This window comes from Cokeromyces recurvatus, assembly GCF_025118155.1.
Source record: "Cokeromyces recurvatus strain NRRL 2243 chromosome Unknown BX663scaffold_1, whole genome shotgun sequence".
NCBI lineage: Eukaryota > Fungi > Mucoromycota > Mucoromycetes > Mucorales > Mucoraceae > Cokeromyces > Cokeromyces recurvatus.
In genome coordinates, this window is record NW_026251387.1 from 2,018,943 (window position 1) to 2,271,483 (window position 252,541).

The window sequence follows — 252,541 nt, forward strand, 5'->3', positions numbered from 1 at the left end:
TTTATAGTCAAAGGATAAAGTCAATTATACTAAAGTCTATAAATAGACAAAATTTATATAAGCAGCAACAAAGAAGGGGAAAAAAGCTTCGTTTAAATAAATAAAAAAAGGGTGAGAAAGGAGCTTGGCATTCAATATGTATGACGATCTATATTTAAAGTGTAACAAAGGTAAACAGAGTCATATCGTTAAATCTTTCTAATAGAAAACAATAAGCCACAATAAAGCACTGTGCCTATTAGAAACCTTTTGTTTATGTGAAAAAAAAATATAAATAGGGGAAGAAAAATAGATTTTTTTTGTTTTTCTTTTTGTTTTTCTTTTCCTTTGTGAAAGTGATATTCTGAGGATATTGGTCACTATAAACAATAAATCGTCAGTGATATTCTCCGGATAATGGTCACTCTAAATAATAAATCCCCCCAGTGAAGTTATTTGGATGTATTGGTCACTTAAAATATTCAATCCCGAGAGTATCTTTCATCTGGTGTTTTCACGTCTCTCGTTAAATAAAACTGTGAAAGGAAGCACATAATGATCAACCTCCACGATTGGTTGCTTCTGGAAACAGTGGTCTTTTTTATTATATAGAGAAGCTACTGGCTAATTGGATCATTACCCCTTTTTTATTATTAATTATAAATGAAAAAAAAAAACTTTTATGTAATAACGACTTGTAGAAGATGATTCAATATTAACTAAATGAGCTTTGTAGTTGTTTATGTACTGTATTGATTATCATTTTTATAAGTTGGTGTAAGGATTAACAAACAGGATTGTTAAATTAGTAGTATTAATGAAAATACAAGAAAAACCAGGTTTTGGCTGTAATATTTTAATTAAAAATAGTGATATAGAATATCGTGATAATAGGCATTTTGCACTATGAAGTTGTTATTAAAACAAAAGAATCGAACTCAATGACTGAAGGTTATATCATATTACCAACAAAGCCTTTAAAAGGCATACTGAATAATTTTACCGTTAAAAAATAAATAAAGGGATTAATTAAAAGAAGCATAATATTCAGGATTCTTCACTCAAGATTAAATTTGCAACTAATTACTACATGTCTGTGGTATCTCTATAGGTTAAAAAAAAAGAACTAAAATTGTATTATAGTGTAAGAACATAAGCTTATTTGCTTAATCTATTATTTTCCTTCATTATTTAAAAATTCAATTGAAGAGTTTTGGACTAAGCTTAAGGCTATTATAAGAAAATATTACTTATCTGTTGAAGATAGTTTGAAAACTAAATTTACTGAAGTTTACGAAAGCAGTTACTCAATTGGAGTATAAAGGTTGAATAAGATACTTATTTTCTTAAGGGAATAAAATAAATAATTTTACAGATGTTCAAATAGTTAAAATAGCCAAGTAAATATGAGATATATAAATTAAAATATGCAACTCCATTATTCTAAAACACAATATATAATCATTCTCTATTTATTAATTTAAGCGTGTTCTTTCTCTTCTTCGATTCTTGGTTTATAGCATTTTGGCATTTGATAAACAGGAACCTCCTTTCGATCAGCACCTTGAGCAAAATTAGGTGGTTTTGGTACAAGGCCCAATAATTCAAACATTTGTTTATCATCATTAAATTCATTGTTTGGAGTTGTTAATAGTTTATCACCTGTAAAGATAGAGTTTGCACCAGCCATAAAACAAAGGGCTTGCTCTGGTACACTAAATCTAACGCGACCTGCAGAGAGACGGACCATGGATTTAGGCATGATAATACGAGCTGTAGCAATCATACGAATCATTTCAAAGACCGAGACAGGTTTTTGTTTTTCAAGAGGAGTACCCTCAACAGCTAATAAGGCATTCACAGGAACACTTTCTGGGTGCTGCTTAAGAGTAGACAAAGTATGTAAGAGGCCAACACGATCTTCTTGTCGTTCGCCAAGACCAATAATACCTCCTGAACAGACAGATATACCAGCTTTTTGAGCATTTTCAATTGTCTTTAAACGCTCATCATAAGTACGTGTAGTAATAATCTAATAAAAATAAAAATAAGATAAAAAGAAAGTCAATCATTTTGCTCTTTACAAATGCTATATAATATATTACGTTTGGGTAATGTTCACGCGAGGTATCCAAGTTATGATTGTAAGCAGTCAATCCAGCATTTTTTAGTGCTTTAGCTTGTTCTTCATCCAACATACCTAAGGTACAACACACCTCCATACCCATGGATCTATTCTCATTATATTAATGATTAACATGAAACTACATTCATAATTACATTTTTTTTTTTACCGAATAATCTTGACATGTTCTAAAATCTTATTAAAGTAAGTTTTACGGCCTTTCAAATCTCTCCAAGCAGCTCCCATACAAAATCTATTTTTTCTTTTTATTAGTTTCTCATGTTTCCTTTCAAATCACTGTACTACCTTGTACTACCGGCATCTTTAGCTTTTTGAGCAGCGTAAAGAATAGCATCTGATTCAAGCATCTTTTCGGCTTTAACAGAAGTTTTATAACGAGAAGATTGAGGACAATATTTACAATCTTCAGTACAACCACCCGTTTTAATAGATAATAAAGTGCATTGCTGAACTTCTCTGGGATTGAAATTTTCACGATGTACCTTAGCCTATTGAATTAAAATGAATATACACAAATGAGTACATTTTTTTTTCTTTTCTATTCTTTTTTTTTTTTACACCATAATACAATAGTTCCATAAGGGGTGAATCATAAATACTTTGAATTTCTTCTCGAGACCAATCATTTCTCATAGGACCTGATGCATGAATAGCTGCTGCTGATAGTCCTTCAGATGTTGTCTTTTGAGTAATAGCTGCAAGTCGTGAAGGTACTGAAATACTCAAGTGACGACGACTCGATTGGAGAGGTTTAGATAATAACCGAAAAGCTGACATTTGCTAAAAGAAAGATGGGACAGAGAAAGACAGAGAGAGGGGGGGGAGAAGGAAGAATAAGAATAAATTATATATAAAAAGTTAAACACGTTTTATATATTTATATATTTGTGTATAAAAAAGAAAAAGAAAAGAAAAAAAAAAAGGAATGGGGAAAAGGAATTAAAACTAAAAAAAAATTATTGGAGTCACATCATCACAAAATTGAGATAAAAAAAGTTTTTTTTTAACTCTAGAAATTTACGATATTTCAACAATAATGAGCGTTATTCATTATTATTAGTTTCAAAAATTGATATTTTTTTTTATTGAAATTATAGGGAAGACGTCTTTGTCTTTTATGATCTTTTATTTTTTTGGCATCCGAGATTGAACACTTACAGTGCAAACTTCTTTTCGGTAATTTAAACCTGTTTCCAAAAGATATTTTTTTTTAAAAAAAAAAAAAAAGTCTCAGCTTTTCTTTTTTTTCTTTTTTTTTCCCCTAAAAAAACTACTATTGTTATGCCTTCACCGTTTTTACCTACAAGGTCATTTCAAGCATATCAAATATTTGCAGCAAATACAAATGTTGGGAAAACAATTTTTGCCACAGGTTTATGCAGAGCAGCAGCCATTGTAGCAGAACAAAAGGATCGTGACGTGTTTTATTTGAAGCCTGTACAAACAGGTTATCCAATCGATAGCGATGAAAGGTTTTTGTAGTTTCTTTATGAAAGAAGAAACACTTTTATTTAACTTATTTGAATCTTCTTTAGACATGTTAAAACTTATAATTCATCTTCTTTATTGAAGACAAACACTTTATTTACCTATCCAAATCCTGTCAGTCCACATATAGCAACAGATAAAGTAAGATAAAAATGGACATGTTGCAATCAAAAAAGCATTTATTGATTAAATAAATAAATAAATATAAGCCTCCACATGATGATTTGGTAATGGCTAAAGTAAAGCAACAATTATTAGATTATTCAAGACAACAAAGGAAAAATGGCAGTTATCTTTTTTTGGAAACAGCAGGTGGTATCCATAGTCCTGTCATGTCAGGTACATAATTTAATTTTTTTTTTTTTTTTGGGGGGGGAGAGAGATAAAGAAAGGAAATAGGGAATAAATGACCCCCTTTTTTTTCAAATAAATTAGGAACGCCCCAAGCTGATTTTTATCGACCTCTAAGATTACCTACACTCCTTATCGGTGATAGTAATTTAGGAGGAATTTCAACTACATTAACTTCTTTTGAATCCCTACGTTTGCGTGGATACGATATCCCCATCATTTTATTATTTAACCGACCTAACTATAAAAATCACGTCTTAATTGGGGAGAGAGTGAAAAAGAATGGGGTTTTACAAGTAGCTACAATACCTCCACCACCTCAACCTATTGAGGATCCTATATCTGAGGAAGAATCTATGAAACGTTATTATACACAAGTAGATGAATGTTTGGTACCTGTCATTGAACAGCTGGATACGGCTCATCAAGCAAGATTCGATCGATTAGAAACAATGGCTCAAAAATCAAGAGATATTCTTTGGTGGCCATTTACACAACACAAGCTTGTCAAGGATGTGACAGTTATCGACTCTGCATACAATGACTACTTTACAACTTATCCAACAGATGGTACTGCTAAAGAAATGTTTGATTCTTGTGCTAGTTGGTGGACGCAGGGTCTAGGTCATGCTAATCCTGATCTAACCCTTTCTGCAGCCTATGCTGCTGGTCGTTATGGACATGTTATTTTTCCTGAAGCTACAAATGAACCTGCGCTATCTCTTGCTGAGACAGTCCTTCAGAACGATAACTGGGCCTCTCGTGTCTTTTTCTCTGATAATGGTTCGACAGCCATGGAAGTAGCCCTAAAGATGGCTATGTCTGCTACTGCAAAACGTTATGGATTTAGTACAAAGGAGCCCGTAGAGATTCTTGGCATCGATGGTAGTTATCATGGTGATACTATAGGTGCCATGGACGCCTGTGCCCCAAATGTTTACAATGAACAAGTTCAATGGTATCACCCCAAGGGTCATTGGTTAAAGCCCCCCTCTGTACATATCTCTCAGGGACATGCCTATGTCCGTTTACCTTCTGAAATAAAAGGGGAAAGCTGTAAGGTATATTACGATTCCATTGATGATATCTATTCTGTAGATGGAAAGGGTCGACTTCGTGATGATAAATCTCTAGCGGAGATTTATGGTCGCTATATTCGTACTCAACTAAAGTCTTTAAGGGACCAAGGACGTCGTATTGGCTCGTTATTAATGGAACCCGTCCTCATGGGGGCAGGTGGAATGATTTTTGTCGATCCTTTATTTCAACGTGTATTAATTGATATCGTACGCCAAGAAGGCTCACAATTATTATATGGTGTCACTGAGCGTAATAATAATAATAAGAGTAATAATGACTCATGGCAAGGTCTACCGATCGTCTTTGATGAAGTTTTTGCCGGTTGGTATAGATTAGGCCGACGATCGGCTTCTGAATTCTTAGGAGTAGTAAAGTCCTATCCATCTGATAATAACCATCCCAACTAATTTTTATTTTTTTATTTAGACACCCGATATTACTGCTTATGCAAAAACATTGACAGGAGGACTTTTACCTTTGGCATTAACAGTCACTAAGGAATCCATTTATGATGTCTTTTTATCACATAATAAGCCAGATTGTTTATTGCATGGACATTCTTATACTGCTCATCCTATGGGATGTTCAGTAGCCAAGACATCAATTGAATCTCTTAATACAATGGCTGCTGCTAAAACAGGTGCTTGGGCACCATTTTGTCAAAATTGGGAAAAGAGCCAACATCATTCGATTTGGTCCATGTGGAGTCCTCAAACAGTCGATCAGCTGTCTAAGCTTAATCGTGTAGAAAGCGTGATGACACTAGGCTCAGTTTTAGCTGTAGAATTAAAAGATGATGAAAGAAAAGGTAATATACATTATAGACTATAGTAGTAATTATGTTTAATTCAATAATATAATACATATAGGTTATGGATCTAACGTATCCAAATCAATCATTGAAAATTTGCGTTTTGGACAATTCAAGAATGGATTTGATGGTTCTTCAGAAACAGGTATTAATTTATTTGCTAGACCCCTTGGTAATATTATTTATTTGATGACATCTCAAATCACTACACCTGACCGTGTTCATCAATGCGAACAAGCTCTCTTAGAAACACTTGCCAACTAAACATCCATAGAACTCTTGTATATTATTATTATTGCTGCCTTTTAATAAAAATATAACCACCAATTATTTTCATGGTTTATTTGACCATTTTAGCTTATATTTTATTTATTAATAGTATTAACATAATGGAGGAAAATATATAAAATTGAAATGTTATACTTTGTATGATATCAATAAAAAAAAAAAATAAAAAGGAAAAAAAAAAAAGAAACGAAGCTATTACACACACTAATTTTATTTTTCTCTTTATATTCATGCTTTGTTTTTGGGTTTTACTTTACCGGGGCTGTAACCATACTTTGCCCTCTTCTCGGCAGGTTTTAGAATCTAGCAAAGAGATAAATAAGCATATAATGGAAATAAACTTATATACTTATTTTTCATACCTGGAATGAACACATTAAAGATTCATCAACACTCATCATTGCGCCTGCATTATCAAATTCTCCACAATAATTAGGCGCAGAAAACAATGTAACCAATTGTCTTTTTGCGAAAAATTCATACCCATCTTCAACCACTTGATGAGCACGACAGATAAGATCCAAATCATGTTTTTGTAAAAATCGAGATACAACATCTGCTCCAAATGTGAATGAAACACCACGATCATTTTCACTCCAACCAGTAATGTCCTTATCAGGATCAGACCATAACAAATCACATAATAAACCTAATTAGTAATTTGTCAATCTCTTTTTCTCCTTTTATTTCTATTTTGTTCATCATCTGTTTCATTTTTCTTTTTCTTTCTTTTTCTTTTCTTTTTTTTTTTTTTTTACCTGTGTCAGGCACATCAGTTGGACGCATAACTCTACGAATTTGCTCCATGTTTTGTAAATCAGGTGAAAGACCGCCATGCATACACATGATCTTCTCATCGATAATAGCAGCAATGGGTAAACAATTAAAGCAATCTGTAAAAATCTTCCAAAGTTTTATATTATATCGTCTTTTACCTATACAAAATATATTTATAAAAGAAAAAATAAATAAATGAATACAAGCAAATAAAGTCTAATTTTTGTATCAATTTACATTCGTCATAAAAACCATATATACGATTAATACTTGCACATTCATGATTACCACGAAGAATAAAAAAGTTTTCAGGGTATTTAATTTTATAAGCCAATAGTAGGCAAATTGTTTCGAGAGATTGCTTTCCTCTATCTACATAGTCACCCATAAAAAGATAATTGGCTTCAGGAGGGAAACCACCATATTCAAATAATCTCAAAAGATCATAATATTGACCATGAATGTCACCACAAACTTTAATAGGTGCTTCCAAATCCAACAAAATGGGTTGATTCATAAATATCTCGCGTGCTTTTTGGCATAAGAATTTAATTTCATTTTCTGCAAGTTGAACTTGTTTTCCGGGACGACTGCCTCTTACTAACAAAAAAAAAATAGATGAATGAGCTTATAGTTTACATTTCTTTTTCCTCCTTAGATTAATACCTTCCAAAAGGCGTGAAATGATGGAATCAACATCTGCTTCTAGTGTCGTATCTGCCATTATCTTATATAAAGAACAATAAAATGTGATAAAAAAAAATAAAAGCGAAATAAAATAAGGTGGAAAAAAAATTAAACGCGTTAGTATTAAAAAACAATATTCGGGGGTAAAAAAAAATACATATTTGTGTATTAGGTAAGTAATTGATATTAACGTGATACGTCAGTCTTTTTAATTAAAAAATAATAGTTAAGCAAGATTGTGAAAAGATATGGAATGCCACAAACATAATTTTGAGATAGAAAGTAACGAAGAAGAAGTAGTTTGATGAGGGAGTTTTTTTCTTTCTCAAATAGAAAAGATAATAGTATGTGTTTTTTTTTCTTGAAATAGTTATCATACTGCTTTTAATAATCACTACATCTTTATTTTACATTATTACAAATGAGAGCATGATGCACTCTTTGATCACTTTCATCTTTAACTTCTAACATCATTACCACAAACGGCATATGTATATTACAAACATTACAGTTAGTAGTCTGTAGATCACGATCTTAAAGCTTTAAATTTATTAATGTTCAACATAAAACTTTAACTGGCATATAAACACTAAACTGCTTAATACAATAGTTTCTGATTTCAACAGATACATAATCAAAATTATCCTTAACGAAGGCTATACTGCTAGCTAAAAAAAAAAATCATATAACTAATTTTCAGCAAGCACATGTATTTTATATTTCTTGTGTTGTATTAGAATCTTTCAAGTTCTTTTTTTTTATATATAGGCATATACATATATCTCTTAAATACGTCAAAAGGATTCTTCTTTTAGGGCAAACTCCTTTTAGATAGGGTACTAAAGATAATCTTATTACCGCAATCTTAAAGAAAAAATCCAATAGTAGTTCAATAAACAAGAACTAAAATGAAAATATGAGAAACTTTTAATTCTAATCGATTAGGTATACAATTTAAACACGTGCCTTTAGTAGATGCACGAGTCATAAACCGTATTTTTTTTCCCCAACGTATAAGGTCTTTATTGCGATGATGAAGAAGGGCTTTGATTTCAAAATGTTGAGTCTTATTATTTTCATCATTAAGATCAATTATTTAATTGCATGACATTTGTACACCCTTTTTCGTCAATGCAACATACATACGTTACCTTGATTCTTGTGAACCAAATTGCCGAAACGATTACTTTTGCAAATTTAAAGAGATTTATCTTCTATTCAAAGACAGGTTTTTTTTTTATTATTATTATTGTAGGAGAGAAACATGCTATGTTCTCAAGTGCCGTTTTTTTTTTTTTTTTTTTTTTTTTTTTTTTTTTTTTTTTTGAATCAAAAGAAAAAGTATTGTAAAAATAAATATAATAAAATTTAAGGAAGGGGGTGAGCAAATTAATAATTTAATCTTTTTTTTATTGTTGCATTATTAGTAGCAGTTGTCATGGTATCAAGTTATTTTTGGTAAATAAACCTCTTTTATTATGTTTTACGTTTAAACTCAAAATTCAATTTTTTTTTTTTTTTTTTTTAATTCCGAGAAAAGAGAAGAGTTTTCTTCCAAGTGTTATCTATTTATTCTTTCTTTCCCTTTTATAATATATATTATGGATATACCAGATAATAATAATAATATACCACGAATTCGTAATCTTCACCCATCTCAACTTTCACCTGATCATCTTTATGGTACTATTCAGGGTCATCAAGATGAATCTACAATACCCATTGAACGCACTGTAAGCACTTTTTCGGAAAGAATAAATGATTTTGTGGGTTCATATTCTCGTACTTCGATGATGTTTATGGCAGAAAATTTGGCTGTTCCGAATGGTTCCTTGGTAAAAAAAAAAAAAAAAAAAAAAATAGAGAGAGAGAGAGAGAGAGTTTAATACATGATTAATAACGGATGCAAGTAGTTGGATGAAGAAGGAGACAAGTATTCAGCTATTTCATCAGGATATGTTTCAAGAATTCCTTCCAAGACGTCTGTATCACGATTGTCTCGAATTGAATCATTAGGGGCTGGAACTAGTAATGAACATTCTTCTCTATTGTTTTCACATCTTGATAAAGTTTTATCTACAAGAAGTGTGGGTACAGTAGCTGATGATTACCGTTACGAACCTCATCCTCCCATTGCTAAAAAGTCTTCTTTTACACAATCTATTTTTAATTCAATTAATATTCTAATTGGTATTGGTATATTGGCTTTACCACTTGGTTTCAAGGTATACAATATACATATAAAGCAAACAAACAAACAAACAAAATGAAATGAAATGAAACAAAAGTATGCTTATTGTTTTTGTGTATTTTATACATATATAGTGTGCTGGTTGGGCAATAGGCTTATCTGTCTTTGTATTTTGTTGTGGATTAACAAATTATACGGCTAAATTATTACAAAAATGTTTAGATATAGATCCTGAATCAAGAACATATGGTGATATGGGTGCCTTAGCTTTTGGATTAAAAGGCAGAATCTGGGTTACAGCATTATTTATTACAGAATTAATTACAAGCAGGTAAAATAATTTTAAACAGCTACTGGTATCTATACATGTAATTTAAATGTTATCTATCAGTGTTGCCTTAGTTGTCTTACTTGGTGATGGTATTGATTCATTATTCCCTGGTTTCACTTTAAAAGAAACTCGTATATTATCTTTTCTTATTTTGACACCTATGTTATTTTTACCTATCCGTCATCTTTCCTATACAAGTCTATTAGGTATCATTAGCGCCTTTAGTATCATTATTGTTATTATAATTGATGGATTTACCAAAAAGGATGCACCTGGTAGTTTAATTGAACCTGCTGTAAGTTATTATTATTAGTATTATAACAAAAAAAAAAGTAAAAAAAAAAAAGTAAAATAACATCATGCTTAGGATACAGAAATTTGGCCTTCAAATTGGATGACTGTACCCCTTAGTTTCGGATTAATCATGGCTGGGTTTGCAGGACATGCTGTCTTCCCTACTGTTTATCGTGACATGGAACAACCTAAATATTATAGAAAGATGGTTGATTGGACTTATGTGGCTACTACTATTGTTTATTTTGGTGTAGCTGCTTGTGGTTATTTAATGTTTGGATCAAACACAATGCAAGAGGTAACTTAACAAACACATCTTTACAATTTATAAAAGCCTACTGATATCCTTTTCTATATGCATATAAATACATATATTATAATTTAGATTACCCAAAATATTGTCTCAGTTCCAGAATATAATCAGGCACTTAACCGATTTGCAGTCTGGTTAATTGCGATGAATCCAATTGCCAAATACGGTTTAACCGTCAATCCTGTAAACTTAAGTTGGCAAATTTGGCTCTTTAAAGGATCTACTTCCTTAGAAGATTGGTGTGAGAAAGGTCGATGGCGTGAGCCTGTTTTAACAGCTATTGGTAAAATTTGTGTTAGTGCATTTATTGTTTCACTTGCCTATATCATTCCAGAATTTGATAAAGTAATGTCATTATTGGGTGCCTTCTTTTCTTTTATGATTTCAGGTATTTTCCCACTTGTCTGTCATGTTCGTTTGTTTGGTGACACAATGTCTGTTAAAACCAAGATTTTAAATTATGTTCTCATTTTGGTTGCTTCTTCTATGGCAATTAATGGTACTTTATGGAGTTTTATTTAGATTTATACATGTATTATTCCCCCCCCACTCCCCTCTATTTTAATAATAAAAAGAACATAACACATTATCTATAAAAGCATGTTTGCTGTACCTTTAATATAAAATAAGCCTCTTTCTCTATATGTATTGTGAAAACTATGTTAAGGTAATACATCCTGGTCATAAAAAGTACTTCAGCTTTTTTTGTGAGGTTAAACAAAAAAAAAAAAAAATGTATACAAATTTACTGAGATATATAGTTTTCCGATTTTTACCAGATTACATACACACATATAATAGAGTTAAACTGTAATTATAAAAATACGTTTAGTTATCGAATAAAACAGAAGTCTACATTTATAAAAAATAAATAAATATTATTATACATTTCTTAAAGAAACTGCAACTATAATTACAAGAAGGAAAAGAACATTACTAGTTACTTGAATAATAATAACTGTACTTTAGCCAATCATAATATAATGAAAATAGATTTATAGCAGCCTCGTTGGAATATTTGCCTTCAAAAAGAATAGGATGATTATTTTGTTTTATTTTTTTCTACTGCTTACTACAACAGTAGATTTTTTTTTTTTATTCTAAACTCTAAAATGAGGAGCAACTTGATATGCAGTAAATGCAATAATGAATAGAATAGCTATCATTAAAATAATATAATTTCTGTTAATAAAGCCAAAGAGAGGATCCTTTTGATATGGTATATCCCTGAATTGATCACGATTATAGCAGTCCTTAATTGGAGTCCAATAATAGCCCATCCAATTTCTTTTAATAATTTCTTCTTGACCTGCAGGTACGCCTACTTGATTGACATTGACTAGAACACCATCAGGTCTTTCAGTAAATGAAATTGTTACTGTAGAATAGTGATCTATAATAATACAATTATTAGTTTAGTGTAATGTGTAGTCAATTCCGATTTGTATACCTTTTGGCCAGCCTTTTAATCTCCAAGTTTGTAAGATAGACTTTGCAGGAGTCTATTATTTTATTAAATCTGTTGAGTCCTATCCATAATTCACTAAAAATAATAATTCTATACTTTACTGCTTGTAATAATAAACCATGTACATTTCCATCAAATAATTGAAATTCACTTCCCATCTTCTTTGATATCTTTGATTTATTATGAGACCAAATATCAGCACGTTTAGAATCTAATAATGTTTCATAAATATCTCTTGCAGAAACTCCTTTAAATTCATAAGAATGATTAATAATGGCTGTCTTTATTACTTTATCTTCTTTATTTGTTGTTGTTGTTGCTGTAAGCGAACTTGTCTTCTTTCGCTGAACTAACGTAGGTGTAGATGGAGCTGAATTTTTATCTGCATACAAATCTGAACTATGAGCTAAAATAAATAAAATAGAATTAAAATTCATTTTAAAATAATAATTATTATTATTTTTTTTTCCCTTACTGTTGATTAAATCCTGTGTAAAATGAACAAATTTGTTTCTAAGCTGTGGTATTAAATCGGTTTTTATTAGTTTCTTCAATTCATCTTTATCTTTTTCACTTTGATTCAGATCATTAAAGCTTATATTAAACTTCAAAAAAAAAAAGAGGTTAAAAGAAAAGAAAAATGCTGTCATTTTAAATAATAAATGTACCACATAATCATCAAACTCTGTATCATATGCAACTTCAGGTACATGAATTTGTCCATATACTTTTGTTTTATCCTTGAGTAAACCTATAATGGTTGTGAATAAATGATGATATACAATGTTGTTCATTCCTTTCTTTATATATATATATATATTATTTACCTTGCCAACTTAATTTTAAAGCAACATCATAAATGGCAATTAATCTTCCTTTTCTTTGATTCAGGTCAACATCACCTGTACAATCATCTAAACTAATGATCGATACCTTGATCTCATCCTTTTCAGCTTTTAATCCAACAAGTTGTTGCTGCAAATAATTTTTTGCCCAAGTTCGACAATCTTTGTTGACCCTTTATTTATTTATTTATTTATTCTTTTTCCCTCTAATAATCTATTATATACTTTATGAATATAGATTATTACTACTTACCAGTGCCTAATTTATAACATGTTAAAATGAAAATAATAGTTAACAAATGAACATTACCAGTTATTCACATTCCTCATGTCAGTCATATTTAATGTCAAAAAAGAAAAAAATAAATAAAAAATAAAAATAAAACAAAAACAAAATATAATATAATATAATATAATATAATAAATGAAAGGGAAAGAAAAGGAATAACGCGGATTTTATAGCTGTTACCAAATTAGTAAATTCTCGAGAATTAGAACAAGTATTGAATTGCTTAGCAACAAAACTACTGTTATTATTTATTTGAAAGAGTATGTATATAGTATATATAGAAAATAACTAATTAAATGCAGGTACAGATCTAAAACGTAGAAAAAGAAGGGAATGATTATTATTATCATTGTATGCCTCCCAAAGAAAAAAAAAAGCTGTGTACTTACTTGTTAGATTGAGAAGGACTTCCTAAATTAACATTAGTATTGATAGGAGCAGAAGATTGATTGTTAGTTTGATTTGATTCTTTAATAGCTAATAATTGTTTGGCTCTGAATGCTTCATAATGTATCTGAGCGGTTGTTTCAATTAAATCTTGAAGGTGAGTACGAGTCATAAAATTACGAAGATAAATGAATTCACAATGTTCTTCATTCTCAACTAAAGATAAATAAATATGAAGCATATATGAATATATATATATATATATTTATGAAAAAAAAATCAAGTCTATACCATTGATGACACCATATCTATTTCTTCTACCTCTTACAGGTTTACCTTCAATGACAACATTACGTTCAGAACCAACAATAGCAAAAGGAAGTAATTCCTAAAGTATACATGATTAATAATTCCTCCTTTTTCCATACATACACCCCTTTTATTATTATAAACTAAACATACTCTGATACTTTCATTTAAAGCTTGTTCTTGTTCATCATCTTCATCACTTTCATAAGGATATAACTTGATATTGTGAAATACTAATTCTGCCTTAATCTATTTATATAGATATATATATATACATTAGTTAAAAGAAATGATTCAATATATTCTAAATCTTACTCTTTGCTTAAAGGTAGCACGTTCTTCAATTGTAAGTGAATCTGATTTAGCAATAACAGGTACTACATTTACCACTTCAGAAAGCTTCTTGAGTACAACGATATCAATTGGTTTTAATCTATTTTTTATTATTATTATTATTATTATTATTTCTTTCTATTGAATTTCTATATTTTTATATTTAACTCATGATGAATTCACTTACGCATGACCAGTTGGACTAATAAAGAATAAACAACAATGAATTCTAGTATCTTGAATATAACGATCTCTAGTAGCAGTTAATTCTTTACGTAAGAAAGTAGAATGTTGGTCTTTAATATATTTAATAATAGGTTCCCAACTAAAATCAACTATAAGAACTATATTCATAGGGATAACAGAGTCTTTTTTTTTATATATAAATATAAATATAATTATAAATATACCAATTCTCATTATTAACTTGATCTCCATATCCAGGGGTATCTACAATATTGAGTCGAAGATGTACTCCGTTCTCCTCGATAGCTATAAGATTAAAATAGAATAGAATTTAGGTTAGTTTAAAATCAAAAGGATAAATGTGTATGTGTATATGTATTTGTATTTGTATTTGTATATATTTTTTTACAATGAGAAACAGTTTGAATCTCTGTTGTTTGTCTTGGTGGTTCATCAGCAGAAAGTCGAGCTTTACTTTCGATAAGATGAGAGGCAAAGATAGTATTGACTAAAGTAGATTTACCCAAACCAGATTGACCTTTATTTATTCGTTTATTTATTGAGTCATTTATTTATATAGTCAGCCATCGTTATTATAGGTAATATGTTACTTACCAACAACCATTACATTAAAATGGAAGCCTCTTTTTAATAGTTTCTTTTCAATCTGTTGAGTAATAGTATCAAAACCGACATATCCTTCCAATGATGTTTGAAGTGTAGTCTATATAAACAATTTAATAAACAGTCGATGATTCATCCATCTCTATTACCACACTTGGTTCTGCAGACAATAATGATGATGATGACATGCTTTAATAATAATATTATTATAAAAGAAAAGAAGAAAGAAAGAGTGAGAGAAGGAAAGAGAGAGCAAATATATCTTAAAAGTGAGATTGATAAGGAGAAATTATATAATTACTTATAGGGGAAGAAAATAGGAGAAGACACGATGAGTGAGGAGAGAGAAAGAAGAAAGACACTAATAATTTTTATACCTTATTAATTGACAATGTTTTATATACTTGTAAATATTTATTCTACTTTTTTTTTTGACAACATATTGATGGATATTCTCCAGTATTATTGGAGTTTTCTCTTCAATTTACGTATTTTGCAGCATACTCATTCTTTATATGAGCTGAGTTATAGTTCATATACGAAAAGAATATTACAGTCTGGGAAACTAGGTGGGGTCAATAAAAAAATAATTGGGTCATTCAAAAATTAAATTGGGACACGGATGTAGAATTGGGACAATAGCAGGAAAATAGGGATAGAAATACGAAAATGGGACACACAAATGAAAATAAGACACAGATGCGAAAATGGGACAGAGATGTGATTAAAGAGTAATTTAATTAAAGTAAAGACCATTTTGCACACGTAGTGACTATGAATACATTGTTTTGGCCTGGCCAGTTCTGAGTGTTATTTTGCATGAAAAAAAAAAACCTCCCTCTTACAAGAAAAGAGGAAAATGTATAAAAGTAAAGAGAAACAGAATCAGTAAAAAAAATATTTGAGTTACTACTACTACTACTACTATGATTGATTTAACCAATTCACCAGTTTAACGCCAGAAATGGTGAGTTCAGTAGGTGGTTTGTTGTGGAGGATATAGTCCAGTTCGTGGAATATTCGGGCATACTACCGGCTAATGAACGGACCAAATGCAGGAAACTTTGGGACGGCGGCGGGGGGGGTTGGAAGGGAACCTGTTCAGGACGAAGGAAAGAGGGTCAGGGATGGTGTGTGGCATTTGAAAGTAGCTATGCATGTCGAAGCGGATAATAGCATGGTCCCAAGTAAGCCTTGAGTCTGAGTGGAAGATACTATGTTGCGGCTAGCCACCGGGGAGCCAACCAAGTCACCGTCGACATATTATTATTTTGAATCAGAAATAATTGTAAGTCATGCATCATGCTAATATTCAAAATAAAGACTGAGTCTGACTTTAACCGAGAAAAATGCCCTAAAAGTATAATTCAGACAGATCGACAGCTTTATCACTTTAGAGCATTTTCCATAAATGGTAGAATTTGCTGAAATTTGATACTTTATTAGTATGTGTATATTCAAATCGAACATATGATCTGTCAGAAATATTTGCAACAATATGCTCCAGCGCATTTTACCAGTCGACTGTAAAGTAGAGTAGGCCTTTTTATCTCCCTCAAATCCGTGGTGGTGTCTTAAAGTGTTTTATTGTAATAAGGATTGTTTACGTAGTAGAACTACTACTACACTACAACGAGATATAAGTATAGTTCCTGTAATAAGTGACTGTATTCTTAGTGATCGTGAGTTCCAGTTAACAACATTTTGTTCAAAATTGAATGGTTCAGCATCATTTTTTTTTTTCGGTTTTTATCCTCATTGATTGATGTTTAAGCAAAAAATACACACGATACTTCAAAGAGTTTGGAATCGCAAGAAGGGATTAGAAGAACAAAGTGAGACTTATAAAATGAAAATATTTATATGCTCTCCTGACTTAACTCGCTTTATGAAATCTTATTTAGATAAACAAAAGTGCAGCGATTGTGGCAAAAATGGTAATTACTATATATTGCTTCTAATGATGATGACTTACAATTTAAAATACACAGCTTCCAAGACCTCCGAAATCCGGATAGACAAAAAAAGGTCGCATTCTCAAATGTCATTAAAACCGATAGATTTTCAGCTGATGTGGTTCTATTGCAAAAAATTACAAATAGTACAGATGAATACAGATGCATATCTAGCGAAGACGTAGAAATTTTCCAATTGGGAAATGCTATGAAGAATGAAAACTTGGTTGATGTTTCTCTTTGCGGGCTGGATCCCAACCGACATCAGGTTTTTGCTGCTGCTTATGGGGAGGGTGATAAATCCCATCAAATCAGGCGATGCTCTACTAAAGAGTACTATACCTTAACAGGGTCTATAAGACACGCAAAGAGAGAAACAAAAAGAATGTCTCAAGAAAATATGGAGGATATACTTCTCAACATTCCTACAATCAAGATAGTTGTTCTTTCAAACTATTTGCAATACATAACTTATACCCTCTTACATTTAAACAGAATACTAGCATTTAACAACTTCTCAACTGCTGAAAGTCGCTTTCACCTATACCAGGGAGTTCAAAGGGCCAGACAAGAAATGGCCAATGTCCTCATTAATGGTGGAAAAAAATACAATAAGGCCAAAAGAAAGAACACAAAGAAGAATAGGAAGAAGAGAAAGAAAAGAAAGAAAAGAAAGAAGAGGAGAGACAAAGAAGTTCCCCAGCAGACAAAGTGAGTATACTAGCATCAAAGCTGAGAGATAAACACTATATTCATTAACTATTATTTCAGGAATACCAAGAAGCTTTGGAAGCCTCAACCTTTCAAATACGACAAGAGTAAATTGCCTGTTATAGCTTTCGGAAATGGCATGTTCGGAAAAGATGGTGTACATTTGAAGGGTCTCAGGGTGGGAGCGACAGGAGTTCTTTACAAACAACTCAAAATAAGACAGAAATCAGGAGAACTTTTACTTGCTTCTGTAGATAAGTTCAAGACTTCAAAGGTACAACAAGATTTACCAAAACTGGTCAAAGAATAATTTATTAATACTGTAAATATAGACCTGTCATGCATGTCTTCAAACATGCTTGACTGATGCTTACATTGGGTTGCACAGTGTTCAAGCTTGCCAAAGTTGCGGAATAATGTGGCAACGCGACGTTAACGCGTCGAAAAATATATTCAAGTTCTCAAGATAAGTGATTGGTGGTCATGGGCGTCCACGGGAGTTCACGAGAGAACAATAGGTCTTGTTTTTTTTAATATCGCCGTCTCGTACACGGTTTCTCTTGTTAAAGAGATTTAGATATTTACAGGTATGCTGTATCTATTTTTTTTTTTTTTTTTTTTTCGTCCAGAAAAATCTAACATTTCGTCTTAATTTAACTTATTCTCCTCTGCCCCATTTTCGTATTTCTGTCCCAATTTAATTTTTGAATGATCCAATTATTTTTTTATTGATCCAACCTAGTTTCCCAGACTGCACTATGCAGCAGACACCTTTCTTAGTAAGATTTTCTCTTTTTTTTTTTTTTGTGAATTAGCTTTTATACATGGAGGTGAAAAATGGAAAATTAGTCTTTAGCTTCTTTTTTTTTTTTTCATCTCTAATACTGAATTAGGCTTTTTATAATCCATCGTTTTTGTCATTTTTTTTAAAAAAATGTTTTCTTTAACGTTTAATTTCTTGTAATTATGAACAATATTGATATTATACAATGTATATAACTTTTGGCAGACTGCCTTAATTATTATTGAAGTAGTGTCTTTACTGCTTCTAAATATGACCAAATATAGATTTTGACATGAAAGGTCTTAACCTCAAGGGGCAAAAAAAATAAAATATCAATTTTTATTTAAAGCTGTCAATTATTCTTATTTTTATGGAATAAAGGCTGTTTTTTAATTAATTTTTTTTTTTTTTTTTTTTTTTTTTTTCAAATACATACAATATTTATTTATATGAATGCTCTTCATTTATTATTATGGTGGCAGATACAGAGAATATTAGAAAACTAAAATCATATTTGAATTTTAAATGTCGCATTAAAATAACGGATGGTCGAACATTTATTGGTACATTCGTTTGCATCGATAAACAGAAAAACATCATTTTAGCTCACACTGAAGAATTTAGAGAAAGTAATGAAGCTTTTGATTTATTGTATCCTTTGTTAAATAATAACAATACTTTTTTTTTTTTTTTGATAGATGAAAAAAGACTTGTTGGCTTGGTAATGATTCCTGGAAACCATCTCGTAAAAGTGGAAACTGAAGATTTAGAGGTTCCTGATGTGCCATCCATGTACACTTGAACATGTGTTTATTTAGATACCTTTAATTTTATTTACTAAAATATAGACATGAATTATTCAATTGTGTAAATAAATAAATAGTGGAATCAATATTTGTTTATTATTATTATTATTAAAAAGGACGTAAAATGGTATATTATTGTTTGTATTGTAATTTTTCTTCTAAAATTTTCCATGGATCCTTTGTCATGTTTGGAGAATAAAATTGTGAAAAGCGTTGTTCGATTGCTTCTGGTGAGTAATCAACATCATTATTATTAAATTGAAAATTATGAGAAAATCGACCTCCTCTACCGCGTCCGCGTCCGCGTCCTCGTGTGTTTCCTCTAGGAATAAATCCTCCCCTTCTTGGTTGATATCCTTTATTAAATGTATTTCCTGGTGTAAAAGTCATTATTAAAAATAAATTTAGGAGAGCTTAAAAAAAAATATATATGAATACACATTTGTTATATTTTTCCTATCATTTTGCGCCCAATGAATTTTTTTTTTCTTTAGCAGCCGTCTTATTAACTGAGCATAAAGAAGTAACATGGAGGAGGGAAAGAGAAAGATTTAAAATGCAATTTCTATGTGAAGAGAATAATCTATAAAAAAAAAATAGTGTACTTGGGCATTATGTCTTCGTATAACTCACATTCAGCTTAGTGATATTAACCTGATAATATTTGTTGGTAAACCTTATGATTCAATAACAAAAATTGACACCCTTATTTTAAAGTCGATAATCAAAGACCCTGAAGACTTGAATATTGTGGAGGGTTTCTTTTGAGAGTAGTGTTAAAAGAGGTTTGAGGACTAATATATTTTACTTTACCAAAAGTAATATAACAATATGGGACGAGACTAAAGAGACTACGATTCTAATTGGAAAGCCAAGGGAGTCGTAAATATAGCTATGTTATTGTTAACAAAAGTAGTCATTTAATTGGAACAAAAAAATAAATAAACGTAAGAAGTTTTGTCCCAAAAAAGTTAGTTGAAGAAGCGAGAGCCATAACTTATAAACTAGGATACACTGGTTACCAAGATACAGCATTGATGTTTAGGGTCTATAGGATTCAATCTATTGTTTATAAAAATGTAATTTCTTCTTTCACCTAATTATTATTAATTAACCGTCACAAAACAACAAAGGTCAGATCTGACACAGTATTGAAGATATCAACATTAGTTAGAACCAACCGTGTAAATAAAAATAAGAGTAATGTGAGCTTTAATAGAGATATGAAGCAATCTTTGTATCAAATATATGTGCAACATTATAGTAAAAGTGAATTTAAAAATTTGGGGGAAACAAACAAAAAAAATATATATATTGAATTAATGAGAAAAAGACTATTCGCACAGTCTTTGTCACTTACTGTCATACGCATAATCATGTTCTACAAGTAAGAAAAGAATAAGCATATATTCATTCTGTTGAATGTATAATGATGACAAGAACAAATAAAATACCTTACAAGTAATCCCTCTTCTTAGTAAATGATACATCATATACACATGTATCTGAACAAAAAAAAAGGGTAACATGTCCGTCTTCAATGCTTTTTACTTTGGCCAACATGATTCATACATGATTATTACGTAGTAAATACAGATTTGTTGATATCATTCTACTTATCCAATTATACATAGATATTTCTATTGGTAAATAAATTTGACAGTATGCATTCGTTGTATCCATTTATATATATCGTATACGAAAAAAAAAAAGGATAATTTTATATAAAAAGTCATAAAGTTCTTTCCTTTCTCTTATATACATATATTTATATACAAAATAAATCAATGGGAAGAAGTATCGAAAGCACGTACACAGAATGGAGAAAAAAGTATATAAAACAAATGATAAATAAATAGCCTAAACTTGTCAACTATCTGTTTCTTAGTGATTTATTTTATTTTATTTTTATTTTTTTTTAAAAAAAAAGGTATGTTAAATCATACAAGGATGGATTATATGTTTATTACAAGGAATCAAATGATGGGGGTTCAGAAGTAACAGTTTCGGAAGCCCATGGTAAGTCTATTGATATTACAAAACTAATGTTAGCTCTTTATATATATATATTTATACCAATTTATAATAAGGCTATGGTATGTTGATTTCTGTTCTCAGAAAAAATCGACAAGATTTTGATGGATTCTTTAATTACTTTAAAAATTGGAAGAATAAGAATGGCTTAATGCAATGGCAGCAAAAGAAAGGAAAAAACGGGGAATTAGTACCAGGTGATGAAGGGGGCGAGAACTGCGCAACTGATGGTGATATCGATATTGCCACAGCCCTGTTTCTGGCGGCTAAGGTATGGGGCAAAAATGATTATTTCAAGGCTGCATGTGATCTTGCTGGTGCCATTTGGAAACATTGCTTCAATCATAGTACTTACTTACCTTTATTGGGTGACTGGGCTGATCCAGGAGATAAGGAATATAATTTAACTCGACCTAGTGATTTCATTTTAAGTGCCTATTTATTGTTCTATTATGTAAGAATGAGCTTAATGGTGACTTTATGAAAAAAGAGAAAGGGCTTATCTTTTATTTTATTTATTTTATTATTTTTTTAATTCAATAGGAAGATAAAGAGCGCCAACAATATTGGGGTAGAGTTGTAAATGCAGTTATAACTACATGTCAATATCAGCTCACTCTTCATCCTCAGACAGGATTAATAGCTGACTTTTTACAACTGGACCGTAGATCAAAACAATATAAACCTGTTACTGGACAAGTATTGGAAGATAAGCATGATGGAGATTACAATTGGAATTCATGTCGTGTTCCTTGGCGTCTTGCACATTATTATATGCTCACAAAGGATGAACGATTAAAACCTCTCTTGGAGACTTTATCTAAATTTTTTGAAGGTGTATTAAAGAAAGGTGGAAACTCAAATGAATCTCCTATTCGTGCAGGCTATTATTTGAACGGTAAAGCCTTTGTTGACTATAGCGATATGGCTTTTAATGCACCTGTCAGCTTTCTCTTCTGGGTACTTAATGACCAAGCACCTTTGGATCAGATTATGAAATATATTGATAATGATAAAGACGGTACTTATTTTGGGGAAACAATTGCAACATTATGCTTCTTACAAGCGCATGTACCTTATTGATCATGTACCCCATTTCATTATTATTATTCAATAAGCATCCCTATAGACTTTATGTATTATTCAATATAATTAAATAAACATTTAATATTAGCATTATATATGAAATACTAAAAGGAAAAGTATCTTATACTATTCAACTGATAGAGAAAGGTTATAAATAAGAGACTTTTTAATTATAAAGTGGTTATATTTCCCTAATCAGTCTATCATAGGAATGTATATAGATGTAATGCCTATCTTGTATTAACTGCACATGCATATGCATTCATTATCACAAGTATAATGATAATTGCTGCTATTAAAGGAGAACAAATGATAGACTCCATAACGCAAAAAGCTATTAATAAGTCATTAGATGTCATTTTACATTGCATGTAGTACATAGATAGATTTGGAATATACTATAAGGACAGACAAGTATTCATTTCTTTTTATTTGGTTACAATTATCCTATTTATTGAACTAGATAGAATCTGTGAGAATCAAAATAATCTACTGTAATAATTATTAAGTCAAGTGTTATGTTAGCAAAACAGTTTCACTTTGATTTGAGACCATTTTATGAAAGGCCGAGGCCTATATTAGTAACAAAAAAAAAATTAATAAAAAGAGACATTTGCAGGTTTTTGTGTATCACATGAAAAAGCTCTATTGTTCATATGTAATGCATATATAATAAGACAGGATGTATGATGCACATATGTATTAATATATCAATACAGAAGATTATGGCAATAGAAAATATCAATAAAATGACGCATTTAATTATTTAACGAACGCAGTCTACAAATAGCTCAATTACAATGAGCTAGTCTACCTTTTTTTTTGAAATTTAAAATCTATAATATCAGAAAAGCAACGTGATGAAAATAAATTTCAAGAACGATAGAGTCATAATTGGGCTTTTATTAATGTTGGAATTTTATTTTATTTTATTTATTTATTTTTTACGAGTACGCCAACATCAGCTTTTATATATATATATAGTTTAGTAGTGTAATTCTTTCCAAGAGATAAACACTTTATTCACTACTGTATTTATTTAGCTGCTGAGGAGACTATAAGATCAAAAAGATGATGGAAGTTATTCCCTCTTTTTTCTTAAAAAAAAAAAAAAAAAAAAAAAAAAAAAAAAAAAAAAAAAAGCTCACTTATTTTTTATGGGGTTTTGTTAATTCAGATTATTATGTCGAAAAAAAAAATAAATATACACATATACATATTTTCATGATGTATGTTCCAAGGTTATTACGATCTGACATCCAATATTCTTCAGAATAAGGTAACCTAGAGTTAATTGCCCCTTATTTAACCTCAGATGAATGAAAGTATCAAAGAAGTTGGAATTTTCCAAGTAATTTAGACACTTCTTTGTGATATTCTTATAAATCTTCCAATGATGCTACTATGTATTTTATTAGTCATATTTGCAAATTTTACTTGATTGTAATTATTAAATGCTTTTTCTACTAAAAGTTAGGTCATTTATAACATATGAATTACCTATTGCTCGAGAAGTTTAACATAAAACAATCACTCTCTATTTTAGAAGTTTTATTCGGACTTGTTGAATCCTCTTTATATCAGGATAATTTATGTAGCATAATTATATCTTGTCAAGATCTTTTATCGATGGGGGTTTAAATTTATTAGCTTTATAAAAAGCAATATTCCTTCATTAGTAGCTTTGTTAATAACTTTGATCATGATTACTTTTAGGGTAGAAACTTGCCATTATTTGACTCTTTTTTCTAGAGAACATTCTTATTAGTTGTCGTCTTTATTAGATATTAATAGTTTTTTTTTTCCTCTCTCTTTCTTTCTTTCTCTCTCTCCTCCAGTTGATATTTTCTTGAGGGAAGACGATTTTTTTTAAGAGTGACAAGATTGATCAAATTACCAATTACAGTGACTAATAATGTATTATATGTATTTGATCTTATTTGTAGTATTTTCTTATTTATCATAAAAAATAAGATCCGTGACAAAACTACCTTTTCATATTAATATGAAAACCAAATTCGTCAATGAAAAATATATCGAATTTTTCCATTTTATAAATTACTGCTATAGTTGATCTAAATTGTCGAGTTTTATCCCCTGTCAATTGGTTGAGATAAGGTGAGCACTTTGTTCACTCATTTCGTATGCTGACAAATAACTTATTTCAAACAATGGGGGGGAATCCTTTTTGACTTGGAAATTAAGCCTTAAGCCACATCCATTATTATCATTATAATCACTTGCTAGTTATCTTTAATTCATTCTTTCATATAATTTATATACTTAGTGTCTTTATAAACTAATGCTATCCTCTGGATACAACACCAACAGGCTCAGATTTACTACTTATCACAATAGCAATACCAGGTAATCTATATTTTGCTATTTTTAGATGAAAATTAATTTATATAAATATTTTTTTTTTGAACAAGGAAAAAAAAAAGGGCAAAAGAGAAAAGAAAAAGAAAAAAAAAGGCGAAGTTTGTTTTTATCCTCTTCATAGTTTCTTTGATTTTATTTCCTTTTTACCTGAAAAGAAAATGAAAGAAAATTGGAGTAAATATCCATCCTTTTCTTTTTTATTATTAACTGTGCTACTTTTTTTTTTTAAGTGGAGGATATAGAATGCGGTGTTTTTAAATATTAATTAAAATAAATTGTATATGGTTGCTGTTCACCATTGCTGCTGTTGCTGTTGCTGTTGCTGCTATTGTTACTATTATTATTGTTGCAATAAGTTTATAAATAAATATGAATACTTCTTTTATTTATAATTATTAAAGATATTTTTATTATAGAGTTTGTTATAAAAACCCCCCTTCCTCCTCCTCCTCCTCTTAGCATTATTATTGAAGTAGTTGATATCAGCAATTATTTATGGGCCTTAATAAATCATTTGATCCAGATATAGTGATCCATTATTAGGCCAAGTTAACAAAAATGTATATAATGTCTTTTACCCTTCCCTCCCCCCAACAAGAAAAAGTTTTTTAATTGTCGGTCAATAAAATCATATCAGGAGTAATATTTAATAATTTATTATTATTATTATTTTAAAAGCCAGTACCTGAAAAAACGCTTATTTATGAATACATTTGTCTTTATGCGTGTTGCGCATAAATATAATTAATATATAAAAGTATCAATCCCATTTGTGGATGTCAGTTAGCGTTCTTTTGCAAAATAAAGTATTCATATATTCATAATACCTTTTCCTTCCAGATGTATTTATTTTATATCTTTTTATACTATATATGTAATATATTATATATTATATATATATATATGTATATATATATATAAATATGTGTATATATATAAATATATACATACTGAAACACGTACGCTATATTATTATTACAAGTTTTTTATTTTATTACATTACGAATTGATTTGTTCATATTTTAATTCACACAATAAAAAAAAAAGGGAAAAACGAAGGCGTGTATGATTACTACAAATTGAACAAAAATGCAAAGGGTTTCATGTTATGTACTTATTATAGTTTAATAGACATGACCCGTCTAAAAATACTATCTACACTTTTCCCTCTCTTTCTCTTTCTCCCTCCCTCTCTCTCACACACACACACATACACACACTCCCTCTCTCTTTCTCGCATATCAAGAAATGGTGGTGGTAGTAGTAAATACTATTTAATCGGCGAAAAATGAACTTCAACGTCTAAGAGAAAGAAGTACCTGATATCGGACATTTATAAATAAATGATGTGATAATTCGGGAAAGATTCCCTTTCTCTCCTAATCTATCTAACTTAATATTGAATAATAGAAGCAGCGAAATTATAATAAAAATAAAAATAATGATAATAATCGTAATAATAATAAAAAAAAAAAGAGCTGTCGTTAATTATCACTTAAGTGAATAAATAAATTATTTTTATCTCCTTCTTTTTCTTTTTTTTTCTTTTTTTTTTTTTCTTCTTTTTTTCCCCTCTTTATTATTGACAAAATAATTATATAAAGAAGAACAAAATAATTTGTTTTTTTTAATTAAGAAAAAAAAAAAAAAGCTAATTTCTACTTTCCTTAAACATTTTACTTTAAGCTTTTATTTTTATTCTTTCCTTTTTATAACATATACACTCCTCTCCTTTCATTCAATATTTATATACACACACACACACAAAAAAAGATAGAAAAATACACATCACAATGAATAACGTAACTCTTGGTTTTGAGCAATATAATTTTATCTCTCACCCTTATCAACCTGCGAAAATGGACTTTTACGATGTACAAATATATTCCCCTTCTACTCCAACAACACCAGGTAATAATAAATAATAAAAAGATAGCATATACATGTATGTATGTATATTGGATTGACATTGGGTTATCATTAGGATTTCCTAGCTACGAAACTCTTGTGCCTACAGTAGTACCCAATTGTGTTCCACAGCCTGTTGTACCATCACAGATTGACATGTACAATGCTATGCCACCAAGTCCTGGATCTCCTGGTACACCTACTTCATTATCATCATCATCACCCTTATCATCCCCATCATCACCAGAGGTCTCTAGCCCATCATTATTACCCAGTTATATGTCCCTGACTGAGAAAATCAATAAAAGAATCGCTCAAGTGAATACATTACCGGATTCCTTTTTACCTGAATTTCATCAATACTCCAAGGAAACATATGAAAATGGAGGTACCTGTATGAAGAGAAAGCGTCGTCGTCATCCTCATCACGACTATGACTCGGATAATAATAATAATAATAATAGTAGTAATAATAACGATAATGACTATGAGAATGGGTTGTCTGCAGCTGAGATACGTCGTCAAGTTCATATTCAATCTGAACAAAAGCGTCGAGCTCAAATTAAAGATGGTTTTGAAGTCCTTCGTCAACATTTACCTGGTTGTGCTAATAAAAAGATGAGTAAAGCTGCTTTGTTACACCGTACCGTTCAACATATTCAACACATGAAAAAGAATCAGGCTTCTATCATGGCTGAAATTGAACGATTAGTTCAAGAAAATGAAAAGTTAAAAGCTCAACAACAACAGCAAAGACTTTTTATTTAAGTTACAAAATATCCAAAATAAAATAAATAAAAATTTATTTTTGTACAAAAAAAAATAAATAAATAAATAAAATAAAAAATAAAATAAAATAGAAAAAAGAGAGAGAAAGTGTGAGAGAAAGAGAAAGAGAGAGAGAGAGTGAAAGAGGAACTTGTTCTCATTCCTATTTACATACATTCATACTATAATATGTGTTAATTATTTGTAAGCATAAAAGCTCTGCTGTCTTTTTATTATTATTTTTAAAAGACCGCATCAGATAATCCCCGTCCAAATTTAACTGCCACAAAGTCGATCCTCATCATAATTACAATTCCATGCTATTTATAATTAATTGGGGGGGAGGGGAGAATAAGATTTTATGCTCCTGGAGCATCATTTAATTATTACTAGCTTTCTTTAAAGGCGAAACCTGATGAATTTTTTTTTTTTTTTTTAGAATATCTAACACTTGGTCTTCTTATTATTATTCTTTGTATGTAGAGTTAATCAAACTAATGTATTTCTCTGTCTTTTAGTAAATTAAAAAAAAAAAAAAAAAAGAGAGAGAGAAGGAGGGTTAAATAAGCATTATGAGTTAATAGATTTTATACAGTGAAATTAATAAATAAATAGCTTCAACAGTCAGAGCATTCAAGTAAATACAAAATATAAGAAGAAACACGCGTTATTTATGCTTTTTATAAATTAAATCATCAGATGGTTTAGTAGCTGCTAACATCTCCTTTTTTCTTAAAAAAAAAAAAGAAAAAAAAATCGTGATACAGGAAAAAAAAAAAAAAAGTCAGTGCACTCGCATAATCTGCCATGTATATAAATATATATTTTTTTTTGAGACATAATGAAGGGATAAAACAGACACTTGGTTTGAAATGATCTAACTATTTCGAAACAGTTTTCAATACCGTAATGAATATTCAAGAGAGAATAAATCGAATCTAATTTTCGAAAATATCGACCATCTCGTCTTTTCCTTTTCAAAAATGCTTATAATACGGGATCAACACACCATATACATATATGTATGTATTAGCTTTTAGAGTGCATCTTATATATTTATGTTTATTTAATAACTCCATCATATGCAAAGATGGTATATTTCAAAGTATTTAGTACAGACAGAACAAACTAGGTTATACCTATGAATCTAGCACGAAATGATATATATATACTTACAAGGTACAGAAAAGAAGAAAAAATATACACGAAACTATTCGTATTCATTAAGGAACAAAAAAAAATAAACCAGTTTTGTAATGATGGAAAATTGGACTGACTCTATACGCTTAATATTATGTTCTAATCCAAGGTTTAGAATTTAGGCAGGGTTTTTTTTTCCCTCTGGTTATTTTGATAGATAAATTCAATAGAAGAAATAAAGATTTCCCTGATTATTAGAATATCAGTTATAGTGTATTAAAATAAGTAGAAGTTCTTATGTTAGTAGTTAAATTAATAACCCTAAAAAAAAGAAAGAAAGAAAAAAAAGTCAGTATACATGGACTTTTTAAGCATTAATGCTTTAAATCAATAACTATTATTATTCGAGCACATATTCAAAATTAAAATTGTGGAGAAAACGATTCATAATGAAAACCATAGCGTCTATACATCATTTATAGAATAAATAATATACAAATATGTTTAATACTGAAATTGAAGTTTTAGATCTTTTTTTTTTTCAGATATACCTTTAGCAAATAAGATTATTTTACACATAAGGAGAGACAATGACTATCTCCTTCCAGACATCAACAACGAAATTTTTTTTTTCTAATTAATCCATCTGCTCAAGATACGCTAGCATTCTTAAACACTTTACATCAACTATGGGATAAATATTTAACTACTGACTTCTTCCTAAGAATTGGAACTTCCATAACATTATTCTATGTATATTTTAATTCTTTAAAAATTTTTTTGGCATATTATATGACATAATTTTAAAAAAAAGGTACACGCTATAAATGTTTTCAAGTTATAATTTCAACGGCAATAATAGAGACAATCTATGTCATATTGTTATATGATACATTAGTAGTATTTCGTCATATGCTTATACTACTAGACTTTTCAATAATAATAATATTATTATATCAAGTATTCATAATAAGGAATTTATGAAATCATTTTATTCAGGAAAGAACTTTCTTTTTTTTTTTTTTTTTTTTTTTTTTTTTTTTAAAAAAAAAGGATTATTTGATGACCTAAAAAAAAAAAAAAAAAAAAAAATAGAATTCTTAACACAATTAGGCTATTCATTTTTAAATGATTTAGAAACATATTTTTTTTTTCTTTTTTGTTTTCGTTAAACAATAAAATGCTTATAATATGCAGGTACATATTGTGATGTACATTTACATTACATAATATAGATTTTAACTATTCATATTTCATCATCGTACAGAAAAAAAAAAAAAAAAAAAAAAAAAAAAAAAAAAAAAAAAAAAAAAAAAACTTAAATTTTAATATCATTTGAATTAAGTAAGATATCCATCATTTCAAAATAAAAAAAAAATAAAAGAAAAGAAAAGGAAGCTTTTTATTTATTAAACAAATAGATATATGAGTATTTCTAAATATGATATTATTAAAGATGTGTATACAAAAGTGAGGGTGGTATTTAACAGTATATACATATATGTATTTCTTTTGAAGTTAAAAAAAAACAACAACAAAACAAAAACAATGTGAGGTTATTTACATATGCATAATGTTATACAATCTTTTTTTGGTTAAATTTGATTTAGAAAGTTTTGAAGTGTTTGATCATCCCACAAGTCAGCGGTAGAAGTAACAGCAACAGCAGTAGGAGCATCTTCGTTTGTTTCTGGTACTGTAGAATAATAATTAAGATTCAATGGAGAAGGTTCATTGTCATCGTTATTAAATGTTGGCATCCAAGCTATAGCAAAGAATAAATATTAATATACATATTTTAATATAAATCATATATAATATTACTTTCTTGGCTTTGCTGTTCTGGATCTTCATCGCTTCCAATTGGTTTACGAAGACAGGAAGGTTGTCTTATCATGATTTGATGGTCATTGAGATAAGATGGGGTATACAAATTAGGCACCGAGGAAGCCATACGATATCCCATTTGCCCAACTGCAACAGAAGAATGGCGAGTTGGTGGTGAATAAGGATGATAAAGGGTACTTTTACTACTATTATTATTATTATGATATTGTCTTTTAGGTGAATTTACATTTAAATTAGCAGCCATTCGATGATGCAATAATCCAACGGATGGAGAAAATGCGAATGGTTGCTGCTGTGGAATATTAGGATAATTTAAGGAACAATAACTTGTATTATCATTTCTTCTTCTCATTAGCATATCATATTCTTCTTTTAAACGATGCATCAATTCAGCTTTGCGACCTGATGCAGATAAGCCTCGTTCACGTAACATTTCTTTTAATTCAGCCACTGTAATATCATCAAAATTCACTTTTTCTAGCTTTTCATCTAGTTGACGACGATAGGTTTCTGCATCTACGGGTCGACGATTCGAATGATTATGATGACCATGATTAATTCTTTGAATTTGAATAGGGAGTGCCTTATTATAGTTGTTATTAATGATAGGCGTAAATGTTGAAGATGGTGTAGTTTGAAATTGGCTATTATTATCCTCTGGGGATTTTAATTTATGAAAATTGTGTGGAACAGAAGCAGATCTCTTTATTCCTACTAGTGAGTGGTTTTCATTCGAGTTGGTAAAATAATAATAGTTGTTCTGCTGTGGAGTAGCAGTTGTTGTAGAAGGAATTGATTCAGGCCAAACATGATCGGAGCAGTGGACTGAAGTATAATACTGTTGTGGAGGTGAAACCAAATTGGATTCTGCGGATGAAGAAGATTCTGGAGAACGAGTAATAAAATCATTACTATTACAATTATTTGTCTATCAATAAAAATAAAAAAAAAATAAGTAAAGAATTATCAAAAAAAAAATAGAGAAAATAATCTTTATGTTATTTACCATATCAAACTGAGGAGGAGATACACTGTATAATGATGCTTTTGATGTTATAGGATTAGCAGTATTAATAGCAATTGGTGATAAACAAGTAGTATCATAGAATGAGTTAGAAATCATCGTCTCATTTGATTGTTGCATAGGAACGTCCATTGGTTGCGTAGCAGTGTTGAAATCAAATTGGTTATAACGATTATCTATAGTAGATTGAAATTGATCTGATTCAAAGGAACTATCTAAAGGATTCATTTCACTAGTTTGCAGAGGTGGAACCGATGGATTATTATTATAATAAAACATTAATTTATATACAAAAATATATAAAGAAGAGTGTTAACTGATTTGATATTAAAAAGAAAAAAAAAAGCTATTGACAAAAAAAAAAAAAAAAAACCTATTTATTTTTTTTTGTATTAAAAAGGAAAGCTTCCACTATTGTTCCGATCTATTTTAAACCACGTTTACGTCTTTTAATATTTTAGAACCCGGTAGATTCTGGACTAAGCTTAATCAAGTCCGCATTTTCTTTTGTAGTAATCTCGAAAATAGGATTTTATTCCCGTATTTTTATACATTGCTTCTAAATAATAAATCTGATAAAAATTCATTCATTTATTATGAGCCACTAATTTCTTTTTTTTTAAAAAAAAAAGAAAAGGAAAGGATTTAATAATAAGAATTATATTCTATAAAAGAGTTCATTCTTTTAAAGTAAAAAATAAGATTCTTGTTTGACGTAATAAAATTTCTTCATAATTTATAAAAGTTTAAACAATATAGAACCCTTTCCAGGAATCAAAAACTATACTGTTTTTTTAATAATTTTTTTTTCTTTTAACTTTTTTCAATAAATGAGTAAAATGATTTCATATTTTATAACCAGATTTAGAAAAGCCTTTACTATATAAAACTTGTTATTGATGTTGTGTCATTCATGTATTCTTTAAATAATAGTATTCATGTATGTATCTGTCTTCTTTCAAACAAAAAGTTACACGACTATTTGTTCGGCGGTAAAAGGATATCAAGTACTGATGTTAATAATACAACAATGATATTTTATGATACGTTTGGTCTATATCTATTATCTTGCCATCCTAAAATATATATATATATATATTAACTTTACATAGGTATCCGGTTATATTATTTTGAAATAATATACTATGACAACGTTTCTAAAGAGTATTTTCTTTTTTTTAGTAAATTGAACATAATTTTTTAAGCCAGATAATGTAAAAAACTTTTTTATTTCCATATTAAGTAATTATTAAAAAGAAATAAGGATGATCTCTTCTATTATAGAAGTGCTCAATCCTATTCTTTTTTTTTTTTACTACTACGATCTTTGAAAAAAAAAGTGTGTTGTATAATACATAAAATAAGTTTATAGTGTACTTGTCCTTTATTAGTATAAAATGAAAGTAGCAGTAACCATTAATATTAGCATATACTTTATATTACTACTACTAGCTTTCATTTTTTATTACAGTTCCTTTATTTTTCTTCATTTTTTCCTTTTTTTTTTTTTTTTTTTTTTTTTTTACTTTTTCTCGGCATTGAATTAGTTCTATTTTTAATGAAGCACTTTGCTTTTCCAAGTGGTTAATATATAAATGCTTATTTAAGTTCAGTAATCATCCCCCACATGAATATCCATTTTTCCTAATTTAGAAATGGCTGGGTTCAAAAAGAAGCGCGGTGTTAAAAGAGACAAAAAATTTTTTTTTTTTTTTTTTTTTTGACTATTGATAATTTCTACAGCAATGTCGGTAACAACGGCGCCGCCAAGGAAAATCCGTAACTGTTATTATTACAAATTTAGATAAAATTTTCTTCGATTTCTATTTAATTTTTGTGTCTTTATCATTATTAATGATTTTTTTTTTTTTAAAAAAAAAAAAGAAAAAGTTTAAGTTCAAAAATAAAAGCTTGATTTAAAAGTAAACTTTTCATATAGGAATTTGCCCTGGAATAGAAGCATCGAGAAAGAGAATAAAGCTTTTAATTCAATTTGGGCCCTTGCTCTAAATGTGTTTCATGTTAAAATAATATTTCCGTAGCAGTGTGGGCAAGAAGATTGTATATTATCATAAATCTTACGCAATAATAGTATCTATTTTATAAATTAGGGCATAATCTCTGCTGGTAACAGTTATTACAGTCTGTGCTTTCTAGAACAGTAATCAACCTCTTATTTGTATCACATTGTATTTTTTTTTTTTTGTATTATACATTTTTATTAGTTGTGCCTAAATCGAGTAATAAAGAAACTCCTACTGTTATTATTCAAATGACTTGAACTATAAACAGCAGTCTGTTAAAAAGAAAAAAAAAAGGTAATCCATATAGGAACTATTAAACAAAACAAAACAAAAAAAGGGGGGAAGGCTTCTTTCATTCCTTTTCTTAATATGCAAAATCTTCACAATGTAAATAAACTGTAGATGGTTTTTTCATAGCTACTGTATTTCTAAATGTTGCGTTAAAATTAGTAGGACCACATACTATACCCATATATATACATATATAAAAGTAAGGTAAGCCTCAAGCTAAATTACATATAAATTGATTTTTTTTTTTACCAAAGGCACCAATATTATTATCTACGGATAGAATAGTTTCAGCTTGTAATCTTTTCCCTTGAATTATTTCAATTTCCTTTCCAAGATAATCTTTTGTAGTCGTGTGATTATGGTTTTCTTCTTCTTCTTTATTTTCTTTCACAGTTATTAAATTATCATTCATCATAGTTTCATTCATATAAATATGTGAGATATTCACTGTATTATTATTAGTAAATCTACCTGTTGTTGAATGAACAGTAGCAGTGTCACGTAAAGTACAATAAAATTTGATACATAGAGAAGGAAGATCATGACGAGTCTCATACAGGTAATAGAGTTGTTCAAGTTCTTCTTTGAACCATTCAAATTCTAATGGTCTACGTACAGACCAATAAAAATATATATTCTGTGTTTTCCAGTGATTAAATAAGATGCCAGTCGAGCTATCATTTTCTTCAATATCAGACGATAAAAGAGTCTCTGTTAATTCACGTAATAGGCGTATACCAAACGTTATACCAGCACCACCACACGCGATAACAAGAGAGGGATATGAGTTAAGAATTTGGGTGGTTTCAATCTGTTGACTACCAAATGGACCACTTACAAAGACACGTAATTCTTGTGAGGGGTCAATTGTTTTATAGAGACGGCGTGTAAAGTTACCACGAGCACAAATACAGACTTCAATTGTAGTATTCACTTCGTTTCCATGTATACTAGTAATAGTAAATGGATGCCATTGAAAGAGTGAAATAGCAGGGATAGAGAGATAAACGTATTGACCAATACTATGTTTAGATATAGGACTTACAAGTCGAATAGAGACCTTTGTGCATCCCTCTGGTAAGATCTTAAATCGAGCAACAGCCACATAGGTCTTTACAAACCAAACAGCCACTAAATTTAAACCATAACATATTAAGCCAGAAATGAAATATCGCATTGCATAAGGTGTATGAACTGCAATAATTCCAATAAAAGCAATTCCCAATAAATGACTGACCATAAATAGCTCATAGCAATATTTTCGAATTGGAAACCAACTTCCTAACATGACTATGCAGAGACATACATACCCTGCAAGTCCGTATCGTACTTTTGGAATTTTCAATTGATCGTTCATGAAATCTGGAAACCTTGACCAAGAAGAAAGCATACAAGACATATGAATAGTTGCACATAAAAAGAGGGCCATTCCAAGTATTCGATGTAAAAAATTAAGTTTAGAATTTGAGATACCTGTCAGAAGAAAGATTGCAGAGTTTTTACCGGTGGATGAAAGCAAGAAAGGGACAATTGCTAAGGCTAAAAATCCAGCTCGATTCGAATTTAATGTGAGATTTACATTGAGTAAGAGTAAGGGTAAACATGCTGATATAAGGACAAGTATAACAAGAATGCCTCCTAAAGGTGGACAGATTGTACTATGAATAACTCTATACGAGAACTTATTGATAACATAATTTTCTATTTTCCCAAAGAAAGAAGTGTATGGTGATAATATATTAAAAAGAGATCTCAAACAAAGTAGTGTCTTTGTTTTATTATAAAGGTAAATAAATAAATTTCGTATTGAGAGGAATGCTATAACTGATATGATAATTATAATAAGCTTATTTGAGTATGGTTCATTCATATTGTAGGGTGTCCCTTGCGAGTTTATGTTACTCATATCCATTTTACTATATATGTATATAAAGAAGAAAAAGACAAAACGTTAATTATAACTAAAAATTAAATCAAAAATATAAATCCGGGTTGCATCCATAGAGAGCCAATCATTGAGCCTAGTAAAGCTAAAACATCTCAAAAAAAAAAAAAAAAAAAAAAAAAAAAAGAAAAAAAAAAGAAAAAAAAAAAAGCAAAACAAATAAATAAACGAGAAAAAAAAAACACATTCCCCTACTCTATTCTTCTTCTCCTTCTTTCTTTCTTTTTTTTTTCTTTAATTATATAAAATATTACCACCATGGCACCCTTTAATAATTTGATTACTTTAGTTATCACTTTACTTTTCATGCAAGCTGCTTTTGCTCACTTCCATTTGTATTATCCAGTCTCGCGAGGTTTCAATGAAGATCAGGAACCAGTTGCTCCTTGTGGTGGTTTCAATGCAATTGGTAAACGTACCGAGTTCCCTCTTAAGGATGGCTTTGTAGCAATTCATTCTGGTCATGTTTCATACTCTTATACCGTAAATGTTCTTGTTAATAACAATCCTACCACTTCTGATTTCTCTTCAAATTCAATTATTCAAGTAGCCTCTGGTAACCGTAACAGTCCTCAAGCTGCTTGTTTACCTCTTGATCTTACAAAGGATTCTGCTATTAAAGCGGGTGCTAATGCTACTATTCAAATTATTTATAGTGGTGGTGATGGTGACTTATACCAGGTAACCTTTATGTCTTGACACAATATAATTATTCCATAAACTTAATTACGTTATTCTTTTTTTTTTTTTTTTTAGTGCACTGATATTATCTTTTCTGATTCTCCTTCTGGTTGGAATAGTAGTGCTTGTATAAATACTAGTAATTCTTCTACCACATCCTCCTCTTCTCCTCCCTCTACAACTAGCAGCGCTACCTCTCTTACTATCACATGCAGTTTGATGGTCTTCATTGCTGCTTGTATTTCCTATATCATTGCTTAATTATATTAAAATTAAACTTTATACGCAAATGAATTATTATGCATGATACCGTACTTATGAAATATATTTATTTTATTTTATTTTATTTTATTATTTTATTTTTTATTTTATTTTATTTTGTTGGTAATATAATGAAGGAAAGAAAAAAAAAAGTTAAGAAGCACCAGCAACAGCCAACCTATAATACAAGTTTAATAATTATAAAAAAGATGTGTAAAATTATAATTTTAACTTACTTCTTCAAATGCTCCATAAAGACTTGTAAGCTAACATCATCTGTAAGAACTACAGCACCACCAGGGGCACTATAAGGACTACCTGAAGTATGAGTAGTAGAAGGATTCAATTTGGAAAGCAAGAAACGAGCTTGGGATCCACCTTGATCACAAACAATATAACGAGGAACAGGGAATCGTTCTGTTAATAAATCTTGAGCATCTAAAACAGGAGCTTCCAATAGTTGCTTAAAGTTCTCATATCCTTCCTGATCTTGATATCCTGCATTACGCCATTGTGCAATTGTCTCACCATGGAAGATTAAGATATGGAAAAAGGTATCCAACAATAAAATAGCATCAGGTCGAATAGAAATAGAATCTAATAATACAGGTTGAGGATCTGAATCAAAACTATAAGATGTGAGTGTAGGTTGAATCATAATAAGCGATGAATCAACATTTTCACGATTCAAGGTATGACTAAAGTAAAAAAAAAAAAAGAGTTACTATTTTTTCTTTAATCCTATGTAAATATATTATATATGCTTTTACCGATAGAACGCAGTTTCATCAGGTGAATTGTTAAATACTTGTAAAAATTGAGAACGTCTTAAATGGAACATAAATTGAGGATAAATAGAGAAGTTTTCAGATAATCTGAAAGAGTGAGGATCATCTTTACGATAATCAGCAAAGCGTTGACAGAGACGAATGAGCATACGATCTAACCAACGTAAAACATCGGGTCCATCATCAATTTCACCCTTAAAGACTGCAATACGTGACATTAAGACAGCAGATGTCTCCTGATCAAATGAATTAGCAATTTCAGGACTTTGTCCTTCGGCAAAATTACGAGCGACAGTAGTGACACGAAGACGGAATTGACCACTTGAATGTTGATAATGAGTAACGAATTGAATCAAACCACGAGATCCTGGTTGGAAAGGAACAGAAGGTTGGTTAACAACTTCAAAGTAAACTGCATGAGTTGTTTCATGGTTAAGGGAGCACATCTTCCAAGCAGAAGTGTTACCAATACCAATCTCAGTTTCACCTACATAGGTGGATTTCTTATTCGCAGAGACTGCATGACCAATCAAACCACACACTTTAAGCTCACGAGTAGTTTGAACATCCATTGTAGCATTAAAACCCATTTGTAAATGTCCTTGACTATCCTTTATGAATATACGTTGGAAACTTTGTTTGAAAATAGCTGTATTAAATGAATCGGCCAAAATCATAAAGCCGCCTGTACTATTAACCATAGATCTCATTTCTAATAAACCAATTTGATCAAGGCAACCAGCAAAAATATCAATCGTATGTCCATTCTGAGTTGCTCTCTTTGAGAGTGATTCATAGAACTAAAGGAAGAAGGAAAAAAAAATAAAGAGTTAAAAAAAATCTCTCTTCCACTTTTTGTTTAAACATTTACCTTCGTAGCTTTCTTATAGTGTTTAGCAGACTCTTTTTCAATATCATGATGAGAACGAATAGGCTCTCTTAATTCATTGCTAACTACCATACCAGGACCTTCAGTAGCAGCACCACCACTAAACAGCATAATACGAGCACCTGTATTAGGGAAAGTAGTTTCCAAAAGGCCAACAGCAACACTCATGGCAACACCAGTACATCTTTGAGGACGCTTATCATCAGCGACAGGCCAAGGATCACGTTGGAGATTTTCCAAAATAGATGTTAAAACAAATTCACAATCCTTTACAGGTAATAAAAATCTAATTTTGGAAAAATGCTATTTAGTATATCTGTACAGATAAAAAAAAAAGAGAGAGAGAGGGGAATACTCTTAGTCCTTTTTTATTATTATTATTTATTTTACCTATTAGCAGCCATAGTCATTTGAGGAGGTTGACCGGGACGATTAGGTTGTTGACCTGGAAGGGGACGTGCAGAATTATTAGTTAAACCCAACATTTCTTGAATTTGCTTTGCAGCATATTCTTTTGTTCCACGGAAAACAAAGGATTTAGGACAATCAGAGAAACCTAATTCGTGAACTTGAGTCTAGCAATATTAATAATATATATTAAAAAGACGGCATTTCATACAAACAAAAGTGAAATATTAAATAAATAAAAAACCATACCATTGTACCGAATGTAATCAAACCAACCCACGCATATTCAGGCAATAAACTTAGACTGACAATTAAAGATTCTTTAAGAGCCTTAAGATCTTCATCTTCAAGACAAGTGTCGACAACAAATAAAAAGATGGGTGGAATTTGAGCAACACGGTTCAAGTTATATTCAATAGTTGTATATTTTGGTAAAAGCTCTGCAGGAAGATTAGTATTAGAAATGTCCTTATAATGAGGTGGGAGCGCGTTTCTCTGAAGACAGAAAGGACAAATCCAAAGTTTACCGCGAACATCAATTTGACTAATTATAAAAATTAATTACATTACTTTTATTATTATGTACATAAATATTTACCAATAAGGATTCAAGATGGCTCGGCAAGGTGCTTTACAAGTAACAGGCTCGTACCAAATTGGACTTTCGATAAAGTCTTCTCGTTCTTTTAAAGGAGTGTACAAACATGCAATAGGCACAACTGCTTTGGTAGCTTCGGTACGTGAGGATGGCCAAGCGTTCCAGGAGAAACGAATTCCATCCTAATGAAAAAAAGTAAAAAATAAAAACAAATACGAACACTTAGAAATATGAAAAATAGCAATAAACATCATTGTCTTACTTGTTCCTCGATTTCGTCAAAATTCATTTTGTTTTGTAATTAACCAAGATTAGGAGAGATAAAAAGAAAAAAAAAAATAAGATAAAAATAAAAATTAAAATAAAATAAAAAATATTTGTTGGAAGAGTTGGTATGGTGGAGTTTATTTTCTATGATGCGATTAAAAGAATTTATTTATTCAATAAAATAAAATAAAATAAAATGGCCAATGAGCACGTAACAATTATTATTATGCTGTGTTGCCCTAATCAGTTCCAAAAATAAGAGGCAACAAAAACCTCGTAAGAATAAAAGTGAAAAAAGTCAGAAGAAAAGAAGAAATAAAAAACAGTATGAATATACTAGTCTATTATGGGAATAGCCAACATATCAGTTTGATACCAGGATTAATGGGAAGAGGGGAAGAGGTGTTTGATGAAACAGATAATCCACTTTATATAAAATGATACAAATAGTTTGTCAATAAACTAGTCAAGGTGAAGTTAGTTGTGGAGACTTTGGTATTTCTAAAGGCAACTGGTCAAGGAAAAAGGAAATCAGATTATCAATGGTTAGCGGCATATTAAACCGACGGTACATATGGAGACATTGAATTAAGTGTTCAGGAGTGAAGTCCTCATATGGACAATAAGGACACGGCCGAAGGACATCACATGGAGGCTAACAAAGGACTTGACTGCACTCATTGTAAGTCATTGGTAACTATAATGTTGGATCCTGTTCCAAAGAAGGACGACACGCTGAGATTAATTTAGAATTGATATTATTGCAAAGGTGATCAAAACCATCTTGTAAAAATTGCTGGTGAAGCTGCTTAAAAGCACAATGATCTAAGGTGATGGAAACTTGCAGTATTTTTTGTTTGAATTTGGACATTGTTGATTATTTTTTTGGATGAACGTATAATGGAGAAAATTTAGTTTTTCAGACAAAAAACTTAATTCATATATTTTTAAAAGCTTTACCTGTAATAATCTAAATATCCTCAATACGCTGTTTACTTTACAGCGATTGATGGTTGTTTATTAGCTTATATATATTTAAAGAAAACAGTAAGTCTACCGCTTCCTTTCCATAATGACAGGGAGATCACCATCATGTTTTTTAAAGTGTTTATATCTCGCTACCAAAGTGTGTTGCAGGTTTTACATACCTGTACACTATCACCGCGAACATGTTTTGCAAATTTCAGGCACTTTTCTTGACAATGGTTACAAATCTTGGAGGTGTTATATTTATTAATTGTTATTATAATAAGACCTCCTTGTATCTCCCGCTTCTTTAATGCTCTCCACAAAATGCCTGTCACTCCACAGCAGTTCTTTTCAACTGGACTAGGTCTTTTCCGAACATCTCGGCTTCAAAAGCAACTAAAGAAACCTTTCCTTTTCCTTCCTGATATAGGAGGTGCTTCTATTTGTTAAACCTTCAAAAAAAATAGTCTTTAACAGTTGTATAGCCGTAAAAGTTAAATAATACATTCAAGTGAACTAGCATAGAAGTAACGCATGCGGCGTAAGAATCATTATTAGCTGCCTTGAGTGGTAGTATCTTGGTTTTCAGTTTGTCTATTTCTGCTTGCTTCTTTCGCTCACGTTAACTAGCCAGATATTTAATTGATCTTGTAAGTTGATAATATTCTTTCGTTGTGCAGCGTATCAAAGTATGATTTTTGGCATCTAATCCAACTGTTGTAGTAAAAATACTCTTTCTACCATGGTTAAGGAACATTGGTTTGGACGTATTTTTTGATTTCCTCATAGTTAAAATCTCTTAATTAGAGTTTGAAACTGTTGTTGATAAGGTAGATATAAAAAAGAAGACAGAATAAATTTGTATAAAACTTTTATTGTAAAAATAATAAAAATAAAAAAATGTTTAATCGTATTAATGCCTGCAACAAGTGATCGTAGATTAAAAATATCCATATTTGGAAGTATGTTTTTTTAACCTATTTTATTTAAACATTCATCTACTTTATTTTTTGTTTCTCTCTTTCTCTTTAATAATATATATACATGTGTATAAAATCTTAGATATAATGATAGATAAATTAGGTAAACAGGATAAAACCTTTTTTTTTTAAAGAAAAAAATACACATATTGAAATTATCATTTTTTATTTAAAATAAAAAAAAAAAGATACAGTAGAAGACTTGTATAATCAAATAGAGCATTTAATAGGTGATAATATTCAAATTGTAAAAAAAAAAGAAAAGAAAAGAAAAGAAAGAAAGAAAGAAAAACAACGAAAAGTTAAAGAAATGAACTCGCATTAACATTTTTCATTTTAAGAATAGACGTTCCTTTTGAACAGTTTGAAAAAGATGTTGAATATTGTCAAGTTGTTCCTGAAAAAGAAAAGCAAACAAATAAGGAAATGACAGATCGACAAGAACTAGCCAATATGAATGACTGCTCATTTGAAAGACCTATTTTAATAGAAAGTGACAGTGATGAAATAGAAGAAGAGTAAGTCTAAATTTGATTACATGTATAACATATAGTTAAATTTTCAATAGACTTGTCGAGAAAAATCCATATCAATATACTATCTTAACATGCTATAAATGTAACAAAATTATTCCTTATGATCCAACAGTGCACAATTCATTATCTGTTTCTTATGATAGTACCATGAATATTTGTACTCAATGTGCATCAAAGAAGAGAACTAGGTCACGATCATTTACCTTTGAAGGAAACAATGTTTTTAATTTTGTAGCAGATAAACTAAAGCATTCATTTAGCAACAATAACCTTTTATCACCTAATAGTAATCCAAACATGCATCGTAGAAAAAGTATGCCATCTATGAACGTAAATTTTGCATCATTAGAACCTCCTAGTCCTACCCCTTCAAGACCTAGCAGTAGAGCATCTTCCTTTTTTGAAGACTTTAAGCAACTTTTATCTCCTTTATCTAGGAAATCTAGTAGAAACTCGATGTATCAAGAATATCAAATAGATGATAGTGATGCTCTAAAAGCACCTTCTGAGGGTCATAAACGAAAAACAAGTTGTAGCTCATTATTAGAAGCCTTTCATCTATGCAAACCTAAACAACGAAGCCCTTCTTATGAACGACAGATTATGAACGATACTACTAAACCTAGCCAGCAAGAAGACGAATCTAGTTGGGATCAAGATGATGATAAGTTTCTTGATATACATCAAAGAACTCATCAAGATAATCATCTGGAAGATGATCAATATGTACCTATGGAAAATCATGTTCATGTACCTTTACGTAGAAAACAAGTTCAACAAATCGGATCACGTCAAAAAAGAATTGATCTTTATAGTAAGAATTATTAAAAAAAAAAAAAAAAAAAAAAAAAAAAAAAAAAAAAGAAAAGAAAGCTTATAATATTCTTCTTTATGAATATACATAGATAATGCATACTTTGATTGCATGCAAATAGAAACGAATTTGATTCCTTGGATCATTAAGCAAACACAAAAGGGACCTCCTGATGCTTGGTTTGGTAATTATATAACCATCTATCATATAACATCATTATTTACTATGTCATTGAATAGGTTATACTCCACCACCAAGACAACCGAAAAAATTTTTAGGTATCTTTAAACGTAAAACAACAAAATCAACATCAATGTCAGAGAACACAAGAGCTCAACAATTGCAACTCGGAGATGATTTATTACGTAAATCTACTCCTTATTTACATCATAGATATAGTAGTAACTTATCTATCTCACCTGCTAATTCTACTACTTCATTTCTGCATTCACCAACAGATACTAGCTATGAGCAACAACAAAAACTGCTTGTAGGGTCACCTTCTGCCATCAATAGTCAGGATATAGAAGACTGTGATGATTATTTTAATAGCCATCAACAACCAAAAGATGAATACTCTAATAGTGATCATCATCTTCTTCAAACTGAATTACAATACTCTTCTCATGGGGTTTCTCCTCGTGAAAGCTATAGTAGCAGCAATTGTCCTTTGACTCCAACAAAGTCTAATTCACAACCTGTTTCTATCTTGAAAAAATCGAGCATTTCTCAAGAGCCTAAATATTTTAATCATCCATCCTATTTTGAAGAACCTATTCCCTATGATGATGAATATTATTCCAATGAAGATGAAGAAAGGTATGATAATATGCATCATATTGGAGTAGAAGAAGAAGAAGAAGCAGATTATCATCCACGTCGACCCATGAATATGACTGTAGTAGATGACTCTTATTACCAAAGTCCTCATATTCCAATTATGATGAGGAAAAAGGAAAACAAAGAAAAGTATAGCAATCAACGCAAGTCTGGATATCGCCGTAGTATAAATGAAAGCTTACCACCAGAGCCCATGATGCATTATACTTCAAAAAGACGAAGCGTTACTCCAGTTTCTTCTCGACGATCCTATTGTTATGATGACGATGACTATTTTGATTATTATAATAATGATGGCTTTTCCATCTCTCCTCAAAAAAGCAATTCTTTTGATAAAAGAAGAACTCTGAGAAATAATCATTATTCATACTATGATCAAAATGATACTCGAAGACAATATGATGATAATGATGAGTATATTGAAGATATGGATCATAAGAGCTATCATTATACTGAAAATATTAGAAAGTCTAATTGGAGAACACCTCTACCCCCTCCTATAAAAACTCAACATTATGGCTATAAGGCAACAGCAAGACGCTCGCAACACTATGATGTTCAAATAAAATCACCACTTGAAGAATGGGAGATAGTATTAGATGAATTATGTATTTTATTTCCTAGAATGGATCGCGATTACATTAATGAATTTCTAACATCTGCAAAAGGTGACTTCATAACTGCTAAAAGCATGATAATTCAAATGATTATGGGAGATTAGATTAATATATATATATATATATATATATATATATATATATATTATACCCTTTGATATCCTTTCCTCTTCCTTTTTATATTATTTATTTCCTTCGATAATTTAAGTATTGTCATTATATATTGTATATTTGACTTTCATATATTATATGAATGTAAATTAGTATATTATAATATATCAAATGAATATATTAAATCTTTAAACGTTTTGTATTAAAAGAAGCAAAATACCTTTTAATTACTTTATTGGTTTCAACTTTTTATAATTGTTCCTGAAGCATGCTTTGGCGATAGTAAAATAATAAACAATATAAAAAAGGCCGAGGTAAAAATTGTAGGGAAGAAGAAGAAGGATAACAACATAAACGTAATACCATATAGAAAAGATATCACGAATAGCCGGTTATTAACATTATAGTGTAACTAAAGTTGTCCAAATGTATACGAATTTATATGTAGTAATAAGTTCAAATCACATGAGCATATGCAACTTTTTTTTTCCCTTTCTTTCTTTTCCTCGTAATATTATATTTTTTTTTTTCTATCATTTATTTTTCTAATGCCAGAACAAGAAGTGTTATTATCAGTAAAAAATCATATTGCCACACTGACGTTAAATCGTCCAAAGAAAGGAAATGCATTAACAGCTACAATGAATAAACTTTTAATTGAATACTTGAAACAGTTAGAGAATGATCCTGAAGTTCGAGTACTCGTTTTGACGGGATCAGGTAAATTTTTTTGTACTGGTATGGACTTATCTATGGCGGCAGATAATAGATCCTCCTCAGAAAAGGCTGTAAAAGAATCTTTTATGAATGGACTTCAAGTCTTTGAAACACTTTATCGATTTCCCAAGCCTATCATTGCAAGAATTAACGGACCATGTCTAGGTGGTGGGGTCGGTCTAGTGTTTACAACTGATATTCGAATAGCGTACCAAGATGCTTATTTTGCCTTAACAGAAGTCAAACGTGGTATTATACCTGCCATTATTTCACAATATGTTGTACCTGAATTAGGGCCTCAAAAGGCTCGTGAATATATGTTAACAGGAAGACGAGCTAATGTTAGAGAAATATCTAATTGTTTAAGTTATGTAGCAAATTCGATAGATGAATTAGATGATCAAGTCGTGTCCTATGCAAATATGCTGTTAGAATCAGCACCTGGCGCTATGACAGATATAAAAAGATTGATTAGCATAATTCAATCTGGTGGAGATACGAATTCTGCTATTCGTATTCGTGAAGTGGTTCAAAAATCCTATTTAAACATGATGCAATCAGAAGAAGCTGCTTATGGTATTATGGCATTTGTATCTAAGCGGCCAGCTGATTGGTCTTCTTTTGTAGAAGAGAATAATAAGTCTAAATTGTAATCATAGTTGCTGCTTAAAACAAATATGCATGCATGTATAACTTTTAATTTTAACGTTATTTTTGCTGCCCTTAATTTCCTAAAAAAAAAAAAAAAAAAAAAAAAAAAAAAAAAAAAAAAAAAAAGTTAATACTTTTATTTCAACAGATCATTCACGTAAATGCATATATTTTTTCTTTCTTTCATTTTTTTTTATCAAATATATGAATAAACAAGATACATAAAATATAATTATCACATTCATTCCATATATCATACTTTTAATAAACATATACTATGCGTTCTTCAGATTTTAATCCTTCTTATAAATCAACAGCTTCACTACCTCTTCAGTCTTCACTAGTAACTATAGATGAACAAAAATTATATGATAGTAATATATGTGTTTATATATGCAATTGTATAGAATAGATAGTATACTAATACTATATATATATATGTATGTATGTATGTAGTTGATAACCCATCTTATTGGTTTAATGACCTTCAACAATATAGAAATATCTTTGAAGAAATAGAACATACAGCATTAGATCAGGTATAATTATAAATATAAGTTTTTAAAGGGGGAGGGAAAAAAAAGTGTATTACGAGAAAAGTAGATTTACAGATATGTATACACATATATAGTTATTTCAAGAACAATTAAATCATATTAGTCATTGGTATGATTACTTGAAAGAATCACAAAGAACAGCTACAATCTACACCTTACTTCAACAAGCAAATCCAGTACAATTGAAATTTTTTTATGATTTAATACAAAATTTGCTAAAAGAATCAGGTCCATCAAATCCCCTCATGATAAACAAAAGTAATACACTTATATAGTTGATTATAATCATAAGACGTTTATTACATATTGGTACTAATTAGACACTCTTTTATGGATTTTGATAATATAGTAAATCAACAAGCTAATCTATCATTTTCATCTATTACCGCCTATACGTCAAAAAAGGATAGCACACATTCATTCTCTTCAAATAATATAGACAAGCTAAGTCGAATATTTGATGACAGTAGTTCATGGTATAATAATGACGAACAACCTACTTTCTCAAAAAATTCTTGGTTAAACTTATTACAAAGACAAGATAGCTCAGTATTTGACAAAACTGTAGATACTTCCTCTAAAAGAAGATCTTCTTCAATAGATGCACTTTCTAATACTTCGTGGACATCATTCCCTGCTGCAGCGACAGATAATAATCAATCATCATCATTATTATTATTACCAGTCTCAGATCAGAGTAAGAAACAAGATTGGAAACGGCCTTTATCAATCTGTTCTGTTCTGTCTACAAGGAAAAATGATAATCATCATCATCAAGTGAGTCAACCAAGAAAGACTCAAAGCAGCACTACCGATTATAAATACTATTCAAGCATTCAATATCCTCCTGAATCAATAGTCATTTCTGATAATAGTAGCAACATTACTTTTGATAATCGTATTCATTCTACTACTACCGACACTCATATGAAGAGAGATACGATCGATAATAAGGATGCTGTTAATAATTATTTTAAGCAACATAAAAGAAAAGAAGAAACTACAGATATCAATAATTTTAAAAATAAGAGACATTATAGTTATAGTTTTAATAACAAGTATAAATATGTTAATATGGGATTATTAGAAGGTAGTAAACAATACGAATTATGTATACTGGATAGATAATATACTTAATATTGTATATTAAAATAGATACTACAATGTGGATGAAAAGCTTAAGATTACATAAATACAATGATATTTTCGGAAAAATGAAATGGCAAGACATAGTTAAATTAGATGAGGAAGGATTAAAAGCAAAAGGCGTAAATGCTTTAGGCGCAAGACGAAAATTATTAAAAGTATTTGAAGGCGTAAAAGAACACTGCCAAACTAATGTAATTAACTAAGATATCAATCAACAAATGATGAAACTAATATTCATTTGTTAGAGTATCGAGTACTAATGACTACTATCTCTTATAAAGAACAAAAATTATATACAATAAAAAAAAAAAAGAATGACAGGTTTCATAAAGATCAAAAAATGTACAAAGTCCAATCCTTTTATTTTTTTTTTTGTTTTGTTGATCGTTAAAATTGATGATTTCATTCAAACTAATGATTTACTTTAGAAATTTGACTTTCTTGTATTCTTTTCTTAACGATTCCAAAAAAAAAGAAAATAAAAAGAAAAATGGTGCACTTTTATTTAGTTCTTGGCAGCAGCAGCAAGAGCTCTTTGAGTACCCTTCTTAGCGAAACGTTGGTTACGAAGGAACTTGGCATCCAACTAAATATATAAAAACACATTATTTTTTCTATTCTGGCGCTAAAATTATTTTGTTTTTTGCTTGTTTTTCTTTTTTTTAAAAAAAAAGATGACTTACACCCTTTTGAGAACGATACTTGTGGGCAGCGGGCTTCTTAATACCGTTACGGTGAGCCTTCTTGTCTATTTTTTTTATTATAATTTAAATTAAGAATATGCCCAGATTTATCTATATTTCTTGTAACTTACTTTGGTTGTGGTTAGTGTGGTTCTTGGACTTGGCCATTGTGATCTATAAAATACTAAAATATAAGCTTTAGCATCTTCGTCATCTCCAAGCTCTTTTCCTCTCTCTCTCTCTCTCCAATAAGAATGAACAAATAGTAGAGAAAATGGGCGTGCTAAAATGATTCAAGTTACTGATTCGCGAATTGACAAATTTCCATTTATATATAAAAATATATTTGTGAATTTATTCGAATCCATCTATCCTCTAAATATCAATCGGCCATCTCTCCTTTTTCTTTTTTCCTTCCTTTCCTACTAATGTTCATTCTAGATTGATGAATCTTATTATTTACCTTTTTGTCAAAAGTAAAGAAGGAGGTCCCTCTTACTGCAGATGGCTTTAGATGATTTTGTATGTCAGTAGTGGGGATTGGCGCAAGGAAAAAAAAACAACTGAGCCTTCTGACATTGTCGGAGTTTATTTCCGCACCGGGGAGAAAGGAAGGCATATAAACCGGACATGGCATTCATGCAATCGTTGTGGTGAAGTGAATACTACTACATCATTAAAAAAGAAATATATTTAAAATGATAGAAAATAGACACATTTTATAGTATCGTCGTAGTAGTAAACTGCATGATAAGAAATAAATAGAAGCAAATATATATAAACTCTAGATAGGAAGGTTTTCTTTACTAGGCTTCATGACCAAAAGAGAAAATAGTCATTATTTCTAAATAGTAGCTGTATGTCTTTTATGAATTGCTTGTCTAATGTACAGCGACTAATAATAGACATGAACATTCTGCCACATTAGATTAGCCTTCTATTATTATTTAGATGACTTTTTCTTATACAAAATCAGGAAATTATAATGAAGAAGAATAATATACACATGTATCATTTATTAAAACAACACAGTATATTACTTTTACTCACATTAATGACAATCTTTACGCGATTTATCATAACGTTTTATATTTATAAAACTTGTTATACATGACTATTATTGGCTTAAATTCCCTCTCTTCCGCGGATACCAAGAAATATATTATTATATTCAATATACATGCATAAATGATGCAAGGAGAGCAAATAAATACCTCATGAAATAACAATATATTGTTATTATCGTTTATTACATAATAGTCAATGAGTGAGGGGGTATTAAAATGGACATGTTAGTCATTGGTTTACAAACTTCTTCAGTGGTAGATAACGAGTCACAAGTATTATTATTAAAAGCAACTACTGCTCTATAACAATGAACAGCTACCCATTGTTGCTGCTGTGGTTGTTCATTTTTTGATAATAGTCGATACTCTTCTACTGTTAGTTTTTCATTCTTCCTTTCATTCATAGTATTAGACTGATGTATTAATAATGGCTTGTGATTAGAAATTGGCTGACTATCATTTTGGTCATCTTCAAAGGCTAACACTCTACGATTTAAACGATTGACTGGTTTTCTTAAAAACTCTTCGGCTACTATTATTGTATTTGTTAGTAAAAGCCTTTCTCGGACTGAATATTGAGGTTTGCTCCTTCTATTATCTTTATCTAACTTCTTGATGGCAAGTGTGTACATTTTATTAGCAATTTGTCTTGGTGATAATGATTTATCTGTTACCATAGTGTTATTGTTATTGATACGAATTGGGAAAAATGCCATTTAAATATTAGGGATAATGGGAGGATGAAATAATGAAGAAACTGTTGAAAATAATATTGAATATGCTTTAATAATTATAATCTGACTTCTCATTGAATTTCTTGCTGGAGAAGCCTTTTTTTTTTTTTTTTTTTTTTACTCTAAGGCTTAGTAGTGTTCTTGAATAGAATGAATAAATTAATAAAAGAAGTAGAAAAGGGATATCTCTCTTCTTCTTCTTCTTATATATGTTTAATAGACACCCTTAAATATGGCTATATACGGAATTTAGTTGGATAGCTCGAGATATAAATGGAGTTTGTATTTAAAATACTATCCAATTATTTTAATGTATAAAATAGAGATAGATCAGAAAACAATGAATTCTTATTATAGGGTAACAAATGAACATATTTAAATGTTCTTGGACTAATCCTGTACTTCTTTTTTTTATCAATATTTATTTTATTTTATTCTTTTATTTATTTATTCGCTCTATTTCAGGTTCCCTTTAAGAGTTTTATTCGTATTAATGTCAACAGTTTACTTTATTAAGTTAATATCCTAGCTTGTTCCATTTTCACAAATCTGTGTAAATCATGAAATCTAGTAATGATATATAACAAGGCCTTTTAACTATTTCTAAGAATCATTAGTCAGTCTTTCTCCTTGGTCATATATTTGTATATTTATATATATAAATATTGTAAACCTGCATTTATTGAATTATATTTTGTTATCTTCATATAAATTTTTATAAATAGCATAGCAAGCAAATTTTGATAATGACCTTTTTTTTTTTTTTGTGCATGCCAATTATGTATAAACTATATCTTTGTGAGATAGAATAGTCATTATGCTTAACGTTATCAAATAATACTCGAATTTGTTATAAATAAGTAATTTACTACATATATATATATATATATATATATATATATATATGTATGTATGTATATAACTTCAAAATAGAATAACACAAGTCGGCAGTAAGAGATTCTTATAATACGAATAGCAATGTACATATACAAATATAAGTATTCTACGTATTGTGGCAGTGGATTTAGGCCCACAAAATAACAGGGATAAAAATAGAGAGGAGTTTATTGTTCAGATGGGAAAGACAAAGTATTCTTTAACAAATGTAAGAAGATCTTGTGTAGACTACATATGTAAACTGTTAATCCTTTGAAGTTTTTGCAAATTATTACTCTTGAAAGAGATACTCCTTATATCAATGATTTACGTTATAATATTATTAGTGAATTGGAAGCATGTCAGTATTAATTTCAAAAAAAGAATTACATCTTTGTTGATGAGACTGGTTCTCATTCTCAAGTAATGAAAAGTAAAGTTTGATCGAGGGTTAGGGTACTCATAACTGTCAAAGTACTTACCCAAAAATATAGTATAGATATTAGCATTATCGACTCTATTTTGTCTTTTGGCTTTTTTTTTTTTTTTTTTTTTTGAAAGTCGAGCTACTCAAGAAGAGCAACACTGAGGGGAAAAAAATGAAAGAAGGTCTCATTAAAAGGAGAATAAAGAAAAGCTTACAATCAAAGCAGAAATTTATGAGAAGAATTATAGCATTTCATATTGTTAAATGTGTAGAAACTGTGATAGATATTTTAGATAAGCGAGGTAAAAATGGTCATTTTATAGACATGGAGAATTGTCGAGTACATCACTTGAAATCCGTTACTGACACCGTTAATGCTTATAGATACAAGTCTCTTTTTCTCCTCCTCCCTCCCAACTACTTACTATTTCTAAATCTAATTAAAGAACGTTGGTTAAAAACCAAAAGTAAGGTAAGAAAAAGCCCTTTGGAGACTGAATATGAATCAACGAATTCTTATATCATTGAAGCATGGTTGATGGTGGCAACAGTCGACAACTGTTGTGTTGACTGGACCGAATTTACAGAATCTTGCTGGGATAGACGTCGGCAGAAAGAAGAAGATTTCTAAATAAATGAGTTCATTTTATCTATAAAAAAAAATACTTATCACATTCAAAAAGGAATATCTATTTTGTCTATAAAATAATATACATATCATTGTGTTAAATGATGTGTGCGTGGTGAATCAGTTTGTTTTTATTGCGTAAATGTTATTTTATTGTGTTTGAGAATTTCTTTTTGTTTTTCATGTAGTCTGAATCCATCTGAGTTTTTTTTTTTTTTTCACCTCGTAAAATAAATTTGTTTAGTACGCGCGTCATTGTGTTTTAAATATTAATTTTACATTTATAGAGCTTATACGTATTATATAATCTATACTTCTTTCCTTTTTTTGCTTAATTTAACATCAAGAAATCAAAATGCCTAAACTTAATGTCGTAGTTAAATGGAGTGGAAAAAAGTTCGAAATGGAACTAGGTACAACAAAAAAAAAAGAAAAATTATAATTTATTTATATTCTTATAAACAACAACAATGCTCTAGATACTGACGAATCACCCGAACTTTTCAAAACACAAATCTATTCACAAACTGGTGTACCTCCTGAACGTCAAAAGGTTTTAGTTAAAGGTGGTATTTTAAAGGTAGAGTATAAGAAAAATAGAGTGTTTTTTTTCTTTTTTTTAAAAAAAAAATAAAATAAAAATAAATGTTTAATTCAACGCTTTGTTAATTTAACTAGGATGATACTGATTTAAATAAGTTGGGGTTAAAAGAAGTAAGCAACTCATTTAAAAATTAAAAAAAAAAAAAAATGAAAAAAAAAATTAACTCGACCTTTATATAAATTAGGGTCATAGCTTTATGATGATGGGCACAGCAGGTGAGCTTCCTAAACCTCCTCCAAAACCTGTTCAATTTTTAGAAGACATGACAGAAGCTGAAGTAGCTGAGGCTGTAAGTGAATATATATAATCGAAATAATACCTTGTTTTATTAATATAATAAAATAGTTGGACATTCCTGCTGGATTGGAAAATCTTGGTAATACATGTTATATGGTAAATTACATATATATTTATAATACAACATATCCTTATACATATATGATATTAGAATGCTACTTTGCAATGCATGAAAGCTATGCCTGAACTTCAATCATCCCTGGAGAATTATAAAGGTGGAATAAATGGTATGGATAATCGTGGTAATCTTATAGCTAGTCTTCGTGATCTTTTCAATAATCTTACCAAGTCTCCTAGTGGATTTCCTCCTTTGATCTTCTGGCAGGTAACAAGATATATATACACCTTTTTTTTTTTTTTTTGTAGAAAAAAGTGCTTAAAATTTTATTATCGTTTAGATGCTTCGTCAATCTTTCCCACAATTTTCTCAAACTGGTCAAGGAGGTATTCCTATGCAACAAGATGCAGAAGAATGTTGGAGTGAGCTTGTATCAGTTTTGAAAACAAAGCTGCCTAAAGAGGAAGATGAAAAGAACTTTATTGAACGCTATATGACAGGCCAATTACAAACAGAGTATGTATTGTTAAATGACTCATAATTCATAACCTCAGTTATCTAACTATTCTATTTACTCAAAAGGACTACATGTATAGAAGCTCCTGAGGAAGAAAAAGTAGTTACTACGGATACATTCAACAAATTAAGCTGCCATATTTCTATAGGTAAAGTAATTATAAAATAAAATAGAGTTGATAAATAGTAATTTGGAAAATTCTTATTTATAGAGACAAATTATATGATTCATGGTATATTGGATTCTTTAAATGAACAAATTGAGAAAACATCGCCTACATTGAATCGTACAGCTACATATCAACGTAAATCACGTATCAGTAGACTTCCTCAATATTTACCTGTTCAATTTGTACGCTTCTTTTGGAAAGCTCAAGAGCAAGTAAAAGCCAAAATTTTACGTAAAGTGAAGTTCCCACTTGAATTTGATGCTACTGAACTTTGCACACTTGAACTTCAGAAAAAGTTTACTGATGCTAAAGCAAAGTTGAAAGAAATTGAAGATAAAAAGATTGCTAGAGAAAGAGAAGAAAAGCGTAGAAAGATGAATAATGATGATAACAGCAGCAGTAGCAGCAATACAAATATGGATACAGAGGATGAAAAGGTGAATTGGGAAGATTATTTAGATCCAGAGTTAATTAAGGATATTGGTTGTAATCCTACAGGTCAATACGAGCTTGTTGCTGTTTTGACTCATGTAGGTCGATCTGCTGATTCAGGTCATTATATTGCTTGGGTTAAAAAGGCAGAAGATGAATGGCATAAATTTGATGATGATAAGGTTTCTGTTGTTCGTGATGCTGACATTGAACGTCTTGATGGCGGTGGTGATTGGCATACAGCTTATATTGTTTTATATAAAGCCAAAAAGCTTGATTAAAATTATAAAGTACTTTAATAGTATAATAAAAGTTTTGCTTTAGTGTTTATAATGAGATAAATGCTCCACTTTTTCTTTTTTATTATATAAGAAGGATAGCATAAAAAAAAGAGTGTTTTATTATCATGTTGAATAGTAAAACAGATCTTTACATGTTTTATCTAACAACCATAGCATTACTTTACAAACGAGCACGGAAGTAATCACCTGCATACAAAAACAGATTAATATAAGCGTTTTTATTTTATTTTATTTTTTATATTACCTAATGCGACCATGACTAAGGTTTGCCAAATACCTAGACCAATACGAGGAACCACACCTCGGTAAAATCCCTTCAAACCATTTTTACTGTAGATATACTTTGTAGCATTACTAATTGTCATTTTATCGGGACGACCTTCTGCTTTCACTTGGCTCTGCATCTCAACACGAATAACTTCAAGAGGTTGATTCCAACATGACAAAGCACCTGCAAAAGCAGAAGCCAATATCTTGTCCATATTATCAGCTAATCCTTTTTCACCATGTCTATATTTAACAATGGCATCTTCAGCATATCGCGCAAATCCAAATCTCGAAGCCCAATTGGTACATTGACGAAGCGCAACTGCATTTACGCCTTTATTAATACCTCGAATACCTTCTTTTTTAAAAATGGTTGCAGCAATTTTAAATGTAGATTCAGTGCCAGCTTTTTTTTTTTATTTATTTATTTTTTTTAGAGGGAAGGAATAAATAAATAAATAAATAAAAATACTACAAATTACTCTTTTTTTTTTTTTTTTTTTTTTACCTGATTTTTGTCTAGTGACCTCAACAGTTTTCATAAATGTACAAAAGCCCATTGTACTATATGCTTGAGCAATACCTCCGCCCATACCACCAATAATGCCAGCCTATAATTTTAAGTGTGAAACAAAAATTTTCCCCACAATTTTTTTTTTTTTTATGTATATAACTTTACTACAAACGGAGAGGCACCAGCAACAGTAGAGCGATGTTCTAATTCTGCCGCTGTAAATAGTAAAACTGCACCCTTTGTACTTGCCTCTATCCAAGCCCATGGGATTAGGCCTTGATAGAAACCAAGAACACCACCTCTAGCGTAGATTGCCTTTAATCCTTGCCACATTGGTTGTCCTCTATTTGCTGCCATTTGTGTTTTCATAACTTCAAATGGTTGCCCCAAAGAGGAAGTTTCAAATAGATTCAAGCCTTAAAAAAAGCTGATTAGTTTATACATATATATATTAAAGCCTTTATTCTTATATCTATACATTACCTGCACCAAGTAATAATGTTTGGTATGAAATTGGCTTTTTTTCAGGAATGACTTTTATTACATTGTCATTAGTTGTGGTGGTTAATTTTGCTGCAGATAATGACATTATTATTATTCTTTTTTAAAAGAAAAAAAAAGGGGGGGAGAAGGATATCTTGTAAAAGAAAAAAGGGAGGAAAATAAAAGAAGAGGAAGAAGATGGGAGGAAAAAGTAACAAGTTAAAAATGCTGAATGTATTCATATAAATATAAAAATGGTGACTGTGTTGTGTAGCATACTGTATTTCTTTTCTGATTATCATATGTTATTATACTAAGCTAACAGTGATATGGGAAATATTATATTTTAATACTCTTTACAATTTTTAGCTCACTCTTCAGCTATTATATTCAATATATACACTAATATGCGCATATATACCTGTTTAATAAATATTCTGTACTAATTTAATATTATTTAGTCTTTACAAGTTTAAAAGTTGAAAATCTCTTAATTTTTGTTTAATAAGCATCTATATTATGTAAGATTTTTTTTCTCTCTTCGCAACGTCATTTTTGCTTGATTTCATTTCTCTTATACGTCTTTTTGTCACAGAAGAAAAAAAGTAATTATCTATTCAAATATATAGTCAATTTAGCATGAGTGTTTTATACATTAAATTTGTCAGAACCTGTATAAAAAAAACACACACAAGGGAAAAATGTTAAAGGAAAAAAAAAAAAAAAAAAAAACTCGTTAATATTACTTTCTTTAAGCTAACCTTTATTTGAATAGATCTGAAGATTAACTTCTGGATTCGCTCTTTAATGTACTTGACGTTTTGATAAATTATTAGCTGCAGCGTGATTAGTGCAATAACATATTTGATTCTGTACTACAAGCGTGTATCTTATTTATTTTATAAATACAGCTTCTTTAAGGACCATGTCATATATATTGTGTAATTGAATATTATGTCTTTGTAACATTGAGAATCATCACTGTAAATATATATATTTTAAGAGAAACATTTTGCTCATTATTCAGAATCTCGAGGCGGCCAACCTTCTTTTTTTTTCTCTTGACTTTACTCTTCATGGTCTTCGAATGCTTGATTACCCAAGATTGGCTTCGTTGATCCGGGCTGTTACTGAAAGCGATCCAAGTTGTTACTGTGAGTAATTTCAATTCACGACATTTGCTGAACTGAGTTATTACTATGTGAAGTTGGAGGCTGCGTGCATAAAGAGTGAAGAGAACGTCAAAAACCCCGATGAAAAGTATCTAAGCTTGAAGGAAAGAGAAGAATGTTGTGCTTAAGAATGTACAGGGAGCTTGAATCAAAGTACCAGTTCATTGAATAAAGGAAAAAAAAATATATACAACACCTTTCTTCTTAAATTATGTGGGGCAAATCCCTGATTGCGACATAATTTTTTTAAAAAAAAAAAAAAAAAAAAAAAAATATATTTTTGTATATGTTTATACAACACCCTTTTTTTAAAACCGCGATACTTTAACTTTTTTTTTTTTTTTTTTTTGTAAAGTAATATCTGTATCTTATTATTTTACTTTTTTTTTACGGTACACGTGCACTATTAATAGTTAATTAAAATTAATGGCGAGTGCAATTCAACGATTTTTCGGCAAAAAGACTCCAGATGAACTTGTATGAGAAAGAAGAAAAGTTAGATTGGTTTTAAAGTTTTTCTTTTTCTTTTTTTTTTGTTGGCTAATGTATGTTTTAGGTTAAGAAATGGAGACAAGAGATTCGAGCACAACAAAGAGGCATCGATAGACAAATAAGAGCTATAGATACTGAAGAAATCAAAGTAAAACGATCCATCAAACAAGTTGCTAAAAAAGGAGATGTCAAGAGTTGTAAAATGTTAGCAAAGGAATTGATACGTTCACAAAGGCATAAGAACAGACTCTACACTAGTAAAGCACAAATGAACTCAATTATTATGCAATTAGAACATCAATTAGGTACATATATATATATATATATATATATACTTAACTACATTTGTTTTCGTATAGTAATAACCTTATAAAATATATAAATATATATTTATAATAGCTACTCTAAAAGTAGCAGGGTCTCTTCAAAAAAGTGGCGAAGTTATGAAACTTGTTAATCAGTTATCTCGTTTACCAGAAGTTTCACAAACTATGCAGCAGATGTCTATGGAAATGACAAAGGTATATAATAAAAAGAGGGGGTTTTTTATATATTTGTATATAATTTCTCCTTTTATGAATTACATATATAGGCAGGACTTATGGAAGAAATGATAAGTGATACAATAGAGATGATGGATGATGATGATATCGAAGAGGCAGCAGACGAAGAAGTAAATAATGTATTATTTCAAATTACAGATGGTTTGTTAGGCGAAGCTGGATCCGTTGGTCCTTCACTAGAGACTAAGCCTGTTGCAGTAGAAGAAGAGGAGGAGGAGGAGGAAGAAGAAGGACCAGAATTAGATATGATGCAAAAGCGTTTACAGGTAAATTAAATGAAAACATTTGAGTGGGAATATGGTTATTTATTTTAAATAATTATGTAGGCACTAAAAGGATAATCATGTATTTTAAATCTTTACATAATACATATACGAAGACTGTTTATTTGTCTTTACGTTTATCACTAATTGAGTATACTGTGTTTTCCAAATAAATGAGAAGAAATTTCTATTAAATGGGAATTTAGAACTTCTAAAATGAGAAAAAATGCTATTAGCCAATTGAGAAAACGTGATAATTATTTTGAGAAAATTAAAGCAGTAGTTAAGAGGTGCCTTTTTTAACGTATTTATAACTAATTGAAAATGATAGTAGATGTTCATATGAAAGACCTTTCTCTGGAAGATTTTAACAGCTTAGAAGAGCAGATGACTGAAATTTACACCAGCTTGATGTCCATGTTGCGTGGAACAACTAAACTGGATGAGATCTAAACTGAGCAAAGCGGAGTTAAAGATTACGTTTGTGTAAGCATACCTGAAGAGAACGAAAGGCTTAAATCAGAAAGTTTTGCTTAAGGATTTTTCGAGTAATGCTGCAAAAAAAAATAATAATAAAAAACACTTACCGATCATACACTGATAAACAAATTATTGAATTTATCAGTTTGTTAATTGAAATGTTTCCTGTGAAAGAAGCAGCAGCAAAAAAAAAAAAAAAAAAAAAAAAAAAAAAAAAAACGGGTATTACAACTTCTACTGCGTATCGCTTTCGAAAAAAATGTGGAACGAAACTCAAGGAATTCCTGAAAAGAAGGCATGTGATCGAGTTAAAGTGAACATGTTGAAAGAGGAACATACATTATTTATTATAAAACTCGTTGACGGTTTTGCACCAATGACTTTACAGCAAATGAGAGAAAAGTTGCTGGAAAAGTATGTAGACATTTCTATTAGCAAAACCCAGTTTTATCGTCATGTCAAAGAATAGTGCGCTTTAAGTTTTAAGAAACTATAAAAGCTTACTAAGTATCGTAATTCACACGAAACTCTCTTAAAAAAAAATTGCAGTTGAATCTTGGCTAGTAGACAGTTACATGGGCTTCGAGAAGAACTGTGTTTTTATTGATGAAGCCGGCTTTAACCTTCACATCAGTCGTATGAGGGACTGGTCAATGACAGTGACAAAAAAAACCAATTAACAGGAGGAGTTTTCAGAAAAAAAAATACATAAATTGTTACAACGTCACTTTCAAAAAAAAATCTTTTTTTATAATAATGATATCTCACCTCAGAGACATCCATGCATTAGTGAAGTTCTTTATTGCATCTTTCTGGACGATATAATTCGAACCCCAGGCCAGACGTGATAGATTGATGCACTTGAGCCCCAAAATATCTCGTAACTGAGCGAAAAATATTATTGCCAAAGAGATATATATCATTCCAAGCCCTTTGAATTATGATATGAGTAATTTTAGTCATGTTCGAAACTTTCTTCTTTTTTTTTCAACTTACAAGACACGTAAACCAGACAAAATTGCAGAATCTTTTTCAAATCGTTGAGTATTCTGTTTCAACAGTTTGTACTTATCTGATACACAATAATCGTCACCAAGCATCCATTTGTCGTGCTGATTTTCATGTTGTAACTGTTGTCCTTGGACTTATTCTGATTAATGTTAGTATTGAAAATAGTACTCACTCATTCTGCCCGGATGATAATAAATCGAAAGGTCTGAAAGTATCTCTTCATCGTCATCCTCCTCTTGTTGTTGTGACAGTGATGATGATGTTGGTGTTGATGATAATGATAATTATTGTTGAATCGTGGCTGATGATTGTTCTTTTTCTTTTTGTGATTGTGATGTAGTATGATTGTCCTACAAAATAGGTGTGAAACACAGTAATTAGGAAACCAGCTGTTATAATATCTTTATACATTAATAATAGTACTGTTATTGTTAAACACGTAAATTCTAGATGATTCATTATGGTTTTCGAATTTAATTCCTTGTCAACATACAAATTGCCATTCTCCCTTCCTTCGCTATTTACATTATCCTGATCTGATCTGGCTTGGATCCAGGTTTGAATACAGGTTGACAATAGGCTAGCATATATCTTCGGAACTTTGCTGTGATATATGCTCCCAGTTAGATTAATCTTGTAAGCTTGGATGGTTTCCCATACCATTGACAGTAGCCTTTCTTTAGCTCTCTCCTTTACATAATCGAACCATTGGACATGGCTCGGAGATTAATGTTCGTCTCTTGGTTATATTCTTGTGCTTGTTTATCTGGCTATACAGTGCAGTACAGTCATTGCATTTGATGCTCTATAACATAGGTTGATTTGGAAGCTGCTACGTTAGACTTAACAACTTGTTTTTTTATAATCACTCTTAAGCATATTTTTAATGTTTTAGGAATAACTGAAAAGAGGCTGGCATTAAGCGCTTTAAAAGCTAGTAAGCAGAATCGCGATATATACCGCATTATCCTGTTATAGTAGTTACTTTTAAGCCTTCCTGCTCTTGCATAATGCTAATGAAGCAAGTAGTTTAGTCTAAACTGTACTTCTTGTAGTTTTGGGAGTTGTGATGACAACCTCCTTAAAGTTTTCAACAAAACTGTTTATTACGTTTTTTTACCGCAATCTGTTGTGGCTCAGACTCAGGAACAGAATCAATATCAACAGGCATTTGGATATCACAGTATTGAATTACGAGACCCTCGAATTTTATTTCCGTTTGTGTTGGTATTGTACGTTAAAAGGGATCTTTCAGCAGAATTATAGTGGATAATGTCTTATTCGTTTATAGAATGTAAATGAAAAAAAAAAAAAAAAAAAAAAAAAAAAAAAAAAAAAAAAAAAATACGAAAAGAAATTACACTTTTTTGGGCTTGTTTCAATCTCTAGTAACAATACTGTAAAAGGAAAAATCTTCTTCTATTCACTAATTGTGTCATAATTATACTTTTTTTTTCCTTTCTAACTCCTTTACTGATTACCTCACCTGGGCAATTATTTTGATGTAATTTGTATCTTGTGCCCCATTTGGGTTTTTTAATATTAAATAAAAATTATTGTTTGAATGTATTTTCTTTGTTTGGTATGCTAGTACTGTTTCTGAACTCTTCTTTTCTTCGTATTTTTTTTTCTATTTTGATACCTAAGAGGCTTTTATTACCTTCTCTTTTTTAAACTGATTAGAGCAATACAGCATAATTAAATTGCTATGTACTCATTGGTCATTTTTGTTTAAAAAAAAAATATATATTTTCCTTGTCGGTTATTTTGAATGATAAAATTCGGACAAAAGGAAAAATTTATTAGTTTGAACTAATAACTCAATGTTTTAATCCGACGAATATAAAAACTAAACATGAATTATCATGACATTTTTTATTTTATTTTATTTTTTACAAAAAGAAAAACAAAAAGACAATAATAAATAACAATGGCTCTTAATAGAAAAATAAGTAGAGTAATCCCTTCTTTTTTTTTTTCAATATTGAAATATCTGAACTAAAAGCAAAAAAATTAAATTATAGCTCTAAACACGGGTAATGAAGTTCCTGTTATTGGTCTCGGTACCTGGTTATCAAAACCTGATGAAGTTAGAAAAGCAGTTAAATGCGCTCTCGAAACTGGCTATCGACATTTAGATTGTGCTTACGTGTATTGTAATGAAGATGAGGTAGGTCAAGGTATTCGTGAGTCTGGTGTACCTCGTAAAGAAATCTTTATTACTTCCAAGGTAAAAAGAAAAAAGTGTGTATAAAACTGCTTTATAGATGAATTTAATTTCATAATCAAATATATAGCTTTGGAATACTCATCATCGTAAAGAGTATGTTAAAGCCGCTGTAAAAGCTTCTCTTAAAGCTTTAGGTCTTGATTATTTGGATCTCTATTTAATTCACTGGCCTGTTTCCTTTATAGTAAGTAATATAAATAACCATGTTTTACCCCTTTTTTATTATTGTTATTATTATTATTGTTATTTATTCATCTTTATATTCTAATGAATAATTAGAATTCTGGAAAGCCTGAAGAGACACCTGTTGTTCCTAACATGGAATATCTTATTCCTAAAAAGTAATGTTTATTTATTTTCAATTTTTATATTAGAGGGAGAGGATGTTAAATATATTGTATATAGGAATGACATTGTTCAACTTGAAGAAGTTGATCCTTTAGAGACTTGGAATGCTATGGAAGAACTTGTTGAAGAAGGCTATGTTAAAGCCATTGGTAAATATTATTTTGTATATAGATTAAATAACTTGATATTAACTAATTTTTTGATAGGTTTATCCAATTTTAATATTGAAAAGACTCAATATATTTTAGATCATTGCAAAATTAAACCTGCTATGGTAAATACAATAAGATAGAGAAAAAAAAATCAAATACTTATAAAAAAAAAAATAGAACCAAATTGAATTACATCCCGCTTTACAACAGCCTGAACTTGTTTCATTCTTGCACAAGAATAATATTCAAGTAACAGCTTATTCTCCTCTCGGAAATAATGTTTATGGTGAAAAACGTATTGTAGATGATCCTATCATTCTTGATATTGCCAAAAAATTAAATAAATCTCCAGCACAAATATGTATTGCATTTGCTGCACAAAGAGGTCTTATTGTGATTCCTAAAAGTGTTACACCTAGTCGTATTGTCGAAAATTTCCAAGACTTTGAACTTTCTAAAGAAGATTTCGACTCTATTGCTTCTTTGGGCTCGAGAAACATTCGTTATAATGATCCTGGATTGAAAGATTGGAATTGTACGATTTTCTAATTAGACAAGGAAAGAAAAAAAAATAGATGCCAGTATGCTGTGCATAATATCATTTGTAAACAGAAACATAATAAAATAAAGCACGCATATATGCTCAAATAATAACGTGAAAAAAAAAAAGCATGTCTATTACAAGAAATTCTTTATATATAGTATTTCAAATAAGAGAAATAGTATCGCCTATCATTTTAAACAATAAGATATATAATAATATCATTGTAATACAATGTCTATTTGAACTTTCCTTTAAGTGGGTTATTATGTTAGATTACATGTTTACATAGCATACAATTCTAACACAAAAAAAAAAAAAAAAAAAAAAATGGCATTATTATGTACATCAAGCTTTTTTAAGCAGTATTTATTTTAAAACCCCTATTGCTATTTTTCTTTTCTTTTTATTATTATTATTATTGTGATTATTTGTTTTCTTTCTTTCTTTCTTTTCTACGTGTATATAAAATGAGTTTAATAGGGAAAATTGGAGCAATAGTTGAAGCATGCTCATATAATTTTAAACCGGGAAATGAAACTGATTTTTCAGATTCTTTAGGTGGCTCTTGGTAATTTTGTAGTGTTATAGACACATACATATAATTAAACGTGCTAATTATATAAAATAATAGGTATGTTTCACCTGCTGCTCATGGTATAGAATTCTTAATAATTGTACCCTTTTATTTAATTATGACTGTCTATTTTGGATATAAAGCTATTATTTTAAAGTAAGTAGTCAAATAATAAGGATAAGAATAAATTATAATTGTATTTATTATTATAGTAAAAAGAATTATAATACGTTAATAAATATCAAGAAAACTGTTAGACCAAAACGATCATGGTTTGAAACTATGTGTTTAATTATAATGATTCTATCGTATACAGTAACAGTTATTCATAAGCTAATATCACATACAAACTATTTCCTACTACAGGTAATGGATATGCAATTATACTTTAGTCAATTCACTTATTTTTTTTTTCGTAGCCTTGTCATGTTAGTGCTGTTATTTTGATTATAATTATGTCTTGGCCAGATAATGATTATCAATATATACCACAGCTTTTATTTAATGTTTATTTACATACTTTATGGGGATCTGTATTGGCACTGGTATTTCCTGATTTAAGAGATCACGATCTGTTAGGAGAAGTGTTTAATTTTTTTTTAGGTAAAAATGTACATGGTATATATGTATAACATAAATAATGAATTGCTTTCTGTATTTTATATTAGAACATGTTCTGATATTGGTGTTACCATTTTACATGCTAACTACTAAGCGTTATGTAATTTTATCTTTAAATATAAACATGGCATTATTTAGTTTCTTTTTATATGCATCATATCATTCACCTTTTCTTCATGCTATATCACTATGGTCTGGATTTAATATCAATTATACACTTGTAACTCCTGCAAGTAAGTAACAATAGTAATAGTAGTTTTTTGATTCTAATAATATAACAACTATTGAAAAAAAAAATAGTTGGATTTTTAATTGTTATTGGACATTGGTATCGATTTGCTATGTATGGAGCAGCATTTATATTAATGTTTTTAACTCGTTATATAGTTGTTGAATTGTTCTTAAAGACATTTAATATTAGAATAACTGAAAAAAAGAAAAGTTCGTGATAAAATACATTATTATACATCATCTCAATATGTATTTATATTATAGCAATAAAACATACTCCTCAGACTGAACAAATCATTCCCCCCCTTTATTCTTCTTAAATCCTTCTTAAAACTGTTTTCTTTTCTTTTGCTTCTTTTTTTTTATCATTTACAAGATGGAAAATACTAGTAATATGTTTCAATTATGGTCACCACCTGTCTTTCGTCTTTCACTTGATTCATTTTCGAATGATCTTATTCAAGAGTTTGACAAAAAGGCAACAAAATTTAGTAATGGTGGTGAATTAATTAAACCAACCATCGAAACTACTCAGCAAGAAGTAGTAGTAACGTCTACTGCTTTAAGCGTAAATGATACTGAGCAATTCTCTTCAATAGTTTCTACTTTTTCAGATAATTTTTTCTCTACAGAAGATCATAATAATAGAGATGAGGTAGAAGAAGACATTACTACTACTACTACTACTACTACTACTAGTACTTCTGTAATAAATACTGATAATAACATAACGTTTATTACTGCTACTGAAGAAATCGTTACAATAGATGACACCAGTATTCCCTTAGTGCAACCTGATCCTTTAGAAGATTCATCTGATATTCTTTCTGCTTTTTCTAATGATGAGACAAGCGTAAATACCAGTAATCCTAAAGATAAACTGTCAAATGATGAGATAATAGCAACAGCAACAACAACAACAGCAGCAGCAGCAGCAGTAACTCCTACTATAAATCATGAAGAATCTACTGTAGAATTATCTATCATGAATACGCCTACAACTTACACAAAGATCTCCTCTCCACTCTTATCAATGATGAATTATACTACCAAAAGAAATAGTAATCAATCAGTAATTGATAAAAATAACACTGTCATTCCTGCCAAGAATCAAAAAAAAACTTCTAAAAGACGCTCGTTCTTTTCTTTACGTTTTTGTTAATATAATCTATTTATATAATAAAGTTATTTTACTTTTTAAGAAAAATAAAAAAAAAGAGGGGGGAGGGGAAAGAGAGATAAAAGGGAAAAAGGAGAATATACTTTGTACAGCTCCTTCCTTTTGCTTCTATATAGTCTATACTATTGATCTATAATAACTATAAATTCAAAAATATCCAAAATGCTGAAGATATAAGATTTATTAGCATTTGCTGAAAAAGACAATAAAAAAAAGAAAGAGAACCACGTAAAGAATATTAAAACATTGTATCATGAAATAAAATTTTTATGTTGGTTGCTTTTGCGTGAAATAAGCAACATTTGAATCATTTTTACTTGTGATTGCAGCTTTTTTTTAAAAAAAAAAATAAAATAAAATAAAATAAAATAAAATAAAATAAAATAAAATAAAATAAAATAAAATATGTAGTTCCCTTCTACATAAATCTTTTTTTTTTTTTTTTTCTTTTGATCAGTTGAAACAAATAAATTGGCTTACTGTAGATGCCTGAGCATTGTGGAAATCCTCTTTTACGTGATTGGGTAAAAGAATGGATGGACAAATCGCAAAGTTTACAGAGCAAAGCTTATTTTACTTATAAAAAAGTATACCAGAATTTTTTTTTTCTTTTGTTATGTTGAAGATCTATATTGATGTTTATTTTTAATCTTATGAAGGCATATGATTCACTATGTAAATGTCCTGTTACATTCAGTCATCCTTCTGAAGCTATTTGTTTAGCTGGGATTGGTGAAGGTATGGTGAAAAGATTAGAAGAAAATATGAAAAAATACTGTAAAGAGAACAACTTGCCTATGCCTTCTCGAACTGTCAATTCAAAAGGTAAACATTGATTTACAATATTAAAAAAAAAAAGTATACAAGATAAATTAAGTCCATCTATAATAATTTAGCGAAAAGAAAACGAGATGCATTAGATGAAGTAAATAATACAGAAAGTGCGAATGGGAGATCACCATCAGCGACTCAAGTCAAATCTAGAAGAACAAAACCTTATGTTCCTGCTTTTAGAACAGGTGGTTATGCCATTTTATTAGCTTTATTGAACATGTATGAAAATAATCAATTGAATGGGACTCGTGATCAAATTTGTAATTTAGCTCAACCTTATTGTGATTCATCATTTACTTTAGCAGATGCAGGAAAATCATATACAGCGTGGAATAGCATGAAAACCCTATGTGACAAAGGCTATGTCTGGAAAAATGGAAAACCTGCAAAATATCAATTGACAGATACAGGTATTGAATTGGCAAAAAAATTGAAACAAGTCAACGATGGTCAGACTGAAGCACCTTCACTATCATTATTGCCTACATCTTCAGGAGCAGCATTTGCTGCCGCTGCTATGGAATATGAAAACAGTAGTACCAATAGTAATGTTGATATGAGTTTATATGTACTGGATCCTTCTAAACATCAAACGACTTTAACTCCGGATCAGACTTTTATAACCACATCTACAACAAGATCTAACGATACTCAAGAGGAAACGTCTGATAATGAGTCAGTGATAGCTAATATAGGTATTTCCATACCAAATTTATATGATTCGACAAGTAGTGCCAATCAATATGAAAGAAAGAGACAAAAGAATAAGTCAACAACAAAGACAACTACAAGCGACCTTTTAGACAGTTTATTAAAAGAAAAAGAAAGGAATGGAGGAAATGATTTGAATACATCTGACTTGAATTTATATGTACTTAATCCAAATGAACATCAACCATTTTCTATTAATGGACAAACAACATCAAACTATAATAATGATGGTAAATCGACGGCCTTATCATTAAATAACACGTTTACGATACCCAAAAAGTGTGCCTCTAATAAAGTAGGCGCATCCTTTTCTATCACCAACTCAAATGCACTTTCTTCTGCAAAACGTGTGACAGATACTTTTGATAATAACGACCCTGATGACTTGAACATAAATTTTTCTTCTTCTTCTTCTTTCTCAAGCCGCTTAACTGGAAGTAAAATATCTGCATCGATGGAAGATGAAAATGAAAAAACTACTATGACTTCATCTTCTATACCATCTGTGACCAATAGTAATAAACCAGATAAACGAAGATATAATATAGATGAATACGAAATAAACTTAACTCCTTCTTCTTTTCCAATTTACAAATCAAATCATAGTTCAAACAAAGAGGATAATATAGTTGATCTTTTATCTTCACCTGAATTGTCTCCACTTTTACAGCCTACTCAAACCTCAGCTTCAACACAAACGGCGACAGAAAGAGATAACGTCTTCATCTTTGAAGATGATTTTGACTCTGATAAGGACTTCTTTCCACTTTCACAGTCTCGAGTAAAGCAAATTGTGAATGAAACATTTCATTTCACATATTTAGATGCAACAAATGAGCCTGTTAGACATGTAGCAAAAGCTGCTGTTTGTGTTGACGAAGCTAATCATTCACTTGCCTATCTTATCAAATTCTATACAAATCAAGCTCATCATCCTAAGGCTCAACATGTTATTCAACAGCGTATTGATGGGGAATTTACGACAGGGTATTTACGGGAAGGAGCTATAGATTCTGTTTGTCCAGGGCTTCCTGCATCGCCTATTTTACCATTACATCGTGAGGAAGAGGATAGATTTTGGCCTGAGCCTGTTGCTACTGCTAATGAAGACCATTTATTTTCAGATAGTCAGTCATCTATAAGAAGTAATCAGAGTCAATTATTTTTCTCATCACAACAACAACAGCTTGAACGTGACTTGACATCACAAGCGATGTTTCCATTATCACAGATAGGAGCACAGGACAGTACTCAATCTAGTGCGATAAATTATGCTGAATTAATTGCTCGTGAAACCTGTGCGGTGATGCAGCCTAATGAGTATGATATTTTCTTAGTATTAGACAGTCGTGAAATTCAAATGAGGGGTAATCGAGATTATTTTCAAGAGCATTTATTAGCAAAGGGGGTTCAGTGTATTACACGATCAATGAATATTGGTGATGTTATATGGGTTGCTAAAAAAAAAGGAAGCAGCAACCAGTCTGATGAGTTAGTATTAGACTATATTGTTGAACGTAAAAGATTGGATGATTTAGTCAGCAGCATTAAGGATGGTCGATTCACAGAACAAAAGACACGCCTAAAACGTTCAGGATTAGAAAAAATCATTTATGTCATCGAAGAATACAATCGTGATGAAGCAGAGAGGTTTGGAATGCAGGCTATTCAAACTGCTCTGTCCTCAATGCAAATAGTAGATGGTATCTTTCTGAAACGAACACAGAATATTGATGAAACGATTGATTATCTTGTATCAACAACACAATTAATAAAACAGATATACAATGAAACTACGCTTTATTCTATTCAGGATCATATCGTTACTCGCCAAAATTACCTTAATTTAAAAGATGCATATAGAAATAAACAAGCAAATGAAGAGGGTAAGGTAGCGTATCTCGTCAACTATTCACTTTTTAGTCAACTGAACGCAAAGAATGGACCAATAAGCTTACATGAGGTTTATTTACGAATGCTGATGACAATTCGTGGTATAAATGCTGAGAGAGCTTTATCCTTGATGAAGGTCTATCCTACGCCGCGTTCATTACTATTAGCTTTTAAAGGGAAGACGCTAGATGAAGCAAAGAACTTAGCCAAGGTTGCAACACAAGGACAAATTAGTAGACGTCGATGGGGAAAGGAAGCGAGTGATAAACTATACCAAGTTTGGGGTGCTTTAGAATACCCAAATATGGAACACAATAATGATAATGATTTTGACAGATAATTTAATTTAATATAATAGAAAATAAAAATAAAAAAAAAAATAAAAAGATAGAGAAAAAAAGAGAGAAAGAGAGAGAGAGAGAGTTTATTATTGCTTTCTATTGAAATATTTATCGGCTTCTATATATGAATCTAATCCTCCCACATCAATTCGACCTGAAATTGGAAACGTGGAGATTGGGAAACGAGGATAAAGATAAGCTAAACATTTACCAGTTGCATCATATGCTTCCTTAGGAGCATTAGATTCTTTACAGATAGTAATGAACTCTTGGATTAATGGTATCGCCTTTTTATGAAACAAATAAAAGCAAGGACAGGCAGAGCGTGCTTTTGTTGCTGTAGGTTCTGGTTTCTCCAAGAAACTTGTTATCATACCCTCGCTATTTGTTTCCACAATACCAAATTTATGTACTTGTTCATCATTCACCTGATAAATAGTAACTAAGCAATGTTCGTTATGAGTTTCAAATGTTGATAAAAATTGACGAAGATTAAAATCATGCAAGAATAAGGTATCACCACCAACAACGAGGACATCTTCTTGATTAATGCCAAACATATTGATACCAAACATAATATCAGGTACAGCACCTAATCGATCTTCGTTTGCAAGTGTGCCATCATTAGCAATGTGATCTAATGGAATGTTGTGATTGACAGCCCATGTCTTGAAGGATTCATAACATTGGCCATTAGTGACAATGTATATGTCATTTTGAATGTTGAAGCCATGAGCTTTAAAAAGCTCGATCCAATGTGTAATAAGAGCATCTCGGCCGCCTAAAGGTAGCAAAGCTTTAGGTACGCCAAGCAAATGTTTATATTCTTCTGAACTTTTCAGGTCACGTTGAAGGCGAGTACCATAACCAGCGCCAAGAATTAGAACTATACATGAGTATGAAGAAATGAATTAGCTTTTATTTTCCTCTTTTAGATTAGCATTGCCATCTTACTGTCTAATATACCTTTTACCATTTTTTTTCCCCCTTTTAGTATAAAAAAAAACAATAAAAAAAATGAAGGATTTTATTTATAAACTATAGACGAATCTTTACCACAATTAATTGAATAAATTATCTTATTTATTTAAATTTTGCTTTTATTTTAATAACATTTCACTTCATTATGATTATATACATATACTTTTTTTTTTTTGAAAATAGTAATATAGCTATTTTAAATCACTATAGGTCCAATAATAATATAAGATGTATACTTAGTCGTTAGATATATTTATATGAAGGAAATATTAAAATTAAATTATGGATACTTATATCGTCAAATGATTACATATTCACAACACTTGATAAAAAAAAAAAAAAAGAAGCCTGTAATAAAGCTAATATTTTTTATGAAAGAGAATAGTTTTTCTAAATATTTATTAAATGTAGAATAGGTAATTCTTTTTAAAACGAAGCAATTACGTTATCAGACTTTAAAAAAAAAAGATATTTAGTACCACTGAACAATATTATATAATTCAAAATAACAGTATATACGTGCTTTAAGTTGCTAACGTCCTAAGTGCTTCAAATACAAATTAATACCCTAAATATACATAATATGTTATGACAGATAACTAATACAGTAATGATTTTGTTACTTTATAATATGTTAATATCTGTTTCTCGTCCCCTAATTTAACATTAAAGTCAATGGTTTATTTTTTATGAAAAAAAAAAAGCTGCCGAACAATGCATTAAATGCCGGACAGTCACGTGATCACATTATTTAAATATATCAAGTATATATTGTAAAATTTCTAGACATGATATGTTCGTGGTGCTTAACAGTAGAATCCTTTTCTTTTATTTTTTTTTCTATTTGTGAAGCTAATGTTTCTTCTAGTTACTTTTATACTGAGACAAAGGTATAAATGTAAGTTGAATATTGCTTTTGTTCTTTATGTCGTCGTTAATGTATTGATATTTCTTTCTGTTACTGTTTCTATATTTAATTGACAATCTTCTGTATTGTCGTTTCAGTTCAATTAATCAAATTACAATTAAACAACTTAATAAAAATTTAAAGCAAAGTAAAAGCTTGATTTTATTCCATTATATTAAAAAATGATACTTAAATAAAAAATGATATTATATAAAAGGAATTATTAAAGAAGGGTAAATTAAAATAAAATAAATTGAATTACCGGACAAGTCCGGTATATCACGTGACTGTTGATTAAATTTTTAGTGTGCAAATTTTATATTTTTATACCACTTGTCGGACATGAAAATCCTTGATGGTCTAGTGGCTAGGATTCGTCGCTCTCACCGACGCGGCCGGGGTTCGATTCCCCGTCAGGGAATTATCTTTTGTAATTTTTGAGTGTATTTTTTTTTTTAGATGTCGGATATGTCGTTATAATATTAAAATAAATTTTTTACTAAACAATAGAAGAAAAAGGATGAAGAATGTCAATAATAATCTAAAGAAAGATGTAAAATTACTTCTAGATAGCGCTTATTAATAAAGTAGTATGTCAATATAAAAATGCAAATCAAGAAAAGACGTCATCTTTCTCCTCATGTTATACTTATTTAGCAAGATGTAAAATTTGGCTAAATTAGTATCTACTAATATTGTATGCTGTAAACGCAATATTATTAATACACAAAATAAACTAATAAAAAAAAGAAGATAGTTATGTAGAGTAAGGCCAACAACAAAAATAAAATTCTTAAGGTATATGATATGAATAAGGTGTAAATTATTAATTGAAAAGAAAAAATGCGTGGATCTATTTCATTTGTTTAGTTTTTAAGAAGTTAAGGATCTTCTTAACTTTCATAAATGTACTTTAAAATGCAAAAATAATATTGCATTCATCTTTAGCCGGTTAAAAAGAAAGTAGACAAAAGCTTGTTGAAATTTGGATTTTTAAATTTGTATGAGAAGAGATGCATGATAGCAAAAGTTGTTAGTGATATTTTACAGAAAATTATGAATAACATGTATAGACTCCTTTTACTAGACAAATTATGTATATTTTCAATAAGTTATGCATTCAAATTCTCTAATATATGTATGCTTTCATTTTTTTTTCATTATTCTTTCTTAATATAACCTTTCCATTTTTAATTTTCTTTACATGGAAGATTTCTTAACCTTCTCATGTCAGCCTTTGTAGCATTTGTCAAAGAAAACAATAGTGTAAATACTATTGACAAAGCCTTTTTGCTACCTTTTCCATAGGTTATTCATTATATAAACATCATAGATAAGTATGTATATAATATTACTATAAGAATGTGGGTCATTATTTTAAAAAATAGTAACTAATCTTCTTTAATTTAGCATACTAAATAAATTTTTTCCATCAAATATAAATAATCAAGATAATATCTTCCTAGATAATATATGCATATTTTTGAAGAGGGTTTTGTTTATGCTGATAAAAGTCCAAAAAAAAAATTGAAATAAAATAAAATAGCGGATGCTTCCGTTGTTCTCCCTTGGAGTTCAATTTATGATAAGCTTCGTTCGAATTAACTTTGATGTGATAATATGTATACTTTTTTTTAATTGATTATTTGAACTTATAGTGCTTTATAAAAGATAAGAAATTAAGCCGTGCTTCAAAAGTATAACGACTAGACTAGGATTCTATTTAATACATTTTTACAGTGTTTGTTAATAAGTTATAATTACTGTTTAAATAATGATACATGTATATTTATTTATTTTTTTTTTAATGTTTCAATTTTGAATTTAACAAACATAATAGAAATACATACAAATAATCAATTATATAATATACCGCTGTGTGCCCTGAAATTTTTTATCACAAATAACACCAGCTGTGTGACTTGCATATGTGCAGGGTCCAACCCACCAACATTTTTATTTTTTATAGAATTATCAAGTACGTCTAACTTGAATTCCCGTAAATCCCCCTCCTCCAAAAAAAAAAAAAAAAAAAAAAAACGATGCGACTTATTATTCGGCAAGATTATGAAGAAGTTTCCGCCTATTCAGGTACAATAGCATTCGATTTCTCATGTTTAAAGATCTCTTAGCATTATTCAAATGCAACATGTCTATTTATTTAACAAAACCTTACTTAATTATAGCGTATTATGTGAAAGAAAGAATTAATCAATTTAAACCAACTAAAGAAAGACCATTTGTTTTGGGATTACCAACTGGATCTTCACCTATTGGTGTCTATCATAAACTTGTAGAATTTTATAAAGCAGGTGAGCTAAGTTTTGAACATGTCGTCACTTTTAATATGGATGAATATGTTGGTTTACCAAGGTAAACGATTCAATAGTATATGTATGTGTGTGTTAACTAATATCTTTTTTAGAGATCATCCTCAATCATATCATACATTTATGTGGAATCATTTATTTAAGCATGTCAACATTAAGAAAGAAAACGTACATATACTTGATGGCAATTCAGAAGATCTTGATAATGAATGCTCAAAGTTTGAAGCAGACATTGTTAAATTAGGTGGAATTGAATTATTTTTAGGCGGTAACTGTAATAAAAAAAAAAGGGAAAGAAATGTAGGAATTTATTAATATATAACTAAATATAAAGGAATTGGACCTGATGGACATATTGCATTTAATGAGCCTGGATCTTCATTAACATCAAGGACTAGAGTCAAAACATTGGCATATGAAACAATTATTGCCAACGCACGATTCTTTGGTGGAGATGTTTCTAAAGTTCCCAAACTTGCTTTAACAGTAGGAGTAGCGTGAGTTATATAATATTTGAACATATTATGTTAGGTACAGCCATTTATTTTATATATAGGACGGTAATGGATGCTAGAGAAGTCTGTGTAGTTATTACGGGTGCACATAAGAGTTTAGCATTAGCAAAATGTATAGAGGAGGGTGTAAATCATATGTGGACAGTTTCAGCAATACAAATGCATCCAAAAGGACTAATTATATGTGATGAAGATGCAACCTTAGAACTCCACGTTAAAGTAAGTTATTCCTTTATTTAATCAACTATTACCTCTTTTCTAAAAAAAAAAAAGACTGTACGTTATTTTAAATCAATTGAGCATGTACATCAATCAATTATTGGGCCCCATAATCTTGGTTTACAGGGAAATTTATTAAGAAATATGGTGGATACAAACCAAGCTGCTAAACGACGTAGACGTTTAATGCTTCAAAATTTGTTAAATGATGAAGATGAATATACTACAGCCACAAATACCACGAATAATTCGATTTCTTCTAATGATGAAGATAACGTTCGAAAAAGACAGAAGCAAGTATAAGTTATCTAAAAAGAAGAAATATACGTAATATATTACCTTATTATTATTGTTATAATGATCTCTCTCTTTCTCTCTCTTTTTTTTCTCTCTTTTCCGTCAACTATAATACACAATACATAATGTTATCATATACAGGCATAGATACATCACTATATTATACATACATACATGCATGCATTTATATATAATAAAAACAAAATTTTATAAAAAGAAATGAACAATTTAACAAAGTTACAAAATGCTTATTAATTATAACATATAATGATTATACCCGCTACAGGATAGAACTTCATAAATTTGACTAAAGGAACAATAAAACCTTAGTAATCCATAACATTTTTTTTTTTATAGTAAGCTAACTGTAAGCAGATCTTGATCTATTGTTCAACTCATTAATGTACTTTTTTTTTTATGTAAAACAACCTTCAAAATAAAAAGTAGATTTCCATTTTATGTTCATTTCTTCATCGAAAATACTCTACGCATAAATTAGTTGTTTTTTTTATTCCTATATTAGTAAAGTTATACTTAAATTACATAGTGATTTTAATCTGATCTATACTTGCCATCACTTTCTTTTACACTTAAAATTATTTACTCGATCAGATTACTTTTGTTAATTGATCCTAAAATAAATAAATCTTTTATGCACTGTTGAAAAAATACTGTTAAATTTATTTCTTCCATTTAAAAGTTAAATCAAAAAGGTAATAATTTGAGTACTTTACTAAAGTTAGAAAAGGCTTTTGTACAGGTTGTGCATTAACACTTTTTTTGGCCCAATAGGAATAATCAGTTAAATAGTGATAGTGATAAAGTTGTTTAAATGGGACTGTGTAAAAATATTACACCCCCCCTGGCTTTGATTTTTATTTTATTTTTTTTTATTTTTTTGGATATAAAAAGGTTTTAGAATTTTATTTCATTTTTAAAATTTCTTTTTTCAGATTATATACTCCCCTCTCCTTTTTTTTTCCTTTTTATCTAAAAAGTAAATAAAAAAATAAAATAAAAATGGCTGCTGAGAAGAACAACAACAAGTTTATGATCGTAAGTGTGATTCTTAAAATATTAAATAACCTTAATACTTAAACTATCTTTTATATATAAATATGTAGGATTTCCTTATGGGTGGTGTCTCTGCCGCTGTCTCTAAGACTGCTGCTGCTCCCATTGAGCGTATCAAGCTTTTGATTCAAAATCAAGATGAAATGATCAAGCAAGGTCGTCTTTCTTCTCCTTATAAGGGTATTGGTGATTGTTTCGCTCGTACCTTGAAGGATGAGGGTGCTATCTCTTTGTGGAGAGGTAACACTGCTAACGTTATTCGTTACTTCCCTACTCAAGCTTTGAACTTTGCCTTCAAGGATAAGTTCAAGCGTATGTTCAACAGAGATAAGGTCAGAGATGGTTACTGGGCTTGGTTCGCTGGTAACTTGGCTTCTGGTGGTGCTGCTGGTGCCGCATCCCTTTTCTTGTAAGTGTCTAATATGGATCCAACCTCGTACATTCATTCATATTTTTCTTTTTTTTTTCTTTTGATAGCGTCTACTCTTTGGATTATGCTCGTACTCGTCTTGCCAACGATGCTAAATCTGCCAAGAAGGGTGGTGAACGTCAATTCAATGGTTTGATTGATGTTTACAGAAAGACCTTGAAGTCCGATGGTATTTCTGGTCTTTACCGTGGTTTCAACATTTCTTGTGTTGGTATTATCGTTTACCGTGGTCTTTACTTCGGTCTTTACGATTCTATTAAGCCTATGCTTCCTGGTAATCTTAAGGATTCCTTCTGGGCTTCCTTCGCTCTTGGTTGGGCTGTTACCACTGGTTCTGGTCTTGGTAAGTGGTTTACCTTTTTTTTTTTTTTTTTTTTAAATTCAGGGGTGGAAGTTAAATTTATTTTCTTTTTTTTGGGTTTTATTTTTCATGGTTTACATTTGTGTACTTATCATTCTTATGTAATATAGCTTCTTATCCTATTGATACCGTTCGTCGTCGTATGATGATGACTTCCGGTTCTGCCGTTAAGTACGATTCTTCTCTTCACGCTTTCCGTGAAATTGTTGCCAAGGAAGGTACTAAGTCTCTCTTCAAGGGTGCTGGTGCTAACATTCTTCGTGCTATTGCTGGTGCTGGTGTCTTGTCTGGTTATGATTACCTTCAAGTCTGGATGTTCGGTAAGAAGTACTAAAAAGCCAAGTAGTTCTTTTCTTCAAATCAGTTTATTTAATGTAACTGCCGCTTTTTATTTTTTTATTTTTTTTTACACCAACATGTTTATGATTTTTTTGTAATATTATATCTTTTTTATATTTAAAATCAAAATTTATATACTTTAAAAAGGGCCTTTTTTTAAAAAAAAATATCCTAAAGAGCCTTTGTATTCGAATAAAAAATTTATTTCCAAGTTAAAAACCTTAAAAATAGTGACCTTTGGAGTCTCTTTATTTTATCTTTTTTTGTAATGCAATTTTAACAATTTGCATATGATATAAAATACCCCTGGCTATGGTGTCTTCTCCAAACGCGGGGTCAAATCGATATTGAATTTACCCCAGGTTATTATGCACTCGTATTTTGATTTGATAAGTACAAAAATAATATTTTTTTTTTCTAAAATAGAAAATCTGATACATAACTAATTAAACGACGGATATAGAAGTGAGTCAGCAATACAATTAGAAATAGTATTCACTTCAGACTTACCAAATCTTGGCCGACTGATTATAAATTATTGTATTCAGGTTAATAAACTTACGCTTCTCTTCTCTTTAAGCTTTAGGGACATCAAGTTAACATTATTTTTTTTCCTTTTTATTATTCATGCTTCAAAATCTATTAGCCCATAGAAATAATTTAATTCAATCTTTTTTTTTTCTTTGTAGAAAGACATGTGCTTATAAAGAAAAGTTCATCAATAATGATCAGTACAACTATATACTATATTGCAGTTCAACACATTAAATACATATTAGCGTACATTTCTACAAATGCTTCTTCTTTGTTTTGTATGGTTTAGATAGGAAATCTGCAAATGTGCAACTGCAATTTTTTTTTTTTTTTTTTTTTTTTTTTTTTTTTTTTTTTTTTTTTTTTTTTACTAGAAATTCTTTTGTATCAACTTGTTTGTGTAAAGGAATGTTATTCATGATAAAAACATGAAATCTGTGTGTATTTAAAACTTTAACTAATATTCATAATCCCCCTATAAAAAAAAAAAAAAGATGGATAGTAGTCAGTCGTAGTCCCTTTTGACTTCACCTGAATAACCTTTCTATTGTCAAACTTTCACTCTGTTTTTTTTTGTTAGTAACTACAGGAACAATTAGAGTGCTAGTTACACTCAAAGATCTTAAAATAGTGTTTACTACAATTGCAAAAACTGGGACTGTACCTAAAATGGTCCTGTTATTCTTAACTTTAGCTACTCGTGCTTCACATTTATGAGTCTAAGCACTATTTGAAATCATGTTAGTATGTAAGCCAGATTCATCAATAAAGATATAGTTTCTGAGAAAGTTCATACATGAGTTGTCTACATTTACTACTTAGTTGCTATTCAACTTGAATAGCCTCTTTTGATACTATGAAATGCAGACCTTTTAAATATAAGCCTCATATTACTCCATATGGAATTGTAAAGTGCTGTTATTTTTTTTTTTTTTTTTTATGTTTAAGCCATTAAAACTAGCAGCTAATTGATTCATAAGTTGCTCATTGCTGGTTAAAGGATTCTTATTAAGGAAAGAAGTCAAACTCTCCTCGTGTTTATCAAAATGATATATATAATTACTTCTAGGTTTTAGGAACAAAAAAAAAAAAAAAAAAAAAAAAAAAAAAAAAAAAAAAAAAAAAAAAAAAAAAAAAAAAAAAAAGCTCAAAAAGTTGAAATATTCAAATACAACAGGCTAAAATGAAGGAATACAACAAATAAAATCGAGAAAACCTAAAAGTTGAAATGAAAGAGTTAACAAAAGTACTATATAATGAAAAGCTCTTTCCTTTTTTTTTTGAGCCCATTAAAGGTTTTTTAACTTTTTTTAACTTTTTAAAGAGCCTTCACGCCGAGCAATTTTGGTATGTAGTTTTTCAGTATGATCATTGGATTTAAATTTGGTTAATAATAAAGATGTATATTTTAAATGTATAATGAAAGATAGTGTTTGATTGTTTGGTTTATGCAAAAAATAATAAGGAAACTGTTCCATCTAATTATGAATAACCATTGTTTGTGACTGTTATTATAGAAAAAAGTAGTGTACAGTACACTATTTCCGGAAATTATTCGTTCATAAAAAAATAAAAATTTCGTTCACAAAAGAAAAAAAAATGCATTAAAAAAAAAATAAAAAATCGTTCACAAAAAAATTAAAAAATAGTTCACAAAAAGATTTTAAAGTTGATTACTCGCAGGAAATAATCTCGTTCATTTTTCGAAAATAATTTTTTTTTAACAATGGACCAATTTATACATGAAGATGGTAAAGGAAACCTTCGCAATGAAGAAGGCGAACCAGTTGCAGTTCTTGAGATGGAAGTTGATGAATTAGAATATCCTCTTGAGGATGTTACTAATTACGACACGTACTTGGACTTGAAGCCACCTGAAAAACCTGCCAAGATTGAACAAGTGGTTACGAAGGACGAAGAAAAAAAAGATAACAATGAAAATAAAAGAACATATCGAACTTATAAGCCTGAAGTCAAAAACTACTTTTTTTACCTTATTTATGAGAAAGGGATGAGTGTACGTGCCGCTGCTGAGGAAATAAAAGTGCCTCAAAGTACGGCACAAACTTGGAAAAAGAAAGCAGAGCTTGCTGGGGATGAAGAAATGAGTCTGAGACAAACTGGAAGTGGTAGAAAAGCTGGTAGACCTCCTATTCTTACAGAGAAACATAAACAGTTTCTGATCAATTTCATTGACGAAAAGTCATCTTCTACATTGGAAGAAATGATAGAAGGTCTCACTAGTCAATTCCCCGGTATTGAAATAAAAAAATCAGCAGTTCATAACTTTGTAACCAAGAAATGCAATATCACCCTTAAACGAGCTCATTTCCACTCAATAGAAAGAAATAGTCCTGAAAAAATTGAGGAGCGGTGCCACTGGGTGAAAAAGATACTTGAAACTGATATGGATTATTTCAGCAATTGCGTTTTCATAGATGAAGCTGCGTTTCATATTAACATGAAGAGATCAGTAGCTTGGTCTAGAAAAGGAAAAAGGGCTGTAGTTGTTGTACCTAAAACTAGGGCAAAAACAACAACTATACTAGGAGCCATATGTGCACATGGCGTAATTAATATTAGAGTAAGACGACCAAAAATTCAGGCTCCAAATAAAAAAAGAAAAGCAGAGGGAAGTAAACCTGTTCCTAAACAAGCAACGAAAGGGGGCACAGTTACTGGTCATTATTTTAACTTCATTGCTAGCTGTTTGGATGTCATGGATTTACATCCAAAATTTAAGGACTATTATCTGGTAATGGATAACGCCCCCATTCATAAACACGAAGATATACAGAAGTATATTGAAGGTCGTGGATATCGTTGCATATATCTTCCTTCTTACTCACCTGAATTGAACCCTATTGAACAATTTTGGTCAGTAGTCAAAAGTAAACTTAAGCGAGAAAGGTTATTGGAGGAAGAGACAATGACATCAAGAATCCGAGATTCATGCAACAATATTTTGCTCAGTGACCTTCAAGGTTTCTGCCGCTACTCTGTTGATAAGTTTAATGATTGCTTGAATCGAAAGCCAGTTTAATATTTCGCTTATTTCGTTCATTAAAAACGAATGAATTTTAAAATCTTTTTGTGAACTATTTTTTAATTTTTTTGTGAACGAAATTTTTATTTTTTTATGAACGAATAATTTCCGGAAATAGTGTATACTTTTTTTATTTATTTGTTTTTTTTTTTGCTTTACTTTTTTTTTATCTACCTGTCACTTATAACGATGAGTCATTTAACAGATGAAGATGACGAGTTCCTATATGGTACTTCTGAAGTAGAGAATAAGGCACCTATTAATTTGGATATAAAAGATGGTGAATATACCTATAACTTTAATGAAGTTATTTAATTAGTCGCGTAATTAATTATGCTTTTTTTTTCCCCCCATTACTAAACTTTATTAGACGTCGATGATCTTTATGATTTATATGAGGATAACGATGCTAAAGAGTATGTACAATTAAATTCTTATTTCTTAGTATGCATTACTAAACTTTATTTAACTATATATATAGTACTGAGCAGTAAAGTTGATTTATTTAATGTTAATATTTTAATAATTTATTGACATTCACTTCATTTTTAGAAAAGAAGATGAATCAAGTAAAGTACAAAATACAGCAAATACATTGAAAAGTCCAATAATATCAGAAGTAGAAGAGATGAATAATATAAGTGAGCAAGATTTAGATGAAAACCTACAAGATATACAAAAGGATGATCAAGAAGATGAAGAAAATGACGAAGAAGAAGAAGATAGTGATGATGTACAAAATATTACATGATATAATTACTCAATACTTATGTGCATTTATTATTTAGGATCTTGAGATTATCTTAGAACCAGAAGAGGAGCCTCAACAAGAAAATGAAGTGGATAAAATACAAGGGTAAAACAATACCATTATTTTTCACTTTTTTTTTTCATACGCTTATATAACATATTAGAGAAAAGAAGGACTCTGCAGAGAATAATGATACACCTGTAAATATTAAGCCTGGTCAACAAATAAAATCTTCGACAACACAAATATCCAATACCACAACTAATGCTAATAATGCAGGAACAAAATCCGCACAAAGAGGCATTAATATTGAAGCTGTAGGTGAATACAATGGTCAACCTATTACTGAAGTTGATTTGGATAATGTAGAGGATAAACCATGGAGAAAGCCTGGTGCAGATATTACAGACTATTTTAACTATGGTTTTAACGAAATAACATGGAGAGCCTATTGTGCTAAACAAAAGATGCTAAGAGAAAACAAAAAAGTAAACAGTTTTTATGTATTATATTGCAGAGGGTATCTATTTACTCATTTTATTTTTAATTAGTTGATGGGTGATATAGATATGAGTGAATTTATGTCAATGGGTATGATGATGCCCCCCAATATGATGGAAGGCGCTATGCCTATGCCTATGCCTGGTATGCCTAACCCTATGATGGGTTTACCAATGGGCATGCCTCCACCTCAAGCAGGCGGTAATCCTGCTATGAGAAATAATAGAAATACAGGTAATTTCAATGTAAGAGGCGCCGTTAGGAATATGTCGATGAACAATAGACAAAAAAATGGAGATGGTAAAGAGCGTGATGGTGGAAATGAAATGTAAAGTTTCTTTTTTTTTTCTTTTTTTGTTTGTTTAAATAGAAAGAATAAGGTTAATAATGGATTTAATATAGGATAAACTCAACAGATGGTAATATTGCATCCATGGATGAAGGAGGTATATTCCCTATGGAGTTTCCAGGAGGACCAGGGGGTATGCCAATGAACATGTTCCCTCCTGATATGCCTGGAGGCCCTATGGGTATGCCATTCTTTAATCCAAATTTACATGGTGTTCCCCCAATGGGCTTTGATAATAGTGATTTTAGAGGCGGAAATAACTCTGGAAGATCCCCAGTGAGGAGTGGAGGTGCTGTAAATAATGGTAATGGAGGACGATCGCAAATACAACGAAACACAGGAAATAATAGTAGTGGAGGTGGACAATCTACTCCTAATTGGCGTGGAACTTCTGGAGGAAGTGGAAGAGATGGTAGTAGTAATGGCCGAGATGGAAGTCGTGATAATAACAATAGTCGAGAAAGTGGTCGAGACCGTGACCGAGATAGAGATCGTGACCGAGATAGAGATAGTGGACGCGAACGTGATCGTGATAGAGAAAGAGACAGAGACAGAGACAGTGGACGCGACCGTGATCGTGATAGAGAAAGAGATAGAGAAAGAGGTCGCGATCGCGATCGTGATAGTGGACGGGATAAAGGACGAGATAGAGATAGAGATGATTCTGATGATCGTCGTTCTGATTCGTAAGTTTGAATAAATGTAAAGAAGAAGAAAAACTAACATATCTTTCATATAATAGACGGAAGAGACATCAAACTGATAGAGACTCTTCTTCACATCAAGATGATCATTATAGCAAACGATCTCGTCGTTAAGAGATTAATAAAAACTGTTGTAATCATTTTTGTTTATTTTATAATAAAATATATATATGTGTATAATTATTATAGGTTCCTTAATAGGTCCAACTCAGCATTTAACTCGTCTTCTGCACGTTGCTCACCTTCACGTGCTTCACCCACCTCTTTTATATCAATCAAAAAATCACGTATATCATCTTGAAATCTTTGTAAATCACCACTATACTCAAACATTCCCTTTACTAATACTTCAATTTGATTTCTATTTGAATGTTATGAATAATTGTAATAATAGATTAAGCTAAAATAATAATAATAAAACTTACTTTTGAAGTAAAGGAAATGCTGAACATAATAAGTTTAGCACATATTGTTGAAGAAATTCAACGTTTGACATAAGTGGATCTGAAACCTGATTAGGATCAAAGACACGAGTATAGATTTCACCTTCTTGTACTAATTCTAGCATTCTAGAAAGAATTTCACTTTGAAAATTGAATGCTATTGAATAAAATGTAAGAAACTTCATTTTATAAACAGTAAATAGTACATTATTTATAGTACCATTTCTACAGTCAGGATCAACCAATATTTCTAAAATGCTCGTTAATATTTTTACATAATATAGTTCAAAAAATTGACTCGAAATATCTTCATCTTCCATCTGCGAGGCGTAATTAATGATGTGTAAACATGTTTGTAAAGCTATTTCTGAAATTTCTTTTGTTGTATGCTTTGTTCCCCATAAAATACTGTCAATATTGAGTTGAAACAACTCAGGAGACATTTGAAATAATTCTAATACTATTGTTTACTCTACAGTTCATTATTTTTATGTTTCCTAACATACCTATAAAGTATTTCGTGTTCAAAGCATATAATAATCGATAGAACTCATGTCTGATTTCAGGAAAATCGACAAAATTTGAAGTAATCATTGGTAATGTTGTAATATATTCGATATCGATCATTTCTTTAAGGAAATCTGGCCATACAATTGGAAGCTATTAATATAGTATGCATATATTAGCAAAACTTCTGTAAGTTCTAAAGGTTTATCTCTTATTTACATACATTTTCTAATTTTTCAACTAAACTTGTCAATAAACTTAACAATTGTGCTTCTCTTTTTTCTGGAACTGTAGTTGCATTTATATAATCAGCAAAGACAACTTGTATCAAATTAGATATAAGTTTTTTATCTTCTTCTTCAAGGCATTTAAGCTTATTATCAGTAGAAAGAAAATAAGTTTCAAACAGGTTTAAAACTAGTTGTCTAATCATTATGTGCTGGCTATTTGTATCACTATTGTTATTTACGAGATTAATTGCTTGACTCGACAGCTCATAATAATGAAATAATGTAGGAGCTATGGTTTGAATTTGATTTTGAAAAAGAACAGAACCGATTCGTTTGCATGTAGCTATATTAACACGAAGCATATTTATAATAATCCTGATTGAGGAAATAGAGGTCTTTTTTAACTATAAAAATATGGATTACTTACGTTATTAGTTTTCTTTTCTTTTTTTTTATCATTGTTATTCTTATTTACCGTCTCGTTTGGCATCTCCATCAATAAGTTAAAAGAATGTTGCTTCATTTGAAAACTTAAAGTACTTGTAGAAATTAGAGTGCTAATGGCTTCATATAATATACATAACTATATACAGTAATAAGTCGATACAATATTTATAAATCGGGAGGGGGGCGGTTTATTACCTGCTGTGACTCTAGTTGAATTGTTAGTACTTTTAAATCAGATAATACCATTTCCAAAACAGAAGGCATCATTGTAGTTGTAGTTAACTGATGCGGTATTGATAATTCCTCTCCACAACCTTCGGCTATCTTTAAAAATGCATCGCATGCCATTTCTTTTATACCTGATTGAGTTGGTTGTCGCAGGTAAATGAAAATTTTTTGTATTATAAAGAACGTAAAATCCCAGTGTGATTTCATAAAATATGGACATTGACCAACAATATACAAGACACAAGAGGCAACTACCCATTCCTGATCTAAATCATTATTGTTATGGTTTCCTTCCTGTTGTTGTTGTTGTAATAATGGTAATAAATTATTAATTAAAATAGCTTCAAGAAACCTATTTTCTGAGCACTTATCAGTAGCACCTAATGATGCACCTATAGCCCAGCATATACGAAAGAGTGAATCCCAAGACCAAGATATATTTGTAACTAGCAATTGATTGAGTTGTTCATGTAAGAGAGAATGAATAAAAATTGGATCAATTCTAGTCAGAAGTTTAAATACATGGTGTGTTGTTTTTGATAATGATGTTGTATCACTTTGTTTAATAAACTCTCTAGTGATTTCCCCATCAATATTTTCAATCACAAGTACCTTATCCGGCTTTACCATATTATCAATCATAACTAATCCAAGCTGCTTTAAAATATCATAATAATAACTTGATGTTTGCTGTTCCTGGAGGATATCATTTGCTAATTCGCTCCAATATTCTAAGCAAATTCTCCAAATTTCTCTATCAGGAATACGTGATATTTTTAATAGATAATTGAATAAAACGACTTGGATACTATTATTGCTATTATCATTGGCTTCAATCAATTTTCTATGTTTAGAAAAAATAGTCGTAAAAAAGGTAACTACAGTTTTTATAAAGTCTTGAGTTTCTTGATTTGATTCCTCAAAGGTCTGAATTATAGTATCTACTGAATTCACTGGCATAATGTTAATCATTTCTCTATAAAACATGTTGTAGATAGAAAGAATCATGTCATTATAGGGTGAAGTATTGGTGATTGAATTCAAATTATTAATTATTTCTATTAAACATTGAAAAGATAGATTTCTTTGTATAGATGAGTTGCCTCTAATCTTTGTTAAAGAGGAATATGAGCAAAACATGTATATGTACGTGCGTGTATATTGGTACGTAACTGTATATATCTTACATTTGAATTTAATATTTCGAGTAAATCTTGTTGCTGTTGGTATAAAAATTGTATAGGAATCCAACTTAATAGTTTAAGTAAAGTTTCCAAAGTTGCAAGTATTAATGATATCCTTTGATTTGGTGATGATAGTATACGTTTGCATAGATCAAATACAGAATCAAATTCATTTGCCATTTGATTTTTTAGTTTAGTCTTTTTGGCTATCGTCATAAAATCAATAGAATAATCAAATACTTCTTCACTGTAACAATACTTATTATTAATAACAAGCATAGATACTTGCACGCATATTGTATTACCTTAAAAATCTTAATATTTTCATGTTATTTTCGCAAAGGTTCGTATTTATTGAGCTTGAGTTAACTATTTCCTGAATAAATGTCGGCCAATATTGAGGCCAATCTTTTTTTAATATTTGAACAAGTACAAGATCAAGTTTATTTAAAAAAGCTGCTTGATGTGGCTTAGATGTAGTAGAAGTAATAAAATCAATCATATATTTGACAACATAATTTCGCATTGCTGTTTATGTTAATTAATATGTATATTATGCATTTTTTTTTTTTTTTTTTTTTTTTTTTTTTTTTTTTTTTTTTTTTTTTTTTTTTTTAGAGAGAAAAAATACTTTACTTAATCGTTGTTCTATAGGAAGTAAGTTCCATTTTACTTTAATAAACTCTTCCAATATTCCAAGCGCTAAAAACTGCTTGTTTTATACTAGTTAATAAGGCATGTTTTAATACATATATGCATATTACTTTTGCTTGTATATTGTTTGATTGCTCAAGAATTTGATCGGCTACTAGCCATGAATCTGGATTGTTTTGAAATTCTGTCAAAATAGTCTGTGCTTCTTGTCTCTAATTATGTAATTTTACTTGATTAGTGTATATAAAAAAAAATGTCTTTCTCATTTTGAATATACCACAGAATTATTCATTCCTTCATAAAAAGTTTTTACTATATTATCAAACTCATTGACATTAAAGGTTGTAGGATTAAAGGACTATATATATTTAGATATATACACGTTTACTTTTTATTAATTCTGCTTTGATAAACTATTAAGTTTTTACTTATACATCTTACACTCATTTACTAATATTTTCGATTTAAAGAAAAAAAAAAAAAAAAAGAGAGAGAGAAAAATTACTATAAGAGGAGCTTAGATTTGACTGAATTATATAAAAAGTTGGATAAAACTGAACCAGAGCCGGGGTAACAGCTATAAGAAGTTATTCTCCTATAATTTAAACAATACCAATATGTCAAATGATGAAAAGGATAAATTTATATTTAATAAACACAGTGATGCATCAAACAAAACACCAAAGCAGCATAGATGTAACAGCCATCTTGAAGATGTACTAGAAGGATTGTCTCAATGGCCATTAAATGTCTCAGAGCCATTTAGTTTATTTTTGGCCTGTTTAAGATCTCAACCTGGTAAATTAATAAAATAGACAAGCAAATGTGAATTTGTTAATTAATTAAATATTAGGTCAGGAGCCTCCTCGTTATCAGGAATTAGATAGAAAGAAAAACTGATTAATTGACATGTTTGTACCTTGTAAATACACTATAGACTTTTTTATTATTTGTTTAGAAAAAAAAAAAGAGTGAGCTTAATAAATACCTTATACAACAATGATGTCTATTATTTAATATTGCTAGAAATTTGAGTTTCTTTATTCCTTTATGCATTTTTAATAATATTTATTCTTCTAGGATTTAACGTGCATGATGAAAGGCTTTAATGTAAATTAAAACAAATAAACAGTAAATAAATTGTGTGTTGCTTATACTTTTACGTTCATAACTCCTTAAAAGTAGCATATCAGAATAATAAATAGACATTTCAAGAACATAATAAATGCCATTTGAAATTTGAAAGAATAGTATTTGTCGACGCAATGTAGTCTCATATACATATTTATAACATTTCATAAATTTGATATGCAGAAATACATTATGGATTTCAATTAATGCAAATCTCAATAAAGTCGGCCGAGGTTTAGGTTGTATTATTTTTATCTGAATGGAATCGCATAATCAGTAATTTGAACATTTATAAACACAATACCAAAAGTTTCGCGTAAACAAACACAAGCTATAGCTATGTTTCTAGCACTTTTAGGAATTTTGACAACACTGTTATTTTTATTTTAATAAACCAGAAAATAAATTAAAACTAATATTACCGGACATGACCGGACAGTCACGTGATTTCTTTCCAAATTTGGAAGGTAATATCTTATGATATACTTTAAAAAGTTGCTAACAACCAAGCCTTGTTAGCTCAGTTGGTAGAGCGTGAGACTTTTAATCTCAATGTCAGGGGTTCGAGCCCCCTATGAGGCGTAACTTTCTTTCTCGTTTGAGAAAGTATTTTTTTTTTGGTAGGCATCAGTATAATTCAGTTATGCTAAATTATTCTTTTATTTTGTAATCTGTCGTATTTATAATAATTATAGCATAAGACAAAGTGTTTGTAATTAACCAGAATGACTAATATAACAACAAAATTCTGACGATCAAATTGAAATACTGTTAAAGAGGGTATTCTTTAGATGTGAAATTAATAATTATTTACAAAAGAAAAGGTTGTTTATTCTAGTTATTATATAATAAAAGCAACGTATAGCTAGTTGATCATTATACCTATTTAATTTTCATATAACGGACCTGACATATTATTTAAAGAAATGTATATCAGTTTCTTATATTTAACAGTTTTAATCTTTTTATTCTAGTCATATTTTCTCTTAACTTATTGACTTGATGTAAGTCGCATTTACAGAAACTTTATATTATTATATAATTGTCGATATAATATAACAATAGTCAATACATTATTATAATCTATATTATTTTATAGTTATTTGAACATTTTAAAAACAAACATTGCTACTAGTAGGAAAAAAAAAAGGTACAAAAAACTACTGTTAATTAAAAACAGAATAATTTTTTTTTTGATCTACAAATACTATTTTAAATTAAACTTCACTTTTCTATACATGAAACATTAATTATTATTAAAAAATTTTAAGATCAATTTTTCATACTGACTGTTTTCTTCTTGCTTCTTGTTTTTTTTTAAAAAAATAAAAATTATCTTATAATGGAAGAAAAAAAAAGCGCATTACCTAGTACAAGTGGTCATTGCGCAAATGTAAATAATGAAACTGTTTCGATTAAAGAAAATGGAAAAGAAAAATATTCTACTTGTAAGAATTATGTTTATGATCTTGCCTCATTTTGACATTGATTTTGAGCATGTACTTTTAATGTAATTAGTACAACTTCCTCCTTCTTTTGCAGAATCAGAATTTCATCAGATTCAACGAAATCAGAATTCAAGAGGAGCATTATTAAAGTGGTCAAATGTGCCCTCTAGATATCCAAATTTGAGTAATGCTTGGGAGTTTGCGGGGTAATAACAATGATGTATAAATTTAAAAAAAAAAGTTGTTAAAAATTTTAACGTATTATGCATAAGATGGGGAAGTACATACTATCTTGAAATTGATCCATCAGATATTGAAACTTCTAAAAAGGAATTAACACAAAAAGTAACTATTGGACAATGGCGAGCGACATCTATTGCTGGTAATGACTTGATTGCCTCTGTTTTATATTCTATTGGTCCTTGTGTGCTACAATCAGGAAAATATGCTCCAATTTCAATGCTACTTGTTGCACTACTGATGTATCCAATGAAACGTATTATCACTGAGGTAGCTACAGCTATGCCTCTAAATGGAGGAACTTACAATGCTATGTTGAATTCTACATCAAAGTCCACAGCTGCAGTTGCTGCATGTCTTTCGATTCTGGATTATCTAGCAACTTGCGTTGTATCAGCATCAACCGCAAGTGCTTATCTAGCAGCAGAAGTTACTCTACCTGAAAAACTAACACCATTTGTATTGACCATTGTCATCTTGATACTTTTTTCGTTAATCTGTTTATTAGGCTTAAGGGAGTCATCTACACTAACACTTTCTATCTTTTCTTTACATCTAATCACTATGGCTGTTGTGATGATGACAAGTATCATTATGTGGGGGAAAAATGGGAATGAAACTTTAATTGATAATTGGACAAAGATAGCTAATCCTCCAGGTACAAGTCCTATTTTGATGATTGTAAAAGGTGTTTGTATTGGGTTATTAGGCGTCACTGGATTTGAAGTAAGATGAAAATTTGAGTTTATGTACGTTATATCTGTATACATATTAATTTAATGTATGTGTATGTATGTATGCATGTATGTATATTCTAGTCTGCTGAAAATTATATTGAAGATTTAAGTCATGGAACATTTCCTAAAGTCATGGATAATATGTTTCGATTTTTATTAGCTTTGAATGCACCCATGACACTCTTTGTTACCGTCTTAGTCCCCATTCCAATTATTCAAGAGAATGCAGCTCATGCAGTATCTATATTAGGAGAGTATGCAGCTGGTGGACATCGCTGGTTACGTCTTTGGATTATGATAGACGCAGTGATTGTATTATGTGCTGGTGTCTTGACTGGACTTATTGGAGCTATTGGTTTAGTACAACGAATGGCAAGTGATGGTATTTTACCCCAGTTCTTCTTGAACCGAAATCGATTCACAGGCTCTTATCAATACATTATTCTTATTTTCTTAATTCTAAGTATCACACTTTATTCAATTGTAGGAGGGGATACAAGTTCCTTATCTGGCGTATTTGCAGTGGCTTTCTTAGGCAGCTTATCTACCTTTACTTTTGCAAATATTATGATTAAATACAAAAGGAATCGTTTGCCACGGCTTTCTAAAGTATCCCTTCCAACTGTACTCTTGACCTGTCTTATTTTACTAGCAAGTTTAATTGGCAATATTATAATCAATCCTATGATTGCAGAATATTTTGTTATATACTTTATCGTAGTTTTAGTGGTGGTATTATCGATGTTGAAACGTTGTTGGCTATGGAAACTTTGCTATTGGTTATTCAGTCAAATGGATTTATTACATAAATATTACCCTCATTTATCAGAAAAGATAGAGTACTTTATACAGGTTCATATAAAGAAAATAAGAAAGAATCCAATAGTATTCTTTTTGAAGACAGACGAGCCTCATGTAATGAACAAAGCCATACAATACATAAAAAAGAATGAAGATGCGGGTCAAATCAAGTTTATTCATCTATATCAACATTTAAATGATATACCTGACCATTTAGAGGCACATCATCATATGTTGGATCAAATTTATCCCAAGATTCAAATTGATCTAGTAAAGATAATGCAATCTATTTATATTTATAGTCTTCAATTAATCATTCTTTCTAGATATTTATTCAAGGTGAATTTAGTCCTGAAACTGTAGATTCTATATCTAGACAGTTAAATATATCTAAATCACAAATGTTTATGGCTTGTCCTGGTAAAGACTTTAAACATTCATTTGGTGATTTCGGTGGCTTACGTATTATCATGTTATAATAACCTATATATCACCCACCCACCCAACCAACCAACACATTTTTTTATTTTTTTTTTATTTTCATGTTTTATTTTATTTTAAATGGATAATTTTTAGTTGATCTTCAAAAGTTCAACGTCAAAAATCAAAGTAGCTCTAGGAGGAATAAGACCAGGGTAACCACGTTCACCATAAGCATAATCATAAGTACAAGTCAATCTAGCCTTTTGACCGATAGACAATTGAGGGACACCTTTTTTTTTTTTTTTTTTTTTAAAAAAAAATTATATAAATACACTTCATAAATGCATATTTTTTTTTGTTTTGTTTCCTTTTTTTTACCTTCATCCCAACCCTTAATAACTTGACCAACACCAATAGTGCATTGGAAAGGGGAGTTACGGTCGCGAGAAGAATCAAACTTAGTACCGTCTTCAAGGGTACCAACATAGTGAATGGTGACTCTGTCACCTTTCTTAGGGAAGTTCTTTCCATCACCGGGAGCAATAGTTTCAACACTAAAATATTTATATTTATATGAAAAAAAAAGAGTTTTATATATAAATATCAATGATGTGTATCATTAAAGATTATTTAACAGCTTTCATTATTTACGTAACACCCATATTAATTAATTCTAATATGTCTTTAAGTGAAAAAGAAAAAAGAAGCTTATCACAAGAAAAAAGTTTTTTTTTTCTACTCTAGGGACACGTAAGTCCGACAGTCGTCTTTATAAAGTCACAAGAAACAAAAAAAAAAAAAAAAAAAAAAAAGAATTTGCACAGGGTTAAGGGTATGCCATAGAGTATGCGAGTTTGATCATAAATTGAAAGAGTAACAGCAATATATTTAGTGGTAGGATTTCATTGATATCCTAAACGTTGACTATAAATTTTTTTTTTTTTTTTTTTTTTTTTTTTTTTTTTTTTTTTACACGTCTGTAGAAAAGAGAGCGTCTTATCCAATGTAGCTATTAACGCGACATCATTTGCATATGATAAAGACATAATTAAAGGAGCCATCGATACGGCACAGTTCTACTATGTTTGATACGATTAAAATGAATCACTCCTTTCTTCCTTTCTTTTTTGAATAGACGACTAATTTACTGATCAAGTCTACGAAGGATGTAAGAATAGGGGGCATCGAAAACATCATAGCGAATTAATCAAAGCGAAAACTAGATAGCAAAATTTATAATACACTATGTCTACCAAGAACATTTTTCGACATCTTCGTCTTTACTAAAGCTTACTTGAAATGAACAACGTCTATTATTCCAGAAGCTAAAAATAAATAAATAAATAGTCAATTCGACTCGTTGGAGTAACTTTATGTAATATGATAATATTGTGTCTTTATACATAGGCACAGTAAACGTTATATCAAATTGCACTATGCTAACTATGTTTACTTTGTATACAGTCCGGCTAGTGGACATTGTCGGCCACAAAAAAAAAAGAAATTGCCGATTACACAAAGATATAATAAAGATATAATTGTCAAAAGACATGATTTAATTTTGTCCATTAATGCAGTTCCTTTATGGGCACTCTATAGAGCATTAGCCAAATTACATGAACAAATTATATATAAAAAAACAATATATACAAAAGAAAAGTATAAAAACCCCCCTGAGAAAACGAACAAGGGAAGGGAAAAGGGAAAAAAGAAACAATAGACTAATTTGTATACTTGATGATCTAAAGGTACAACTAACGGATGGGAACTTTGATACGCACTTACCTCCGTGGAGATGCAATTAGAAAACAAAAAGAAACATTTCATCAGCGACGAAAACAAGAAACAGACAACCATAAATCACCAGGATCGGGATTAGGAGCCATATGGGCTGACGGGTGACTTAGGGTATCAACCACGTACAGCCAAGAAAGTAGAACCGACCAGAAAGGAGGGGGGGCCAGAGGAAGCAACAAGAGGGAGACAGTTAAGAGCATGATCAATCCGGTTGATACCAGGAGGAGAGACAGGCAACTGAGAGTATGAAGATGGACAAATATAGAATATAAACTTTTTTACTGACTTCTTTTAGATAATGTTTTTTGATAATTATATGAAGACTGTTTATACTAATTCTGATGTTATGTTAACCGTCGTAACCAAGGGTAACACTAACTGTGGCAGGGCTGCGGTCAATATTGGTCATACATCGATTAACCAAATGATAATATAGTGGTTTTAAGATACTGACTTTAATAATTATAATGCAAAGAAAAAGAAAAAAAAAGAAACCGCGTTTCTTTCCAATTTTTACATAAAACTACTGTATCAAAATGGCCCCTGAAAAGCATACAAAAATGAGAATAAGTGGTTTTTCGAAGGACTACAAGTTCTTAGATTACTTAAATTCATCTCTCAAGCCACCAAATCCAAAACTAGATTATTTCAACTTTGCTAATAAGTTTTATGGAACAGAAAGAGCTACCAACAATTATTACTTGGATCTACTTGACAAGCTTTCAAAAAATCAAAGCAATAAATTAATGAAGATAGCCACAAACGCAAAAAAATTGTTTAATGTTAGTTCTAATATTTGTTAACACTTAATAGGAACTCTAATAATATTCATTTTTGTAGTCGCGAAATAGAAATAGTGAATTTGAACGGATTTGTAATGAATATTGGGACAAAAGAGCGGATACTACTTTAATAAGATCAATTCAAAATGAAAACCGACAAACAATCAGGAAATTAAATAGATTAACTAACAAGAGTATCTGAACTCTTGCCGTTAAGGTTAGTATTATTAGGAAGCTTATCAAGTGATATAATAATGGAAATAACACGTACTTTTTAAAATACATAGGTTTTTAATTCAAATGAAGAAGAGGAACGTGAAGAAGAGGAACGTGGGGACGATGAAGGAACCTCTATTGCTTTACAACAGTTATCTGATCTAGCTTCTAATAAGTAAGTGCTGTATGTTAAGAAATGGCAGTACTTATTTAAAATTGTCTTATTGTTATGTAGAGTTGGACACTTGAAAATAATCGACTTGTCGTCTCCAATAGCAATGGAGATATTAAAATCTGAAATTCCAGCTAAGAAGTTCAATCGGATTACTGCTGCAACGAATATTGAGTCCATCACTTTATCTAATTATGCTACACATATGTTGAATGCTCTTAAAAGTTCCTCTCTGTCTCCATCACTTTTAAGAGAAGCCTTATATACAAATGGCTTTAAGCGAGGTTTTAATTTCATTCTTCATTTTGATGTTTCTTTTATTGAAGTTACCACCCGCTACTTGTAATGTATTTTCAATTATCATCCTATCTATACTCAAATATTTCTAACCTATTCATCTCTAGCCTGGATTTACTGTGTTCGCCTAATAACCCTCTGAATCAAACAATCCTCGAAAGATCAGCGGCGACATATTTTATTATTTATATTGTAAACCAGTTATTTATGTCTGATAACGATATAGTTCAACTTGATTGGTTAGAACGCGAATTCTTTGCTATTGATAAAACAAAGTGGGACGGCGTGCTTATCAAGGTCGGCAACAGGTCCTGTTCACCAAGTTTGATAGAGTTTTCTGGTGGTTGCAATGATAAAACCCCAAGTAGCAAGAACCAACACGATATCACAAAACTTTATTCAAAAATGGTTAAAATTCTCAAGAAGCACCCCTCAAACACAACAGAGCAAGTATTTTGTTTACGTTATTATGGTAAGATTACGATTTGTCCTTCAAGTATTTTATGCTTAATTATCGTTCCTTTTTTTTTTTTTTTTTTTTTTTTTTTTTTTTTTTCGCAACAAATAAGTGTATTTACTTTGAAAAGCTAGCCTGTTATAAGAATTCGCTGTTCCGATCTATTCATGCATCAATTGAAACTCCCACGACCCCAAGGAAACTTGTTGAATACATTAAAGAAGTTCCAAAGATCCTGGCTTAGAAACAAGCAGTCGTTGATCATACAGTTCAATTTAAATAATTTTCAAGTCATTCTTTTCAATAACAATAACGTGAAATACCTTAAATAATATTGATCCATTATTTAATAATAAATCTTTATCATTTGTCTGTCTATCGCTCATATTAAGTTGTCCATTCTATCTTTGAAATAAAAAGTATTTGTCATTGTAGAGATTTAATTTTGCCCGTTAATGCTATTCCTTTTGTCGTTTTTTTTTTCCCTCAAACTTTTAAAATCTTGTCTTTTTACAATTATATCTTTGTGTAATCGACAATTTCATTCTTTTGTGACTGACAATATCCACCAGCCAGACTGTATAATATTGGTTCAATTTTTAACCTTCCCCGATATTGTCATGTGAAAAAAGGAAAGAAAAGAGAAAATGCCGTGTAACGAACTTGTTACTACTATCCTTCCCCTCACCTCACCTCCCCCACATTTCTTTTTTTATCATTTCTTTTTTCTTTATTTCTTTCTTTCATAATGTCACAACAAGCTCCTTCTATCACTAATAATTCAGGTATATCAAATAATTCATTTTGAATATATTTATTTAAAATAAAATAAAATTACTATAAAAGATAATAAAAAAAGAACATTCGGAGAATTCTCTTCAATATCAGAAGAAAACAATAGTAGTAGTAGCACCACCACCAACACCACCACCACCACAACAAAAAAAGAACGTAAAGGACGTAAAGCACCACATGAGTTATTAACAGAAGCAGAAAAGAAAGCAAACCATATTGCTTCCGAAAAGAAACGGAGACAAAATATTAGGCTTGGTTTTGATCAATTAATAGAGATTGTACCTTCTTTGACTCAGGGAAATAGATCTGAAGCCTTTATTTTACAAAAATGTAAATAAGATCCTTGTAGTTTGTTACAGCAATTAACACTTTATACTAATTTAGCTGTGGATCATATTAAGCAATTGATTGATGCTAAAAATGATTTAAAAACTCAAATAAGAAATCTTCAAACTATGTTAGGTGAATCGTAAGTAATTCTAATTCTAATTTTATTTCTAATTAGTATTATTATTATTATATATTTTATTAAACAAAAAAAAAAAAAAAATTAATAGAACATTTTAAAATATTAGTAGTAATTTTGATGAAGATGTATGTTTAAACTATTTATTATTTAATTATACACGAGTAATATTATTTACAGTGATTTATAATATAGTCCTCTGAAGATGATTTGGCTTATTGAGGAGTAAAGAACTCTAGATGACGATGATGTTGATTACGATAACGTACATAAGCAGAGTATGTACTCTTTGGTGTACCAATAAATAATTTTGCACGTGATGCTACTTCTGCATCAATCATAGGTAGTAAAAAACTTTCAATGGATTCCTTATTTTTTGTCTTGGCATTATAAAAATCATTGAGTGTGAAAATACATGGATAATGTTCAAATAATTCCGAAAATTGCCTTTTCGGTTCTAAAGCATCTGTAGCTAAATAAATAATTTGTAACCGAGGAATTTGTAGATCCCTGACAGAGAGACATTCTCCAAGTCTTTCTCGAGTTGTCATATTGGATTGAGTTAATAATGATTGAGTCACTAATTGAGCTCGAGATAGTCTATCTTCTTCTGTCATCTTTCTCTGTGAGTCTTCTTCTTTCCTTGTTGAAGAATGAGATACAGTTGCTAGTTGCTCACTTAAAGCTATTTCTATTTCACCAATCGTTTCTTCTGTCATCTCTAGAAAGACACCATCTCCCTGACGTAAATGAACACTTACATAATCATAATTTAATTCTTCTTGAATCCTTTGACTTTGTTCATTCACAACGGGATGATTGATAGCTGTTGTTCTGTGCAGATATTCTCTGATCCACATTAATTCCGGCTCTCTTAAAATCAGTCTTGTCGTACCAAAGAGTGAGCCGAATTCGAGATAAGGCTCCGGTCGGTTACGTAAAGAAGCCAAATCAATATGAGAATCATATTTATAGGTATCGCCATCCCCAGGTTGTGGCTGCCACTGATCAAGATGATGATCATGAATTTGATAAGAGTAACGTACTGAATCGTTCAAACTATACTTTATGGGCGATATATGATGCAAGCGTGCATGGTGTTTAATAAAATCACGACTCATGTCCTCTCGAGATTCAACACGAATACCCAGTTGATACGCTGTTGTTAAATCAAAGATGGATTCCATCGGAACAGGCTTATATTTTCTATAGCCATAACATTTTGTAGACACGATAAGATCTTGTCTACCTTGTTTAACAATAGAGGGACATAAATCGATTTGTCTCGATAGTACATGAAACGGGCTCCAAAAGGCTCCCTTACCAATATTAAGTTCAGGCATCAGAAGGGTACGATTAAGAGCTTTCGCCAAAAGAAGGGCATTGATTAAGGCAATACGTTGATTATGAAGACCTGAATGTGGTAAGTACGTTAGATATCTTTCACCAATTTCAGAATATGGATGATGATAATAATCGTCTTCTGGTGTCACAATGTTTGCTTCTTTATAATTATTTATTTTTTTGATAGATAACCTTATCTTGAATGGCTTATTTATCAAAGACCATGTTAAAGAAGCCAGTATAATTAAAACAATGATAATAATCGTGTTCTTTATTATCATGTCCTACTACGTATTTTCTAGATGATTTATAAAAAAAAAAAAAAAAAATTCTTTGTTTCAATATAGGATCTTTTTTTTTTATATGTCAATGGTAAAAATAAATCATATCACGGACTCCGAAAGTAAATTATTGATATTTTTTTTTTTTATTATAGAAAAAAAAATAATTAAAATATATTAGAAATTTGTTGTAGTTGATGATGCTATTGTTGCTGCTGCTACTGTTGTTGGAGTAGTAGTATTTGTCTCCAAATTATTATTTATAATAGAGTTTGATTGCTGCTGTCTTGCTTCAATTTCTGGGGGATTAGGTAAAAGCGTTGTTGACGTGCTTTTTAATGAAACAATGTTTTCATCTTTGTTACTATAATTATCATCATTCACTATAGGGGCTTTGTTCATGGTAGTGTCAGTGTCATTACTATTATTAATAGTTTCTATTGTTGCTGTTGTTTCATTTACTTTCATACGTTCTCTTTCTTTAATAGCTTCAGCCATTTCTTTATTATTTTCATGAGGAGAAGAAGAAGAAAGACTATGATTGTTAGTAGAGGGTGTATCTACTGAATGCTGCTGAATTTGTTTATTATCATCTGTTGATTGACCTGTCAAGACAGGCAATACATGGCTCGAAGGTAAAGGACCTCCCATACCTAACTTTGCATTTAATTCCTCTACTTCCTTCATTAATCGATAACTTTCAGATCCCTGCATTGAATTTAATGAAGATAATTTTTCTTTTAATTCTTCTACTTCTTTTACTAATTTGGCGTTTTCTTCTTCAAGTCGTACAATCTTTTCTTCCATATCTTGAATATGCTGTTTCTTCTTTTTACGGCATTCTTTGGCTGCTACACGATTCCTCAATAGACGACGTTGACGTCGTTCATCATTTGATAAACTACGTGTATTAGGCCTCTTTGCTCCCTCCTCTGTAAGAGGCCCGTTAGGTGCAGCTGCAACTGCAACTGCTGCTGGAGCTCCATTATTAGGCTGTAAAGCAGTAGGAGCTGGATGGGACATTTGTGGAGGCGGGCCTGGTAAAGCAGTGATGACATTACCTGATTGTTGAAATTGTTGAAAAAAGTTAGAAGCAAGACTAGGTACTGGGATAGGAGAGACCATAGCTTGTGCTAAAGAAGAGGCCGTTAAATTACTAAGGTCCTGTCCTTGTGCTTGCACATAAGATTGAAGTAATTGTTGTTGTTGAGGGTCAGTTAATAAATGCAAACCAGGTGGAGGAGGATGTGCACCCTGTGCGATACTTAAGATATGTGTGGTATTCACTTGTGATTGATTATTATTATTATTATTAGTGGGAATAGGGTTTCTATCATTCTCAGTGTTAGTTTGTGTACCCTCATTCTCGTTAGATTTCATTTGCTGAGAGTTTTGGGACTGCTGTGATCTTTCTTCTTCTTCTTTTTCTTGCCCCTTTTCTTTATTCCCATCATTCTTGTTCTCTGAGTAGTTGGGTTCAGATGGAGTTACATTATCATTGCTTTGTTTATCAGAATCAGGAGATCCGGGTAAGTTGGCAGGTGAATTCATATTATCATCCGCAGTAGCCATAGTTCTATTTTTAGGCTTGATATCGTTCATAATGGTATCAGGAGCTTCCAAAGTAGTAGTAGTAGTATTAGAAGTAGCTGTATTCAAAATAGGATGCGTGATAGTAACAGAGTCAGTATCAGTATTACTAGTTATTACTGTAGTTTCAGATTGAGCATCAGAATTGATAGTTTCATCTGTAGAAGTAGTTGATTCAATTTTTTCTAGTTTAATCGTCTTAGTCTCTCTACCATCTTCAATTTCTGAACTAGCTGCACGTTTAGAATTATTCATTTCAGCCTCTTCTGTATTTATAGTTTTTTGATTAATTTCAGTTCGTACAGTTGTTGATTCAGACATTAATTAACTCTTTTTATCTTGAATATATTTTCAAGTTAATATACTTTATATTATCTTTCCACCCTTGTTCATTCCATCCCACCAACATATACATGTACATATAACACACAACATTTTTTTTTTTTTCTATTGCTTACCAAGTATTTTAAAAAAAAATATCCTTTATATGCGTTTTATTTTATTGGATGAAGTCGGGAGTAGCTTTTTTTTTTTTTTTTTTTGATGACGAAAAGAAGTTGACGACGTAAGAGAAAAAGGGGAGAAAAAAAAAAGATGACGACGACTAGAAATTTTTTTTAATGTCATTTTTTTTATTAGTGTGAAGGTGTGGGAAACAGTTAGAACCAGGGGGGGGGTGTAAGTAGAGTGAAAATTATTTAATTTATGATGATTGGCTGATATTTCTATTTAAAGTTGCAGCCAATTACTTGTGAAGATTACAATTAAAGGCGCGTAAACACAATTTTTCTATGCGCGTAAAACTATGAATCCATATGCATTATGTAGCGTAGTAACATAATGTGCATAATTACACTTAGAAATTGATGTTATATGTATATATATACGTATATAAATATATGTATACACATATACATATTTCTATTGTTATGATTAAATAGAAATTTTATTATCTATTTAGTCTTTGTGATGAGCACATAGTATTACTGGATTGTCTAGATCAACTCAACATAATAAGAATGAAAAGGAAATTTGAAGAAAAATCTTTGTATGGGATACAAAGAGGATAGCTTATTATGAAATATATAATATAATATAATTTGTGAAAAATAGTGAGAGACGAATTAAATAAAATTCGGTAAACAAACCAGTAGGATGACAATTGCATGTTCGAGGCTCACGGCCTGGTAGCCATCTAAGATGCTAACTGAGAACATGTCTTCGTTTGACAGACAATATAGGTGGCCAAATGATAGCATCTCTACTTTTCTTTTGTTACATTATTATTAATTGAAGCTTAGACGCTTCCAGAGCTTTTATTTTATTTTATTTTGCAATTTAGAGTGATACTAGTAATAAGAAAAACTTTCTTTATAACGTGTTCGTAATAGCCTATTTCTTCATGATTTGGCTAGATTAAGGATTATATTAGTGACAGTTATTCAAATTCTATAGTATCGAAAACTAGAGTGCTTTATAATTCATCATGTCTTCAAAGTTATTGTTATCATTACTCTCTTTATAGTTATAGTAGTAATAGTAATAATAGTTTTTTTTTCCTTTTTTTTTAAGATTAAACTTCTATATAAAATATGAAAAGAAAAATGATGACTATAATAACGATATAATAAATTGTTTGCCTAATCCTAGTAATGCCTTAAACATTTTACTAGACGTAACCATACATTATTTTATCTTTAGTCAATTAAACAAGCATTTTGGAAGGGAGGACTGAATGTATATGTACCCCCAGCCCCTTATTATTATTAATAACAATACACCAATAATTTACTTGAAACTAAAAAATGTAAATATTTAATGTATGTAGAGTACATAACTTTGTTAAGGGCTTTTTTATTATTATTATTCATTATATACGACGTATATTATTTCATTGTATTGTATTGTATTCTATACAGTCACATCCTTTTCTTCTTGATCTTATATAAAAATGGGACATCATAAAACTATTAGAAATCGCAATGATATTAAAAAGAAAAGAAAAAAGCCACATCATAATAAGAAATTAAAACATCAAAATAAAAAAAACAAACATTTTACTATTGTAAATAAACCAACATCTTCCTCAATAACAGCCATAGATCAACTTCAGACTTATTCAGTTCAAGAAATTTATAATGGAAAAACTGATTTTACTCAAGAAACAGTATTGAATAACAAAGATACTGCTATATTTTCGTCTGATTTGCAGAACAGTAATATTGAAGATTATATCTCTTCAACTAATAACAAAAAGACACAAAGTACTGCAGTTATAGCTGGTGTTATGGGCGGCATTGTGTTTATTATTATAGTCACTATGCTTTCTATAATAAAGAAGAGGAATAGAGTTAATAAAAAAATGAATGATATACTGGCTAATAAAAGAATAATAAATAATCACGATAATAAATTGTATTGCAATTCTTTATTAGATGATAAGACTTCAGTATTTGATCATACTAAAGATACCATTTTAACTACATCGTTCGTTAAAGACACAAACACTAGCAACATACTGCCCCAGCATTGTTCTTCTACTATCGATCCGCCAATGTTAGAGGGAGAAGAAGAAAAGGATACTGCTATTGTTTTAACTGCGTCTAATCATCAATTCCATCACTTAAAGGACGAAATATTTATTTCATCTCATCCTTCAGAACACAATAGTTTAAACACTCTAGTTGAAACACAAGCTTCTATTTCACGTAATAGCTCTGGTAGTGTAACAAAATTTGACTTGGATACAACACTTTTAACTATACCCAATCCATCTTATCTTACTCCTCACACTCTCTCAACATCTTCTACTGCATGGCGTCATTCTCTGTCTTCTTTAACTTCCAGCATTTATATGGATGCACTTTCAAGCCCTGTCCCTTCTATTGTCAATAACATCGAAGAGACCATTATGGAGCATCAACAATTACAACACGAAGGACCTAACTATATTGATCATTTTAAACATAATAGCAAGCATTATCATCATCAAACAAACATGAATAACACAAGTCATATTTTTGAAGCTTATAAAGCTCAATTAGTTCAAATTATAGACGATTTTGACGACATGAATAGAATAACACATTAAAAAGAAATTCCCTTTTTTTTTTATCCTTTAACATATAATAAAATCAACTTTTTTTTTTCTTTCTTTTATGTAACTTTATAGAGTGGTAGATTAGCTCTATCTAATTTTTTATAATATAAACGTCGAATATGTGCTGCAGCGTTTTTAACATTAACAAAGTCCACATCAAATAATAGCCACCATTCTTTTCCAATTTGACATGGTAATTTAACACCTTCTTCTCTACATGCTAACCAAATAGCTGCGCAGGCAATTGTAGGAGGCTCATAAGTTACATAAATATTTGTTCTTAACCTAAGATAACGCGTTACATTCCTTCTTTTAATCTCCTTTCTTTTCTTCTTCTTTACCCATCATTTAAATAATTCCATGCTTTCCTAGATATAACTTCATCATCTTCTAACCCTAAAATTCTCAAGTAATTGATCATCAAGTTATACGGTAATTGAACATGGACAATAAATCCTAACTTTCTTAATATTTGCATTTCTGCTGTACTAGCCATGTTCTTCATATTATATGCTTTCTATATACATGTATATAAATTTAATAAACATATAAATGCTTTTGATCCTATAAGTTTCTCCTCTTTTATAAATATATACTCTCTATTTACTTGCGAAAAAGCATCCAAAGGGATATTAATGGGCTGTCCTTTCATTTTACGTATTAATAAGTCATAAACAGTAATTAAATGTGTCATTCGAACAGAGCATTCTTCTAATTTTGCAGCAAGAAATAATGCACCCATACCAATTTCCTAAAAGTTTTACAAGTATTACATCATGTTTCGTTCCCAAAAAAAAAGCACTTACCACGATGCCAAATTCTTTCAAACTTGCCATATAAAAGAATCGTTGAAACAAAACTTGAGCTGTAGCCATAGCAACCTGAGGTCTACATGTTCATATAATATACATATATATATATATAAATGAGCAAGATGTCTCAATTAAAGCATTTACAAGTTTTACAATTTTAACAAGATGCCTGCACTTTGAATTAATTCAGCTCCTAAATTACGTAAATCTTCTTCCAAATCTTCACTCACACCATCGCGTCTTGATACAGTTGTTTCCAACTGCTCAAGTGATGCCAAGGGATTATATAATGAAGAAGACATAGTTTGATTTTTATTTTATTTTTTTTATTTTATTTTTATTTTTATTGTGACACTTTATATGCAATAATGATAACTACCATAAGCCACATATGCATTTATGTAAAGAGTAAATATTTAATAATGCTTCCTATTCATCTTTTGTTAGTAAAGAAGGGAAGGGCCAATTTGAGACGTCTTTCAATCCTAATGTTACTAAAAAAGGAGGCTATAGGATAACCTTTATATAAAGAATAAGAGAGAACACTTGTTCTATAATTTGTATCTGATTACATAAAGTAAATTACTATGATAGTATCTAGTAAAGTAGTATAGATTACTTGTCAAGAAAAAAAAAAGGATAATATTCTGAAATGATTTTCATATATGTATCAAAAGCTTCATTGTTTCTTTTGTACATGATAACTAAATTATTGAGGTAATAATATATATATACATATATTTAAAGCTCTTTCTGTTCACTAGTCTTTTTCTTCGTTCGTTATTAAGAAGAGGTAAACTAGAGTCACCATGTATATCAATAAACATATTTGAAAACCCATCTGTATATATACAGGCCTTGGGAGGTATCTTTTATAGTAGCATATTCATACAGTTTGAAATGGTCAATAGATAAATAAGAAGAGTGTTTAAATACTGTTCATTTATAAACTAAATATGTACGCAAATGAATCCTTCTCTCCATTTTTATTTACATTTTTACATATGATGCTTAGCTTATGTATATGATTCCTTTCTAATCACATATGTTTTTTTTATTTTTTTTTTTTTATTTAATATCGATCTCTTCTTCCTCCTAATCTTCCGCCATATCGACTATTATTATCTCTGTTGTAAGCTGAACCACCAAAGTTTCTTCCACTGCTAAATCTATCATTTCCTAAACGTCCACCAAATCTATCTCCTGTACGGGCTCTTCCTGCATCTCTTCCAACAAGTTTATTTCTAATATTAGCTGGAGGACCAATAAATATCGCAACATCCAAATAATCGCCAATGAAAAAATTACAAGCTTCCAAAGTCTTTTTTTGATCTTCAGTAGGATTGGCAGGTACAACACGTCCAAGTTCTCTACTGTTATATCGTGCACGTTCACTATCTAAATAAATTAATCGAAAAGCGATACGTGCATCAGGATCTCTTGCTTCAGGAACTACTTGTTCAATTAATTGTGCAATTTCTTCTAATGTAGCATTTTTCCTACATGTATGAGTAAATAAATAATTAAACTACTTGTTGGTTCTCTCTCTCTCTTTTTTTTTTATTTTTATTTTTTTTTGTTTTAATTGATTTGCTCTTTACCAAGTATAAAGGCTTAATTCATCAGAAGGTACTGATTCAATAGTATATTGACTAAGTCTTTATTTAAAGTGAGTTCAAGTTGCGTTTATATATATATATACATGCTTTCAATTACTTACGGATTATGTCCTCCATTACGGAAAAAAATTCTTAACAGAAAAGGACATTCCTAGTTAATATATATCATATCAGTATATAAATTTGGTTATGAATTATTATTACTACCTTTTCACGATCAACAGTTGTTGTAGATGAAGACATTATATTAATAAAAAGATAGACAAAGAGAGAGGGGATACGCAATAAGGAAAAAAAAATAAAATAAAAATACAGAATAAAACAAAATCTAAAGTAAGCGCGTCCGTTGTATGCGGCAATTTAATTATTTTAATTCTTGCCCATTTAAAAGAAAAATCATTTCTCTTTAGTGAGAAAGTTCTTGAAATATAGAACCTCCTTAATCTTGAATGTAAAGTCAACTTAAGGAAGCAAAGAAGAAGAAGAAGAAAAAAAAACAGAATTTACAGTAGTTTAAACTAAAAGGAAGAAAAAGGGATACACTATGTGATCTTATAAAAGGCTAAATTTAATAAAAAAAAATATATACAGTCATGTACTTGTCTCAAGTGAATATAAAGTGATTAACCTAAGACTGATTATTATAGCAGCAACAATACTTTCCAAACAATGTCAATAACTACAAAGCTTAAGAGACATAAGCCAAGAATTTTATTTCAAAAGGCCTAATCAAGTTGATGTAATTTCTGTTATATTACGCATATTCACTTTTATCATAGTTAGTAAAAGATAGTCTCCCTTAATCATATTCAGATAATCTACATGTATATCTTTGTTTTATTGTGTATTTTTTTTTTTTTTAAAAATAAACTTGGACTGCTTGATCTGCAGATGATTCAGAAGGACAATAAGGACATTTAAACTTTGAAGTAGCTCGACTGCTTCTAGAAAGTCGAGTTAAACTTTCTTTACAAATAACATGTCCACAGGGCATCATCATGGGAGGATTAGTGTCAGTTGCTTGCTCTTTAGATACTGGACAAGCAAAAACAGAATGATATCTTAACTCTTCTATTAATGGAATTTCAACTGGTAATTCATCTTGTGCACTCCATTCTGTTTTCTTATTATGCATAATAGTATATACTTTCATAATGACTGGTAAAGCAGTTGTACCTACAAAGACACTAACAAAGAATATTAATAGAGATAATGAATATGAACACATGTATATATATACACACACACACACCTTGTATAAAGAGGGCTTTCAGCACTCATTTTTAAAAGAGAACAAAAGTCTCTTTGGAATTGTTGTTTGATATCTACCCAGTTTGAAGGTAAAGACATATCAGAGTAACGAGAATTTGATAAATTATTGATGTATAAAGGTGCAGTCATCAACCTTTTGATTTCTATTCATTCTATCAGTTCTGTTTTTTTTTTTTTTTTTTTTTTTTTTTTTCCCTCATTTCTCTTTATTATCATCATTATTACCTGGGTAATGCTTTTCTCCGAACTTGTAGAAATGCTTTTTACCGTAATTTATTGCTGTCATTGCATCAGTTGTTGTTAATAGTTGAATGAATTTTAGGCGATGTAAATTAAACTGTAGAGTACTGCCTAAACTTTTTAATCCTTCATCATGTGATTCAGCCCAACTAGCTTGATGTTAATTAACTATATATGTATACATGTACCCAGGTTTGTATGTTACCTTATGGCAGCTGTTAAATCTTGTTCTTTTTCAATTTGATTTAAAATGGTATACAATTGTTCAAATTCATTTTTAAGCTTTTCTACAGTTTCGCGTAAGTCATCATCAACGGATATGCCAGCTTCATCCATAAATTCATTGCATAATTTAAATTGACCCTGTCTTATGAAATGTAAAGCTAATGCACGGTAAATCAAATTTTCTTTGTCTGCAAATGCTTCAGGATGATATATGACTGAAATATCTTGTTTAAATTTCTAATATGTGTGTAAGTTTCTTTCTTTTTTTCCATTTTTTTCATTTTTTTTTTTTTTTTTTTTTTTTTTTTTTTTTTTTTAAAAATAAAGTTGTATATGTTCTTACTCTATCAACATCTTTGTTTAGTTTCTGCAAAGAACCTTGATAGTCCTTTTGAGGTTTCTGAAAACCGAATCTCTTAACAGATTCTTGAATTTGTAACATTTCTTTTTGTGGATTACAACTTTTTTCTAAATAATAATAAAAGGTTAATGCAGGACATTAAATGGTATAGTATATTAATGAATTTACCATTAGTTGTAAGTGAATTTTTTTTTTCTTCTAATAATTGTTTGAAAGAATTAAGCTTAACAAGTATTGTATCCTGCATTAAAGCTTGCTTCTTTTGCATATCATGACATGATGCTAAAAGTGTTTCCATGATAATAATAATAATAACTGTATCAAGTATGAGAAAAAAAAAGCAAGGAATAATATAATCGTCAATGCATGTTGTAATATGCAATAGAAGTCCGAAAGAATTTTTTTTTTTCCAAGCTATCCATATCTTTTAATTGAAACTGCTTTTATTGAAATAATGAAATATTTCAAGTATATTATATAGAAACATAGTCCAGGAATTCCTTTATTAACGAAGGATACAAAATAAATCAATATTAAAGACTTGTACTAAGTATTACTTACAACAATTGATAGTATTATTAGACAGTGTGCTTAACCCAAGTTATTTCATATTGTTGTGTGTGTGTGTGTACGCTTTTCACTATATTAAAAAGAATCTGTTTTTAGATCTTGCCTTAAAAAGGATTATCCACTATACACAATTATTAAAAAAAAAACAGAGCCTTCTGAAGATATTAACTAATTCAACATAAAGAGTAAATGATCTTTGACAGAACACGGAAGTTGAAATCAATCATACATATGAAAATAATCGATAGAATGAACACGAGTAAGATTAGAATGAGTATGGTACATTCAAACTCTTGGCTTACTACCGTAAGAATGACTAGCAAATGTTCGTAGATAGGGCAACAATGTAAGATACATAAGTATCTTAAAATAATTCTAGAGAACCCCATTAGAAATTTTGTTTGTAGGATAATGACACGATCAATCGCCCATGTTTGATGAACAGGGTGAAATATTCCTTTGATCGAAGACCATCAAAGATAGACCAAATGGATTCGATTTAACAAGTTTCAAGTTTTTATGAGGTAACTTGAATCAAGAATGCTGATTACTAGCGCATATTCTGAACAAGCCTGTACCCCTTAAACATAGAAAACTGATTATAACTAATAGACTTGACACCAATGCTAGTCATTTTGGAGCATAGTCTTTTTAGCCTTATCAATATTATGTTGTACCATAGTGTTCAACTTTAGAAAGCCATAGGATTCAATAATTGTACCAAGATACGAAAAGGAAAATTCACAGGGCAATAAAGTACCATAGAAAGAGTAAATTCAGGCATCAGCCACAGGAGTGATGATACCACTTCTGGAGGGGCTCTAGTAGTTATTTAATATAAGGTAGTGTAATAGTAAAGATAGCATCTCATTAAATGAGGCTACCACTGCCATATCATCAGCATAAAGAAGGTGATTTATGGACGCTAACAATTGTACAGTCTTTAGATTTTTTTTCTTTCTTTTTTCTTTCTTTTTTCTTTTTTTCATTCTAGGATTGGTCTGGGCACTTTAATATAACGAAAAGTTGCTGTGTGCTTATCAATCATTTTTTTTTTTTTTGATAAATAAAACCTTGTAGTGGTACAAGAAAGAATTGACGAGTAGACCACTAACACTCTTCTTCTAAACTGTTATTTTAAACTCAGCGCATACTAAATACAAATTCATCACACTAGAAAAAAGCGTAGTTTTTTTTTGAGTACGTTAATCTTTTCTCTTCTTATAATTCATTAAAGAAAATTGAAGAGACATTAAATTAAAAAACAAAGAAAGAAGCGTGTATATATTTATAACAAATAACATTTTTTTATAAAAATAAGCAATTACTAATCACTTAAAGGTAACTTTTTATTATTAAAAAAAAAAAAAAGAATAAAAAAATACATATCTGTAATAGCAAATTTTTAATGGTTTTTTGTTCTTTTTTCTCTTTTTTATTTTTTTTGTTTATAGTAATTTCCTTTTTCTCTTTAATAATTGCAGATTATGAAGATCAGAAAAGCCCCTTCTAAAAAACTTGCACCTTTAGTAATAAACAATGCATCCAAGAAATATTTAAAATCTTATTCTTATTATTATTTTTTTCTTTAATAGCCACGTCAATTGGAAGACCTGATCAGGCGATTGGAGACAGAGCCAAAGGAAAAAATCCCTTCATTAGTTCAAGAATTATCATCTTGGCCATATCCTAGAGGCGATTTATTTCATTGGGTTAAAGTTCTTGACCGATGTGATCTGATTTTACAAGAAGTTTGTGATGAATATAATCTAAAACAAATTCAAACAAAGCATTTTACAGATCAAACAAAAACACTTATATTATCCATCATCGATCTTTCCTGTACATTATTTGAAAACTGCACAAATAGAAATATTTATAATTCTTATGAGGTATATAATATTGATTAAATAAGATATAACATGTATAAATTTATATATTTCTCTTTTTTTTTTTATCATCATTAGTATTTGTGTATGTTGTTAAATACGTTTGATATTGATGTGTTACAACAAGTGCTTTACTTTATGGTTCGACCTGCTCAAAGAATCAATAACCCAAGAGCCATTCGTTCGTCGTTTTCTGTACCTCAAGATAAAATTATAGAATTGGCTCGAGGTTGGGCTAATGTTCCTGTTGATTTGATAAATATTGTTCAAGATTTGGAAGTTTCACCTAAAATGATGACCTTTGTACTTCAATTTTACCGTGCGACATCATCTTTGACAACAAATAACACCAATAATAATGAATCAGTTACTGAAGGAAACGAAATCATAGGTGCAACTATAACCGATGAAGACTTGAAAAAAGATGACATAGAAGTATTTTTAAAATTAGTTGAAGAACATAATGTGCCACAAGAAAACCAGTTCGAATTAGCAAATAGAATTCGTATTACAAAACACTTGAAGGAACCAAAAAAAAGAAAGCAGTTATTTGGTATTCGTCTTTTGGCTTTATCTATTATGGGTAAGGAAGTTCTCTATATAGTTTACAGAATAATAGTCAACTTATAGGCATACCCACTCACCCTTTTTTTTTCTTTTTCTTCTTCTTTAGCTAATGCTGTTTCTGAAACCACTGCACAAAACAAAGTCTTTATATTTGAACCACATTTAGTCTCACAATTAGCTGAATTAATTTCTCCTGAAAAGCAAACGGATATTGTAAGTCACATAGATTTATTTATGTTGAATAATTATATTGAGTTTTTCTTTATTATAGACTATTCAAACTTATACTCTATATGCTATGGATGCTTTAATAAAATATAGAATTAAACTCCCAGAAGTTTTAACCGCCGTAAATGCATCAACAAATCATGGCACATTAATGCGAATTTTACGTAAAATCAATTCAAATGAAGCATACCCTCAACCTTTCATAGATGCTTTGTTTGTGTTTGTATCTTATTTATTACAAACGCAAACAGGTGAACAAATGTTAATTTCTGCTGGCATTATTCCTACTTTAGTTCAAATTTTGGGTAATCATGAATATACTCTGTACAAGAATATAGCAAAGCTTGTCGGCCTTATGGACTCTGTTGTTAATTCATTTTCTTCTTCATTTACCGCCTTCTGTAATGTGAACGGTTTGGATACATTGCTAAATCGTGTTAAAGTAAAATATTAATAATGATTACTCTTTATAAAAATGGCTTGATCTAACATAGTTTTTTTTTTCTTTTCTTTCCTAATAGCTGGAGGTGGAAGCTTGTTCAGAATATATTATGAAAGACGATGAAATTTCTGCACCTTATAATAGATTATCAGCTGTTAAAGCGATGCTCAAGTTTTTATTGCGTATGATGGATACCTCAGGCACCACAGATGGACTTCGCAATTTGATTGATTCCAATTTGCCTCATTCTCTCAAACTTATTATGGAGTATCCTAAATTATTTGGAAGCACCATACTTGCGCTGGCTATTAATATTATAGCTACATTTATTCACAATGAACCCACCTCATTAAGTATTTTACAAGAAGCTCAGTTACCTCAAAGCTTTTTAAACACAATTTCTACTTATGATATACCTAGCAATGAAGTGATGCTAGCATCTATCAATGCGTTTGGTGCTGTTTGTCTTAATACACAAGGTCTTGAAATGTTTAACAACGCTAATCCTATACCACATTTTTTCGAATTGATGACTAGTGAAGAATATGTTAGAAATACTTCAGATTTAGATGGTACAACTGCATTAGGTGCTACAATGGATGAATTAGTTCGACATCAGCCGACTTTAAAACCTACATTATTTCAATGTATCGATGATTTAGTTCAAAAAATGATCAAAATGGGTAATGATGTGAACGGTAACGGTAAACCGAAAGATAACAGTCATGTTATACAGACACGCGCAAAAAATGGTGAACAAAGTGATGAGAATATGTCATCTACACCAATAGAAAATGCAATGACTGATATTTTAGTAAGTGAGGAAGGTGAAAGAAAACTGATCAAAGTGGATTATCTGTATGTATTGTTTGTTGATCTTGTTGGCCGATATTTAGAAGGAATATTTCAGAACCAAAATAACATCAACGAGTTTGTCCGTCAAGTTGGTTCTGAGAAATTGTTATCCATCTATAGCTCTCCTCTTTTACCAGCTACATTTTGTACAACAGTGGCTAATAATACATATGCTTATGTTTTCCGTCTGATATGTGACGTTAGTCCTTTACCTACTGTTCTTGCAATTGCAAGCAAAGCTAAGGAATCCATTCGCTTTATTACTGAAAGAAAAGATGGGTATCAAAAGAGTTGTTTAGTAGAATTTGTAGATGTAGATTCTCAAGAAACCGATAAAATTGAACGTGGAAATAAACTTCTTCATCAATTGATTGAAATGTTAGCTATCGTTAGTCTATTATCCAATCTCGCTTCAATTATATTGACTCAGGGTAAGAATGGGCCATCACTTTTGACCGAATTTTTGGCTGCGTCAGATGAAGGAAATATCATTCAAGCCCTCGGACAACTCTATCGTGTCATCGTTTGGGAAACCTATCTATTAAAAGAAGAATTACCTGATGACTGGTATAACTTCAAAGCACCTAGTGCTACTACAAGAAATGATACAACTAAAACAACAGACCATGGCTTAGGTATATATATATATAACACAAAACTAGAATAGATTTATGAATGATCATAATACTAATATATATCATTACTAGTAGAAGATAACTCATCTATGAACAATCTTAATGGCACTTCTAAGAATGCATTTGGTACAACATTCGAAAAGATCATTTCACCTAAAGATCCTAGAATTATCAATATCAAGCATTTTAAAATTTTATTGAAAGATATACCTCAGCTGCTTATGTCCATTTTCCAAGGTCTTATCAAAGTTTCAGTGAGTCGTCGTGCGGGTACAACGGTTACTAAATCTCAGACAATGGAATTGGCTGAATTCATGGCAAATTTGTTAAAGGATAATATTACTTGGCAACCTATCAACAATCCTAATGCACCTGCTTGTAAGTACGATTATTTAGCATCTATCTACAATATGATCTCCTATCTGTTAAGAGATGAGCGCCCGCAGTCTCCATTCCAAACACCACTTGCTATTGCTTTTGAACAACAAGGTGGCGTGGACTTATTGTTGGAAAATCTCAAGCAATTATGGAATAAAGCATTAACTTTGTATGAAGAGGATAAAGAAGAAAATAGAGGTCTTATAAGTCGCATTAATAGTAGCATCGAGAACCTTTTAATCTTAATACTTAATATCAGTTCACCCAAGCTATTGCGTGATTCAGCTTATACATCGAGTTTAATTCAAAGAAATAAAAAGGCAAAAGATTATTTCGATCCTTATCAATGGATTATATCATTAGAACTCAAACTGACTCCTCTTAAGGACTATTTAACATGTTCCAAGTTACATTTATTTTCCAAGAAAGTGGGTCAAACGCTTATCAAGATCTTTCAACAACTCATGAAAGGGGAAGGAGGATTTACTAATTCTTCGCATTCAACAACAGCTAATACTCGTCATGGTGGAGGCAGTAGTGGTGGTGGTGGTGGTGATATATTTGGTAATTTGAATACGCCGCTTATGACTGCTCCTTTTACTTTACTTCGCGCCCCAGTTGTTGCTTCTGAACATAATATTCAAACATTACTTGATATGGGTTTTGAAAGAGCTGCTGCTGAACAGGCTCTTGTACGTTGTAACAACCAAGTTTCTCGTGCTGTGGACTATCTATTCAGCCATCCAATACCTGTATTTAGTGCATCAACAACTACAAACGCGTTACAGTCGACTGTAGAAACATCATCCCATCATACTGATGATGACAATAACCCTGATAATGAAAGAAATACTGAAGGAGATGAGCATCTTGGCGATAGTGGTAATACAGACGATGAAAATCATCATCATAGTGATAATGAAGATGAAGATGAAGATAATGATTCTGATAATGATATGGAAGACATTACTAATGATTATGTAGAATCATTAAATAATGAACTTCCTTTATCAAATGGAGCTAATTTAAGACATTTTTCTCTTAACTTCCTTGATAATGATGAAGGTAGCACTAATGATAATAACAATGAAGAAGAAAATGATGAGAGTGATGTTGAAGATGCCGCTGCTTCTGAAAATCTAGAAAAAATTAAATCATTCCGTCAAGAATTATGCCAGTTACTACCTACACCACTCTTGGTTTTGTCTGATAAACGTGAAGATTTAATGTTTGATATACGGGATTTGTTGGCGCTTTTAGGCAAATTTCAAGATATAAAATCTACAGCTGATGACTCAACTTCAGCTCAAGCAGCTATATCTGCTACAAAGACATCAGTCATGATAATAAACACATTATTGAATCAAATTTCAGAAATTCATAAGGATGAAAGTAAATCTTTACTTCTTGGTAGTCGTCTTCGTTTACTTGCTTTATTACTTCGAGAACCATCAATGCAGAAAACTATAAACAAATTATCAAATCAATTTTCATTCTTATTTGATATGCTCAACCTTATAAAGCTTGATCAAGATGTGCCTTTGCCTTCCTGGTCTGCAGTTCTCTTTTTGGTTTTAGAAGTACTAATTGCACAAGCAGATGAACCTAAAAGGGAAAAATTAGCTGTTCCTTGTCGACATCCCTTACTTTATTCGTCTTCATCTGACACAGAAGATAAAGAGGAAAACGAAAAAAATAATGATAATAATACTGATGGTGAGGATGTTGTTATGCAAGATGTAAAACCAGCTTCTAATACAAAAGTGATTGATATTACCTCCGAACAACGTACCAGATTATTAGAATGCAGTGTTTCACTTTTACGTAAATCAGAATTATCTCGCGATGATATTTATGCTATTCTACGCATGATTGTACGTCTGACAAAAGATCACGATTCTGCACTTCATTTTGTTAGCATTGGTGGTATTCCTTTACTTTTTGTGAAGCCTCGTTCCAGTCTTGATGGCTTACAAGGTCAACAGGCATATATCATTTTAATTTTGCGCCACATTGTTGAAAGTAAAACGGTTTTAAAGAGTACCATGAAAGCCATCATTACAAACTGGTTTACAAATCCTCGTCCTCGTAATATGGATATTAGTTCATTTATACGTAGTAATGCTCATATTGCTCTTCGTAATCCTTCCACTTTTGTTGACGTTACTACAAATATCTGTCGTTTAGCTCGCTATGATGAATTTGAAGCTAATCGTCATATCAAATTGAAAAAACAAGATGGAGATGAAAAGAATGTTGAAATTGATATTTCCGGTGTTGCTACTACTTCTCATACCAAGGAAAAGTCTCCTTCTGAAGTTGTTATATACTATTTGTTGAATGAAATTATGAATATTCATTCTGAAGCTACTACTACAACTATTAACAAAGAAGAGTTGACAGAGGAGCAAAAGAAGGAAGAAAATATCAAGTTTGTTTATACAGGGTTCTTGCTACAATGTCTTGTTGAACTTATTTCTTCGTATCCTTCTTGTAAATATGATATTTTCAACTTTTGTAAAAAGCAAAATGGTCCACGCGCAACTACCTCAGATGGAAAGCATCGTTCCTTTGTATCTATGTTAATTAATGACTTGTTACCATACAATCATACAAATCCTACATCTGATGAATCACGTAAACAGCAAGGTTTATCAACTTGGACTGCTTCAACATTAGTAGCAATGTCTTATGATAACTCTTCCACTAGTGATCTGACTTCTCAACAAAAATCGGAATTAATTCAAGTTAGAAAATATGTTTTAGAAACTATTATTCGAGCTTTGAAAGAAGCAATCGCTTCTACAGAGGCTCCATCTATTAAGTATTCCAGGTATCTTGCCTTTGCAGACCTTTGTCATCGTATATTGAATGCTAGACCTAATTTTGGTCCTTTTGCACCTCGTTCGCTTGGTAGCAGTCATAACACATCCAATAATAATGACAAAGAAGAGTCAACTTTGAATAATGCAAAAATTATGTTGGATAAGAATTTTGTTGCCGTTTTGACTTCAGCTGTTAGCGATATTGATATTAACTATCCTCATTCAAGAGCTATCTTAAATGCTTTGATACGTCCTTTAGAACAATTAACAAAGCTTGCTATTAAAGCTGAGGAAGCTACTGATACTGATGAAGAAGAACAGGATAAGATGGATATTACAGAAGAAGAAATACATGTACCTAACACCTCTGCTGAAGAACAAGATGAAGCGCCTGATCTTTATCGTAATTCCGCTCTTGGTATGTTTGATGGTAGTGTTATTGATGAGGAAGAATATAATAGTGATGAATACAGTGATATGTTTGGTTCATCTGCAGATGAAGAGGAAAAGTAAGTGTATATGTCTATTAGAAAAAATCATATTGCGTACTGACTTTTTTTTTTTTTTTTTTTTTTTTTTTTTTTAGTTATCCAGAAGATGGTGAAAGTGATTTATCTGATGAAGTGGAAGACGAGGAAACTGAAGAAATGGAAACTATGATGCATAGTGGTGATTATGATAGTGATGAAATGGATGAAGATGATGAAGAATCTGATGATATTGATGCCGAAGATGAGCTAATTGAAGATGAGGATGATGAAGAGGATGATGATGAGGAGGATGGACGTGAAATGACTTGGCATTTGGAAGATATCGAAGAAGAACCTGGAATTGTTCGTGCTGCTGCTATCATTGAGGCTGGCGATGAGAATGATGATCAAGTTAATATTCGAAATTTGACTGATCCTTATGATGAAGTAACTCTTTTTATTAAAAAATTATGAAAAGAAGCATTGTTCTTGTTATTTAACTATATAATTACTTTTTTTTTTAGGATGAAGATGATGAAGAAGAAGAAATGGATGCTTTGTCTGACTTTGATGATGCATTTTCAAATGCAGAAAACATATCTACCAATGATATTAATGATGGTATTTTACTTGATGCTGAAGATCTTGACACGCCCTTCTTACCTACTGATTTGCAAGATGATTTGGATATTGAAAATGATGATCTTTCTAGACCTCGTACTGTTCTTCATTCTGCTTTTAGAAGACGATTCGCTGATGGTAGACGATCTTTGCTTGAAGGGGGTAAAGTGATAATAATTAATAATATTTTAAAGATTTGTTAATTTATCTATCGAATATAAATAGTAGGTAGACCATTTAGAACACCAGCACAAGTTCAAGGTCAAGAAGATATCATTTCACATCCTTTATTATCCAATAATAATAATAATGGTTCAGGCTTCCCTGTTGGTACTAATGGACGTAATACAATTGAAGAAGCGTTCAGCCGGAGAGCGGCGCATAGTACAGGCTTGTCTAATTGGCAAGATTTCGAAGATATTATTGGTGGTAGTGCTGTTCGTATGCTTGAAGATATTTTGACGCGTGCAACTCCTATTAGTCAAGCTAGTTCATTACGCATTGATGTTCAATCTACATCTGGTGGCGCTTTACGCACTTTTGAATTTGATCATATTCCTACTTTGAATGCTACAAATAATAACCATAGATCATCCAACACAAGGGGTACTGGTGAAACAAATGATCAGGTACAAGAGATTTTAACTATTTTACAAGATTTCCAGCCTATGACATCAGGAGAACGTTGGAATCAAGAAGCACGTATGATGTATGGAACTAATATTAGCGAAAAGGCATTGAAGCTCGTAAATGAGCTTCTAAATATTTTGATCCCTATTGCTATTGAGGATGATAGAAAAGCTCGTGAAGAAGAAGAACAAAGACGTCAAGAACAAAGACAGCAAGAAGAAGAGCGACGTAAAGCCGAAGAACAAAAGTGGCAGCTTGAGAAAGAAGCTCGTGAAGCACATGAAATTGCTAAATCAAAAGCTGAAGCTGAAGCATCCGAGACTCCTAGTGCTGAGACTGGATCCTTATCAAATATTGAGCCTACAATTGCAGAGAATGACATGTCAACTAGTGAGCCTCAGTCTCAAACAGAAACTACTTCTCAAACTAATGTTGAAAGTACTGATGCAGCGGCTGGAGATAGTTTAAACACTGAACGTACTACTATTACTATTCATGGTGAAGCTGTTGATATTTCTGGTACAGGTATTGACGTAGAATTTTTGGAAGCTTTGCCAGATGATTTAAGAGAAGAAGTCATTAATCAACATATACGTGAAAGACCAGCTCCTACACAGCCCATCGAAGATGACTCTATTAGTCCTGAATTCTTAGATGCTTTGCCTCCCGATATTCGTGAAGAAGTTTTGCACCAAGAAGCTCTTGAACGTGAAAGGCGTGAGCGACAAAATCGCCAAGCACCTGCAAATACACCTGTATCTACTAATGTAAGCAATAGCGGTGGTGGTGCCTCGTCGTGTACGTGTTTTTTTTTTAAAAAAATATATATATATATATTAAATATGGGTAATACAACTAATCTATCTTTTTTTTTATTATAATAAATAGTTGAAGTTATCTCGTCTCATAGAAGACCTGCTTCTGCTGAAGATGATACTAAATCCTCCGGACCTGTTAAAAAGAAAGCCAAGTCTCGTCGTGTTGATAGTACCGCACAGCTTCTTGAAAAGTCACAACTTAGTACTTTAGTACGATTACTTTTTATTCCACAAACTATTTCTAAGTCTATGCTTAATCGATTATTGTTGAACTTGTGTGAAAATAGTAAAACACGTAGCGAGCTTTTATCATACCTCGTATGCATACTCTATGATGGTGATAATGATTTGAATTCTGTTGAAAACAGCTTTGCTCTTCTCAATTCTTTTGGTAAAAATACCAAATCTACTCAGTCTAAATTTAGCAAGCATACACTTATGTCAACAACATTTGCAGATAACGCACCCAACTTTATTGCTCAACGATGTTTAGAGGCATTAACATACATTATATCATGTAATGATCAATCTATGACTTACTTCTTAACTGAAAGTGAAGCATTGGCTAATCTAAAGCGGGTTTCATCCAACAGAAAAGGCAAAAGCAAAGAAAAGGTGCCTGCTAACTGGAACAGATACCCTATTTTGTTATTGATGAGTCTTTTGGACCGTTCAGTTTTTATTCATAATTCATCCTTGATGGAACAACTTATGGATTTATTGTCTACAATGTGTCGCCCCTTCCCAGTTTTAGTTAAGAAATATAAAGAAAAGTTAGAGAATAAGCAGAAAGATCCTAGTTTGTCAGAAAGACCTATGCCTAAACCACCTACAATCCCTGACTATTATCTTAAGCTTGTTGTCCATGTACTCACCAATGGTGAATGCTCAAGTAAAACTTTCCAATATACTTTAAATGCTATTTCTCATTTATCTGCCCTAGAAGGTGCTCAGTCAACAATTGTTTCTGAACTTGTAGAGGATGCCAAAAAATCTGGTGATCATATTTTGAAAGACCTTGAGACTTTATTCAAATTATTGACTACAACGATGGATGGTACTGAAGTCAGCAGTTTTGCAATTGCTCCTTTCTCAGCTGCTACATCTCATCAAGCTAAACTGCTACGTGTTCTAAAAACATTGGATTACATATTCAATCGCAAGCTCCCCACAGTTTCTGAAAGTGAAACAAATAAGGATGATTTAATAAAAGTCCAAATCGAAAATGAATCGCGTGTTACTGAAATTTGTGAAAACCTCAATTTCTTACCATTATGGGATACACTTGGTAAATGTCTGTCTATTATTCATGAAAAAGAAGACTTGATTAATGTTGCTACTGTGTTATTGCCTTTGATTGAATCATTCATGGTCGTTTCAAAATGCACTGCAGAAAGAAAACATAATATTGTTAATGGAAAACTGCAAGCTTTTCCTTCTGATCCAACTAGTAAATTATCTCATATTTACCCTCGACCATTCTTTTATACTTTTACGGAGAAGCATAAAAAGGTTCTGAATATCATGGTTCGTAAGAATCCTTCACTTATGAGTGGATCATTTTCTTTATTAGTTCGTAATCCCAAGATGCTTGAGTTTGATAACAAGCGCAATTATTTCGTACAACAACTCCATAAGCGTTCTGGACCCCGTGAAAACTACCCACAATTACAACTTAATGTTCGTCGACATAATGTTTTTGAGGACTCCTATCATCAACTTCAAGGTCGTACTGGTGACGAGTTTAAGCATGGTAAACTTGCTGTTCGTTTTTATAATGAAGAAGGTGTTGATGCAGGGGGTGTTTCTCGTGAATGGTTCTCTGTTTTAGCTAGACAAATGTTTGATCCAAATTATGCACTTTTTGTTAAATCTGCTGCTGATAAGTTGACTTACCAGCCTAATCGTGACTCAGCTGTTAATCCTGATCACTTAAGCTTCTTCAAATTTGTAGGTCGTATAATTGGCAAGGCTATATATGATGGTCGTCTCTTAGATGCCTACTTTACTCGCTCGTTCTATAAGCATATTTTAGGACGTAGTGTTGATTATCGTGATGTTGAAGCATTAGATCCAGAATATTATAAGAGTTTAGTTTGGATGTTAGAAAATGATATCACCGATATTATTGATTTAACATTTAGTATCGAAACAGATTATTTCGGCACTAAAGAGACCGTTGATTTGAAACCCAATGGTAGAAATATCCCTGTAACAGAAGAAAACAAGCATGAATATGTGGCATTAGTAACAGAGCAGAAGTTAACTACAGCTATTAAAGATCAAATCAATGCTTTTGTTCAGGGTTTCCATGATATTATTCCCGCTCATTTAATTCAAATTTTCAACGAACAAGAATTAGAACTCTTAATTTCTGGTTTACCGGATATTGATATTGATGATTGGAAAAATAATACTGAGTACCAAGGTTATACTAGTTCATCACCTCCTGTTCAATGGTTCTGGCGTGCTGTTAGAAGCTTTGATCAAGAAGAACGTGCTAAATTACTTCAATTTGCTACTGGCACCTCCAAGGTACCTTTGGAGGGATTTAGTCAACTTCAAGGCTCAAATGGTGTACAAAAATTCCAAATTCATAAAGATTTTGGCGGAGAAAACCGTCTTCCATCTGCACATACATGGTAAGTTTATAATATTTAAAGTTAAAGATTACTCAATATTAACCCTTTTTTTTAAAAAAAAAAAGTTTTAATCAAATAGATTTACCTCAATATGATTCTTATGAAAGCTTACGTACAAACCTCTTTAAAGCGATTAGCGAATGCTCTACTGGCTTTGCTTTTGTATAATATATATCTATACACATATATATGCTCATATACAGATATTATTTCTTTTTTGTTATATTTCCCCTACTTCTTCATTCTTTGTTTTTTTTTTCTTGAATTAACATAATAAAAAATATTCTCTTAACCAAAAACTTTATTAAATTATCACGTATAAATTACAACACTCTCCTGTTTGTAAACATATACAAATATATAAAACATGCATTAGTAAATAAAAAAAAAAAAAAAAAAAAAAAAAAAAAAAAAAAAAAAAAAAAAAAACTCTACAAATCTCTCTCCTGAATGAGTTCCTCGATATGTTTGCTCAAAACAAACTGCTTTAAGGTATTTGTTGACAGATATCGGGCTCCTTGAACTGTTTCAATACACTAGAATAATTTTATTTTGTTAACCTTTTTTTTTTTTCTTGCATACAAAATAAGTTTACCTTTGATGAACCACACCAGCATGAAAATGGTTGTGCTATTAAAAGTAAAAATAATTAGCTGTCAAGTCGTGACTATTTTTTTTCTTAAAAAAAAAAGCTACCCATATCCCATTCAGTGGAAGGATAGAAAAAGGTCAATTCATCATCAGGAGCTATGTCTCTAGTGGCAACCACAACTGAATGATCAACATCCATAAAAGTTGAAGGATCACATGAATGATTCATGAAAACGAGATCACTATTTAATTCAATATGCTTATCTTTAGAAACCTGCACTGTCGAATAACGTTTAGCACCAGGTGTAAGCCCCTCCAAAGTGGCAATAATAGACCCTTTTGCAAATGGTCTAACCGCAACAAGTTTACTTGAAAATGATTCAGGTGGGCCCTGGCGAACAATTTTAAAATCATTAGGGTGCGTGGGCTTACCGTTAATAATAATATTATTATTATAATTTTCAGGAATAGTATTTGGCATTTTTTTTTTAAAAAAAAAAAAAGAAAAAGGAAAAAGAAAAACAATAAGTGAAAACAAGGAATTAAACCCACTTTTGTATATGTGTATACATATTTATAGTCCTTTTTTATTATAATAGCTCATGTAATGATTGGCTGGATTCAGATAGAAACGGTGTGGGAGCTTTTTTTAGGAACATGTTTGACTGAATATCCCCACATTTAATTTTAATGTAATATACTCCGATTCACGTATGTCATCCCAATTAGAAGCGAACGTTTTGTATTTTTCTTATAAATATGCTTATATTATTCATTCTCTGAAACAGGCTTGCAGATTAAAACAAATTATTTTGCTCATTTTACGAACCACGATTGTATAAATGTTATTGCACTAATACAATTTTCAGTGCAACCACAAAGAAGATAAAAAAAAATCGATAAGTTATCTAAAGAGAAAGGCTTGGATTTTAGAGTAATAAATTACAGTAAAGATTAAAAAGAGTGAACAATAAAAGAAGTATATAATGACATAATGTTGAATAGCACATGCAACTTGCGCCTGAGACGCAATAAAAAGGGAGAAATGAAAATTGTTGATATTCGATCTGTCAAATTGTAATGGCAGAGCAATATCAAACACCAACTTAGTGAACAGTTTGTTGCATTTTCATTTGATTTAGTATATTATTTAGACTATATTCTTAACATTGGTACACCGCTGACATAGTTTATAAAAAAAAATATCGCGTTGTTGTGTAAGTATAATTATTGTTTTGTGTTGCATAAAATCCAATGATAATTATGTAATAATCATTATTTGCTGTTCCACATGTAACTATACGACAAAAAAAAATTATAACCGTTGCATGTGTATAGTAGAAGAATATATTCATAAGAAAAAGAAGAGGATAATAATTGTTATTAGTAAAACCAACGATAATTGGTTTATCATTCCAAAATTAATAACGAAGAATGGGCAAGAGAAGACCATGGGATCATAAAAGTAAAATTAACAAGAATTTAGATAAATCGGAATTTTGGCAAAACGTTTTTCTCGATGAGGAATCTAATCCCGGCCGCATTAATGGGAGCAACAAATATTAGTCACTAGACCATTAAGGATATTAGTGTGATGATACTGTCTATTTGATTTTTAGTTAAAATTCGACTTTTCCTGTAGCAGCAAAATGATGACGTAGACAGGAACTAATACAGACTATTTAATTGGCTAAAAAAAAACATGGTGATGCTTATAATGCAAATGAAAATAAGGTGAAGCAAAGTACATTATTCCTTGACACCTAACAAAAAAAAGATACTGAGCAGTTAAAATATAAGGCAAAAGAAGAATAAAAATATTAGTTCAAAATTAGAATGGCCCAAGTGCCCCAAATGGGTGATCCATGAGCTTTTTTTTGTAGACAAAATAATTTTTTTTCTAAACTTTGCACTTACACGTATGAAATTAGGTATTAATTATGAACTTGGATTTAAATACTTATGTAACACAACTTCAGCCTTCGCTCCTTTAGCAACGTTTGTTCCTTTTTAATTTAATTGTTATTTATTGTGTAAAATGTTTGGGAATATACAGTATAAAGAAAGTAACCTAGGAACTAATAAGAAAACGATCACCTAGCAACAATTACTATTGATTATTTATACTTTTGGTTTTTAATATGTATAGAAATTATTTCATCAATGGTTAAGTTAGCTAATGATCAGAAAGTGGTAGTTTGGTCTGAACTTACCGCAGATTTAAAGGATTTGATTGTTTCACAGTATAATGGAAAAAATATTGCTAGATTCAAAGGTGATTGGAAAAGAAAGTTGAAGTTAATCGCTAATGCCGCTGGATACAGTATTTCAAAATTTAATGAAAACGCATGGCTCGGTATCGAAAAGTCAGTCAAGGAAGACTGATCGTCCTCTAAAACTACAAAGTCAAATTACAATTTGTCAGAAGAGGAGAAAAGACGCGTTTTAGCTCGATACAATACTATTGAAGAAAACAACAAGTGGCGACTGAAAACCGGTCTCGTAGTCGAAGCTGAGAAGAAAGTATTGGTGAAAATTCCTTCTTTTGAGCACCCAGTTCATTCCATGATAATGGATCCGGACGACTTAGTCTGGGAGAAATACTTTACTCGTGAAGAAATAAATGAGATAAAGTCGTATAATGTAAAACCTCTGGAGAAGCTCCCACAGGAATTACAAGAGTATCTTGATTTATACGATAAGGAGTGGATAACAGGAAATGAATCACGTGAATATGCAGAAAACCAAAAACATTTTTCCTTCGTCAAATTTGACAAGAGATGGCTCCTCCAAAGAATGATTGGAATTTCTGAGCTTTTCTGTGACGATAATCAATTGCACCTTGAAGATTATTCAGAGTCTGATCTGCTGCATGAGCTCTGGCCATTCGTATATAAAATCTTCAGAGATCGCAGTATCCGAGGAAAGCTTGGCGAACGCAGCAGTGTTGCAGTAGCACTGGCAAGAAATGCTAATCGGTCTCTTGAAACTGATAAAAAAAGGCAAAGAAAAGCAGTGGGAGCAAAAGTGGATATCTTATTCACGATCAAAAATAATGAATTCGGATCGTGTGAAATCGGAAAAGATATGATTACCGTTGCAGATGACAAGTATATGGATGATGGGTTGGTCAAGCTGCCTAAGACATTAAGAGACATGCTTTGCATGCTTGTGAATCAAACCCCACACCAAATCAATAACTTAACAACTATTGGACTTCTTATTATGGGACTAAAAATGGAATTATTAAGAATGGATGTTCCTTACAAAAGTGCAATAACAAGAGTTTTAAGATCATCAGTGTTTGAATTCCCTTCATCATCCAACGACATCAATATTGACCTTATTCCTATTTTTGAGATTATTTGGAAGGCAAAACAGGCCATGCTCAAGAATGTTCAATTACTTAAAGATCGTAAAAGAAAAGCTTCTGAACTTATGACCAGTATTGCAAACAAGACGACTGTGTTACCACATTCCTTTGTTCGCTTCTCTGGCAACAAAGTCTAGTGCTTAAATTATACGAAATTATACAAAAATCAAATAAAATTAGCTGATAAATGTCCTATTCAACTATACTATTCTAGTTTTGTCTAATTAAATTAAACTCACTTTTATATATATTATAGATAATTCATTTTGAATTATGAATCTCCTCATCCATAGTAATAAAAGTTTAAAGGAGACTCCTGAAGAATTCTGTCTCAGCAATGTGGTAAAAGTTTATTGGTTAATTTTTACACTCCGACTTTCTATATAAAGTCTACGTAATTTTTTTTCTCTTTTATTATTTTTCTTTTATTTTCTTTTTACGTTCTGGGGGACTTTGGTTATGTGGCGATTAGTAGTAGACGCTCTTTGAAGTTCATGCTAGTGGTCCATGTAATTAAAGTACGCTAATACTTTGGTGCTTTGCCTCTCGGTGTTGGTAGTAGATGTTGCCTCTACTGGGTTTCTCATGCCAGTACTCTTGAGGAGGGAATTGTTGACATTTTGGAACATGGGGGTTTTTTTCTTATTCGGCGATTAGTAGTAGACGCTCTTTGAAGTTCATGCTAGTGGACCAAGTAAGAAAAAATACTAATGTCGACGTCTCTAGTGCTTCAGTCATTTATGTCTAGTAGTAGACGCTCTTTGAAGTTCATGCTAGAGGTGAATGGTGAAAGTCATTAGCGTGTGGGGATCTGAGGGTTGGGAACAGATAGTCTACACCTTCACGTGGTTGTTCCTGTGAGTAAAAGCTTATTGCTTTGAAACCAAGATAGACTCTAACTTAAATATAAAATCAAATAAAGACGGCTTTCTCATTAAATCCTAAAACTATTTTTTGTTTGGTTTTTTTTTTCTTTCATTCTAATAACTTTTGTTACTAAAATCTTCATAATTATCTGAGAAATATTTGAAATCTAGTCATTAGAACTTTCCAGTACAATAATTTCATACTTTACAAAAACATATAAATACTGCAAATATTTTCAATAAAGATTATCTTGAGTTTTACACAAAAACTTTTATTTTTTATTTTTCTTTCTGTTTATTGTTTCCAGCTAATTATAGGCAACACATTTCCTATGACGTTTCTTTCTCATTTCAATATAATGAGTATAAATGTAGATGTGTTAATGTATAAGATCAAATGGACGGACATATTAATAAGAAAAGCCTTAGACGCTCACAAAGTCCAAAATAAACGACTATTTTTACAAGCGCTCATTTGTACTAAAATCGTAATTCATTTTCAAATAAAAGCATTTAAGCGTTGAAAAATATACTCCACAAAAAAAAAAAAAAAAAAAAAAAAAAAAAAAACTATTTTAAAAATATAAAAGGAACAAAATTGAAGAAAGAAGTTGCTTAAATGTTGATGATAAATGCTGTAGGAAGATTTGTATTGTTAATATCAGCAATTGATAACTTGGAATGACGTATATACAGTAAATAAATAAATGGTTTATATTGCTGTTGAAAGAGTCGTATCGGGTTAAAAACTAGTTCATTATTTAAACAAATATGAATATTTATTTTTTTTAGTTTTGACTTGATAGCATAGAATTAAAAAATAGTGAATTTAAACTGATACATTTCTTTTTTTCTTTTTTTTAAAAAAAAATGAATCGTTTTTATCGCTTGAAATAAATATAACGTTTAACTTAATTTATCGTGATAATTTTATGTATCTTTTTTTTTTCTTCGTGGGATGAAACAATAGCGATTATGAGTCAACATAATTGAAAAACTAGAATAAAAAATCTCATTGGTATTAAATTAAATTGTGGGGTAATAAGTTACGCAAAATGGTCGGATAAAAGTTATGTAGAAGTAACTTCTCCAAAATGAATAAGCGAAATAGAATTCTTTTCTTTCTCTAGCAGTAGTAGCCTATACATCATTTTATATTTATTTTTGTAAGACAAAGGAAACAAATATACACATATGTATATTATAATTTAAATATTATACAAAATTATACATTTGGTGTGTGTAAAAAGAGAAAGGGAATAGAGTAAAGAAGAAGAAGAGTAAGAAATTATATGGTGTACATAAGAAAAAAAAAAAAGGGAGTAATTTCATTATATCTAAGATTTGAACTGATCCTCAGTGACACCTTTACCCATTGCAGCAGTAGCAGCAACACCACCTGTAACAACTTTAATGAGTTCATCAACATAATTAGCACCAGACCACTTTTGATGTTGTAGGACATCAACTCCTTGTTCACGCTCTTTACGTTGAACTTGACTAACATAGCCAAGCATACCTTGCTCCTTAAAGCTCTTTGCAAAAGTAGCAGTTGCTAATGCATTTGCATGAAGTCCTCCCAACGTAATGAATTGCCAGACAAAACCGAGCTTACCCAAATCTGCAATGTATGATTTCATATTGTTATCATTTAAACCAGCAGCATCCCTAAATATGATTAATTAATACAAATAGGATTGGATGATCATGATATTTTTTTTTTTTTTTTTACTTTACCAGTTGAAGGAAGGAGAAAGATTATAACATAGTAAAGCATGTGGATAAACAGATAAAACGCCTTGTGAGAATTGTTTCGCTTGAGCAAGAATAGGCTTCTTAGTTTCCATCCATAACATATCTGCATAAGGTGCGAACGCAACTGCACGCGAAGTAGCAGCCTCAGTACCACCTTCATAACGATAAAGACCCTCACGCACACGGGGAAGATCCCAGTCCCAAAAGATTTCAATACCATATTCATTCTTGGCAATGGCTCGGGCTTCTGCATTAGATTTGTAATGAATCTTGGAAAGAAATTCTTGAGCAACAGCTTCTGATTTACCAGATTTAATAATTTCATCAGCTACTGCTGTACCAAATCGCTTAAGACCTGCTTTAGAAATCCATTCATCTTCTACTGCTTGAAGTGCAGCACCATGTTTACCAGAGGCTTCAGCTTCATTCATTAAACTAGCTAAAGGCTTCGCATTAGGATTGGTAGTACCGACAATAAATTCATGATCACGGGGGTCAATGTTAGAGGTAATTAACGTAGCAGCTTCTGCATCAGAACGAGCAACAATCAAGTTCTCAACCCCCATAATATCATATTGAACACGAATAGCAATTAAACGATTAATATGTTCTCCAATAGGAACCAAAACTTTACCAGCCATATGGCCACATTTCTTTGTAGAAGGAGATTGGTCTTCAACTATAAATAATTTTGATAAGTATTTTTTCTATTTTTTTTTTTTTTAAAAAAAAAAAAAGAAAAAGAGTAAATTTTGTAATATAGGAATAATACTTACTGTGCATACCAGCAGCACCACGCTCAACAAACATTTTAGCAAGTTTCATAACAGCTGTAATACCACCATGACCGGTATCACCATCAGCGATGATAGGTCTTAAATAATCAATAGGAGGGTTAGCAGCACGTTCTTTAGGTGTCATCGCAAGACGAGCCTCACGCTGTTTACGATCATGGAAGAGTTGAGCAAAGAAGAGATGTTCTACTTTATTAGGAACGGTATCCATAGGATAATCGGCAAGATCAGGACCAGGTTCATTTGAGGTTGAAGCAGTAGAAGAGCATTGCCAGCCGGAAACATAAACTGTCTCAAGAAAGGGTGCCATCTGAGTGACTTGAACAGGATCAAGGGCACCAAAAGTATGCGATGTTGTACCATTTGCTTTATGATTTTTGAGAAGTTTCCAAACTTTTTTTGCTTGAATATCAGAACGATATTGAATAGGGAAATAACCACGTTTAGAAACAATGGCTTCAGCTGTATAGGGACGCTTAACGTGTGCAAAACGAGGACTGGACCACCATTTCTTTACTTGTTCAACTTCTTCGAGAAATGCTTGTTGCTCTAAATCAATAGTCATTTTATAATATATTTATATATATATATGTATGTATGTATGTATACGTATATGTATGTAAAGTAAAAGAAGAAGGAAAAATAAAATGAAAAAAAAGAGAGAGATAATAAATTACTCCTTTTATACGTTTTCTCTCATTATCATAGACTTTCCCAAACTAAAAAAGGGAGAAACTCGGAGCCAGAATTCAACATTAAAACAAAAATTTCATGTGATTGTTATTAAAGAAGACAATTTACATTATTTTTCCCCACGTGAAATACACTCATAATTATTGGCCAAATTCACTAATTCCGGGGTCTCCGTAGATATATAAAAGATTTAACATTTGTCATCAGTTCTATTACATTTTATTATTAACTGTATTTACATATACAAAATATTTTTTTTTGTTTATTGTTATTGTTCTTGAGAGTCCTTATCCCATTGATTAATGTGCCAACCTTGTTCTTCAGTAATACGATTGTTTGATTCACCCAATAATGCAGTAGAATATCCATTTTGTTTCACATGTTTATCAAGATATTCAAAAGCTACTCGTTTTATGTCATCCTGAGTCACTTTTAAAAGTGCTTCACGTCGCCTATTTTTTTTTTTTTCATTGTATGTTAGTTTCTCTCATATTTATTATACCCAATAAGTATTCTTCTCTTTTTTCTTCTCCCTCTTAATACTTTACCATTGTCTCATTTCATCAGAAATACCGTGTACAAATTGAAGCATACCTTCTTCAGATACACTTTGTGGGGCATCAATACCTTGGAAAATTGACAATTTGGACTCCGTCATTTCCTGATCTGTAAATGAACGTTGCTGAACCCAATCAATTGACTTCTTAAATGTATCTAAAGTTTCAAGTGTTCGAGGATCCCGATAAGAATAAAATGAAAAGAGACCATTTAAGCCAGCATAACTTGCTCCTCCACCATAAGCACCATTCTTTTCTCTAATTTCACGATGAAGGTAATGATTTGTCATAAGTGAAGATAACATCTGAAGACTGGCTCCATCAGGATGTGTATAAGGAACTCCACGAAATACTTGAGCTGAAAAATTGACTTGGAATGGTAAAGGGAAGAAAGTTCTCTTATATTGTGGAGTGAATACACCCTATTTATATATACAATTAAAATAAGTCTATTTTGCTCTCTTTCCCCCTCCTTTTTTTTTTTTTTTTGTAATTTATTGTATACTTACAGTGTTAAGAGACATAGTAGATTTATTATTAATCTTATTATTTTCAACAGGTAAACTTTGAAGGAAGCTAATTAACGATTTTGTATTGCTTTCAATAGCATCCTCACCCGAAGTAATTGCAACACGTAAAGAAGATTGTGTCAAAACTGCAGATGCGATCTGTTTCAACTTAGTTACAACATCAGAAATGTCTTCTTGTGCAGCCAAACGACTCATAAACTTAACCTGCGTCATACCACTCATAATTTCTGCATTATGCATACCAGGTGTCAAACTTGACCCAGCAAAGGTTCGAGCAAAGACATGACCAGAATCTGCAATAGAATTAACCATAGAGGATGCATTCTTTTATAAAATAAAATTAACATTTTTCCACTCTTTTTTTTTTCTTATTATAAACAACTTACACCATTAATAAGCGTCTTTAGTTTTTCAACATCATCAAAATTAGTTTCATGAATTAACTTGGCTAATATGCTATACATTTTATCAATATTGCGATCTAAACAGTTGCCAACAAGAGCAATTCCTTCCTCAATATGATCAATATCAGAATGATTAGTTGTTAAAGTAGTAGAGGCGCGAAGGCCACCAGTATAAAGACGAATCTCTTCATCAATATCCGCCATTGATTGCTGACGTGTACCTAAAGACAATAAAGCATCACAAAACAATGGCAAATAAAGCTTTAAATCATCAGATAAAGAGGGTAATGTACTAATAGCACGGAAGTAAGTGATGCCATTTGTTGAAGTTGTTCTCCATTGAACAGGTGTATTACAAAGTCCAGTATGTTCTAAAATAGTATGTTTTGCTTTATGTGCAATATCACTCAATTGAAGCGTTGGAAGACAGCTTAAATCTTCTTTACGATCCTGAGAAGCTAATAAATCTTTACCATCTTGAGCGATTTCTGCCTTTTCTTTATCAGTAAGTGACTCTACTTTCTTTGCCAATCGAGATTTTTCTTCAGAAAGAACTGTAGCTGAATACTTCTCATCAGGTCGCATGACAAATGATAATGTATGCTTGTTATTTAATAAATATTTATCAATTAAATGTTCAAAATAATTGCCCTTTGATAATTCTGATTTAAGACGTTCAATATGCTAGCAATAATCATATAACAAAATATGAGCAAATCGGTATATATATATATATATGTATGTATGTATATAATCCTTTAATTACCTTATTAATCTCTAAGAGATCAACAGGATCCACTTCATTAAACCAACCAGAGGAAATACCATGCATAATGGTAAGGCCAAAATCAGCTGTTTTCTAATGATTATTATTTATGTAAGTTTTTTTTTTTTTTTTTTTAATTTTTCAATAAAACTTACATGCTTTTGAGCAAGTTCCATTTGATGAATGGCTGCTTCAATACGCTTAGAATCAAATCCTTCTTGTCGAACTTTCTCAAGAACATTTTTAATTGTTATTTTAACCTTCTCCACGTCATCATCTTTTACGCCCTGTAATCCAATAGATAAAGAACTTGTACTTTTTTTTTTAAAAAAAATAAAATAAAAGAAAGGTAAATATTTATCACTCTATAAAGAATATAATTTTTTCATTTTACCGAGTACTGTTATCATAGCCTGTATTTGAAGAAAATTCAGAACCAAGATTTGTCTCAATCAAAGCTTTATAAAAAGGAGATGCATGTCCGTCTAGAAGTAAGTAGGATAATAAACGCATTGAAAATGTTTCAAAGGTATCCTAATGTAAAGTATATCAGTTAAATTAATACATTTTTTTTTTATTACTTACCGTAACATCATTTGTAAGATAAGAGATAGAAAGTTTTGTTTGCCTATCAGGTGGACTCACTGTAAAAAGAGCATTACTTTTAATATATCTGTGTGTATGTATTTAAGGGAAAAATAGTTAGGATACTTTACTAGGGTCTAATGGGCATGTTGTTTCTATACTCTTTGGTTCATTCCATGATGTAGTTATTTTATTAACATTAGGAATAGTAACTTGAGACTTTGTAAACCCTTCAAGTTGCTTACTAATCGCTTCTAAATGTTCCTCTAAAGGAAAATTACCATACGTGTAAAATCGGGCATTGCTTGGATGATAATGTCTTTTGTGAAAATCAAGTAGTTGTTCATGTGTCAAATCAGTAATGAATTTAGGATCTCCTCCGCTGCAATATTCATAAGTTGTACCAGCGAACATGGCTTGTTGCATACGAATATAATACAAATAGTTTATATCTGACTTTGTAACAGAGAAGAGTAAGATTTAATGAATATGTTTGTGTGTATACATCTATAATTTCCTTAAATGAAATAACTTACACTTTGTCCTTTCATTTCATTATAAACAACACCCTTAAATTGAATTGGTGTACTAGTATCTAATACTCGCTAAGATGAATAAAAAAACCTCCTTTTTATTTTTTTTAATATTTCTTATATATATATTAACTTACCAGTAGGTATTTCATGCTCTAATCTCCAGCCTTCTTGTTTAAAATCAAGTCTATTTAACTTTGGATGAAAGACAGCATCCATATAAACATCCCTTAAATTATTATAATCAGCAGGGTTTGTTGTAGCAAAAGGATAAATAGTATAATCACTGGCTATACATGTATGTATACGTAAGTACATATCCCTGTTTCTTGTTTTTTTTTAACTTTATATACATATGTAGATTATTACCAGTAAAAGCGTTCATAAATGTAGCTAAACTACGATTTAACATTTTAAAGAAAGGATCCCTTACAGGGTATTTCTGACTTCCACATAAAGTTGTATGTTCCTAATATTATGTAATATATATATATATATTTTATCAACTCTATTTGCTTTCTTATTAGCCTATTCATAGTTACCAGTATATGCGGAACACCAGTATCATTTTGAACAGGTGTATGAAAACCGACAGCAAATACGTTATTACTATCTTCTCGATCAATATGTAAATGACGTGCTCCAGTTATTTCATGTTGTAATGTAATGGCTGTTAATTCGAGTTCTGGTACTTTTCTAACCTAAAGGGCAAAATAAATAAAATAAAAATTATCTGTTTTAACTTGAGCATACTTGTTGAACTTCATAGCCTTGCAACTTTTGACCAGGGGTTAAGATAGCTTTGCATATATTAGGTTTTCTTTTTTTTTAAAAAAAAATAAAAAAAAAAAAAGCTATTTAATAATATAGAGTTTTATATTCACCTTTTGAAGCATAATATCTTACACCTCTTTGGAAGAAGCGACTAGAAAGTTTTAGTTGTGTTGACATATATTATGTAAAATAAAGCAAAAATAAAAATAAAAAAAGTTATTGAACAAAAATAAATGAATACAGTCGTTCCAACGCCAAAGGGCGGTTTGTTAAAAAAAAAGTGCGGCTAATAAATTTTCCAAAAGGGCGGTTTTGATTCATCCAATGGGCGGTTTGATTTTTCCCAAAGGGTAGTTTTTTTTTTATTATTATTCCAAAGGGCAGTTTGTAGACTTTGGTCAATACGATTAAACATTTTATTTTTATAAATTAAACTTTATAAAGTGACCTATGAGCACATGATATGTTTGTTATATTGGATTGCCCAGGTCAGTCCAAATTATGTGAAAAAAAAAAGTATCTAAAAGCCCTCTTACGGGACAAGAGGTAAAAAGGTAAAGAAAAGGAAGAAGAAGAAAAGGTGATAAAGAAAGGGGGGAATGTTGCTAACAAGTTTAAAGAGACAACCAGTTGAGTCATTTCCTGCCTGGGTCAAGAAGTGGAGGAGGTAATTTGTCGTGTATTAAGTAATCCATTTCCTGTATCCCGTATCAATACTGGTTATTGAGTCATCCTCAATCAACATTTTTCCTAACCTTAATGATTCCATATGAAGATAAATTTTTGTATCGTCTGTTGCAGTAAAATTACTGGCGTTTGATCCTAGTTCCACACTATTTTTTGTTATTGAATGTTTATCTATGCGTACACTTGAGGTTACCAATAGATTGCTGACCGTTGTGCCAATTTTTTAGTTTGGCTACGTTGTCTTCATGAGTGGTAATTGTATTAATCCATCCATCACATGTTGCCTTTTTGGGAAATGAGGATTTGTGCATTGCAGTACCAACTCTACGTTCACGGTGCGCATCAACTGTCTTCGATCTTCCATATGATTCCGTACAATTTACGATTAATGCCGCTGATTTATTCACTAGGATTGCCCCTGCAAAAAAATTGCAAGATGGCATACCTAAGCTGAGGGAAGAAAGTCCAATCATGATTAATTAACTGTGTAACTTGCATTGTAAGCTCCACGTATTTTTGGTCAAATAAGTGGTTGTAAATTGGACTTGTATTTATTGTATGATCCAGAAGTTTGTCAATGCTTGAGGATAAAGAGCTTTGTATGACTGTTTCATTGGCTGCTGGAAGTGTCCAAGAACCAGAAGGCTGATCGGTTAACACTTCACCTATGTTGTCTGACGATGCTAAAAAATGATAACTTTTACCACTTCTACCTGTTAAGGTTATTGGTTCCAAATTTCCAATTTTTGCCAACATTATAGAATTCTCTTTTTCACGAGTTGACCCTAAAGATGTACTAGACGCCAAGACTATGACAGTGTTTTTATCATATTTAAAAGCTTTTTGAGATTGATTTGAATTAATGTCGTCTAAATTTAGATTTAGGCTTTGTAACTTTTGATGTTTTAATAAAATGGTTGTAGAATCATCGTTATTATCATCTTCGAGGTTTTGTCGTTTTTTTTTTTTTTTTTTTGTTTGAAATGACTTCACAGTGGCCGTCATGCTTGTTTTTAAGGTGAGTGTTAAATGTGGTAGGAGTACTGAGCTTGCTTGGGCATTCAGGACAATTAAATTTACCATTAATCTTGCTAATTTCTGTAATAGTGTCTATTTATTCTTTAAAAAAAGTATCATCTTTTATTTTTAAATGTCCAGTTCTTACCTTTACCAATAAAGACTTTTATTTCATTCACATGGGTGCCGTAATTATGATTATTTAGTTCTGAAAAAGTTTCAAAGTCAACATTACAATCTTTGAAACGAAAAGCATTGACATCTGAATTCATAGAGAAAAAAGAAATGTTAGAGAAAAAAAAATCAAACGCAAAACACTGTATTTTGGGTGGACACACAGTGAGCGTAGTCGAACTATTCGATGGCGTCTTGGTTGGCTACCCAGAGGAATACCTAAAGTCTGCCCATATCATCTTTATGTACACTTTAGTCGGTCACATGCCACTGAATGCTTGCACATGCACACTCGTTTATTCTTGCCACGATCAATTGCAGATCCCCTTTCCTTTCTTTTAAATCATTTCCCTCAGCATAAGTACCAAAATTCTCAGGATATTTCAGTCTGGCTCTATCGTTGACCAGTTATGTGCACCATTTTACAGGATATGAATTACTTACTACACGATAAACTACTCCCTCCACTTCTTGACCCAGGCAGGAAATGACTCAACTGGTTGTCTCTTTAAACTTGTTAGCAACATTCCCCCCTTTCTTTATCACCTTTTCTTCTTCTTCCTTTTCTTTACCTTTTTACCTCTTGTCCCGTAAGAGGGCTTTTAGATACTTTTTTTTTCACATAATTTGGACTGACCTGGGCAATCCAATATAACAAACATATCATGTGCTCATAGGTCACTTTATAAAGTTTAATTTATAAAAAAATAAAATAAAATAAAAAGAAATAAGAAATAAGAAATAAGAAATAAAAAATAAAAAATAAAAAATAAAAAATAAAAAATAAAAAATAAAAAATAAAAATAAAAAATAAAAAATAAAAAATAAAAAATAAAAAATAAAAAATAAAAATAAAAAATAAAAAATAAAAAATAAAAATAAAAAATAAAAAATAAATTGTTGATAGTAAAAGCAAATTTGAGCTACTTGCAAAAGCGAACTTTGGTCAATAAAAAAGCGAATTTCAGGTGGAGACCAAAGCAAATTTGGTAAACGAGCTTTGGGAGTGGAGCCGCTGTATTTTCAAGTTATGCCAAAAAAAAAAAAAAAAATAAAGCGTCTCAACTTTATTTACTAGCCGTATCAAAAAAATTCCAATGGTACCAATTAAGAGTAAAATCCTGTATTGACCAAATTCTACAAACTGCCTTTTGGAATAAAAAAAAAACCGCCCTTTGGGAAAATTTATTAGCTGCACTTTTTTTTAACAAACCTTCCTTTGGCATTGGAACGACTGTAAATACATCATGTTAAATAAGGTAAACTATGTTTGATTTGAACTCAGTAGCAGACAGCTATAATTTTTTACATTTTGAATTTAGACAAGGTCAGTTTGCAGTTAAATACTACTAATCAGTATATCATATTTATAATAGTACCATTATTTCTAGTCATAATCTATAATATATTTTTTCCAGTAATTAGATATAATAATCGGTTTATGCAATCATTGAAGACTTTGTACAATATATCATTAGCAGCTTTCATAATCAATTTTGGAAGCATAATTTACTAATCCAATATTTTGCTTGGGCAAAAATTTAAATTTTATTATAAAAACCCCACAAGCATTCTAAAAAAGAATTCTATAAAACATATACAAACAAAAAGCAGTCAAATAAGACCACTTTAAACACTGAGTAAAGCTATCATGTTGTACTTTACAATATAAGACACACCATATCTTGATCTATATAACAACATTGTAATAGCTTTATCATCCTCTTATATTGTACAATGAAGCTGTAAGCTTGTAAAATTGAGTGGTGTACTAACTAAGCTTAGTTGTATAAAGATAAAGATAGATGTCTTTTTTAGAAAAAATAAAAATAAAGTAACTATCCCAATAGGCTCAATTGCCAAAGCATAAAATGAATCTGTGTATTTAAGATATATTTCAACTAATAAGCTTATTAGTTTATATTAGACTATATAGGATGTAAGGATGTTACAAATAAGCCTATAACAGAATGATTTAATTGATGCATATCCTTGTCAATAAATATAATCATTCACAATAAAATGTGTATATGTTGTGGATTTTTTTTTTACGTGGTCAAAACGTATCTTTTTAAACTAACAGTTTACAGTTGTTGCTGTTGAGTGAATGACTGACTTTTACGTGACTGGTTCTATTAAATTTCAGCATATCTATGCATAAAATATGCTGCTATATTTTTTTTTTTTTTTCATTTGTGTTTGTTATTTCTGAAATGGACGCATCTGAACGACAGAAGTATACCCCCTCACACCTCCCGAGGGCGTACAGCAACTGAAGAGACACTCCAGGCTGATCAGGCCCAGCCATTTCACGGCCGTGGAATAGCCGGTTGATGATCATAAAGAAAAAAAGAAAAAAAAAACGGAATTTTACACTTTTTTGATCCCCTTTTTATATCTTTTTTTTTTCCTTTTTTAAGGAGTAAAATCATTCAAAGAGTAAATATTTTTATCCAATCAATATGAATAAATATTCTTCTTTTATTTATGAACATGTGCATCATATGTTTATGAGAAGCTTTCTAGTCACAAAAAGAGTCATTAACAAAATAGCCAATTAAAGGAATCAACTTAATTTTACCTTTTTTTTTTTCTGTTACACTTTATTCGGTCAAAAGTTGATATAATTTGCAAACAGGCAAAGGAGATAATATGCATATTTAAAAAAAAATTAGTACAAGAAAGACTAACTAATAAAATAGATGCAGCAGTATTACTTAAAATAATTTTCTGATATTTCATACGTTGAATATGCTTCAAGCTTATAAATAGTTTTATCTGATTATTTACTCATGAATATTTCCCAATGTTTTAAGAGAATAGCGTATATAGAATATTAGTATAAAATTAGAATTAATTTATACATGCATATACAAGTATTTTATTCCCAATATAATAGACACCCTTTGAATATTTTATTAACTCGAGTTCTAAAGCTAAGTCAGTATGCCAAATTAAATTTGATTTTTTTTTTTTAGCATGATAGGTGCTTTAATACCACCTTTGGTAAGTTCTTTTTTCCTGTCTAGACCATCCTCAATAAGATCTTTTTCTACTATGCTCAGTTTGTGTAATAAATATTTGAAGATAAGGTATACATGTTCATTCATTTGTTTACAACTTAATTTTTATTCTAGAACCTAATATATCCCATATCGATCAACATTTTTAGTGGAGGTACTACTTTCAGTACCCCTATTTTAAAGATAGTTTATCCAAATAAATTAATTTTGCTGTTAATAATATATATTGCTGTTCGGTTATCACACTGCTTATTCTTCAACTAGTTGATATACACATATATATCAACTTCGTTTAGGGAAATTCTGATTCGTTTTAAGGAATATTTGTTTTTTTTTTTTTTGTCATCAATAAATAACATGATATAATTTAAGACACTTTATTTAAGTCAATACTTACCTTTATCGTGAATTGGATGCAATTAAAACTCGTTATAAATATCTCTAAACTTAGTTTGATGACAAAATAAATAACTACAATAATAGATATCATCAGCAAATTAGGCTTACCTTCTTTTTTGAATTTCTGAAGCGCTAGTTTTAAGTTTAATGAAGATAATGTATTAAACAAATTTGTCTAATGATTCTTTGAGCTCAACAGTTTTTTTCTTAACTATATATCCTCTGCGTATACTATCCCTAATACTTTGGGCTATTGAATAGACAGGACTAGAATAGTATTTTATATGAAGATACCTATAAATCAGTTTTGAAATCCAAATTACTTGCTGTTCAATATGTAGACAAAAAAAAAGTTGCCTGATACAGTTTCTCTGTGTCTTGTTTTCAGACATCAGTAGATAAAAGTCGTCCGTTGATACAGAAAAATAGGGTATTTATATAAATCAATTACTTTTATGTTTCCTTAACCTCTATTTATTAATTTATTTATTTTTTTCCTATTAAGATATAATGATAGCTTATTAATTATGTACTGCACGTTGCTAGACTCTTTTTGAAAGTTTCAAACATTAAATCTTAAAACATTCCTTGTAAATATTAATTTCTTCTTCTTCTTTTGCAGCATAGTTCTAACTGTCTAGTAGTTGTCTAAATGTACGTTTTCAGTCCTCTACTATAAACCTTGCTAGGATTCACCTTTTGTAATTTTTAAGACTTTGTATGACGCATGACTTTAATAAATAGATTTCACGGTACAGTACGCTTTTTTTTTTATAACTTGGCTTAACAATGATGAAAAGATTATTAAATTTAGGATATAGGTTAATTAGAGATTCGGTATCTATGAAACTAAAAGTATTATGAATTATATTTTTTTATTTTTTACCTTCCTGAAGCTTTTCTCGTATATTCTTACAGAGATCAGTATATATAAAGCGTAATACTGCGTTTTTGCTTGATTTCGTTGCGCAGCAAATGTAACCAGATGCACCTTACAAAAAAAAAAAATTAAGATGACAATGTACACTATATCATACCATTCAGAATTTATTATTTCTCAAACCTTTAAATTTAAGCGAATACTAACAAAGAAATAATATTAGCTGGAGCTACTTGAGAGTGATGAACAGAACGACAAATATCTATTTAGTAGAGTATTAAAAATAAATATAGTCTTGGAAATGCTACCAAATTATTCTTGGTAGTATTAGAGTAATCCCAATTGGTGAAGTATACAATCAATTTATTTTTGTGATTTTATTGAATTTAGTTCGAGCTATATACATATATACATATTGATTTAGCTTTAGAACTTGAGTTAATAAAGTATTCAAAAGTAACTTATTACATTAAGAACGAAATAACTGTATATTGTTCAAAATGTCGCTGTTTCAAGATATAGGGTTATACATAGTGCAGCTCGGAGAGTATAGTCATAATTCATGGTGGTACAGTTTATCTAAAAAAATACAATTCTCTCCTATTTATTTTATTTGTATTAAAGTTTAAATAGTATACAGCTTATAAAAAACGATCTTTTCCAAGATTAAATACCTATTTATTCTTTTAGAATTATTTTCTAATAATGTATACATTTACTTTATAATAAAGTCCTCTCTCCTTCTCTCTCTTTCTCAACTTTTTCTTTTCTTACACCATCTTTATTCACTCTTTTCTTTGGTCTCCTATATTTTGAAATTGAACACAATCATTTGTGTCCCCTGGAAACTTGATTTATTACCTGACAATAGATCTGGATCTTATATTTACTTGATCCCTCCCCCCCCCTCTTTTTTTTTTTTATCGCCATCATTATCTAGTAAATTGGATCTATTTGACATTATTGATCTTCTTTTTTATCATGGTATCAGAGGCCTTTCCACTATCCCCCTCTTCCTCTCCATTCTCCTTGTTTGTCTTTAAGTTTCATATAGGTCCAAGCAAAAGAGTAACAATGTTTTTAATAAAGATATTCCAAAAAAAAAAAAGCAATTAATTCTGAACATATGATAAGTATACATTATAAATATTTATTATTAATAACTATAGAATATTTTGGTAATAGTATATACTATATAAACTTATTCTTCTATTGTATAAAGGGAATATCTTGTTTGTAGAATTTTCTTAAAGGGTATCACCGACAATAATGTATCTATAAATAAACAAAATAATTAGAAACATTGATCTTTATAAAATTGAGGCGTTGAAAATAATTTTTTTTTTTTTTAATTATTTATTTATTTATTACCCTTTGTCAGCAACTACACTTCTACTTTTGAAAAAGACGTTATATTTTAATACCCAACGTGGTTTAACTTGAGTATTTTCATTGATCACACCATATTGGTTTAATACTGTGGATAAGACTTCTGACGTTAAGATTTCTATATATCGATATTTTCCATGTTAAAGCGATAGTTATGTTAGATCTCCGTTAAAAAAAAAAAAAAATTACCTGTAGTATCGCCATTAAAAGTGATATCAATATGATGTTGTTTTGCAAAATGAATTAAATTTTGAGGTAAAGAAGAGCATTGGTTTACATGAACTTGATCAATAGATGGTTTGACCCGAATATCTTCTTTTTGAATAAAATCAGATAAAGTTTGAAAATCAAAATCAGATACACCTAGCCTTGAAATAATCCCTTTCTCATGATAATTTTCCAAATCTTTCCATGTCTTTTTTACAATTTCTGAATTAATGTCATTTTTATCAAAGGAAATAATAAAGGTATCGATTGATTCGACGTCCAAAAGCTTTTGAATATGATAAATAGCTCGGTCAATATAGGCCGTTTGATTATCTTGTCCCAAGTAAAATAGTTTAGCTATTCATATATGTATATAATACAGGGTATAAATTTAATGATGTTTATTAAACTTAAAATAAAATAAATATATCTCTAACCTGTTACTTCAACATCATTACGATCATCAGGATGAATACGACTACTTAATCTAATATCAGGCACTTCTAATAATTCAGTTTCTTTAAAATAACGATAAGATGGAGCCTCTAAGCCATGTAAAGATACTTTTAATGTATCGTAAATAGCTTGTACCAACTAAATAAATTTTAATATTATCCTTATGTAATAAAGTAGGCTATTCTATATCATACCTCAGTATTTGATTTACAGTTCCAATATTTATTAGCAGTGGTTGTAGTAAGCATTACATTGCCGGTATATAGCACTAATTGTTTAAAGGCAGGAATAGCTATTTGATTAGGGAAGTGTTGTGTAGGCATATTGAATAGTATGTGTGTATATAAAATGTATAATATGAATGTGTATGTGTGTGTGTGTATGTGTGTGCGTATGTAAGTATGTAAGTATATATATATATATGGATATAGATATAGATAAGAAGAAGAAAAAAAAAAGAAGATTGTTGATTTTATTTCTGTGTATTTAAATTTGAATTTGTCAGAAACAAAATAAAAACAACAGATAACAGTCACGAAGCTTAAACTAAAGGCAAGAGATTTCTAAAAAAAAAATAAAATAAAATAAAATAAAATAAAAATAAAATAAAAAAAAATGAAATAAAAAAATAAAAAAAATAAAAAATAAAAAGAATAGATTACTATGTATTATACAAAGTAGTATTCTATAGATTTATATACAAAAAAAAGAGGAAAAAAAAAAGAAAAAAAAGCATGATGTTATCAGTTGTAGATTATATTATTAATCGTATACCTTGATTATAAATCAAATTGAAACTATCATTTACCTTTTTTTTTTTTTTTTTTTTTTTGCATTAAATAAAAAGTCCGAATTAGCTAATGACCCTGTTTGTTACTTTATGCAATCATTATCCACCAATCAAATCCTTCAAGCCAAATGTAAATAAATGATGGCAGCAATAATAAGCTTTATATATAGTATGCCTTTATTTTACTTTACAGGTTTATTATATTAGCAAAGTTATTTTTGCATATTAATTATAAAGTTCAAAAAATAAAAGTAGACACTATTTTGCTATTATCTTAAACAATAACAGTTAATTATATCTACTTGTTCTTCCCTTTAAACTTGTTCAAGTGTTGTTATAGATGTTTAGTATTAAATAAATAAAAAAAAAAAAGGTAAACTTTCTATATCAATTATCTTAGAGGCCTGTGTCTGCTTAATAGGATATTTGTCCTTGGCAAAATGTTTATGCGTATCTATACAGAAATAAAAAAAAATGCTTCAAAATAGTAATCAGCTTTTAATATAATAGCTTTATTTTTGATGCTATTATTATTAATTTTATGGAAAATAGAATATAACATGATTTATCAAATCTTTATGTTATAAATACGCTAAATTCATTTATTTATCTTCTTTCTTTGCTTCTTGTTTAATAAACAAATTAAATCATAAAAGTAAGTTAAATACGTCTACTTTATAATAACGATAATTAATAAAACTTTTTTTCATGTAGTGAGACTCAAGTGGAAGAAAAAGGTAATTAAAAAAAAGAAAGGACAAGTAGATGCATGAATTCTTCTAAATATAAATTAACAATAGCGTACAAGACGTCTTAGGGCTAAACGTAGAGCTCAAAGAAAAAGTTAAAGAATAACTTTAAAAAGACCTTTCTTACTCGTATTATTTCCTTAAACTTTTTCATGCATCATAAATCATTACCTTATTTCTATTTTATATTTAAAATGGCAAAACTCTATTATCATAAATCAAAAAATAAAATATAGCTGTTAAATACACATATATTTATTTATTTATACAAATAACTACTTATATTTTCTATATAAATGAAGAAGAAAGAGGAAGGTGTGGGGGATAAAAGGGAAAGAGTAAATATGATATACATGTAAGAGTGTACATTACAGATAAATTGTTTAATAAAGTTAATTTGAAATTTACAATTTGTGTATGATAATTAAGATGCTTTTTTTTTAATAATATGCATTTAAAATTCTGTTGTTTCAATTGCTGCTGATGTTTGTCCACGTAATCTTTTCTTTTCTTCTTTTAAACCTTGATGTAATTGATGAAGTTGTGCAGCAACTGTATTGTTGGCAGCATGGATGGCAACATCTTCATGTAAAAATTTGTCAAGGAATGAAGTAGCATGTGAAATTGAAGCTTCTTTACTCGATTGAATCTTTAAATTGAGAGGCACAAGTTCAATTTTCTTGCTCATTTGATATATTTATAAGCTCTGTATGTAGATATGAAAAAGAGTGATGAATATATGAATATATAAAAAAAAAAGAAAAAAAAAAAGAAAAAATGATTTTTCTAAGCCACAATATTTACAGTGCATTTGTAGACTCATGTTATTTAACATTACTGAAAAGCAGAAAAAAAAAAGAACTCAGTGTTATAGTTAAACTAATGATATAAGCTTAATTACTTTAACGCCACGATATGATTCTACCATTTCTATCTAATAAAGTACTGCTAAAATGATGCATTGTGGCATACTGGAAGAAATAATAATAGAGAGATTCAAATGATGAGAGTGTATACTATACTGTATGTTATGTAATATTTACAGAATATTTAGAAATATAGAATTATTTTGGAGTGTAATATAAAGACAAATTCACACTTATTCTGTAAAAGTATCAAAGTCTTCATGAAATAAGTAAGCTATTTTTTTTTGACATATTGGAAATATATTCTTTGTAGCCATAGCAACCCTGTTTCATAAGATAGTACAATGATTAAAGATTAATATCTAGTCAAGAGAAATATGACCCTTCGATTTTTCCATAAGACGTGAACTATGTATTTATATAATGTTATTTATAATTTAGACTGTCAATGCTTTCTTTTAATAAAGAATAATAGAAATAATATGGATAACCAATATGTTTCTAGAGACAACAACAATAATAAATCATGCAGACCAATAAAACGGTCTCCTAAAGATTCTATAGACAAATATTAACTTCCCTAAAAGCATTATTATCTTTCTTTACTAACTTTTCTATCTTTCATAATGCTAAATTATTTCTTTATCTTCTATCTCAAAACTATATTTGTATTGTCTCTGAACCATTTTTATATCATATTAAAATTTGCCTCAAAACTACTTTCAAGTGAATATTTCATATCTATCTATTATCTCTAAATGCATTTGTCAGCTCCAAAATATCATAAATCATTAAACATCCATTATCTTTTCTCTTATATAAGCTCTCTACATATTAACCTTACTCTTAATGTATTATTCTTCATAGATTCGATTATTTATTCCACTATAACAACCTGTCTTTATAATTGGATAAAGATGCCCGTGTATCCTCTCTTTTTCTGTCCTTTTTTCTTTTTTTTTTTTTATCAGGAGTGTAATCAGTATTTTTTTTTCCCCCTGAATATCCTTTTTAAGCTTCCTATTCTGTATTTCAAACTGACTCGGGGAGTTTTGATCTCATGCATCATAGTATTCTTAAAAATATGCTTTTAAATATTGATAATAGATGCATGAACTGCCTTAATATGAAATATTTTTGAGCCACTAATATATAAAGTATGTAAGAGCTATACTAAAATTTGTTCCAAATATTATGTTTTATCTTTTTCTTTCTTAAATTAATGCCCTTTAAAGGCTGCATCTTTCATCTCCCTAATAGCCAACATACTTAAACGTGTTGCCAGATACATAATAGTGTCTAAGACTTTTAAACAATCGATACAATTGGCTTTATACTTAAATTGCTTTTTAATATACTGATTAGCATTAAATTTTAATAAATTATGAAGAATGCATAGGTGCATTACTTTCTCTATGCAAAATGTATAATTTTAATTTAGGATGAAGTTGAAGTTTATCGAAATGCATCCTATTAGATAATAATATCCTTTATTTATATTCTTTATAAGGACAACGTCACAACCCATCAAGTCACCTTTTCTTATTTTGGAATTCCATTCAGATAAAGAAGCTGCCTTAGCCCTTCGACACATGTGCAATCTAGTATCGATAGGTAATTGAAAATGATGTATTAAATAGTATCTGTCAGTATTGATTCCAAGAAGTTTAGATTAACAAGTAAATGCCTGCTTCTATATTAAATTTGTTTGTACTCAATTAGAGTATGACTTTGCCATTAGTGCCTTATCTCCCTATTTTAACAAAGCAAGTAGACTCATGTCAAAATAACTACCACCAAATCTTCTAGAAACTCTCTGTTCTATTTGATTAAGCAGCTTTTCATATAAGATCAGGTTCCTATCCTATAAGCACAGCTTTATTAAACTACTAAAGGATACAATACTTATCAAATTGTTCTCTTGTACCCAGTACTTTTATAACAGTTTTCATTTTTTTTTTTTTTTTTTTTTTTACGGCAACTGAATTATAGAAATTATGTAACTACGTTATTAATATTTTAGTTAAATCATAATCTCAGTGCCTGAATTATATACTTCATGGCACTACCTTGGAACAGTACTGTTAAAGCCTGTAATTCTAAACTTTTAGTTACAGATTTGAACTATTAATCCTCTATTTTGATTTCCAATGTCCTTCTTTGAACAAAGTCGCGCTCATTTCTATTGAATCAATATGTTACCTAGAGTAAAGCACAGGGGGGGGTTATAAGACCCTGTCTCCTACACTGTTACTAAATGTATTATCCTTTACGACTAATTAGATCTGTAGGTGATTTATTATCTTCCATGCAGAACTTATTTTTCACAAAAAGATAAATTTTGAACTGCTACTCGTATGTTAAGTTGATTCATTTACTAACTCGTCATTTGTACAGCTTCATATGTAATTAATTGCTTGTTTTATCATAATATAACACAACTATGATATCAGTTGCTCAGTTGGTCGTCGTTTTTTTTTTATACTAAAAAAAAAGTATGTTATTTCATTTTTCTCACTATTCTCTGGATTAATTAGGGATATTTATTATTCTAGACAATATACATTCCGTTGGTTATAGGATTTTATCATCATCATGTTTATTTTTAGGACTTTGTATTATTATTATTATAATTATTATAATTATTATAATTGTTATTATTATCATAAAGAGATTAAAATCCAGCTATTTTTTTTTTTTTTTTTAATACACATAAAAATACTCTTTTATAACAAGTTACATTCTAATTCTAATGACAAGTGAAGAAATTACGAATATTGAAAGTAAATAATTGAGAAAAAAATAACTTTTATTTTATTATGCATTCTATTATTATTATTTTTTAATATTATTAATTCTTTTAATTTACTTATAGATGGTAGCTCAATAAGATTGGGCCGCCCTACAACTGGCGCCGATATTCATGAATTGCAACAAAAAATCAGTCAAGCAGAAAGGGAATTAAATAAACTCAAATTAGAATTAGAACAAACAAAACAACAAGCAAAACAAGCTGAAGTCTATGCTCAAGAAAGTGGAAGAACCAATCGTAAATTAAAAACAGAAATTCAAACACTAACAGATATGAGTAACCGTAAAGATAGACAAGCTGAAAATTCAAAAGCAACGGCCTTTTTCTTTGAGGGGCAAGTGAAGAAATATATGGATGAGATAGAAACAGCAAGACAAGGCATGAGCCATCTAAGGGAATTAGATGATGAATTGAATAAAGCAAGGATAGAACAAACAGAGCTTGAAAAGTTGGCTAAAGAAGATGCTGTTCAAACCAAAGCGATATTGAAAGCTATACAAGAGGAGCATGAAGAAAAGAAAGAAAATCTAAATTTACTTATTGAACAAGCCTTCACTGAACTCGAGAAAACTTCCGATGAAGCAGTACAATTACAGCAAGAAATTCAACAAAAAATGGAAGCAGAATTACATGAATCTTTTAACATTCATACCTTAGAAAAGGAGCATCGTATTTTTGAACAAAAACAAATGGAGGCTGTTAAACAAGTCTATAATGAAGTTGAACAGCTTTTAAAAAAAGTGGAACAGTCTGAAGCACATACTTTATCAGATGAAGAAAGCATGAAGGCCATAAAGAAAGAAATGAATCATATTATAACTCGACTTAGGGCAATTGATCAACAACCGTTGGATTCTTCTTTTATTACAGAGTAATTTATATTGAATTATTATTGTTTCGATACCTATTTAGTTCTGTCCTTCCTTTTTTTTTTCTTATATTCATATACATATATACATACACATATGAAATAACAACAATATAATAATAATAATAATAATAATAGCAGCATTTTGACGAATAGCAGAATATACATAATATTTATCACATAATAGAGGGGAGGGGCAAAAAAGAAAAGCATCTTTTCGTAAGTCGCTGTTTAGTACGCTTCTGAAAATATAATTGATGACTCAAAATTCAACATTTTGATTAACAAATGCTAATGCAGAAATCTATTGATTGGGAGCGATTGTTATCATACTTTGACATAGTAGTAGCAGTTATTAAGCGCTATCGTAAATTACTTGACTATTATTCATATTCAACTATATAGCAAGCACAGATAATTACATGATATTATTGTTATCATTGACCACACAATACAGAATGAAAGAAAAAAACATAAATAACTCCAAAATGGTAAAAAGATTAATTTATAAAAATAATTCCCTGACGGGGAATTGAACCCCGGCCGCGTCGGTGAGAGCGACGAATCCTAGCCACTAGACCATCAAGGATTTCCTTATGTGTCGTAGTCAAGAAAAGGTTTAAACCTACAGTACCACTGAGAAGACCACTACAAGTAATGAAAATATTCCGCAACTGAAAACATACGTAAAACAAGTCTTTTTGCTGAGTTTTAAGTGATTTTTTCAAAAAATGATTATTTCGTCAACTTATTACTAGTAAACATGAAAATAAAATTAATATTAATTTTTTTATCATATACAAGCTTTTATATATCTAAAAAAAACTACAACTTTATAGCAAAAATTGATTATTTTATAGCAATTTTAATTTTACAGCCTTTTGGCAGTATTTAATTTTCATAGAGAAATTGGGAGAAAAAAAATTAATTGACCAATAAAAGTCCTAAAAATAAAAAAATAAACATTCAGCTGGAGTTAAAATGACGTTTTTATTTTTTTTGGTTCTTTCACCCCCACAATTTTCACTTGTAATTTCAGCATGCTAAAAAATTAACTTTTTTTTTCTTCTACAAACAGTTAGACATAAATTCTTATATAATATTTCATACATGACAAGAAAAGATAACTATTATAAAAGTATACAATACATATAATAAACAAAAAAAATAATTTTGCATCTTTATTTAATTTAGTCATTTCGAATGTAAATGTAAATGTAAATGTAAATGTCAATGTAATTGTAAACATTAATGGAAATGTAAAAAAAAAAGTAATCTCATAGATGCATGTTAATTGTCCCTAAAAAAATACAAAACACTTTCAACCATATTTAAATGTACACATACATATTATTACGTTACTACGACTGTTATTTGTTCAGTTTAAAATGACAAAAAACATTATGTCAATGCATTACTATTGAACTAATGTAAAAAAAAAAGTAATTTCATAATTGCATGTCGAATTAACTGTGTTCAACTATATTTAACTGTATATATATATTATTCTCTTATTATAGCTGTTATTTGCTCAGTTTAGAATGACAAAAAAAATATTATGCGAATGCATTACTAATGAACTAATGTAAAAAAAAAGTAATTTCGTAAATGCATGTCAAATGATCTACATGAAATGTCCAAATTTCAATGTAATCGTTAATGAGTTCTAATTTACAATTATTTAATAATATATTATTCTTTTACTAATGTTTCTATTTTATGGAATACGAACGATAACTTGTAAACAAAAAAAAGTACATGAACAATAACTAATAAAGAAAATTGTGGGGGAGAATAAACTTATTGTAAACTTTAATTAGACAATTTTAATTAGTGCTAAAAAATTTTTTTAGTCCCTTTTTTTATTTTTTTATCTTTTCTTTCTTTTCATTATATTGTAATAACATGCTTTTTTCTATTATTTCTATTTTTTAGAATTTATTTTTACTAGGTAATTGTTAATATATAATTGTAAATAAATAATATAAACTAAACAAACATAATGTATTCACTTTTTCATTTTATTTTACAGAGATATTGAGATTCTATTAAAGAATACTGCCTCTTGGTAACAGATAAAAAAAAAGAGAGAGAAAAGGTATATCATCAAGGCTTTTCTTCTTTTTCAAGTTATTGAAACTAATTTTGTATATTTATATTTAGATAAAGCTTTTTATTGTATTGTCTATCCATTGAATACAAATGATCAAGTGTTCTCTTTTACAATCAATTGAATAATATGGTAAGTTTCTTTTACAACAATAATTCAACAAGTATTATAAAGTATATATATATTTACTCATTATTATTTAATCATGCTTAGATGGCTCTTGTTCTATTCAATAGATAGATATACTAATAAAAACTTTTATTTTCTCTTTATATTAAAGGTAAATATCATATTACAAGGGCTAAAATCATATATATAACATGTCATAATTAGTAACTTGTCTTTATTTTTATCATTTAGGTAGACATTTATATCCTGGTAATACTGAATAACTAACTACAGATCAAATGGCTAAATCAATGGTAATCTTGGCTACTACTACTAAAGTTATATTAACTCAAGGTAAGTATGTCGTTGTATTATAGTATATATTATTATATATTTTTTTTGCCATTATCATTATTATATAATATTCTATAACCCAATTTCAAATAAATAAATAAATAAATAAATAAATAAAAAGCCACATTTTTTTAAAAAAGAAAAGCTGTATAAACAAGGGCATTATAAGCCTATTAAACGTTAAGGAAGTGCAAATAATGAGCCAATAATGCAAACAGATTTGTATAATAAAAGCCTCAATTGAGTATAAACATCTTTAATAAGATCCAATTATAAGTAAGAGTAAAGATATGAATTACGACGTTAGAGACCAATGATAAAGGCAGTTGCTAGCGTAATATCGTTGTCCCCCCAAAAATAATAACCTATAATAATCACCAAAAGATACGTTTTACGTATTATCAGAATTGCGGAATACACGTTTTCGGTAGTTTTCAGTGGACGTAAAACGATCGTTTTACTTGTCGTTTTCCGCAAGTACCGAATACTTTCGTATTACGTGTTGCGTAATACGAGACCGAAAACGATCGTTTTACGTATAGTTCTCCGCAATATATCACAACTCTTTACTTGTAGTGGTGGAATATAACCTGCCGTTCAGAATAAACAGACAGAATAAAAGAAGGTTTAAACCATCAATAAAGGATTCCGACGTGAGAAAGAAGAAATCGAAGTTATGCATAATTTGTGAAGATAGAAACGTCGGCATAATTAGTTGACAACATGAGAAAATCAGGAAGACAACACTTATGCATCTTTACTACAATCACGATTTTCCCTGTTGTCATATAAACCTTATTTTATAACAAAATTAATATAAATATCGAAAAATAATTGATTTTAAAGAAAGACAATCAATAAATATTATAAAAACTTAATTATATTCTTTGTTATTTTTTGTTTAATACCGTCTAAAGTTTTACTCTTTTGTATCTCAAGAAGTCAAGAAACGACATTTTCCGATACTTTAATGTAATATATATAGTCCTATAAAAATAAAGGTCACGTGACTAATGACATCATCATCGCTTATTTAAATTTAACTACTTTTGAATATTCTGAGTAACTGTGATATTTTGGACAGTAAATTTATTTCTATTGTCAATTATAGAATTCTAATTACAAGATTAATATTAAAATTATTGTTTTCATATTTCTGATAATTTTTAAAGTTTCGCGAATAGGTTGGAAAAATCCAGTACTGTATGCATAATTTTTTTTTTATTAATGAAACTACTATCTTTTTCTTGTTGTACGTTTATTATATATATAAAGAACTTATTACTACTAATAATTTCTCCTTAACCTATTTGGACTCTTCTTTTTTCTCTTTTCATTCTCACGATCCATTTCTTTTTTTAATAGAATTTGTGCTAATCGAATAAATAATGAATACAAATCCATAAACAATTCCATTGAATGGCCAGGTATATCCATTAAACCAGCACTTGCATGCTCAACAATCATTTGCGTATCATACATGACTATGTACATCAGATATAAATCCATTAAATCCATGCATACTTATTATCTCTTTACTTACCAAATCCTGCAAAAGCTAATAATCCAGCGTATAGTTCAAGAGAAAAAACTGATGTTGATCTAATAAAAAAAGAATTTGCTAAGGAAAGCCATAATAAAACACTCAAAATACTGCTTGAAAATGCACCAATATATAACATGCTACGACGATTTGCCATAACAGCACTTAATGAAAATCCTAAAAAGATCAACACTGCAGACGATAAGGCCATAAAAACAATATTTCCTGAAGGATCCCAGTTAAGGAAAAAGGATACAAAAGTTGTCAATGCAATACCACTGAATATAGAATAAAGCTTTATTATTATAATTGTTAATGTTATATGCATATATAATATTTTTTCTTTTTCACAAAAAAAAAAAAAAAAAAAAAAAAAAAAACAAAAAGCTTACTATTAATAAAATCCAACGATTTCTACTATTAGGCATTGTAAATCGAAACATAGATGCACTTGCCACAGCACCTATTGAACTAATGGGCGAACTTAATAAACCTAAGTAATTCCCCACTTGAGTACTCATTGTTGCTATAGCGCACATAGCAGCAAGTGTAAGATATACATTAATTAAATGACGTCTAACTGGTCGACTTAAACTATTTGAATTATTGTTATAATCCCAATTGTAATGTTGTTTTCCTGACATTTTTCTTTCAAAAGAAAAAAAAATAAATAAATAAATAAAATAAAATAAAAAAATAGCTTACAAGCATAATTATTAACACTCGTTCAGTTTTGATTGGTTCGGAGTTTTTTTTTTTTGGGGGGGGGGAGGGTTTTTTTTGTCAACAACACTACAACACTTTAAAGGTACAACAACAACAAAAGCGAAAAAAAAAGTTCCATTATGATTCGCTTTCTCTTTTACACTGCAGGTAAAAAATCAATATTCATCCATTTAAAGATGATATCAATTGTTCATTTGCCTGTAATAAATATACTGATCTTTTATTTTGATTATATTTCTTTTTATAATTTCCATTTCATTGATTAAATTCAACTACATGCGAATTAATTACCCAATTTCACTTCAATTTGTTAATTCATGTTTTAGTACAACATGGTTGCTTTGAATTTACCAGCTGATGTTTTAGCTACCGCCGACGGCACCCGTAGATTATTCAACAAATGGACTTACGATGATGTTGAAGTCAAGGATATTTCTCTTCAAGATTATATCCAAATTCGTCAACAAGTCTATTTGCCTCATACTGCAGGTCGTTTCGCTGTCAAGCGTTTCCGTAAGGCTCAGGTAAAGAAGATATTTGACTTTTTTTTTTTTTAAAAGATGATCTGACCTAAAAATAGTAATCAATCTAAACTTTGAATTCAATTGATTCATTTATAGTGTCCTATTGTTGAACGTTTGACTAATGCTTTGATGATGAACGGTCGTAATAACGGTAAGAAGCTTATGGCTGCTCGTATTGTTCAGCATGCTTTTGAAATTATTCACCTTTTAACCGATGCCAATCCTCTTCAAATTCTCGTTGATGCTATCATCAATTGTGGTCCTCGTGAAGACTCTACTCGTATTGGTTCTCAAGGTACTGTTCGTCGTCAAGCCGTCGATGTTTCTCCTCTTCGTCGTGTTAATCAAGCCATCTCTTTGTTGACTATTGGTACTAGAGAATCTGCTTTCCGTAACGTTAAGACTGTTGCTGAATGTCTTGCTGATGAATTGATCAATGCTGCCAAGGGTTCTGCTAACTCTTATGCCATTAAGAAAAAGGATGAACTTGAACGTGTTGCCAAGTCCAACCGTTAAAGTTAGAAATATATATATATACATCAACATATTTGTCTTTATTCATATAAAGTGTAATCTACAAATAAAATGTACTAATTGTTATTCATCTTCTTGAGCATAGTATAATCTTCTTTCTTCTATTTGCTCTTCAATACTTTTAATATTAGGAATATTTAAATAGCCTTTATGATATGTTAATACTTCTTCCAATAACAAATGAGGAATCAAATTTCTAAACAAGCAATGATTAGAATAAAATAATTAACAAAGTATATTATTTACCTTCGTGGTGCCACCTTTAAACAATGCTCAGCATCCATACGTAGATCCAAGACGCTATCATAGTGTGCTCCAGAACTAAAACCGATACGAAGAGAATATTCTTTTTCAGGAACACTTTGTCTATTACGTTCATATAATTCGAATGTGATTTGTGTCAAGACTAAATAAAATACATATTCATATACGCACATAGGATACTATTTTAGAATATATTTATAAACTTACAGTCTAATTCTGGTAATGTATTTCTAGGAACTTTTGTAGGAACACCAGAAAGATAAATCAAGTTTAAAAGGGTATGAACATGAGATTCCTTTGTAAAATATAAACGTGCTCTAGGTCTTTCTGCTGATTTCATTTCATCTAAATCGCTTAAAATCTTTTTTAAAAGTGGGAAACTAATCAGCATACCGATATTCTTCTTTTCAGTGTCTGAGATACCAAATTCCTGTGGAGCAATAAAATCAAACATCACTTTCACATTTTTATATAAACGTCGAAGATCTGATTCACATTTATCAGATGAAAGTATTGAACCAGATTCAGGAGAGCTACAATTATTATTTTGAAGCTCCTCGTCTGTAAAGATAGCTTGAAGGAAAGGTCTATTATGAAGGGCATCATATTTGAGTGAATCGTATAAGGCAGGAATCCAAGATGGATCAGGATATGCCTCTACATTATTAACGACTCGTTGTTTCTGTTGTATTTCAGATTCATCACTTTCCTCACCTGTATGAGCAGAACTAAAGTTACGAAACATTTTCTCCCATCTTTCTCTAAATAAAATAGGAGAGTCTAAACAGCACCAACGTCTTTGAAGATTATCCACATCTTTTGTAGCCCAATTTTCATGCATAATTCGTTGCATACGACTCATGATAATACAAATTTCTTGAAAGATAACATAGGGTTGAGGAAGTTTTGCTGACCATCCCATTTGAGCTAACATCCATTCAGGGATATCATTCCCAGGTTTTAACATACCTTTTAATTGACGTTTAACAGCATCTGTTTGATCTTTAGCTGCATTACTATCATCTAATAAATATTTACTTTCAGAAATAACTCCATCTAACGATTCAGGGTTTCCAAGGAACCAGCGAGCAAAAACTTCAGCTAAAAAAAAAAAGAAGAAGAAGAAAAGGGTAAAGTATTTAACCATCATAATTCTCCTTTTTTTTTTTTTTTTTTTCTTTTTTTTTACCAGTGTTTCTAACACGTCTTTCTGAACTACTAAAAATTTTAACATCTTCCAATATTTCTCTATTTAAGATATTCATATCTTTTCTTAAATTCTCTGCTAAATCCTTTGATTGATGACGACCAGCATGTGTAAACTAAATAAGCAGGCTTTAGTATTCAAAATGAAAAAATAAATGAATATAAATATAAATATATAAATATGTATACATATACACAAATAAATATATACATGTATTATTTTTGTACCTCTCCTCCCCATTTAACAATCACTTGTAGTTTAACAAGTTCTTTTGTATTCTTATTATATTTTGGTTTCAGTTGTACTTTAGTACCAGGTAGGTCATGTTTTTTCTCTAAAACCTCCTTTAATGATCTTAGCTTATTTATCTCATCCTCTTCTAAAGATGTCTCAATAAGACATTCATCTAAAGCCTTTATAACAGACTTTAGTTGATGGTTTTGTCTAAACACAACTTCCCGTTTAGATTCACTCAATAGGTCAATAAAGGGCTTTTTCATGATAGTAATCTTAATCTTTTCTTTCGGAGTACGATCGCCATGACGAAAGACGGCGACAAAACCTTTCAATCGCCAAGAATTAGCAGGAGAAATTTCTGGAGGAATTTGATCGGCTAATGATAGAGGTCTTTCTTGTACTGACCGATAAAATGTTTCTTTTAATATCTTTGCACATTGATCATAATAAAAATCATTTCCTTTAACAAAGCTCCAACCATTAACATCAATAACGTAAGATTTCCCCTGAACTCTTAAAATATCCAAACCACATACAGATTGACCAAAGGCCTTTGATACTTTTCTAGCTATCTCTTCTTCTTCTAATGTGAGTTTGACACAATATCGAATTTCTTTTCCTTCTGTATTACGTTTTACATGACCATCTACTGTTGGAGATCTAGTATAGTATAGAATACAATTAATATTTCATTTATTTCATATCATATTATCATGATCGTTTGTGTATATAGGCGTGTTGGTTACTTTCTAGTTTCAGCATGTACGAATTGAGGACCCACTGTGTATATTTTAATATCTTCACTATTTTCAGTTTCCATTAATTTTTCATATATCCACGAGCCCTTGGCATTAGGAAATTTTAAATTAGGATCAAATTCACTTGACTTGTTACCAATCTTTGATACATACACACACGCATATAAATATATGTATATATATATGAAAAGAGAGAGAGAGAAAAAAAAAAGAATAGAATAAAATATAAGGTTTTAACTGTAATATAATCTCACGTATACCTTTCTAAATAGTCTTCTTCCACCTCCACCTCTTTCATCTGAATAATAAATATTAATATTATGATCTTCTCCATTCACAGGTTTTTCGATAAATGTCTTTGAAAGTTGTACTCCATCCACTTCAATAGCTTCATCATGAATAACTACTGACTTTGTATTGGAAGTATATCTAGCTAATATACGACCTATATCCATACCAGTACATTCCTTAAATGCAAAAGCTGCATCAGAGTCGACTTTAGCACCATTATCTCTTGAGACAACTAAACGAGGTGGTGTAGGTACACCAATCGCATCTAAAATTGACAAGACAATTCGGCGATCCCATAATAACGTTTGCATATATACGTTATTAACTACAAATGGTTTCCTAAGTTTTGTATAAGCTATTGCCTTTTTCATAGGAAATCCACTAGAAAAAAAGCATATTAAAAATCACAACCAGGCCAATTTTCGACATCTAAAAAAAATAAAAATAAAATAAGCGATATTTTATATAAAAGAAAAATAAAATTGAAAGTTATTCTTTTATACCTTCATCTATAATAGTTTTATCTCCAAAGATAACTATTTCAAAGTCTCCATGCGATAGTAATCTATTTAAAATATATCGCATAGGCTTTGATCGTGCTTTTCTATCCATAGCACATACACCTACAACATCTTTTTTTATTTTATTTTATATCAATTATTTCTATTCATTTTTTTTTTATTCTTCTATTTATATACGATACATTTTGCTCTTTCAGAGTATTTGCTAGGTAATGAAGGTGAAATTGTAACCGGCATATTGAATATTATTTATAAAAATTTGTATATATTAAAAAATAAAAAGAAAAAAGAAAAGAAAATTATTAATTTTGACATAGACCATATAAATTCGAACAGTTACACATAAAAATATAAATATATCCTAAAAAAAAAAAGAAAGCAGGTAGTAAATGCGTTAGTTTAAAAAAATTTAGTACAATATGTAAAAAGTCACACGCATTCCTTCTTCTCCTTATTGCCAACTTACAAGAAGGAATCAAGAACAAAACAAGGAATTGCATAAACTATATTAATTTACTGAAATTTTCATATTATTCTGAATCATAATTTAAAATAATTAAAATAAAATAAAATAAAATAAAATAAAATAAAGCAAAATAAAACCGTCATTTATTTCTTTTACAACAGCTATATAAAAAGACAAATGAATGTGAAACAGAGAACCAAAGAGTTCTAGAAAGAATAAAGGTAATTTTAGATCAATACTTTTTTTTTTTCTTTTTTGATAAAATAAGCAGTAGCATTATTTTAAGTTTCGTTTATGTGCCTGAAAAGAGAGAACCTATTGCCAGAGCAGTTTTTTTTCTTTCCTTTTTTTTTGTTAAAAGAAAACACACTATTTCTAGTGAGGAATACTGTATAAAAACTTTCCCTACACTTTATATTCGAAATGCTTCTTCAGTTTGCAAACATGATGGAAACAAGTATTAAATTAATTACCGCAATAATCTTTAAATATAATAGTGTAAAGACAAAGGCTGCTGCCGCTAAAGAATGAATATCAACGAAGATCGTAGCTTTTGAAAATAGTTATATAAATATTAGATGGGTTGTATTTTAACCCTCATATGGTATATGTATATATATATAAAAAAAAAAAAGAAAAGAGAATTAGCTCCTATATTAATTATTATTCTTCCAAGAGTTATTCAAGTTCAGGGCATTATAGAAACTTCTTTATAAAAACGAAGACTGTAATTTAATTGTAAAAGTGAGAACGTCAGTTAAGAAAACTATATAGACACTATAGCTAGTATTTAACTAAGAATCAAATGCACTCTTAAATGAAATGATGCATAGAAGAGGCTATAAGAAAGTAATCCTTCTTCCATAACTTCCCTTCTTCAATCTGATTAACTTATTCTAGCCAAAAGCTAAGCAAGATATGAAAATAAATATCTATTGATGCTGTAGAAGCTACTCTAACACCTAAAACGATGTAGTCCTACTTAACTGTAATTTTAAAGAATCTATAAGGATAGATATACCATCCAACCAGATAATCATTTAAATATATTATATAATCAAGTTATGTGGAATAGAGTCTTTCTTCATGAAGATAGACGAACCATCTCTTCCTTACTTTTTCTTTTAGATATTATGTTCCTTCTTCATAAATATCTTTATCATACTTTTTCTCGTGCTATTATTAGTAACTTTAACATCATTATGAACATTACTAATTTCAGTATATTTATACTAAAAAGAAAAGAAAAAAAAAACAGCTTATAATATTCGCAAACAACTGCTGCTACACTCAAAATCTTAACCTATTATTAAAGTTACAAAATCAAAAGCCTAAAACATACATCTATTATGGCCACATAAACTGCTATATTATATCGAGACTTGTATACATATTTTATTAACATTTGAAATAAAGTAAATCTTCAATTCCTTTTTTTTTTTAGTCTTTAAAAGGAATTTATTATTTCATATTTTAACACATGGAAAACTATAGTAGGAATAAAAGCAATGTTCATATCAATAGTGTTTAATAATACAATACATTCTAATAAATTTATTAAATAGAGTAAACTAAGCTTATTTCAAGATACCAAGAAGTTTTGGAATGTTTATTTAAATAACACTCTTGCTGTATCGCTAATTCTTTTATTAGTGAATATCTCCATGTATATATACTTATGAATCAACCTCATGCTTATATACTACAAAGAATGATGATAGCTGAGCTATGTTATAATAAAACTTTGATTCGCTGGTTTTATTGTAGACATACAAATACATATATGCAGCTAGAAATATAATATAACGCAATATATAATTTTTCGCTTCTTTTACATATCCTTCAATAGAAGAAATATTTGGATATAACATTTTCTTAAATGTTAAAAAAAAAATTTGTGCAAAAGTAGTTATTTGTTATAAGCAGCCTTTTTTTTTTTTTTTTTTTTTTTTTTTTTTTTTTTTTTTAAATAATGATGCTATTTATTTTTATTTATTTTTCGGGTTTTACTATGCATTATTGCTTCCTTTCTTTTAAATAATTCCCTTCTTATTTCTTTTCATTTCTTTTTAATTTAACCTATACCCCACTATGTATAATTATCAACCAAAAGATGTTATAATTGAAGGAAAATGGCTGGTTTTATCAAAGATAGGACAAGGTTCATTTGGCGAAGTCTTTAAAGGTGCAATATAATATGAATAATAATAAGATATATATGTAGTTGCTGTATAGTCTCTTATCTATTATTATTAGTTCAAGATATCCATACCAACCGTTTTTATGCTATTAAAAGAGAGTCATCAGAGACACATTATCCTCAATTATATCATGAAAGTACCATATATAATATATTAAAAAATGGACGTAAGTTATTATATCAAATATCACATAGCAACAACAATAGTTTCTATTTTTATTAAAGATGATTCTACTACACTAATTAGCTTGTATACCAAAGTATCATTGGTATGGTCAATATGATGGCTATGAATGCATCGTGCTTGAATTACTTGGTTCAAGTTTAAAAAAATTTCAACAAATAGTAAAAGATATACCACTTGATATAGTTATTGAATTAGGCTGTCAATTAGTAAAGAAGAAGAAGTAGAAGAAGAAAAAAAAATAGTCTATTTATTATTATATGAATAATAATATATTATTTATTAGATATCTTGCTTAGAGTATATTCATAGTAAAGGTCTAGTTTATAGAGACATTAAGCCTGAGAACTTTTTATTTTCTAAATCATGTGTTCTTGAGACTCATGCTACTAATTCTCGTTCTGCTATGATTAGTAGTTGGGAGAAAAAAGAAATAGCACTTTATGCAGTTGACTTTGGTTTAACTACTTGGTGGCAAAATCCAAAGACTAAAAAACCATTCCCTGATTCCAAAAAGCCAATAAAGTTTAAAACAGGTACAGCACGTTATGCTTCCCTGAATGTCCATCATGGCCACACACATACTAGACGAGACGACATGGAGAGTCTTGGCTATGTTTTATTAGACCTCTTATTAGGAGGTAATTTACCTTGGTCTGGTGTAACTGCTCGTACATCTAAAGCAGGTTGGGATCGTTTAATGTCAATAAAGGAAGACATTTCATTGGAAGATTTATGTCACGGATTACCCCATGGTATAATGAACTTTATAGATTATACAAGACGTCTTCAATTCAGTGAACAACCAGATTATATACATTTGCAAGAATTATTACGTGCATGTACTCAACCTGGACCTTTTTCTAAATCAGTTACAACATCTTATTCTTCTCATAGTACTTTCTCAAGAAATAAACTAGATAATGCATCTTTTCAAAATATCCTTATGATCAATGATTTATTTCAAGACCTTCCTTCATCACAACAACAGCAACAGCAGCAGCAGCAAGAGGAGCCAAAATATTATTTTCAGCCTATAATAAAAAATCATCATTCTTCTTCATCGTCTAATTATTATAAAAAAAAACAGCATGTTCGGCGGCATAATAATAATAATAATAATAAATACTATTTTTAAACTAGTTTACGGAAAATCTTTTTTTTTTTTTTTTTTTTTTTTTTTTCTTGTTAAACCCGAATTGTCGTGCATCTTTTATTTCTCTTAGGCAAATAACCTTCTTTAGTAAGAGACTACATAGGTTGTGGGAAATTATTATAATTTTTTAATAAATAAATATTAACATTTACCCCGCAACAATTCTTTATTTCATTTCAATTTTTCATTCTTCTATTTTATTTCATTCTTTTCCTTTTCTTTTCCTTTTCTTTATCTTTTATACATAATGCTAGCACGTCCTATTTTTCGTACTAGAGCTATTGTGAATTCACACATCATATCGAGAACAATGGCTTCCAAGGCATTTGTTAAATACAACTGGGAAGACCCTTTAAACTTCGAGAAGCTATTGACTGAAGATGAAATTTTTGTTCGTGACGCTGCTCATAGTTATTGTCAAGAACGTCTTTTACCTAGAGTGATTAATGCTTATCGTAACGAAAGTGAGTCTCTCTCTCTCTCTCTTTTTTTTTTTTTGTATTTAATACTGAAATTTATTAGAATTTGACAGGGAAATTTTGTCTGAAATGGGTGAACTTGGATTTTTAGGCTCAACAATTGAAGGCTATGGTTGTGCAGGTGTTTCATCAGTTGCTTATGGTTTAACAGCCCGTGAAGTTGAACGGTAGATTTTTTTTTATATAGATTTTGCTTAAAAAAAAAAAATTAATATACTCACTTAAAATCGGCCTGAATTAGTGTTGACTCTGGTTATAGATCTGCTATGTCTGTTCAATCTTCATTAGTTATGCATCCTATTAATGCTTATGGTACTGATACACAAAAGGAGAAATATCTTCCTCGTTTAGGTAAGTTATATATATATATATATATATATATATATATATATATATTTGTATCTTATTATATAAATATATATCATATTATAGCAAAGGGTGAAATGGTGGGCTGTTTTGGTTTGACTGAACCTAATCATGGCTCTGATCCTGGAAGTATGGAGACTACAGCAAAGAAAGTCAATGGTCATTATGTATTGAATGGATCTAAAACATGGATTACAAATTCACCTATTGCAGATGTATTTGTTGTTTGGGCAAAGAATTTAGATGAGGAAGGAAAGCCGATTCGTGGGTTTATTTTAGAAAAGGGTATGAAAGGATTAGAGGCACCTGTCATTAACGGGAAATTTTCTCTTCGGGCCTCCGTTACGGGCATGATTATGATGGACCATGTAGAGGTACCTATTGAGAACATGCTCCCTAAGGCAAAAGGATTAAGTGGACCCTTTGGTTGTCTGAATAATGCTCGTTATGGTATTGCATGGGGTGCCCTGGGTGCAGCAGAGGCTTGTTTAGCACAGGCTCGTTCTTATACCTTGGATCGTAAACAATTTCACCGTCCGTTGGCTGCAAATCAATTAATCCAGAAAAAGTTGGCAGATGCAAATACAGAGATCGCCTTAGGCTTACAGGCTTGTGTTCAAGTAGGTCGTCTTAAGGACTCTGGTGAGCTTGCTCCTGAAATGATTTCGATGATTAAACGCAATTCATGTGGTAAGGCTCTAGCTATTGCTCGAGAATGTCGTGACATGTTGGGTGGTAATGGTATCTCGGATGAGTATCATATAATCCGTCATGCTGCTAATTTAGAGGCTGTAAATACTTATGAAGGAACTCATGATGTACATGCTTTAATCCTTGGTAAAGCTATTACAGGTATTCCTGCCTTTGCTAATTAAATAAGCACTCTTTATAACAATAATAAACGTGTAATACTGCTTTATTCATTTATTTACTGATAGTGAATGGAGAGAAGAGGGTATGATTCTAAAATAAATAAATAATAAAAAAAAAAAAAATAAAAAAAAAAAAATAAAAAAAAAAAATAAAAAAAAAAAATAAAAAAAAAAAATTAAAAAATGGAAAAAAATAAATAAATAAATAAAAAAGTAGAGCAAAAAAAAAAAAAAAAAATACTACATTTTTAGTAATTTCATTGTTGTTGCCTGGAAGATAAGTATTCTTGAAGTGAGATTTTCTTTTTTACTACTGTCTTTGCTTCTTCGTATAAAAGTAACGAGTCATTATTATTTTTGTTATCATTAAAAGATGTTGCTTTACTATCATTGTCCATTATATTTCTTCTGTTATGATAGACCGTTCGTAATTCTTCTTCATCTAGTAAAATGGTAGATGCATCGCTTAGCTCATCAACATCATCATCGTCAGTATCAAATAACAGATTGCTATTTTCAGTAGAATTATTCCGTTCATTATGTGTTATCTTTATTTCATTTTTCTCTTTTTCTTCTCCTATTAATTGTGAAGAAACATCATTATCTGTCACTCTTACATCTTCCATTAGAGTCGAGTCTCTTTTATTATCCTCATCTACGATATCAATTTGAGAGTTTTGATCTGAACTAGTGATTTCTATCTCGATATTAGGTTCTGTTGAAAAGTCTTTATTATTTTGTAAAGTATTTATCTGCTGTTCATTTTCCTCTTTCATGTTTATTGGCGCAACATCTAAAATAAATAAATAAATAAATACATGCATGCATTTTTTTTTTATTAATACATATTGTATCAATACCTGATGGTTCTGTTGATTTCTCGACGTTATATTTTTCAAGATAGTTACGCATCCATAGTTTTTTTCTTGGTAATGGTACAGATGTTTTCTCGGGTATAAGGGAAGGCGTTGTTGTAGGGTTTGATTTTTCTGAATTTGTCTGTTGATTTCCTTCATTTTCTGATTCTTCAAATACAGACAAGCTAGAGAGTGATGACAGTGAAGATATATCCACGTTTTCATCCTCACTCATATTATCGTTTAGTAAAGGTGTTGTATTATTATCGACAGACTCTGAAAAATGATTGTCTGTATCAGTATCTCCTTCAACATCCAACACTTCATCATCTGACGTATCTTTTGTTGTATCTTTTTTAAAAGAAAAGAAAAAAAAACATGTTCATTGCATACTATGTTAGTAAAGTCTATTTAGATATACAACGATTGTCTCTCTACTTACTTGTAATTGTATTAAATAAACTTGAATTTAATTTTAAATTTTCTTCTGCCTTTAATCTTTCAAGGACTGGTTTTGGTTTAAGTAGAATGATAGAAGACTTTCTACGACCTCCTCCTCCTCCTTTGTTAGGAAGAATATGAACAGCCGATACTCTTTTGTTATACGCTGATTTCTCTTCATTAGACGCACATTGACGTTTTAAATGCTCAATCAAGCATCGACGTTTATTAACACAAGCACATGCACCAAACTCTTTTTCAAAACGATCCAACATCACCTTGATTGTCGCCTTTCTTTTCCTTTCTTCTTCTTCATCTATCACTTGATGATGATGATGATGATTACCCTTCTTTTGTTTATGCTGATGATGCCAGTTCATATTTTCCTTCCAAGAAATGTGACCTCGTTGCCAATTCCAACCGATCGTTACCTCTTGTCCCTTTTCAATCAAACGACGAGCAAAGAGTCCCAAATGGATGACCTTGTCATCACGTGATCGAGGCACGATGACATTACGAAGTTCTGCATTGGGATGACATGATCGTCGAATATATCTTGCCTTATTTCCAAATTGACGAGTATCGATACATAAGTCTAAGCTAGGATAAAATACAATATGACTGAGAGGAGTACCGAGGATGATGAAATGATTGGCAGGATCAAATTTAAATTCTGATTTTAAAAAGACATCGCCTGTGATCTCCATTAAATAACGTAAAGCTGGAATAGATTGAGTTGCAAATAATCCTTGATTTGACACAGGTGTGTCCATCAAGACTCCCTTTGTTAGTAAAGTAGTAGCATCCATAGCCACAAATGATCCATGATCACATAATAAAGGGCGATGCGGATAAAAGTTATTTTCTACAATCTCAACGACTTCTTCTTCTTCTTCTTCTACTTCTTCTTGATGAGCGTGTTGTTTCCAACGACTGCTTGATGTCCAACGTTCTCTTGCTTCATGGAATATAGAATGAACATAACGAGAAATCACTTTAATTTTAACTGGCTTTCTTCTTTTATTTTTATTATCATTTGGAACTGTTTCTTCTGCATCGAGTCGTCGAAGTTTCCTTTTTGAGATGGGTATCCTTTTAGACATCTTTGGTCTTTTTCTTTTAGAACATTGATCACAAAGATAATGATCTGGAATAGTTGTATGCGTAATATGAACACAATAAGCATGCTGCCATACAAGACAGCGTTCACATTGAATAGTAAACCCATCATCTTCTGTAGATGGACATACACATCGAATTATTCCAGTATCAACTGGAACTAATGAATCTTTTGTTGTTGGTGAATGTGACATTATAATGAAGAGCTTTTTCTTTTTCTTTTTCTTCTTTTTTTTTTTTTCTTCTTCTTTTTTCTTTCTTTCTTCTCAAAAGGTGTCAGCGTATCTCAACCCTCTTATTATGTATATTTATCAGAGGAAAAAAAAAAAAATCAAAAATATATAAATAATTGTATTGAAGATATGTATGTAATATAATAATGAAAAAAAAAAAAAAAATGACTGGATTTTATTTTTTTAAATAAACATAATAAATTCAATTTCAAAGACAGCAACTTGCATGTTTGAGCCTAGTTTTGTAAAGAAAAAAAAAAAAAAAAGATAAAAAAAAATAAGCCTACATATTTAAATGTTTGTATGTAAATAATAGTGGCTTCTGCCCGAATCAGCTCAACAAAAATAAGAATGAAAGAAAAATAAAAAACCTACTTGCAAGAGATATAAGGTAAAAAAAAAAAAAAGAAAAGAAAGAAACTGATAATAATGTAATAAAAATGGCAAAAAAAAACTGGCTGCAGTTGTCAAAATCTACATATGTACTGACAACTATAAATGCCTACACTACCATTAAAAATCTATTTTCATTTCTACTCAAAGGGATTCGATATTCAACAGCTTCATATACTTTCTTTTGGAATATAGAATGACCGACTATTTATCATATTGTACTGTTTGGACTCGACTTTCTATTTCACCATGTTCTTCTTTCTCTATAATGAATAATATTTTTCCTTTCCCCCTTTTTTAAAAAAGGCTTTTTAATTTCTTAATGTGGGTGCTATGCTAAACTGGCCCGGGCCAAGATAGTAGCCGCCTATATTGCTTTGGGTTAAAAAAAAATCGCTGCTAAAAAAAATCATTTAATTCAATCTATGAAGATTATTATAATAAACGAAATTTCTTGTCCCGCCTTTCTCTTTATATTAGCCCAAAAAAAAAAGGGTTTTCTTTTCCCTTTTTATTTATTTATTTATTTTTATTTTTTATTATTTTTTGCCAAGTAATAAGAATATATAGATTTATATAATATATATATGCTTCAAACAGCAAACTTAAGAGACGATTTACATATGTTACCACAACCTCGTTTAGCACCTTCTAGTTCGAGAACAACAAGAGTCATTGAAGAATTACAAGAGAATTTAGAAGCCATTCAAAAAGAATTAGAAAATACAAAAGTCCAAGTAAAGATTATAACAAATTAGTTTACTATTTGCGAATTTAACTCATATATTCATATTCATATATAGCTTCAAATAGTAAAAGAAAATAAAGAACAAAATGAAAAAGAAAACGAAAGATACATTGAATCTAATAAGCAACTTCGAGCAGATATTCAGGAAATTATGCAGATATTAGAATCGAAACAGAAACTATTAGATGAAACAAGGAAATCTTATATTTCAACAGAAAATAAAGTTAAACAGTTAAAGGATGAAGCCATGATGGCTAGAAAGGAGCTGGATGACCTGAAACGGAGAGTAAGCACGATTGAAAACGAACGTCGTACGATTGAATCTCAAAAGGAAAGGCAATTACAGCAGAGGAAAACACTTGAAGAATCTGTTGCACAATCTAAAGCTGAGTTTGATAAAGAGATAGAAACGCTTCAAAACGAATTAGACGCTATTCAGGAACAGATTAAGAGTGTAAAGTCAAGAGATATCGAAAAGGAAGTAAAAGAGTTAATTGAACAAAAGGTGAAGGAAAGAAAGAGTTTATACAAAGATTTTCAAAAGGCGCAAAGAGAGTTAGAAGAAAACAACCAAGCATTTATTACTCAAGTTAAACAAGAATTAACGGACTTATTAAATCAGCTAAAGAACAAAGAAGAAGATCAACTTCAATTAGAATCAAGAATAAGGAATTGCGAAAATGAATTTAAAAGCTTAGTTTTAAATATGAAAACACATACCACTGTACTGCCCTAATAAATGAATAGAATCATTTCTTACTATTCATGTTTCGATCCTAATAATTTCCCAAGTAATAAGAATACATGAGTCGTAGTGAACTCATTTAAAGGTTTTATCTGATTTAATGTAGTAAAAATAAAGAAATAAAGAAATAAAGAAATAAAGAAATAAAAACGAACACATTATCTGTACAATGCGATAATTTTGAGGAACACACTTTTAGTAGACTATGTTAAAAAGATGCTGAGACCGAAGAAAGCGATTATTATTATCAGATTTTAAAGAAATAGTTGTAATGAGAAAGACAACTCATATATTTCCACGGCCTATCTAATAAAAAAAAAACAATAGAGTGAATGAATGTACTCTGTGAATATGAAACAAACAAACAAACAAAAAATAGCTTACAAATAATAAGCCAATGATATTATTCAAGATATCATTATACAGGTCTAAAAATACATTATCAATGATATCCATAATATGACTTGGAATTATTATCTTTTATAAACTATGCTATTTATATAAAAGTGTTCAACTTCAATCTGCGATAGTAAATCAAATAAAAATGCTAGCTACAATTGACTGCCTTCCAGATTGGTAGGGAATTATAAGCTATTCAACTTTTTTCTTTCTTTCTTTCTTTCTTTCTTTTTCTTTTCTTAGTATTAACGAAATCGAGAATTCTTTTTAGCTGTTCTTACCTTAGAGCCTGTTTATAAATATAGGTAATTTTTCTTTATCTATTTTTTAAAGTCGTTTGAGTCTCAGGAGATTTCAATTTCTCTTGTACGAATAAAAAAAAAGCGTTGTGACTATTTTTTTGTAGACAAAATCATTTTTTTTTTCTTTTTTTAAAAAACTTATATTTTTTTTTTCCTTAACGACATAGACATTGAAAATGGGATTAGCAGGCCAGAGAGAAAAACAACGTATTAGTCAAGATCCAAATAACTTATTTTGGAGTAAGGACGAATCGAAATTCGGCTTTAGAATGCTTCAAAAAATGGGCTGGGCACCAGGAAAAGGCTTAGGTGTCAATGAAGATGGTAAAACGGAACACATCAAGATCAGACTTAAGGATAATAATCTAGGTGTGGGTGCAACAAAGAAGAACATCGACAACTGGCTTGGAAATACAGATGCATTTTCTAGATTACTAGCTGATCTCAATTCTCAAACACCTTCTGAAGCAAGCAGCGTTAATGAGGACGATGATAAGTCAGTGACAGATCAAACAGCTGATCTAGATGATGAAGACAAAAAGAAGAAAAAGAAGAGCAAAAGCAAAGATAAAAAGGATAAAAAGGACAAGAAGGATAAAAGCGATAAGAAGGATAAAAAAAGTAAAAAGAGAGATAGAGACGAAGAGGAGGATGATAGAAAGACTAAAAAGAGCAAGAAAGACAAGAAAGAAAAGAAAAAAAATAAAGAAAAGAGTAAAAAAAATAAAAAAGACAAGGAAGAGACTTCAGCTCCTGTTGTTTTACGTAATGCGTAAGTTAATTTTTTAGTTTATAAATTCTTGCTTATTTCCCTTATTGATTTTTTTATTTTTTATTTTTTTATTTTTTTATTTTTTATTATTATTTCTTTAGTGCTCGTGCCAAATTTTTACGTGCAAAGAAAATGGCATCAACTGCAGGAGATAAAGAACGTTTAAATGAAATTTTGGGTATTAAAGCACCAAAGGGATATCAAACTATTGAAACTTCATCAGCTACATTTATGGCCTCTTTTTCTGTGTAATTTTATAAATAATAAATTGTTTTATTTTATTTTATCTTATTTTTTAGATAGTAGTAGCTGCTTTATACGCTAGTCTTTCTCTTATTTTAGCAGCAATGATAGTAGGGGATAAGTCAGCGTTTTTAATAGATTTATAATAATTAGCAATAAACGCTTGATTTGAGGGATCTTGAATTATTTGCTTGAATAATTCAATCATGTTTAATAATAGAGACGTATCATAATAATGTTTAGAATCTTAACGAAAAAAGAAATAAAATAAAATAGGTTAGGTTAATAATGCAAGTGGTATTAATTAAGCCATTTTTTTTTTTTTTTTTTTTTTTTTTTTTAGTACCTTGTAAAATGTCAAGATTATCGATCATTAAGACGGATCCAAATTCTGTTGGTAAATATTTGTTTTTTAATAATTCTTTTAAAATGTGTGAAGCTTCTTCCCATTCTTCTTGTTGAAGATAACTACGGAATTGATGATAACGAATTAAAGCAGCATAACGTGGACACTGTTTCAGTTCTTCCATATCTGTCACAATATTAGTTAACTTTCCATTATTTAAATAACTATTAAATAGTGTAGTTGCAAGTCTATCCAACGATTGTATATCTTCTGCTTTTCCATATTCAATTGCTGCTTGTCGAATATTTTGTTCTTGTTCATATCTTTCTCCTAAAGCTCTTTGAATGAACCTTCGAACACCAGGCATTTTATATTCATTCGCAATATTCAAAATGGACAGTAATTGATTTATATCTTTTGATGGCAAAGGTGGATTACCAAGAAGCTAGATATAATAAAATAAATGTATACATATATAAAGCAGCTTTTATTTTTTATTTTTTTTATCTTACTTGTTTAATCCAGATTTCTTTATTTTCTAAGCAACAAGTGAGATAAGTTACTGCTTCATTCCACATGTCATATTTCTCTGCAATGATTGAAGCATAGTGTTGAATACCATAATAAACAGGGTCGAGTACAATTTCTCCATTCTTTGAAACCGTTAAACCTTTCATATTCTTTTTATAAACATTAAAGGCAATAAGTGCATGACCAAGATGTGTCTGAAGCCAAAAATTATTTTGTTGATATTCAAATGCATCATCAAAACAACCCCTTACAAGTGCTGTACAAGTGCTTAACAAACTATCTGCGTCTATATCATCTTCTAATTCTTGAGCTAGTTGGTTCAAGTCTAATACATTTCTAAACGGACGAACAAATAAAAGGGTGCCGACGAGTTGTTCGAAAAAAGTCCCACAAATTGAAAGTAGGCATTCATCACCAGCCAAGATAGCATATAATAATACAATTTCATCATCTTTTTCATCTTGTGCATCCTCTAAGGAAGAAACAGTAAACTTATATTGAACAAATTTATCTTTGCATTTTTCACTCCAAGCTGTCCATTTTTCTGTATATAATTTTTGTTCATCTATACATGTTCTCATCTCTAATAATTCCTGAATTAGCTCAATTAATTCATTAGCTGCTTCTTTTTCATGTCCAGTTACAAATCGCTTCAGAAAGTCTAAAGTCATAATACTGTCTTCGAAATTACCACGTAGTAAATGTCGACGTGCATGTTCCCATACCCAAGTAGGACCAATCGCATTATGTTCTTCCAAATCTTCGTCCTCTTCTTGATTTCTACGTTCTTCAAGATTGGGTAGTGGATAATATAGATTGACCCATTCACTTAAATCTGTTGTCAAGTCAGTTGAATCAACTGAAAAATAAAGTTTGCCACATAAATCCCAAATAGATTGTATCTCCTGTGCATTTGCATAATCGTGTGTTAAATCAATATATTTTGCTACAATATCTACAAGATCTGAGTTTCTTTAAAATAAAAAAGTAGTAGTGTAAATATATATGAATCTACAAAAGTGAAAAAAAAAAATCTTACTCAATGTTGTCGAAAGCTTTATGAGGATGAAAATATAAATAGTTGTGAATTTCCAAGAATATATCAAAAGATGATTTATAAAACTAGTATAATAAAAAAAACAAAAAAGTTAAATAATGCCTAAGCTTTTTTAGATTATCCCCCCTTTTTTTTTTCTTACATCTTTTTCTGATGAAATAGCATTGGCTTGTATATTTTTTAAACTTTCATTCAACAAATCCTAAAAAAAAAGAAATAAAATAAAAATAAATCAAGTAATCAAATACATAAATTTAATATCTTTCTTACGTGTTCTTTCTTGACTGAGTCGATTGATGAATTACCGTCCTGTAAAAAAATATAAAAACATATAAAAAGAATAATTAGTATATTTAATACATATACTTTTATAATATTCATACGTATTCAACTTGTTTATAGTCAACAGAGTCAAGCTTAATATTATCAGACATTATAATTTATTATAAAAAAAATATATATTAATTGTCAAAAAAAAAAACAAGCTTAATAAATAAATAAATATGTATACATGTATAAAAAATAATACAGTCACAGTTTTTTTTTTTTTTTCTTTTTGCCTTTAAACATCAATCTCAAAATTGGTAATTTGGGGCAAATAAGCGCAAGCACTTAATTCTAACATATAGACATCATCAAATACATTTCTACCATCATAACCTCCTAAAATATAGAGCCTTGAGTCATGTAATACTGCTGTATGATATCCTCTAGGGCTAGGTGCACCTCCATAAATTTTTCTAGTTTCCCAACTCATAGTTACTAGAGATATAATTCAGTTTGTATGCAGTCTCTTCCATCCCTCTCTCGCTTTCTCTTTCTCTCTCTCTCTATATTGTGATTCTTACCTAAATTCAAAAGTAATACTTCATTGGAATATCTACTACCATCATGCCCACCAATTATAAATACGTATGATCCTACTTGTGTAGCTGAATGAGCTAGTCTAGGCACAGCACGATCTAAATCTATTTGACTCCAACGATTGGAAACTAACAATACATGTTAACCATAATAGAGTCTACTATGTATGTATATGCACTCATAATTTACCTAAGTCTAAAATATGTACATCACTAAAACATTCATGTCCATCACTACCACCATAGATAATGAGTTTATCCTTTACTAAATTACAAGTATGATACCCTCTAGCAATAGGGGGAGTACCTATCGGGTTTAGTTTTGACCAACGAGGTGATTGAGGATCGGAAATATCTAGCATATGCACATCCGCCAGCGCACGTGCACCATCACCTCCACCAACAACAATGATTTTTTGATTCCAAATACAAGTTGTATGTGCACGTCTAGGTGAAGGTGCCTCCTCTTCCCCTTGAGTTTTAGGTTTCGTCCAAGTGAGTGTATCCACATTTAATACATAAAGATCATTAAAGTAATTCGGACCATCTCCTCCTCCGAAAACATATAAACTATATGATTTTTTACCCCTTCCTATATCTCTCTCTACTGTTGTACATGAATGTGCTCTACATGGGGGTGGTATTTGCCCTGATGTACGAGGTTTTGACCAAGTTAAAGTATCTAAAAAAAAAAAAAAAGAAATTAGCTAAAACCTATCTCATACTATAAATATTTATTTATTTATTTTTTTACCCATATCTAGAATGTATAGAGTATTAAAACATGTCTTCATATCACATCCACCGAAAACATATAAATATTCTCCAATAAGATTAGCAGAATGAGCACGAAGAGGTCTTGAAGGGCATCTACCATAAGTTAAAGCGCGAGACCAATACATACCAGCTGCTGGCGCAGGTGGTACGTTTGGACTAACACTTAACTCAATAGCAGCTGCCGTATGATCTGACATGTGTATAGGCCTTTTTGTTATTTTATTGTGATGGTGATGATGATGGTGGTGATGATGGTGATTATTGGTATTGTTGCTACCACTAACTGGCTGATTGGTATTTGATGATTCGTATTTTTGTTTATTTGAAGTATCTTGACGTAACTTATCCACAGAATTATAATAAGGTACTAGATAGATGTATTTGTTTTTAGTTTTTAGTTTTTTTTTTTTTTTATAAAAAAAACATGGATTACAACAATTGACAATTACACTTACCAAAAGGAGGAGGAGGGGGAGGCATAGATGTATCAATATAGTTATAACGTGTATTATTAGTATTAGTGGTTGAATTAGGTACATTTGATGGTGATGTTTCTACATTAGTGTCAGTTAAAGGAAGATCTTGTTCAGGAGGAAGAGTTGGTGATTCAGGCCTTTCATAGCTTTAATTATAAATTAAACTTTATGTCAATTTACATGATTATCTATAATATTACCTTTCTAAAGAAGACATCGTACTGCTTGGATTCAGGGTAGAAAAAGATGAAGAAGTAGCTGTTGATGATTTGAGGTTAAGCTGTTGTTGTTGTTGCTGTTGCTGTTGCTGTTGCTGTTGTTGCTGTTGTTGCTGTTGCTGATCACTATTCATAGGGATGGATGTAATAGATGAAGAATCATATGCTTGACTCATCCAAGCAATAGGTGCTGTTGGATAAGAAGCTTTCTGTCTATCTGACATTTGAAACAAATAAAGAAAAAAAAAATTAATCAGTTTTCAATACTCCATAAAAAAATAAAATCACGCGATGACGACATCATTTAATTTTTTTTCTTTTTCTTTTTCTTTTCTTTTTTTTTTTTTTTTTTTTTTTTTTAACTTTGAAGAATGTCTAATACAACAGTAGATAATGATAAATCAAGTCAAATCACCATTTTACGTATCAAACGTAAAAGAACCGAAGAACCTCTAGACGCTTTACGTATGTAAAATAAACAAACAAAAGAAAATATATATGCATACATGTATTTTTTTTTTTTTTTTTTTTTTTTTTTTTTTTTTTTTTTTACATGCAAGATCCATATTTATGCATCATTGTAATTATTAGTTGTTCATCAAGAGAACGAAAAGCGTTTAAAAAAAAATAATGACCATCAAAATAATGTATTGAAAGGTAATCGAAATATTTTTAAGTTGGATCATTATTATTAATACGTCTTTTAATAGTATCAGCCACTGCTCTTCCTACTTTATTTCGTTTAGCCGAAACTGTTGAACAAAAGAGTTTTTCGAATTTTGATGAAGCAAAGAAATTAAAAGTATACATACATTCATTGAATCCAGAATGTCAAGTACTTATATATACAAACAGGATCGTATCTCTAGACGTATTCAACCTGGTTCAAGTCGACCTCAAACCCCTACTTTAGAGGATAGAAAAGATCGTTTAGTAAAAGAACAAAGGGTAAATAGATATATAATATATGTAGACACAAGTAAATAAATATGAATATAAATATAAACATTTAGGAAGCATCACATAAAGCAAGATATAGAGTTATTCAACAAAATAGAACTCAGGCATCTGAAAATGCGCCACCAGTGTAAATATGATGTATAATATTGGTAGCTTGAAGGAATTAAGTAACAATCATATATAGTGTTCAAAGTTCTTCAGAACTAGCTACAAAGGATTTGTTTCAAATGTATGAAGCAGTTAAAGAAGACAATGAGAAACAAAGCAAAGCAAAGTGAGTAAAAACAACAACAACATATACTTGTATACCTATTTGATTAAATATAGATATGTGTATCTATTTTAGCTTATTTGTGGACGATGATATTGATGATGCAGATGATATTATGTGTAATTTTATCCCCATGGTGAAAGAATACTTAACATGTAAAAAAGAAAAAAGAAAAAAATACATTATATACATATTCATTTACACAATCACTACTATAGTGCAAGATAAAGATGAAGAAAAAGAAGAAGATTATGTTTATGATGTTTATTATAGAGATGATACACATACAGATCAAGGCATGGAATCTATGAATATTGGCTCCCTTGTCTGGTTTGATGATCAGTCAGAATATATAGACGATGAGTCAGATAGTGAATTAGGTGACGAATTAGACGAAGACTCGAACGGTAAGCTATAAAAAGAGGTCAAAAAATAGCAATCTATTTATATGTTTCTATAGCTGAAGATTATTACCAAAATGATTATCCTGAGGAAGAAGAAAGTGATGAATTTGAAGATCGTAAGCTCAATTTTAATAACTTGTGTATAACGTATATTTATTTATTGCTATTTTATAGAATATGGCTATAACCTTTCAAGTGATGACGAAGATTATTCGTATTAGACAATTGAATAAAAGTGATCATATATAGCAGTCACATGCCTTTTATAATTATGTCTTTTTTTTTTATTATGCTTCTCTTTTTTTTTTTCTTTTTTTTTTATCACTAATTTTGGTATTTACTATGCAATCTTTCAATAGTACTAATAAAGTATATTATTATTCTGTTAATTGCTTAGTATATGGACTATTCATGTATTCTTTTTTATTTTCAAAAATGTAGAAAAATATACCACCATCACCTTCTTTTAGTTCTGCACCTGATATTAATGCTAAGATACCCGTGCCTTCTTTTTCAAGTGCACCCGATTTTTCATTTAAAGGTAGATATGATACATTTGCTTCATTGGCAACCTTTAAATGACTTATAAATACATTTCATTTAGACGACAAATATAAATCTCACAACGACACCACTAATAATAATAATAATATACGACGACATCATCGACATAGATCATCTTCACGACGAGATAGACCTCGCTCCTCGTCTCCTTCTCAACGTCGACGACATCGATCCCGTTCCCCTAAACATCATAGTGCTCGTCATCGATCACGTTCGCCACAATCTCGACATGAGGTAATACTCGCATAATTACTTTTTTTTTCGCAGAGATTACAAATTCTAAGTACATTATTCCTTTCTCTTTCTTTTTCCTTCTCTCTCCCCTCTCTCTCTCTCTCTGTCTCCTTTTTTTTTTTAGAGGAAATCTTCAAAAAGAAGTAAACGAACACCTTCACCAGAAATAATACACACGTAATTATCTTTTAATTTGTAGTATACGAAAAAACTAAGTTATTTATTTTTCTTGTTTGATATTAAAAAGTGGAACATTGAATACAGGCATCACATTTACTATGGATAGAAGAGGTGATCCAGATATTATCACTTACGGCGGAAACCATGCTTATTCTGTACCCATCTTTAAAAGATGTGGAGGAGGAAGAGTAATTGGATTATCACCCAATATTCGTATTGACAATTCAGTTGTGAAATCAGGACAGATCAGTATAATTGATATTTGGGATAAAAAGGTTTATTTGTTAAACTTTATCACAAAGGAAAAAAAGAGAAAAGAGTTCCTAAATATAGTCTATTTTTCTTTAGAAAACATCGCGATATATAGACCCTGATTATTCTTGGAAAGAATTTGATAAGGATTTGAAACGGTAAATACAATTACACATGTCAATATTTATTTATAAGAAAGCTAACAAAAAAAAAAAAAAAAAAAAGAATTCATATTCAACCAGAGAAAAATACGTCTGATCCTTTTGCTTTACACACAAATATAATCACATTAGAAGATAGACAGTCAAGATTACAATCAAACGATGATGATTATAATATAAGTGGCGTAGATTATCGTTCACTAGAGGGAAATAAAGTAAGACATGCGGATCAGCAGGAGGATATTGAACAATTAAGAGAAGAAGGCGAGAGTTTTAACGATTACATTCGCCAACGAACAATTGATTTTAATCGACAATTAGATAAAGAGCCTGAAAATGTACAGCTTTGGTTAGATTTCATTCACTTTCAGGATGAAGCAGCTACTAGTTTGGATCCAAACGCGCCTAAATCAAATAAATCAAGTTTAAGTGAAATTAAGTTAAACATCTTTGAGAAAGCGCTAGAGTCTAATCCGATGGATGAAGAATTACTTCTTGCTTATTTAACATGTGGAGCGGAGAGTTGGGAAAATTTGAAATTACTCCGTGAATGGGATAGAGTACTTAAAGAACATCCTAGTTCTATTCGACTGTGGTCTGAATACATCAATTTGCGTCAAACGAATTTTGCTAGTTTTTCTTACACGCAATGTGTACAAGTATTTGCGGATGCTATATCCGTCTTGAGCAGACAATTACAACAACAGCAGTATAGAGACGAGGATGAGCGTCGTGAGGATATTGAATCTTTAATGGTTTATATCTTATTAAGAGCTTGCTTATTTATGAAACAAGCTGGTTATCAAGAAAGAGCATTTGCTATCATTCAGGCCATAGTTGAATTTAATTTATTTCAGCCACACATATTGAATATGACAGATGATAACAATAAGACTAAGCTGAATGCATTTACTGATTTTTGGGATAGTGAAGTTTTAAGATTCGGAGAAGAAGGTGCTCGTGGATGGCATGACTATTATCGTGCAACTCAAAATGGAGAAGAAGTTCCTGAACCTGTGTTCAATAAACCTATAGATCAAAATCAAAAAGAACAAGAGGAAGATGAGGTGATGGATTTAAATGAATGGATTTCTTCTGAACTATGTAAAGAGGAAAAGGAGCGTTTACCATTACGTATGAACCAAGTAGAGGATGAAAGTGTAGATGAAGACCCTTATCGAATCATTCTATCTGATGATGTTAAACCGTTCTTATTTAACATCACCCATATGGAAGCACGTCAAAGTTTAATCTATAGTCTATTTGTCTTTCTAGGTTTACCTTTTACACCACCTGATATTGGTACAAATACCCATTTTTATACTGATATCTTTACTCACAATGAGCTTAATCTGGCTCATTTTTGGCCTGCCAAGGAGAATACACGAAAACATCTTGTGTGGTATGTAGCAGGCGTTCCTATGACACCAGAAGAAATTACAATGGAATCCAATCCATATTACATCCCAAACTCATATCCTGTTAGAGTGCCTGAACTATTTGCTAAATATGGTACTTGGTTTAAATGTTCCGGAAAGGAATTTATACATTGCCAAATAGATGAAAAGTTTACAAGGTAAAAAAAAAAAAAAAAAAAAAAAAAAAAAAAAAAAGAAAAGAAAAAAAAAATATCATTATAACGATATACAATATGTATGTACTAACTTTTCTTTTATATTATAGAACCATATTTAAACAGTTATTGGCAGTCGAGAAATCAGAACAATTAATGATATATTATCTTGCCTTTGAATCTAGTTGTGGATATAAATTGTAAGTCTTTTTTTTTTCTCTTTTGATTTGAAATAGTATTAACATTGAGGTGCTTGTAAAATTTAGTGGCCGTCAATTGGCAAAGAATTTATTAAAAGATCAAAGGACAAGTCTAACATTATGGAACGCTTATGCGCAAATGGAAAAGAGTCATGATCATATTAATGAGGTTAGTAAGCTTAAAAAAAAAAGGGATTTCAGTTTCATTAATGATATCTTTTCTGTAATAGTCACGTAAAGTTTATCTAACTGCATTATCTATGTATCACACTTTTCCTAAAGATGAACAAGAGTCTTTACCTCTTTTATACTATATGTTTGCAAAACTTGAATTAGAGAATAATAAGCCAAACGAGGCTTTAAAAATCTTAGTTTCAATGTCTGATAGTGTACCTTATAGTAAGTAAAATAGTGAATATATATTCAAGTATTTATTTTCTTAAAAAATATTTTTATTTTATAGATGCTGCAATGCCCTTACCAAGTACACCTTTGATTTTAAGAGCAAGAGAAGTATGTCTTCCCTTTCTCTCTCTCTCTCTCTTTTTTTTTTTTTTTTTTTTAAAAAAAAAAGTATTATTAAAGTGTAATTACTAACATTATATACACATATGTATATCTATCTATTTAGTACTTTTCACAAAAATTAGCTCAACTTTCAACGTTGTCCGAATCTTATAGAGAGAGACAAAACGCATTAAATATGATAAGTTGTGCTGCGCTCTTTGAGTACTTGTCTAGTGGTTTAGATAGTGCATGTTCTATTTATGAACATGCACTAGAGTATATCAAAGAACGACAGGCAGAAAGAGGATATGCATCAGAGGCGATATGGATAGAATATGCCGGGTTACTTTATTATCATTTCACGACAGAAAAGATGTATAAGCCGAGAGTATTACGATATGCTATGGAACGAGCATTATCTTTATTTCCCAATAATACTATTTTTCTTGCTTTTTATATATGGAATGAATCAAAGACAAAGATATATAATCGAGTTCAACACTTATTAAATGATGCATTGAATAAGTAAGTTAGGATAAATTTTGCTTCTACCTGTTACAGAGTATTAAATGATATTATTTTTTCCTTTATAGAAATTCAAATGTTATATTATGGTTATCAGCTATATATAATGAATTACATAAATATAAGCCATATCACGTTGATTCTGTTAGAGATTATTTTGAAAGATCTATTCAAGATACAAGGTAAGCATTTATGATATCAAAGTATTATAAAGAATGAATTATATAATATGATATGATATATAGAACAAGATCTTCAATTATTTTATGGAAATGTTATATTCAGTTTGAAATATCACAAAATAATATAGAAAAAGCACTTCGTTTATTTTATAGATCAGTTAGAGAATGTCCATGGTCTAAAGGTATTTACAAAAAAAAAAAAAAAAAAGTAACAATAAGAAAGTCATCATTTATTTACAAAATCATACAATCAGAATTATACCTTTTAGGCTTACAATCCTTTAGTAAAGTTATGAACGAAAAGGAGTTGAATGAATTAGTTAGTTTAATGATGGAAAAAGAAATAAGATTAAGGACGCCTATTGAAGATGATTTATTGAATCAATAGTGTTCATTGTTATAAAATTAAACATTAACAATAAATAGTAACTATATAAATACATGTATATAAATAAATAGATACTTGTATCTTTTTATTACTATTATTATCTTCTTCTTCTTTGTTGTCTTCTTTATATATAGTCAAGAAAATGAAACGTAGAAATTCAATGGATGATAATAGTAGCAGTAGCTGGTCTATCTGTCAGTATTATTACTATACACATAATAATGAAAGTAGTGATCATGTTTCATTAAAGTATTCAGTAAAAAGTGAATTACAACAAGAGCCTTTATCCTCTAGATCATTATCACAAAAACGAAGACGTTCATACCCTTTGGCCATAGTTGATCTTCAAAGAAGTCTCCAAAGAACAGCTACTTTTCCAACAAGTAGTAGACAAAAGGGGATAAAGAGACGTCTAACATTATCAGATCTATCCTCTCAAAAGAATGATCACAATCTAAACGTAATTTCAGCAAATAGAACTGACAACATTTTAATGGGAGATAATAATGGTCATGATGATGAAAGATGGGATATAATTCCATACTATTTGCCTCAATTAGATAATGAAAAAGTACAAGAAGAAGAAGGAGGAGGAGGATTATGTGAAAAGCAACAAGATTCAAAAGATGAAATCCATTCATATGAGCCTACTCATATTAGTAATAAACTTATAAAAACTAAAGAAATCCATTCACAACAGCAGCAACAACAACTTAGAGTGGTTAATAATACAGATGATGATAATAACAGTCATAGACATACAATCAATTCACCTATCATAGAAGACCTTATCTCATCATCCACTCATATGCTTTCTGATCATCTTGAAGCTGGAACGATAGATGATAGACAAGAGAAAGATAACGATTTACATCCACACATGGATATAGCTTTATTTCTATTTGGATTCTTATTTTTCCCTCTTTGGTGGATAGGTGCATGGCGATATTTAAGGAAAAAGACAATGAATATAACAAAACAAGATCATTTATTTTGTATGTTGAACTGTTATATGACAATGGTGAGTCTAATCATCACTGGTTTAATCATAGGTCTTGTTACTGCTTGGGCATAGAAAGAAAGAAAAAAAAATGTCTCTTCACATGATCGTGGGACAATTTTTATACGTGTCCAAATGTCACTTTTTTTTTTTTTTTTTTTTTTTTTTTTTTTTTTTTTTTTTCCTTCCTTCCTTCCTTCCTTTCTCTCTCTCTTTTCCTTTTCTTTTTTTATATATATATTCATAAACATATAAGAATAATAAACAATGCCTTTCCTTTATTCTTCTATTTTACCTAGAGTTTATACAAAAGCCTTATTTGTGAATCAGGTTGGTTAAAATGGATATATCTTTACTATTTTAATGCTTGATTAAATAATAACAATAAAAAAAGGCAGTAATGAAATCAAAACAAAATTTCATTAGATCTGTTTCCAGCTATTCTTCAGATTTTGTTAAAATAGTAGAAGTGGGTCCAAGAGATGGTCTTCAAAATGAAAAGACACTTGTTCCTGCTAAAGTAAAAATTGAATTAATTGAACGTTTAGCAAAGAATGGTTTACCTGTTGTTGAAGCAACTAGTTTTGTTAGTCCAAAATGGGTGCCTCAAGTAAGATAACGATACATGTTATACATATATGTATATAGTTTACTTAAGAATATACATATATGTATATACACTTATAGATGGCTGATAACAAGGAAGTTTTTACATCAATTTCAATGAAGCCCAGTGTATTTTACCCTGTATTAACACCTAACCTTAAAGGATTAGAGGCAGCTATAGCGGCAGGTGCTCAAGAAGTGGCTGTATTTATTGGCGCTACAGAATCATTTAATCGTAAAAATACAAATTGTTCGACTAAAGAATCTATTATTAGAGCTGAAGAAATCTTGAAGAAGGCCTTGGATCAAAATATAAGAGTGAGAGGGTAATGATGCATGCTAATTTTTAAAATAAAACACAGAATTCATTTTTTTTTTTTTTTTTATATATGTGTATAAAGATATCTTTCTTGTGTTTTGGGTTGTCCTTATGAAGGTCAAGTGAATCCTGAAAAAGTAGCGGAAATGGCAAAAGAATTATACGATGCTGGATGTTATGAAATTAGTTTAGGTGATACGATTGGTGTTGGTACTGCTGGTTCTATGGCTACTTTATTAGAACATGTTCTTAAAGTAGTTCCTGTCGAAGCCATTGCTGTTCATTGTCATGATACTTATGGACAAGCATTAGCTAATATTTTAAAGGCTTTAGAAGTAAGATATAGTATTAACATTTTCATCCTTTTTTTTTTTAAATATATTCTTATATATATAGTACGGTGTTCGAGTTGTAGATAGCTCTGTAGCTGGTTTAGGTGGTTGCCCTTATGCTCCAGGAGCAAAAGGCAATGTGGCCACCGAGGATGTTGTATATATGTTGAATGGTTTAGGTTTAAAAACAGGTGTCAATTTAGATTCACTTATCGAGACAGGAGAATGGATTTCTGAACAAATCGGTAAATCTACTCATTCTAGGGCTGGTGCTGCTTTAATGGTGGCTAGAAGACGAAAGGAGGCTTTAGAAAAAGCAGCTAATTTAAATTCTAATTCTTCTAAACTATAGAATAAACAGATATAATTACTATTTTTTCTTATTTTAGTTATTTTATTATGTAAGAAAGGAGTAGAAAGAAAGTTATAAAAAAACAAAAAAAAAAAAAAACTTTGAAAGTTTTATTTCTTCTCTCCTCTCTTTTTTTTTTTTTTTTTTTTTTTTTTTTTTTTTTCTTTTTTTTTTCAATTTTAATGAATAACAATTATTCAATAATCAAAGAGAAAACAACTTCATCGACAAAACGATCTTATACTTCTGATACAAATATCATGTGTGAAGAACGTAATGTATAAATAAGCTTTGAATGGATTTTATCTCTAACGATTAACAATATAGATCTAGACAATAAAAAACAAAAGACGAATGAGGAAATGAAACTTACTTCTAAACAAAAAAAGAAGGCCTCCAAGGCACGTAAACTTGGAATGACTTTTGAAATTAAAGATGATGAATTGGTAAAAAAAAACAAAACAAAATAAGAACTATGAAAAAGAAACCAGTTTCCATCCATTTCTTCAAAAAGTTAATAATTCATGAATTAGATTATTCACCCTAAAATTATATTTAAACATTTTAATGATTTTGCATCCATGAAAGACGTACGAAATTTAATGTTGATGGCATTGACTCCTCAAGGTAAACAAGGACGTCTTGCAGAGGTTCCTGACTTTCCAGGTGTAGACAAAGTCAAAAAGGCAATTATAATGGATGTACCTATTTTTGATCCTCATGAAATGAATATGCCAATGGAAGCTTTTAATGTTTCAAAAAATACATCACCCAATGTTTATAGAGAATTGAAAGAGCATCTTTTCTATAAATACATTAAACAATCAGATGATGAAGATGATGAAATTTTGGCTCTCATTAGTGCGGCAGGATTTGATCAATATAAACGTGTCCATGATCGATTTTTAGATCTTTTAGAAGTACCATTATCAAAAGGGGAACTTAAAAAAAAGCGTGAAGAAGAAGATAAAGGTTTGTTCACATATATATGTATAGACAAAGAATCTAATCTTTTTTATACATGTAGATCCTGATCAAAGAAAATCCATTACGCCCGACATGTTGATCATGTCAAAAGAACTGTTGAAAATGGAGGATTTTCCTATTCATTCAATTTTAGATCCTGATAGTAAATTAGAAGAAGGTTGGGTGGATACACCACCAGGAAAAGGAATAGAACCTAAAAAGTTGGTTGCGCTTGATTGTGAGATGGTGACTATACAAAGAGATATTTATATATATATAAAGAGAATTATATTCACGCTTTTATCTTAATAGTGTAAAACAGTAAATGGTTATGCAATCACTAGAGTGGCACTCATCGATAGGGGTAAAAAAAAAAATAAAAATAAAAATAGAGATGTCATTATGTTGAATTAAATCATCGTATTTTATGTGTAGAGAACAATCCACTTATTAACGAATTAGTTAAACCAACTGAGGAGATTACAGACTATGTTACACATATTAGTGGTGTAGATGAACAATCCTTAAGGGATGTAAAGACTACTTTAGCGGATATTCAGAGAAAGATTCAATCCTATGTAGATGGAGATACTATTTTAGTTGGACATGGATTAGTGAATGATATGAAATGTCTAAAGATGAGACATCCTTATATCATTGATACTTCTATTATTTATCACCATAAAAACGGACCACCTTATAAGCCCTCACTTCGTGATTTGACTACACGTTATTTAAAACGTACCATTCAGATAAAAGATGAAGACAAAAAGCCTGGCCAAGAGAGAGGACATGATCCGTGTGAAGATGCTATTGCAAGTTTAGAGCTATTGGAACGAAAACTTCGATATGGTCTTAACTATGGCTTAACAGGATTATCTCAGACAGAAACCATTCTTGATTATTTAAAACGTAGTGGTCAAAAGGGAGCCATTATTGAATGCAACGCATCATTAAGTACCTTAATGAAGCAAAAATTAGCAGAGAGTGATCAAAGAGATTATTATGTTGAAAAATGTGATGAAGATATGGTTCATAGAATAATTGAAGAACATCATGATAAAGATTTAATTATTGCTCGATTCGATTTGCCTGAAGCTACTGAAGAAGAAAGAAGAAAGAAGTTTTTATCCTTATTCGAGACGATATATGAAAAAATGGAAAAGAACACTGCCTATTGTATTACAACTGGTTATAGATTTAATAAGCAGCGTGAAGAGTAAATATATCTTTTTTTTTTTTTTTTTTTTTTTTTCAGTATGAGGATCTCGAATAGATTGTTAATTATGATTTTATAGGCTTAGAGAGAAACGTGTAGAATACAAGAAAAAGTTAAAAAAAGTTGGGTTAGCCGAGATTCCGTTAGAAGAACGATGGAGTCTTGAAGATGAACACATGTTAGAACAAATAGCTGATACGACTCGTCGCGGGTTTATCTTTGCATCCATCAAAACCATTTAATTCATTCAGCAGGTCTTTTTCTCTCTTTTAGACTCATATAAAGAAATTAGCTTTGTACTTTTACATATAAAAGAAACCCTTTTTTTTTTTTCTTTATTTATTAACTATCCCGAACCTTCAAAAGATTTTCCGACTTTTTTTTTTTTTTTTTTTTTTTTTTTTTTGTTCTGAATTACTTCAAAAAGGGAGTAACATGAATAAGAAAATTATATGCAAGCATGCTTTTTATGAATGCATAATACATGTTAATTATAAATGATTAATTCTACTCTATGCTTAATTTATACAAAGTGTGATAAATGATCAACATTTAACTATCACTCTAAAATAATCGCATGTTGATAAGCATAATAGGTGGCTATATCCAAATACGAATTCAAGTAATAAAGATATTCTAAATTAAACATGTATATGTGTTTGATAAAATGCTAATATGTCTTCTAATTTAGAGAATTCGCATGATGTATGCTATACATAAGAATAATGCACACGTTTAGAATAGTAAGCATGCTTAACTTTTTACTATTATACGTGATTATGCATATAGACTAGTTGCATAATAATAGATACATGCACACAATGTGTATATTTATCAAATGTTATATATTTGGAGTATTAAATACTTGTTGTAGTAGTTTAACAAAAGATCAACTATACCTGTAATATATTTTCCTTTTGTGCTCTTTTTATTTCTAATTCAACCAGGGCGTTATGCAGTATAACATCAGGAATGACTATAGACATCCTTTATACACCCTTTTTTTTTTGTTCTGTTTCTCTTTCAAAATAAAAAATAAAATAAAGCATATGTTCTATAGTAGGGTACTTAAAAGAAGGGTGGATTTATCAGTGAAAAAGGAAATTAAACATTACACAACAGATATATAAATGCGCCAAAAAAAAAATTATTTCTTTTTTCTTTCTTTTTTTTTCTTTATTCTAATTACATTAATATGTTAGGACCATCACCTGTACGGAAGGTAACCATTGAATAAAGTGTATATGCATATATATATATAAGGGGTACTCCCCCACCACTCTCTATTTAACTCGTTTTTTCTTTCTTTCTTTTTGTTAATAGACACCTGAACAACAGAAACAGCCCGAGAATAAGGTCAATAAACTTATTCAATCTATCAAACATGATATGGACGATGATGAGCTTATAAAGCATTTCAAGGTCATTGTGGAAAATATAAGAAGGAAAAACAAGTCACCAAGGAACGATACAAAACGTTTAGATCCTACTTTTTCAAGTTCTCCTACTGGTGCCAAATGGACTTTGGATGCCCTTGCTGAAAACATTAAAGCTGCTTTACATATTAATTCCATTAATACGGGTGCTATTAAAGATGTTTTATCTTTACCATTCAAGGATCAATTGACTTTATTAACTGCTATTACTGAAAGGTATATAAATATGACCTGCCTCTTTTTCTCTTCTCCTCTCCCTCCCACTACTTTCCTTTCCAGAAACTAAATATGTAATATATTATAGATTGCTTAGTAAAAACGCGCCTGTAAATGATCGTAATAATACTTTTGAATCTGTTATGAATATTTTGGGTAATTTGGGACCAGAATATAGTGAACTTATTTATGTCGTGACAAAGCCTTTAGTTACTACATTCTATGTAATATATATATATATGTATATATGTATATATATACTATATGACTCACAAAGATGAATAGGATGATTTGAAAAAACCATTTACAAACTATGTTGGGAACCAATTTCGTACCGCTGATGGTAGTCATAATGCAATCATGTTTCCTGATATTGTAAGTCGTATATAAAAGGAGAGAGTTTTTTTTTTTTTTTTTCATACATAGGTTGATAGACTAACACTATTCCTGTATACATTTATATATTCTACTAAAAGGGAAAAGCGCGAACATATTATACTCGAACAGTAACCAATACTTTGAAAAACAATGTCAATTTACCTTCTCCAAAGGAAGTATTTGATAAATTACTTAAAAGACCTGATGGCCAATTTATGAAGCATAAAGGTGGAATCAATATGATGTTGTTATATTTGGCCATTATTATTACACATGATTTATTTTATACTGATTCTAATAATCCAATGCTTAATTTAACAACCAGTTATTTGGATCTGTAAGAATTTAAGAATAATAATCATAATAATAATCCATCATTGGGCTTAACTCTTATTTTATTCTCAGCTCGTCTCTGTATGGCTATAGTAGAGCGGATCAAGAATCTATTCGTCAAATGAACCAAGGCTTATTAAAACCTGACCAATGGTTTGATAAACGTCTCGTCATTCAACCTGCAGGTAAATAACATAACATATATGATAAATAAACACGAATAGCATGATAAATTAAATAACACGAACACACTTAACAATTACAAAAAAAAAGGGGTCGCTGCTTTAATGGTTGTATTCTCTCGCAATCATAATTACATTGCCAAGAAATTATTAGAAATAAATGAGAATAAAAGGTTTTCTTATGGACCTGGTCAATTGTTGAAAACAAAGGAAGAACAAGATGAAGTCCTTTTTCAGACAGCTCGTTTAATTAATAATGGGTGCTACTTGAATATTATTATTCATGATTACATTCGTACCATCATTGGTACAACTCCGGATTCTGATTTTCTTTTTGATCCATTTATTACGCCTAGTGATCCTATCTATGGTAACGCTGTTTCAATTGAATTTAATACAATCTATCGATGGCACGCTGCAATTGGTGAGAAGGATGCAGAATGGTTATCTCAAGTCATGACCATCTTGACAGGTGAAATGACGAAAAATAAAACACAAGAGAGTCAGCATCCTGGTTTAGCTCGTTACTTGATAAATAAAGGTGTACAAGAAGATTCCATTTTTAATCAACTTATGAATGATTTTAATAAACATTTCATTCATGCTTCACAAGAAGAATTGACGAGAGGTATCCCTATTGCTGGTACTCATCGTAAAGAAGATGGTAGCTTTCCAGATGCTGATATTATTCATGCTTTAAGAACAGGTTATGAACAATCAGCCTCAGAAATAGGGTAAAAAAAAGAAAAGAAAAGAAAGAAAGAGAGAGAGAGAATGAAAATGAAATTTAAAGCTAATAAAATAAAATAGAAATGGTCGAAATACACCTGCTGCTTTGGAACATATAGAGATTGCAGGCATTAATCAAGCACGTGTTTTGAATACATGTTCCTTTAATGATTTCAGAAGATTTTTAAATTTAACAGCATTAGAAACATTTGAAGATTTTTCAGAGAATGTTGAAGTACAAGAAGCATTAAAAGAATTGTATGGTACGCCTGATCAAGTAGAGTTGTATGCAGGATTAATGGTAGAACGCAATAAGCCAACTGGACTTCGTTTGCCTTACACAATGGGCAGAGCTATTTTGAGTGATGCAATTAATCTTTTACGAAATGGTATGAATGAAATCATTATACACACTCTTCCCTTTTTATTTATTTATTTATTTATTTAAACTTTAGATCGAATTTTATCAAAAGAATTAATTCCAGCTAATTTAACTAATTGGGGATATGAATACATTCAGGGAGATCCTGAATCAAATAATCGAATCTTTCCTACGCTTTTAACTCTCTTGTTTCCTGATACAAATCCTAATAATGGTGGATTTACATCTGAAGAACTTAGAACATTGTTTAATGTACCTAACGAGTCAACTTGAAATATTTTTACCCGCTCTTTTAATGTATGACATCTTATTACATTTTGAAACCATGATAGTTTTATCCATTTAAGGAACCAAAAAAAAAAAATAGCTCAAAAAAAAAATAATTTTTATTATATATAGTAAATAAATTTGCTAAAGTTTAAATATAATGAATAGATATTTACAGTGTATACATATTACATATAATTATATATACATATAAGGGTATTTAATGTTGATATAGTTGTTGATGATTTGTGAGATTTCCAATGGAATGGAATTTTCTATGACACGTCACACATCGAACAGGGGAAGACCTCACTGAAGGACAATACCAGTCAGAATAAGACAATGGATGATGTGGTGATGCTCCTTGCTGTAGTTTGATTTGTGAACAAGTAGCTAACGTCATCACGTTTTCTTCTATTTCATTTAATGGCCAATATCTTTGTTTTGAAGACGTCTGTTGATTTAAAGGTAAAGATGTTAACATGTTAAAAAATAATAATAAAAGTCATACTAATAATAATAATAAAAGAATTGCTTTATGATTAAATATTTTTGTTTGCTTTTTTATACTTTTTTTTTTTTTTTTTTTTTTTTTTTTTGGGAGAAAAGAATGACGATTGTGTAATGGTTGTGTAATTAAGCTCAAACGAGTATTCCCGTATTGATGATGAATATTCGGAGTTTCATCGTTTTCATAATAATGGCTTTTGTTGTAGCTGAAGCAGCATCACTCGGGCTTATAGGATTATTATTTGGATCAGATGAATCCATTTAATTATTCATAAAATGCTCTATTTCGGGTAAATTAATGACTATGATATTGTGTGTTAGTTTAAAGTTTATTTGTTTCCGTTCTTTTTATGAAGTGTTATAATATCAGTGCATAATTTTTTTTTTTTTTTTTTTTTTTTTTTTTTTTTTTTTTTTTTAGTATTTTATCGTTGGTCTTTGTAATAACCAATCACACATTAACTGATAAAATGTCCCTTTTTTTTTCAATGGAAGAAAAAAGAATTCAATGGCGGAACTTAAATTGTATTATATAAAAAAAAAAGAAAGGAAAATGTGACTTTTTTTACAGCATACGACACGTATCCTTCTATTCTTGTTGAATAGAGAAGAATTCAGCATTTACACCTTTTTGATTTCCTTTCAACAAATAATTCACTATGGGTGCTTTGGTATAAATATATTTTATATACTTGACAACAAGTCTATATATTCATAATCTCTTCTCTTCTTTTCTTTTTCTTGGTCATCTTAATAGCAACTTACTATTAAAACACTTCAACATAAGCAGTTTAAACTCGAAGTAGACAGTTCTGATACTGTAATGTTTACATCCGATTTATTTATTCATTTTTTGAAAAAAAAAAGAATTCAATTTACTGATTAATTTTGATCTAGGTTCTTGCTGTAAAAGAAAAAATTGAAAAATCTGAAGGCCATCCTGTTAATCAGCTCAAGTTAATTTTCTCTGGTAAATAGAATGATTGATGGATTGTTCATATCACTAATTATCTTTAAAAATAGGTAAAATTCTTGCTGATGAACAAAAGATCGAAGAGTATAATATTACTGAAAAAGATTTTTTGGTTCTTATGGTTTCAAAGGTAGATTATATTTGTATATAAAAGCGTAACAAATGAATTTATGCTTAATTGCCTATGTAGCCTAAAAAGACAACAACTACAACTGCCAGTACTTCAAAAGCTATACCAAAAGAGCCTGTTAAACAAGAAGAAGCACCAGCAGCAGCACCAGCAGCAACAACACCCAATACTACTACTGAAGCTTCAGCACCTACTCCTGTTTCTCCTGCTACAACAGCAGCCTCTACACCTGTTGAAATTGAAAGACCCTCTAGTCAAACTGGGCAAATAGATAGCAATTCTCAGTTAGGTAAGTTTATTTTAAAGAAAAGAAAGAAAAAGAGGAAAAGATGTCATTAAACTATGACATTGTTATTATTAGTAACGGGAAATCAGCTTGAAGGCGTTATTCAAAACATGATGGAAATGGGCTTTGAACGTGATCAATGTGTACGTGCTCTTCGTGCTAGTTTTAACAATCCTGATAGAGCAGTAGAATATCTTTTTAATGTATGTAATTAATAGTTTCTCTTTACAAAGAATGTTTTTTTTAAAAAAAGTCATAATCATTTCTTCTGAATTTAGGGCATTCCTCAACACATTTTGGATGAAATGAATTTTAATCAACAACAAAGTGAACAAGCTTCTACTCCTGCTGCTGCCCCTACTCCTGCTGCAGCTACCACTAATACTACTAATCCTACTTCAGGTAAAGCTTATTATTTTATCTATTTTTTTTTCGAGTAAAATGAATCATTTCCTTTATTAGGTACACCATTAAATCTTTTTGCTGCTGCTCAACAACAAGCACAACAGCAAGCACAGGAACAGGCACAGCAACAAACTGTTAATTATAACCATGATATTGAGGCTTTAAGAAGCACACCTTATTTCCAACAAATTCGTCAATTAGTTCAAACTAACCCTGCTTTACTTCAACCTTTACTTCAACAATTAGGACAATCACATCCTGAAATTCTTAGATCAATAAGTGCTGATCCAAATGGTTTCTTACAAGCCTTAATGGAGGCAGGCGATGATGAAGATACTATGCCTCCTGGAACTTCTATGATTCAAGTGACTCAAGAAGAAAAAGATGCTATTGACAGAGTAAAACAATGCTTAAATCATTTTTTTTCATAATGATTGTTATTTATTCATATATTTTTTTTTTTTTTTTTTTTTTTTTTTTTTTTTTTTTTTTTTTTTTTTTTTAGTTAGCAGCATTAGGCTTTGATAGACATCTTGTTATTGAAGCTTATTTCGCTTGTGAGAAAAATGAAGGTAAAAATAAAAAAAAATATGTATATAAAATGCACAAGTATTTATACCTCTTATATGAATATAGAATTAGCAGCAAATTACTTATTTGAACATGGATCTGAAGACTTTGAATAATCTTTTTTTTTTTTGGGGGGAAGAAGGAAAATGAGATATACATAAAACGTTCTTTTTCCCCCAATAATTGATCTATAATAATAATAATATTTGTTGCTTTTTATATAAAATATTTTTTATTTCTTGCTATGTCATTCTTCTTATAAAACAAAAGAAGATTATACAAAGTTAAGAATTTAATCCATAAAGTCGTTATTATTTGATAAGCTTATCATCAGCATGTCCCCGCTTTTTCTTTTTACCAAGTAATCCTATCTCCTAATGGGGAAAAAAATGGAGTAGAGGAAACTTTTTTTTTTTGTTGGGGGTGTTCAGGTAGTAAGAAGCTGATTTCAAGTCACAAATAAAAAAAAAACTTTTTTTTTTTTTTTTTTTTTTTTTTTTTTTTTTTTATTTGTAAAATTTGAGCTAATAATAAGCCCTTAAATCCTTCAAAAAAAATAGAGGAAAAAAAAAAATAGTTTGTATTTATTTATTTATTTTTTATTTTATTTTATTTTTTTTTTTTTTTAAAACCGTTTCTCTTCTTTTTAATGGATCAGCAAGCAGGTAATTTGATGTTTTTTTTAAAAAAAAAAAGTCCTTTCCTTTTAAACAGTTTATATAGTTGATATTAAAAATAAGAAAACTACTGCACCTACACCTCAAAACACACCCATTAACACAGCACCTATTAATTCTCATTTTAATCCCTCTATACCTGCTATTACTGAAGAAATGGAAACCATCATTACTCCCGGTAAATAACAAAAAAAAAAAAAAGAAAAGAAAAAAAAATTTTTTTGAACCGAAAATAAAATGCTTATGTATTTATATATATGTGTGTGTGTATTCAATTTTATAGGCGCTGCTTCTGATAACCCTGCTCTTATGAGTATGCTTCAAGGTAAATTGGGTAACCTTCTTGGACAATCCCTTCCTGCTTCTGTTCAACGTCGTATCAATGGTCTTAAATACCTTCAATCAAAACATACTGAATTGGAGGGACAATTCCAAGAAGAAGTATTAGCCTTGGAAAAGAAATATTTGGAATTATATCGTCCTTTATATGAAAAGCGTGCTGAAATTATTAATGGTAAATGTGAACCTACTGATGAAGAAGTAGCTATTGGTGCTAAAGTAGACGAAGAAGATGATGAAGAAGAAGAAGATGAAAAAGAAATCAACTCTAAAGGTGAATCCAAGAGTAATGATGATAACATGGAAGATGATGAAGACGATGAAAGTAAGAATGTAACCGGTATTCCTGAATTCTGGTTGACAGCCTTAAAGACTCACCCTCAAGTCAGTGAAACTATCTCTGATGCTGATCTCGAAGCGTTGAAATATTTGGTAGATATTCGTATGTCTTATCTCGAAAAGCCAGGTTTCTGTCTCGAATTTGAATTTGCCGAGAATGATTTCTTTACTAATAAAGTGCTCACAAAGACTTATTATTATCAAGAAAATGTATCTGGTGGTGATTATGTCTATGATCATGCCGAAGGCTGTGATATTAACTGGAAAGAAGGCAAGGACTTGACTGTCACTATCGAAACTAAGAAGCAACGCCATAAGGGTACCAACAAGACTCGTGTCGTTAAGCGAACTGTACCTGCCGAATCTTTCTTTAACTTTTTCAATCCCCCTGTTATTCCTGAAGACGAAGCTGAACTTGATGAAGATGAAGCTGAAGGTTTAGATGCTAAATTAGAAGCTGATTATGAAATGGGTATGTCATATTTAAAGAAAAATGTTTACATATTTATTAATATATTATTTGTATATAGGTGAAGAATTCAAGGAAAAGATTATTCCTCATGCTGTTGATTTCTTTACTGGCAAGGCTCTTGAATATGAAGACTATGATGAGGAAGATGACTTTGAGGTAAATAAATAATAATAAAGTAGAATCATGATAGATTATATAAATATAATGTTTTTTTTATAGGATGATTTCCTTACTGACGAAGAGGATGATGACGATGAAGACGATGATGAAGATGATGATGAAGACGATGATGATGCAGCTGTAAGTTATTTACTTTTATTTTATTTTTTTTTTATTTACTAATTTATTTTACTCTAATACTAGCAACCTGCTCAGGGTCAAAATGCTCCTGAATGTAAACAATCTTAATATGTATTATTCTCTGTCATAAAATAAAATATAAGCCATACTTTATAAATATCATTTTTTTTATGGAACAAAGCTCATTTTTATATAAGATAATGGATGTATATTAAAAATACATTAGTAGAATTTATTAAACAAGATCCTACTTGAAATAATGATCATCTATAAAGTGTCTTGTTTTTTTTTTCTTTTCTTTTCTTTTCTTTTACAACTATTTTATGTATTTCTTAGCTATAATAAACGATCACAACGGAAGTTCCTTACTTTCAATGATATAGAAAGAAAACGATTGTATGCTATTCGAATTATATTGGTAGATAGAATACAGTCGAAGAAACTAGGTTGGGTCAATAAAAAAAATTTTTTGACCATTTCCAAAATAAATAAGGGACACCAATAGAAAAATGGGACATTGGTACGAACATAGTACGCAGAAGGGAATATGGGAAATTAAGGTACTTTCGTTTGTTTGGTCAAATCAAAATTGTTACAACTCCTTACCTGTACCATCATTAAGTCGTCGGTTCACCGGAGTGAGCCGGGACAACCACATTGGAGGTGACGGTTTGTCGTTTGAAGACGGTGGGGCGATCATTGTCATTCCATATAGACTGAGCTATGTAAAACATATTTTTTACTGGCCATTACATCTCAATTCCAAAAGATATATTGCAAGTTTTACACTTCAATACTTGATGGATCATGGTCATCTTTCCTACACTTCAGATTTTCTGTATCATTTTTAAAGCAAGAATGACAGATCTATGAAGAATTGGTTTTAGCTGAAAGTGCAATATGTAAACTATGTGTTATTTTTTTCCTTAATAACCTTTGATATATTAAATTCGTTGATGTCTAGTAGCAAGAGTTCTCCAAGCCTTTGTCTTGTTTTTTAATTGTTGATATATTTTGTTAGATACGCCATGACGGAGACCTTTGAACTTGTTATGATCCTAGTCCGTCACCAAAGACCACCAGAGGCATCTTGCTGCTGTTTCCCTTTCCAAAACAGACTTTGTTGTTTCTGCTATAAGTTACAGATATAATAGTTCGAGTTTACTGAAATAATAATAATAATAAAAGTGTATACCTTTTTGATTTTGGGATGGTGGTGAGTGCTCTTTCTTCTTAAGCAGTACGAGGCTTGCGAGTTTTCTTCCTTCTTTTTCTGTTTTCCTTTGTCTTCTTTCTCCTGCTTTTATTATACTTCTTTCCACCATTTATTAAGATGTTGACACTTTCTTGGATGGCTTTTTGGGAACTAAGGTAGTTCAACCATTTAATCTTTGAAGTTTCAAAGCCGTAAAAATTAAGCAAAGTATTCATGTGCTGCAGCATGTAAGTTATGTACAAAACAAATTGTTAAACAGACGCAGTTTTAGGCGAAGGAATGTCTGTTTCAATCTTTTCAATACCTAGTCTCTGTTTGCGCTTCTGTTGCTCTTTCATTCGTCTTACACTTCCACCCATATTGTAATATTCGATTGAGGATAAGCGACATATGTCAGTGGTCACCATAATAAGAGACAAAAGGATCCCATCTTCATGGGTCTACAGTACATGGACGGAAATACTTGTCCACCTCTTCGCTTGTAAAATCGTTCAACTCTAGACAGATATTGTCTTCTGGTGATGGCGGAAGCACTTTTCTAGCAAATAGAACTCTGTACGTGTAGCCATCAGTATACAATCCATTGAGAAACATCTTTCCTTTTTGTTCAGGCAGTGCTTAAAGCTTTTCACAACTATATTTTTTTTTTTCGTCAGTAATTTGATTTATAGATATATGTAATAGTAATGTATACCTTTGAATGCCCAGCTTCTTAAAGTCAAACATTTGATAGAAGCATCTTTGTTTATGATCGAAAGGAGATGATTCATTAGCTTGCTTTTTTTTGTTTAGCATCTGGGAAAATTCCGGTTAGGTTTTGAGCATCCATCTTTATGAATCGCCAGTGTAATCCAGGATTTGGGAATAGACTAAAACGTCTTGGAAGTTAGGGACTTAATCAAATCGCTTTTGTCATTTTGAGGAGTTTGGGCCTTGTATATATCATCGTATTTTTTTTTAAGGATATGCCCTTAATGCAGATAGAATTTTGAAGGGTTCATTGTTTAAGCTTTCTTTAGACACTGGAAGCTTGGACATGCGATTCTTCACTTCTGAAATCAAAGGATTTAAGAAACTTGGAAGATTATTAACCACATCCGGATCAAAAAGGGCAAGAATATCATTAGGTATAGAGGATGACTGGGAATGTGTAAGCACTTGATCATATATATGATTATATATCCAAGTTCTTGATACAGCCAACTTTCTCATTCTAGTTTATACAGTTTTAGTATAAAAAAATTTGAGAAACTGAACATGTATATTAAAGAGTTTGTTTTTATCTTTCGTTGATTACCGGATACTTTGTCCTTAATGTATAGATAAAGTAGTTAGATATAATATTTTCAAAGTTTTCAACATAGTAGTTATTGTATGTTGTTGCGACAGTTTCACATGCGGTTGACAGAGATTGTCCATAATTCTTTAATCTATTTTCTGGAACAAACAAGCTACCATTTATAGTGGCAGATAGTTCAACAAAAGAGCTTGTAAGTTGTACCACATCTAGATTCTGTTTCTGCAGGTCTTTCCTTTTTCGTGTCTTTGTAAGCCTGTAGAACTGGTCCTACATCATCTGAGCTGCCCCTAACAACTCTTGAAATAGTGTACCCAAAAATTTTGATAAAAAAAAAAGTAATTTGTCAACTAACTTGGATATTGCAGAATAAAAAAGTTTATAAATAGCTATGCTTTGAACATGACTTCACGGATAAAGCTTGATACAGCCTTGACCTTTTCCAAAGAACTGGCTTTGTTTGGGAGTATTCTTGCAGAAAGTTGCAAATGGAACAGAGAGAGAGAGAGAGAGTATATCTTTGATAAGTTGATCCAAGTTTAATTTGTAAAAGTTCTGCTAGCTTTAGATTATAGTTTTTTTGCAGTGGGGACTTCTTGCAGAGTTATGGCCCTCCTCTTGGCAAGAACTACATTTGTTTTTACTTTTAGAGGATGACGCTGCTGAAGTATTAGTTTGGCGGCTTCTCTTTGCACTCCTTTTTACTGTTATTACAGCAGGAGAGTCTTTCCTCTTAGTAGCTTTATGTACATTAGCTTGTGAGACCTTGTAAATGCATAAAGTGTTTTTTTTTTTAATTACATATTCTCTTAGGGTTTTGAGTGGTTGAATTGTCCTTCTTACTTTCAGAATTGACCTTTTCTAGCATTGCACGTTTCTTGAGGAAAATTAAATGCTCCACTTCAGGGTAAATAGGTGTGCGTGGCATTGATGAATTGAAAAAGAAGTAGAAAGAGTTCAAGACAACATTTGTCTGCTAACTAGAAAATATACTCAGTGTAAAAAGTGTCATATTGTAATGAAAGCTATGACGTGAAGTCTTGTTATTATAGTTGAAGAGAATATATCTTTTGATCATTTAAATTCATTTTTATAACTGAGCAGAATTACTTCAGCTACCATTTAAACAATAAAGGCCTTGTTGGTTAAGTAAAAAGTTATACACAAATAAATTTTGTCTTCGACTCTTAGATCTTGAAGCACTAGAATGATACGAGCGCTATAAAGATTAGCTGTTTTTTAGGGTCACAACCCTTAAATCAAGGCAAAAAAAAACAATACTCCAAGCACAATTTCTTTTTAGATCCTCCTTTCTACCAGACGATGCATTATTGACGAAATTGCTACCATACATACAGTCTCAAACTAAACCAAAATGGTCCCAACTATCCAAACCTCCTCTATGGATAGCAGTTTACAATGAAAATCTTAACACTACGTCTCATAAGGATTTTAGTGGAAAACGAAGACGATTCCTGCTTGACAGCTATCGCTCAAAACTACAAGAAACACATTCGAAACTTTTATCCCATTGCCTTAATAATCTGATTGTCGTCTCTGTTCTCACAATACCAATGACAAGAAGTGAACGCTTTCGTTGCGTGCGATGGCGACTTGGTTGGTTACCTCTTGGTAAACCCCCAAGCCTTGCCCCTTCCATCCAAATGAACTCTTCACACGCTCACATAGTTTTTCTTGTTTACATATGCATAACCGCCTTCAGATGCCCAAATCTATTGAAGATCCACTCTATTATCTCTTGAATCTATTACCATCAACATTCCTTACTAATAAAGTGAGAAAATCAATGGATGACTGGCTCATACGTTGGCCTTCTATATGTGCAATTCTGCTTGGAGATGGACTATCTTGCTTCACTCCCAAATCCCTGAACCCTCTGACCATCATCTTCTTTCAATACAATAACGATTTTCTGATAGTTAATCATCATCACTTATACATACACTTTAATATTTTCCCTTTTATCCCAAAAGGGTTTTTCTTTCCATAGCGATCTGACCAAGGCAAAACAGTATATAAATGCTATATGCTCATTGGTCATTTTTTAATTTTTAAATAAAATTCTTCTTTAATCGTAATGAAAAAAAAAGAGAGAAATGATTGGTTAAAAGCGATTTTTTTTTTTTTTTTCACAACAGTAGTTTTTATTTTTTTATTTTCTTTTTCTTCTTCAGATAGGAAAAAAAAAAAAAAATGACACAGGCTATTATATCCTTAATTTCAAATAAACAGTCCATCTGTTTACCTATCAATAACTATAATAATACAACAACAGAACAATTAAAGACAACATTAGAAACTTTAACTTCTATACCTGCAAAAGATCAAGTATTACGTACACTCAATGGACAATTCTTGCTGGATCATGAATCCATTGATTGTAGCCATGAATTCTTGTTTATTGAAATGTCAGGCAGGTTACTGGGTGGTAAAGGTGGTTTCGGTTCCATGTTACGTGCTCAAGGAGGACGAATGAATGCACAAAAGACAACTAATTTTGAGGCTTGTAGAGATTTACAGGGCAGACGAATTCGTGCTGTTAATGAAGCGAAAAAGTAAAGTCTATTCATTTACATGAATATATTCATCTTTAACCTCTTTATAAATGTATATTTATTTATTTATTTATTTATTTATTTATTTATTTATTTATTTATTTATTTATTTATTTATTTATTTATTTATTTATTTATTTATTTATTTATTTATTTATTTATTTATTTATTTATTTATTTATTTATTTATTTATTTATTTATTTATTTATTTATTTATAGATTACAAGAAGAATTAGAAAAACTTCCAGAAATAGAAGCAGAAAAAAGAGAAAAATTGAAAAGAAAAATTGAAGAAGCACTCAAAGAAAAAGAGCCAAGAAAGTATTTATTTGATGATAATAAGTTTTTGGAAGATAAAGAAGATGTGGTTGAAAATATTAAATCGGCTGTAGGAAATGCTCTTAAAAGACAAAAAGTAAATCATAAACCTATACCTTCTACATCAGCAAGTCTATTTGATGAAGAGGAAGATGAGGAAGAAGATGAGGAGGAGGAAGAAGAAGAAGAGGAAGAAGAGGAAGAAGAAGAAGAGGAAGAGGAGGAAGAGGACAAAGATACAACAGACAAAAATGAACAAATTAATGGAAAACAAAAGGAATCTAAAGGAAAGCAAAAGGCTACACATTAATATTTACCCTATTTTTATTAATAAAATCTTTTCATAATCGTATTATCGAATTCATGTCCTGATAGAGGTTGCTGTAAACAATGACCCTAACTTGTGCTTAATAGACAAATAATACCATGAAAAGAGAGAAAAAAAAAGAGTTTGACATGTAAACACTATGTATAGCATATAATATATCCTTGATTAATTCTAGATAAGCATTTTAGAGTTTAGTTATTAGACACTGTGGAATATTATATTCAACGCAGCTTTAGATTTTAACTGTCAACTAATTGTTTAACTCAAAGAAATAATCACATGAGAAAAAGAGAATAATTTATAAATTTACGCTTACATTAAAGTGATAGTAATTTAAGAGACTTTACTGGGAGATGTTACAAGTTATCAGTATAATAAAGTAACAGAGGTGAAAAGCATAAAGGGGTGAATAGGTGTAAAAAAAGATAGACTATAGTATATTTAACTAGAGGGAAAAGAGTATGATTAAACAGAGAAGAAGAAGAACTAGGATTGAAGGGACAATAAGATAATGGATAGAAGAATAGTTGCACATTATGACTCTTTCAGTCCCCATTTATAGAATCATATCTTTCCATTATGTAACAAATGTTATCCTCAAAGGTCAAGTGTCATCCAGCCTACATAAATAAATAAAGGGCTGCAGCCATGTTACATGTGAACATAATTATCACGTTTTCTTCAAAAAAAATCATTAGTAAAATAATTTTGTTAACAACAATGAATACAAATCAATCTTCATTGAAATTAAAATCGCTTTCCAAAAATAGTAAAAAAATGAAATGAGGGACTCATAATAATTAAATCTGATATATTTTCTATTATAGAATTTTATTTATTGTCGTATGAACTTTATAAAAATTAATTTGGGAAGAATGTTAAACAATGATAGAAAATCCTTTTTTTTTTCTTAATATTCTTCTTCTTTAAGAAATAAGTTTTCAAGTACACGTTATTTATCATAATCTGTTTACAAAAGAAAACCCAGAATAAATTAATGATATTAAAGAGCCCCTATTTTTTGTACTTGATTATAATGTTTATACATATTCTTTATAAAGAACTCGAAGGCATTTAAAGATCTGATGACTTTTTTTTTTTTTCAACTTATACTATCATTTCACATAATGCTGTCAAGTATGTTTAGCCATCATATGCATAGACTAAATACTATTTGAAACTCTAATCATCTTTATTAACTACTACAGTTAAAAAGAATAAACGATGACAATAGAAAGATAGAATTGACGAGAAAGTTTAATAGTCACTTGAAAAAAAAAGTACATAAAATAAGAATGATAGAACAAAAGAATTATCCCTTCTTACCAGATAATCATTACAACAAATAATGTATATTCATATTTGGTAATATTATCGCCTAAATGTTTATTATTTAAGTTAAATAATAATGAATATGTGTGTAAATGGTTACGTGTAACGATGATAGGATATTTTATTCCTACTAATTGCAGGATTTTACTCTGAATTGGTACGACTGTTTTTTTTGTATGACTAATAAATAAAATTGAGATAATTTACCTTTTTTTTTGGGACAAATTAGAGATAGAAATTGGGACGGGTAACTTTTTTTTTGGTTGTTGAGAAAAAAAGCAACGACTACGACTACGGCTACAGCTACGAGCCAATTTTTTTGGGATTAAATAACAGAAGATTTACATTCTTATTTTGGTACTAAATCTTTTAGGAATTAACATGGATTACATTAGCTACATAACCCAAAATAAAAAAAAAATCATTTTGTCCTAAAAGTTTATTTTATTTGTCTCAAAAAAAAAAGTTGCCCATCCCAATTTCTATCTTCAATTTGTCCCAAAAAAAAAAAGGCAAATTATCTCAATTTTATTTACTAGTCGTACAAAAAAAAACAGTCGTACCAATTTAGAGTAAAATCCAGTAGTTGTTACCTTTTACATTTAAGCTGCGACAAAAAAAAAAAAAAAAAAAAGAGAACAGCAACAACGACAACTTTATTGTTGTTATTGTTACTTTTTTTATTATTTGAGTTAATCTTCCCCCCTTTCTTACTACTACATGGGTAACAAAAAAAAAAAAAAAAAAAAAAAAAAAAAAAAAAAAAAAACCAAAAAAGAGGTATCTTGTATTGGGAGTAAGAGGAAAAAAAAATTAAAAAAAACTTTTTATATGTGGATGTATGTATGTATGTATGTATGTATGTATGAGTGTATATTAAGAGAGAGAAAGAAGGGGAATAAATACATGGTATATGAATATAATATTTACAAAAATTAATGATGGTTATTATTATTATTATCAGTAGCTTCTGGTAAATCATTAACTCTTTTTTGAAGTTTTAACAGTTTAGGTGCTATACATAATTCAAGTTCTTCACGTGTATTATGATGTAGTATTAAATTCTGAAATAGTGTCAAAAAGCAAATATTACAATTATTCAATGCTTCACGTGCGGCTTCAAGGTCTCCAGAATAATAAGAAGATCCTTGTGAATCTTCAGCATAATTTAGCTATAAATAATAATAATAAAAAAAAGGTTAAAAAATTGATAATTTGAAATTATAATTTTTGATTTAATTTTACCTCATCTACAGCTAAATTGTATAAAGAATAAAGTTTTTCAATTTCTTTAGAATAATTAAAAGAAATAGGTGCATTATTAAAGGATTCTTCTGAATGATTTTGATTATTTGAACTTCTACGACGAAAGAAAGGTATTGCTTGCTTAAATTTATCTTTCATACTAATACTGGAGTCAAATGTGCCCACTGATATGTCATCACTATATTTTCTCCTTGGTTGATATTCTTCTTTATTGTCTTCTTCTTTTATAGTTGAATGATGTATTGATAACTTTGTCATAAAATAGTTCCATTTAGATTTAAATAATGCAGTAGATGTAGGCATTGGTGGTTTGATTTGCATATTATTTTTTTTAAAAAAAAAATAAAATAAAATAAAGGAAATAAATAAATAAATAAATATACAAATAAAAATATAAATTTTGCGATCCCTTTATATTTATTTATTTTTTGATCGGAATCAGTTGTAGTTTCAAACCAATGACTAACTTTTTTTTTCGGAGAAAACAAAATATAGAAATTTCAATGCTTTATGCGCATGAAAAAAGGGTTCCTCTTTAACTTTTGTGTTTTTTTTTTGTTTTCTGTTTTTAAATCTCAGTTAATTATTATCAGCATGTATTATTATATCATGAACAGAATTATCCAATCATATTCTTTTTATTTATTTCTTTTTTTTTTTTTCTGTTTTTATTATTAATTTTGTTGCATAAAAAATTTTATTCTTTTTATGTGTCATAATAATAGTTATTTATTTCATGTTGTATTTAATAGAAAGAATTAAAGCAGAGATAATCAATAGAATGTTATTATGCAGTTTTATAGCATGTGAAGTGGAACTAGGTGTTGGTTTTAACCCATGATTTGTATTACTATCATCACATAATGAACGTGATTTCGGCGTCTTTACATTTCCATCAGTCGTGTAATTTGTCTTTGTTAAAACAGTAGAATATCCCATAGAATCTAATATACGTAATATACCAGGACCAATAGGTGACATGTATCTTTTTTCGATAATCGTTAAATTTGTAGATGAAACAGTCGTATTATATTTAATTATAGGTATCTTTTTATAATAATGGTTGACTAATTCTTCTAATCTTTTTCCCTTATGATATTTTTGTGTCATTAAAAAATCAACTGTATCCCAATATTGATTATCAAGGTGTGATATCATGATCCCTGGTCGATTCATGATGACTTCTGGATAAGCAAAATTCGGTGCTGAAAATATATTCCCTCCTGTTAATAAAGTCATCGACTTGTATGTTTGATTTAAATAAGGTATTAAATTATAACTACTATTGGCTATTGTCGGTGATTGAAATTTAAATATTAATGTCTCTGGTTGAGACATAGATAGCCATAATTTATGTGCCATTGTTGATTGATTGGCTGCATTAAAACCTCGAATAAAATTGACAATAAATGCATTACTATCTTGTACACAAAAATTCTGCATGCCAAATGCAAGATCAGATAGTTGAGAAACACTTGTAACATTAAGTTCTGTATCTATATTAACTAAAAACTTATCAAATATAGTTGTAGGTTGAAATCCAGTAACATAGGTGGGTCCTGTATCTTCTGTAATAAACCAATAAGGAAAAGGCGTTACTAATTGAAGTTCAAGTGGGTCAATCACTCCATCTACTAACATACGAAAAGGGGATTTTTCTGCCCAAAAATACGCTGCCCAAGAGCTTAAAAACCCAAATCCATGTATTAATTCATGCAAAACAATATAACGAAAGTCAATTTGATGAGGTTTTATAGGAGGAGAATAACTATTATTCTTTATAATAAAATAAAATTAGCATAGTAAGAATCACATTTAAAAGGAAAGAAGAAAAAAAAACTTTACAAAAAACCAAAAGACTCCATTAGACAGTACTTCATCAGTTTCACTCTCTTTACTTTTTATTGTACGCAAATGAACATCATGATTTATCTTGATCAATATGTCGTACTTTGCCCACACAGATGTACTACTATAAGGTGCTAATTGTTTCGCTAAAGCTTGTGGATAAATAAAGTTTAGATCTGCTCCGTCTTCAAAAGGTAAAATAAACTTTTGTTTTTGTTTTGTTAGTCTTTTTACTATTGTTATTATTATTATGTTTTTTTTTTTTTTTTTTTTTTTTTACCTGAGAAGATGGTAATCCCCAGCCAAAGCTATCATTAGCACAACCATAATCTTTACAAAAACTAGAATATTTTACTTTGATCCTTTTTAAATAAAAAGAATAACAATTAATGGAATGTATCTATTTTCTTAAATAACTTTTTCCTCTCTCAACTTACAATAAACTATTTTTTACGTTAACTACTTCAGTAAATTGGTCAATTGCAGCACGTATTGATGTACCGACTTTATTACATAAACTTTCTTCATATGGGCATTCAAGTACATATTGAACAAGTGGATCTGTTGTATTCATATATGTAACATTTGAAATAGAACTATTAGTGATGGGAGAAGTGAAGGAAGGAAGTGCAGTTCTTGACTGAGTTGCATTAGGTAAAAGTGAAAATTGTGAATTTGTCATTATTGATGTTGTAGTCAAGTTAGATAAGTATATAGATTCTATTGCACTTGTTTCTAATGAGCTGCTAGTCAACATTGTTGGGGTGATGGTGATATCTGTAGTAATAGGATTAGTGGTCATAGTTGTTGCCGTAGCAGTAGTCGTAGCAGTAGTACTAGTTGTAGTCGTTGTAGGAGTTGTTGTGGTTGTAGTAGTTGTAGTTGTTGTAGGAGTTGTTGTAGTCGTAGTAGTTGTTGTAGTCGTAGTAGTAGTAGTTGTTGTAGTAGTAGTAGTTGTAGTAGTAGTGGTGGTGGTGGTAGTTGTTGTTGTTGAATCTTTAGTTGTTATTTTTTTTGTTTGCCCTATAGTTGAAAATGCATCTAATGTGGTCGGTAATGTTGGTTTATTTAATAACTCTGTTGTTGTTACTGCTGCTCCTGATTGGTCTAATGCTATTGTTGTTTTCTTTAATGTTGTAAGCGTCTTCCCTGCTAATGTTGGTTCTACATTTAATGTTTGGGTTGTAGTAATGGTTGTAATAATGATATTATCATCATTGTCCGGTCCAGTTATAGTTGGTGTTAAAATAGGATCAATAGTTGGTATATTATGAAAATAATCTAATTTAACAATGTGTAAAGACTTGTTAGGGATTTCTTCTGCATTTGTCCTTGTTTGTATAAAAGCTAAAAATATTAATAATAATGCTAGTAGAACTACACTCCGAATGTTACGTCGTGTAATGTTCATAATAAATAAAAAAAGATATAAAGGGAAAATTTTTTCGCCTGGCAGTGCATCTAATAAACAGCCAATCCAAAAATGATTGGCAAGCCTTTTATTTTTTATTTTTATTTATTTTCAATTGTAGCCAATTAAATTGATGGCTCTGCTTAAATATATTAACTATATTGATTCGACTTTACAGTCGACGAAACTAGGTTGGGCCAATAAAAAAAAAATTTGGTTATTTCCAAATTAAACTAGGACACGGATGTGAAAATGGGACACGGAAGGGAATATGGGACAGCAATAGGAAAATAGAACACAGATACAAAAATAGGGCATATTGAGTGTTGGTATATATCAACTTTCTATTAGTCATGTATTTATATACTCTCTTACCTGTAGTAATCTTTAAGTTTTTTGTCCAAAGACGCAAAACAACCACGTTCTATGTGGCGCGTTGTCAATTTTGACGTGTAAAAATTGTTGGTCGGTCCATACCAGCCCAGATTTGACATGCGATGAACATCATATTTTTGGCAGCGAGGATATCTCTGTTCCAGAATATACTACAATCGTTGCAGATCAATATATTAAAGAAAGATTTATCTTCAACTCTATGATTTCTAAGGTTCATTTCTTTGCAATTTGGACAAACCTGTTTTATAGAAGCACAATTAGTTGATTTAATAAGCGTTAACTTGTATTGTAATGACTTACAGAAGATGTCTGGAATTCATTTATATCAAGCAAAAGAACCTCACCAAGGTTTTGTCTTCTTTTCAAATTCTTATAGATAATATCCGAAACGCCAACTCTTCGTCCTCTATATTTTACATGGCTTCTCCCTTTTACACCATCACCAAAAACTACTAAAGGCATCTTTGCCGTGTCCCCTTCATTAAAGTGGCTTTTGTGGTTAGTTCTTCTAAAATATGAATAGTTGTTAGTAGGATGATCATATAAACTTGGAAAATAGCTTATTACCTTATTTCTATAGGGGGGTTGCGCCTATTAGTACTTCTTCGCCCAGCCATCTTCTTCCTTTTCTTTCTATTGAAACCAGTCTTCTTTCTTCTATTGCGATTATATTTTTTTTCCGCTATTAATCAAAATATTACAAGCTTCTTCGAGGGCACACTGTCTTCCATAATAATTATTCCATTTATCTGAAGCTGTCCTAAAGTTATAGAAGCCAAAAAAAAAAAAAAAAAAAAAAAACGATCCAAATGAGTCAGTACATATACTATATGGTTGATATAAGAATCAACAGAAGAAGTTTTAGTCGTCGGGATTCGAGTCTCCAAATCTTTTATGCCTTGTCCAATTTTTAAGGCGTTTTGTTCTCTTGCTCGATTTATAGACCCAGAAAAGTGATAGTATTCATTCACTGTCAGAGACCTAACCTGTTCATCTCCATAATACACTATATATGCATTCTTACAGCCAGAATCCAGAAAACAAGTACGGAAAAATTCTTCAACTTCATTTGTGTTGAAATCAGCCATTTCAAGATTTACTTTGTCTTCATCAAGAACTTCTGGGACTCTCCTTGCAGAAGAAATTCTACAAGTATATCCATCCGTGTATATACTGTTTAAAAACATGCGCCCCTTCTGTCCGGGTAACTCTTGTAGTTCGGCACGATTAATCGAATTGAACCAGAAGGAATTCTTGAGTAAATGGCGCTTTATCTGAGTAAACAGAATAAATGTTTTACAGATTATCAGACCGGTTTTCATATAATTGATTTTAATGTATTATTTTGCAGTAATGTTGATATTTCTTTGCCTTTCTTTTAGAGACATAAAATGCTCTGATAATCGTATCTCATTCGTTCTTTTATCTGTTTTACATGAATATTACAGAGACATTAAACGTACACTCTTTCCATTTGAGAATGAAAAGATGACAAGTCAATAACTAAGTATATTATAAATCATCATTGCTATTTTGAAAACGGTTTACTATCTATGTAAATCTAACTTAAAACGTGGGACATTATCTTCAATATGATACTGTTTCCCCCCCAAAGGGGGCAAGCTCAATTAATGGTTTAAGGCAGCATGAGTTTTTGAGTAGAAGAAAAGTATATATACTATATAATGAGTGAAGAGGTGGGGGAGGGAGGAGATGAACTAATTATGATACCACGATACTTCTTCTTGGCAATAGTAGTGATCATACTATACATAATATTTCAACCTGAGCGCATACAAACCGCTTTCATTCATCTACAATTAACAGCTGAAAGTAACAGACAGCAGCATTAAAACTTTTTTTTTTAAAAAAAAAAAAAAAAATGCTACCTAATAACAGCTTCTAGTGAACAAACACATGTGCTATTAAATTGATAAGCTGAATATCTGAAAATCAATATTGATTCGTCTAAAGAAAAAAAAAACTAACATCGTTCGAATTTAAAGTAGAAATACTGTATTGCTGCAGCACTATGCTCCCCCCCCCTCCTCTCATACTATCAACACTAGACAAGCGCAAATTTCATCAACTTTTCTGTCAATTTCTGGAAAAAAAAAACAATTTAAAGAGATGTATATAAACTCTACATCCGTGTTGCTATCTTCTTGTCGACCTACCCTGAAACCAGATCCTGTTCTCTGGTTATCAATGTCCCCTTCTGAGAGTAGCCATGTGCTTTACTGGCGTCTGGGTTTGGCTACCTGGCGGCAAACCTAAGGAATACCTATATTATCCCACTGTGAATTGGAGTCGACACCATGCTGTCGAGTGCTTCCATGTGCATCGGCAGCTGTTCCTGCCCCGTCCTGTTAGTGACCCCATATCTTTCCTTTTTAATATATTTCCAAAGACTAAATCTTGCCACCAATTCAGGTTACATCAGTTGGCTGATACGTTGACCCATCATGTGCGCTTTGTTACAAGAATTAGGCTACCTGTTCCACAATAAACTTCCTCCTTCTCCTGTTGATCCTGGTTAAAAATTGTTGAACTGGTTATCCAAACTATAGTGCTAGTCTTTCTGTTTATTCTCCTCTGATTTCTTTAGCTATTTTATTTGTTTCTTTTACTTGTTTTTTTTTCTTTTTCTTTTTTTACTTTATGCTCTCCTTACTTTTTCCTTTTTCTTTCTCTCTTTCCCCTCCCCCTCTTGTCTCTTAGGAGATTTTTTATTCCTTCTCCAACTTCAGATCTGGCCCACTCGCCATTTAAAATTCGAAAAAAAAAACTGATAATAAAAATTGAATCGTATTACTGCAGTAGTTATAAATTCCAGTTTGATACAAGCTTCTTCTCATTTTGAATAGTTGAGCGTATTAATTAACATACAAACTACTTTCTATCCTGAGAATAACCAGGATATTATGTATGATAAACAAGGAAAAAGAAAAACTTTTTGATTCCATGGAGATTGAGTTGGCTGAAATTACTGGTTCGCATATTGCTTTGGAAACAATGATGAGAATCATTCACAAGTAAAAAGAAATGGAAATAGTTTAAAAAAAAAAGGGTACCGAAAACTTAAAAAAGCAGAAAACACTATATCAGTTATGTACAATGATTACAGACATTCATAAAACATAAATTTCATTGATAAAATGAACCTTTTACCTGAAGATAGTAGGGGAACTGCACAAGTTGCACATGAACTTGGTATTAATGAACGAACCCGCTCAAAGATGGTGGAAGAATATATATCCGTGATACTTCTTCATAATTATCTTTTGAATAAATTATATTTACTTTTTTTTTTTTTTTTTTTTTTTTTTTGCTATTGTATTTTACTATAGTATTGAGATACCTTTATGATTATAAATTAGCTTCTACTTGACTAGAATTACATAATTTGATCTAATAAAGAGGGATGCTGTTTTTTTTTTCAACATTACCAAAGGAAAAAAAAATGCTTAATAAACTAATTGGTTAAAACCTTCTTCTTCAGTTTGGAAGAAATAAATAACTAAATATACAAAGTGTATTATTATTTGATATGAAAGAAAAGGGTGAAAGGATGTCGTTGTTTCGAAGAATAGTAAGACTATTTATATATTTGTCTTTGCGGGAAAAAAAAAAGACAATATTTATAAGGACAATTAAAATTAATTGAGGGGAAGGAAATAACAATCTAAATTATAGAGAGCGAAAGAGGTATAAGAAGATGCACTTTTATTTTAATATATGTAGAGTTTTCCCTTTGAATGAATCATGTAGATGTATATTTTATAGCGATCTCCAGTAAACGTTGAGATACATAGTTTATAGAAAAGTTTAAATTTAGCTTTTTAAAACTGTACAATAATATCTATTCACTTTGAAGAGTATTAAGTACTCCTTGTATACTTGACTCACTCCCTTCTTTTTTTTTTTTTATTTCTATATAACCTTCTCCTTTTTTTTTTTCCTTTTTACAATGAAGTATATCCTTTGCCCCTTTTATTTGCATGTTAAATAATAATAATAAATATCATCTTTCTATTCATTTCTTTTACTCATTGACATTTTCTTTCTTTTTTATAATGACATCTCTACAAAAGAGATATTTTAAAAACTTAAAAATTCAAACTATACAAAATCAGATAAAGAATACAGGCCACCAATATTGGGCACAGATTTATAGTTCACTCTTTTGGATCATTTCTGCTCTAATAAATCATTGGAAATTACAACAGCATATCAAGAATGATAATGATAATGATAGTAGAAAAGTAATGACGATACAAAATGTATCCTTACACAAAGAGAATAAGAAATCCCTTGCAACTGGTTATGGCCAACAACAACATCTCTCTCTACCTTTAAAGAAAAAGGAAAGATCATCCTTATTTAAAACTTATATTCTATCATTGAAATCAAAAAAGAAGCAGCACTCTAATAACAATAAGCTAGGAAGAAAGCCTTTATGTGTATTACATCGATTAAGTAATAATGAGTCTGTCTATGCTAATATAGAAAACAGTCCTCCTCCTCCTCCTCTTCTTCTTGCTACGACTCATCATATAAATAAGTCCACTTTATTAAAATCCTTTTCATTTAAATTAAAACGACAACGACAACCAAATAATTCTCTATTTAATGTGGAAGAAAATCATCATCAACTTCAACTCAAGTCTCGTCTTTTACTTTCCAACTTTAGAAGAAGGAAAACTTCAGTACCTTAAAAAAAAAGAAAAAAAAATTATCACATGTTCTTGTCTGTTACTCATCAAATACAATAATAAATTCCTTGTCGTCGTGTTAATTTACCAAGTTTGTTATTAACTCAGACGAGTGTAATAAATAAAAAATATATATTTAAATATACAAATTATGAAGCCCTTTTTTTTTTTCTCTCTCTCTCTCTTTTCCCATTATTTGGTGAATTTTTAATATGCATCTGTAAAAGAAAGCTCTTTTTTTTTTATCTTTTCCTAGAATAAATAAATTAATATAGTTACAATTTATTACTAGTTATGTCAAGCATGCATCATATATCAATAATTGTTATCCCGAGAAAGAGGGTGAAAATAGTCCTAAATCCTCTGAGCTTAGTTATCTAGTATTCTATGCTAGCTCGAGACCTGTAAAACTAACAAAAGTAGGCTTGTTTTTAGAAAAAAAAGTGGAACGAGATACAGCCAAAGGAAGGAAACAGTAAGCTAGTGGATGAATATAGATCAACATTTACTTTTTTTTTTTCTCATGTAAATTTGAATTGAATAGAAACAATCAAATCTCTTTACAAATTATAAAGGCTTTAATTGAAGCTTGTCATCGAGACTTGAATCTATTTTCAAAGTACATTGTTAAGATCTTCAAGATGATGTTGGAAACAAAAGATATTGAAACAATGGATCTTACTTGTCAAGTGGTAAGATATATAACATATATATATGTATATAAAGAATAATAATAAGATTAGAATTTAATTATATACTTGACCAAAGTTTGTCATATTTACTAGTTATCATGATGGATCAACATTAGGAATTGATTCTGAGTTTACCAAAGATTATGAATATCTCTTGAAGAAATTTGCAAGCTTTTGTTCTAATGATAGCAATGAAACAACCTTTAATTTACAGTAAGTCTATTATGTATACTTTTTCTTTTTATTTATTCACTCTTTTTATTTTAGAATGAGGTATATTGGTCAAAAGGCATTACAAGCAGCAGTGACATCAAATGCTCTTCAAGCATCCAATTTTAAAGTTCAACTTGATTTAATTTTATTGCCCCTTATTCATGCATTATCTAACTCTAAAAATCCGGCAAATGCTTTAGCTCAAAGGTAAAATAAGATAGTTTAATCATATCTATCGTAAATCTTACTCATCTTTTTTTTTCTTTTTTTTTTTTACAAGTAATAATGAGGATTTAGATATTCGAGAACCTACTATTGGACATGAAACATTAAATGCTCATTCTGTACAAGTTTTAGCTGCGAAAACAGTTGCTCTCTTGTATAGCAAAACAAATAGTGGAACATTCAAATTATCACTGAATCCATTATTCACGTAAATTACTCGATAGATTATTTATATACAGATTTGACGTTTTATTTATTTATTTATTTATTTGTTTGTTTGTTTGTTTATTTGTTTAGATTTATGGATGCTGAAGAAAAATGGTGGCCACCTAATTTTGTAGTATCTATGATGGAATTGGTACTTGACTCGCTTCAAGTATGTATATAGTGTTCAGTTAACATAGTTTGTTTATTTATTAATGTATTCTTACTCTATTTAGTCACAACATCGTTATCTCCTTGTTTCAGAGATTCTTTATCAATTAGAGAATGTTAAAAAAGCAACAAATGTAGAAAAGAAAGATAGCAAACAAAAGTATGCTTCACTTGTTTCTATTTTGGATATCATTCTTAACGCCAATATACCTCTTGTTGGTATATCTGTCCTTGAAGTACTTAATACACTTTTTATACATCTTATTAAATCAGTTCAAGAGTTCACATCATTTAAAGATAAACTGTCTACTACTTCAGATAGTGATGTACAGGATACATTGCAATATACTATTCAATATGGTTTAGCACATTGTATTGGAGGCTTAGCATCTCAAACCTATTATCTGAATCAACTCAATGATATTACAAGCTATATTATTTCAAAGTTAAAAGTGAATCACGATACTCTAGACACAATAGATGGTTTACTAATGAAGGAATATCGACATGTAGTTTTAAAATGCTTAGATCTTGTCGCAAAGGCTTCTTCATCTAAACAAGCACAAAAAGAAGATACTGAAAGTGATAATGAGAATACTTCTCTTTACAGTAACTTGATTACATTAGATGTTTGGATTCCTGCATTAGGTTTATTAACTGATAAAATACCAGGTAAAGACTCATATCTATTTCTATTTCTTTTCTTTTAATCATGTTTAAATTAAACCTTTGAATATTTCAGAGACAAGAATTGAATTTGCAGAAATTCTTGTAGACTATCTAGAAGCTACTTCAGAAAATGACTTTACTTTAGAGTAAGTTCAATTATAACAATCAATTTTGTTTCACAACTCACTCTTCTTATTTTTATATATTTTGATTTTTTTTTTTTGTGTGTATATTCTTATTTTTTAGACCTTATCCAAAGGTTTGTATACAATCATCATTTATTTATCTATCTCTTATTCATCTATCTTTATAGCATACTTTGAATCAACAAAGAGATGTGTTATTTGTCAATAAGTTGTATCAATCTCTTTTAGATTGGGTTCAAATAGATAACTTAACTAAACAGGATATGAAGACGATGTATAAGATTTTGAACGCTTTAACTTTTAAATTTGGAGCAGATAGTATTATCAAAGCAACTCCCTTAATTTTTCAAATCCAAGATTTGGTAAAAGACTCTATTATCAAACAAGCATCACATCAAAGAGCTGTGGCAGCTATCGTGATTGAGTGGCTCATGATGACAGGAAATTTTTATCGTATTAGTAGTTTGGTAGAGTATGCAGAAGGATTAAAGAACGAACGTATTCAATTGAATGAATATTCTTCTGTATTTTTGGATCAAGATTCTTCTGGTGTAGATGAAGAAAATGATGTTAATCGATTAGAAGAGTTAGAATCTGATAACAATACTCTAGTTAGTGTCTTTGTAGATAGGAAGAAGGTAGTTGATCTATTATCAAAGGAAGGACCCTTAAGAGATGAAGATGATACTGATGGAACCGATCTAGAGAATAAACTAATGGTTGAATGGGGATCAAACGTATATGGTAAAATGAGAATATAATATAATATAACATCATATACCTAATCATCATATCTTATTAGTGAATCATGACCGTACTTTTAGAATTAGAACTTCTCGTAATTTAAATGATTTGAAGGCTAAATTAACTATCCCTTGGGCAAAATCTGATTTAGACGTAAGTTAATATAAGCAATTTATTGTTACCATTATCATTAAATATATTACATTACATGTATTAGCATCATGAACAAGATGAAAAACAAGCTATTCGAGTAGAAAATCTAAAAGAAGCTTTATCTGGACAATTACAAAATGATATGAATCATTTGCAGTCATTGACTTTGATCAGTCTTGCAAAGAGAAATAATGAAATTACAAATACGGATATTAGCTTATTACTTCAATCACTTTCTCTAGGAAATGATTTTTCACCGTAAGTCTCTCTTTTATACATAAATATTTATTTATTTATTCCTTCATAATAATTAACTATCTTTTTTTTTCTTTCTAGTTCAATATCTTTAGTAACTCCTCCTTACAAATAAATTGATTGATTTATACCATAAGTGTGTGTGTGTGTGTGTGTGCGTGTATTATTAAATATCATGATTGCTGTTACAATCATCTTGTTTAATAAAATGGTGCTGAAAAAAGGTTTATAAATATTTACATTAAAAGAAGAGGGAGGTTTTAGGAAAAATTTGACTTATCGCCGACAAGCATCATTAACAAAAGAAGCGTATAATGGGCATCATTACCTATTATATTGAAATAAAGGAGAAAGAGTTAGTATGCATAGTCTATTGTTTTAATATAATAATAATGATAATATACCAGCATTATGAAGATTCCAAGTTTCAATATGTAACAAGTCAAGTGTCTTTCCTAGAGAGGGGGGATTATGAAGATTATTAATAGAGGCAGCATAGATTGTATCTGTATTTAAAATGGCAATCTTTGCAGATTCTTCAATGTTTAGTGTCTCACCACTACCATCCGCTGTTGGCCAATGAAATCCTTCTTTATGTAAATATTTGAGGTCACTATCAAGACCATGGCCAACAAGGATAAAGCCTCCATCACGTTGTACAGCCCAGTCTAAATCCTTTCTTAACTCTATTAAAGCTTGTTTCATAGTACACCATACAGATGTACCGAATAGAAACTTCTCCTTCTGGTCAGCCACAAATTTTCCGTTTTTAAGATGTCGATAATTGCTATTCACATAATGCTGGTCCATTAATTTTTTATTCTTGGCGTCATACATAGACCAGCCTATCTCTAGTAAGATGGAATGATCTGATTCATAAGCTTCTATATCTAAACTGATAAAAACGTATTGATCCCCATTTAAAAGTCGTTTAGCAAGTTCTAATTCTCTTTTTGCCATACGTAATTTTTCACGTTGTTTATTCTTCCTTTTCACTTTTTGTTGATACTTTAAAAATACATTAGGTTCTGTAGCGTTGAATCTTTCAGAGATCTCATAAAGTACGGGTGTTAAATCACTTAACGAAGGTGGTGGTACCTGAGGAATACTTTGCGTAATAAACTTTAAAAGCTGCTCACAGATGTTAAGAGACATTACGACTTCGTATCGACCTGTTAATGCAGATGCTCCTGAACAATAAAAAAAAAAAAAGTTAAGAATCAACTATTATATAGATAGATTGATCTTTATGCTATCTTTTTTTTTTTTTTTTTTTTTTTTTACCAACACTTAATGGCATGCCCACTGTAGCCGATTTAGGACCAAAAAAGAGTTGAGGATTATAAAAGTGATTAAAAGCTTTTCTAACAGTTTCATCAAATCTATCATAATGTGCTTTCCATGCTTCATAAACATCACTCCAACCTATACTCATTTCACTCATTTTTTAACTTTTTTTTTTTTTTTTTTATGTATCTATGTGAAATAAAGAAAACAGATAAAACAAAAATAATCGCATAAAGTAAAACCAAGCCTTATTATTATTGCTTGTTCAAATTTAAAAACAACCAATGACTATACAGCAATTTTAATTATGCTGTATTAGTATTAAAGAATTATTTTATTTATAACAAAAATTTAAAAAAAAACCCACATGAGCACATAATACTGGCGTATTGGATTGCCCGGGTCAGTTCGAGAAAGGATAAAAGTGTACTAAAAAACCTTTTGATAGGCAAAAGGGTAAAAAAAGAAAGAGAAGGGAAGACGAAAAGCAAGATATATCAACAAATACTAGATCCAGAGTTACGTAACCAGTTTACAAGTTTTGTACCCAAGGGGGGGTGGGGTTTCTGGAAGAAGTTTACCATGATGGAGATAGTCAAGTTCAAAAAGAAGAAGACACATAGCAGGCCAATGAATCGTCTAGACGGAAAAGACAGATGAGTTGAAAGTTGATGAGATTGGTGGCCTGCGTTTTTGTTTATTTGGCAGCTTATTCAAGAGGAAGGACAAAGGGTCGGGTTCGGTCAAAGGCATTTGTAATTGTCAATCCATATGTAGGTACCATATAGCACGAGATCTTGTGGATAAGGCATTAGGATGATATATGCACGGTTTAGGGACACCACCAGGTAACCAATCTAGGCGCCAGCGGACTATTCGGCTGCGTTCTGCATTTGACATAGGTAACCAGAGGATAGGATCGATACCTAGGTTAGGATGGCAGGCAGACAAGAGAACAGCATTGTTACTGTTTCGTCGATCACCAAGATTATCTTTCAGGTATGCTTTACAGATACCAGCAAAAGCACGAGGATCATAAGTATTATCGTCAAAAGAAGCAGTATACCGTTGCCAAATAGGTGTTTTCGAAAGTTTATACCATTGAGAGTGGCTTGAAGAAGGGCGTATGTGTGGTAAAAACTTGGAAACAAGAGTATCGTCCAGAGAGTAGATAGACCGAAGTAAGAATTTAGCTTGACTACAGTATTTCTACTTTAGAAGAAGTGAGACTAGTTTTTAAACAAAGTAAACATAATTTTCAGACGCTTACCTGTAAAGCATCCAAATAACAAAAGTTGAGTGAATGTGGTCATCTAAATACACTAGGTAAGCTGTGTTTATTACAGCGATGACTGTGGCGGTGTGGTGGTGGTAGTGGTGCGTTGAAAAGGTGTTGGTCTTTCTCGTCCCTGCCAAATGCTGATAGAGATTGTCATCATGTTTCGGAAGGCATCAATGTCTCTTTGACAAAGAAGAGTATGGCAAGAAGAACAGGTCAGCACATTCAATTTAGTAACAGGCGAGGCTGGCATCAAGGTTAGAGTTTGGCATCTACTGCATACTTTGGATGTTCCGAACTCGTCAATTATGATTGTGATAAGTTGTCCAGCCGCTTCTCGCCTTTTCAGCGCGCACCATAAAATACCCGTCACCCCACATCTGAGCGTCCTGATCTTATTGGTGTCCTTATTGAACATTCCACTTCCAAATACTATCAGAGGAACCTTCGTCTTGTCTTCTTTGTATTTAATGGGCCTCCATTTGTTCAGTTTTTCTCTAAAGAAAAAAAAATTGAATTAATAACTGTTTGAATATATTCAAGTAGAAACTATTTATACTTGATAGCATCGTTCTTATTTGGTCTCTTCTTTCGTTTCTTCTTTTTCCGCCTCTTCTTGTTTCTCCTACTTCGATTATATTTGGTGTCACCGTTTATAAGCATATTGACCATAGTTTCTTGTGCTTTTTGCCTCCCTTGATAAAGTTGGAAGCATTTTTTTTGCAGTACTGGAATTGTAAAAGTTGAATAAAGTATTTATGTTGTCAAACAGATATTGAACATAGTCTAAAAAACGCTCCGGGTTTGATGTCTTGGTTGTGGGAATTCTTGATTCAATATCCTCTATTATGTTTTGACTTTTCAAAAATTACTGCTGGGCAGAAAAAACAGTCGAACTAGTAAGATGATAATACTCTATAGTACTGCAGCGGATTATTGGGTGCCTAGACTCGTTTAAACCACTCACGGCAGTGAATACAGACTTTCGCCCAGGGTCAACAAAAATTCGATGATAATCCTTTGCTACTTCTGGTAAAGTGAAGTCGCGAAGAGTCAACTCAAAGCGTTGCAAAGAAGGACCGTAACTGGCTTGACATCTTTTGTGAAACAAAAAATCCACAACAAACCCATCAGTCCGTATCAAGTTTCCAAAAAGGATCTGGTAGTTTCCATCTGGTGTTAATTCAGCAATGCTACAAATATAAAAGTAAGAAATACATAAGCCTGATTTGATACAATCTCTATCTATACTCACCCTTTGTATCGCAGTTTCCCAAAATTGAAAACATCATAAAACAATCTTATTGTCTTCAGGTGTTATATTGTATGGGCATAAGGGAGATCTTATTGTAGAATGATTATCACCACAGCATTTCTTACAACGAAGATTAGTCACATTATCATTTGTGGTCTTTTGTCATTTTGCTGTTTGTTTAGCTTGCTTCAAACTTTCGTTTTGCTTTCTTTTCTTGTTTGAAGTTCCAACTATACGTGATCATTGTTATATATAAATAGTATAATATTAAATTGCCGTACCATCATCAACGGCTACTTCTTTGTAAAACTTGCACCTGTAGCAGTTTTTATTGAAATGTCCTACTTCTTCACAGTCAGTACACTTCGCGTTTGCTGTAATATCAGTTAGTAAAAACTTTATATATATACAATTTTTATTAAGTTCTGACCTTCATTAAATACCAGTCGATTATTGAAAACCGTTTCTTTTTTTTTATTTTAATAATGCCAGACCGATATTCATTAGACATATTCAATAGAGTAATAAAGTGAAAGAAAAACAATTTACCTAAGGTTTTTTTTTTTTTTTTTAAAAAAAAAAAGGTGATTATACAGACAGCATTTATCTTATTACTGGTGGTGGGTGTGGTGTGGTATCCTACCGAGCGGAGGTTGTCATTTTTTCTTTCGACCTTCACTTATGGTTCAAACGCTTGAGGCTATCACCAATTGTGTTGTAAGCAAAATGTTTATAAAGGATCATTTGGCTTATGATTATAAAATTAGGCACACCTACTTGCCCTCCAAGCTAAGCTTTCAAGCTTTCTTCAAATAAATTCAGTCTCAGAGATCCACCTGCATCCGCTGTCTTTCGGCGTACAGGACCAGAAGTTATTATTTGGCAATTGTCAATTAGAATATACTACATTATTAGATGTTAGTAGGTGAAAAAGTCTAAACATACATCTAATTTTCATTTTTACTTTTTCCAGAAAAATACTAACATTGTCAAAAAAACACCATACATACAGTCTCAAAATAAATCAAAATGGTCGTAACTATCCAAACCTCCTCTATGGATAGCAGTTTACAATGAAAATCTTAACACTATGTCTCATAAGGATTTTAGTGGAAAACGAAGACGATTCCTGCTTGACAGCTATCGCTCAAAACTACAAGAAACACATTCGAAACTTTTATCCCATTGCCGTAATAATCTGATTGTCGTCCCTGTTCTCACGATACCAATGACATGAAGTGAACGCTTTCGTTGCGTGCGATAGCGACTTGGTTGGTTACCTCTTGGTAAATCCCCAAGCCTTGCCCCTTCCATCCAAATGAACTCTTCACACGTTCACATAGTTTTTCTTGTTTGCATATGCATAACCGCCTTCAGATGCCCCAAATCTATTGAAGATCCATTCTCTTATCTCTTGAATCTATTACCATCAACATTCCTTACTAATAAAGTGAGAAAATCAATGGATGCCTGGCTTATACGCTGGCCTTCTATATGTACAATTCTACTTGGAGATGGACTATCTTGCTTCACTCCCAAATCCCTGAACCCTCTGACCATCATCTTCTTTCAATACAATAACGATTTTCCGATAGTTAATCATCATCACTTATACATACACTTTAATATTTTCCCTTTTATCCCAAAAGGGTTTTTCTTTCCATAGCGATCTGACCAGTATATAAATGCTATATGCTCATTGGTCATTTTTTAATTTTTAAATAAAATTCTTCTTTAATCGTATTGTCAAAAAAAAAAAAAAAAAAAAAAAAAAAAAAAAATGGCGTACCATATTGATTTTCATGCTGTTATGACGATGCCTATATATCACTTTTTTTTTCAGTGACGTTAATGTCTTGCTGCAAGAGTGTGGAGCTTCCTTTGTAAACAAGCACAATCTTACAAAAATCATGTTCTACGACTTTAAGGTTCCTTTTTTTTTTCATGATTGCTAAAATAGAAAACTGAGTGAAAATGGTAATGACCCCTCCAAAAAAAAAAAAAAAAAAAAAAAAAAAAAAAAAAAAAGTTCACTTGTACCATTCAAAGCGACAGGCTTTGGTGTTTGCTTCGGGTTTGCTAGAAAAGCCAAAGATGCGAAAGAAGAAGTACAATTAGAGTTGGAAGATTTTTTGCGTTGAAGAAGTACCAAAAGTATTTTCAGCCTTGTGCTGTTGAACTAGGCAGAGATCATATATTTACAGCGACAGTTCGCCATGAAGAAGATAAACAAGAAATAAGAAGAGGTAGCATTAAAGAGTGACATTGTTATACAGGTTCCAAGAGAAGAAAGGCTTGTCATGTAGAAAAGCTTAAAATTAAAAGCTGGGATAAAAAGCATTGAGATAGATTTCCCTTCAGCAAGAATCATAGACATTGAAAAATGGAACAATTATATAGTATATGATCTCAAACATGTACTCCAAATCTTCAGGTTTTACAATAGAAGGTCTGCACCCTTTCGTTTCAATGATCATCAGGGCAGACAAAGGTCGTATAAAGAGATGACCAATATCTTACTTAATGGAGGAAAAAAAGTACAATAAAGCCAAAAGACTGAATACAAGAAAGAAAAGAAAAAAGAGATAAGAAGAAACAAGAGGACAAAAAGAATCCACAAATTATATACGATGATAAATTTAAAACTACACCAAGAAAGAAGCTGGCAAAATGGGGAAAAAAAAAGGCCAAATTCAAACCTTCTCTTTGTGTACCTCTCGTTGTGTTTGGTGATGGGATGAAGAATTTGGATACGGTTAGGATAAAAGGCCAGATGTCAGGTGCCACAGCTATACTTGAGAGAGAAATCCAGCTTAGATCAAGAACTACATTTCGATTGGTTATTGTCAGCATTAACGAGTTTAAAACCTCGGAAGTATGTAACTTCTGTAAGGAAACAAGCCTAAAGGAAACAAAGCTTCCGAATGATAAATATACCAAAAGTACTCTAGATTGCGAAAACTGTTGTATACTTTAGAATAGAGATGTCAATGCAAGCAAAAATATGTTAGGCATTTCGCAGTCTATTTAGGAAGAAAAAGGAAGACTTACTGTCTTTCAGAGAAAAATTCACCGTAGAGGAAACGGTTTCCCTAGCAATAGTGATTCAAATATCCACAAGTAATTTGCCTAAATTGTAATACGCACTTATCCAAAAACTAACGATTAAATTCTGAGTTTTATTATTATTATTATTATTATTATTATTTTTTTTTTTTTTAAATTTTTTGGCAATGAGCATGTAGCGACGAAATAAATGCGCAATATTGCCCGAGCCAGTTATAGAGGGGAAATAAGAATAAAAACCTTCCTAAAGGACAAGAAGGGAAAAAGGAAAACGAGAAGGAAAAAGAAAAGAGCAGTATTTTGGAATTAAGAGAAAATATAAGGGGGAAAAAGCGAAAAAGTGAGAAGAAACAATTTAAAAAATCAAATAAGACCAAAGTGACCAGGAAGACACACACTATTACTTGGATAACCAATTCAATAGCTTGAGACCAGGATCGACAGGATCAGGAGGAAATTCATCATGGAAGTAGTAATCAAGTTCATGTAGAATTGTACAAAGAATAGGCCATAAAGTATACCAGCTCGTACAATCAGAAGGACGACGAGGTTTATGTAGTGGAAGCAAGTTGAGGAGGAACGAGATGGGATCTTCGACTGAAGTAGGCATGTAGAGACGATGATGTACATGTAAGCACTCAATAGCATGTTGCCGGCTCCAATTATGAGACGGATGAAAGATACATTCTTTAGGTTTACCACCCGGTAGCCAGCCAAGTCGCCAACGAAGCACTCGGCTACGTTCTGAGGTAGTCATTGGTAAGTAAAGGATGGGATCCAATTCAAGAGTGGGGCGTGAGGAAGACAATAGGAGTGAATTAGTATCTTGACGAAGATTTTGAAATTGATCATCTAGAAACTTAGCACGAAGAGTGTAGAATTGTTTTCGGTCGAGCGTTGAGATATTTGGTGAGCATAGGTGTGTCCACATTGTAGTTTGAGTCAATTTATACCAGTGGGAATGACTATTTGAGAGCTGAACATGAGGCAAAAGATGGGCAAGAAGAGTATCTGCTGGTAATTGGGAAGTTCGAAAGAGGTATTGCGCTTGGAGGACTGCAATACGGGTCTTCATGGATGGTAGGTTGACAAGGTGAAGCATGACTTTCGCCGAAGACCGTGAGTGACCACCAAAGATACGTCGAATACATGAATTTTGAAAGGTATCCAGTGCTTTGGTAAGTTTAGCAGAGAGAGGACTAATTGCAAGACCATAATCTAACTGAGAGCGAACCATTTGACTATAAAAACGACATGCAAGCAGAGGTGGAATCCAAAAACTAACAGTAATTCGTCTTAATTTTTTTTTTTTTTTTTTTTTTTTTTTTTTTTTTTTTTTTTTTTTTTTTTTTTTTGTTCCTTCTCAATTTGAATTCTAATTCGTTTAAATTTTTTTTGTAATCTGTCTCAATTTTAAGTTAAATTACTGCACTTATAAGTGCCTATAAACATATATTTTTATCACAAATACATAACTATTAAACCATGTATTTGTATAAACGAAAGTAGATTGGGACTAGTTCTAACAACAACGTTATTTATATTTTGTGTATCATAGAGTACCCATGAGCTATTGTATGACAATTCACACACAGAATTGAGAATGATAATAATAATAATATCCCGCCAAATAGACGAATATTTAATAAATAAGATCAAAATCTTTTCCCCTTCTCCTTTTTTTTTTAATTTTACACTCTCTTCTTCCTTTATATTTATAAAGAAGCATAAATGATACCATGAGTATAAGTAATGAATCAATTAAAGCAGTAGCAACAGCAACTCCTTCTACACAGTCATCCTATACAAGTAAAATATCACAAAGATTAGTACATCCTTCATTTTTCTCATTAAAGCCTTCGACAAGTGGTTTTATTAATAGTACAAATGAAAAACTTTCAACTCGAATAAGTCAAATGATATTTCGACAAAGAATATCGAGTGAAACAACGATTAATAAAGAGGAGACAAGAGCATTTTCATCTCAAAGCTTGGATTTAAATACATCAGATCGTCTAGATATCGATTTTAGTAGTAACAGCAATAAAGTAGAATAGAATTGGAGTAAAAACAAGTTATTGTTATGCTAATCTATTTAATATTTTTATATATGTATTTGTAGGAAAAAATGATGAATGATTTATCAATTGCATCAAGATTTTCAACTGATAAAAACAACAATCAAAATAGCAATACATTATATTCTCCTTATTCAATTTCATCTCCTGAGGGAACAACAGATTATTCTTTTATATCTCAAGATGAATATAATAATTTAAATCCTTTATTTTCTCCTCTCTCTTTAACTAATTCATCTACTTCTTCTTTTACCGATTCAATCTTAAGTCATCATATTACTCAAATGTCTTCCCCTTTTATCCCTTTTCTCTCTACAGAGCCTAATACAAATATATCCACGGTTAAATCAACAGTAGAAGAGTTTGCTAATATAGTGTCCGAACGTTGTTCACTCTTATTAGATTTACTATTATCCAATGATGATATTACCTTCTCCCATGTTCGTGAACTCGAATCAATTATAAATCAGGCTCAAATACTACTCACAGCATGTAGTGATACTGATTGTACTGACACTATTTACGAATTACAACAGCAATTAACATCTTCAGAAGATTTTATTCAAAACGAAATTTTTCATTCTTCTTTAACGAATTTAAAAGGTCATGTTTCAATGCTTATTTCAATTGTAAGTATATACATATTTATACACATATATTCTTTTCCTTCTTCCTCTTTTTTTTTTTTTTTTTTCTTACCTATATAATTTAGACTACTCAAATTAAAACTTTTTGCAAAGTCTGTCTTGTGTTAGTATCAAAGTCACCATCCTTAAGTATGAACTGTCTTGATGAATTTGTAAAGGAATCACCCAAGGTAGAAACTAAGAAAATGACTGCAAAGGACTATTGTGAATTAAAATCAGATCAAATTGATGAAAATGCAACTTGGTTTCGTTGTTATTTTGTGGGGAAACCTTATCGTACATTTATTGGATATTCTGATCAGGACACTACTCATTCATCTTTACTTGTTGAGACCGCCTATCAATCATCATCATCATCATCATCATCATCTGATATAACACATCAAAAGAAAAAAAAGTCATCCTCATCGAAAAGAAGAAATAGTAAATTACTTATCAATGCATTTCTAAATGGATATAATTCTTCAACTGATACTATAAATGGCTCAGATCATCGTAATTCCATCGGTTTCATCATATCTATTATTCAAGAACGTGCTAAGGACTTTAGTGGTCCAGGAAATGTCGCTGCTTCTATTCTTGGATCTCAATTTCGTATTATCGTTCGAAGCAAAGAGGTAGTAATACTTGCAAAAAAAAAAAAAAAAAAAAAAAAAAAAAAAAAAAAAAAGTGTATAAGTATATTAACTATATACATATATGTATATGTATATATAAAATAGCCGGAACAATCTAGACATATTATTCATGAATGGATGGCTAGGGATACACAATCTCGATTAGAGTCAAAGAATGAAGGTTATAAATTGGATAAATCACTACCTCATGATAGACGTTTTCTTCGTCCATTTTCAAGTAAAAATGGATATCCAGCTATTTCAATAACATCACAAAATGAGACTCATTCTGATCTATCTTTATCTCGAATGTTAAGAGCTGCTATTCTCACTGCATGTCCAACTATAGATTTACGTTCTTTCAAAGAATTATCGGCTGAATCAACTATTATGGCAGGTCTTGAAAAAGATATATTAAAATATGATGAAATTCAAGTAAGTATCATCCATTTACCTATATGTATATATATATATATGTATATATTAATATATATTAATATAAATTATAGATTCCAAAGCATTATAAGTTTGGCTTACTATCTATAAAAGATAACCAAATGACAGAAGAGGCATGGTTTTCCAATACAGATCTATCCTCTGATCTACAGGACTTTTTGAATGTTATGGGTAAAAAGATTGAATTAAAAGAATATAAAGGGTATGCAGCTGGGCTGGATACTAAAAGTAAGAAGAGTCATATATATATATATATATATGTATTATAGTGTATACTTATATTATATTATATATGTATATATATATCCTGTTTTAAGCTGGTGAATCAGGAAAATATGCCTATGTATCAAAATGGAATGACTTTGATATTTTGTTTCATGTAGCTCCACTAATGCCTTCACATAATAATGATAAACAACAAGTGTTACGAAAAAAACATATTGGCAATGGTAAATGAATAATATACATATAAAATAATATAATTTAATTAACTTTCTATTATTACTTGACAAAATATATATATATATATATCATTATCTTATAGATATTGTGTGTATTATATTTCTTGAAGGAAATCAAAAGTTTAATCCTAACGCTATTCGCTCACAGTTTCTTCATGTATATATTATTATAAAACCTGAAAGCATTAAAGGAAAAAGGCATTGGAGGTAACGTCATAACAACCGCCTTATGATAAGAAATTAAGTTACTAATTTTTCTATTATATACATATACATATAGGGTTGAAATATTAAGAAAGAAAAACATAATTGAATTTGGTCCTGCTTTACCTAGTCCACCTTTATTCGACAATGATGAAACGTTAAAAGAATTTTTAATTTTGAAATGTAAGTAAGCATATAGATACTGTAATAATAATGATAATATCTAACAATTATTCTCCTCCTCCTCCTCCCCTTCGTATTATAGTAATTAATGCAGAAAATGCAGCACTTAAATCTGATAAATTTTATATTCCCAATAACAAGGCTCGGGTAAGTCTTTTATCATCCTATATTCAAACTGGACTCTCGTTTCATAGACCTCAAGTAGTAAGATCAGTTAGTACAAATCGACTCACCACGTCATATAAATCTTCTCTCTCCGTTAAACAGACAGAACAACCACTGAGGCCCAAGTCTGTAAATACTGATAATAATAAACTAGTAGATCATCAGATTAATAATGCACCTTCTTCAAGATTATTACGTGAGGCTATGTTGGATGAAGAGAAAAGAAGGAGATCAACTATATCCAATATCGATATACCTTCTTCTCTGTCTCGAACCACATTATTACAAGATTTCAAAAGAGGACTTGTCTCTCATTCAAAAAAAGAAGAAGTAATCAATCATCGAAAGGCAAGCTGTTTAATAAAAACGAGTAGTCATAAATTCACTCATGAAGCGCTTGAAAGTGTTGAAGAAAGAAATCAAAATCAACAAGGTAATAATACTAGTGTTTTCATAGATAGAAATGATGACATTATTCATTCACCTGTTGATATAGAAAAAGTAGATATGAATACTACATCCTCACCAGCAAATCCTGTGTCATCCACTAATAAGCCAGGCAGTATCGACTTTGTCGAATAATACTAGTCATAATTCATCAACATTACCAGTATCATTTAACCTAATTAATCCTAAATCTTCAGTTATAACCGTGACGACTTTACATGTTCCTGATTTTATTTAAACTAAAGCAAACACGAATTACAGCCATAAAAAAAAAAAAAAAAAAAAAAAAAAAAAAAAAAAAAGCCCCCACCCCTCCCTCCAAAAATACTCTAATAGAGTAGTAACTTTTTGTCTATCGTCCCCCTCCCTTCCTCCCTTTTTTGTTTTGTTTTACTAATATGAACTAATAATTACTCTTTTCTTTTTAACCCATTTTTTTTTTTAATTTTTCGTATTAATGATGAAGAGCTATTTATTATAAATAATATCTGAATTAAAAATCATACGTATTGTAATATTATTAATAATTAAAGAAGAAGGCTATCATTCAATATAGTGAATACTCTTATTGAAACTACTTTTTTTTTCAAGTAAGTTACCATAGAGATTTATTATTAAAGTGATCAGTAGTTGCATCTATTTTATTGTTGCAAATACTACTATTTCGGGTGTTACCACTAATTTTTTTTAAAAAAAAAAAAAAAAAAAAAAAAAAAAAAAAAAAAAAAAAAAATTAAATCGCAGAGTAAAAGGAAATATCTAGTAATTTCTATGGATTATTTGATCTTGTCAGTTTTTATTGAATAGGAGAGTTTTTTTTTTTCATATTATTTTCTTGAGTTCAAAAAAAAAAAAAAAAGGCAAAATGGTGAAGTGTACACATAAAGGCTGTGGAAAGGACTTTAAAGAAGACGAAAATCAAGATAACGGTAACTTTACTTTATTTCATGTTTTTTTTTTTTGAATGATTACAGAAATTAATTATATACATTGATTATTATTTAGCTTGTCAATATCATTCAGGAGCACCTGTTTTTCGTGAAGGTAAAAGATCTTGTAGAATAATAATTTACAATGAAAATATATAAATTAGACAGTAAAAATAAATAACATTATTTTGTCTTGTTTTAGGTTTAAAGGGCTGGTCATGTTGTAAGAAGCGAGTTTCTGATTTTGATGAATTCCTTGCCATTCCTGGTTGTACGTTTGGTCGTCATTCAGATGAACCTGTCAATCAACCTACTAGCACATCTGTTGCTCCTCAACAAACACAAGAAGCTACTCATGTTACGAAGGAGGGTGTTGAAGTCTATGGCAAGAAGCCTGAAGCTTCTACTGTTTCAACTCCTGCTCCAGCTACGGTTGAACCTAAGAAGGAAGAGGAAAAAAAGCCTGAGGTAGTAGTAGAAGAAGAGGATGATGAATCAATCCCTGTACCTGAAGGCACTACATGTAAAAGACGTGGTTGTGGATGTGTTTGGAAAGACACTGCTACCTCTCGTGGAAATGGGGCTGAAGCTGTTTGTCGCTATCATCCCGGTGCTCCCATTTTCCATGAAGGTTCAAAAGGCTGGAGTTGCTGTACCCGTAAAGTGTTAGATTTTGATGAATTCTTAAAGATTGAAGGATGCAAAGAAGGAAAGCATTTATTTGTTGGCTCTGGTGATAATAATAAGGTAAATTTTGTAGTTGAATAGGAAAGAAAAAGAAAAAAAAATGCGGGACTCATTAGAATATGAACTGTTTTGTTTTTATTTTTATAGAATGAGGAGTTAGTAGACTGTCGTACTGATTGGTATCAAACACAAACAACTGTCATTTTTAGTATTTTTGCTAAAAATAAAGAAGATACTAAAGTTGAATTTGCTGAACAATCTATTAACGTCGATATTAAAATGAAAGGAAATAAGCGTTTCAAAAAGACTTTCCCTCTCTTTACTGTAAGCATTTGAACTTTTTTTTTTCGAGATAAATGGATTTATTTACATATATTTATACAAATATATATATATATATTTTTAGACAATTGATCCTGCTACTTCCAAGTTTGAAGCACTTTCCACAAAAGTTGAAATTAGTCTAAAAAAGACCAGCGGTGTTTCCTGGGCATCTTTTGGACCTACTGATAACGTTACAACCTGGACTACTTTCGGTGTCACTGGTGGAGGAGGAACTGTTGGCGCCACTCAAATGTATTATAATGCTGATTCTCCATTGCATCATATTAATAATAAGAAATAATTTAGAATAAGTTTATACATATAATTTTTATAATGTATTTTTTTTTCTTTTTTTTTTTTTTTTTTTTTTTTTTTGCAATGAATTGTCCTTTTAAAAACTCTTTATTTGTAAATTTAATATACATATCATATATGCATGTAGAAAGAATCAAATAAGTTTTAAATATATTTCTTTTTTTGTAATATGAAATAGAAGGGAAATAAATAAAAATAATAGCAAAATAGAGAAGAAACTAAATCTAATGCTTCTACAAGAGAATATTTTGTAGGAAAGAGAAATCCAGTAAACAATAATAAATAGAACAAAATACTATCATGATTCATAAATAAATAATAAGCTTTTTTTTTTTTTTGAGAAAGAAATTACTACTCCTGTCGTGGCTCTGTTGTGACTGGCTTTCTTTATAGCTGTATTTCTTTTTTTTTAAAAAAAAAATGTAATTAACTATTTTACATAGATCTGTTTTTATAAATACGTGATTAACATAAAATGGTCAAGAGAAAGGTACTATTAAGGATTAGAGGATAGCAGGAAAAAAGAAACATAAAAGCAGTTTACTAAATCTATTTATTTTATGAGCAGAGAAAGAATAGAACTCATGTTGCCCCCACAGAAGAGGAGATGAATAAAATCCCTAAAAGTTTTGTCATGCGATCTGGTATAGTAGGTTCTTCTATTACATCATTAGTGCGTGATGTACGTCGTATATTTGAACCACACACAGCAAGTCATTTAAGAGTAAGTAATTTAATTTTGTAACTATATAATCTCGATTGATTAGAAATTTAATACCCTTTTCTTTTTTTTATAATAGGAACGTCGATCGAATCGACTTAAAGATTTTGTAATGGTAGCAGGTCAACTAGGTGTAACACATTTCTTAATTTTTAGTCGTACTGAGAAGAAAATCAATCTTCGTATTGCACGTGTTCCTCGTGGCCCTACTTTGACATTCCGTGTGGCAGAATATGCATTAGCAAAAGATTGTTTAGCACTTCAAAAGAATCCAAAGACATCTGATATTGTTTATCATAAAAGTCCTTTATTAGTTTTGAATAATTTTCAACAATCTGGCAAAGAATTTAAAGTGATGACAGTTATGTTACAGAATATGTTCCCTGCCGTTGATATTCAAACAATGCAATTATCTGAAGCAAGACGTGTTTTACTGTTCAATTACAATGATGAGACAGGAATGATCGATGTAAGACATTATAGTATTGGCGTGAAAGCTACAGGTGTTTCTAAATCAATTAAACGAGTGATCAATACAAATTTACCCAATTTGGGAGATTATGAAGACATCTCGGACTATGTATTAAAAGAAGCCATCATTTCAGAAAGTGATGTCGAAGATGGACCTGAATCTACTGTTACTTTACCTCAAGATTATCCTGGACGTAATAATCGTAAGAATGATCAAAGAGCAGTTCGTCTTCATGAGTTAGGCCCTCGTATGACACTTGAATTGACAAAAGTTGAAAACGGCTTATGTGGTGGTGAAGTGCTTTATCATAGATATGGTATGCTTTTTTGTATATATATATGATACAAAGTTATTAGTATTTACCCTATTTCTTTTTTTTTCTATATCCATATTTGAAATAATATAGTTACTAAGACTAAGAAGGAAGCACAAGAAACAGAACGTAAAAGACAGCGTACACTTCAAGAAAAGGCTGCACGTAGAGAACAACAAGAACAAAATGTTGAAAAGAAAAAAGCTGAAAAAGAAGCTAGAAAACAAAAGAAGGGAGAGACTGATGAAATTCAATCTGAAGATGACGAAGATAATGATGATAATGAAGAGGAAGAAGAAGAAGAAGAAGAAGAAGATATGCAATTAGGAGAAGAAGATTCTCAAGAGGAAGATGATGAAGACGATGAAGAATAAATATAACATTTATAATTTTGTTTACGTGTATATAACCTTGTTTTTTATGAAGTAAGAAATCAATAAATATTTAGTATTTTAAATATCCATTGTAATAAAATGATTTTTTGTTCCTTATAAAAAGTCTTTATCAAGTTAAGCTAAGCTTGCTAAGCTAAGCTTAAGCTTAAGCTTTAAGCTTTTAATCTTTAAAAAAAGTGTGAATGTAGGGTTTGAGTTTCAAAAAAAAATATAACACAGAATATCTATTTTTGTGTGGGGAAAAAAGATCCGATCAAGGTGAGTAGCATCATTGTATACTTTAAAATAACCTATTATATAGAATTTCTTTTCAGAAGAAAACTCTTCAAGTTTTCTGTTCAAATAAAAATTATAATAATTGATAAATACTTTGTCTGTCATATTGTGGAGTGTGTGTGTGTGTGTGTTTTGCTACGTTGTAGTACATGTAATCCATTTGAAGTTTCTAGGATTTTCTATGTGTGACTGTGATCAAGAAGATGTTTAATCATAACTAGGGTTGCAATTCTTCCCTCTTTTTTTTTTTTTTTTTTATCTAACGTTTGCATCTTTGTTGTGAATCATGGTAAATAGAAACAAAACTGAGGAAGAGAGATTATAATTAATTTATGATTAATATGAATGAATTAGTCTGCTGCTAGTAAAGTTAAGAATATCGTTCCTCTTTTAGATCGTGTCTTAGTTCAACGTATTAAACCTCAACAAGTAAATAAATGATAGTAAACAATGATTTATAGTATAATGGCATTCATTTTTATTACTTCAATTAGAAAACTGCTGCTGGTATTTATATCCCTGAAAAGGCTCAAGAAGCTGTCAATGAAGGTATAGTGGTTGCTGTTGGTAAAGGTGCTCTTACTAAAGAAGGCAATCATATCCCTCTTCAAGTAAATGCTGGTGATAAAATTATTCTTCCTCCATTTGGTGGTAATCCTATTAAAATTCAAGGCGAAGTAAGTGTTCTATTAAATCAAATACATCCATTCATACTTATCCATATTATGCTAGGAATACATGTTATACCGCGATTCGGAAATTCTTGCTAAAGTTTTAGATTAAAAGTGAAAATTTGAAATAGAAAATTAAAATGTAAAAAATAATATACAAGTTCATTTGCTATTAATAAAGGGGAGAAGACTATTTTTCTTTCTGTAGTATTATTATATCTATTGTGCGTAAATAGTGTAGTAATGGTATTCTCTCTCTTCTTCTTTTTTTTCGGATTGATGTTGTGACTGGCTTATAACTATTTATTTGTTTATTTATATAAAAATATATTTTTTTTTTCTTCGTTTTAATAAAATCTTTTCATTATCACTATTTATATATAATATGGTTGTAGCAATCGGTTTTGAGGGTTCTGCTAATAAGCTTGGCGTTGGCATCATTAGACATGAAGATAATAAAGTAGATATTTTAGCAAATATTCGAGATACATATATTACTCCTCCAGGACAAGGCTTTTTGCCTCGAGATACAGCACAGCATCATCGTGATTGTATCTTAAATGTTACAAAAGAAGCACTAAAGCAAGCTAATATTACCATAAATGATATTGATGTTATTTGTTATACTAAAGGTAACTTATTCTATATAAAATTTAAATTATCTTCTTAACAATTGGTTTCTAAATGTATACGTATTAGGACCTGGAATGGGAGGCCCATTAGTTTCTGTTGCACTTGTTGCTCGTACACTTTCTTTATTATGGGGAAAACCTTTGGTTGGTGTTAATCACTGTGTGGGGCGTATGGTTCTAGTTAATTAAACTAATTGAACTTTTTTTTTTCTAAAAAAAAAAATAAAAGGCAAAAGAAAAACTAATTATTTTACATTTGTAGATATTGAAATGGGTAGAGAAGTGACAAAAGCAGATAATCCTGTTGTACTTTATGTAAGCGGAGGAAATACACAAGTTATTGCTTACTCTCAACAACGATATATGATTTTTGGAGAAACATTAGATATTGCTATTGGTAATTGTCTTGATCGATTTGCACGTATACTCAATCTATCCAATGCACCTAGTCCAGGATATAATATTGAACAGTATGCAAAGAGAGGCAAAAAATTTATACATTTACCTTACTCTGTGAAAGGCATGGACGTGTCATTTTCTGGTATTTTATCTCATATTGAAAAATTAGCCAAGAAAGAATTACCGAAGGGTGAAATAACACCAGAAGATTTATGTTTTTCACTTCAAGAAACATTGTTTGCCATGTTGGTTGAGATCACTGAACGTGCTATGGCTCATGTAGAATCTAATCAAGTCTTATTAGTTGGTGGAGTTGGATGTAAGTTGACATGTGTGAATATTATTTTGTATCTTATGCTTATATATTACTATAGGTAATGTTCGATTACAAGAAATGATGGGTGAGATGGCGGCACAAAGAGGAGGCAGTGTTTGTGCAACAGATGAAAGATTCTGTATTGATAATGGTATCATGATTGCTCACGCAGGTTTATTGGCTTATCGTACTGGATTTAAAACACCTTTTGAAGAAAGTACAATTACTCAGCGTTATAGAACAGACGAGGTACATATTGCTTGGAGAGATTAAGATGATGAAACACATATATGTATATAATAAATAAAGTAAAAAAAAAAAAAAAAAAAATAAAAAAAAATACAAATAAAAACAAAACATGCAGTCAAATATGTGCAAAGTAAAATAAGAGTGTGAGCATAATGGAATAGGCTATTTTTTTTCCTTTTCTTCAAAAAATTGATTATGTCTAAACCTGAACTTGTATTTGCGCCAGAAAAAGATACTTATCTTTACATGGTGTATATATAAATCAGCTTGGGTCTCAAACTGATTACCGCATTAATAATAATTATATCAGAAATCGTATATCAAGAGATGGAAGAGAGGATGAACAACACATTACAGTTATAAATCATTTAGAGATTGCATCTCTCATTGCCTCACAAAATAAAGACAAAGATGGAAATGATGTAGGAGTTAGTAAAAGTCAAATAAGAAAACTATTCAAGAAAAAACAAAGGCATATATATTATACGATTATAAAACAATATGGATTAGCTTCAGTCTGGGAAAGACCTATTGATCTTGGAATGGGTCGATGTAGTGATGGACAGTCTATTACCTACTTTCGTGTAATTCATTGGCCTTTTGGACAAATGATACGTGAAAAAATAGGCTTGCCAAAAACAAACTTCCATATTACAGTTGGGTTTTCGCCTCGAGACGTTCATCTTTACAAAGGACCTGCTACCTTGATTTGTTTACGAAAAGGAGAACACTGTTCTCAAAAACAACTACAGAAGCTAATGGATGTAGTAGAATATTATTTTGAGGACAAATTATTTATCAAAGCATTTTATAAGATGTGTAAACGGAATAGATATGAAGAAAAATACTATTTAAAGGAAATTTTTAGTGAATGGCTTGTTTGAATATTTTATTTTCTAAAAAGCTTAATAATGATATTAAACTTTTTTTTTTTTCAAGACTTTTTTTTTTTTTTTTTTTTTTTTTTGTTGCTTATAGATCGATGTCTGAATCTAATCTTATATTTGAACCAGAAGGTAGATTTCTTTCCTTGCGTGGACCATATATAAATCAACTTGGATTACAGTCTGATCTTCATGTTCAACCTGAGTATATAGAAAATCGCTTGATAAGAGATGGGGAAGAAAATGGCCATCATATTACGGTTATTAATCATTTAGAAATTACATCTCTAATTCCTTTATATGATAAAAATAAGGAAGAAAATGATATAACTATTAGTAAAGGACAACATAAAAAATTGTTTAAAAAGACACAGAAAGATATTCATGATACAATCGTGAATCAATTTGGCTCGGCATTAGATTGGCAAAGACCTATTGATCTTGGTATTGGGCATTGTGCTGATGAAGAAGCTAATACCTACTATCGCGTAATTCATTGGCCTTTTGGACAAATGATACGTGAAAAAATAGGCTTGCCAAAAACAAACTTCCATATTACAGTTGGGTTTTCGCCTCGAGACGTTCATATTTACAAAGGACCTGCTACCTTGATTTGTCTACGAAAAGGAGAACACTGTTCTCAAAAACAGTTACAAAAATTAATAGACGTAGTAGAATATTATTTTGAGGACAAAGTATTCATCAAAGCACTTTATCAAACTTGTTGGCGGCACAAATATATCAAAGAGTTTTGCAGCTTGACAAGAATTTATATATTTTGTAAGTTTATCGTATTATGTTTTAGGAAACTCTTTGTCTAAATTCCTATTTAATAGTATTTTTGAAAAGACGTTCGAAGGTCCATCGACTATCTTATATATTTTTCTTTTTGGCCTGTTTTATTTTTCTTCGTTATAACAGAACAGCTTAAAGTTCTATACTGAAAAAAAAAAGATGATTATGACTTTCTTGTATATAATTGAACAGTTTCCTTTTTATATATACATGTATACTATTACACCTGCTTTAATTGTTTAATTTACATGATTTAGAATACTGTATCAGAAAGAAGAGTAAATCAAATAAAAACACTAGCAGTTATCTTTAACATTGATAGAGTATTTAAGTTAAATAACTTGTATCTGTATCAACAAATGTGGGTAACTTTCCTTTTATATACAAGTATGTATTTACATGTATCTATTTTATCAAAATGATGCCCGCAAAAGATATATATCATTTTCTTATAAGCCAACGTATAAAGAGCTTCTACTAAATAATGTTCGTATTTTATGATTTTATTTAATTATCATAACGTTTTAAAAGAAAGATTATTTCATGCATTTAGCTTCTTTTTTTTTTTCCTTTAATAAAAAACATAATGTACAGTTATTACTATTTTAATCTTTTTTAATGGAATCCTGTGTTGATGAGACAGGATTAGGTGCAGGACCCTTCTTTAAAATAGATTTAGCTTGTACTATTAACTCTTTAGCCTTATTATTGGCAAGATTACAATATTTTGTAGCCAAATCACGAGCTATTTTAGATTGTTGAGCAATATGAGCATCAATTACTGCTTGATGTTGAAGGTAAAGACGAGGAAGAGTAAAAGCAAAAAGTATAAAAAGTCCTATCAAATATTTTGTGGATACATACTTTGCAAGAGTCCAGACCAAATAAGAATTGACTAAAGAAACACATGAGCGCCAATTATCTTCAATAAACGCCAATTTTACAATCTGCTGTGAAAGTGCTTCGGCAACGTCAATCATTATATTTGCTCCACGTAAGACGCGTTCACGAGGAATCAAACTGTCTTTTCTCTTAAGACGTTCACTATATATAAATAAATAAATACCTCCTGAAGGTGAAGCTTTTATAATTATTATTATTACCTATGAGGATTAAAGACATCTTCATTTGACTTTCCTCTAATGAATATTTGCCCTTGTTTATGAGCATTTACGAATATCAAGTTTATACCGGTTATGAACGTAAATATTCCCGCCATGATTTGCAAGAATGAATAATATTCTGATAAAACTAAAAAGCCTAACGACCCAATAAGGAACAAACCACTTTTCTTTGGATTTTTCCAATAAACAAGAGACTCAATTTTAGCTTTTAAATGAGCTGTAGGATCTATAATTTATTATGATAAAATAAAGGACATTATTATTAAAACTATTACTATAGTTTAAAAAACTTACTCTCTTTAAAGTTAGTATTAGGAGAGCTATGGCTAAATGATTTGATATTTGTGGGATTGTCTACTTTGACTGAAGGAGGAGGAGTATTGAATAAAGATACATTCTTCTGATTAGAGACAGTATCATTAAAGGGAACTATTTAAATAATTATAAGCTATAAATTATAAAGTTATTTATTATATTTATGAATACCAGCAGAGGGGATAGGTGATTCATCCATTTTTGACTGATTTATAAGCGCTGTATCGATTGAAGAAAATGGATTTATATCAGTCATTTTGTTAAAATAAAATAAATAATAAATAAAAAAAGAAAAGAAGAAAAAGAGAAAAAGAGAAAAAGAGAAAAGAAATTATTTTTTATTAAGGAAGCGCATAGTAAAAAAAAAAAAGAGAGAGAGAGAGATTTTTATTTTTACCAAGCCTGCTTACTTTCTTTCCTTAAATACACATACTACTTTTTTTCTATTAGTGTAACTGTTATTCAGTGTTTTGATCATTTGATTTCTATATTTATTATGTTTTTTGTTTCTTTTGATTAACAGGTCTAGATGAGGTTTTTTCAGTATCAATTGTAACTGGATTAATTTCTTCTTCTTCTTCTTCTTCTTTGAATGCGAGTTGAATAGCGCTTGTATATTTTGGTAATATAGGCATATGCTTCATTAATATTGACATCATATCAAAGCTAAAGCAAACATTGGAATGCTGTTCCGAAAGAATAGGTAGCTTTGGATATCGTTGACTGAAATGATTTAATAAAGTAAATCTGGCATTCATTCTATTTCAAATAAAGTTAGATGACTTATACTTTACACATAAAAATTACTCTACTTTTCCCCAATATCCACAGCTTCACTTGTTGTACTATGACGTTTAGCAATTGCTTTATCTATCTCTGCATCTTCAAGTGTTGCTTCATGTATCAATAATGTAGCGTCTTTACCTGCTTCAACAAGATTAGCACAAGGACGAGTATCACCAGAATAACTAATATTTGATAAGTACAGAGTAAGTTTTATAGATGTACATATACATTTACATATATACATTTAATACATACACTAGTTTCCATCCAGATTCATGTTCAATTGATAATCCATAAGCCCATCGACAATGGACTACTTCTACAGGCTCTATTGTAGAAAAACCTAACTGTTTTTTTAACTGAATTAAACTATAAAAAAAAAGACAAAAAGATAAATATGAAATTACTCTTATAGATACTTCAAAAATTGGATATTACTTTTTCAAGTCTTCACCTTTAGGTTCTCTGTTACCAACGATACTTTCATTCTTTATAAACTTTAATTTTTGTTTTAAGCCAAGATGTTCAATACAATTATACTCTTTTAACCAATGTTTATATATAAAGGGTGCAACTACAGTCAAAATGGAATCGCTGGATTTATTCAACTATAAAAAATGAATAAATAAATTGAATATAGGATACAAGTTTGGATATTAATAAATTAAAGACTTACCTGATTCCATTTATTTAATAGTTGCACAACACCTAAATGATGATCTGCATGTAAATGAGATATAAAAATACAGCGAATATCTTTAATCTCTTTATCTACAAGCCCAATACCAAAACGACGCATCATTTGACCATATGTTCCTTCACCTGCATCTAGCATTATGGAACCATAGCCCGGGATTTTTACAAGTGTTGCGCTGACTATATAAATCAGGTCATAAAAAAAAATAAATTCTTATGATAAGATAATATGTCTTTTTTTTTTTACCATTTCTATATTTTGCAGGAATTGAACTGCCTGTTCCTAATGTAACAATTTCAACTTGATCACCCGGAAACTCCTCCGTTGTATTGACTTTAGATGCTTCTATATGAGCAAGCTGAACAGCTTCAAAATACTCTTTATCTTTGTTAATCTTTTCGATTTCAGGAAGCAATAAATTGGTATGGTCAAAAGGGAGTCGATCTAAATATTTGATTCCTCTTCTAGGTTCAAGTTGATATTGCAACATGTTTTCCAACGAATAACTATTTTTTGGTAGCCCATTAACTAGTAAAGCAATAGTGAAATTAGAAAATAGTGGAGTGTGCAAATTATTACATTCAGAATACCTTTTTCTAATGGTAGTTCGGGTATATTGCTATACTTTGGAATAGGGAAAATATCCTTGTTTAGCATAGATAATTTGACTTGACTAAGAGCATGAGAAGTGAATTGAACAGTTTGAGCACAAAGCTCTGTAGAACCAAAAATATGCTATAAGTAAAAGAGATCAGCCATGCTATCCATATTATGCTTTCCCTATTAATATAAGTTGCAACTTACATCTGTAGATTCATCAAAACTATTCAACCATTCTTTATATCGTTCATCTTGAAGTACGTCGTTACCAACATAGTGAATCATGACATTCACTTTATATTGCCCTTCTTTTTTAAATGCTTCAAATTTTGGTGAATTAATAAGTCCGTCTATGTAACTAACACTGGGACAATCGACAACTATAAAAACGTGTCCTGGGATCTCAGGATCACAAACCATGTCAGGTGTGATTACTCGTCCATCCTCTAAAGTAATGGAAGCACCATTCTTTAATGTACCATAAATAGGACCTGGTTTAATACCTAATCTCAAAGCAGCGGCTTTGTTAAATTTACGTGGTAAAGGTACACCCTGACAAATATAAGAAATAGCTGTTGGGAATGGTTTTACTTTTGGTAATGATTTAAATAGATGCTCCTTTTCTGCTGACTTATTTACAGAATTGGCCGAAGAAAGAGGATGAGCTGTTTTCGAAGTTCGGGGTGTGCAATCGGCCTCAATAGTATGACCAGGTGGCTTTTCACCTTTATTCGTATCTGTAAACATGAGTGAAATTACTTTTCGTCTATATGCATCAGCTTCTGTTTGCGTCATGGGAGAAGATCTTGAAATGAAATTTTCATCATCATTATCTGATGCTGAACTTTCGTTGCTGCTCGATCCACTTCCACTAAATTGTGTATAATTTCTTTTTTTAGCTGCATTAGGTAAAACAACAACAGAAGTTATCGATAAGTTGTTATCACTATACGGCTTTGAGTCATTATCAAGTTCATGAACATTAATTGTAGAATTTGTTCTATATATTTATTAAAAAAAAAAAAAAAAAAAAAAAAAAAAAAAAAAAGATTATTAATTTTTTTCTAGGATCTAAAGAAAGATCACTTACCTATATACAAAATGTCTAGTAGAAGCAATAAAATGAGCCAAGTTTTTTCCACCATGAATATTAATATTACGAACCCCTGCGTCTGTCATTGTAAGTAGCATGCCTATATACATTGTTAAAATCAACAGTGTTAAGAAAAAAAAGTCCTCAAGTGAATTACCTGTTAATCCACCCATGCATTCCCAGTTTACTCGAGTTAAGAAAATATTGCTTAATTTCCCTAATCTTGCTTTCTCTTGAACGCAAAGTCTTTGTGTCCCCTCTCGACAATTGAACAAATAACGTTGTGAATTATAATGAACAATTAAACTTGGTGGACCTTCAGGCGAATTTTGTCCAATAATTTGAATGTGTGATGTCATATTGCGTTTTATTTGTTTTTCTCGTTTCAAATAAGAAAAAAATGAAGCACTGGATTTTTTTATTATTACATTCAGCTGTAATAATAAAAACATACAATATGTATATCAAACAGAAACAATAATTGAAAAAAAAAAAAAAAAAAAAATTGTTTTAAATTTTTCAGATGACAGGCAAAAAAAAAAGAGGGGGGCTATATCCAGAATAACTAAATCAAAGAAGGAATTTACCGCCAATAAAATTACTATTTACATTTATGCTGTTATATTATTTATAATAAGCTTATATTTTATTTCTATCACATTATTAAGGTCAAACAATTATCTATAATGATGAGCATAATAAAGCTTTAACAATGTCAAAAGGTGTTATAGTTCTCTATTATTACAAATTCATCTTTTTTTTAATAAGAATTAAATCTAATAAAGAGAATAAATCATATAAAACTTGCAATTATAGTCTTTGTCTGATATTAGTATTATTATCAATAACCTAACTTATATTATCTCGTATCTCAAGAAGTAATAAAACGACACAAATATCATGATTTTAGTGGTTTTCAGGTATACCTTTTGAAGCAGCTGGGAGAGACAAATGATTATACTGAAAACTTTGGTAATGACAACTAACCTTTCTCGTTAGCAATTGTAACTGGTAGACTAAGCTTATCAGGCACCACCAAATGTCAGCTATACTACAGAATCAATAATAAGTTAGTAGGTTGATTCGATGTTTACTTGAACACTGATAATAATATTAAATTATTATTATTAAATATCCTTTTTATTAGAGTATTAGTTTTTTTTTTTTTTCCTTCTTCGATTCTATTCCTTTAATACTTTTGAAATAATTTTTTTCTTCTGTTCTGTTTGTTTGCATTAAAGTTAACATGTCATGTATAATTAGGTTAATTATCATAAAATAATATTTGACAATACAAATAATTGTACAAGATAATAGAAATAAAAATGAAGGATGAATTAAAATAAACAAAAATAAAATAACACAAAATAACAAAGCATGTATAAAGGTAATAAATATCAATAGCAAATATTAAATAATACTAATAACATTACTAATGTAATTAACTAATAAATTATAACTTAAATAACTGAGACTACTTGGACAAATTTTTCTTTTATCTTCATTTTACTTTGCTCTATCTTATTTTCATTTTCATTATAAATACCATCATTTTTTTTTTAGACAATCAAATAGTTTGTACTATCTGCCTATATCACTATTTTGCTGCAGGAAAGGTCGAGTTTTAATTAAGAATTAGACGGACAGTGTCATGAATTTAATACGTTTGTGGTGCTCTTTTAAACTGAATCTTGATTTGATCTCTATTGTTCTTAACGTTATACCCAAGACTTATACAGCGATAAAGAATATCTTGTTATAAAATAAATATTAAGCTGTTTTCCAGTTCCTTTTCTATTTCTTTTTTTTTTTACATTTGATATCGTTTTAACAAACAATATTCAATACAATAATCTACAAGGGCAAGCTCAATGTCGAGATCATAGCTTGAGGAAAACGCCTTTGTTTTAATTTTTTTGGAAAAATATGATATATAGTTAAAATTAAAAGACCGTAGATACAATTCTATTGGTCAAGTCACGTGATTTCAAATAAAATTATAATTATGTTATTTTTTTCTTATATTCTAATATTAACTCCGCCCGCTTGGCCTAATTGGATAAGGCATCCGTCTTCTAAACGGAAGATTAGGGGTTCGACCCCCCTAGTGGGTAAATTCGTTTTGGAAATTTTATTTTTTGACTGATGTGCTCTTGGGTTCTGTATCTTTTGTATAATGCATGTTATAAAGATTCAGATAAATTAGAACACCATGTTCCTTGAGTTAATGTTTCTCTTCAGAATCAACATGTAGTTGTCCTACTATGTTTTTGAATTATATTTGGGTATTTTAACTTGGTAATACAAGTCAAAATGTTTTTATTTATTGCTTGTTGAAGCGCATAAAAGTAATGTAAAAACGAACAGATGTAAAATTCAGGTTTTTATACGATAATCAAATAATGAAAATAATATTAGACATATGTATTTCAACAACTCTCCCTTTTTGATTACTTTTTTTTTTTCCCTTTTAGCGCTTTGCTACATTTATTATTAAAATAGCAACGTGTTTATTAATACTATTAGTGGGTTCTTTTCGATCTTTTTCTTTTGAATTAACTATTCTGCCTTGGTGTATTACAATATAAGTCCAACCAAATAGAGAAAAAAATATTTTCTGGCTGCATTTTTTATACAGATGAAAGGACAATAAGGTTCCATCATAGCTTAAGTTTATATAATAGATTATATCATATCTAATTGGTTGGTTCATAAAATAGTATTGCTTATATATTATATATTTTACAATATATATGACATTACTTAGATTCGTCCATATCATATTAACTATCTGGTTTAAACCATAAGTCCTATATATTTTATTATCCGTTTCACCAAAAGAACAAAACAAAATTAATTTGTTTGGATTTTAAGTTTTGGCATTTTGATCCAATTAAATTTTTTTTCTTTAGAACCAAACAAGGGACAGCATTTTCCAGCTATAAAAGGATACTTTTTATAAGAAGTCACAAATAACTGTCACATTATTACTCCTGCATTCTTTATATACATTTTTTTTTTTTTTTTTTTTTATTTTTTTGATCTTTAATCTCTCATTTCATTCTTGATCATAAATAATTAAAAAAAAGAGATGCCCAGCCCAACTTCATCTAAAGAATGTAATATAGGTTTATAATAATAAGTTTTATATGATAATATACTTATTTTTTTTTTAAAAAATTAGCTCGTAGTGACAGAAAGGAAAGAAAAGATAAGAAAGAAAAATCTTCTCGTAAGCGTGAGAGAGACGATCGTAAAGCCAAGGAGATCATTGATGATGTTGATGTTACCTCTAATCTCAATTCTGCTGCAACCTCTACTGTATCTTCTGTAACTGGTACTCCCGAACCTGAAACTAAAAAACGTAAGGTCGTAGAAGAGACAGAAAAGAATAACGATGAAATTCCTGAAAAGCTTCGTCTTAGCAATTTCCGTATTTCTCAAAATACAATTGATAATCTTGCTTTAAAGGGCATTAAATCTCTTTTCGAAATTCAGGCTGCTACTTTTGATACTATTTATGATGGAAAAGATGTGCTTGCTCGTGCTCGTACAGGTACTGGTAAAACATTAGCTTTTGCTTTACCTGTTATTGAGAGATTGGCTCTTGATAAGGAATATAAAGAACGTCGTGGTCGTTCTCCTCGTGTACTTGTGCTTTGTCCTACTCGTGATCTTGCCAAGCAAGTTTGTGGTGATTTTGAGCAAATTTCAGGTAACCGTCTCAAGTCATTGCCTGTTTATGGTGGTGTTCCCTACAGTGAGCAAACCTCTGTTTTTAGAGAAGGTGTTGATGTTGTTGTTGGTACTCCTGGTCGTATTCTTGATCACATCAAATTTGGCAACATGAAGTTAAAGGATCTTAAATTTATTGTTCTTGATGAAGCTGATGAAATGTTAGATGCTCGTGGTTTTGAGGAAGACATGTTTAATTTATTATCTCATATTCAAGAACAAAAAACTTCCCGTGACTATCAAACTTTATTATTTTCAGCCACCGTTCCTGAATCTGTAATGGAAACTATCAAGCGTTTCTTAAAAGAAGACTATGAGCGTATTGATTTGATCGGAAATGCAAAAAATAGAACAAATACTAACATTCGCCATATTGCTATGCCATCATCTTACAACACTCGTGCTGATATTATTGGTGATGTTGTTAATGTCTATGGCCGAAGTGGTTTAACTGTTATTTTCTGTGCTACAAAGGCGGACGCTAATGAATTAGGTGCTCATGATAAGATTAAGCAAGATGCAGCTGTTTTACATGGTGATATTGCTCAAGCTTCTCGTGAAGCTACTATGAAAGCTTTCCGTGAAGGTAAATACAAATGTATTGTATGCACAGATGTTCTTGCCCGTGGTTTGGATATTCCCCAAGTTGATTTAGTTATTAATTGTCAACCACCAAAGGATACAGAATCTTATGTTCATCGTTCTGGTCGTACTGGTCGTGCTGGTCGTTCTGGTGTTTGTGTTACTTTCTTCAAGCCTATGGAAGAAGGACTTCTATCTTATATCTCTAAGCGTACTGGTGTTCAATTTGAACATTTGTCCGCTCCTCGTCCTGAAGATATTATTGAGGCCACAACAGATGATGCCTTTAAATCGATTGATCTGGTTAAGCCAGACGTTTTACCCTATTTTGCTCAATCTGCAAAGAAATTAATCGAAAAACATGGTGCAGAAAATGCTGTTGCTGCTGCACTTGCTTTTATGACAGGTTATCATCAAGGTGTCCCTAGCCGTTCTCTTTTAACTTCTCAAGAAGGTCAAACTACTTTGTTCATGCAAATGCAATATACAATCCAACATCCTGGTTATGTACGTAATATTCTTAATCGCGAATACCCCGAACTCGGTTATGATGACTTTAGAGGATGGCGTATGACACAAGATATGAAAGGTGTCGTATTTGATATTAAGTCTGACAAATGTGAAGTTCAAGAAGATGGCTCTGTACTTTTAGCTGGTAGACCTTGGAATAACCGTAATATAACTTTGTCTGCTCCATCTAGTTTACCTCCTCTTCAAGAACGTGATACCAGAGGTGGTCGTGGTGGCAACAGTTACAATAATAACGGACGAGGCAATAGTTATGGCAACAATAGAAATCGTGGTGGCAATAGTAGCTATGGTTATGGTGGTGGACGTAACAATAATAATAGCTATGGTAATGGTGGACGTAACAATAATAGTTACGGAAATAGAAAGACTTGGAATAATTAAAATAATATTATATTACATATACATTTATATATTTTTTATTTGAGATTAGACTTTGTATCATGGCATTGTATAATAAATTTCATCATTGTTATTTATCCCCCTTTTTTTTTTATACAAATATATAAACTTATTTCATTAATTGGGCTTTTCCATAATTTTGTAGTCTGGCTTTTTCCAAAATCCTGAAGTTTGTATTTTTATTTCAGGTAATTGTTGAATTGTAGCTGGTAATCGAATAGATTTCAGATTACTATCATTTGTAATGCTACTATTTTCATTATCAGTTAAGGTCATTTGAGTAGGTAGAGATTGCCAATGGACAGTCTAATTTAAGAACGGTTAACAACAAATTCATTTAATAATATATGCATATATAGTATACTTGAGCATGCGTTCCCAAATTCATGAAATCTGAAAATGGAATAATAAGATTACTTGATTTCCAACGTTCATAAAGTGCTCTCTTTTCTGAATTGCCTAAAATGTCATATGCAGCTTTAATCTTTTCAAATTCTTTAGAGCCTAAGTAACTTAAAATCAATAAAACAATATATACAGTTTTATTATTATTATTATTACTTACTTGAAGGGGACTTATCAGGATGATGAATAAGAGCTAAACGTCTATATTCAGTTTTTATTTGTTCTGGCTATATAAAAGTAAACTTAATAAACATTATTGATAAATTCTTTTTGTTAAATACGTACCGAACTGGTATCTACACAGTTTAATATAGAATATAAGTCCTCTTCTTTTTTTAAAGCAAATATTGATTGCATTTAAAAGTGAAAAAAAAAAAAAACTATGCAGCACAAAAGAAAAAAAAAAGGCGTGCTAACTAATGACTGGATAAGTTCAAGTATAAGTTGTTTTTATTGTACAAATAAGTAAAGTCATATTTATTTGCTTCTTGTCTTTTTCTAGCCAAGAAACAGTCCATCATACTTATGCTTTTTGAATAGTGTCAAAGTACTCTTTTCGTTCAACTCATTAATCCACATCTCGATACTTTGTTTGTCTTTAAGGATCTTTTAAATGGATTTACTATATAGGTATAAACAATATGTTGTAAATTAAGATAATTTATAATAAATACGCATGAAAGCAATATGCCACTATTTGTTTTTAAATATTTCAAGTTTATCTTTACCAAGTCTAGAAGATGCTCTTAATAAATATTCTATTCATATGCAACCAATATTCTTCAGTAAAGAGTCTCAACCTAATAGTATCTTTAACGTCAAGAGGATTGTTATCAGGATGGACTTATCTTTATTTCAATAAAATAGACTCGACTATTATTGAACACTAGATAATAGCAGAAGGTCAACCAATATTAATTGATTAGCTTTTTTAATATAAAATTTTCTATCTATAACTACTGTCTGAATATTCAGTAAACTGTGTGATATTAGATGTTCCTTTGATAGTAAAAGATAATCATTTTTAGATACTATTGGCTTCATTACGTAGTCATATAGATATATAGTCGAAGCAACAGGTGAAAGGTTTACACAAGGAACATCTTTAAATTGCTTTTTTTCTCATAGTGAATATAGTTAGTAAGCTTCCTAACAATAATGGCAAGTCAAACAATAAAGTCATTTTTAAATATTAAGATAAATATCCATAGTAGGTACAAAACAATCTGGAAGAAAAAGTGTAGACAAACATAATTAGTGTTAATATCGAATTCCTAACATATTTAAAAATAGCAGTAAAATAGTCTATAAGTCAGAAATTTCGTTAAAATTGAATTTGTATTTATTTATAACTAATGTTTGTATAAAGGAATTAGAAGAAATAGAACTTCGTATTATATGCGTGCTCATAGAACAATATAAAGCTGGAATCATTTGAGTATAATTTTAGCCTAAAATAAATATTGGCTTTAAGTATTTAAGAGACATAGTAAAATAAAACTTCCTTTATTATTACTTCTATGTCAAGTTATACTCAATACCCATCTATTCAATAGTTACTATGTCTTGTAAAGCTTTAATAAGATGCCAATCTGTATCTTTGAGGGGAAAAAAATTAGAATATAATATTTAATAATTTGGGACGCCTTTACTTTTTGCTTCTTATCTCTATGGTCGACTCGATTTGACGTCTGCTAGTGGTAGAATTAATCATTTCTGCTGCTTTCTTTATATCCATAACCATCAACTCTGCTTCTGCAACTGGTCGCTCATAGTTGATCTTCATCAAGGTCGGACCAAATAGAAATATAAGAATGTTTTATTTTTAGTTTGTAATAATAAATTTAGAATATTAAAGATAAATGGGATTTTATATCTTATGACTGTATATTAATGGTTAAATTAACTATTGTCTGGACATAGTATATAGCCCTATTACTCCTGTCAGATATAAAAAATTAATAAACTAATGAGTCAAAGATAACCTTATTATTTATCAGATACTAGTCTGTAACAATTTCATGACCCATAAAAGCATGTTTTTATATCTTAACATGAATATGGGCTAACTATAGTCGGCTAGAGATTTTTGTCTCAAAGTAGCTTTATCATGAACACTAATAACAACTTACTACAATTAACATAATTGTTACTTCATCAGATGGAAGAGCTTAAAGATCACTATCAATAAGACAATCATTCATTTTTTTTTTCTTTAGAATTAACACGCGTTGTTTATAACTTTATTTTTCTATAATTCAAAATAATTTCGTAGTTGTTTACTAATTATCCTTAATAAACATATTTTAGGTTCCAACTCTGTAAACATTATGATGATTAGCTCCTTTATATATAGATTAACTGATTGTGTACTAGGTATATTCTGCAAAATACAATGTTATAAGATAAAATTGACTGTACAGAGATATTTATCTTTTATATTAATTTACTTCCATATCGTTGACATGAAATAATGAAAAGCAAACAGATGCCTAACAAAATAGAATACCTTTTATAAACATTACTTGAAGTATGCGCATGTATAACTTAACAAAAGAAAAAAAAAACTCTATAACCAACTCTTAAAAGAATCATTTACACTTTTAGATATTTATTAATCTAGTTAGTTAGGATCTATCTTAGTTAATCAAATAGCATTAAATTAGTATAGAAAATTGTACATTTAGAAGTCTGTGAATCAAGTGACAGTTAAATAAAATAAGCACTGATATGTCTTTTTTAATATCAATTTTGTCTCCTATGAGTCTTAATAATAAATAAAATGGCTAAACGAAAGTACGAACTATGTTAAGTTAAATAAAAATGATAGTTTGAAAAGGTATTTATTATTAAAAATTACCTTACTAATGCCATTTTAATCGACATATGTGGAATATTAAATAACGGTTATTTACGAAAATAGTTACAAATATACATATTATACATTATATATACATTATACATGTATTTAAGAATTATCGATTTAATATCCCAATAATGCATTCAAATATAAATTAAAGAATGGAAAAATCTTGATGTAAAAAAAAAAAAAAAAAAAAAAAAAAAAAAAAAAAAAAAAAAAAAAAAAAAGATATGCAGTTAATAATATATCAATTCAATATATGTATCCATGCATATTCACATATATCTTTAATTATTATATATACTAAATACTTACATGATGAAACAAACAAAGCTTCCTTCCCCCCCTTCTTTATATGATCTAACTTAATGTCGATGATAAATTATATATAATGAAATCGTAATGCAGATGTCAAAATAAGGAAAAGTAAGTCGTGTTATTTATGCAATTATATGAAAATTTATCATCTTTGATAAGCAATAAAATATTCATTCTTAGCAACTACCAGTTTTGGACATATTACAATGAAGGAGTTCAATAATTTGCATATATTACTACTTTCAATATATCTTAAAGTCCAGGCCGATCATATAAATATAACTATATAATATTTACATATACATGTATATAAATTGATAATTATTTGTATTCTCTCTCTCTCTTTTTTTTTTTTTTTTTTTTTTTTTTTTTTTTTTTTTTTTTTGCCTTTTTATTTAATCTTTATGAACATGCAATATACTTCATCTTTTCAATTACATTTCTCTTCTCCTTCATATCCATTAATGCAGTTTGATTATAATTCTGTAGTGTCTCCTCCATTAACACCTACTGTTTCACCTTCAAATTCAATAGTGATAGATACAAGTAGTAGTTTTAATAGCTTGAGTGATAGAAGAAATGATACATTGTATAACAATAGATTTAGCACATCAAATAATTCATCAAAAAATATCTTATCAAAAGCTCCTTATCCTCAACATAAACATGTATGTCGTTTTCAATTTTGCGGCTGGAGTTTTAAGCGTTATGAGCATTTAAAAAGACACATGCTTGTTCACACAGGAGAAAGACCCCATTTATGCCATTTTCCAGGCTGTGGTAAAAGTTTTAGTCGATCAGATAATTTTCATGCTCATTATCGTACACATACAAAGAAAAAATTATCAAAAAAGCGTAATACAAAAGCTACTAGTGTAACTGCAATTGAACGTCAGCTTAGTAGTAAATTTAATACAACCACTACTTCTGCTGCTAGTAGCATTGCTACTAATGCAGTCGCTGCAGTGGCTGCATCTCAACATCTTGGATCTTCTGGTTCTGTTTATTACAATACAAACTTATCGAACTATCGATCAGAGGTACAACAATATATATACATACTCTAATTTATTCTATATTAATTCTCTCTTTTATTGCTAGATCAGTGATTATTTAAAGGCATATACATTTCATCCAACTACACCATCTATTATGAATTTTGATATACAACAAACATCATCAATAAGTCCAACTTCATCTCCAACCCCATCTTTATCATTATTAAATCATGAACAATCAATTAATACATTCATTTCTTTATCGAATAATAATATGTATACTGCTTCTCCCCCTAAAATACAATCATTAGAATCTTCTAAAAAGACAAACACTACTAATAAGAAACGACAATTATCAAATAATAGTAATAAAATTCATATATGTCCTTTATCGGAATGTCAACGTCAATTTAAACGCTTTGAACATCTTAAAAGACATATGAAGGTTCATACTTTGGAAAGACCATTTAGTTGTTCTTATCCTGGTTGTCAAAAAAATTTTTCTCGATCTGATAATTTATCACAGCATATAAAAACTCACGAAAAAAAAAAGAAAAAGATGTAAATAATCTTGAAATAAAAAAATTCTTTTTTTTTTTTGGTTTTTTCCATTTTCTCTTACTAATTAAACAATAAAATAATATATTAATATTTCTTTAATTTACTTTTGTTGTACCTTTTTTTTTTCAAGTAGAAAAATCTGGGGAAAAATTTATTCAAGCTTATCTTCACCACTATTGTAATTTCCCCAACTTACTATGTTGGGGGTTCAATAATAAAAGTACGGTAAAACCTCCTAAACCAGTTTTTAGACCTCGGTGGCAAACCTTATATAGAAGTCTATACTATTCTTCCCAGATAGCAAGTCACACAAAGCTAAAAAAAATATAAACTTACTTCATGTCATTTATTTTATGTATATTTCCATCTCCTTCATTCCCCCTTTTTTTTTCTTTTTCTTCATTTCTTTTTCTCTTTATTTTTTTTTTATTATCAAAATATTATGTCTGCTAAACCTATTAGAGAATATGATGGTAAGCTTTTATTAGCCTACCATCTTTTACGTGCACCTCTTGTTGGTCAGCAAGAAGATAGTACTTCTCTTTTTACCCCGGCTGCTACAAAATTAGCCCATATCAATGTAGATACTTCACTTTTAAATGATCGTCCTGCTTTTGAAGATGCATTGAAGCGTCAACTTGATAATCTTGAACAATCTCATCCTTGGTTATTGACTGACAAATTGGTTGCTAAACCTGACCAACTAATTAAACGTAGAGGAAAACATGGCCTTTTAACTCTTAATAAAGATTGGTCAGAGGCTCGTAAATGGATAGAAGAACGTGCAGGAAAGGAAATTAAAGTAAGTTGATAAACGTTTGATTTTAATCGTCAGCGTTAAATCATTACGGAGTGTATGGGATTATAAAGAAAAAAGACTGAAATTAGAGGAATTAAAAAAAAAAAGAGATGAAATTTCTATTTTTGGAATTAATCAGTTACTGAATAATCCTTTTAGATTGAAAGGACGATTGGTATTCTTAAAACATTTTTGGTTGAGCCCTTTACTCCTCACCCGGCTAATACCGAATATTATATTTGTATAAACTCCGTTCGTGAAGGTGATTATATCCTTTTTACTCATGAGGGTGGTATTGATATCGGTGATGTTGATGCTAAAGCTTTAAAGCTTTTGATCCCTGTTGTTGCCTCTGAGTTTCCTTCAGCTGAAACCATTAAGAATACTCTTCTTAAAGATGTTCCTGAATTCAAACAGAATGTACTTGTAGACTTTATTCGTCGACTTTACGCTGTTTATGTTGATCTTCATTTTACTTATCTTGAAATAAACCCTTTGGTTGTTACTGATCCCGTTGAAGGACAAAATCCTCAGGTGATGTATCTTGATTTAGCTGCTAAACTTGATCAAACTGCTGAATTCGAAGCTGGTCCTAAATGGGCTATTGCTAGAGCTCCTCAAAATATCGGACTTGCTCCACCTGCTGACTCACAAAATGTTGATCACGGCCCTCCTATGGAATTCCCGGCCCCTTTCGGTCGTGAATTGACACGTGAAGAAGCTTACATTCAAGAATTAGATGGAAAGACAGGTGCCTCTCTTAAATTGACTGTTCTTAACCGTGATGGTCGTATTTGGACTATGGTAGCTGGTGGTGGTGCCTCTGTCGTTTACTCTGATGCTATCGCTGCTTTAGGATATGCTAATGAACTTGCTAATTATGGTGAATATTCGGGTGCTCCTACTGAGACTCAAACTTACGAATACGCGAAAACCATTTTGGATTTAATGACTCGCGGTGAAGTTAACCCTGAAGGCAAGCTCTTGTTCATTGGTGGTGGTATTGCCAACTTTACCAATGTTGCTACTACCTTTAAGGGTATTATTCGTGCTTTGACTGAATTCAAACAGGCACTTATCAATCATAAGGTTCGTATCTTTATTCGTCGTGGTGGTCCTAACTATCAGGAAGGTCTTCGTGCTATGCGTCAATTAGGTGAGACCCTTGGTGTTGAAATCCAAGTCTTTGGTCCTGAAACTCATATCACTGATATTGTCCCCTTAGCTTTAGAAGGTAAGGCTGCAAGCCTTCAAACTTCTAACACTAGTGCCTCCTCTGGTAATTTGTTCCAAGATCAAATCTTTGGCTCTGCCAATAATTCTGGCACTAACACTCCAAAGCTTACTCTTGCTGAAGATAATAATTCCCCAGCTAATCCTAATGACCGTATGACCTATTTCGCTGAGCAAGCTCAAGAAGAAACTGCTGAATGGTATCGTCCTTTCACTTCCAAGACACGTGCTTTCGTCTATGGTATGCAACCCCGTGCTGTACAAGGTATGCTTGATTTTGATTTTATGTGCAAGCGTGAAACCCCCTCTGTAGCTGCTATGGTCTATCCTTTTGGCGGCTCTCATGTTCAAAAGTTCTATTGGGGTACAAAGGAAACCTTAATTCCCGTGTTTACTACCCTTAAGGATGCTATCGAAAAGTTCCCAGAAGTTGATGTTGTCGTTAACTTTGCCTCTTGTCGTTCTGTCTTTGACTCTACTCGTGAGATCTTTAACTATTCTAATCAAATCAAGACAATTGCCATTATTGCTGAGGGTGTCCCTGAACGCCGTGCTCGTCAATTATTACATGAAGCTGAAGCTCGTAAGGTGCTTGTTATTGGTCCTGCTACTGTAGGTGGCATTAAGCCTGGATGCTTCAAGATCGGTAACACGGGTGGTATGATGGATAATATTGTTTCTTCCAAACTTTATAGACCCGGATCTGTCGGTTATGTTTCCAAATCTGGTGGTATGTCGAATGAGTTGAACAATATCATTTCTCGTACTACGGATGGTGTCTATGAGGGAGTTGCGATTGGTGGTGATCGTTATCCAGGCTCTACTTTTATCGATCATTTATTACGTTATGAAGCCGATCCTAATTGTAAGATGCTTGTTTTACTTGGTGAAGTGGGTGGTATTGAGGAATATCGTGTTATTGAAGCTGTCAAGAGTGGAAAGATCAAGAAACCAATTGTTGCTTGGTGTATCGGTACCTGTGCCAAGATGTTTACTACTGATGTTCAATTTGGTCATGCTGGCTCTATGGCAAACTCTGACTTGGAAACAGCTGATGCTAAGAACAATGCTATGCGTGCCGCTGGTATCGTTGTCCCTAAAACCTTTGAAGAGATGCCTTCAGCCCTTGCTGATACTTATTCTAAACTTGTTAAGGAAGGTGTTATTTATCCTCATCCTGAACCTGAAGTTCCCAAAATTCCTATCGATTATTCTTGGGCTCAAGAACTTGGTTTAGTTCGTAAGCCTGCTAGTTTTGTTTCTACCATTGTTGATGATAGAGGTCAAGAACTTTTATATGCAGGTATGAGAATTACTGATGTCTTTAAGGAGGATATTGGTATTGGTGGTGTCCTTTCTCTCTTGTGGTTCAAGCGTAGACTTCCTAACTATGCATGCAAATTTATTGAAATGGTTTTGATGTTGACTGCTGATCATGGACCTGCTGTGTCTGGTGTAAGTATTATAAAATATTCGGGGGGGGGTTTTCTGAGGGAATAGATAGTGTATTAAAAAAAAATGTCTTCAAATTTAGGCTATGAATACAATTATTACTACTCGTGCTGGTAAAGACTTAATTAGTAGTCTTGTCTCAGGTTTGCTTACTATTGGTGAACGTTTTGGTGGTGCCCTTGATGGTGCTGCAAATAATTTTACTAAAGCCTATGATAGCGGTCTTACTCCCCGTGAGTTTGTCACTTCTATGCGTAAAGCTAATAAACTAATTCCTGGTATTGGTCATAAAATTAAGTCTCGCACAAATCCTGATATGCGTGTTGAGTTAGTTAAGGAGTATGTTAAGAAGAACTTCCCTTGTACACCTATCCTCGACTATGCCTTAAAGGTTGAAGAGATTACGACCAGCAAAAAAGATAATTTGATTTTAAATGTGGATGGTTGTATTGCTGTTTCATTTGTTGATCTTTTACGTGAATCTGGTGCTTTCACACGTGATGAAGCTGAAGAATACATGCGTATTGGTACATTGAATGGCCTCTTTGTTCTTGGTCGTTCTCTTGGTTTTATTGGTCACCATTTAGATCAAAAACGTTTAAAGCAAGGCCTCTACAGACATCCTTGGGACGATATTTCTTATCTCTTACCTT

At 30.4% G+C, this 252,541-nt stretch overlaps 107 protein-coding genes and 4 non-coding genes across 111 annotated transcripts in view; 63 read left to right on the top strand and 48 right to left on the bottom strand.

Annotated features, from left to right (window-relative positions):
• Positions 1-1,376: 1,376 nt before the first annotated feature.
• Positions 1,377-3,081, bottom strand: BX663DRAFT_493474 (biotin synthase). Its single transcript, XM_051525364.1, has 5 exons — positions 2,684-3,081; positions 2,411-2,613; positions 2,274-2,357; positions 2,085-2,211; positions 1,377-2,011 (listed from the first exon to the last, which is right to left on the bottom strand). Exons 1-5 carry the CDS (start codon positions 2,900-2,902, stop codon positions 1,460-1,462), a joined length of 1,185 nt encoding a protein of 394 aa, XP_051388220.1. The 5' UTR covers positions 2,903-3,081; the 3' UTR covers positions 1,377-1,459.
• A 762-nt stretch (positions 3,082-3,843) lies between these two features.
• On the top strand, positions 3,844-6,119 carry BX663DRAFT_424376 (pyridoxal phosphate-dependent transferase; the record flags this gene model as incomplete). The annotated part of the gene is made up of 4 exons (XM_051522434.1): positions 3,844-3,952; positions 4,049-5,412; positions 5,471-5,852; positions 5,914-6,119. The coding sequence occupies 4 exons, from the start codon at positions 3,844-3,846 to the stop codon at positions 6,117-6,119; spliced, it is 2,061 nt and encodes a 686-aa protein (XP_051388221.1).
• Positions 6,120-6,294: 175 nt separating this feature from the next.
• BX663DRAFT_493477 (protein phosphatase type 1) lies at positions 6,295-7,699 on the bottom strand. The gene is made up of 5 exons (XM_051525365.1): positions 7,587-7,699; positions 7,158-7,520; positions 6,902-7,078; positions 6,506-6,792; positions 6,295-6,446 (listed from the first exon to the last, which is right to left on the bottom strand). The coding sequence occupies exons 1-5, from the start codon at positions 7,642-7,644 to the stop codon at positions 6,372-6,374; spliced, it is 960 nt and encodes a 319-aa protein (XP_051388222.1). The 5' UTR covers positions 7,645-7,699; the 3' UTR covers positions 6,295-6,371.
• A 1,425-nt stretch (positions 7,700-9,124) lies between these two features.
• BX663DRAFT_493482 (transmembrane amino acid transporter protein-domain-containing protein) lies at positions 9,125-11,362 on the top strand. Its single transcript, XM_051525366.1, has 6 exons — positions 9,125-9,442; positions 9,521-9,832; positions 9,933-10,129; positions 10,190-10,424; positions 10,497-10,721; positions 10,809-11,362. The coding sequence occupies exons 1-6, from the start codon at positions 9,209-9,211 to the stop codon at positions 11,256-11,258; spliced, it is 1,653 nt and encodes a 550-aa protein (XP_051388223.1). The 5' UTR covers positions 9,125-9,208; the 3' UTR covers positions 11,259-11,362.
• A 461-nt stretch (positions 11,363-11,823) lies between these two features.
• Positions 11,824-13,461, bottom strand: BX663DRAFT_493488 (activator of Hsp90 ATPase). Its single transcript, XM_051525367.1, has 8 exons — positions 13,360-13,461; positions 13,303-13,308; positions 13,032-13,222; positions 12,873-12,955; positions 12,680-12,809; positions 12,306-12,610; positions 12,187-12,238; positions 11,824-12,129 (listed from the first exon to the last, which is right to left on the bottom strand). The coding sequence occupies exons 1-8, from the start codon at positions 13,386-13,388 to the stop codon at positions 11,837-11,839; spliced, it is 1,089 nt and encodes a 362-aa protein (XP_051388224.1). The 5' UTR covers positions 13,389-13,461; the 3' UTR covers positions 11,824-11,836.
• Positions 13,462-13,488: 27 nt separating this feature from the next.
• BX663DRAFT_464892 (Septin-domain-containing protein) lies at positions 13,489-15,518 on the bottom strand. Its single transcript, XM_051524029.1, has 10 exons — positions 15,327-15,518; positions 15,169-15,277; positions 14,963-15,091; positions 14,778-14,859; positions 14,555-14,692; positions 14,350-14,467; positions 14,188-14,283; positions 14,017-14,113; positions 13,728-13,941; positions 13,489-13,648 (listed from the first exon to the last, which is right to left on the bottom strand). The coding sequence occupies exons 1-10, from the start codon at positions 15,363-15,365 to the stop codon at positions 13,627-13,629; spliced, it is 1,044 nt and encodes a 347-aa protein (XP_051388225.1). The 5' UTR covers positions 15,366-15,518; the 3' UTR covers positions 13,489-13,626.
• Positions 15,519-16,101: 583 nt separating this feature from the next.
• BX663DRAFT_424617 (uncharacterized protein) lies at positions 16,102-16,390 on the bottom strand (the record flags this gene model as incomplete). Its single annotated transcript, XM_051522443.1, is given in 2 exon segments — positions 16,102-16,206; positions 16,223-16,390. Coding segments are annotated over 2 exon segments (273 nt in total), but the record flags the coding sequence as incomplete, so codon positions are not given.
• Positions 16,391-16,529: 139 nt separating this feature from the next.
• Positions 16,530-17,804, top strand: BX663DRAFT_493498 (uncharacterized protein; the record flags this gene model as incomplete). The annotated part of the gene is made up of 2 exons (XM_051525368.1): positions 16,530-16,712; positions 17,246-17,804. Coding segments are annotated over exons 1-2 (539 nt in total), but the record flags the coding sequence as incomplete, so codon positions are not given.
• A 177-nt stretch (positions 17,805-17,981) lies between these two features.
• On the top strand, positions 17,982-18,364 carry BX663DRAFT_493508 (uncharacterized protein; the record flags this gene model as incomplete). Its single annotated transcript, XM_051525369.1, has 1 exon — positions 17,982-18,364. A coding segment is annotated over one exon (172 nt), but the record flags the coding sequence as incomplete, so codon positions are not given.
• Positions 18,365-19,052: 688 nt separating this feature from the next.
• On the top strand, positions 19,053-19,831 carry BX663DRAFT_464895 (uncharacterized protein). The gene is made up of 2 exons (XM_051524030.1): positions 19,053-19,256; positions 19,326-19,831. Exons 1-2 carry the CDS (start codon positions 19,100-19,102, stop codon positions 19,427-19,429), a joined length of 261 nt encoding a protein of 86 aa, XP_051388229.1. The 5' UTR covers positions 19,053-19,099; the 3' UTR covers positions 19,430-19,831.
• A 1,324-nt stretch (positions 19,832-21,155) lies between these two features.
• Positions 21,156-22,587, top strand: BX663DRAFT_557395 (Six-hairpin glycosidase-like protein). The gene is made up of 4 exons (XM_051531763.1): positions 21,156-21,264; positions 21,364-21,452; positions 21,524-21,921; positions 22,011-22,587. Exons 1-4 carry the CDS (start codon positions 21,221-21,223, stop codon positions 22,548-22,550), a joined length of 1,071 nt encoding a protein of 356 aa, XP_051388230.1. The 5' UTR covers positions 21,156-21,220; the 3' UTR covers positions 22,551-22,587.
• A 3,902-nt stretch (positions 22,588-26,489) lies between these two features.
• On the top strand, positions 26,490-27,666 carry BX663DRAFT_493513 (uncharacterized protein). Its single transcript, XM_051525370.1, has one exon. It carries the CDS (start codon positions 26,808-26,810, stop codon positions 27,609-27,611), a length of 804 nt encoding a protein of 267 aa, XP_051388231.1. The 5' UTR covers positions 26,490-26,807; the 3' UTR covers positions 27,612-27,666.
• Positions 27,667-30,129: 2,463 nt separating this feature from the next.
• On the bottom strand, positions 30,130-31,956 carry BX663DRAFT_493514 (uncharacterized protein). The gene is made up of 3 exons (XM_051525371.1): positions 31,606-31,956; positions 30,576-31,527; positions 30,130-30,516 (listed from the first exon to the last, which is right to left on the bottom strand). Exons 1-3 carry the CDS (start codon positions 31,900-31,902, stop codon positions 30,347-30,349), a joined length of 1,419 nt encoding a protein of 472 aa, XP_051388232.1. The 5' UTR covers positions 31,903-31,956; the 3' UTR covers positions 30,130-30,346.
• Positions 31,957-33,804: 1,848 nt separating this feature from the next.
• BX663DRAFT_493517 (FAD-binding domain-containing protein) lies at positions 33,805-36,003 on the bottom strand. Its single transcript, XM_051525372.1, has 2 exons — positions 34,188-36,003; positions 33,805-34,109 (listed from the first exon to the last, which is right to left on the bottom strand). Exons 1-2 carry the CDS (start codon positions 35,848-35,850, stop codon positions 34,012-34,014), a joined length of 1,761 nt encoding a protein of 586 aa, XP_051388233.1. The 5' UTR covers positions 35,851-36,003; the 3' UTR covers positions 33,805-34,011.
• Positions 36,004-36,048: 45 nt separating this feature from the next.
• BX663DRAFT_557399 (uncharacterized protein) lies at positions 36,049-36,909 on the top strand. The gene is made up of 2 exons (XM_051531764.1): positions 36,049-36,564; positions 36,640-36,909. Exons 1-2 carry the CDS (start codon positions 36,142-36,144, stop codon positions 36,823-36,825), a joined length of 609 nt encoding a protein of 202 aa, XP_051388234.1. The 5' UTR covers positions 36,049-36,141; the 3' UTR covers positions 36,826-36,909.
• Positions 36,910-36,923: 14 nt separating this feature from the next.
• Positions 36,924-39,872, bottom strand: BX663DRAFT_493521 (protein transporter SEC23). Its single transcript, XM_051525373.1, has 8 exons — positions 39,771-39,872; positions 39,509-39,690; positions 39,160-39,454; positions 38,893-39,077; positions 38,485-38,788; positions 37,596-38,413; positions 37,062-37,523; positions 36,924-37,003 (listed from the first exon to the last, which is right to left on the bottom strand). Exons 1-8 carry the CDS (start codon positions 39,795-39,797, stop codon positions 36,979-36,981), a joined length of 2,298 nt encoding a protein of 765 aa, XP_051388235.1. The 5' UTR covers positions 39,798-39,872; the 3' UTR covers positions 36,924-36,978.
• Positions 39,873-40,241: 369 nt separating this feature from the next.
• On the bottom strand, positions 40,242-40,412 carry BX663DRAFT_424619 (uncharacterized protein; the record flags this gene model as incomplete). The annotated part of the gene is made up of 1 exon (XM_051522444.1): positions 40,242-40,412. A coding segment is annotated over one exon (171 nt), but the record flags the coding sequence as incomplete, so codon positions are not given.
• A 1,371-nt stretch (positions 40,413-41,783) lies between these two features.
• On the top strand, positions 41,784-44,749 carry BX663DRAFT_25950 (uncharacterized protein). Its single transcript, XM_051521899.1, has 5 exons — positions 41,784-41,827; positions 41,913-42,242; positions 42,293-43,074; positions 43,166-43,258; positions 43,314-44,749. Exons 2-5 carry the CDS (start codon positions 42,151-42,153, stop codon positions 44,633-44,635), a joined length of 2,289 nt encoding a protein of 762 aa, XP_051388237.1. The 5' UTR covers positions 41,784-41,827; positions 41,913-42,150; the 3' UTR covers positions 44,636-44,749.
• A 633-nt stretch (positions 44,750-45,382) lies between these two features.
• BX663DRAFT_528727 (ClpP/crotonase-like domain-containing protein) lies at positions 45,383-46,012 on the top strand (the record flags this gene model as incomplete). Its single annotated transcript, XM_051530182.1, has 1 exon — positions 45,383-46,012. One exon carries the CDS (start codon positions 45,383-45,385, stop codon positions 46,010-46,012), a length of 630 nt encoding a protein of 209 aa, XP_051388238.1.
• Positions 46,013-46,092: 80 nt separating this feature from the next.
• Positions 46,093-48,028, top strand: BX663DRAFT_557404 (uncharacterized protein). The gene is made up of 6 exons (XM_051531765.1): positions 46,093-46,384; positions 46,467-46,549; positions 46,642-46,825; positions 46,917-47,657; positions 47,723-47,907; positions 47,962-48,028. Exons 1-6 carry the CDS (start codon positions 46,288-46,290, stop codon positions 47,974-47,976), a joined length of 1,305 nt encoding a protein of 434 aa, XP_051388239.1. The 5' UTR covers positions 46,093-46,287; the 3' UTR covers positions 47,977-48,028.
• A 9-nt stretch (positions 48,029-48,037) lies between these two features.
• BX663DRAFT_493531 (ribosomal L29e protein family-domain-containing protein) lies at positions 48,038-48,583 on the bottom strand. Its single transcript, XM_051525374.1, has 3 exons — positions 48,531-48,583; positions 48,400-48,464; positions 48,038-48,302 (listed from the first exon to the last, which is right to left on the bottom strand). The coding sequence occupies exons 1-3, from the start codon at positions 48,565-48,567 to the stop codon at positions 48,222-48,224; spliced, it is 183 nt and encodes a 60-aa protein (XP_051388240.1). The 5' UTR covers positions 48,568-48,583; the 3' UTR covers positions 48,038-48,221.
• Positions 48,584-49,531: 948 nt separating this feature from the next.
• Positions 49,532-50,338, bottom strand: BX663DRAFT_493535 (uncharacterized protein). The gene has a single exon (XM_051525375.1). The coding sequence runs from the start codon at positions 50,180-50,182 to the stop codon at positions 49,649-49,651; it is 534 nt and encodes a 177-aa protein (XP_051388241.1). The 5' UTR covers positions 50,183-50,338; the 3' UTR covers positions 49,532-49,648.
• Positions 50,339-50,540: 202 nt separating this feature from the next.
• Positions 50,541-52,134, top strand: BX663DRAFT_482460 (uncharacterized protein; the record flags this gene model as incomplete). The annotated part of the gene is made up of 6 exons (XM_051524431.1): positions 50,541-50,558; positions 51,134-51,150; positions 51,200-51,305; positions 51,356-51,437; positions 51,638-51,805; positions 51,827-52,134. 6 exons carry the CDS (start codon positions 50,541-50,543, stop codon positions 52,132-52,134), a joined length of 699 nt encoding a protein of 232 aa, XP_051388242.1.
• A 258-nt stretch (positions 52,135-52,392) lies between these two features.
• Positions 52,393-54,550, top strand: BX663DRAFT_493537 (uncharacterized protein). Its single transcript, XM_051525376.1, has 9 exons — positions 52,393-52,544; positions 52,611-52,711; positions 52,810-52,845; positions 52,920-53,024; positions 53,081-53,128; positions 53,184-53,357; positions 53,431-53,606; positions 53,673-53,755; positions 53,819-54,550. Exons 1-9 carry the CDS (start codon positions 52,487-52,489, stop codon positions 54,487-54,489), a joined length of 1,452 nt encoding a protein of 483 aa, XP_051388243.1. The 5' UTR covers positions 52,393-52,486; the 3' UTR covers positions 54,490-54,550.
• On the bottom strand, positions 54,535-55,990 carry BX663DRAFT_493540 (mitochondrial carrier domain-containing protein). The gene is made up of 5 exons (XM_051525377.1): positions 55,775-55,990; positions 55,457-55,707; positions 55,286-55,388; positions 54,755-55,183; positions 54,535-54,696 (listed from the first exon to the last, which is right to left on the bottom strand). Exons 1-5 carry the CDS (start codon positions 55,878-55,880, stop codon positions 54,671-54,673), a joined length of 915 nt encoding a protein of 304 aa, XP_051388244.1. The 5' UTR covers positions 55,881-55,990; the 3' UTR covers positions 54,535-54,670.
• Positions 55,991-57,300: 1,310 nt separating this feature from the next.
• Positions 57,301-58,693, top strand: BX663DRAFT_493541 (charged multivesicular body protein 3). The gene is made up of 5 exons (XM_051525378.1): positions 57,301-57,423; positions 57,503-57,743; positions 57,838-57,959; positions 58,031-58,267; positions 58,328-58,693. Exons 1-5 carry the CDS (start codon positions 57,373-57,375, stop codon positions 58,340-58,342), a joined length of 666 nt encoding a protein of 221 aa, XP_051388245.1. The 5' UTR covers positions 57,301-57,372; the 3' UTR covers positions 58,343-58,693.
• BX663DRAFT_26137 (uncharacterized protein) lies at positions 58,314-58,710 on the bottom strand. The gene has a single exon (XM_051521907.1). It carries the CDS (start codon positions 58,604-58,606, stop codon positions 58,352-58,354), a length of 255 nt encoding a protein of 84 aa, XP_051388246.1. The 5' UTR covers positions 58,607-58,710; the 3' UTR covers positions 58,314-58,351.
• A 240-nt stretch (positions 58,711-58,950) lies between these two features.
• Positions 58,951-59,310, top strand: BX663DRAFT_26149 (uncharacterized protein). Its single transcript, XM_051521910.1, has one exon. It carries the CDS (start codon positions 59,004-59,006, stop codon positions 59,211-59,213), a length of 210 nt encoding a protein of 69 aa, XP_051388247.1. The 5' UTR covers positions 58,951-59,003; the 3' UTR covers positions 59,214-59,310.
• BX663DRAFT_26148 (uncharacterized protein) lies at positions 59,311-59,941 on the bottom strand. Its single transcript, XM_051521909.1, has 3 exons — positions 59,741-59,941; positions 59,513-59,675; positions 59,311-59,390 (listed from the first exon to the last, which is right to left on the bottom strand). The coding sequence occupies exons 1-2, from the start codon at positions 59,842-59,844 to the stop codon at positions 59,531-59,533; spliced, it is 249 nt and encodes an 82-aa protein (XP_051388248.1). The 5' UTR covers positions 59,845-59,941; the 3' UTR covers positions 59,311-59,390; positions 59,513-59,530.
• A 1,683-nt stretch (positions 59,942-61,624) lies between these two features.
• Positions 61,625-63,143, top strand: BX663DRAFT_493554 (NADP-dependent oxidoreductase domain-containing protein). Its single transcript, XM_051525379.1, has 7 exons — positions 61,625-61,707; positions 61,780-61,985; positions 62,053-62,169; positions 62,265-62,326; positions 62,391-62,482; positions 62,540-62,607; positions 62,663-63,143. Exons 1-7 carry the CDS (start codon positions 61,686-61,688, stop codon positions 63,032-63,034), a joined length of 939 nt encoding a protein of 312 aa, XP_051388249.1. The 5' UTR covers positions 61,625-61,685; the 3' UTR covers positions 63,035-63,143.
• Positions 63,144-63,454: 311 nt separating this feature from the next.
• On the top strand, positions 63,455-64,754 carry BX663DRAFT_493557 (uncharacterized protein). Its single transcript, XM_051525380.1, has 6 exons — positions 63,455-63,597; positions 63,661-63,759; positions 63,816-63,969; positions 64,023-64,206; positions 64,272-64,457; positions 64,525-64,754. The coding sequence occupies exons 1-6, from the start codon at positions 63,497-63,499 to the stop codon at positions 64,671-64,673; spliced, it is 873 nt and encodes a 290-aa protein (XP_051388250.1). The 5' UTR covers positions 63,455-63,496; the 3' UTR covers positions 64,674-64,754.
• A 77-nt stretch (positions 64,755-64,831) lies between these two features.
• Positions 64,832-65,617, top strand: BX663DRAFT_547872 (uncharacterized protein; the record flags this gene model as incomplete). Its single annotated transcript, XM_051531038.1, has 1 exon — positions 64,832-65,617. One exon carries the CDS (start codon positions 64,832-64,834, stop codon positions 65,615-65,617), a length of 786 nt encoding a protein of 261 aa, XP_051388251.1.
• Positions 65,618-66,086: 469 nt separating this feature from the next.
• Positions 66,087-69,413, top strand: BX663DRAFT_464929 (putative DNA repair protein Mus81; the record flags this gene model as incomplete). The annotated part of the gene is made up of 5 exons (XM_051524031.1): positions 66,087-66,222; positions 66,295-66,460; positions 66,562-66,908; positions 67,146-67,340; positions 68,493-69,413. Exons 1-5 carry the CDS (start codon positions 66,121-66,123, stop codon positions 69,411-69,413), a joined length of 1,731 nt encoding a protein of 576 aa, XP_051388252.1. The 5' UTR covers positions 66,087-66,120.
• Positions 69,414-69,431: 18 nt separating this feature from the next.
• BX663DRAFT_493562 (mannose-1-phosphate guanyltransferase beta-like protein) lies at positions 69,432-70,397 on the bottom strand. Its single transcript, XM_051525381.1, has 2 exons — positions 70,381-70,397; positions 69,432-70,300 (listed from the first exon to the last, which is right to left on the bottom strand). Exons 1-2 carry the CDS (start codon positions 70,388-70,390, stop codon positions 69,501-69,503), a joined length of 810 nt encoding a protein of 269 aa, XP_051388253.1. The 5' UTR covers positions 70,391-70,397; the 3' UTR covers positions 69,432-69,500.
• Positions 70,398-71,651: 1,254 nt separating this feature from the next.
• Positions 71,652-71,723, top strand: BX663DRAFT_t7. The gene has a single exon. It is a non-coding gene; the product is annotated as a tRNA-Glu (tRNA).
• Positions 71,724-73,344: 1,621 nt separating this feature from the next.
• BX663DRAFT_482468 (glucosamine-6-phosphate isomerase) lies at positions 73,345-74,669 on the top strand (the record flags this gene model as incomplete). Its single annotated transcript, XM_051524432.1, has 6 exons — positions 73,345-73,393; positions 73,489-73,675; positions 73,728-73,900; positions 73,967-74,129; positions 74,189-74,366; positions 74,421-74,669. The coding sequence occupies 6 exons, from the start codon at positions 73,345-73,347 to the stop codon at positions 74,667-74,669; spliced, it is 999 nt and encodes a 332-aa protein (XP_051388254.1).
• A 934-nt stretch (positions 74,670-75,603) lies between these two features.
• BX663DRAFT_493597 (ADP,ATP carrier protein) lies at positions 75,604-77,095 on the top strand. The gene is made up of 4 exons (XM_051525382.1): positions 75,604-75,719; positions 75,788-76,146; positions 76,215-76,510; positions 76,639-77,095. The coding sequence occupies exons 1-4, from the start codon at positions 75,684-75,686 to the stop codon at positions 76,860-76,862; spliced, it is 915 nt and encodes a 304-aa protein (XP_051388255.1). The 5' UTR covers positions 75,604-75,683; the 3' UTR covers positions 76,863-77,095.
• Positions 77,096-81,566: 4,471 nt separating this feature from the next.
• On the top strand, positions 81,567-81,749 carry BX663DRAFT_425589 (Fip1 motif-domain-containing protein; the record flags this gene model as incomplete). Its single annotated transcript, XM_051522496.1, has 1 exon — positions 81,567-81,749. A coding segment is annotated over one exon (183 nt), but the record flags the coding sequence as incomplete, so codon positions are not given.
• A 1,186-nt stretch (positions 81,750-82,935) lies between these two features.
• On the bottom strand, positions 82,936-86,892 carry BX663DRAFT_547879 (armadillo-type protein; the record flags this gene model as incomplete). Its single annotated transcript, XM_051531039.1, has 13 exons — positions 82,936-83,113; positions 83,178-83,352; positions 83,416-83,655; positions 83,702-83,855; positions 83,926-84,336; positions 84,408-84,515; positions 84,575-85,717; positions 85,795-86,038; positions 86,097-86,319; positions 86,428-86,503; positions 86,556-86,657; positions 86,723-86,803; positions 86,887-86,892. The coding sequence occupies 13 exons, from the start codon at positions 86,890-86,892 to the stop codon at positions 82,936-82,938; spliced, it is 3,141 nt and encodes a 1,046-aa protein (XP_051388257.1).
• Positions 86,893-86,998: 106 nt separating this feature from the next.
• BX663DRAFT_493630 (uncharacterized protein) lies at positions 86,999-87,609 on the top strand. Its single transcript, XM_051525383.1, has 3 exons — positions 86,999-87,243; positions 87,299-87,367; positions 87,526-87,609. Exons 1-2 carry the CDS (start codon positions 87,063-87,065, stop codon positions 87,343-87,345), a joined length of 228 nt encoding a protein of 75 aa, XP_051388258.1. The 5' UTR covers positions 86,999-87,062; the 3' UTR covers positions 87,346-87,367; positions 87,526-87,609.
• Positions 87,610-88,085: 476 nt separating this feature from the next.
• BX663DRAFT_t8 lies at positions 88,086-88,158 on the top strand. The gene has a single exon. It is a non-coding gene; the product is annotated as a tRNA-Lys (tRNA).
• A 719-nt stretch (positions 88,159-88,877) lies between these two features.
• On the top strand, positions 88,878-91,691 carry BX663DRAFT_493632 (amino acid permease-domain-containing protein). The gene is made up of 6 exons (XM_051525384.1): positions 88,878-89,024; positions 89,095-89,230; positions 89,297-89,990; positions 90,083-91,072; positions 91,129-91,512; positions 91,602-91,691. The coding sequence occupies exons 1-5, from the start codon at positions 88,919-88,921 to the stop codon at positions 91,279-91,281; spliced, it is 2,079 nt and encodes a 692-aa protein (XP_051388259.1). The 5' UTR covers positions 88,878-88,918; the 3' UTR covers positions 91,282-91,512; positions 91,602-91,691.
• On the bottom strand, positions 91,270-92,040 carry BX663DRAFT_26674 (peptidyl-prolyl cis-trans isomerase). The gene is made up of 3 exons (XM_051521930.1): positions 91,877-92,040; positions 91,604-91,779; positions 91,270-91,514 (listed from the first exon to the last, which is right to left on the bottom strand). The coding sequence occupies exons 1-3, from the start codon at positions 91,885-91,887 to the stop codon at positions 91,375-91,377; spliced, it is 327 nt and encodes a 108-aa protein (XP_051388260.1). The 5' UTR covers positions 91,888-92,040; the 3' UTR covers positions 91,270-91,374.
• A 1,518-nt stretch (positions 92,041-93,558) lies between these two features.
• BX663DRAFT_547883 (uncharacterized protein) lies at positions 93,559-95,190 on the top strand (the record flags this gene model as incomplete). Its single annotated transcript, XM_051531040.1, has 5 exons — positions 93,559-93,804; positions 94,092-94,195; positions 94,256-94,534; positions 94,597-94,961; positions 95,081-95,190. The coding sequence occupies 5 exons, from the start codon at positions 93,559-93,561 to the stop codon at positions 95,188-95,190; spliced, it is 1,104 nt and encodes a 367-aa protein (XP_051388261.1).
• Positions 95,191-95,694: 504 nt separating this feature from the next.
• On the top strand, positions 95,695-96,429 carry BX663DRAFT_528738 (uncharacterized protein; the record flags this gene model as incomplete). Its single annotated transcript, XM_051530183.1, has 5 exons — positions 95,695-95,731; positions 95,793-96,071; positions 96,126-96,210; positions 96,320-96,335; positions 96,403-96,429. The coding sequence occupies 5 exons, from the start codon at positions 95,695-95,697 to the stop codon at positions 96,427-96,429; spliced, it is 444 nt and encodes a 147-aa protein (XP_051388262.1).
• Positions 96,317-97,873, bottom strand: BX663DRAFT_493646 (uncharacterized protein). Its single transcript, XM_051525385.1, has one exon. It carries the CDS (start codon positions 97,830-97,832, stop codon positions 96,423-96,425), a length of 1,410 nt encoding a protein of 469 aa, XP_051388263.1. The 5' UTR covers positions 97,833-97,873; the 3' UTR covers positions 96,317-96,422.
• Positions 97,874-97,923: 50 nt separating this feature from the next.
• On the bottom strand, positions 97,924-99,979 carry BX663DRAFT_493648 (uncharacterized protein). Its single transcript, XM_051525386.1, has one exon. The coding sequence runs from the start codon at positions 99,741-99,743 to the stop codon at positions 98,010-98,012; it is 1,734 nt and encodes a 577-aa protein (XP_051388264.1). The 5' UTR covers positions 99,744-99,979; the 3' UTR covers positions 97,924-98,009.
• Positions 99,980-101,157: 1,178 nt separating this feature from the next.
• Positions 101,158-102,513, top strand: BX663DRAFT_482478 (uncharacterized protein; the record flags this gene model as incomplete). The annotated part of the gene is made up of 4 exons (XM_051524433.1): positions 101,158-101,229; position 101,251; positions 101,519-101,686; positions 101,858-102,513. The coding sequence occupies 4 exons, from the start codon at positions 101,158-101,160 to the stop codon at positions 102,511-102,513; spliced, it is 897 nt and encodes a 298-aa protein (XP_051388265.1).
• BX663DRAFT_493651 (cyclin-like protein) lies at positions 102,497-103,629 on the bottom strand. The gene is made up of 4 exons (XM_051525387.1): positions 103,329-103,629; positions 103,130-103,273; positions 102,864-103,039; positions 102,497-102,807 (listed from the first exon to the last, which is right to left on the bottom strand). Exons 1-4 carry the CDS (start codon positions 103,395-103,397, stop codon positions 102,579-102,581), a joined length of 618 nt encoding a protein of 205 aa, XP_051388266.1. The 5' UTR covers positions 103,398-103,629; the 3' UTR covers positions 102,497-102,578.
• A 425-nt stretch (positions 103,630-104,054) lies between these two features.
• Positions 104,055-105,318, bottom strand: BX663DRAFT_493655 (Sin3 associated polypeptide p18-domain-containing protein). Its single transcript, XM_051525388.1, has 4 exons — positions 105,161-105,318; positions 105,055-105,104; positions 104,936-104,992; positions 104,055-104,833 (listed from the first exon to the last, which is right to left on the bottom strand). Exons 1-4 carry the CDS (start codon positions 105,194-105,196, stop codon positions 104,407-104,409), a joined length of 570 nt encoding a protein of 189 aa, XP_051388267.1. The 5' UTR covers positions 105,197-105,318; the 3' UTR covers positions 104,055-104,406.
• Positions 105,319-105,427: 109 nt separating this feature from the next.
• BX663DRAFT_493657 (CTLH/CRA C-terminal to lish motif domain-containing protein) lies at positions 105,428-107,484 on the bottom strand. The gene is made up of 6 exons (XM_051525389.1): positions 107,220-107,484; positions 107,034-107,158; positions 106,671-106,927; positions 106,451-106,614; positions 106,206-106,368; positions 105,428-106,140 (listed from the first exon to the last, which is right to left on the bottom strand). The coding sequence occupies exons 1-6, from the start codon at positions 107,347-107,349 to the stop codon at positions 105,813-105,815; spliced, it is 1,167 nt and encodes a 388-aa protein (XP_051388268.1). The 5' UTR covers positions 107,350-107,484; the 3' UTR covers positions 105,428-105,812.
• A 1,624-nt stretch (positions 107,485-109,108) lies between these two features.
• On the top strand, positions 109,109-120,789 carry BX663DRAFT_482482 (uncharacterized protein; the record flags this gene model as incomplete). The annotated part of the gene is made up of 12 exons (XM_051524434.1): positions 109,109-109,150; positions 109,217-109,513; positions 109,589-110,093; positions 110,184-110,290; positions 110,349-110,747; positions 110,827-112,237; positions 112,310-115,949; positions 116,027-116,357; positions 116,435-116,693; positions 116,757-117,959; positions 118,050-120,621; positions 120,687-120,789. The coding sequence occupies 12 exons, from the start codon at positions 109,109-109,111 to the stop codon at positions 120,787-120,789; spliced, it is 10,869 nt and encodes a 3,622-aa protein (XP_051388269.1).
• A 31-nt stretch (positions 120,790-120,820) lies between these two features.
• On the bottom strand, positions 120,821-121,729 carry BX663DRAFT_26934 (uncharacterized protein). Its single transcript, XM_051521942.1, has 4 exons — positions 121,318-121,729; positions 121,217-121,251; positions 121,057-121,157; positions 120,821-120,957 (listed from the first exon to the last, which is right to left on the bottom strand). The coding sequence occupies exons 1-4, from the start codon at positions 121,691-121,693 to the stop codon at positions 120,945-120,947; spliced, it is 525 nt and encodes a 174-aa protein (XP_051388270.1). The 5' UTR covers positions 121,694-121,729; the 3' UTR covers positions 120,821-120,944.
• Positions 121,730-122,516: 787 nt separating this feature from the next.
• BX663DRAFT_539596 (uncharacterized protein) lies at positions 122,517-124,722 on the top strand (the record flags this gene model as incomplete). Its single annotated transcript, XM_051530722.1, has 3 exons — positions 122,517-122,677; positions 123,362-123,582; positions 123,619-124,722. The coding sequence occupies exons 1-3, from the start codon at positions 122,647-122,649 to the stop codon at positions 124,720-124,722; spliced, it is 1,356 nt and encodes a 451-aa protein (XP_051388271.1). The 5' UTR covers positions 122,517-122,646.
• A 1,990-nt stretch (positions 124,723-126,712) lies between these two features.
• BX663DRAFT_493674 (isocitrate lyase) lies at positions 126,713-128,647 on the bottom strand. Its single transcript, XM_051525390.1, has 3 exons — positions 127,983-128,647; positions 127,189-127,885; positions 126,713-127,119 (listed from the first exon to the last, which is right to left on the bottom strand). The coding sequence occupies exons 1-3, from the start codon at positions 128,563-128,565 to the stop codon at positions 126,789-126,791; spliced, it is 1,611 nt and encodes a 536-aa protein (XP_051388272.1). The 5' UTR covers positions 128,566-128,647; the 3' UTR covers positions 126,713-126,788.
• On the top strand, positions 128,619-128,866 carry BX663DRAFT_493676 (uncharacterized protein). The gene has a single exon (XM_051525391.1). It carries the CDS (start codon positions 128,648-128,650, stop codon positions 128,831-128,833), a length of 186 nt encoding a protein of 61 aa, XP_051388273.1. The 5' UTR covers positions 128,619-128,647; the 3' UTR covers positions 128,834-128,866.
• Positions 128,867-128,889: 23 nt separating this feature from the next.
• On the bottom strand, positions 128,890-133,057 carry BX663DRAFT_493680 (peptidase M16C associated-domain-containing protein). The gene is made up of 15 exons (XM_051525392.1): positions 132,953-133,057; positions 132,822-132,868; positions 132,611-132,769; positions 132,438-132,537; positions 132,206-132,358; positions 132,072-132,130; positions 131,667-131,991; positions 131,536-131,594; positions 131,345-131,484; positions 131,106-131,265; positions 130,951-131,043; positions 130,167-130,868; positions 129,760-130,104; positions 129,242-129,672; positions 128,890-129,145 (listed from the first exon to the last, which is right to left on the bottom strand). The coding sequence occupies exons 1-15, from the start codon at positions 133,017-133,019 to the stop codon at positions 128,962-128,964; spliced, it is 3,024 nt and encodes a 1,007-aa protein (XP_051388274.1). The 5' UTR covers positions 133,020-133,057; the 3' UTR covers positions 128,890-128,961.
• A 267-nt stretch (positions 133,058-133,324) lies between these two features.
• Positions 133,325-134,260, bottom strand: BX663DRAFT_493682 (uncharacterized protein). The gene has a single exon (XM_051525393.1). The coding sequence runs from the start codon at positions 134,000-134,002 to the stop codon at positions 133,697-133,699; it is 306 nt and encodes a 101-aa protein (XP_051388275.1). The 5' UTR covers positions 134,003-134,260; the 3' UTR covers positions 133,325-133,696.
• BX663DRAFT_416750 (uncharacterized protein) lies at positions 134,166-134,612 on the bottom strand (the record flags this gene model as incomplete). Its single annotated transcript, XM_051522358.1, has 3 exons — positions 134,166-134,212; positions 134,327-134,423; positions 134,523-134,612. Coding segments are annotated over 3 exons (234 nt in total), but the record flags the coding sequence as incomplete, so codon positions are not given.
• Positions 134,613-134,863: 251 nt separating this feature from the next.
• BX663DRAFT_424660 (uncharacterized protein) lies at positions 134,864-135,124 on the top strand (the record flags this gene model as incomplete). The annotated part of the gene is made up of 1 exon (XM_051522447.1): positions 134,864-135,124. A coding segment is annotated over one exon (261 nt), but the record flags the coding sequence as incomplete, so codon positions are not given.
• A 5,145-nt stretch (positions 135,125-140,269) lies between these two features.
• BX663DRAFT_482488 (uncharacterized protein) lies at positions 140,270-141,397 on the bottom strand (the record flags this gene model as incomplete). Its single annotated transcript, XM_051524435.1, has 5 exons — positions 140,270-140,297; positions 140,394-140,529; positions 140,601-140,975; positions 141,056-141,212; positions 141,269-141,397. 5 exons carry the CDS (start codon positions 141,395-141,397, stop codon positions 140,270-140,272), a joined length of 825 nt encoding a protein of 274 aa, XP_051388278.1.
• Positions 141,398-146,194: 4,797 nt separating this feature from the next.
• Positions 146,195-147,337, top strand: BX663DRAFT_493715 (uncharacterized protein). The gene is made up of 2 exons (XM_051525394.1): positions 146,195-146,262; positions 146,355-147,337. The coding sequence occupies exons 1-2, from the start codon at positions 146,232-146,234 to the stop codon at positions 147,164-147,166; spliced, it is 843 nt and encodes a 280-aa protein (XP_051388279.1). The 5' UTR covers positions 146,195-146,231; the 3' UTR covers positions 147,167-147,337.
• A 339-nt stretch (positions 147,338-147,676) lies between these two features.
• On the bottom strand, positions 147,677-147,748 carry BX663DRAFT_t10. Its single transcript has one exon. It is a non-coding gene; the product is annotated as a tRNA-Glu (tRNA).
• Positions 147,749-150,666: 2,918 nt separating this feature from the next.
• On the bottom strand, positions 150,667-151,935 carry BX663DRAFT_493719 (inhibitor of apoptosis-promoting Bax1-domain-containing protein). The gene is made up of 4 exons (XM_051525395.1): positions 151,667-151,935; positions 151,275-151,569; positions 150,904-151,215; positions 150,667-150,814 (listed from the first exon to the last, which is right to left on the bottom strand). The coding sequence occupies exons 1-3, from the start codon at positions 151,916-151,918 to the stop codon at positions 151,019-151,021; spliced, it is 744 nt and encodes a 247-aa protein (XP_051388280.1). The 5' UTR covers positions 151,919-151,935; the 3' UTR covers positions 150,667-150,814; positions 150,904-151,018.
• Positions 151,936-152,022: 87 nt separating this feature from the next.
• BX663DRAFT_493723 (40S ribosomal protein S5) lies at positions 152,023-153,041 on the top strand (the record flags this gene model as incomplete). Its single annotated transcript, XM_051525396.1, has 3 exons — positions 152,023-152,147; positions 152,327-152,524; positions 152,621-153,041. The coding sequence occupies exons 2-3, from the start codon at positions 152,333-152,335 to the stop codon at positions 153,038-153,040; spliced, it is 612 nt and encodes a 203-aa protein (XP_051388281.1). The 5' UTR covers positions 152,023-152,147; positions 152,327-152,332.
• An 80-nt stretch (positions 153,042-153,121) lies between these two features.
• BX663DRAFT_547902 (histidine phosphatase superfamily-domain-containing protein) lies at positions 153,122-156,186 on the bottom strand (the record flags this gene model as incomplete). The annotated part of the gene is made up of 7 exons (XM_051531041.1): positions 153,122-153,254; positions 153,305-153,464; positions 153,530-154,423; positions 154,512-154,644; positions 154,757-155,426; positions 155,513-155,664; positions 155,785-156,186. 7 exons carry the CDS (start codon positions 156,184-156,186, stop codon positions 153,122-153,124), a joined length of 2,544 nt encoding a protein of 847 aa, XP_051388282.1.
• A 26-nt stretch (positions 156,187-156,212) lies between these two features.
• Positions 156,213-156,573, bottom strand: BX663DRAFT_547903 (uncharacterized protein; the record flags this gene model as incomplete). Its single annotated transcript, XM_051531042.1, has 3 exons — positions 156,213-156,244; positions 156,319-156,447; positions 156,519-156,573. 3 exons carry the CDS (start codon positions 156,571-156,573, stop codon positions 156,213-156,215), a joined length of 216 nt encoding a protein of 71 aa, XP_051388283.1.
• Positions 156,574-158,802: 2,229 nt separating this feature from the next.
• Positions 158,803-160,060, top strand: BX663DRAFT_446566 (kinase-like domain-containing protein; the record flags this gene model as incomplete). The annotated part of the gene is made up of 5 exons (XM_051523685.1): positions 158,803-158,987; positions 159,059-159,169; positions 159,250-159,395; positions 159,473-159,584; positions 159,636-160,060. Coding segments are annotated over exons 1-5 (888 nt in total), but the record flags the coding sequence as incomplete, so codon positions are not given.
• Positions 160,061-160,387: 327 nt separating this feature from the next.
• BX663DRAFT_493730 (glutaryl-CoA dehydrogenase) lies at positions 160,388-162,142 on the top strand. The gene is made up of 4 exons (XM_051525397.1): positions 160,388-160,806; positions 160,865-160,988; positions 161,063-161,172; positions 161,254-162,142. Exons 1-4 carry the CDS (start codon positions 160,590-160,592, stop codon positions 162,060-162,062), a joined length of 1,260 nt encoding a protein of 419 aa, XP_051388285.1. The 5' UTR covers positions 160,388-160,589; the 3' UTR covers positions 162,063-162,142.
• Positions 162,143-162,303: 161 nt separating this feature from the next.
• On the bottom strand, positions 162,304-164,741 carry BX663DRAFT_493732 (uncharacterized protein). Its single transcript, XM_051525398.1, has 3 exons — positions 163,359-164,741; positions 162,920-163,267; positions 162,304-162,852 (listed from the first exon to the last, which is right to left on the bottom strand). The coding sequence occupies exons 1-3, from the start codon at positions 164,668-164,670 to the stop codon at positions 162,317-162,319; spliced, it is 2,196 nt and encodes a 731-aa protein (XP_051388286.1). The 5' UTR covers positions 164,671-164,741; the 3' UTR covers positions 162,304-162,316.
• A 2,731-nt stretch (positions 164,742-167,472) lies between these two features.
• BX663DRAFT_547907 (uncharacterized protein) lies at positions 167,473-168,320 on the top strand (the record flags this gene model as incomplete). The annotated part of the gene is made up of 2 exons (XM_051531043.1): positions 167,473-168,068; positions 168,170-168,320. 2 exons carry the CDS (start codon positions 167,473-167,475, stop codon positions 168,318-168,320), a joined length of 747 nt encoding a protein of 248 aa, XP_051388287.1.
• On the bottom strand, positions 168,315-170,649 carry BX663DRAFT_539609 (Nup85 nucleoporin-domain-containing protein). Its single transcript, XM_051530723.1, has 6 exons — positions 170,516-170,649; positions 170,388-170,447; positions 170,228-170,310; positions 169,170-170,160; positions 168,658-169,102; positions 168,315-168,557 (listed from the first exon to the last, which is right to left on the bottom strand). Exons 1-6 carry the CDS (start codon positions 170,624-170,626, stop codon positions 168,364-168,366), a joined length of 1,884 nt encoding a protein of 627 aa, XP_051388288.1. The 5' UTR covers positions 170,627-170,649; the 3' UTR covers positions 168,315-168,363.
• A 158-nt stretch (positions 170,650-170,807) lies between these two features.
• On the bottom strand, positions 170,808-172,082 carry BX663DRAFT_426017 (uncharacterized protein; the record flags this gene model as incomplete). Its single annotated transcript, XM_051522518.1, has 4 exons — positions 170,808-171,007; positions 171,094-171,237; positions 171,299-171,790; positions 171,863-172,082. The coding sequence occupies 4 exons, from the start codon at positions 172,080-172,082 to the stop codon at positions 170,808-170,810; spliced, it is 1,056 nt and encodes a 351-aa protein (XP_051388289.1).
• An 868-nt stretch (positions 172,083-172,950) lies between these two features.
• BX663DRAFT_424704 (uncharacterized protein) lies at positions 172,951-173,774 on the top strand (the record flags this gene model as incomplete). Its single annotated transcript, XM_051522450.1, has 4 exons — positions 172,951-173,044; positions 173,290-173,381; positions 173,435-173,527; positions 173,724-173,774. The coding sequence occupies 4 exons, from the start codon at positions 172,951-172,953 to the stop codon at positions 173,772-173,774; spliced, it is 330 nt and encodes a 109-aa protein (XP_051388290.1).
• Positions 173,775-174,512: 738 nt separating this feature from the next.
• Positions 174,513-179,098, top strand: BX663DRAFT_493754 (NRDE-2, necessary for RNA interference-domain-containing protein). The gene is made up of 15 exons (XM_051525399.1): positions 174,513-174,583; positions 174,656-174,755; positions 174,819-175,012; positions 175,137-175,189; positions 175,260-175,467; positions 175,541-175,602; positions 175,670-177,181; positions 177,289-177,378; positions 177,445-177,547; positions 177,609-177,777; positions 177,842-177,891; positions 178,010-178,410; positions 178,479-178,592; positions 178,656-178,774; positions 178,847-179,098. The coding sequence occupies exons 1-15, from the start codon at positions 174,557-174,559 to the stop codon at positions 178,978-178,980; spliced, it is 3,336 nt and encodes a 1,111-aa protein (XP_051388291.1). The 5' UTR covers positions 174,513-174,556; the 3' UTR covers positions 178,981-179,098.
• On the top strand, positions 178,925-180,110 carry BX663DRAFT_493758 (uncharacterized protein). Its single transcript, XM_051525400.1, has 2 exons — positions 178,925-178,951; positions 179,034-180,110. The coding sequence occupies exon 2, from the start codon at positions 179,123-179,125 to the stop codon at positions 180,053-180,055; it is 933 nt and encodes a 310-aa protein (XP_051388292.1). The 5' UTR covers positions 178,925-178,951; positions 179,034-179,122; the 3' UTR covers positions 180,056-180,110.
• Positions 180,111-180,156: 46 nt separating this feature from the next.
• On the top strand, positions 180,157-181,625 carry BX663DRAFT_493764 (uncharacterized protein). The gene is made up of 4 exons (XM_051525401.1): positions 180,157-180,590; positions 180,668-180,912; positions 180,988-181,240; positions 181,302-181,625. Exons 1-4 carry the CDS (start codon positions 180,381-180,383, stop codon positions 181,587-181,589), a joined length of 996 nt encoding a protein of 331 aa, XP_051388293.1. The 5' UTR covers positions 180,157-180,380; the 3' UTR covers positions 181,590-181,625.
• Positions 181,626-181,741: 116 nt separating this feature from the next.
• BX663DRAFT_493765 (uncharacterized protein) lies at positions 181,742-184,147 on the top strand. Its single transcript, XM_051525402.1, has 7 exons — positions 181,742-181,862; positions 181,917-182,035; positions 182,123-182,561; positions 182,617-182,801; positions 182,868-182,919; positions 182,991-183,774; positions 183,854-184,147. The coding sequence occupies exons 1-7, from the start codon at positions 181,772-181,774 to the stop codon at positions 184,014-184,016; spliced, it is 1,833 nt and encodes a 610-aa protein (XP_051388294.1). The 5' UTR covers positions 181,742-181,771; the 3' UTR covers positions 184,017-184,147.
• A 776-nt stretch (positions 184,148-184,923) lies between these two features.
• BX663DRAFT_493771 (heme peroxidase) lies at positions 184,924-187,858 on the top strand. The gene is made up of 9 exons (XM_051525403.1): positions 184,924-184,996; positions 185,098-185,426; positions 185,515-185,650; positions 185,712-185,801; positions 185,903-186,141; positions 186,210-186,322; positions 186,411-187,053; positions 187,130-187,437; positions 187,504-187,858. The coding sequence occupies exons 1-9, from the start codon at positions 184,970-184,972 to the stop codon at positions 187,701-187,703; spliced, it is 2,085 nt and encodes a 694-aa protein (XP_051388295.1). The 5' UTR covers positions 184,924-184,969; the 3' UTR covers positions 187,704-187,858.
• BX663DRAFT_493772 (uncharacterized protein) lies at positions 187,791-188,245 on the bottom strand. Its single transcript, XM_051525404.1, has one exon. The coding sequence runs from the start codon at positions 188,179-188,181 to the stop codon at positions 187,918-187,920; it is 264 nt and encodes an 87-aa protein (XP_051388296.1). The 5' UTR covers positions 188,182-188,245; the 3' UTR covers positions 187,791-187,917.
• A 540-nt stretch (positions 188,246-188,785) lies between these two features.
• Positions 188,786-190,828, top strand: BX663DRAFT_493775 (uncharacterized protein). Its single transcript, XM_051525405.1, has 10 exons — positions 188,786-188,878; positions 188,965-189,027; positions 189,105-189,177; positions 189,231-189,310; positions 189,371-189,599; positions 189,672-189,799; positions 189,875-189,998; positions 190,059-190,399; positions 190,507-190,573; positions 190,638-190,828. Exons 1-10 carry the CDS (start codon positions 188,867-188,869, stop codon positions 190,685-190,687), a joined length of 1,167 nt encoding a protein of 388 aa, XP_051388297.1. The 5' UTR covers positions 188,786-188,866; the 3' UTR covers positions 190,688-190,828.
• A 357-nt stretch (positions 190,829-191,185) lies between these two features.
• On the top strand, positions 191,186-192,860 carry BX663DRAFT_493777 (nucleosome assembly protein-domain-containing protein). Its single transcript, XM_051525406.1, has 6 exons — positions 191,186-191,236; positions 191,295-191,426; positions 191,532-192,398; positions 192,457-192,554; positions 192,618-192,698; positions 192,762-192,860. The coding sequence occupies exons 1-6, from the start codon at positions 191,221-191,223 to the stop codon at positions 192,804-192,806; spliced, it is 1,239 nt and encodes a 412-aa protein (XP_051388298.1). The 5' UTR covers positions 191,186-191,220; the 3' UTR covers positions 192,807-192,860.
• A 776-nt stretch (positions 192,861-193,636) lies between these two features.
• On the bottom strand, positions 193,637-194,508 carry BX663DRAFT_567195 (uncharacterized protein). The gene has a single exon (XM_051532095.1). The coding sequence runs from the start codon at positions 194,139-194,141 to the stop codon at positions 193,932-193,934; it is 210 nt and encodes a 69-aa protein (XP_051388299.1). The 5' UTR covers positions 194,142-194,508; the 3' UTR covers positions 193,637-193,931.
• Positions 194,166-194,508, bottom strand: BX663DRAFT_482507 (uncharacterized protein; the record flags this gene model as incomplete). The annotated part of the gene is made up of 2 exons (XM_051524436.1): positions 194,166-194,354; positions 194,386-194,508. The coding sequence occupies 2 exons, from the start codon at positions 194,506-194,508 to the stop codon at positions 194,166-194,168; spliced, it is 312 nt and encodes a 103-aa protein (XP_051388300.1).
• A 363-nt stretch (positions 194,509-194,871) lies between these two features.
• BX663DRAFT_557456 (uncharacterized protein) lies at positions 194,872-196,139 on the bottom strand (the record flags this gene model as incomplete). The annotated part of the gene is made up of 5 exons (XM_051531766.1): positions 194,872-195,127; positions 195,219-195,351; positions 195,416-195,508; positions 195,856-195,976; positions 196,068-196,139. The coding sequence occupies 5 exons, from the start codon at positions 196,137-196,139 to the stop codon at positions 194,872-194,874; spliced, it is 675 nt and encodes a 224-aa protein (XP_051388301.1).
• Positions 196,140-197,409: 1,270 nt separating this feature from the next.
• BX663DRAFT_28305 (Sde2 N-terminal domain-containing protein) lies at positions 197,410-198,067 on the top strand. Its single transcript, XM_051521992.1, has 2 exons — positions 197,410-197,839; positions 198,008-198,067. Exon 1 carries the CDS (start codon positions 197,426-197,428, stop codon positions 197,789-197,791), a length of 366 nt encoding a protein of 121 aa, XP_051388302.1. The 5' UTR covers positions 197,410-197,425; the 3' UTR covers positions 197,792-197,839; positions 198,008-198,067.
• On the top strand, positions 197,720-198,724 carry BX663DRAFT_28308 (uncharacterized protein). The gene has a single exon (XM_051521993.1). The coding sequence runs from the start codon at positions 197,838-197,840 to the stop codon at positions 198,414-198,416; it is 579 nt and encodes a 192-aa protein (XP_051388303.1). The 5' UTR covers positions 197,720-197,837; the 3' UTR covers positions 198,417-198,724.
• Positions 198,725-200,610: 1,886 nt separating this feature from the next.
• On the bottom strand, positions 200,611-201,390 carry BX663DRAFT_557458 (uncharacterized protein). The gene is made up of 2 exons (XM_051531767.1): positions 201,012-201,390; positions 200,611-200,938 (listed from the first exon to the last, which is right to left on the bottom strand). The coding sequence occupies exons 1-2, from the start codon at positions 201,351-201,353 to the stop codon at positions 200,702-200,704; spliced, it is 579 nt and encodes a 192-aa protein (XP_051388304.1). The 5' UTR covers positions 201,354-201,390; the 3' UTR covers positions 200,611-200,701.
• Positions 201,391-201,761: 371 nt separating this feature from the next.
• BX663DRAFT_425424 (uncharacterized protein) lies at positions 201,762-203,562 on the bottom strand (the record flags this gene model as incomplete). Its single annotated transcript, XM_051522483.1, has 4 exons — positions 201,762-202,808; positions 202,878-203,084; positions 203,161-203,242; positions 203,318-203,562. The coding sequence occupies 4 exons, from the start codon at positions 203,560-203,562 to the stop codon at positions 201,762-201,764; spliced, it is 1,581 nt and encodes a 526-aa protein (XP_051388305.1).
• Positions 203,563-205,047: 1,485 nt separating this feature from the next.
• BX663DRAFT_493798 (uncharacterized protein) lies at positions 205,048-205,886 on the bottom strand. The gene is given in 4 exon segments (XM_051525407.1): positions 205,048-205,210; positions 205,251-205,369; positions 205,389-205,442; positions 205,490-205,886. 3 exon segments carry the CDS (start codon positions 205,872-205,874, stop codon positions 205,251-205,253), a joined length of 558 nt encoding a protein of 185 aa, XP_051388306.1. The 5' UTR covers positions 205,875-205,886; the 3' UTR covers positions 205,048-205,210.
• Positions 205,887-205,945: 59 nt separating this feature from the next.
• Positions 205,946-206,412, top strand: BX663DRAFT_493799 (uncharacterized protein). Its single transcript, XM_051525408.1, has one exon. It carries the CDS (start codon positions 206,023-206,025, stop codon positions 206,188-206,190), a length of 168 nt encoding a protein of 55 aa, XP_051388307.1. The 5' UTR covers positions 205,946-206,022; the 3' UTR covers positions 206,191-206,412.
• Positions 206,413-208,607: 2,195 nt separating this feature from the next.
• On the top strand, positions 208,608-209,467 carry BX663DRAFT_28411 (uncharacterized protein). Its single transcript, XM_051521996.1, has one exon. The coding sequence runs from the start codon at positions 208,689-208,691 to the stop codon at positions 209,403-209,405; it is 717 nt and encodes a 238-aa protein (XP_051388308.1). The 5' UTR covers positions 208,608-208,688; the 3' UTR covers positions 209,406-209,467.
• Positions 209,468-209,789: 322 nt separating this feature from the next.
• Positions 209,790-212,881, top strand: BX663DRAFT_528761 (uncharacterized protein; the record flags this gene model as incomplete). The annotated part of the gene is made up of 12 exons (XM_051530184.1): positions 209,790-209,806; positions 209,947-210,094; positions 210,171-210,307; positions 210,362-210,514; positions 210,588-210,740; positions 210,830-210,908; positions 210,973-211,555; positions 211,650-211,722; positions 211,823-211,839; positions 212,080-212,466; positions 212,525-212,619; positions 212,684-212,881. 12 exons carry the CDS (start codon positions 209,790-209,792, stop codon positions 212,879-212,881), a joined length of 2,040 nt encoding a protein of 679 aa, XP_051388309.1.
• Positions 212,882-213,134: 253 nt separating this feature from the next.
• BX663DRAFT_425507 (uncharacterized protein) lies at positions 213,135-214,309 on the bottom strand (the record flags this gene model as incomplete). Its single annotated transcript, XM_051522489.1, has 3 exons — positions 213,135-213,202; positions 213,279-214,061; positions 214,159-214,309. The coding sequence occupies 3 exons, from the start codon at positions 214,307-214,309 to the stop codon at positions 213,135-213,137; spliced, it is 1,002 nt and encodes a 333-aa protein (XP_051388310.1).
• A 1,192-nt stretch (positions 214,310-215,501) lies between these two features.
• On the bottom strand, positions 215,502-218,258 carry BX663DRAFT_482514 (uncharacterized protein; the record flags this gene model as incomplete). Its single annotated transcript, XM_051524437.1, has 9 exons — positions 215,502-215,937; positions 216,000-216,168; positions 216,401-216,633; position 216,696; positions 216,977-217,069; positions 217,532-217,598; positions 217,660-217,675; positions 217,917-218,043; positions 218,123-218,258. 9 exons carry the CDS (start codon positions 218,256-218,258, stop codon positions 215,502-215,504), a joined length of 1,278 nt encoding a protein of 425 aa, XP_051388311.1.
• A 698-nt stretch (positions 218,259-218,956) lies between these two features.
• Positions 218,957-219,672, top strand: BX663DRAFT_539624 (uncharacterized protein; the record flags this gene model as incomplete). Its single annotated transcript, XM_051530724.1, has 2 exons — positions 218,957-219,232; positions 219,355-219,672. The coding sequence occupies exons 1-2, from the start codon at positions 219,200-219,202 to the stop codon at positions 219,670-219,672; spliced, it is 351 nt and encodes a 116-aa protein (XP_051388312.1). The 5' UTR covers positions 218,957-219,199.
• A 3,569-nt stretch (positions 219,673-223,241) lies between these two features.
• BX663DRAFT_424630 (uncharacterized protein) lies at positions 223,242-224,415 on the top strand (the record flags this gene model as incomplete). The annotated part of the gene is made up of 5 exons (XM_051522445.1): positions 223,242-223,538; positions 223,613-223,787; positions 223,877-224,008; positions 224,104-224,227; positions 224,301-224,415. 5 exons carry the CDS (start codon positions 223,242-223,244, stop codon positions 224,413-224,415), a joined length of 843 nt encoding a protein of 280 aa, XP_051388313.1.
• A 1,469-nt stretch (positions 224,416-225,884) lies between these two features.
• BX663DRAFT_547926 (chord-domain-containing protein) lies at positions 225,885-227,260 on the top strand (the record flags this gene model as incomplete). The annotated part of the gene is made up of 5 exons (XM_051531044.1): positions 225,885-225,948; positions 226,025-226,063; positions 226,151-226,695; positions 226,783-226,959; positions 227,042-227,260. The coding sequence occupies 5 exons, from the start codon at positions 225,885-225,887 to the stop codon at positions 227,258-227,260; spliced, it is 1,044 nt and encodes a 347-aa protein (XP_051388314.1).
• A 42-nt stretch (positions 227,261-227,302) lies between these two features.
• BX663DRAFT_493834 (uncharacterized protein) lies at positions 227,303-227,628 on the bottom strand. Its single transcript, XM_051525409.1, has one exon. It carries the CDS (start codon positions 227,581-227,583, stop codon positions 227,419-227,421), a length of 165 nt encoding a protein of 54 aa, XP_051388315.1. The 5' UTR covers positions 227,584-227,628; the 3' UTR covers positions 227,303-227,418.
• Positions 227,629-227,720: 92 nt separating this feature from the next.
• Positions 227,721-229,163, top strand: BX663DRAFT_493835 (Brix domain-containing protein). The gene is made up of 3 exons (XM_051525410.1): positions 227,721-227,998; positions 228,075-228,783; positions 228,874-229,163. The coding sequence occupies exons 1-3, from the start codon at positions 227,882-227,884 to the stop codon at positions 229,152-229,154; spliced, it is 1,107 nt and encodes a 368-aa protein (XP_051388316.1). The 5' UTR covers positions 227,721-227,881; the 3' UTR covers positions 229,155-229,163.
• A 537-nt stretch (positions 229,164-229,700) lies between these two features.
• On the top strand, positions 229,701-230,463 carry BX663DRAFT_493838 (chaperonin GroS). Its single transcript, XM_051525411.1, has 4 exons — positions 229,701-229,740; positions 229,806-229,880; positions 229,946-230,128; positions 230,184-230,463. Exons 1-4 carry the CDS (start codon positions 229,738-229,740, stop codon positions 230,232-230,234), a joined length of 312 nt encoding a protein of 103 aa, XP_051388317.1. The 5' UTR covers positions 229,701-229,737; the 3' UTR covers positions 230,235-230,463.
• BX663DRAFT_493842 (Gcp-like domain-containing protein) lies at positions 230,464-231,826 on the top strand. Its single transcript, XM_051525412.1, has 4 exons — positions 230,464-230,754; positions 230,822-230,923; positions 231,017-231,472; positions 231,528-231,826. The coding sequence occupies exons 1-4, from the start codon at positions 230,508-230,510 to the stop codon at positions 231,740-231,742; spliced, it is 1,020 nt and encodes a 339-aa protein (XP_051388318.1). The 5' UTR covers positions 230,464-230,507; the 3' UTR covers positions 231,743-231,826.
• Positions 231,827-232,662: 836 nt separating this feature from the next.
• BX663DRAFT_493846 (uncharacterized protein) lies at positions 232,663-233,872 on the top strand. Its single transcript, XM_051525413.1, has one exon. It carries the CDS (start codon positions 232,701-232,703, stop codon positions 233,421-233,423), a length of 723 nt encoding a protein of 240 aa, XP_051388319.1. The 5' UTR covers positions 232,663-232,700; the 3' UTR covers positions 233,424-233,872.
• Positions 233,873-233,889: 17 nt separating this feature from the next.
• Positions 233,890-235,203, bottom strand: BX663DRAFT_493850 (Reticulon-domain-containing protein). Its single transcript, XM_051525414.1, has 4 exons — positions 235,008-235,203; positions 234,816-234,950; positions 234,501-234,747; positions 233,890-234,441 (listed from the first exon to the last, which is right to left on the bottom strand). The coding sequence occupies exons 1-4, from the start codon at positions 235,090-235,092 to the stop codon at positions 234,003-234,005; spliced, it is 906 nt and encodes a 301-aa protein (XP_051388320.1). The 5' UTR covers positions 235,093-235,203; the 3' UTR covers positions 233,890-234,002.
• A 1-nt stretch (position 235,204) lies between these two features.
• On the bottom strand, positions 235,205-238,509 carry BX663DRAFT_493859 (beta-lactamase-like protein). The gene is made up of 10 exons (XM_051525415.1): positions 238,170-238,509; positions 238,010-238,112; positions 237,124-237,919; positions 236,910-237,054; positions 236,566-236,847; positions 236,299-236,498; positions 236,061-236,230; positions 235,878-235,991; positions 235,649-235,804; positions 235,205-235,595 (listed from the first exon to the last, which is right to left on the bottom strand). The coding sequence occupies exons 1-10, from the start codon at positions 238,462-238,464 to the stop codon at positions 235,331-235,333; spliced, it is 2,526 nt and encodes an 841-aa protein (XP_051388321.1). The 5' UTR covers positions 238,465-238,509; the 3' UTR covers positions 235,205-235,330.
• A 1,543-nt stretch (positions 238,510-240,052) lies between these two features.
• On the top strand, positions 240,053-240,126 carry BX663DRAFT_t9. Its single transcript has one exon. It is a non-coding gene; the product is annotated as a tRNA-Arg (tRNA).
• A 938-nt stretch (positions 240,127-241,064) lies between these two features.
• On the top strand, positions 241,065-243,419 carry BX663DRAFT_28908 (P-loop containing nucleoside triphosphate hydrolase protein). The gene is made up of 2 exons (XM_051522004.1): positions 241,065-241,140; positions 241,197-243,419. The coding sequence occupies exons 1-2, from the start codon at positions 241,104-241,106 to the stop codon at positions 243,239-243,241; spliced, it is 2,082 nt and encodes a 693-aa protein (XP_051388322.1). The 5' UTR covers positions 241,065-241,103; the 3' UTR covers positions 243,242-243,419.
• Positions 243,420-243,481: 62 nt separating this feature from the next.
• BX663DRAFT_28919 (DnaJ domain-containing protein) lies at positions 243,482-244,053 on the bottom strand. The gene is made up of 3 exons (XM_051522005.1): positions 243,950-244,053; positions 243,825-243,891; positions 243,482-243,763 (listed from the first exon to the last, which is right to left on the bottom strand). The coding sequence occupies exons 1-3, from the start codon at positions 244,019-244,021 to the stop codon at positions 243,597-243,599; spliced, it is 306 nt and encodes a 101-aa protein (XP_051388323.1). The 5' UTR covers positions 244,022-244,053; the 3' UTR covers positions 243,482-243,596.
• A 3,167-nt stretch (positions 244,054-247,220) lies between these two features.
• On the top strand, positions 247,221-248,408 carry BX663DRAFT_567281 (uncharacterized protein). Its single transcript, XM_051532096.1, has one exon. It carries the CDS (start codon positions 247,250-247,252, stop codon positions 247,910-247,912), a length of 663 nt encoding a protein of 220 aa, XP_051388324.1. The 5' UTR covers positions 247,221-247,249; the 3' UTR covers positions 247,913-248,408.
• Positions 248,214-248,390, top strand: BX663DRAFT_402307 (uncharacterized protein; the record flags this gene model as incomplete). Its single annotated transcript, XM_051522228.1, has 1 exon — positions 248,214-248,390. A coding segment is annotated over one exon (177 nt), but the record flags the coding sequence as incomplete, so codon positions are not given.
• A 295-nt stretch (positions 248,409-248,703) lies between the features above and the next one.
• Positions 248,704-252,541, top strand: part of BX663DRAFT_493870 (citrate synthase-like protein) — a 4,042-nt gene continuing 204 nt past the window's right edge. The window contains exons 1-3 of the mRNA XM_051525416.1: positions 248,704-249,206; positions 249,363-251,891; positions 251,971-252,541. The exon at positions 251,971-252,541 is cut by the window's right edge and continues 204 nt beyond it. Of these exons, the coding sequence (XP_051388326.1) occupies positions 248,847-249,206; positions 249,363-251,891; positions 251,971-252,541 (3,460 nt within the window). The 5' untranslated portion in view covers positions 248,704-248,846. The remainder of the gene's footprint in view (positions 249,207-249,362; positions 251,892-251,970) is intronic.

What these genes read in the sequence shown, in the direction of transcription:
- BX663DRAFT_493730 (XM_051525397.1), top strand. Translation starts at nt 160,590, where the DNA reads ATGCTAGCACGTCCTATTTTTCGTACTAGAGCTATTGTGAATTCACAC. An exon ending in TAATGCTTATCGTAACGAAA is followed by an intron (nt 160,807 to 160,864) that starts GTGAGTCTCTCT and finishes GAAATTTATTAG; the next exon opens with AATTTGACAGGGAAATTTTG. An exon ending in GAAATATCTTCCTCGTTTAG is followed by an intron (nt 161,173 to 161,253) that starts GTAAGTTATATA and finishes ATCATATTATAG; the next exon opens with CAAAGGGTGAAATGGTGGGC.
- BX663DRAFT_26674 (XM_051521930.1), bottom strand. An exon ending in TATTAAGGGTTGGGATGAAG is followed by an intron (nt 91,515 to 91,603) that starts GTAAAAAAAAGG and finishes AAAAAAAAAAAG; the next exon opens with GTGTCCCTCAATTGTCTATC.
- BX663DRAFT_28305 (XM_051521992.1), top strand. Translation starts at nt 197,426, where the DNA reads ATGACACAGGCTATTATATCCTTAATTTCAAATAAACAGTCCATCTGT.
- BX663DRAFT_493632 (XM_051525384.1), top strand. Translation starts at nt 88,919, where the DNA reads ATGGAAGAAAAAAAAAGCGCATTACCTAGTACAAGTGGTCATTGCGCA. An exon ending in AAAAGAAAAATATTCTACTT is followed by an intron (nt 89,025 to 89,094) that starts GTAAGAATTATG and finishes TAATGTAATTAG; the next exon opens with TACAACTTCCTCCTTCTTTT. An exon ending in TAGGCGTCACTGGATTTGAA is followed by an intron (nt 89,991 to 90,082) that starts GTAAGATGAAAA and finishes TGTATATTCTAG; the next exon opens with TCTGCTGAAAATTATATTGA.
- BX663DRAFT_493535 (XM_051525375.1), bottom strand. Translation starts at nt 50,182, where the DNA reads ATGGCATTTTTCCCAATTCGTATCAATAACAATAACACTATGGTAACA.
- BX663DRAFT_493482 (XM_051525366.1), top strand. Translation starts at nt 9,209, where the DNA reads ATGGATATACCAGATAATAATAATAATATACCACGAATTCGTAATCTT. An exon ending in CTGTTCCGAATGGTTCCTTG is followed by an intron (nt 9,443 to 9,520) that starts GTAAAAAAAAAA and finishes GGATGCAAGTAG; the next exon opens with TTGGATGAAGAAGGAGACAA. An exon ending in GATCAAACACAATGCAAGAG is followed by an intron (nt 10,722 to 10,808) that starts GTAACTTAACAA and finishes ATTATAATTTAG; the next exon opens with ATTACCCAAAATATTGTCTC.
- BX663DRAFT_493630 (XM_051525383.1), top strand. Translation starts at nt 87,063, where the DNA reads ATGTCAAATGATGAAAAGGATAAATTTATATTTAATAAACACAGTGAT. An exon ending in CTGTTTAAGATCTCAACCTG is followed by an intron (nt 87,244 to 87,298) that starts GTAAATTAATAA and finishes ATTAAATATTAG; the next exon opens with GTCAGGAGCCTCCTCGTTAT.
- BX663DRAFT_567281 (XM_051532096.1), top strand. Translation starts at nt 247,250, where the DNA reads ATGAACATGCAATATACTTCATCTTTTCAATTACATTTCTCTTCTCCT.
- BX663DRAFT_464892 (XM_051524029.1), bottom strand. Translation starts at nt 15,365, where the DNA reads ATGTCATCATCATCATTATTGTCTGCAGAACCAAGTGTG. An exon ending in CAAGTTAATAATGAGAATTG is followed by an intron (nt 14,693 to 14,777) that starts GTATATTTATAA and finishes AGTTGATTTTAG; the next exon opens with TTGGGAACCTATTATTAAAT. An exon ending in CTTTAAATGAAAGTATCAGA is followed by an intron (nt 14,114 to 14,187) that starts GTATGTTTAGTT and finishes TGTATACTTTAG; the next exon opens with GAATTACTTCCTTTTGCTAT.
- BX663DRAFT_493531 (XM_051525374.1), bottom strand. Translation starts at nt 48,567, where the DNA reads ATGGCCAAGTCCAAGAACCACACTAACCACAACCAAA. An exon ending in CCACACTAACCACAACCAAA is followed by an intron (nt 48,465 to 48,530) that starts GTAAGTTACAAG and finishes TAAAAAAAATAG; the next exon opens with ACAAGAAGGCTCACCGTAAC. An exon ending in AGTATCGTTCTCAAAAGGGT is followed by an intron (nt 48,303 to 48,399) that starts GTAAGTCATCTT and finishes TTATATATTTAG; the next exon opens with TTGGATGCCAAGTTCCTTCG.
- BX663DRAFT_493765 (XM_051525402.1), top strand. Translation starts at nt 181,772, where the DNA reads ATGAATAACAATTATTCAATAATCAAAGAGAAAACAACTTCATCGACA. An exon ending in GCGTGAAGAAGAAGATAAAG is followed by an intron (nt 182,562 to 182,616) that starts GTTTGTTCACAT and finishes TTATACATGTAG; the next exon opens with ATCCTGATCAAAGAAAATCC. An exon ending in AGTGGCACTCATCGATAGGG is followed by an intron (nt 182,920 to 182,990) that starts GTAAAAAAAAAA and finishes TTTTATGTGTAG; the next exon opens with AGAACAATCCACTTATTAAC.
- BX663DRAFT_493655 (XM_051525388.1), bottom strand. Translation starts at nt 105,196, where the DNA reads ATGTCTTCATCTACAACAACTGTTGATCGTGAAAAG. An exon ending in CAACTGTTGATCGTGAAAAG is followed by an intron (nt 105,105 to 105,160) that starts GTAGTAATAATA and finishes TATATTAACTAG; the next exon opens with GAATGTCCTTTTCTGTTAAG. An exon ending in CGTAATGGAGGACATAATCC is followed by an intron (nt 104,993 to 105,054) that starts GTAAGTAATTGA and finishes CTTTAAATAAAG; the next exon opens with ACTTAGTCAATATACTATTG.
- BX663DRAFT_493541 (XM_051525378.1), top strand. Translation starts at nt 57,373, where the DNA reads ATGGCGAGTGCAATTCAACGATTTTTCGGCAAAAAGACTCCAGATGAA. An exon ending in AAAAGACTCCAGATGAACTT is followed by an intron (nt 57,424 to 57,502) that starts GTATGAGAAAGA and finishes TGTATGTTTTAG; the next exon opens with GTTAAGAAATGGAGACAAGA. An exon ending in GCAATTAGAACATCAATTAG is followed by an intron (nt 57,744 to 57,837) that starts GTACATATATAT and finishes TATTTATAATAG; the next exon opens with CTACTCTAAAAGTAGCAGGG.
- BX663DRAFT_493651 (XM_051525387.1), bottom strand. Translation starts at nt 103,397, where the DNA reads ATGGCTACAGCTCAAGTTTTGTTTCAACGATTCTTTTATATGGCAAGT. An exon ending in TGAAAGAATTTGGCATCGTG is followed by an intron (nt 103,274 to 103,328) that starts GTAAGTGCTTTT and finishes TAAAACTTTTAG; the next exon opens with GAAATTGGTATGGGTGCATT. An exon ending in CTTTGGATGCTTTTTCGCAA is followed by an intron (nt 103,040 to 103,129) that starts GTAAATAGAGAG and finishes ACATGTATATAG; the next exon opens with AAAGCATATAATATGAAGAA.
- BX663DRAFT_493657 (XM_051525389.1), bottom strand. Translation starts at nt 107,349, where the DNA reads ATGGAAACACTTTTAGCATCATGTCATGATATGCAAAAGAAGCAAGCT. An exon ending in TAAACAAAGATGTTGATAGA is followed by an intron (nt 106,928 to 107,033) that starts GTAAGAACATAT and finishes CACACATATTAG; the next exon opens with AAATTTAAACAAGATATTTC. An exon ending in GAAAGCCCTCTTTATACAAG is followed by an intron (nt 106,141 to 106,205) that starts GTGTGTGTGTGT and finishes ATTCTTTGTTAG; the next exon opens with TGTCTTTGTAGGTACAACTG.
- BX663DRAFT_493540 (XM_051525377.1), bottom strand. Translation starts at nt 55,880, where the DNA reads ATGTCATTATCTGCAGCAAAATTAACCACCACAACTAATGACAATGTA. An exon ending in AACATTATTACTTGGTGCAG is followed by an intron (nt 55,708 to 55,774) that starts GTAATGTATAGA and finishes GCTTTTTTTAAG; the next exon opens with GCTTGAATCTATTTGAAACT. An exon ending in GGTCACTAGACAAAAATCAG is followed by an intron (nt 55,184 to 55,285) that starts GTAAAAAAAAAA and finishes AAAAAAAAAAAG; the next exon opens with CTGGCACTGAATCTACATTT.
- BX663DRAFT_493646 (XM_051525385.1), bottom strand. Translation starts at nt 97,832, where the DNA reads ATGATAATAAAGAACACGATTATTATCATTGTTTTAATTATACTGGCT.
- BX663DRAFT_28411 (XM_051521996.1), top strand. Translation starts at nt 208,689, where the DNA reads ATGTTAAATAATAATAATAAATATCATCTTTCTATTCATTTCTTTTAC.
- BX663DRAFT_539609 (XM_051530723.1), bottom strand. Translation starts at nt 170,626, where the DNA reads ATGAATATTATAAAAGTATATGTATTAAATATACTAATTATTCTTTTT. An exon ending in AAAGCTTTCGACAACATTGA is followed by an intron (nt 170,161 to 170,227) that starts GTAAGATTTTTT and finishes TTTATTTTAAAG; the next exon opens with AAACTCAGATCTTGTAGATA. An exon ending in TAATCTTGACATTTTACAAG is followed by an intron (nt 168,558 to 168,657) that starts GTACTAAAAAAA and finishes TTTTTCGTTAAG; the next exon opens with ATTCTAAACATTATTATGAT.
- BX663DRAFT_493842 (XM_051525412.1), top strand. Translation starts at nt 230,508, where the DNA reads ATGGTTGTAGCAATCGGTTTTGAGGGTTCTGCTAATAAGCTTGGCGTT. An exon ending in TGTTAATCACTGTGTGGGGC is followed by an intron (nt 230,924 to 231,016) that starts GTATGGTTCTAG and finishes TTACATTTGTAG; the next exon opens with ATATTGAAATGGGTAGAGAA. An exon ending in ATTAGTTGGTGGAGTTGGAT is followed by an intron (nt 231,473 to 231,527) that starts GTAAGTTGACAT and finishes ATATTACTATAG; the next exon opens with GTAATGTTCGATTACAAGAA.
- BX663DRAFT_493554 (XM_051525379.1), top strand. Translation starts at nt 61,686, where the DNA reads ATGGCTCTTAATAGAAAAATAA. An exon ending in GGCTCTTAATAGAAAAATAA is followed by an intron (nt 61,708 to 61,779) that starts GTAGAGTAATCC and finishes ATTAAATTATAG; the next exon opens with CTCTAAACACGGGTAATGAA. An exon ending in ACTGGCCTGTTTCCTTTATA is followed by an intron (nt 62,170 to 62,264) that starts GTAAGTAATATA and finishes ATGAATAATTAG; the next exon opens with AATTCTGGAAAGCCTGAAGA.
- BX663DRAFT_493754 (XM_051525399.1), top strand. Translation starts at nt 174,557, where the DNA reads ATGCAATCTTTCAATAGTACTAATAAA. An exon ending in CGCCACAATCTCGACATGAG is followed by an intron (nt 175,013 to 175,136) that starts GTAATACTCGCA and finishes TTTTTTTTTTAG; the next exon opens with AGGAAATCTTCAAAAAGAAG. An exon ending in AGAATGTCCATGGTCTAAAG is followed by an intron (nt 178,775 to 178,846) that starts GTATTTACAAAA and finishes TCATACAATCAG; the next exon opens with AATTATACCTTTTAGGCTTA.
- BX663DRAFT_557458 (XM_051531767.1), bottom strand. Translation starts at nt 201,353, where the DNA reads ATGCAAATCAAACCACCAATGCCTACATCTACTGCATTATTTAAATCT. An exon ending in ACAATTTAGCTGTAGATGAG is followed by an intron (nt 200,939 to 201,011) that starts GTAAAATTAAAT and finishes TATTATTTATAG; the next exon opens with CTAAATTATGCTGAAGATTC.
- BX663DRAFT_493764 (XM_051525401.1), top strand. Translation starts at nt 180,381, where the DNA reads ATGAAATCAAAACAAAATTTCATTAGATCTGTTTCCAGCTATTCTTCA. An exon ending in CAAAATATAAGAGTGAGAGG is followed by an intron (nt 180,913 to 180,987) that starts GTAATGATGCAT and finishes ATGTGTATAAAG; the next exon opens with ATATCTTTCTTGTGTTTTGG. An exon ending in ATATTTTAAAGGCTTTAGAA is followed by an intron (nt 181,241 to 181,301) that starts GTAAGATATAGT and finishes TTATATATATAG; the next exon opens with TACGGTGTTCGAGTTGTAGA.
- BX663DRAFT_493674 (XM_051525390.1), bottom strand. Translation starts at nt 128,565, where the DNA reads ATGACTATTGATTTAGAGCAACAAGCATTTCTCGAAGAAGTTGAACAA. An exon ending in TGGTGCTGCTGGTATGCACA is followed by an intron (nt 127,886 to 127,982) that starts GTAAGTATTATT and finishes AATTATTTATAG; the next exon opens with TTGAAGACCAATCTCCTTCT. An exon ending in CTTTCTCCTTCCTTCAACTG is followed by an intron (nt 127,120 to 127,188) that starts GTAAAGTAAAAA and finishes AATCATATTTAG; the next exon opens with GGATGCTGCTGGTTTAAATG.
- BX663DRAFT_493799 (XM_051525408.1), top strand. Translation starts at nt 206,023, where the DNA reads ATGTATTATTTTGCAGTAATGTTGATATTTCTTTGCCTTTCTTTTAGA.
- BX663DRAFT_493517 (XM_051525372.1), bottom strand. Translation starts at nt 35,850, where the DNA reads ATGGATATGAGTAACATAAACTCGCAAGGGACACCCTACAATATGAAT. An exon ending in TAATAATATTGGTGCCTTTG is followed by an intron (nt 34,110 to 34,187) that starts GTAAAAAAAAAA and finishes ATATGGGTATAG; the next exon opens with TATGTGGTCCTACTAATTTT.
- BX663DRAFT_493777 (XM_051525406.1), top strand. An exon ending in GGAAACCATCATTACTCCCG is followed by an intron (nt 191,427 to 191,531) that starts GTAAATAACAAA and finishes TCAATTTTATAG; the next exon opens with GCGCTGCTTCTGATAACCCT. An exon ending in AAGACGATGATGATGCAGCT is followed by an intron (nt 192,699 to 192,761) that starts GTAAGTTATTTA and finishes CTCTAATACTAG; the next exon opens with CAACCTGCTCAGGGTCAAAA.
- BX663DRAFT_464895 (XM_051524030.1), top strand. Translation starts at nt 19,100, where the DNA reads ATGGTGGCAGATACAGAGAATATTAGAAAACTAAAATCATATTTGAAT. An exon ending in CACTGAAGAATTTAGAGAAA is followed by an intron (nt 19,257 to 19,325) that starts GTAATGAAGCTT and finishes TTTTTTTGATAG; the next exon opens with ATGAAAAAAGACTTGTTGGC.
- BX663DRAFT_493859 (XM_051525415.1), bottom strand. Translation starts at nt 238,464, where the DNA reads ATGTTTTTATTATTACAGCTGAATGTAATAATAAAAAAATCCAGTGCT. An exon ending in CGAACTACCATTAGAAAAAG is followed by an intron (nt 236,848 to 236,909) that starts GTATTCTGAATG and finishes TTGCTTTACTAG; the next exon opens with TTAATGGGCTACCAAAAAAT. An exon ending in GAATCTGGATGGAAACTAGT is followed by an intron (nt 235,805 to 235,877) that starts GTATGTATTAAA and finishes ATCAAATATTAG; the next exon opens with TTATTCTGGTGATACTCGTC.
- BX663DRAFT_493537 (XM_051525376.1), top strand. Translation starts at nt 52,487, where the DNA reads ATGCCTAAACTTAATGTCGTAGTTAAATGGAGTGGAAAAAAGTTCGAA. An exon ending in AAAGTTCGAAATGGAACTAG is followed by an intron (nt 52,545 to 52,610) that starts GTACAACAAAAA and finishes ACAATGCTCTAG; the next exon opens with ATACTGACGAATCACCCGAA. An exon ending in TTAAAGGTGGTATTTTAAAG is followed by an intron (nt 52,712 to 52,809) that starts GTAGAGTATAAG and finishes TAATTTAACTAG; the next exon opens with GATGATACTGATTTAAATAA.
- BX663DRAFT_493846 (XM_051525413.1), top strand. Translation starts at nt 232,701, where the DNA reads ATGTCTGAATCTAATCTTATATTTGAACCAGAAGGTAGATTTCTTTCC.
- BX663DRAFT_493682 (XM_051525393.1), bottom strand. Translation starts at nt 134,002, where the DNA reads ATGATTGGACTTTCTTCCCTCAGCTTAGGTATGCCATCTTGCAATTTT.
- BX663DRAFT_493758 (XM_051525400.1), top strand. Translation starts at nt 179,123, where the DNA reads ATGAAACGTAGAAATTCAATGGATGATAATAGTAGCAGTAGCTGGTCT.
- BX663DRAFT_557399 (XM_051531764.1), top strand. Translation starts at nt 36,142, where the DNA reads ATGGCACCCTTTAATAATTTGATTACTTTAGTTATCACTTTACTTTTC. An exon ending in GTGATGGTGACTTATACCAG is followed by an intron (nt 36,565 to 36,639) that starts GTAACCTTTATG and finishes TTTTTTTTTTAG; the next exon opens with TGCACTGATATTATCTTTTC.
- BX663DRAFT_493835 (XM_051525410.1), top strand. Translation starts at nt 227,882, where the DNA reads ATGAATAAAATCCCTAAAAGTTTTGTCATGCGATCTGGTATAGTAGGT. An exon ending in ACACAGCAAGTCATTTAAGA is followed by an intron (nt 227,999 to 228,074) that starts GTAAGTAATTTA and finishes TTTTTATAATAG; the next exon opens with GAACGTCGATCGAATCGACT. An exon ending in AGTGCTTTATCATAGATATG is followed by an intron (nt 228,784 to 228,873) that starts GTATGCTTTTTT and finishes GAAATAATATAG; the next exon opens with TTACTAAGACTAAGAAGGAA.
- BX663DRAFT_26149 (XM_051521910.1), top strand. Translation starts at nt 59,004, where the DNA reads ATGTGGAACGAAACTCAAGGAATTCCTGAAAAGAAGGCATGTGATCGA.
- BX663DRAFT_493557 (XM_051525380.1), top strand. Translation starts at nt 63,497, where the DNA reads ATGAGTTTAATAGGGAAAATTGGAGCAATAGTTGAAGCATGCTCATAT. An exon ending in GATTCTTTAGGTGGCTCTTG is followed by an intron (nt 63,598 to 63,660) that starts GTAATTTTGTAG and finishes ATAAAATAATAG; the next exon opens with GTATGTTTCACCTGCTGCTC. An exon ending in TACACTTGTAACTCCTGCAA is followed by an intron (nt 64,458 to 64,524) that starts GTAAGTAACAAT and finishes AAAAAAAAATAG; the next exon opens with TTGGATTTTTAATTGTTATT.
- BX663DRAFT_493648 (XM_051525386.1), bottom strand. Translation starts at nt 99,743, where the DNA reads ATGTCTGAATCAACAACTGTACGAACTGAAATTAATCAAAAAACTATA.
- BX663DRAFT_25950 (XM_051521899.1), top strand. Translation starts at nt 42,151, where the DNA reads ATGACAGATCGACAAGAACTAGCCAATATGAATGACTGCTCATTTGAA. An exon ending in AAAAAGAATTGATCTTTATA is followed by an intron (nt 43,075 to 43,165) that starts GTAAGAATTATT and finishes GAATATACATAG; the next exon opens with ATAATGCATACTTTGATTGC. An exon ending in ACCTCCTGATGCTTGGTTTG is followed by an intron (nt 43,259 to 43,313) that starts GTAATTATATAA and finishes GTCATTGAATAG; the next exon opens with GTTATACTCCACCACCAAGA.
- BX663DRAFT_493834 (XM_051525409.1), bottom strand. Translation starts at nt 227,583, where the DNA reads ATGAATCATGATAGTATTTTGTTCTATTTATTATTGTTTACTGGATTT.
- BX663DRAFT_557404 (XM_051531765.1), top strand. Translation starts at nt 46,288, where the DNA reads ATGCGTTCTTCAGATTTTAATCCTTCTTATAAATCAACAGCTTCACTA. An exon ending in AACATACAGCATTAGATCAG is followed by an intron (nt 46,550 to 46,641) that starts GTATAATTATAA and finishes ACACATATATAG; the next exon opens with TTATTTCAAGAACAATTAAA. An exon ending in TAATATGGGATTATTAGAAG is followed by an intron (nt 47,658 to 47,722) that starts GTAGTAAACAAT and finishes ATATTAAAATAG; the next exon opens with ATACTACAATGTGGATGAAA.
- BX663DRAFT_26137 (XM_051521907.1), bottom strand. Translation starts at nt 58,606, where the DNA reads ATGAACATCTACTATCATTTTCAATTAGTTATAAATACGTTAAAAAAG.
- BX663DRAFT_493597 (XM_051525382.1), top strand. Translation starts at nt 75,684, where the DNA reads ATGGCTGCTGAGAAGAACAACAACAAGTTTATGATC. An exon ending in ACAACAACAAGTTTATGATC is followed by an intron (nt 75,720 to 75,787) that starts GTAAGTGTGATT and finishes ATAAATATGTAG; the next exon opens with GATTTCCTTATGGGTGGTGT. An exon ending in GGTGCCGCATCCCTTTTCTT is followed by an intron (nt 76,147 to 76,214) that starts GTAAGTGTCTAA and finishes TTCTTTTGATAG; the next exon opens with CGTCTACTCTTTGGATTATG.
- BX663DRAFT_493477 (XM_051525365.1), bottom strand. Translation starts at nt 7,644, where the DNA reads ATGGCAGATACGACACTAGAAGCAGATGTTGATTCCATCATTTCACGC. An exon ending in CATTTCACGCCTTTTGGAAG is followed by an intron (nt 7,521 to 7,586) that starts GTATTAATCTAA and finishes TTTTTTTGTTAG; the next exon opens with TAAGAGGCAGTCGTCCCGGA. An exon ending in AACTGATGTGCCTGACACAG is followed by an intron (nt 6,793 to 6,901) that starts GTAAAAAAAAAA and finishes ATTACTAATTAG; the next exon opens with GTTTATTATGTGATTTGTTA.
- BX663DRAFT_493798 (XM_051525407.1), bottom strand. Translation starts at nt 205,874, where the DNA reads ATGTTTTTAAACAGTATATACACGGATGGATATACTTGTAGAATTTCT. An exon ending in TGTACTGACTCATTTGGATC is followed by an intron (nt 205,443 to 205,489) that starts GTTTTTTTTTTT and finishes ACTTTAGGACAG; the next exon opens with CTTCAGATAAATGGAATAAT.
- BX663DRAFT_493513 (XM_051525370.1), top strand. Translation starts at nt 26,808, where the DNA reads ATGTACAAATATATTCCCCTTCTACTCCAACAACACCAGGTAATAATA.
- BX663DRAFT_28908 (XM_051522004.1), top strand. Translation starts at nt 241,104, where the DNA reads ATGCCCAGCCCAACTTCATCTAAAGAATGTAATATAG. An exon ending in ATCTAAAGAATGTAATATAG is followed by an intron (nt 241,141 to 241,196) that starts GTTTATAATAAT and finishes TTAAAAAATTAG; the next exon opens with CTCGTAGTGACAGAAAGGAA.
- BX663DRAFT_493474 (XM_051525364.1), bottom strand. Translation starts at nt 2,902, where the DNA reads ATGTCAGCTTTTCGGTTATTATCTAAACCTCTCCAATCGAGTCGTCGT. An exon ending in GAACATGTCAAGATTATTCG is followed by an intron (nt 2,212 to 2,273) that starts GTAAAAAAAAAA and finishes TAATGAGAATAG; the next exon opens with ATCCATGGGTATGGAGGTGT. An exon ending in CGCGTGAACATTACCCAAAC is followed by an intron (nt 2,012 to 2,084) that starts GTAATATATTAT and finishes TATTTTTATTAG; the next exon opens with ATTATTACTACACGTACTTA.
- BX663DRAFT_493715 (XM_051525394.1), top strand. Translation starts at nt 146,232, where the DNA reads ATGACAAGTGAAGAAATTACGAATATTGAAA. An exon ending in AGAAATTACGAATATTGAAA is followed by an intron (nt 146,263 to 146,354) that starts GTAAATAATTGA and finishes ATTTACTTATAG; the next exon opens with ATGGTAGCTCAATAAGATTG.
- BX663DRAFT_28919 (XM_051522005.1), bottom strand. Translation starts at nt 244,021, where the DNA reads ATGCAATCAATATTTGCTTTAAAAAAAGAAGAGGACTTATATTCTATA. An exon ending in ACTGTGTAGATACCAGTTCG is followed by an intron (nt 243,892 to 243,949) that starts GTACGTATTTAA and finishes ACTTTTATATAG; the next exon opens with CCAGAACAAATAAAAACTGA. An exon ending in TCCTGATAAGTCCCCTTCAA is followed by an intron (nt 243,764 to 243,824) that starts GTAAGTAATAAT and finishes TAAGTTACTTAG; the next exon opens with GCTCTAAAGAATTTGAAAAG.
- BX663DRAFT_493775 (XM_051525405.1), top strand. An exon ending in AGATAGCAATTCTCAGTTAG is followed by an intron (nt 189,600 to 189,671) that starts GTAAGTTTATTT and finishes TGTTATTATTAG; the next exon opens with TAACGGGAAATCAGCTTGAA. An exon ending in CAGTAGAATATCTTTTTAAT is followed by an intron (nt 189,800 to 189,874) that starts GTATGTAATTAA and finishes TTCTGAATTTAG; the next exon opens with GGCATTCCTCAACACATTTT.
- BX663DRAFT_493676 (XM_051525391.1), top strand. Translation starts at nt 128,648, where the DNA reads ATGAAAAAAAAGAGAGAGATAATAAATTACTCCTTTTATACGTTTTCT.
- BX663DRAFT_493838 (XM_051525411.1), top strand. An exon ending in AACGTATTAAACCTCAACAA is followed by an intron (nt 229,881 to 229,945) that starts GTAAATAAATGA and finishes TACTTCAATTAG; the next exon opens with AAAACTGCTGCTGGTATTTA. An exon ending in CTATTAAAATTCAAGGCGAA is followed by an intron (nt 230,129 to 230,183) that starts GTAAGTGTTCTA and finishes ATATTATGCTAG; the next exon opens with GAATACATGTTATACCGCGA.
- BX663DRAFT_493732 (XM_051525398.1), bottom strand. Translation starts at nt 164,670, where the DNA reads ATGTCACATTCACCAACAACAAAAGATTCATTAGTTCCAGTTGATACT. An exon ending in TTTATTTAATACAATTACAA is followed by an intron (nt 163,268 to 163,358) that starts GTAAGTAGAGAG and finishes CTTTTAAAAAAG; the next exon opens with ATACAACAAAAGATACGTCA. An exon ending in GAAATCAACAGAACCATCAG is followed by an intron (nt 162,853 to 162,919) that starts GTATTGATACAA and finishes TATTTATTTTAG; the next exon opens with ATGTTGCGCCAATAAACATG.
- BX663DRAFT_28308 (XM_051521993.1), top strand. Translation starts at nt 197,838, where the DNA reads ATGTATATTTATTTATTTATTTATTTATTTATTTATTTATTTATTTAT.
- BX663DRAFT_493680 (XM_051525392.1), bottom strand. Translation starts at nt 133,019, where the DNA reads ATGTCAACACAACTAAAACTTTCTAGTCGCTTCTTCCAAAGAGGTGTA. An exon ending in AACATGCCCATTAGACCCTA is followed by an intron (nt 131,595 to 131,666) that starts GTAAAGTATCCT and finishes CTCTTTTTACAG; the next exon opens with TGAGTCCACCTGATAGGCAA. An exon ending in GGCTATGATAACAGTACTCG is followed by an intron (nt 131,266 to 131,344) that starts GTAAAATGAAAA and finishes TAAAAAAAAAAG; the next exon opens with TACAAGTTCTTTATCTATTG.
- BX663DRAFT_493488 (XM_051525367.1), bottom strand. Translation starts at nt 13,388, where the DNA reads ATGACTGACATGAGGAATGTGAATAACTG. An exon ending in TACACAGGATTTAATCAACA is followed by an intron (nt 12,611 to 12,679) that starts GTAAGGGAAAAA and finishes TATTTATTTTAG; the next exon opens with CTCATAGTTCAGATTTGTAT. An exon ending in ATGGTTTATTATTACAAGCA is followed by an intron (nt 12,239 to 12,305) that starts GTAAAGTATAGA and finishes ATAAAATAATAG; the next exon opens with ACTCCTGCAAAGTCTATCTT.
- BX663DRAFT_567195 (XM_051532095.1), bottom strand. Translation starts at nt 194,141, where the DNA reads ATGCTGCAGCACATGAATACTTTGCTTAATTTTTACGGCTTTGAAACT.
- BX663DRAFT_26934 (XM_051521942.1), bottom strand. Translation starts at nt 121,693, where the DNA reads ATGCCAAATACTATTCCTGAAAATTATAATAATAATATTATTATTAAC. An exon ending in TTCCACTGAATGGGATATGG is followed by an intron (nt 121,252 to 121,317) that starts GTAGCTTTTTTT and finishes TACTTTTAATAG; the next exon opens with CACAACCATTTTCATGCTGG. An exon ending in GCTGGTGTGGTTCATCAAAG is followed by an intron (nt 121,158 to 121,216) that starts GTAAACTTATTT and finishes AAATTATTCTAG; the next exon opens with TGTATTGAAACAGTTCAAGG.
- BX663DRAFT_557395 (XM_051531763.1), top strand. Translation starts at nt 21,221, where the DNA reads ATGGGAAGAAGTATCGAAAGCACGTACACAGAATGGAGAAAAAA. An exon ending in TACACAGAATGGAGAAAAAA is followed by an intron (nt 21,265 to 21,363) that starts GTATATAAAACA and finishes TTAAAAAAAAAG; the next exon opens with GTATGTTAAATCATACAAGG. An exon ending in CCTATTTATTGTTCTATTAT is followed by an intron (nt 21,922 to 22,010) that starts GTAAGAATGAGC and finishes TTAATTCAATAG; the next exon opens with GAAGATAAAGAGCGCCAACA.
- BX663DRAFT_493772 (XM_051525404.1), bottom strand. Translation starts at nt 188,181, where the DNA reads ATGTTAACATCTTTACCTTTAAATCAACAGACGTCTTCAAAACAAAGA.
- BX663DRAFT_493521 (XM_051525373.1), bottom strand. Translation starts at nt 39,797, where the DNA reads ATGAATTTTGACGAAATCGAGGAACAA. An exon ending in ACTATAAGAAAGCTACGAAG is followed by an intron (nt 38,414 to 38,484) that starts GTAAATGTTTAA and finishes TTCTTCCTTTAG; the next exon opens with TTCTATGAATCACTCTCAAA. An exon ending in GATGAAACTGCGTTCTATCG is followed by an intron (nt 37,524 to 37,595) that starts GTAAAAGCATAT and finishes TTTTTACTTTAG; the next exon opens with TCATACCTTGAATCGTGAAA.
- BX663DRAFT_493850 (XM_051525414.1), bottom strand. Translation starts at nt 235,092, where the DNA reads ATGACTGATATAAATCCATTTTCTTCAATCGATACAGCGCTTATAAAT. An exon ending in ATCACCTATCCCCTCTGCTG is followed by an intron (nt 234,951 to 235,007) that starts GTATTCATAAAT and finishes TTATTTAAATAG; the next exon opens with TTCCCTTTAATGATACTGTC. An exon ending in GATGTCTTTAATCCTCATAG is followed by an intron (nt 234,442 to 234,500) that starts GTAATAATAATA and finishes ATTTATATATAG; the next exon opens with TGAACGTCTTAAGAGAAAAG.
- BX663DRAFT_493719 (XM_051525395.1), bottom strand. Translation starts at nt 151,918, where the DNA reads ATGTCAGGAAAACAACATTACAATTGGGATTATAACAATAATTCAAAT. An exon ending in ATCGTTGGATTTTATTAATA is followed by an intron (nt 151,570 to 151,666) that starts GTAAGCTTTTTG and finishes ATAATAATAAAG; the next exon opens with CTTTATTCTATATTCAGTGG. An exon ending in ATTAGCTTTTGCAGGATTTG is followed by an intron (nt 151,216 to 151,274) that starts GTAAGTAAAGAG and finishes TGATGTACATAG; the next exon opens with TCATGTATGATACGCAAATG.
- BX663DRAFT_493514 (XM_051525371.1), bottom strand. Translation starts at nt 31,902, where the DNA reads ATGTTTTATTATAATAATAATCCATCGGTTCCACCTCTGCAAACTAGT. An exon ending in CTCCTCCTCAGTTTGATATG is followed by an intron (nt 31,528 to 31,605) that starts GTAAATAACATA and finishes TTTTATTGATAG; the next exon opens with ACAAATAATTGTAATAGTAA. An exon ending in AGAACAGCAAAGCCAAGAAA is followed by an intron (nt 30,517 to 30,575) that starts GTAATATTATAT and finishes TCTTTGCTATAG; the next exon opens with CTTGGATGCCAACATTTAAT.
- BX663DRAFT_493771 (XM_051525403.1), top strand. Translation starts at nt 184,970, where the DNA reads ATGTTAGGACCATCACCTGTACGGAAG. An exon ending in ACAACCAGTTATTTGGATCT is followed by an intron (nt 186,142 to 186,209) that starts GTAAGAATTTAA and finishes TTTTATTCTCAG; the next exon opens with CTCGTCTCTGTATGGCTATA. An exon ending in TCTCGTCATTCAACCTGCAG is followed by an intron (nt 186,323 to 186,410) that starts GTAAATAACATA and finishes ACAAAAAAAAAG; the next exon opens with GGGTCGCTGCTTTAATGGTT.
- BX663DRAFT_26148 (XM_051521909.1), bottom strand. Translation starts at nt 59,844, where the DNA reads ATGCTTGGTGACGATTATTGTGTATCAGATAAGTACAAACTGTTGAAA. An exon ending in TTGTCTGGTTTACGTGTCTT is followed by an intron (nt 59,676 to 59,740) that starts GTAAGTTGAAAA and finishes CATAATTCAAAG; the next exon opens with GGCTTGGAATGATATATATC.